The 280334-nt window shown below is 51.4% G+C and overlaps 8 protein-coding genes and 2 long non-coding RNA genes across 23 annotated transcripts; 5 read left to right on the forward strand and 5 right to left on the reverse strand.

Moving 5' to 3' along the window:
• Positions 1-47303: 47303 nt before the first annotated feature.
• CTTNBP2NL (CTTNBP2 N-terminal like) lies at positions 47304-69742 on the forward strand. 4 transcript variants are annotated; one of them, XM_064636028.1, is made up of 5 exons: positions 47304-47363; positions 52146-52253; positions 63015-63245; positions 64857-64964; positions 65734-69742. In XM_064636028.1, the coding sequence occupies exons 2-5, from the start codon at positions 52155-52157 to the stop codon at positions 67213-67215; spliced, it is 1920 nt and encodes a 639-aa protein (XP_064492098.1). In that variant the 5' UTR covers positions 47304-47363; positions 52146-52154; the 3' UTR covers positions 67216-69742. The 4 variants fall into 4 exon arrangements, with proteins under 4 accessions (XP_064492098.1, XP_064492101.1, XP_064492102.1 ...); XM_064636031.1 differs by lacking the exon at positions 47304-47363 and adding an exon at positions 47393-47516; XM_064636032.1 differs by lacking the exon at positions 47304-47363 and adding an exon at positions 47765-47967.
• Positions 69743-78325: 8583 nt separating this feature from the next.
• Positions 78326-101607, reverse strand: LOC135402586 (uncharacterized). Its single transcript, XR_010425170.1, has 2 exons — positions 99792-101607; positions 78326-78525 (listed from the first exon to the last, which is right to left on the reverse strand). It is a non-coding gene; the product is annotated as an uncharacterized LOC135402586 (long non-coding RNA).
• A 2332-nt stretch (positions 101608-103939) lies between these two features.
• WNT2B (Wnt family member 2B) lies at positions 103940-121467 on the forward strand. Its single transcript, XM_064635897.1, has 5 exons — positions 103940-104545; positions 117200-117420; positions 118870-119147; positions 119536-119800; positions 120843-121467. Exons 1-5 carry the CDS (start codon positions 104382-104384, stop codon positions 121070-121072), a joined length of 1158 nt encoding a protein of 385 aa, XP_064491967.1. The 5' UTR covers positions 103940-104381; the 3' UTR covers positions 121073-121467.
• ST7L (suppression of tumorigenicity 7 like) lies at positions 121182-152937 on the reverse strand. Of its 6 annotated transcripts, none has more exons than XM_064635892.1 (16): positions 152299-152677; positions 151003-151085; positions 149810-149969; positions 149138-149192; positions 148598-148713; positions 146651-146729; positions 145691-145875; positions 145502-145599; positions 144990-145104; positions 143199-143271; positions 142363-142465; positions 138900-139050; positions 138696-138788; positions 135622-135761; positions 130368-130437; positions 129606-130133 (listed from the first exon to the last, which is right to left on the reverse strand). In XM_064635892.1, exons 1-15 carry the CDS (start codon positions 152489-152491, stop codon positions 130384-130386), a joined length of 1698 nt encoding a protein of 565 aa, XP_064491962.1. In that variant the 5' UTR covers positions 152492-152677; the 3' UTR covers positions 129606-130133; positions 130368-130383. The 6 variants fall into 6 exon arrangements, with proteins under 6 accessions (XP_064491966.1, XP_064491960.1, XP_064491961.1 ...); XM_064635893.1 differs by having other exon boundaries at positions 145721-145875; positions 152299-152673; XM_064635896.1 differs by lacking the exons at positions 129606-130133; positions 130368-130437; positions 152299-152677 and adding exons at positions 121182-121449; positions 152818-152937.
• A 123-nt stretch (positions 152938-153060) lies between these two features.
• Positions 153061-164685, forward strand: CAPZA1 (capping actin protein of muscle Z-line subunit alpha 1). The gene is made up of 10 exons (XM_064635898.1): positions 153061-153165; positions 157735-157798; positions 158060-158111; positions 158934-158997; positions 160262-160468; positions 160861-160940; positions 161361-161439; positions 161930-162001; positions 162550-162612; positions 163128-164685. The coding sequence occupies exons 1-10, from the start codon at positions 153127-153129 to the stop codon at positions 163266-163268; spliced, it is 861 nt and encodes a 286-aa protein (XP_064491968.1). The 5' UTR covers positions 153061-153126; the 3' UTR covers positions 163269-164685.
• On the reverse strand, positions 154104-158128 carry LOC135402587 (uncharacterized). 2 transcript variants are annotated; one of them, XR_010425172.1, is made up of 3 exons: positions 158040-158128; positions 156894-157155; positions 154104-154389 (listed from the first exon to the last, which is right to left on the reverse strand). It is a non-coding gene; the product is annotated as an uncharacterized LOC135402587 (long non-coding RNA). The 2 variants fall into 2 exon arrangements; XR_010425171.1 differs by lacking the exon at positions 158040-158128 and having other exon boundaries at positions 156894-157422.
• Positions 164686-166787: 2102 nt separating the features above from the next.
• MOV10 (Mov10 RNA helicase) lies at positions 166788-174385 on the forward strand. The gene is made up of 22 exons (XM_064636079.1): positions 166788-167075; positions 167892-167988; positions 168084-168223; positions 168295-168533; positions 168611-168851; positions 169084-169206; positions 169295-169448; positions 169528-169682; positions 169801-169977; positions 170060-170207; positions 170310-170471; positions 170566-170669; positions 170899-170996; positions 171088-171207; positions 171294-171396; positions 171596-171719; positions 171799-171990; positions 172115-172189; positions 172297-172422; positions 172588-172676; positions 172812-172933; positions 173119-174385. Exons 1-21 carry the CDS (start codon positions 166942-166944, stop codon positions 172924-172926), a joined length of 2916 nt encoding a protein of 971 aa, XP_064492149.1. The 5' UTR covers positions 166788-166941; the 3' UTR covers positions 172927-172933; positions 173119-174385.
• A 208-nt stretch (positions 174386-174593) lies between these two features.
• On the reverse strand, positions 174594-185615 carry RHOC (ras homolog family member C). Of its 3 annotated transcripts, none has more exons than XM_064636082.1 (6): positions 185445-185567; positions 184117-184189; positions 176980-177137; positions 175970-176090; positions 175515-175645; positions 174594-175385 (listed from the first exon to the last, which is right to left on the reverse strand). In XM_064636082.1, exons 2-6 carry the CDS (start codon positions 184121-184123, stop codon positions 175212-175214), a joined length of 591 nt encoding a protein of 196 aa, XP_064492152.1. In that variant the 5' UTR covers positions 184124-184189; positions 185445-185567; the 3' UTR covers positions 174594-175211. The 3 variants fall into 3 exon arrangements, with proteins under 3 accessions (XP_064492152.1, XP_064492150.1, XP_064492153.1); XM_064636080.1 differs by having other exon boundaries at positions 183930-184189; XM_064636083.1 differs by lacking the exon at positions 184117-184189 and having other exon boundaries at positions 185445-185615.
• A 1783-nt stretch (positions 185616-187398) lies between these two features.
• PPM1J (protein phosphatase, Mg2+/Mn2+ dependent 1J) lies at positions 187399-196436 on the reverse strand. Of its 2 annotated transcripts, XM_064636085.1 has the most exons (10): positions 196159-196436; positions 194772-194898; positions 193962-194273; positions 193375-193487; positions 191719-191803; positions 190079-190197; positions 189839-189902; positions 189551-189658; positions 189278-189429; positions 187526-189023 (listed from the first exon to the last, which is right to left on the reverse strand). In XM_064636085.1, exons 1-10 carry the CDS (start codon positions 196419-196421, stop codon positions 188876-188878), a joined length of 1491 nt encoding a protein of 496 aa, XP_064492155.1. In that variant the 5' UTR covers positions 196422-196436; the 3' UTR covers positions 187526-188875. The 2 variants fall into 2 exon arrangements, with proteins under 2 accessions (XP_064492157.1, XP_064492155.1); XM_064636087.1 differs by lacking the exons at positions 190079-190197; positions 191719-191803 and having other exon boundaries at positions 187399-189023.
• A 6014-nt stretch (positions 196437-202450) lies between these two features.
• On the forward strand, positions 202451-221258 carry TAFA3 (TAFA chemokine like family member 3). Of its 2 annotated transcripts, XM_064636076.1 has the most exons (6): positions 203166-203300; positions 209273-209357; positions 209624-209742; positions 217433-217582; positions 218526-218650; positions 219967-221258. In XM_064636076.1, exons 3-6 carry the CDS (start codon positions 209625-209627, stop codon positions 219976-219978), a joined length of 405 nt encoding a protein of 134 aa, XP_064492146.1. In that variant the 5' UTR covers positions 203166-203300; positions 209273-209357; position 209624; the 3' UTR covers positions 219979-221258. The 2 variants fall into 2 exon arrangements, with proteins under 2 accessions (XP_064492145.1, XP_064492146.1); XM_064636075.1 differs by lacking the exons at positions 209624-209742; positions 217433-217582; positions 218526-218650; positions 219967-221258 and having other exon boundaries at positions 202451-203300.
• Positions 221259-280334: the final 59076 nt, after the last annotated feature.

Here is a 280334-nt window from a genome sequence, read left to right on the forward strand (position 1 = left end):
AGTGGCTGCTGAGTCCAAAATGCCATTGCACACGTCCAGTGTCGCTGAGGAATAATTTTATCCTCGGAAAATCAGTTTTGCCCTTCTGGCTCTCATATTCCCCCCCCCCCCCCAGCAGCATTATTTTAATGATAATTTTTTGGTTATATTGGTGGGGCAGTAACTGAAAGCAAAAACCCACCTGAGGCCCCGTTTTAGGGGGTGACAAGGTTTGGTAAAGTCCCTTTTGGCCGTTGTCATTAATGCTGTGGTTTCTGCTCCTGCTGGAAGCTGCCTGTTACTGGTTCAGCACCAGCTGAGACTGTGTTTGCACAGGGGTAAGTGCTGAGAAAAACATGTTCTTGGGAAAGCCAGGTGTGGTGGTTTGAGACCCTCAGAAATCCAATTTCCAAGTTCAAGCCCCCCTCCCACAATTTGACCCAGTGTGTGAGAGGGTTTTCAGACAAAACACAACTACTCAGCACTGGGGGGAGGGGAAAATACCTACAGTGTTTATTTACATACATATATATATATATAGGTAACAACTTAACTATCCTTCTACGATGAAATAATATATTTACATCAGATTAAATTTCTCTTTTTCTTCAACAAGAGTCCAAGAAGAAAAAGAAAAGTCCTTTTGCCACTTTTCAGGTCACGGTTCCTTCATTTCAGTTTCTGTGGTATTAGTTGGTGTCTCTCATTTTTAAGGCAGCAGATTTAAGTATTGCAGTCAGAATTTTTCTGTTCTTACTTTGTGACAATCCAATCCCTCGAGCCCGAACCTTCAGGGGATTTCCTTGGAGACTTTCACTCTTTTTCTCTGGTGCTGCTGCATTTTGAAGCTCCCTTGAAATGGAAGTCCAAACCCTCTCTCTCCAAAAAAGGGCCTCTAAAAGGGGTTTTGGGGAGATTTAATTCAGTCTTACCCTCAAAACCATCTTTCATTGAGTTTTCCCTGTTCTGTTGCCAGCTCTCCCTCGTTGCAGGAACACCAGGGCCCTCAGGTGAGTTCCTGGAGCCTCTGAGCCACAAGTGAGCCCAGGGAGGACAGAGCTCGTGGTTGTCTCACTGCAGTGCCACGTCCAGCTCCGACAGGACAGTGAGTTTACAGGAGACGAGTCTCTGAGAGGTTCTGAGTTATACATTTAAAGAAAATCAATAGCATGGAAAAGAGAGAAAGGCTGGTGGCTGCTCCATCCTTCTGCAGAGCCCCTCAGAGGAGCTGCACTTCCCCAGCTGATGGAGGGGGGAGTGCAGAGTGTCGGCAGCCGCTCCATCCCCGCGCTCCGGCTGCACTCGGAGGCAGGAGATTTCTCATTCCCTAAGAAAGCCAATTTGTATTTTGAGCATTACACAGAGCAAGGAGGGAAGTGTGGAGAGGGCCTGGGGCAGAGACTGTTGGAACAACATCCTGGTGACAGTGATAATCAATCCTGATTTTTAACTTTCCGCTTCCTAAATGAACTGCTGCCAAAGATTAATATTATTATAACAAGTTATTAATACACAGGCTTTTTAAAAGGGGAAATCGAGGCATAAGAGTGGGAATGACCCTGTAATGATGCTTGTTCAGATGCAAAGTCCACTTGGGGACATGACTTAGAGGAGGACTTGGAAGTGTTGGGTTAATGGTTGGACTCAAGGATCTGTACGGTCTTTTCCAACCTGAAACATTCTAGGAATCATTTGCTCATTATGACAGAACAAGGAATGGCTTTAAACTGACAGAGAGTGTGTTTAGATGGGATATTGGGAAGGAATTCTTCCCTGGGAGGGTGGGCAGGCCCTGGCACAGGTTGCCCAGAGAAGCTGTGGCTGCCCCATCCCTGGAAGTGTCCAAGGCCAGGTTGGACAGGGTTTGGATTCACCTGGGCTGGTGGAAGGTGTCCCTGCCCATGGCAGGGGGTAGAATGAGGTGAGCTTTAAGGTCCCTTCCCACCCAAACCAGTCTGTGATTCTATGGAGAGCAGGTTCCTCCCCCACCTCCTCTCCAGCCCATCTGTCTCAGGGCTGGAGGCTGCTCCTGGCTCCACAGAGGCTTTTCCTGAAGCAGGAAAAGGCAGGAGAACAGACCTGAGCTTCCTGCTTCTCATCCAGCTTCTCTTGCTCCTCTCTGGAATAAGGTGAAAATTAAAAGAAAGGAGATTAACCCCATTATTTCTGATCTTATAACGTTTTTATGGTTGGGCTTGAATTGGATCTATTTATATTTTTTAATCAGGTCTCATTTTTATCTCAGCATTTTCTACCCAAAGCCAAAATGAGTATGTTCTAACTCATACTGTCCCACACAGTTTGGCTGCAGCAGAGAGACACCAGCAGGATAAAAGGGACTGTTCACAGAAGAAATCCAATATATGGAAAGGAAAGGAAAAAATTCAAAGCACCAAACCCCCCTTGTACTGCTGAAACTTGTTTTCCTATTTGTTTCCCTTTGTTTTACCAAGGGAAATTTATGAGATGTCAGAGCTTGTTAATGTTGTTGATGCTGGAGGAGCAACAAGCACCCTGGGCTGAAAGGCTCCAAAAAAATAAAAATAAAAAGAAAGAAGCGAGGGAGGTGGTTGCCCCAGGCCAAACTCATTAGCTCCGAGATCACTCCTCTGCTGGGGCTGGGAATGCTGGCACGGAGCCGGGGATGCTGGGGAGGGGAGGGGAGAGGAGAGGAGGACTGGGACACACAGGATCGGACCCCAGTGTGCTCTGGGAACAGGGAAACGATACAACAGTGCCCATATCCACGTGGGAAGGTGCATCTGCTTCCGAAGGGGGAGTTGGAAAGGAGAGCAAGAGGGAGAAAAAGCACGTGCCGGGCTGAGCACCTTGTTGGGAGCTTCATAAATAATTCAGCTCCCTCTCAACGTGAGAAATAACGGTGTCGTTTAGTGCTTCTCGTGTTTCAGGGGGGACAAGAGCAGGAGCTGCTCTTTAGGGCTGGGTTTTTTACCATCTCATCCAGGCTAGAGGATGCAGCCATTCCTGCAGACCTGGCTTGGGATGTGCTTGTCCATGTGTGGGGCTGTGGGGTCTGGGGTACCCCCAGCCTGGCTGGTGGCACTTCTAAACCACGGGGTAGTGACCCCCTGTACCTCAAATCAAGGGATGTGACACCCTCATTGCTCAAATCAAGGGGTGGGACATCCCTGTACCTCAAATCAAGGGATGTGACACCCCTGTTTCTCTAAATCAAGGGATGTGACACCCCTGTACCTGAAATCAAGGGATATGACACCCCTGTACCTCAAATCAAGGGATGTGACACTCCTGTACCTCAAATCAAGGGATGTGACACCCCTGTTTCTCTAAATCAAGGGATGTGACACCCCCATTGCTCAAATCAAGGGATGTGACACCCCTGTTCCTCTAAGTCAAGGGATGTGACACCCCTGTTCCTCAAATCAAGGGATGTGACACCCCTGTACCTCAAATTAAGGGATGTGACACCCTCATTGCTCAAATCAAGGGGTGTGACATCCCTGTACCTCAAATCAAGGGATGTGACACCCCTGTACCTCAAATCAAGGGATGTGACACCCTTGTTTCTCTAAATCAAGGGATGTGACACCCCCATTGCTCAAATCAAGGGATGTGACACTCCTGTACCTCAAATCAAGGGATGTGACACCCCTGTTCCTCTAAATCAAGGGATATGACACCCCTGTACCTCAAATTAAGGGATGTGACACCTCCATTGCTCAAATCAAGGGATGTGACACCCCTGTTCCTCTAAGTCAAGGGATGTGACACCCCTGTTCCTCAAATCAAGGGATGTGACACTCCTGTTCCTCAAATTAAGGGATGTGACACCCCTGTTCCTCTAAATCAAGGGATTTGACACCCCCATTGCTCAAATCAAGGGATGTGATACCCCCATTCCTCAGATCAAGGGATGTGACCCCCCCTGTTCCTCAAATCAAGGGATATGACACCCCCATTCCTCAAAGCACAGGGCAGTGCCACCCTGGCACCTCAAAGCACGGGGCAGTGACTCCCCTGCCCCTTTCCCCCAGGTGAGGGTGGATGTTTAACACACCCCTGTAACTCCTCAGCTCGCTCCAGGAGGGCAGGGTTATTCTCAGAGCTGATGAGAAGTATTGATCTAAGGATAATTAAAAGCCTCACATTAAGGAAGTCCAGCCTGCATAATTAAAAGCCTGGCATTAAGAAAGTCCAGCCTGCAGCGATGAGACCAAGCTGGGCTGCTGGGAGGAGAGCTGTGGAAGGAGCACCCGTGAGACACAAGATGTCAAATTACTCCTTGCCATTAAATCACCTGATTAATTTAACCACTGTTTTGTGTGTGGCTGAGCCCCGTTTCTGGGGCTGAATTAATTATTCACTGAGACTGTCCTGAATATTTTAAGCAAACAGTTTTTGTCCTGAGTGTTCCTTGGTGCTGGTGGGTCCTCCAAGGTGCTGGGTGTGACCCAGGTCCCAGCAGAAACCCCCAGAGCAGCTCAGGAGGAGAAATGTCTGCAGAACTTTATCACCTCGACTCTCTTCTGCAGGGCTACAAGGATTGTACCTGGATTGTGCATAATTAATTGTACAGTGGGCTATTAATAGGCAAATGAAGAAACCAGACAAAGAGGGCTTGTAAGAGAATCAATTTTCTTTTTAATGCTTTTCAGTTCTTCTGTTGGTGTGTTATGATAGATGTTGGCCAGAAGCAGAATATGTTAGACACAGCAACTATAGGATGATGGCCTAAAGAAGACAAATATATTCATTATTGCAGGATGGCCATGGCCCTCAGAAATGCAAAGTTATGGGTTTGGGGTACAGGCTTCATTCCAACCACTCAATTATTTTTAAATGAAATATTGCAGCTAGCAAATTCTTTTGCATAACATATGCAAAGTTTCCCATCCTATTTATTTAGCTGTGATTACCCAAAACATCATCATTCTTTAAGTGCATGTGTTTGTCTCATGTCATGGAGGGGGGGAAATGTGAATAAAGCTAATTCTTGTTGTGCTTCATTAAAGCCTATTTCCAGCTCTGGTTATGTATCAACAAAGCCTCCCCTGTGCATAAATGGATGTGTCTCCATGCAGCAGGTTCCTGGTGAGCCACATGGAAGGTGGATCAGTGCAGCCCTGGATGTGAGACAGTTCAGGCAGGTGTGTTCCAGCCCTGGGAAGGATCCAGAGGGAGCTGCTGTTCCTGCAGCAGGGAACAGGAGCCTCCCGCAGCCTTTAGGTGCAGGGAAGTGTGTTTATGCAGTGATGGCTGCAGGAAACCCGTGGAAAAGGTGTTGGGGTGAGGGTTTTTCTACATTCTGATAGTTTTTCTCCCAGTGGTACCATCACCCTGCTGTGCAGACAGGCACATCTGAGCAGGACAAGGACCTGCCACCCTCAGGGGATCTGGCACTGACTCCTATTGGAAACAGTCCCCCAAACCCAGCCTCTCTCCCCAGGGAAGGTGTTGGCATTTAAATTCTTTGCACCCTCTGCCTTTGAACAAAAGTATTTTATACATTTCTCTGGATAAAAGAGGCTCTCGGGGTTATTTTTGGGAACGGTTTTTCAAGCTGGTTTCGAATTCAGCAGCGCACTAAAGGGCTGTGAGCCATGACTTTGCCTCGAGCCTGAATTAAATACATTTCCAGTTCACAAGTACAAGACAAGAGCATGTCCTGGTGTCACTCAGAGGTGACAGTAAACAATTCCACGGCCCCTTGGAGCAAGACCCCTCCATGGGTGCTTTTGTAATGGGTACAGCACATCCCTCCCTCCTGCAGGATACCAGAGCTGCAGGGTACCAGGAGGAGATAAATGCACCAGTCATGTAATTAACTCTGAAATGCTTAAGCAAATTATGTGCTGTGAGGTTTTAATGATCCATCCATGGGAGTTTGGTGCAAAGCCTGCTCCTGTCCTCTGGTTTTGCTCAAGTTAGGTCTGTGCTGCAGAGCTGGGGCTGCTTAATGTGGAATTGGGGCTGCAGGACTTGATTTTTGGGTGTTGGCAGAAATAGGGTACAGGAATTTATTGCACACCAAGGTGTTGGTCAATAGTAACCAAAAAATCACTGCGTTAAGTGCTGGGAGCTCTCAGGCATGGCTGGATGGGTGAGGGTTCTGAGGCTGCCCAGCAGGTTATTTTCCATTCAGGACAGAGGAATTAGAGTTTACAAGCCTAATTCCTCCACTCTGAAATCTGCCTCGGGGTGGGAAGATTCAGCTACAGGTTTAGATCCTTGTAGGGGGAAAAAGAAAATCAAAATGACTCTTCTTTCCATGGCACCTCAGAATGAAACACCTGACTGCAGACCTGGCACTGGGTTACTTTATCCTGGTAATAAATCTGACTGTCTCAGTGGTTCTTCTGGCCATGACAAGTGATCCATGTTAGAAAAGCAGCCCCATGCCAGTGGCAATGAGCAAGGCTGACATTTCCAAACATGACAGAGGCAGTGGGGGCAGCCCCCATGAGAGCCCTCTGCTTGGACGTGCCCTGATCCTGCCTGGAGAGGTCCTGCAGCTGGAAAAGGCAATTTTATCATGGTTTGGGTTGGAAGGGACCTTAAAGCTCATCTTCTTCCATCCCCTGCCATGGGCAGGGACCCCTTCCCCTAGACCAGGTTGTTCACAACCCTCACAGGGAAGAATTTCTTCCTAATAGGGAATCTAAATCTGCCTTCCTTCAGCTTAAAGCCATTCCCCCTTGCCCTGTCACTTCAGACCCTTGTCCAAAGTCCCTCTCCAGCTCTCTTGAAGCCCCTGTAGGCACTGGAATGGGCTCTAAGGTCTCCCCAGAGCTTTCTTTTCTCCAGGCTGAACAGCAGGTTTTCTAAGCAGCTCCACTAGTGCATGTCCTTGCCCAGAGGTGGCACTGGAGAGGAAAGCTCAGTGTCCTGTCTCATGGTGGCTTTCCAAGCCTGTGCAAGCCTCTCCTGAGCACAGCTGCTTACCAAGGCACCCAGGCAGAGGAGGCACTCTCATCCATCAGAGTGACAATTAAATGTCCCTCATTTCATGTTTAGGGCTATTTTGGGGAGCCCAAGGGGAGTTCTGTGTCTCCAAGCCAGGTGCTGTTTGCAGGAGGGGGGTGATTGCCGTGGGCCCAGCTGTGGATTTGCTGAGGGAATACACTGTGATTCAGGAATGTGCAGAGCAGGGACTTCTACACAGCTGGGAAAAAAAGGCAGCAGAGTCAGATGTGAGTTGTAAGCTTATTTCTAGGAACTGTCCTTGGGGATTCAATGCCTGGCAGAGCTCAGCTGTGCCTTGTGGCCATCCCCTGCTCTGAAACACTGCCCACAGCCTCCAGCCCTGCTGGCTCCTGGGCCAGATGTTGTGCAGTGGAACCTGCCCTGCTGCTGAAGGCTTGGGCATTCCCACAGCTCTGTGACAGATCCTCCTGCACCCTGGAAGTTCTCCCTGGAGAGCTCTGCACTCAGCTTTCCCATTCCCTGGAGTCTCGTCGTCGGTGCAAGTGGAGCTTTCACAAGTGGAAGCACAGCACAGGAGAGACAGTGAGGGAGATGACATCCTCATCCCTTCAGTGTCCTGGTTGGGGAGTTTCAAGTTTTCCCAAAAAATGGAGACTGTCTCTTGTGCTGTCACAGAAGGGACTTCTGCCAGGAATAGGGAACAACGTTCAGCTCTCTGTGAGCTCAGCAAGGTGGTTTCAGAGGTGGTTGGTTGGTTATTTTAATGGCAGACTGCAGCACCCCAATGAGCACAGGCTTCCTGGTGCTCTGCCTTGCCCTTTGTCCTTCCAAGAGTTCAACAAAGTTGTTTTCTTGTGGTTTTTTTTTTAAATCAGAAGTGAAGGATGAAAAATTGATGCAGCTGAAGGGAGGGACTGGGGGGACATGATAGTGATGCTGTCTTGGTGGGATGCAGGGGCTTGGCAAAATGGGAGCAGCAGTGGGGAGGATGGAGAGGAAGGGTGAGGGGGAGCTGTGAATACCCCAGCACAGGGATGCTCTCCTGGTAGGACAGGGAATGCAGGGGCTCACAAAACAGGAGCAGCAGCAGTGGGGATAGGGGATACAGGGCCAGGGGATGCTGTGTGTACCCCAGTGGAGTGATGGTCTCCCAGTGGGACACAGGGACTCCCTGGAATGGGAGCAGCAGTGGGGAGGATGGGGAATGTGGGGCCAAGGAGAACTGAAGGAGCTCAGCAAGGGGATGCTCTCCTGGTAGGACAGGGAATGCAGGGGCTCAGCAAACCATGAGCAGCAGAATGAGGATGGGGGCTGTGGGGCCAGGGGGAGCTGTGAGTACCCCGGGGTGGTGATGCTCTCCCGGTGGGATGGGGGGATGCAGGGAAAGAGGAGTGGCCGTGGTGAGGATGGAGCTGCAGGGCCAGGGAGAGCCGTGTGTGCCCCAGCAGAGTGATGCTTCCCAGTGGGACCACAGAATCCAGGGGCTCCCCAAATCGGGAGTGGCCGTGGGGAGGATGGAGGGGCAGGGCCGGGGAGAGCCGTGTGTGCCCTGGAACGGTGATGCTTCCCTGAAATGGGAGCAGCAGTGGCTGGATGCGGGGCCAGGGCGAGCTGTGGGTGCCCTGGGGTGGCGAGGGGACAGCAGGGGAGGTGAGGGGACAGCAGGGGAGGTGAGGGGACAGCAGGGGAGGCGAGGGGACAGCAGGGGAGGCGAGGGGACAGCAGAGGAGGTGCTGCTCCGTGCGGGGGGTGCTCGGCCAGCTCACCCTCCCGGCACCGCTCCTCCCTTTCCCAACACGGCATTTATCATGGTAATTACGGGATGTGTTTCCCCATCAGCACTTGTCCTTGAAGGGCGTTCTTGCCGCTGCTGCTCGGGCTGTTTGCGCGGGCAGGGACGTGACGGATGGCTCCGGGAGGGAACAGATCCCTGCCATCCCGGGAAGCCAGAGGCAGATGTTCCCACGGAGCGCTCGGCAGCGCCTCCTGCCCGCCTGTTGTTCCTGTGTATCTTCATTTTGCACCTGATTGTCGTCTGCGGGAGCGTTTTGTTCTCTCGGGTCACCGGTGGCAGCAACGCAAACCTGATTTTTTTCAGGCTTTCCTCTTTGTTTATGTACTCCTTGAGTAAATGCTTCCCATCGGGAGGCTCCCTCAAATCCATCACGGGAAGATTCATTAGTAGCAGATGCTGGCTGGGGTGCAGCAGACCTGGCAGGGACCTGGCAGGGTCCTGTCACACCAGCCACCACTGTCACATGTGCCAAAACCTGGTGAGGACGGAGCCTGAGCAGCTCAGGGAGGGAATTGGTGGGTGCTGGGCAGCCCCTGGGAATGACTGACTGGGAATTACAGTGTCAGTGTGGTGATGGCAGTGGCACATCACCTCATCTCAGGCTGTGTCCAGTGGGTTTTTTCACATGAGAAAGGCACAAAGACCTTTCTTGGCCTGTGACTGGGCCACACTGACTTCCACTGGTTTTCCCATCGGGCTCCATCTATCAGGATCTGTCTTTGGGCAGATGGTGCGTGTCACTCACAGGCAGAGGGTGCAAATAATCCATCTTGTTTTGAAGTGGTCATTCTCTACTTGGGTGTACAAGAAACACTTGGGATCCATTGGAAATGAAGGAGAGGAGACAAGTCCTCCAAAAGCTGGAGAGTGACAGGACAAGGGGCAGTGGTTTTAAACTGACAGAGGGTAGGTTTGGGTGGGATATTAGGAAGAAATGCTTCCCTGGGAGGGTGGGGAGGCCCTGGCACAGATTGCCCAGAGAAGCTGTGGCTGCCCCAGCCCTGGAAGTGTCCAAGGAAAGGCTGGATGGGACTGGAGCAACCTGGGCTAGTGGAAGGTGTCCCTGCCCATGGCAGGGGGTGGAATGAGATGATCTTTAAGGTGTGGGCAGTTGGTATTGAAGGGGGAAGCTGCACATGCAGCTGGAATGTGATGGAATGGAACTGGCTGCAGGGGGGGGGTTGCACATGTAAATTTGCTGGCTGAGTAATTGTTCATTCTCTAACACTGGGTCTTTACTGGGGCTTTAGCTTAGGATGTTTTGCAGTGAAGCTTTGAAAACTGCTTTTTCCTCTAAACTCTGCTTTAATGGCTGACAGTGGGAGTTATTGTGGACAGCAGAAAAGTGGGAGAGCCTCTGAAAATATCATGGAATCACAGAACGGTCTGGGTGGGAAGGGATATTAAAGCTCATCTTGTTCCACCCCCTGCCATGGGCAAGGACACCTTCCACTAGCCCAGGTTGCTCCAAGCTCCATCCAACCTGGCCTTGGACACTTCCAGGGAAGGGGCAGCCACAGCTTCTCTGGGCAACCTGTGCCAGGGCCTCCCCACCCTCCCAGGGAAGATATCTACCTTGGCCGATGTATCCCCAGTCACTGAATGTCCAAATTAGACATAAAATTAGTGAATTAAGCAGTGTTTTTATCTGTGTCCATCCAAGCACAGACTGCTGATTAATCCAGGGAAACCCTCATGGAATCTGCATCCCTCAGCAGGGCTCTTGCAAACCATCAAAACCAGGAGATGAACGCTCCCCCTCTGCTGTCCCCAAAACTTCTCCCAGCAGAAATGCCAAGGGAACATGCAAAATTATCCAGAAAACACTTGCTCCTCCAGCAGCTGCACATTCCCCACACCTTTGCATGGCCGACAGACCATTGGAGCTCGAAATCAAAATTAATTAAACCTTGTTTACCATTTGGAATTAGCGAGCTAATGAATACCATACCTCGGAGGCATCCATCTTGGTCAAATACATTGTGCCTCACAGCTGTTGTTTTCATCTAGATTAGGTTTGCTCCAGGTTTTATGAAGACATCCACAAAGTAATAAACCCTGGGCTTATTTGACTGAAAAAAAAAATAAAATAATAAAATTATAAAATTTTTATTGGCTTCCAAGGGATTGGGTTTTCTACTTTTTTGCCTGGCAATAAAAGTTGATTTGTTCTCTCTTTGCCTGATGGAGTACTTGGGTGCTGGCTATTACTTAAATCTAATGACTCTTCTTAAAAGACATTAAGGTTGTCTCCTGTGAGCAAACACACCGGGGTTGTGGAATTACACCCTGATTACTCCGCTATAAATGCGGTCACACCTCTGCTGTGAAATTTTCCCTGCATAAACAATTCCAACAGGCAGAAATGCTGCCATACAGTTATTTATACCCACTTTATTAAGGTTATTTTTTTCAGCAATTGTGGTGCTTTTGAATCTGCCGGGGATTATTTAGCACCAAGCGACGGAAAATCCAGCGTGTCACCCACGGAAGCATCACTTTCAGCCCTCTCTCTCTCTGGCCACCTGGTTTAGTTAATGCTGCAGGTGATGGCAGAGAGCAAAAGGGCAGGAGGTGGCAGCCTGTCTTCCCAGGTGTCTTTCAGGAATGTTTTTTTCCAAAGCACATTTTCCTGCCCAGCTCTCATTCCTGGCCGGGAGGCAAGGCAGGTCCTTCCTGCCAGCTGGAAGTTTTATTTCTCTCTTTCCCTGCAGTGCTATCCTGTGCAGGTCAGGGATCCACTGGGATGTGTCTGTGCTGCCTGGGACAGCCCTGGCAGGAGCATCCCTGTTCTAGCACCTTCCAGGACCTAAAGAGGCTCCAAGAGAGCTGGAGAGAGACTTTTTACAAGGGCCTGGAGGGACAGGACAAGGGGGAATGGCTTCAAACTGACAGAGAGGAGGTTTAAATTGGATATTAGGAAGAAATTCTTCCCTGTGAGGGTGGGGAGGCCCTGGCACAGGTTGCCCAGAGAAGCTGTGGCTGCCCCAGGCCTGGAAGTGTCCAAGGCCAGGTTGGATGGCACTGGAGCAACCTGGGCTAGTGGAAGGTGTCCCTGCCCATGGCAGGGGGTGGAACTGGATGATCTTTAAGGTCCTTTCCAACCCAAACCATTCCAGGATTCTATGATCCTTTGGCAATGGGCATCCATCACCACCTGAGGAGCCCTGATCCACCCCCTTGGGAGAGTCAGGGACCTGCAGGGAGACAAATCTCACTGCACATGAAACCCACGTTCTGCCAAAGCAGCCTCTTCCCTTGGAAGGGAAGGTGGAAAATCACAAGCTCTAATCCTGACAAAGCACCCAGGCCACAGTACTGTGGATTACAGCAGGCTCCCCTTATTGACATATTGCCTGTCAGAGAGAGGAGATATATGTATTTTTTAAATGAGCATCCACTTCAAGCAGGTCCAGATGAGAAATCTGCCTGTCAGCCCCACAGAGGGGCAGTGTCTGGTATAGAGATTAGCTCTTAAATAAGTGGTCCCTCACCAGATAAAAAGCCAGACCGAGGTCCTGATGGCAACCTCTGTGTTGCTTAGCACTTGTTGCCACGCTACAGAGAGCCCAGGAGCCACCCAGCCCCCGGCCATCAGCCCTCTGTGGTGTGCCACAGCGGCACTGGGGCGGGAAAAACTGCCTGGGTTCGGAGCAAACGAGCTGCTCTCAGTGTACAGAGGATGCTGAAGGGAGAGGTGCAGATAAACATTCGGGTTTGCTGCTTCCCAGCCCAGGCAGGAGCAGAAGGGGAGGAGAGAGCTGCACGAGCTGCGTCGGGGATGCTGCTTAACCGTGGCTGTGACCTTGCTGCTGCTTGTCTCTTCCTCTGAGCTCCCCAATAAATCAGACACTTATCTCTGCTTATTGCTTATTTATGACTCCATTTAACCTGCAGTGCTGGTGGGGCCGGGGGGGCCGAGCGTGGGGCTCGGGGCTGAGCACACACGTGTGCGTGTCCCCGCCCGGCCGTGACAAATAGCGAGTGCAGTAAATGATAACAGAAAGGCCCTGCTGGGGACCCGAGGCTCAGGCAACAAATGTTACTCAGCCATCTGTTCGAACCAGCTGAACTTCTGTCCTCCTGTGCATTTTGAGCAGATTTCACACCCTGGCAGCAGCCGGTGCCCCGCGAGGAGGGGACGGGGCTCGCTCCCAAGGGCACTTTGTCCTCTCTGCTCCCAAGTCCTGGATGCAGCCTCAGCGTGGCTGGGCTGGATCTGCAGCCTCCAGTGCTGCATCCCACGGGGTTGATGCCAGGGGATGAGATGGTGCTGCTTGAGGATGGTCATGGTGGCTGTGGATGTTTTGGCAGCACACGGTCCCATCCTGCAGCACAGCCACCACCCTGCACAGCCCCTGGGACACTCTTTAAACACTGAGCTTAATACCACAGCTTTTCCTGGGATCAGGGAGCCTGGACCCTGCTGTGACTTGAAGTTGTGTCAGGAGAGGTTTAGGCTGGATGTTAGAACAAGGTTCTTCCCTCAGAGGGTGGTTGGGCACCCAACAGGCTCCCCAGGGCAGTGAGCACAGCCCCAAGGCTGCCAGAGCTCAAGAAGCATTTGGATGGTACTCTCAGGCTCATGATGTGACTGTTGGGGATGATCCTGTGCAGGACCACGAGTTGGACTCGATGATCTCTGTGGGTCCCTTCCAGCTTGGCACAATCTCTGATTCTGTGACTTACCCTTGTGAGGCCATCAGTTAAATCAGGGCCCTGTATCCCAGGCAATCCTGTGCCTGGCTCACATGGCACACCAAACCAGATCACTGAAATGGTACTTTCTGCCTTTAAATCTATGACTGAGCTCACCCAATGTAAACCTGATGCACTGCAGGATCCAGGGACTCATGGATAAACACAAGGTTGGAGCAGAGGGAGGCACACTCTACACTGCTGTCTGTGCTGCTGTGGCTCAGGGTGGGAATACACATGTCCTCTTATTGATTTTCTGTCCAAAGTGTTTCATCTGCAGTTCACAGCACTGGCTAAAATATAAATCTAAAAGAGCCTCGTGTGCTTGCTAAGGAGGAGAAGTACAAATGGCCTGTACTCAGTGCTCTGACTCACAGCCAGGGTAAGAACCAGTCCTGTCTCTGAGATGAAAGATTATTTGTAATCATGTTAATAAACAAACTGGAGACAAGCCTCTCTCAGCCTTAATGAAATGTCCTTTGACTCCAAGTCTGACCCTGGATCCAGTGGCCACCAGCCTGGCTCATCCTGCTCCCTATCTCTGGCTTTTTCCAGCTGCAGGATTGGGATGAACTGGAGTGTTGAGTATGAAATGAGGAATAAGGCATTTCCGACCCCAAAACCCCTGCAGGTCTCGAGCAACCAGTGGTGCAGAGTAACTAAATGTGACTGAGGACCTGCTGAGACTTTGCTTCCTTCAGAGCAGCGTGGGAACAGGGATGGGGAGGGTTGGTGGTGTCCAGCACAGCAGGGATGTGGGGCTGGGGGCTCTGGGGGGGCTGGGGGCTCTGGGAATGCCATGGGCTCCAGCACGGGGTGATGCAGCTTGTCAGGTCCCTGCTCCTCCCTCGGGAGAGGCAGCTCTGCAGAGGTGTCACCCCTTCCCCCAGAGCTTTGTGCTCTGGCTTCCATCTTCCAAGATACTTGTGGAAAAGGCAGCGAAAATTCATAGAGTGGTGAGTGTTGCTGCAGCTCCAGGATGGATTGGCAGGACTGGTCTCTTGCTAGGAAATGCTCAGGATGGTGTTGGATGATCTCCTGCCTCGGCAAGCACAGCACAGGGACTGTCATTCCATCAGTGCATCAGGCTGGCAGTGCCAACCCTGCCCTCAGTGTTTGCTCCGAGCTTGACTCCTCAAAAGCCAATTTCCAATGGGAATCCACCCCCACCCCCTGCTCTGGGGCTGTTTGGGGTTTTATCAAAGAATCCCAGACTGGTTTGGGTTGGAAGGGACCTTAGAGCTCATCTTGTTCCACCCCCTGCATGGGCAGGGACACCTTCCCCTGGAGCCCCAATCTTCCAAGTGAGAGATTTATCCAAACTCCAGAGGGAAAACCAAACTTTCACTTCAACTTTAAAGCTTCACTTCTATCATCACTGCCATTATAAACTCCTTTACCTGTTCCTGCATTCATTTCCATCCAAGATAACGAGGGTCACGTTAGCAGAAGGTGATTTAATTACAGGAAATTCTGCAAAGCGAGGAGTCTTGTTTCCTTTAATCCAGAGCCACAGCAATTCCCCGTGTGCTTATGTTCATTTTAAGAATCAATAAAGCACAAACATGTCTAATTACCCTAAAATATTTTGAGAAACCAGAAGTCAGATTAGATTTTGCTTGAGCATCAAACAGAAATTTTAATGTCCACCAGAATCAATATGTTACCCCCGGGTCCCAAGATTTTCGCTTACATGCTTGACCATACATTATAATGAAGGTCTGTAATAACATTAAAATCTTCCTGAGTGCATTTTCTCTGTAATTTACTTTTTACCCCCAGTTTCTGGAGCACAGAGATTCAAATATCATTACTCAAAAATAATGCACAGCTGCTTTTCTTGTCCTGTTCTCTGAATTTACTTGCTCATGAACATAAGCCTGGAATGTTTTGATGATTTAATTAAGGTCCTACTAAAAATACTTGGGCTGCATTGTAATTCTTCCAAAAAGGGGCAGAGCTGCATGGCTGCCCTTTCTGCTCTGCCTGGGGAGTGAAGCTGGGCAGGAATTATCTCCCTGTGCCCTTGAAAATGCCGTCAGCTGGCACCAGTTTCCAGCAAACACTGCAATTCTCCTGAGACCCCCCTCCTTCCCTCTTCCCTGGTGTCCCAGGGGGTGACAGGCTGTGTGCTGGGAGGGGCTGAGGGACATGATGGTGTAAGGTGGCCCTGCCAAGCTGCTTCCTCACCCTGACCATGCTCTGGATCAATGCAAATCCTCTTTTCCCACCCTTTTCCTTGCCCCCAGGATGAACCACACCGTGGGTGGGCAGGGGAAGCAGCCAAGGATGGGCCCTGGACAGAGTGAGCCTCGTGTTCCCAGTGCTTCACCTTTCCCAAGGAGAGTCTCCCCAGCCCTTCTCCCTCCCAGGCACCACTGGTGAGAAGGACACAGAGACTTTCTGAGCCAGGCTGCTGTGCCAGGGGGTTGGCAGCAAACAGACTCACTGATGCTCTGCCAGCACCAGCCATTACCCTGATTACCCCACGTGCCTTGGTGGCATTTCTCACTTTGCCTCTGTTTTCCCCACACAGATGAAGACACAAATTAAAGCTGAGCTGGGCTCCTGAAGGTCAGACACACTCAACAAGGGGCTGGGGGCTGCTGGGGGCTCCCTGGGAAGCACCAGGACTCAATATTTGCCCTCCCAGCTCTGGCTGAAGCAAAGCCATGCCCTGCACTTGTGCCAAAGCTGGAAATGAGGAGGGAAAACCCAGTGAAAGACGTGAACAGAGTGGCTGGAGGGCAAAGATCAAACCCACTGGGACTCACAGGCTTGGGCAGAGCAGTCCCTTCCCGAGAGGTTCCCAAGGTGGGGATCCCACCCCACACAGGCAGCTAGGGGGTCCCCCAGACTCTGCTCTGGGTGCTCAGGTTGATTCACCTCGCTAATTAGGGTGCAAATTTCAAGCTTTTTGGTTAAATTTCTTTAAGCATCCATTTAGATGGTGCTGTTCAGAATGAAAGTGAAGCGTGAGTTCGGCCCCCTCAACTCCAAACAAAAGTGTTTACAAAGGTATCTAATGCAATTTGACTAATCCATTTAAAAGTTAATTCAGATTGTTTTCCTGATCTCCTTTGGCACACAGGCCCTCATTAACTTCAGCAGAGCCTGGCGATGGACCAAGCCCCACCATGGAACTCAGCCCAGCCCAGGCTGGGTGTTGGAGCAACCTGGGCTAGTGGGAGGTGTCGCTGCCCTTGGCAGGGGGTGGAAGGAGATGAGCTTCAAGGTCCCTCCCAACCCAAATCATTTAGTGATCCTGAGTCCTGTCCCCCTCCCCAGGGGGTGTGTAGGTGCTGGATGCTCCCTCGTGCTGTGGGAGTAACCAGGGGGATACCGTCGATGTCAGCTGAGCACCTCAGTTACTTAAAATACATCCTGACTGCAATGCAGAATTGCAATTTTTCCCTTCTGTTTTAGAAAAGGGGGAGGACTGAGGAGCTGCAGAGACTGGCCTGCCAAGCGTGCAGCAGTAAGCTATTATTCCTCCCAATTAAAAACCATATTAACATTTGTAGAGCACTGTCATTGAGCCCGTAACAATCTCTGCTGGCTCCACTTTACGTGTGAGTGAGAACAAAACAGGCCTTTGCAGACAGATGGAAAATGGCTTTTCTTTCTTATCTACTCTGTTCAGAGATGTGGGAGCATTAAAAACTCTAAGGCCCTCTTAGAAACCCCACCTTGGTAAAGGCAGGGTGGGACCAGTGGCATCAGCTGCAGCAGCAGAGGAGGGAGGGGGATTTCTCCCAAAGCAAATTCCCTGCCAGGAGTGTTGCAGTCTGTGATCATAACTCACAGAATCACAGAATGGTTTGGGTTGGAAGGGATCTTGAAGCTCATCTCGTTCCACCCCTTGCCATGGGCAGGGACACCTTCCACTAGCCCAGGTTGCTCCAAGCCCTGTCCAACCTGGCCTTGGACACTTCCAGGGCTGGGGCAGCCACAGCTTCTCTGGGCACCCTGTGCCAGGGCCTCACCTCACTCACAGCCAAGGATTTTTTCCTAACATCTAAATCTACCCTCTTTCAGCTTGAAACCACCCCCCCTTGTGCAGACCTTTGTGCCTCTCTGTCCCTTAGCAGGAGAGAAACATTTGGGCTCTCCCACACGTGTCATTTGCTTCATCATCATGTCAGGAGATAAATTGCTGGTGACCTTACTCAGGACCAGTCTGTGTGACTCCCCATCCCACCACCCACCTTCACACCTGACCAAGCTCCAGAGCAGCCCTTCCCAGCCATGGGAGGGGGGTCTGACTGCCACCCCCCCGGGTCCCCCTGCCCAGGACAATGCCCAGCTCTGCCCAACCCACCTTAGACCTCGGCTGAGTGATCCAGTTGTGCTGAATTCTGGGGGCATGAGTCAGATGGAACTCACAGCAGCTCCTGTTTTTTCAGGGACCAGGCAGCCTGTGAGGTCACAGGATGCCTGTGGGGACATTCTGGCTCCTGGGGGGCCTCTGGCCACTGCAGCTCCCGAGCCCATCCCACCCCACCATATGGGGACAGCTCCTTTCCATAGGGATAACACTGCTCAAGGCATGTCAGAGCTCTCTGCCTCTGCAACCTGCATGTTTTTTCCCTTGGATGCTCTTCCTGCTTCTGCTTGACATTATTAATCAGAGGACCATATGGCTCTGCCATCCCTTCGGTGTCCCTGTATACAGCATCTGACGTTAAAATGCTAATTATTTAAATTTGATACACTTGTTAATAAAAGGCCAGTGAATTTAGTTGTGATTGATTTAACCCTTTCTTGGGGATGTTCCTTCCGGGAGGCTGAGTATGACTGAGAGGGAGAGGAGCCTCCCTGCTCCACTGGCTGCTTTCAGAGGCCACAGGAAAAGCTGAGGATGGAGAAGAGGTTGGATTTGAAAATGTTTAAAATATTTGTATTTTGGCTGAGTGGGTAAGGGCTGTGCCAGCTTGACCAGAATCCCTCTTGCCCAGCTGTACAGAAGGTGCCTGCAGTGGCACAGGGCTGTGCTCCACCTGGAAGGAGGGTGTTGTGCTGTGCAGGGAGGAGCATCCTGGTGCTCCCCACCCCTGTTCCCACCTGCACAACCCCGGGAGGAGGAAGTGGATGTGCAGGGAAGCTTTTCCTGCTGTCAGCTCCTCATCTTCCCCCTCTGGCAGTGCCTGCTCTGATCCTTTGGGCCCATCCATCACTGCCACTCGCTCTGAAGTTTTCCAAGCATTACCCAGAACAAACTCCCAATGTGTTTCCTCCACACAGTGCAAATGAGCCTGACAAATTCCACCCAGCACAGACTTACATTTCAAAGGGCTCTGTTAATATTATTTGAGCCTTTGGGTGTGAGTCAAACTGGTCCAGTCACCCCTGATCCTGGGGAGTGGGAAGGCTGTGACTCACCTCTCCTGAACTTCTTGTCTCCATAAGTTTAGTGCAGCCCAATCATTGCCAGATGAGCTGGAACTGGCTATTCCAGTCTAATGCCCAAAAACATGAACTTCCAGGGCTAAAGCTGCACTGACAAGTGATTTTGTCATCATCCTCAGCATCCTCACCAGTAAAAATGAGAATACTCATGTTAAGAGAGCCTTGGCCTTCCTGTCCTTGGATTTTCCAAGCCCTTACAGCTTAAGAGATAACTAAATATTGGGCTGGTTTTCTGTAAAGTATGAATGACCCTCATTTCCACATCCCTCCCTCCCCTTAATTGCTTCGTTCTCTTCCAGCCTCTCAGCCTGTTAAACCCAGTGGTTTTGCTCTGCACATCACAAGCTCTTCCTGTTCTTGAAAAGATTCAGTTGAATTCCTTTTTTTTTTTTTGCTGCTTTTGTGTCAGAAATTTATGCAAAATTTATAAACAAAAAAGGCGCTGGGCAGAAACCTCACTTTTTTTTTCATCTAAAAATATTCAGGACGGGACTTGTGGAACATCAGGAATAATGACTCAGTCCAGCTAGATCTCAACAGAGGAGGAGAAAAAAAGAACCTCTCGAGGATGGCAGATTGAGAAATGACTACATTAAATATAAAAAAGAAAAAGAGTGTGTAAGACTTCCTAACTTATTAAATTCCCTGCCAGGGATCTATTAGAGGAGCCACTGAGTCCAAATCAAACCCCTCCTCTGGAATGAAGCCACAGGGAATGTGCCCAGAAACTCTCCACTCCCCCCATGGCTTTGGGGGGGCAACATGTGGGAATATCATTCCCTGGAGAATCCCTGGGAGAGGAAACAGCTGCAGCCTGTGGAGAGATTGTGCAGGTCCAGGCTGGGATCTGACACCAAACGCCCTCACCTCAGTCATTCAGCTCCTCTACAATTAATGTGTTCATTAAAATGCATTATTTACCAAAAATACAGGAGTAATGGCTTATGAATTAGATATAATATCTCACAATGGCCAATTATTTTGTGCCCTCTCCAAAGGGCAGGAGGTGTTTTTCAAACATCAAAATGACTCCTGATTTTTATCCCGTGGTCCATTTAGGTTTTTAAAAGGTTGGTGCCCAAATAGGCCAAACATGGAAAAGTGAGAGCAGAGCTCCAGAAAAGCAAATTAAATCCCTCAAAACTAAAAGGCTCTGCTGTGTCAGCCACCAGCTCAGCCCAGATCCCAGACCAATGGGATCTGTTCAGTGCCATGAACTGATCCCACTCGGAAAAGAAAAGAGGATTTAGGGGTTGCAGGATCTTTTTTTTTCCCTTTATGGCAAAGTTTTACTTGGGGGCAGTTTTTGAAGTATCAGGAGGTTCAGACAGGTCCCTAATAGAGTTTTCAGGGGTGCCTGGTTCCATTGATTTCATGCCTATCTGCACCTATCAGGGCTTTAACACATCCCAGAATCTGGCCAGAGGATCTCTGTCACAGCACATTTTGGCAGAGCTTTCACTCGAGACGTGGGGCCAAACCCTCAGCTCCCATAAATCACTGACACAAGTGGCACTGTGCTGATTTGCACCAGTCACAGAGTTTAAATTAAAATTTAATTGAAAACTTAAGCTGTCATTAATTTTCAATGAATGGCTTCTGCAAGAATGCAGCCAGATCTCCCCCAGTTCAGTCTCCTGCCTGGCCATCTCCCACAAAGCAACAAAGAAATGCTGATTATCCCAGCCATGTCTGATGTATTCTGATCCTCTGCCTTTACCTTTCCTTCAGCACTGTCTGCCAGCACAGCCTGTGTGATCCTTTGTATCAGGAGATCAGTTATTTCCATGCAAATCTCATTAGTTGTCACCCTCTCCTACAGAGTAATTGACTTTCTGGGGCCTGGGCTCTATCATGCCTTCCCCAGCTGGGCCTTCTATTATGTTGCATCTTCTATTAAGTGTCGCCCTAGAAATGAGAGCAAAAAGCAGGAATTTACAAGATAAGGGGTGTGTGCGTGTGTGTGCATGTTTATGCAGGGACACATGCACAGGGAGTGATGTATTCACCAGGATATTGCTTTGAACAGGAGAATAAATTGATTTTGACCTTGGACAAGGGATTCCCACATCCTGCTTATGGCATGTAAATGTTGGACTTGGATTTCTTTGGGAAGCAGCTCATGGGCCAAAAGAATTCCTGTTGACAAGGAACATAAAATCTGGGGGAATTGGGGTTGTTCAGCCAGGAAAAGAGAAGCTTCGGGGTGATGTAATTGCAGCTTTTCAGTGCCTGAAGGGAACCTGCAGAAAGGATGGGGAGAAACGTTTTACAAGGGGCTGGAGCGATTGGACAAGAGGGAATGGCTTCAAACTGACAGAGAGGTGGTTTAGATTGGATTTGAGGAAGGAATTCCTCCCTGTGAGGGTGAGGAGGGGCTGGGATGAAATTCCCAGAGAAGCTGTGGCTGCCCCAGCCCTGGAAGTGTCCAAGGCCAGGTTGGATGGGGCTTGGAGCAACCTGGGCTGGTGGAAGGTGTCCCTGCCCATGGCAGGGGGTGGAATGAGATGAGCTTTAATGTTTCTTCCATCCCAAACCATTCCATGATTCCTTAATCCACCCCTGCTTGCCAGGCTGACCCACTGGAAAACCAGGTTGTGTCTCTGGGACTCTCAGGGTAAGTACAGGAAGCTTTCCTTCCATAGACATTGAATTTCCTGCCTTTTAAACTGAAGAGCAATCCCATAATACAAGATACACTCACACCAAACAATGGTTGAATAGTAAGCATCATTATTAATTAGTTTTCATTTAAAACAGCTGCCAAATATTAAGGGAGAGTCAATAAATCCAAAGCCACAGGAGCACTTGGGGGTGGTTGATGGGAGCCTTGGGGGCAGTGAGGCTGCAGAGCTGCTGGAATCTGACCTGGACTACAAAAGAGTGAGTTCTGAGGTCAGAAGCTTTTAAAGAAAAATTTATTGTTGAATCTTCATCTCTACTGAAAGTATGAAAAAACTCTTCTGCGATTCCTGAGCTTCACAAAGTTGTTTCCTCTGTGTCTGTGCCTCTCTTGCATTTCTGTGCTGAGAATATACAAGTGACATGGTTTGCTAACAGGAGTTTTCCTGGAAATGGGGATTATTTTAGGAGTGGGGGTAACTTGCAAGCAATTGTAGATAGAATCATAAAATTATTTAGGGTGGAAAAGATTTTTAAGGTGGCTGAGTCCAACTGCAAACCTAATACTGCCAGATCTTTCCTGTATCTACTTGTCACAGGATAGACAAGCACATTTTTCCCCTCAGTAGTAACATTTTAGACCCCAAATCAAGAAGCTGATGTAGTATCTGCATTGCTGCTGTTGTGGCAGGAGGGCTGAATTAAAAACACTACCAAAATCCCCTTGGATGAGGGGGTGTGTATGAGCATTCCACAGCTGGAGCTGATCCTGCCACACCTTTCCTACTTACTGATAGTTCATTACTTTTTCGAACACAATTTCATTTCAATAAAAATTAAGGAAATAACAAAAAAAACACCCCACCTTCTATCCTTTATTATTCCTCGTGTGGATAAGCAACAGGTTTGTGTAGGTGCTGGGCACTGTTTTGCCCCTTTGCCATGGAAACCTTTGGAATATCCAGTCTGAAGGAATTACTCTTAAGAGTAAAATTTATTTTTATAAGTAAGAAAATACAATCCTGAGGGATAAATTCATCCCAAAGAAACAAAGGAATAGGAGTGGCTCTTATTTAAGGTGTAAAGATCAGAGGATGTGCTGATCTGGAAGGGACCACTAAAGACCATGAAGTCCAGCTCCATGTACAAGACACCCCAAAATCCCCCCCTGTCCCTGAGAGCATTATCCCTGAGCTCTCCCTGAGCTCTGGCAGCCTTGGGGAGCCTGTTCCCACCTCCCTGCTGCAGCCAAGCTTTCCTGAGCACGAGCTGAGAAGGGAGAGGGGTATGACTGATGTCAGGAGTGATCTAATTTCCCGATCGGTTAATCCCAAATTAAAGTCCTCGCGGGGAGATTTGGGTTCTCTGTGCTGTGGAGCCGTGGCTTGAAGCTCCTAATGAAGTGACTCCCGTTAGCAGGGGGTGGCCATGCACTGTGCCCCTCGTTAAGCAGCACCAGTGCTCCTGAAAATGAAGAAAAATGCTTTAGATGGGATGTAATCAGGCATGGAGAGGCACAGCCGAGGCACCAAAGTTGAGAGGACTTCAGGAGGTGCAGTTTCTGTGCAGCAGCAGCACAGGGATTGTGCTGGTGAGGCTTTAAAAGAACACAGAGGTTTGTGCTGAAGTTTTCATAGGTGGGAAGTATTTCTCACTCTGTGCAGGACTAAGGACAAGCTTCAGAGAAAGTTGTTGAGAGGCAGAGGTCGTGGGGAAGAGCTTGGAAATAGGAACTGGGGGGATAATTGGAGGAGGAGGGGAAGCTGCCAGCTGGCTGTGGTGGGATGCTGTGGGCAGAGGAGGGCTTTGCTTTGGCACTGCTGAGGGAAGGAGGGAGGGATGGATAGAGGAGAGGAAGCAACCAGGATTTGCCCAGCCCACTAACAGGAGGGCCCTGGGATTTGAGGGATATATGGAGATGAAGCTCCCCTATTTCGTGTGTTATTTAATCATTCATATTACATTGGCTTCCCTGGAACGGCTTCAGGACAGCTGCATTCACAAACAGCAGGCTTGCTCTCTGTCCTAGAGTTTTGTCAGGTGGTTTTTTTTGGCCCAGGGAGGCAGATTTTAAAGATGGTGGTGGAGGGGCTGTGGTTTGCAGGCAGCAACCCCCTGCTAGAGGCTCAGTGTCCACCGAGATCCCCATCCAAACCTACCCCATGTGCTGCTCCAGGGAAGTTTTCCAATGTGCCATGCATGGAATTGGACCCTCTGTATCAGCAGCTCACCGTGGGTTGTTCCAGCAGCAGGTGGTGTGGGGAGGCTTTGGGGTGGGGTTGTTTCCAGGGGGTTTGTTTTCAGTTCCATCCCTGACTCTTTCACTCCACCGAGCGAACGAACCAGCGAGAGCAGCGGAGGATTAATTCTGCAGCTTGGCTGTGAACTTCAGCTCCTTGTCTTGTGACTTCCACTAGGAAAATGCCAAAGGGAGGGTAACCTTTTGCAAGCATTGGTTGTCTCAAAACACGACTCTGCTCCCCTTTTAGGAGAGCAAATGGCAACATGATGAGGGCAGTGAAAGAGCAAACCCCTCGTGCGTGCCCTGCAGAGCGATGCCCTCCCACCTGACCCTCCAGCACTCACAGGGCTGGACTCCTCCAGGCCAGGAGCTGCTCAGCACATCCTGGCAGTGGCCTTGGATGCAGAATTAAATAAAAAGAACCCAATTAAATACAAAAAGGGGGGTTCTGGTAGCAATGGGAGTGGTGCAGTTTGGTGTGGGAGGGTGCGGTTTTGGCAGTCCTGGACATCACCAAGGGGAGGTGATGTGTGCTTGGGGAAATAACACAGAAACCAGCTCTGGGGAACAAGAAAACGTTTGAGATTTGAAAATTACACCAGGGCACCCTCTCCTCTCATTCTCTTCTTCAGTATTAGTTTTTTTCCAAAGGTAGTAATTTATGATGAGGTTTCTCCTGTCGCCACATTTACGTATCTTTGGCCAAATTTGCTGTAGATTGTGCCTGTGCTGCTGTACTGGTGTGTTGATTTCCAGCAGGAATGGTTTGTCTAACTGTACTGCCATCTAAATCTTGCCCTTCCTCCCACAGACATCTCCATCTCTCTTTGTTTTCGTTCCTGTTCCCACATCCCTTTGTCCCCAGCCCCTGACGAGCTCATCCTTGGGCAATCACTCCTTTCTCCCCGGCACATCAGAAGTGCCTGTTTGAGTTGTTCTGCTCTCCAGCACATCACAGAGATTTTCTAGAGGCTTTTGTGTGTGATTTATTTTTTTTTTTACTGTTCCCAGTGCAGAGAAAGCATCATCACCCAGCCAATGGGTGTCAGGATTCAGGTCCAGGTGCTGAAGCTCCATTCTTGGCCTTTCAGAATGGGTTTATTGCAAACAAGGTCCGTGCTGAGCTCAAACTCACTCTGACTGTCTCTACAGGCAGAAAATGTGGGAATGCAGGGCATTATCCCAGCCTGTAGAGTTCTTTGCTTCCTGCTGGTGGGAGGTGTGTGCAGGCACCCCACATGAGCTGGGCTGAGCCACCAGGGACTGTCACCCTGACTCCCAGCAAACACACACTGATCCAACCCGACAGCAGCCTCAGACAGTGTCGTGTCACAACTGCTTTGGAACACGTTTCCCTTGGATTCATTTTCACACACTGACAAGATCAGGCCAGTGGACTGACAGCAGCAGTTGGGAGCCAGAAGGTGACGTGGCTGAGCAGCCCCTTCCAGGCGGTTCTGCCTCTCCCTTGGCTGCAGCACCAACCCCAGAACCTCAACCAGGCACACAAAGCCTCAGTCATTCCCTCCAGAGGCTGCTCCTGTCTCCCCATTCATGTTTTTTCCACACAATCTGCTTTCCACTGGTGCCCACTCTGGGATCTCCATCATCAGAGACAAACTCTGTGCTGATGTATTTACCTGAGAGAGAGAAAACTGTCCTCTCTCCCTTTGATCAGCCTGAAGGGACTGAACTCTGTAAACTGTTACTCCCTTCCCTGTGCTGCTTGGGAAATTCCAGTGGAATGCCTGGAGATGGGATGATGGATGTGGAAAGCCAATAGCTTGGCTGCTTTGAAAGCAGGGATGGATGGGGACTCAGTAAATGAATGGCTGCTTCTAAAACAGCAGAGAAAGAGGGAAAACAGGGAATGAGGAAACATCTGTGTTCCCTGCAGCTGCCATGAGCGTTGGCACTGGCGCTTGGCACGGTGGGAAGCTTGGTCTGGAGCAGCATTTGTTGAGTGCAAGGGGTCACTTCACCCTGTCAGAGCTCCAGGGCAAGGGCAGGCTCTCAGAAATCCCACTGCACAGAGGGAGAGTCTGAGCTAACAACCTCCCAAAAGCACAGAGGGAAATGGGGAATGTGAGGCAGAGGCAGGAACAGTTCACAGTGTTCTGGGGCCTGTGCAGCTTCCCAAGACCTCACTGTCCTCCTTTCTCCCTCTGCAAGACTCAGTCTCAGAGGTTACAAACCCCCTGTGCTGCAACACTCCCGCTTCCTTCTCCTTCCTTAAACCCCCGGAGGCGTTTCAGCTGGATTTGTGGTGATTTGACTGTCAGTTTTAATAAACAGCTTAAACAAACAGCACGTGCCAGGCGCTCTCACAGCCTCTCTCTTGCTCAAACAGTTGGCAGATTTGAATGTTGGGCGATGGATTTAAGGGAAGTGTTTGTGCTCGTGCACCAGGCACAGTTGCCGGCGGAACAGCTTGGCTGGAGCAGCAGGAGGAGGGGAGGGGATCCTGAATCCAGAGGGTTCCTGCAGCCCTGGCTGGTGCTCTTGGATGCTTTGCCCTTTCCTCTCAGTGCAGCTCAGTTATTCCATCTCCTCAAAGAGCTGTTGAGGCTGGAAAAGATCTTCAAGGTCATCGAGTCAAGTGTTAATCCAGCACTGACGGGGCCACCACTAAACTCTGTCCCTTCCTTTCAGTCCTTCAACATAATTTTTGGTGATCAGTGGCAGCCAACAATGCAAATCTGCAGGGACCCTCAGTGATGGTTCCTTCATCCTCCACAGAGATTGGGACTGGTTTGACTGGTTTGTGGGAAGCACTGTGCCCCCTGTTACAGCTCCAAGGCACACCTCCCCAAGGTTGGGGTTGGCATCTGGGGAAAGGGGGTGGCAGGGGGAGGGATCTGAGGTCACAGGGGGATGATATTTTGGCATTATGTGCAAGGCTTTCATAGAATAGAATTATTAAGGTTGGAAAAGACTTCCATATCATCAAGTCCAAGCTTTGGTCAAATCCCACCATACCCACTAAACCATAGTGCAAAGTGCCACATTCTTTGACTCCAGCACTTCCCTGAGCAGCCTGTTCAGTGCTTGACCACCCTTTCAGGGAACAAATTTTTCCTAATATCCAACCTGCACCTTGCCTGGTGCAACTTGAGGTTGTTTCCCCTTGTCCTATTTCACCTGGAGGTGGTGGAGCCTGACCAGCTCAATCTGTGTCACCTGAGATATTAAAAAGGCAGCAAACACGAATCCTGTGAGACTGAGTTGATGCTCAAGTCTTTCCATGAGGGAGGTGACTGGGGAAGCAGATCAGGATGGGATAAGGTCAGATAACAGATGGGGTGTTGATGGGATAACCCAGAACTCAGGTCACCTCCTCATGAGGTTGTCAGGTTTTTTGCTTTTCAGTCAAAACAGGCCTTAAATTTCATGTTTGCCATTTGCAGAAGATTCATAAGTTGTAATCTGAGATTTCTTTTGAATAATTTACAGAAAACATCAAGCACATTACTCAGTGATCACCTGTGTGCTGGGAAATGGGGGATGCTGAGTTAACCAAGGCTGTGGTTACATCAGCTGCCTTTTGGAGCCTGGGGGAGCCTTCCTGGGTGCTGTAAATGTGGAATTCTGGCCAAAGGCTCATTATCGCTCCAGACACACCAGCCAAAAACTGCTGGAATTCCTTCAAATGGCCTGGAGAGCTCATTTCATAAATCAAGTATCTAAAAACAGAAGTTGCAGTGCTCTTGGAGCACGGTGTGCTTGGGAGTCTCTCCTTAGGCAAGAGCTGAGAAGTCTGCAATAACCTGCCAGCAATGGGAGCAGTACCAGCTCTCCTGGGAATGAGTTTTTTAATGGTTTCTAAACTCTTGGTCCTTACATCCTTCTCCTACTGCTTGAGTAAGTGGGCTGGCACTGAAGGATGTCCCAGAACCCCTCTGTGTGACAGCCAGGGAGGTGTTGTACACAGGTTATCCCTGCCTGGAGTGTAATAGTCATGGAATCATGGAATCATACAATCATAGAATCAGCCAGGTTGGAAAGGACCTCTGAGATCATCAAGTCCAACCCTTGATCCTCTACTGCCATGATTACCAGCCCATGGCACTGATGCCACATCCAGTCTCAGCTTAAAAACCTCCAGGGATGGAGAATCTACCACTTCCCTGGGCAGCCCATTCCAATGGCTGATTATCCTCTCTGTAAAGAATTTCTTCCTAATATCCAACCTAAACCTCCCCTGGCACAGCTTAAGACCAATTCCATAATGGCTTGGGTTGGAAGGGACCTTAAAGTTAATCCCATTCCACCTCCCATGGGCAGGGACACCTTCCACTAGCCCAGGTTGTTCCAACCTGGCCTTGGACACTTCCAGGGCTGGGGCAGCCACAGGTTTTCTGGGCAACCTGTGCCAGGGCCTCACCACCCTCACAGGGAGGAATTTCTTCCTAATGTGCAATCTAAACCTATTTTCTCTCAATTCAAAGCCATTCCTCCCTGTCCTGTCCCCCCATGCTCAGAGCCCTTCAGAGGGTTGGGTGTTCCTGCCCCCCAGGATATAAACACTGCTTGTGTTGTTGAGCTCAGGATGGTGATTTATCACCAGGCACAGCACAGCAGGGACCCAGCAAACCATCCCAGCTTCCACACCCCACCTTCCCCTTCCCAAGGCAGCTGGAGCCCAGCCTGTTCAACGTGCTCCTCTCTTGGGAACCCACTGGGAGACAAAATCCCCCCATCCCAGAGCTGTGATAACTTCCCCAGCATTTCCTTGGGTGCCACATCTATTTATAGCAAGCTTAGAAAATACCCTGGCAGGCTGAGCCAGGAGTGCAGCTTTGCCTTCAGCCTGGAGATTTCAGCAAGCAGCACCAACCTGCAGGCCCCCAAATCCGATGGCATTCCAGGCAGAGTTTATCCCATATTTCTCGTGGCCTCAGCACAGTCTGGTTGTTCCCTGCAGCTCGTTAGGAGCAGCAGTGGTGGGGATGGATTGTTCTGGAAAGCCAAGGGCATCGATTTGCAGCTTGAAACCAGTGTTAACTTTTGAAAACAGTTTCCTAATTTGGTAATTTTAGGCAGAAATGGATTAAACAGCCGGGAGAGACAAAGAAAAAACAGGAAATAAAGTAGACAGGGATTAGGGTGGACCACTTATCCTTCCCTCCTGCTGCAAGAGGTGGTTGGCTGTTTTTAAGCAAGATCTTGCAGGCACATCCAGCTAATTCCTGGAAGCCTGCACTAGCAGGGATCCCACTGCTCCCCAACACCACTCCTATTTGTGTTTAGGGAAGGAATGAGAGCTGTGGGGTTGGCAGAGGTGACCCTGAGGGTCCCACAGATGAGACCACCCATCACAGGGTGCTGCTGTCATCTCATTAGCAGGGAGATAATTATTCCCCTCTCCTCAGTCACCAAATTCTTGCACAAACAATCTGATTATATTTAAACTGCTTAAAAACCATCAGAGATAATCAATTAACAATAAAGATCTGCCATTCTGCAATCGATTTTCTCAGCTGCCTGCAGAGTTTTCCTGGTTGGAGGAAGTTCCCTGGAGCTGGAGGGTGGTTTTCAGGGTGAAATAAGTTGGTGTTGTTGGCCCCAGTTTCCCAGTAAGGGTGAGCCCCAGGGAGCTGCCAGAGGACAGGTGAGGTGTGATGGAAATGATCAGTTTGGCCAAAAAGCTTTCAAGAAGAAAGAAAAAAAATTGTGAAATCAGCAGAGGATGGAAGTCAAAGGAGAAGCTGTTGTTCTCTGAATGTTTGTGAGAGGAAAAGAGGAAAGAACTGATTTATCCAGCAGGTAGGGACAGGAGGGGGGGGAAAAATCAAATTGATCAAAAAATTAAATATTCATAGGACATTATTCATCAAGATTCATCTTGCCAAGTGGGTGAAATGAGGCAAGGGAAGAAATTAGCTTGCTTGAGAGTGTCAAAGTGATTATGTGATTAAATTGCAATTTATAATTTCTCCTTCAAAAGTGTTACTCCTTGATTTGTGTGTCTGCCCCCTCTCTGTTTTGCCTGAGGTGTCCCATCCTGTGTGTGACCAGTGACTGCACAGGGCTGGTCTCAGAGCAAAGCCTGCAGACACCTCCTGCAGGTCCCTGTGCCCAGCACACCCTCTGCCAGCTTTTCCCATTGTTTATTTTTCCTAGAGGCTACTTGTGACCCTCCTCCCTCCAGTTCCAGCAGATCCACAGCTTCCTTTACCCATTCCACAGGTTCCTCTCTGCTCCCCTCAGCTCCTCACTCTGCTGCACCACGTCATCCCTCCTCCAGCTGGATCTGTGAGCAGGTTTGGTGCAGAAAAGCCATGTTTTGGTGCTTGTTTCTGTAATGCCTGGAGGCTGCAGCTTCCACTCACACAACCCTCACTCCAGCACATCCCAGATGCTGCCCAGTGCAGGCAGAAAAAGCAGGGAATAAACCTGTTCTCATCTTTTATTTGAGAACTCAGCCTCTCGTTGTTGTTGTTGTTGTTGTTGTTGTTGTTGTTGTTGTTGTACTTACCCTAGAAAGCAAAGCTATTTCTGTTTTGCTGCCCAATAAAGATTTAGTGGCATATGTTGGCTGTTTGAAAAAACACACTATTAATTCCTGGCTTGTTTATGAACAGCACAAGGCTTGCACAGGTTAATTAGTTGAGGAAGGCTTTTCTTCAAGTGAATGAGCAGGCTCGGGGTTTATAGCTCTGTCACCCAGTTTATTTGTTCACTTTCTGTTTTATTTGGAAATACACAACAATAAATAAAATCAGCCATGACAAGGCTTGTGTCTGCAGCAAACATTTAAGCCCTGCCAAGGCAGTAATCCACAGAACACCTGGAGCTGTCAGCCTGCAGGGGCTGGGTTTGGCTCTCAAGCAGTGGGAGGGATGTCTGGGGGGACAGGGACTGTGCCCAACTGCAGCCAAGAGGGATTGGGAAGGAAGGGACAGGTGGGAGAAATGACAGTGTGGTGTGGGCTGCAGAGACACCAGGAAGACACAGCAGCTGCTGTTTGTAGGGAGAGAAACCTTCACCCTGAGCCACCTCCATGGGCTCTGGCTGGTGCAGAATCACTGAATTGTTTGGGTTGGGAGTGACCTCTGGAGATCATCCAGTCCAACCCCCCTGCCCAGGCACAGTCACCTGGAGCAGGTTACAAAGGAAATCATCCAGGTGGGTTTGGAATATCTCCAGACCCTCCCTAGGCAGCTGTCCCAGTGCTCTGCCACCCTCCAGGGAAAGAAATTCTTCCTCATGTTGAGGTGGAACTTGCTGTGTTTTAGTTTATGGCCATTGCTCCTCCTTCTGTCACTGGGCACCACTGACATGAGTCTGGCACCATCCTGGCACCCCTTGGAGAGATTTGTATGGATTGATGAGATCCCCTCTCAGTTAATCTTTATTGACAGCCACCCTGCCCTGGTCAAATGTAGTTAGTGGATCAAGGGGTTGCTTTGCTCTGGGGAGGTGGAAAAGGATGAACCTTGGCTCTGAAGCAGAGCAGCAGCTTGTGATGAAATGAAACACTGAGTGAGAGCTGGAGCACCATAGCTGGAGGAACTGCAGGGATGAGGTGGCTGAAGGGACCTGGATGGGCCTGGAGAGCTTCATCCCACGGACACTGCAGGGCTTGAGTAGCTGTTTTCCTATCCCTGGTTAACAGTGTTGCTCCTGTAAGTGCAAATACTTTAATCATCATACTGAGTCCCCAGGACATCTCCCATTTGTTGCCAAGCCACTGGCAGTGGAATGGCTTTTCCTGAAGGAGACCATGTCCTCATCCAAAACCATGTCCCACTGACCTCTTTCAGGCACAGTTGTAAGAAAAGCATTACCTGCTCATCCAGCTGCTGTCACTCTGGTTTGGAAGAGTGACAACACTGCTTTGAAATATTCAGGCTGGTCTTCTGCTCCCAGGGTGAGGGTATGGCCAGTGAGCAGAGGGCTGGAAAGGAAGAGTAGCTCCTTTGGCATTGAGAGCCAACAAGAACATCTCCTAAAGTGCAGGTTTGGGCTGATAGAACACTGGAATGACACTGAGCTCAAGGAGAACTCAGACTGATTAAACAGCTTTAAATCCGTTTACTTGGTCGTTTCTGCCTCACTTGCAAGAGGTCGTTATAATTACTTGGCATTGGCAGCCACTACTCAGGGGTTCTGGGCCAGGGTGGCAGAAGACATGATTGTCTCATAAACCTAATGAGCCATATTGATCACTGGAGGAAAAGGACCGAGGTACAAACAGCCCATATTCTTTATTTGTCTGGTTGGTAGATCTGTGTTTGCAGCCTGGGCTTGACAGTGAGTTATGGAGGGTGCCATGGGTTGTGTTACTTCTCACACAGTTCAGCATTTGCATCCCTTCCCCTTGTCACCACAATCAGTGATGGATGGAAAGTGAATTTGGACCCTGCTTTGAATCAGCCCAGGGTGTCCAGGAGCTGATGGCAGTGGAAGTTTGGGAGTTGCAGGACAGTGTGGCCCCTTTGTTTTCTCATTGGCACTTTTGAGTGCAATAAGATCTTGGTTTTATTTTTCCTGACTCTGATGATACATCAAACCTTATGAACACTTCAGCATTTAAAAGGGGCTTATAAAAACAGAGTGACTTTTTACAGAGGTACATAGTGATAGAGCAAGGGGGAATGGTTTAAAACTAAAAGAGGAGAGATTTGGATTATGTGTTAGGAAGAAATTCCTCCCTGGGAGGGTGGGGAGGCCCTGGCACAGGTTGCCCAGAGAAGCTGTGGCTGCCCCTCGATCCCTGGAAGTGTCCAAGGCCAGGTTGGAGGGGGCTTGGAGCAACCTGGGCTAGTGGAAGGTGTCCCTGGGCTAGTGGAAGGTGTCCCTGCCCATGGCAGGGGGTGGAACTGGGTGATTTTTAAGTTCCCTTCCAACCCAAAACATTTGATGATTCTATGATATCACTCCCTCAGCATTTAGGGGTTTATCAGGACTTTTTTTTCCCCTCCTCACTTCTCAGAAATGTTTTCTGTAGATCTTTTGCCAACCACTTGCTCCAGAGGCTTTTTTTTTTGTTGTTGAATTTTTTTTTTCCCCTCCCTGAAATCAGCGAAAACAAAAGATTTCTCTAAGTTCTCTGATTTTCCTGTCTGTGCTACACTGGCTGCCCATCTTGAATTTTGAAGGGCCCATGATCTGACTTTATTTGTCTTGTGTGGTCCAGGACTGATGCAGGAGCAAAGTCCCAGTGAGGCAGCACTGGCTCCACTCTCCTCCCAGTGTTTCCAACTGGGAAATGGCTCCACCATTCCTGCTCTTACTGCAGCTCTTTTTTAATTGACAGTGACTCTTAGTGCCTTACTCTGCATTTTATACCTTCAGATGAGCGACCTTTGATGTTGTGTTGATTAATCATTTGTGTAATGGGAGCGCTTTGCTGCCCCAGATAATAACTGGGGTACTGAGGGGTGTGGGGTCCTTCCCAGAGGACCCCACAGGCCCTGATGGAGGTGGGAGCCTCGAGGTTACATCTGGAGCAGCCCCAGCACATTGTTCTTTATTGAATCCCAGGGTTTGGTGGTGCTGAGGGGAACAGCATCAGTTCAGATGCTCGAGGGACGAGGACAAGGCAGGAGCTGCTCCTCACCTGCTCCCCAGGGACGTGCTCAGAAATGCTAGTTGCACAGAACAGTAGAAATGAGGCAGTAGGAAATTAAATATGCTTATTAGAGCTAAAAATAGCAGCTCTGTTCTTTGGTGATGCATGAAAGAAAAAAGCCCCCTGTACCAGAAAAATACTCTGGGCCTCTGCCAGGCAACAGATGCGAGGAACCTCTCGCGGCCTCGCTGGGGAAGCTGGTGCCGCTGCCTCCGAACCTCAGGGCTCCTATTTTTAGCAGCAGATCAATGTAGGCTTCTCTGCCCGTGAAGGAAAAGGCAGGCTGGGCTGTCCAGCCAGCAGGGCAGGTGTGAGGAAGGCTGTGTTAAATATTCATTCCTGTCACACAAAGAGTCGCTCCGTCTCCGTGGCTCGGGGCGATGCGGAGGGAGAATCCACTCGGGATCTTGAGGGTGATGGGGATGAGCTCAGTGCAATGAGGCACCTCACTGACCTGGCAGCACTAAGGCAGTGCCATCCTTGAGGGGTTCCCACTCCTTGAGCAAGCAAATCAGCCAGATACTTCGAGTTATGGTGCTGGTGGGTCCATGCATCCGTCTGTGGGTGGAGGTGGCACATCCTTGAGCAGGGCATTGGGTATGAATCCGGTGTCTGAGACCTCAACCCAAAGCATTTTGCAAGCTGGTATTAATTAACCTTGGCAATGCCCTTGTTCCTGCACTGTAATACAGCACACATCAGTCCTGCCACCCTGGTACTTGCTGTGGGGAAACTGAGGCAGGCAGGGATGACCCATCTCTTCTGTGCCCTCCAAAGAGCCACAGAGCCCATGTCACCCTAGTCCCCAGTCCAAAAATTCAGTGTGCATTGGTCCTGCAAACTGGTGTCATTCAGGCAGGCTACAAAGCTGCTCTTTTCCCAAAAGCTGCTTTCTTTCAGACGCAGCTTTGAACCTGTCTCTGCCCGTGTGAGAGGGAGCTGAAACATCGGCAGCGACAGCTCGGCTCCACTCCCCGGGCAGAAGGTGCAATGCTGCACCCCTGTGGGAACCGGGAGCCTTGGACATCAAACCTGGGATCTCTGGGTGGACACACACGAGCTTTCTGTGATCTGTGTAAGCCTAAGTAGCCCAGGCACTAAAAGAGAGGGAGGAAGGGGGGCCCTGGGCATGCGACTTCTTTCTTAAAGAGCTGGTGGTGCTGCAGTTCCCTGAGGGATGGAGGCAGCTGAGATTTCTCCAGCTTGCAGGGATCCTGCGGTTGTATTTTGGAGCTAACAAGCAGTCAGCACTGTCCCTTCTTGCAGGCAGGTTAACCCTCTAAACTCGACACACGTTTCACCTGGAAATAGGTATATTTGATGATAGAAGGGGGAAAAATTAAACAGGAGCCCCATGCAAATAGGAAGTTATGCAAATCACCTGTACATTAGACTGATGAAGTTTGGTGTTGCTGTTTCAACTCACACTGCCTGAATGCAAATTCTAAAGCAATCTGCCAAATGCCAGCAAGCCTGACATGCATGACAACATCAGGCCAGTTCCCCTGGTCCTCTGTGCTGCTGCTACTTCAGTTCCCTCCGATATTGTACATATTATAACAATGTCATGCATATTAGAACAGTCTTATACATATTATAACAATAACAGACATATTATGACAATATTATACATCCCTTCTGACCTTTTCCTTCTCTGTCCCCTGCTCCTCCTGGGAGGGGAGAGTTGTTCAGCATGGATGGGAGAGAGTTTGCTCTGGTTCACAGGGACCATCATCTGCCTTAACTCCAGTCCATCATGGAATTATAGAATATCCTGAGCTGGAAGGGACCCACAAGGATCATCCAGTCCAGCTCCTGGCCCTGCCCAGGACACCCCAAAATCCCACCCTGTGCCTGAGAGAGTTGTCCAAACACTCCTTGAGCTCTGGCAGCCTTGGGGCCGTGCCCACTGTTCCAGTGCCCGACCATCCCCTGGGGGAAGAACTTGAGATTTACCTTAGAACCCTTGGATTTACATGGGTTGGCTCGATGGAAATTTGTCCTCTGAGCTCCCTTTTGCACTGGGGGTTTTTCAAGAGGATCTTTCCCAGAGCTGCCAGCAGAATTCTGCATGAGGCCACCCAGCCAGGGATTTTCAGCATGGAATTATCAGAGGCTCCAAGATGCTGGCAGGCTGGCCGGGGATTAATCGGGGCGGCCACACAAGTGTCCTCTCGTTATTAAACCAAATGAGTCATTTTCTCAATAAACTGTTATATGTGTTAGAGAAAAGGCTTTCCTGGGTAATAAAAACCCAACTGTATTTTCTCAGCAGATGTAATAAAACGAGGGTTGACCGAGTTCTGGAGCAGCATCCAAGACATGATCCATGACCCGTGAGGAGCCTGGAGCTCCCTGTGGCACAGCAACCTTGGATGCTGTGGCTTCTTGCCCATGAACCAGTGATTTCCTGAACTGTGAGAGAGGGCTGGAGCCTCACTCCTCTCAGGCTGATTTAATGCTACTGTGACTTTGCTGAAGTGCAGGGTAATTTATGATTTCTGGGAAAAGAATATGGATTTAATGAGATTTAAACCTCGCAGCTGCCGGATTGAAACAGTCGCCCCATGTCTTGCTCAGGTGTTTCTCCCTGTACCTGTAATGCTTTGCCTGTTCCCTCTGTGTTCATATTTAAACAAGGACTTGCCCTTGCATTCCATCTCCTGCACTGACATCGTGCCTGAGCCATCCTACTTCACCTCTGCTCCTCCAGCTGGAGAAGGAAAATCATCTTCAACAGTCACTGCATTAATATTTTAAGATCTGTCGTGGTTTAACCCCACTGGAGCTAAATCCAAAAAATAGGAAATATTCTTGAATGTCTGGCCCCATCATCTCCTTCTGCCTTTTTACTATTAAATATATTGGAGAGGAAATATCAGCCTTAGGTTTTGCTGCTTCCCAGGCCTTGTTTGTTTTCAGGAATAGGTGAGGGGGGTTGGGTGTCAGCTCTCCTGAGCAGCTCAGGCTCACTGTAATTGTGTTATTTCATTATTTTCACTATTTGGATCTGAGGCTGGGCTGGCCAGGGCAGTGGGCTTCTGGCACAGCTGGGTGATGTTCCCTCTGCAAAGCAGGGAGGCTGCAGGGGACAGAGCCAGTGGCTGGGTGTTCCTCAGCACATCATTCCCAGCAGCAGGTGCTGGGAATGTGGGGTTGCTGCCCATAAAAATGTCCATTTTTGACTGCAAACCAAGCCCTGAGATGGCAAGTGAAACACCACCAGTGATGGTGGTTTGCCTGCTCTGCCCTTGGCTCCTGCTGCAGTGTGTGGTGCTGGGGAGGGTGCCCAGCTCCATCCTGTACCAGCTGGGGTGCTGGCACGGTGGAGCCGGGTGATGGAGGATCTGGGGCACCCCTGTGCCCCCTCCTCGCTGCCCACTGATCACACCTGAGCCCAGCTCTGCTGAGAAAGCACTTGAGCAGAGTAAACACCCAATTAGTAAACGTGTGAGCAGCACAGAGCAGAAACCACTGTCTCAGCTGCCTCCAGGACTCTGCACCGCGGTTTAATCGGGTGTGAAATCACAGTGATCTCAGAGCCGCCTTCCAGAAGTTATTTGTAAGTGAAGTCCTAATGCAGACGGGGCTCTTATTATTCCTCCTGACTTGCCTCATTGCCCATGGCCTTTAAAATGTTGCTTTCACATCCTCTTCCTTCTCATGTTCCCTCTGCCAGCTCGGAACTAATCCAAGCAGGACCTGGGTGACTCCTGCTCCTCTTTCAGAGCTGCCTTAGCCCTGGCTGATGTCTGTCATGTTCCTTGGATGAACAGGAACCTCTCTGAGGTTCCTGGAATAAGAGATCTGCCAGGGGGAAGGGAGGGGAGGGAGCCTGGTGCATGAAACAGCTCAGAAATGCCATATTTGTGTTTGCTTTAACCTCTCCAGACAGAGCCTTCAGGAGACCTTTCCTCAGTCCCACAGCTCTTCCCCATCCACCTCTTCCCTGGAAGGATGCTGCTGAGAAACAGCCAAAAGTCCTTCCAGGCAGAAGCAAAGTTTATTTGTATTCTTTCATATTCCCTCCATTTCAGAAGACTTCATGTGTTGTGGCTGAAGTTGCTGTGGAATTGTGTCCTGCTCCTTGCCCTGCACTCCAAGGAACACAGGCAGCTCTGGAACTCAAAGGTCTGTTTTGCAGGGTGTATTTCTTGTGGATGTATGTTAATGTTGCTCATCAATGTAAGTAGGATCAATAGTGATCTATCACTTGGGGCTGTACCATCCATCCCACCCTGGTCCTGTGAGTGTTCGTGCTCAGAGTGAGATGTTGGCAAAGGCCAACATGGGACAGAGAATGTGTTTGAGCAGCCACAAGCCAGAAAACACACTGAGAGTGCTGGGTTTTTTTTTATTCTGAGGTTTGTGGGTTTTTTTGCAAGTCCTGGCTTTGAGGGGGAAGCTGGAAATTTTGAGGTTGTTCACTGCCTCCCCATCTGTGGGTCTGCTGCATCTCCTCTGCCTCTTGTGCCTGATTCCCAGCAACTCTCATCTCAACAGCACTTCAGAGCTGAGAGAAAACCACCTCATGGCACACTCATCCTTGCTTTAGATAGCCCCTGGTGAATTAACCCAGAGTTCCTGGCCATAGTGGGATTTTTCCCAGTTTGGGGAAGGGAGGGTGGGTTCAGCAGGTCCCAAGGGGCTGCTGGAGGGAGGATACTGCAGAGCCCTCACACTGTTTTCTTTCTGGCCCATTGATCCCCATTAGGAAAGCCCTCAGTGCTGCTCTGCCTGCTGAGAGAAACCCTCCTCAGCACATTAACAGAACAGCAGAGTTGGCACACAAAGAACCAGCTGAAGCCAAGGAATGTGGAGTCAGAGGGACATGCTGGAGGATTTTGCCTTTGCTGGCAGACTCGGTGTGGAGAGTTCAGGAAGGCAGAGCCTGGGGATGCAGCAAGGGCCAAATTTCTGTGGGCAGAGGAAACATCATAAACCTGCAAGTTGGATAATCTGGATAATGTGATGCTGGGATCTTCTCAGCATTGAGGAGAGAAGGCTCTGGGGAGGCTTCATTGAAGCCCTCCAGCACCTAAAGGGGGCTTATAAAACAGAGGGAGAGTGACTTTTGGCGTGGGCAGATAGTGACAGGAAAGGGGACAGAGTTTTAAATTAAAAGAGGAATGATTTAGATTAGATATCAGAAAGAAATTATTTACTCAGAGGGTGGGGAGGCCCTGGCACAGGTTGCCCAGAGAAGCTGTGGATGCCCCATCCCTGGAAGTATCCAAAGCCAGGTTGGACAGGGCTTGGAGCAACCTGGGCTAGTGGAAGGTGTCCCTGCCCATGGCAGGGGTTGGAACAAGATGATCTTCCAACCCAAATCAGTCTGGGATTCTGTGATCTGAGAGTCACACATGGGAGCAGTTTTGGAAGCCTGGATCCCATCCTCACCTGGGCTGCAGTAGGAATTCAGAGCTGAGCAAGCACAGCAGCAGCCAGGGAAGAAGGACCAGGAAAATCCCAGGCTCTTGTTCTCCTCCAAAGCTGGATCCAACCTCTTCCCACCACTATTGCCCTTCCTGTGACAGTGGTTTCCCAAAGACTTGTGCAGCAGAGGGGCAGAGAAACTGATATCTGGAAGGGGCTGGAAGAAGGTCTGGATGTTTTCAGAAGATGGGTGAGGATGTGACTCCAAGGACAAATCTGGAATTACAGTGCTGCTGCTGCTGCTGAGAGGAGAGGTCTGAATCCTGAATTTTTTCTTGTGGGGGTGCAGTGAGGTGGTTTTTAAAGACAAATTTAAAGTCAGGCCACATATATCATTAAGGATGTGGGACTTCAGGAGGCTTTATTATTAATTAACATTTATATTGCAGTGATGCCTAGGGAACCCTCCATGAAAGCAGGGTCCTGTTGTGTGAGGGCTGTGCAAACAGACTGTGCAGCCCTGTCCCTGCTCCAAAGAGCTCACAAACCGGATGGAATGAATGGAAAAGGGAGACAAACCAAGTCAGAGAGGAGCAAATTTGAGGCATCCTCAGGTGTGGGTGGCCAGGCATGGCCCCACAGTGCCAGAGCTGGCTGTCCTGGGCTGGCTTCTCCCCTGAGGGACATTCTTGTGACCTCCTTAACCATCAGTGTGAATGGCACTTGGCAGTGCAGGAGCCCTGCAATCCGTGGGTAGGAATGTCTCTGGAACATTAGTTTACTGTTGTAGGAACCAGCTGCTCATGCTCTTGTTTTGATTAAAAAAACCAAACCCCTGTGAAGCAGGGAAACTCCTGGCTGCTGTCCTGGGAGAAAACTCACCTCTGCCCCTGCATTGCACTGGAATGGGAGCAGTTCCTACCCCAGGTGTTGTTTTATCTGGTTGCATCTCTGCATAAACCAAGACTCAGCATGAGCATATTTATATTTTTCCTTCAGTGATAGACTCAATGCATTTTGCAGTCTGTCTGCAGGAGCATTTGCTGTTCCCCAGATGAAGTGAGGTGGAGTGCAGAGCTCCCCTGTGCTCCTACAGAGAGTTAGACACAGGGGAAGGAGCCCATTGCTGCAAGGTCTGCTCCTTCTCTGGAGAGGCTCCCTCCTCTCCAAGGGCACAGAGTTCTCCCTAAAGATATCAAGTTCCTGAAGCAGTCAGTGTTTCTTATTTTCACATAATACCCACAGAAGGTACAGCTGTTTTCTGCTGACTGCCTCTATCCCCTGTGATGCAGCATAACTCCTAATTTCTGCATCCTTGGTCAGTGGCTGCTCCGTCTGTGGTGTTCCCACAGGACGTCTGGTGGGTGAAGAACTTCCCCCCTGCTCCCCAGCTTCAGCTCCTTGTGGTGTCCATTCCCCCACTGGCAGGATTGCAGCAAGTTCCTCTTCTTGGAGCTTTTCTGCTCTGTGATTCCCCGTTTGGTGCCTGTGAAATGTCCAGCAAAGCTGCTCATTCCTGGTGTTGGCTCCTGAGAGCTCCTTGCACGTGGGTCTCAACAGAGCCAGGGCAGGGACATGCAAAGGATGAAGGCAGGCAGCTGGGCTCCTCCATCCCATCCTTCTCTTGGCATTCAGAACCCAGGTCCAAACCTCATTTTCTGTGGATTTTGCTCCTCCCTGGTGAGGTTCAAAGCAGGACAAACCTGCCCACGTGCTGAGAGCTGTTTGTTCCCTGTGAGCAGGGTCAGCAGTGCCACGAGCTGGCTGGGTTTGAGTTAATTATGTCCTTTTGAATGTGTCTCTGTTTGTTTTAGTGCTGTTGTCCCATACTAGTGCAATTAATCAAGTGTCAGGATGCTCCCAGCCCTCCTACAGCATCTTTCATGAGATGCTATTTAAGATGAGATGTTTTGCTCATTACAGTGGGTTGGTTTAACCAAAGCTTCCCATCCCAAAGCTCAGAGCTGTTCAGTGGGGCTGGGAGAGCCAACCCTGCATGGGGATGTCACAGAGGGAGGTTTCTCCTCCTCTTTTAAATGCAGGAAGAGATGCTTCAAGGCTTCAGACAGTAATGTAAAATAATAAATGAGCTTCCAGGAGGGAGAAATAAAACAGAACGAAGCAGCTTGTGGAGAAAGACAGCCCGGGATTGATGGCAAGAACAGGTGCCATGCAGAAATATGTCCCTCAGAAATGAGGACTAATTTACACTGGGCTGCCATGAAGCCATGTGAGCCTAACACGGTTCCTTGGACTCCCTCTCTTTTCCACTTAGAGGGATAATTAGGAAACATTAGCCAGCCAGTTCAGGGAGAACTCATCCTTCCCGTTTCTTGTCCTGGTTTTCACACTTCTCTCCTCTCTGCTCTCCCAACTGCAGAGGCACAGAAATCAATCGGGGTCCCAAGGCTTTCGGAAGATTGTCCATCAGGGAAAGCAATTTCCCAACACACGGAGTGTAGGGTAATTCAAAGAAAGCAAGACTGTGCTCTCAGGTGAGGGTAATTTCAAAGTATATTTCTGTTTTCTACTTCTTTTACGTCCTGGTCTGGCCAGAACAGTATTATGAGCTTTGGAGAAAGAGCCCAGCATGGTAAATGAGGTGGCAACAAACTCCTGCTCCTTATCAAAGCATTCAATCACTGTCAGGAAAGTGGTCACTAACCCAGCACTCCTGGAGTGCTTTTTCCTGAGGAATTGCTAAAGAGCTTCAGGAGAGCAAAGCAACATTTCCTCTCGCTGCCTATAATTGATATTTTAGGTGTGGCAAGAAGCTCCCTGCCCAGGGAGGTCAATGCCACCTGCCAGGAAGCAAAGGCTGTGTGTCCCATGTCCCCCCTCTGCTCCCAGCAAAGGGACATTATGTCCATGTGAGAGACTGGTGGATGAATCAGTGGATGAATAAATGCTCATGGAGCAAAGAGAAATCATCTGAAGGGAGTGGAAAGCCTGGGGTAGTTCCTGGGCTGGGGCTGGGACAGGACTGAGGGAGGAATTATCTCTCAGCTTCCTGTTGGGCAGCACATGCAGAGCAAAGCTGAGATGAACAAGACCTTACTGGAGACTTAATGCCCAGTTTGTTCAGCTCCAGAATTGCATGAATGAGGCCAGACCTTCCCCCTGTAGTCTTTTCCAACCTGACCCATTCTGTGCTTCTGTGAATGCAGGCAGTGTCCTGAGGGGTCTTTTTATCTAAGTATGACACATAAATGCACATGATATGCATGTATAAAGATAAAAACAGCAAATTTAATTTCCTCTCAGTGGGTATTTCCATTTATCAGATATATCAACAAAATTTCTTTTGGTTTTTTCATAAAGTTGCACGAAGGAGGCACCGAAGCAGTCACTTGATAACAACAAAGAACCAGCTTCCCAAATGAGAAATCTACCTCTTGTGTCATAAAAAAGACTTTTCTGTGTTACCTTTGGAGAAGTTACGGCTGTTAAATCTCACATAACGTAACACAAGCCTTCCTGGAGTGCTGAGAAAGCCAATTCAGGCGGAGCCAGAGAGCCAAGGAACGAAAGGGAAACACTTAGCAATTGAGATTACAAAGTGCCTGATTGGAAAAAGGGGTTTCCCAACATCCTTTGAACTGGAGCTGCCTCTTGGCTGCTGGAGTAGGCTCACTCCAGCACTTCCCAAAGCAATCGAGGGAGATGGAAGCAGTGATAGTCTGGCTGCGAGGCAGGGAACCCTCAGCCAGGAGCCGCTTCCCTGCTGAGCCGAGTGTCTTTTCCCGCAGGGCGGGAGCAGCAGTTGGGAGCAGCTCCAGGAGCTCCTGCGTGGCTCTGCAGTGACATTTGGACTGAAGGCAGCTCCCTCTGGCCCAGGCAAGGGATGGGGATCAGCAGCCAAACTCTGGCAGAGCCAGACCCAGCCAGGGAGCCCAGGCTGGATCCAGGGCTCCCACAGCTCCTTCCTGAGACACCAACACCACTCAAAGGACTTCTTGGTGCACAGGAAGCACACTCAAAATTTGGGCACCACTGTGTTCCCAAGAGAGAGTATGTATGTATATATATATATATATGTATAAGTAATAATGCTGAAAGGATTTTCCCCTTTTTTGCATGCTTACTTTGGAAGACTGAGGCTTTTTTTTTTTTTGGGCTTACCCACCATATATTTTTATAAAATACTTTATTCCTATTTCCCTGAGGTATAATTGGCTTTTTTTCGATAAGCTAAAAAAAGGAATTTAGAACACCTCTTCAGCATTCACTTGTTTAAAAGCAAACAATACCCCAACACTTAAAACCAAGGGTGCACTTTTAAAAGCGAGGCAAGGCAGTAACTTGTGCTTTAAAAAGCCCCACAAGTTTTATGAAGCTATTTTACACAGCTCTGGACTTTCAGGAGGGAAGGAAAAACCACTCAGTCAAACCCAGAATATATTTTTATAGCCACAAAATTTCTAGAATGAGACTATAGATCTTGTGTTAATACGGGGAGCCTTCAGAAATCCACACCCCCCTTGCCAGCACAAACAACACGCAGCTCTAGAGATGGATGTCATCTGATATTTAAAAAGAAAAAATACATAACTCCCAGGGAAGCAGGGCTGGCTCTTCTCCCAGATGGATTCTCGTTTCGACAACATCAAGAACATGACAGATGTGCTTCTTTCTAATTGTTTGTGTTTGTGGTTTATCTCTGTGATACATCAGGAGGAATCTCTCTGATGTGTTCCCTCCTGGAAGCTTTTTTTGGTGGTTAATGCTCTCCAGAGGGTTGTGAGCCTGCTCAGTGCTGCTGAGGGGGCTGGACCCCATCCTGGTTCCTCCTTTGGGATCCCAAAGAGCCAAGACCTCCCCCTCTCACCCTGCAGGACCTGCAGCCCCCCAAGAGCCCCTCGCTCTTCTCTTGACTCCTGTCCCACACTGGGACCAGACACAGGGAACCAGAAGCACCTGCACACCCTTGTGCTTGTCCTCATGGACGTGCAGGTGTTGGGGCCATCTGGACGTGCCCTCACCTTCTGTTGTGTCCTTACACCAGGAATCCACCCTGCAGGCAATCACAGGCAGGCACCTCCTTTTTCTGCCTGTATCTGACACTCCTGCTGCTCACAGAAATCATGGAATGGCTGGGTTGGAGGGCACCTTAAAGATCCTCCAGTTCTGCCCCTTGCCATGGGCAGGGACACTTTCCACTAGCCCAGGTTGCCCCAAGCCCCACCCAACCCTGGACACTTCCAGGGGTGGGGCAGCCACAGCTTCTCTGGGCAACTTGTGCCAGGGCCTGCACTGCATGTTAAAAAAAATATACAAATATAAAGTGACCAAACAGCCTAGAAAGAAATGTCTTCCAGACCTGGAAAGCCTCCTCCTTCTCCTGTACAGCTAATTTATTGCCCCCCAAATGCAGACCCGTGGGCACCTGAATATATTCTTTATTTTTTAATATATTTTTTCTGTATGGGCTCAGCTATGAAATGATTTTTTTCTCTCATCTGCACTAATTTTCTGGATTTCAAGGCTGCAGTTGTTTATTTGCCATCCCTGAGACCACCTAGGACGTTTAGGACTCTCAGTCCCTTCAGATGTTTGCTCTTCAGCTGCTGTGGGTTCACCAAGTGTCCTCCCCAAGCCCCAGAACAGAGAAGCTTTTGCTGCCAGATGTTCCCTGATGTAACCCATGTATCCGTGACCTTTCCAGGCTCAATTCATCACCAATCAATCAGCCTCACGCAAAGCTCTTTCCACACAAAGGTCTCCTTTCTCCTGTGTTTCCAGGAGTGGCACCGGGCAGCGTCAGGAATGTTCGCAGCAGGAATGACCAGCGAGCAGATGATCCCGCCGATGATCTGTGCCAACGTGGAAATACAGGGAAATACAACCCCTCCCTGGCTGCTCGAGATGGAAATGTCAATAACCTTCCAGCTGTAATTTGTGGGACTTGGAAAAACAGTTCCAGCGCGGCAATTCTTGGAAAATCCGAGCTCCCGTTGAGCAGCGAGTGCTGCGGACACGCGGGGGAGCTGCAGCCACGCGAACGAGGGAGCAGATCCCACCCACCCGTGTTCCACACGCCGGATTCCCGGGGCTCGGAGCGGTTTGGGGCTGCAAACCTGGATTGGTTTGGATTTCAAACGGCGATTGAGCCCAAAGTCAACACAGAAGTGCAGGTGGTGGGGACGGTCTGCGTGTTCTGGGAATGTTCTGTGCTGGGAATGGATGTTCACTGCAGCGATGTGCGAGCATCGATCCCTCACTGACCATCACACCCGATGTGGATCTTTGTCCCTACCCGCTTTTCCCTCAAAGCCCTTTTTTCCAGGAAGATGAGATGCTGTGCCAGTTTACAGCCAGCTTACAGGTCTCCCTGGCAGGCTGCACGTCCTGCTCTCGCAGGATGTGGTGAGTTAAGTCAGCTTTTGCTTCGTCCAACTTCCTTAATCTGCAGCACCCCATGAGCCCCCTTCCCCTTTTCTGAGCAGCCCTCCTGCAGACAGCCCATCTCCCTCTGCCAGCAGCCACCTCCTCCCTTGGTTCTACCTGGACTTCCCAGAGCATCCCCCTCCTCTTACACCCTCTCCAGCCCATCCTTCCTTCTCCAAGGGCTTCACTCAGCACCCTCGTGTCCTAGTGAGGGTGTTTAGGCAGTGAGGAGAAGCCTGTGACGGGAGCTATCACCATTTTTCAGGTATATGATTAAAGGATGTCTGCCCTAAAACCATATTTCAAGGACAAAAGAAGAGACAACAGGTGAAAAGCAGAGAGACAGGAGAAGCCCAGGGTAAGAGAAAGGTAATTACAATTACAGGTCTTAATATACCAACTGCTTGTGGCAGTGCCACAAGGGCACTTCCAGCCTGGCATGGCTCAGGAGAGGTAACCCATGTGCATTTTTCCCCCCTGGGCTCTGAGACAGCGACACCAGAGGCACTGCAAAACTTCCAGTATTTATTGAGGCTGGGAAATAATGCTCAGACAGCCTGTCTAGACAAAACCATCCTCTGAACATCCTAGACACGAGACTGCAATGGTTAGAGGTGGCCTTGTCTCTAGGTAAAGTCCTGTCACCATGTGACACCTTTTTGCAGTGGATTTGGACACTGCTGGTTTCGTGGCATGTGTCACAGGCCCTGTGCTGCAGCTCCATGTGTCCCCAGCGCTTCCCCACCGTCACACTCACAGGATCAACGAGGTTGGAAAGGACCTCTGAGATCATCAAGTCCAACCCATGACCAAACACGACCTTGTCAACTAGACCAGAGCACTGAGGGCCACATCCAGTCTTTCCTTAAAAGCTTCCAGGGACAATGACTCCACCACCACCCTTCCAACATCTAATCACCCTTTCTGTGAGAAAATTCTTCCTAATATCCAACCTAAACGTCCCCCAGCACAGCTTAAGACAGTCCCAGCAGTGGGAAAAGCCATTAAAAACTGTTTTCAGCTCATCAGAACCGAGCACGATAGCGGTGCCGAGTGAGCACATCCCGTGGAAGGTCAGGGGTGGAATGATTTGCCACGTTCTCCACAGAAAGGGTCGGTTCTCGTTCTGGCTTAGCAGAGTGCTGGGTAAGCAGCTCCGGCAGCGAAAATCCTGCTGCCCTCAACAGTGTCGGTGACCCCGCTCCAGCTGAGGCATCCATGGGCAACATTCCTTCCAGCAACCGTTTCCAGCGCATTCAGGGCTCTTTCCTCAGCTGACAGCAGGTAAATAAATCTAAACACTGATTTTTCCACAGCACCTCCATGCAGGGGAGTCGCTGGGCGCTTGTGAAAGCTCATCAGAGGGAAGTTGTGACAGGCTGTAAGGGATGTGCCCAGGTGAGTCATGCCGTGGTGTAATGGTCCTTCCCAAAGAAAACATAAGTATTATAAACACCCTCGGGCAAAACATCAGTCTCGAGAGTGAGGCCAACTTCGAGCTGGGCTACCATGGAGGGCAGGACCAGGAGGAGTGAGGGGAGCAGGGCCCAGAGCTGCTGTCAGAGGAACAGGATTGTCCCAGGAACCATGAGGGGAACAGGGCTCAGAAAAACTATGAGGGGAGTGGGATTGTCCTGGGAACCACGAGGGGAGCACAGCTCAGAACTGCTGTGAGGGGAGTGGGACTGGGCAGCATGAAGGGCTCTGCTCTGCCCTGGGCACAGGCAGGCACTGTTGCCATGGGTACTGCGAGGGGCTGTGAGGGGACACCGGTCTGCCATAGGCACCAGGAGGGACTCTGAAACGCACCGCCCTTGCACGGGCACCATGAGGGGCTATGAGGGGCTCTGGTATGCCACGGGCTCCCTGAGGGGCACACTCCTGCCTGGACCCCCCTCCAGCTCAGGCACCGCCGCGCTCCCAAGCAGGGGCTCTACGGGGCTCCTTTCGATGAGTTTTTATACACCCCATTCCCGCCGCCCGGGCCCTGTTCCCGGGTCCCCGCCCGGGCCGTCGCCTCAGCGCGGGGGCGGTGGCTCGGGCGGCGGCCCCGGCCCCGCCCGCGGCGGCTCCACCCCGCCCGCGGCGGAAGTGACGCGCCAATCACGGCCGCCCGCTCGCTCCGCCGCGAACAAAAGGGATTTTCACCCTCCGCCCCGCCCTCCGTGCCCCGCCCACTCCGTCTGATTGGCTGTTGTCACCACGCCCCGCCCTCTCCCCGCCTCCCTCGCGGCGGATTGGTCCTAGGGCGCGGCGGCCGCGGCGGTGATTGGCGGGCGCGCCGTCAATCAATGAGGGGCGGGGCAAAGGGGCGGGGCGGCCGATGGGGAGCGGAGCGGCGCGGCGGCGGCGGCAGTGGCGGCGCGGGGCAGGTCGGTGCGGAGCAGGGCAGGGCAGGGCAGGGCAGGGTAGGGCAGGGCAGGTCGGTGCGGAGCAAAGCGGGTCCCGCCTCGGGCTCCGCGTTCGGTCCCGCTCGGTCCGGCCCGTCCTGGCGCGGCGCTGCGGCTGCGGGCGGGCAGCGGCAGGTGCGGGGCGGCGCGGGCTGAGAGGGGCGGTGGCGGGGCCGCTGCGGGCGGGGGCGGCCGCGGCCGCGGCTTGGGCGGTACCGCGGGGCGCGGAGGCCGCGGGGAGAGCGGGGGGCGTTCCCGGGAGCTGGGCCGGGCCTGGCGCGGCGGGGTGGGTTGTTGCCCCCCCGGGACCCGCGGTGCCGCCCCCGGTGCCGGGGGAGCTCGGGGGGCTGCGGGCGGCGGCGGGCTCGGGCTCCGGGGCGGCGTTTCCCTTTGTTTCGGTTGCACCGGCCCGGCTGTGCAGCTCGGGAGGCACCGAGCCGCCCCCTCCCGGGGTGGCGGTGCCCGCGATGTGCCGCTGGAGCTGCCCCGTGTCCCGGGGTGACCCTCGTCCCGTCCCTGTGCCGGGGTCACCAGCGATCGTGTGGCAGGAGGGGACGAGACTCCCCCCGGGCTGGGGGGGCTGAAGGTCAGCGATGGTTTTGATTCTCTTTCAAGGAGCTGCACGGGGGCTGTTCAAGGACTCGCACAAAGCACACGCTCAAAATTTTGCTGATGTGCTTCTTTTCCCAGTAGTACTTAAAAAAATAACAATGTGAGGATGTTTTTTGGGGGGTAGATGTCCTTTCTCCTGTGAGATAGACACGTAACCCTTCTCATTTTAACCTAATCCTCCACAGTTGTGATGCAACGCCAGGTCGCACCGTGGATGCACAATTATAAAGTGCATCCTGGCTTTTTTTTTTTTCCTGTTACATAAACATATCGTGTAATTATTGTAACGACTCGAACATCACGCTACACACGCAGCAGCAGTTCGGGGAACTTGTCTATCAGGAGTTCCCAAACTAGTCATTTGGGTTCTCCTGGGAATGCGATTACACGACTGCCCGTGCTGGCTCCTGGAAAATATCAGCTCCTCTTCGGGGACAGGCAAGAGAAAAGGAAGCTGAATCAGGGTTATGGACATAGAGGCATTGTTGCGTTGGCACAGCTTTGGAAATACCCTGTTTCGGAGGGAAAAGGAACAGCAAGCTTTGTTCTTCATTATATCATTTTAAGTGGAAGAGTTTTGAGCCGAGGGCTTGCAGAGGATCTTGAAGCTTCCACCTGACAAACTCCCCTCTCTGTGCCTCGGGCTGATCTTTGATTGCTGCCCTCTGCCTCCAACCTTTGCTGCAAGTGGGTGGGTGAAGTTCCCCTGTGCTGGCAACATTCTTTCGCTTGGTTCGTGCTCGTATGTGTGTGAGACAAGTGAAATGGAACCTGGACTGGTTTCATAATCACCTCGCCGTGATTCAGGGCGAGGAGGAGCTGCCACGCTCTGGAAGCTTATCTGTTTTGTTCCTCAAGTGGCACATGCCAAAGATAACTCCCCCTGGTTTGTTGGCTTGGGTGGTTGTACGTACATTTCAACTGCTCTTGATGGTTATTTTCAGTTAAATACTGGGAAATAACTTTCTTAGAAGAGTTGTATCTCCACTCACGGTCTGCTGGGGAGACTCTGATGGTCCATAGCTGAAAGGAAGCTCACCTTTAGGCAAGCAATAAGTAATTATCTTTGTTTGTGCTCTAAACTCGGGCTTATTGTCCAAAAATGGTGCTATATCTCAGGCTCAGGGAAAATATTTATACCATCAGACTAAATAATGAGGTCCTTGTGGTTTGCTCTCTGATTCCACTCAGCCTGTTTCCCTGGATGGGAAGGGGTGATGTGCCCTGGGAATTGCTAGATCTTGTTTCTGATGCTGGGAAACCCTATCTCCTGGTTAAAGGTTTGGAAACAGAGGGTCAGGTTCCCCAGCTGAGGCATCCAGATCCCTTTGGCAGAAGGGGGCTGTTTGAAAGGGGGAGAACTTGGTGACTGAATAGGGTTGGTGTGATCTTTTGTTAAAAAGTGGGAAGAGGGAAGGCACAGGGATGTGTAGCCTGAAAGCAGCCCTGGAATGGTCAGCTCAGGAGCCTGTGATGCTGAAGGGCTGGGAATGGATTTGGATTTAGGTTTGGACAGGGGGAGGAGGAGCTCAAATATGTGCTTGTTAGCTCTTTGATCCAGAGATGCTTCTTGTTCTTGTAAAATACCAGCTTAGAATGAACAGAACTTTCTTCTCCCCCCCAAGTTTTCAGCTCCCTAGGGTTGAGTGGCCCTGAAAGGGTTGTGATCCATTCAGCATAACAGGAATCTGCCAGGTGGGTTCTAGAAGCTCCCTGTGGATCCCTGCAGAATACAGATGCATTTTAATGTTTTTTTTTTTAGGGCAGTGACCTTATTTGTAGCCTCTGTTGCCAGTCTGTCCCCTCAGTGTGGGGTAACTGATGCCAGCAGAGCAGTTAGAGGTCCAAAAGCAGCAGGTTGCACACAAGGAAGCTGAGGCTGCACCACTTCTGTACCTTTAATGTTACCTCTTGTTGTTGTATAAACGATTGCCGTTGCAAACTGGCTCCTGCTCTTTATTTCTCTTAAGTATTTTTACCTGTATATTTTAGGCCAGGGCTTGTTTATGTTATTAAGCTGATTAAAGACTACAGAGGCATGGTAAGAATAGCAGGGCTTATTCCTATAACACTGGGAAGTACAAGTCACAATGGGAGTATTTAGGATATAGAGTAGAAATTATTACTGCCCAGACTAATAGCTTTTAAATGCCAAACTGCAGCTGGTAGCTGCCCCTGCTGTAAGAGTGAGCTGCTTGGTAGCTCATGGAGAGATGCAGCTGCACATTTCTGTGTCATCCCTTTTTAAGGGAAAAGCCTGGACAGAGTCACATTGGAAGTCCATGTTCGACACTTGCTGTCCTGGGGTGACAGATGATACATTTTGTTCCGAGATCTCAAAGGAAACTTCTCCTTTTTAGTTCTGGTTTATAATGCCAGAAAACCAATATAACTTGGGGAGTATCTGGCAGAAAAAGTTATTTCCCCTCAGTACTGATTCAGTCTTAGCACCTGTGAATTCAGCCTGAGCAAGGACTGAGGTGCCTCTCCTGAGCAGATGTTTGGATATTCCACATTTAAAAGCTGCCCAGGGAAGTGGTGCAGCTCAGACTTAAGCATAGTAAATATTAAAGGCTAAAAACAAGCCCTCTCTCCTCACCCTGTATGGCTGCTTAGTTACATTTTAGCATCAATTTGCTGCTTCTGTTGCATTCTCCCCCTTTTTAAGAGAAACAAGTTGTAAATCACACTCTTTCCCTGTGCTCTCAGCTAGGCAGGATCCTCGTGGTGACAGAACTATCCAGCCATTCCTGAAGCTGATGGTCATTCCCATCCTGGCCCACTCAAGGTGTGTTGGCTGCTCAGAAGGTGTAACTCCTGCTAAAGAGTGACCAGCACTATCCTGGCCCACCAAAGTGTGATTTGAGTCAATAGAGCGAGTTTCCTAAGTGACACCCTTGTGTCAGCTCCAGATCAGGCTTTTTCATGTAAAACACTGCATGAAGCGTGTGATGAGAGCCTTCCCTGCTTAGCAGAGGGGCAGGAAGCACATTTCTGATTTCTCTTGCTGTATGAAGCTGCTTGCTCCTCTCTGAGCAGAACTTTCTGTTCCCAGTGACTGGAAAACTGCTCTGGCACAAACAAGACAGAACTTGCTTTTGTGTATAACTCTCCAAGGCACAGTTATGCAAATCAGTTGTAAAGGAGCAGTGACTTCAGACAAATTAGGCTTCAGCTGAATGTTTTAGCTGGATAGGCTTCTCCAGTAAAGGCCAGTTTAACCCTTTATCACTTGCCACTGGAGTTTGAAGTCTCTGAGAAGCTTCTTCATGCTGTAGCATTTTCTTACTGACATGAAGTTTGGTGAAACCTGAACTCAGAAAAGTGCATTTGATGGTTGTGCAAAGCACAAGACTGTCTCAATGGATATATCTGCATTACAGACAAGGATTTAGTCTTGCAATTATTTCCATTTTTAACAAAATAATGTAATGAAAAGGCTTATTACTGGCCAGCGTTAAGTGTAGCAGCAAAGATGCAAGGGAATAAAAAGCTTCTTTAAGTGCAGTTCAGATGATGGATCTCTGTTCTTATGTAGGCAGTAAAATTGTATTTAATAAATGATGGTGATAGTGAAACAGTTGGAAATAGTGGTAATTAAATGTGTATTTTCCGTGGCATTGATTTTTGTAAAGTGGTTTGGGCCTGTTCCATTAGGAATGGATAATGGCATTCCTAGGAAACATATCTCAGCACTGCAATATTCCCTTCACCATGGAGCTTGTGTGGGTGGCCCAGCTTGGCCTTCATTCATCACAGCTCCTCAGTGATGTTTGCAGCTGCGTGATCCAGATGTGTCATTTACAGCTTTTAAATATCCATGTTTTCCCCCCCCCTTTCCTGTTAACTTTGGCTACTTCTTGGTGAATGTTATCCTGTCATTTTAGCCTGCACACTCTGCCCTCACCATCTGGGTGTGCATATGTTCGTGTCCCCTGGGAAAAGGTGGCAATGCATCTTCTACAACTGGTCTTGGAAGCTGGAGAGAAAATGATCCCCTTGTTTATTGTTCCCTTCCCCCCCTCAGGGCAATTTGCAATCCAAAATGTGGAAGCTGAAGTTAAATGGAGATTATATGTCACAGCTTAGAATACTGATTTTAATGTCCAAAGAAACACCTAAACTAAACTCTGTTCCATTTTTTTTTTCCAGGTTTTCAGGATGAATCTGGAAAAACTCAGCAAACCAGAACTACTGACACTCTTTAGCATTCTAGAGGGAGAATTAGAAGCAAGAGATCTTGTCATAGAGGCCTTAAAGGTATGTTTGTAAGTATACCAGGATAAGAGGCAAAAATGAGATCAGTTCTGCTGTTGTAAGTTCTGCAGAGCACTTGTATCCAGGGTGAAATTGGGAGGCAAAGACTTATTACTGGCTCAGAATCCCATGTTAATATCAGCAGGATTACATAATAAATGCTGTATTATCACCTGTGCCTTGGAATTCATTTTGGGAAGCTGCTGCAAGGAGCATTTCAGCGTTGAAACACAGAGTTACCTGCGTGTTTCCATCCTTCCTCAGAAAAGAACTACGTGTTTCTGCTGTGCAGAACCTGTCTGAGAATTCCTTTGTTGGTTTTGTTCTCCTTTAGCAAGGGAAGGGCTGCTTAAAGCAGGAACTCTGCTCACCAGGAGGGCTCCCAGATTAGTCTTTTAGTGAGAATAAAAAAAGCACCCGTGGCTTTGTATTGACTGAGCCACCATAAGCTGGCACTGCTGAGCCACACTTATTCTTTCCCTTTGCTGGCACAAGCATCAGTGTAGCCTTCCAGTGAGGCAGAAACCAGCTAAAACTGCTCAAAAAAAAGTCAACTTTAAGCCACATCAGTGCAGGTGATGTGGTGGTGGTGGTGTGAGCACATGTGATGGGACAAGGGACAATGGTGCTGGAGCCTCTTCTTGCAGGGGTTGTTTGTGGTGCAGGAAAACTGGCTGAAGTGGTGTGGTCTGTGGTACTCTCTGGCCAGTTTGTTGTGTTGATATTAAGCCTGGAAAATTTTAAAAATATATGTGTAATACTGCTAGGAAACCTGGTTGGCACTCAGCCTCAGTAAGGTGGAAAAAACCCCAGTGCTATAAATGATGGAAGGGGTCAATTTTTGAAGCAATGAGTTGTGGCAGGGTTGAATATTGAAGGCTTTTCCAAGCTGAGCTGTCACTGCTCATAATGTTTAAAATTCCCAGCTATTTCAAAAGAGGAATGGCAGCTTGCAGGCCTGGGAGCTGCAGGGCTTGGTTTTCCATCAAAAGCTTCTGTAGCTTGATTCCAAACACCTTTTGGGGGAGTAGAGGGATGTCCTCTGCCTATGTTTGTTGTTAATTGTTTTTGCATTTAAATAATATTTTCCTTTTGGAGGTATATCTTCACCCTCTCAAAACTGTGGATCAGGTGGAAAGGTCTAGCTCCTGTTTTGAAAGAGATTTGTTTCTCCTCTGTCCTGGGATCTGTTTTCTCATTCTGTGTGGTCAGAATTTGTTACCCAAACAAGCCTCACTTTAATATTTCAGTGTGAAATGCGTGTAATGGAGCACAGGGAAGGAATGCAGCAGCTCCATTCCAGAGGCTTTTTACTGCCTCCCTTCCAGTGTAAAGCAATTATCTCTTCTGTTGAAATTTAACCTGCAGTTCCCTCTCGTGTGAGGACATTAATACAGTCAGAATACCCTTTGACATAATTTGTCAAGTCCTCATAACTGAGACGAAATTAAATGAAATTGTAACCTATGCTTGATAATTATGGAGTATAAAATACCAAGCTAATCAAAGGTTAGTGCTGTTTTCCCCTTCTTCTGTCAGGGATATGCTGTAGGGTTTCATCTGGAGATTGTGAGGAAAGCTGGAGGTGGGAGGAGAGGGCAGGGAAAGCTTCGAGTCAGAACTGGCTCTTGCTGCCTCCTGAGCACGAAAATTGCAACCCCTGAAAACTGGCCAGTGCCTGCAGCAGTGGGAGATGTTGCAGATCTCCAGCTGTGCAGCTCCTCACATCCAAAAGCCCGTTCCCAGGGATGCTGCAGCCCAAGCCTGGCTTCCTGCTGGCAGGAGCCCACGCTGCCCTTTCCATACGTGGAAGGAAAAGTCATGTAACTGCTTAATCTGGTGGCTGGGCAGAGGTTCAGCAGCAGAGAAGTCCCAGCTTTGCTTTGTCCACTTATTTGGAATATAGAGCCAGAGAAATTCTGGGGTTTGCTGTGTTTTTCTCCTTGTTTGCTGATAGTAACTGTGGTAACAGCTTTACCGAGCCTTCCTGGCTGAAGACTTTGATTGTGTGTGACTAATTAAAGGAAACCTTGCTAATCTGTTTACTCACGTTTTGATACATTTAAGTGCTGCCCAGAAGACAAAAAAAAAAACCTTTTAAGACCGAATTAAAGATTGAAACTCTGAGAGCATTTAGTTTAACTTGCATATATTGGACAAATTGGGCTGTAATTTGCCCTGAGAGGGGTTGGAACACCCAGGGCTGGGGAAAGAATTGTCTGACTGTGGTCTCAGAGCTCTCTCTGTTCCTGAAGTGTGTGGACTTTATATCCTGCCTCAGCTGCCAAATTTCTTTGGAGGAGTGATAGTTTTATGGGAAGTGCAGGTATATGTTGGGGAAAAAGGTGGAGTTCAAACCTCTGAACTTTATTAGGGGATTACACGATCCTAAATCATGCCGGTGATTTTCCCCAGCAGTTACATTAAACACATCAGTGTCAGTGGTTAAAAATCAGAATTTTATCTGCCTATTTAATTCCCACATAGTAGCAAAAATGCATTTCCCTTCATGGGCTGATTTAACTTCTAGTTCAGATTTAAGTGCTTCTGAACTCTGGACGTTCAAGGCAAATCCTTTTGCTACATAACAGGAAAGGACAAGAACTTGCAGGGAAAAAGCCCCTCCATTTGTAAACTTGTAATTTGACTGTAACCCAGTCTGCAATAATTGATCCCCCTGCACGCTCAGAGACAAACATTTTGCATCTGGCATTTAGCAGAGGGAATCCATGCATGCAGATGACAAAGCTTAAAATAGTTTCCCTCTCCCTCCTGGTCTCAGGCCCTCGGTGGTTGGCACTGGCCCTGCTTCCCTCTGGCTCGGGCTGGAGCTGCTGAGCTGGGGGTTCCAGAGCCCACCTGTGCTCCTTTGCTTTCCTCCCTGCCCAAATCTTGACTCTTTTCTTCCCTGCTGCCTTCTCTGGGGACATTTCTTCACAGCCCACCTGGAGCCAGCAGCTCTCTGTGTGCTGGGGTGGAATTTTGAACCCCTGGGATGTATTTGCTGCTCCCAGAGCAGTTGTTAGATCACCTCTAACTGATGCTTCCAGCAGAGCAGGAATTCCCCTCCCTGACTTGTGTCCTGGTTTTTCCTGTAGTTTATTTTTTTCCTGTGTATTGGAGTGCTGGGCATTGTAATAAGGACAGTCATCTCTCCCTGTGAACCTGGTCCTGCCTTTTAATGTCCATTTAAAATTGTAATATTGCTTCAATTTCAACAGTTATTTATTCATTTATATTGAATAAAATAAAATATGTTGAATATGTATACTATATATATTCACTATATATTATATATATTTCAATATATATTATATATATCAATATATATTATATATATTTCAATATATATTATATATTCAATATATATTATATACATATCAATATATATCATATATATTTCAGTATATATTATATATATTTCAATATATATTATATATTGCAATATATTATATATTGAAATATTTATTATATATATTCAATATATATTATGTATATCAATATATATTATATATATCAATATATATTATATATTTTATATATTATATATATTTTTTATATATTATATATATTTATATATATTATATATATTTCAATATAAAATATATTGAAAAAATAAAAATATTATTATTCAATTATACTCATATAAAGTGAACAAGTTTACTGTGTTCAAAATACCCTTTCCCAGTGCTTCAGTTTGCTTCCTCTATTTTAAAATCTCTTTGGAGAAAAGAAAAAAAACCTTTTTTTTTTTTTTTTTGCCTGAAAGTAGCTTCCTGTCCACTCCATAAATCTCACTGTTGGAACAGACCTTAAGTCTCACTTCTTATTGTGCTCCTTTTCCTGTAGCTATAATTGTGTTTATATCATCCAAAAAACCCCAGATGCTGTCAGAGAGTTGCATAATACCAAGAGTTGGGCTCTGAGTCCTTGTTGCTGTGTGGAAAGGATTGCAGGAACCACAGGTTCACCTTCTGAAATAGCACACCACGACTGGAAACAATTCAATATTTAAATGGGTCTGTAGTGCTGTGTTAGAGCACTTTGTTCCCTTTCCCCCCCTGCTCTTTAAAGAGAATTTTCCATACATTAGAACTGAAGTTCTGTTTGCTTTTAGAAAACGGGGAAACAGCTTTCTGGCTTTTTCTTTTATGTTAATGAGGCCTCAGGCAATTTACACTGGGGTAGAAACTATTTTGTGTTAATGCCTGGGAGCTGGTGTCCATCTCTTTGCTCCTGAGTCCAGTGAGTCACTCTGAAGCAATATTAGTGCACTGCAAAATTAAGTGTGCCTTGGTCAGTGGATTTAGAAACTAAGTTTACAGAGCAGTTTCAAAACCTGAAGCCTACCTCTTGTTTAAATAGAAAGAAAAGCTCAGTAATACAAAACCTCGCTGCAGATGCTGCTAAATCTTTTACAGATGGGGCAAATTGGGCTTTTGCATCACTTGGAAAGCAGCTTCCCTGGAGCAGCGTTCCCAGGGGTGCTGTCCTGCTGGAATGCAGCCCTTCCTCACAGCTTTTCCTGCAGCTTCGGGGGAGTTTTTTGTTTATTCCTTGCTGGAAGCAGCACAGTTTGCCAGGATCTTGCAAAAAAACGTGGTTTTCTTCACCTCCTCAGTGCCCAGGAAGGTGCAGGAGAAGGGAGCAGAGAGGTGTGGGAATGGTTCCCGCTCTGGAATGGCTCCTGCTCGGAATTTCAGCTCTCGGGGTGTCCTTGGGCTCCCTGGTTCAGGGGTGACCAAGGTGCAGTTCCTGAGCACGGTGCCACCCCTGCACCAGCTGGGAGCTGGGCACAGCCAGGCTTTACACACTGCACCAGGAGCTCCCAGAGAAAGAAATTGCAATTTTATGCTCTTTTGACATTTCCTAAGAAAACCTCCAGGTCTTCTTCAAAGCTGATAACAGGCCCTACATGTGTTTCAAGTGGGCAGCTCTTGTTTATCTGGTTTGTTCACTTGATATAATGATGGCAATTAAGACAGAAGCTGCATTGGAGCAGTTTGCTTTGTGGCTCTGTGCTTGGCATTGCTGCAGAGCTGGAGCTAAAGCAACACTGGGAATCCCACTCCAGCATTTTTTGACATTTATTTTTGGGCAAAGCAAGTGGTCCCCACCCCCATTTCCCTTCTCTCTGTCAGTGGTTGCTGTGACCTCAGCCTGTCTTTATTCCCAATATCTGTCTCTGGGGAGAGAAGCTAATAAGGAAGTTCAAAGCAGCAAGAAGCTATTTAAAGATTATTCCACTCTCTGCTGCATGAAGGAGGAACTTCTGTGCAAATTATTACTGGAGAACTGCATACACAGTAGCTACAGTTAATTAACAGTGTGTTTGCCTTGTGCTGATGAACTCTGAAATTACAGGCAGGAGGAATACTCTGCATTGTGTCCAAAAAATACTTGAAACAAAGTCTTGGAAATTCCCTGTTTGATGTTCCAGTAAAACAAGTTGTAAAGATGATTGAATGCAGGGAGAAAACGCTGTCACATAAACAAGGTTTCAGCAAAAGGAAATCTTTTATTAAAAAAAAATCCTACAGAAATAGGTTATGGGAAACATTCATCCCAGACCAGTCTAGAAATCCCAAGAGGAAACTGTGGGTTTTTTCCTAAGAAAGCGAAGCCTTTGCTTTGCCTGCATGGGAAATATCTTGTCAGTTGGGTCAGATCTTGCTTCTGCTCCATAAAATCAGAATTTTCTCTTCCCAAATGGACTAGCAGTGGTCCATTACCCTAACTGGAGCTCAAAGCCAACCAGTTTCACATGGAACCCTCTCTGCTGTTGCCTAATTCTTCCAATCATCTGCAGTTTTATTTTTAAGAGCACTTGATGTGCGTGGCTGCTTCCTTTTTTAAAAGCAGCCCAAGCTTAAATGTTATCTTCTTTTCCTGTTGGGAGAGGGCAGTTTATTAGTCTTCCAAACTGCTGAGTAATCCATTTAATTGCTTCAGGAGTTGGAGTGTTTTGATAGGAAATTCCCAGCTGCATATTTGAGATGCTGCAGGTGGAGGTGCTAAAATAGGAGATCATCCAGTTGCAGAGGATTTCATCTTCTTTCAAAGCACAGTTGCTGCTGTTGGGAGTATATATGTCATCTCTGATCCAGATGAAATTTTCCACTCCTAAGTTAACAATGCATTTTGTAACCTTATTTCCTTATTATCAAAGCCTGTCTTCCTGTGGATCTCTGTGTTTCAGTAGGCTGATAGTGGGATCTGAGATCTAAGTTTTTTGGGCTCACTAACAGAATATTTCTCTTCCATCATGAAATTCCTTCTGTTTTGAAGGTTGAACAACTGTATTTAAGACTGAACTTTAGTTCAGACAGGACAAATTCCCAGCTGTTGGAGATGTTTGTACATAAGTCCTCCAGTGATGGAGAAGCTGAGCTGCAGAGTTGTCTCAGTGAGGAGCACGAGTCACTCTGTGACACTTCCACACCTGTATAAAACAACCTCTGCATATTGTGGCACTGTGACTTCATTTTCAAAGAACTGCCTCGATGATTTTTGGTGACTGCTCTGCAAAAAACTCCCTGTTTGCATTCCCAAGTGCACGGTGGCCCAAATGCCAGAGCGCTGGGTTTGTTTTTGCAAACGAGATGTGGTCGGTGTAGGATGACCTGGTTAAGACTTTTCCTAGTCTAGACAACTTTAATTAAGTGTTTATGCTCTGCTGGCTATTAAAGAAGAATAGCTGGACTTGAGAAAGCTCTTAATGTTGTGATAGTCTCATCTGTTTGTCATGCCAGTGCAGGAAAACACTTAATTGCTCAGAGTAGCAAGGAAGAACTACTTGTTCTTTCCCAGACAGGAAATAAACCATCCCACTAAATTCAACAGGGATCAGTGCTGTGAGGAGCTGAGGAAAACAGGGCTTTGGTTACACCTCCAGTGTTGCAAAAAATGGAGGGGGACACACCTTAATCCCAGTTCTTTGAGATTTTATTAGGAAGAACTTGCCCAGTAAAGGCAAGGTTTGTTTACACTGTTGGAACACTGGTGCCCTTTGGAAGGGTCTCTCCCATGTTCCTGGGTGGTTGTGGAATGACCAGCACTGGGATGAGTTGGGATTAAGCTCATCTGTCAAGGCAATTAGGCCAGCTGGATGGATATCCCAATTTATATTTACAGGCTTTTTAAAGCTTGAGTCACGTAGAAATTCCCTCCACACTTATACTGAGGTTTCACTGAGTCATTTTTATAAATTCTTCAGAAAAACTGAAGATTCCCTGTTCCTGGAAAAAAAAAACCAAACAAACCTAAAAAAAACCAGCCTGTAGTTTTTCCTGTGATTCATTAAACCAGGGCTGCCCCATTATCCAGGATTGCCCTCCCATTTCCAGGGCTGATCTTTTCCTTCCTCTCCTTTTTTTTTTTCATTGTGTAAAGTTAGAACAATATCTGGAGCTCTGATCAAAGGTATCCACAGTTCCTGATGGGTATTGCTGATAGAGAGGGAGGGGTTTCTGTGAGTGTGAGCTGTTCCTCTGTGGTTGTTTACTGCAGGGGTTAAAACCCAGCTCCAAACAGGATGAATGTCCCTAATTGGGTTTGGTTATGGAGAAGATAGGCAAATAAAAGTATTTTGGTTTCATTTTTTCTGCCTTTTGTCAAGGCAATGCAAACACTTCTCCCTTGGAGAGCAGAAGTTGACTTGATTCATTTTTTTCATGCCACTCACGTGGTTGCACCTTAGAATGCAGGTCCAAGAGTTGGGCTCAATGATCCTAGTGGGTGTTTTCCAACTGTGGATATTCCATGGCTCTGTGACTACAACCCTTGTGTGCTCAAGTGAAATATTTGCATTTTTGATACTGGGACATCAGGAAACAGCCATTCCAAGAAGTCCTGGCTTCTGAGCTGCCTTTTCATTTGAGCCAGGCTCAGTCCTTGCTATCTGAAAGATGCCCTTGTGCAGTCCCATGAGAATGGGGGACAGTTTGCCAGTCCTGTTCTCTGAAGGGGTTTCTGGGGAGGTGCCCAACGAGGCTGGCACGGGCTGGCTCTGCATTCAGAGCTGGGAGCTTTGTTTTCCACCCCGTGCCAGCTCTGTGCCATTCACACCATCAGCAGAGTCAGGGCTGTGTGGGGCTGCTGCTTGGAGCCCTCCACCAGCTCTGGAAAGCTGCTGTGCTCCATTTGGGATGGTTTAGTTGCTGTTTGTGCTCTGCTGGGAGCAGAAAGGTGAAGCACATCTGATAAAAGTACAGGCAGCGTTTGTTTGGAGGCAAAAACATGTCATTTGTGTGCCCTGGCAGGAAAAGTGCAGCTTGGATCAGAAGCCTCCTGTGGGTCACACAGTGCTTGGCTGGTTGAACGTGCTAAAGTTTGTTCTAAATTAAACACACTGTGGTTAAAGGCACCAGAACTCACTCCTGCCTTGCAGTGCTGCAGGGAACTCATGCAGAGGAAAACCCACATGTGTGGCCTCACTAAAAAACGTGCCAGTGCAGAACAGAACAGAGCCATTTATATGGCAAAAGGAAAGGTGTGAATTGTCATGGTAACCAGTCCTTAGGAGACAATATGAATCCAGAGGAATCCAAGTTAAACCTGGGATTTGGAAGGTGTTATTCCCTGGCAGGTGCAGCAGCTCTGCTGGGCACGGGGTTGTGCTGTCAGTGGCACCCGTGGGAATGAAACAGTCCCAGGTTTTCACAAATGCTCAGAATCCCACAGTGAAAGAGTCCCAGGTTTTCACAAAGCCCAGAACCACTTCAGTAGAAAGCAGTGATTATGTTTCTCCCAGCCAGGACAGCTCTGAGGGCTCTTTTGTGTCTAGAACTGTTTTCCCTCCTGTGTCTTTTGTTGCATAAATATCTGTTTTCACATGGTTTCTTATCATGGTGGCAAACATGCAGATAATACTTTAATATCTGGGTGTTTATGAAGTTTTGTTTAGTTTTCAGAACTTCACCGTAATCATTCAGTAGGATAAGCCTATTGGTATCCTAACAAACAGATTTCCAGATGGAATGGCTGATTCATAATCATTTGGGTTGGAAAAGACATCTGAGCTCATCGAGTCCAACCATTAAACACTGTAAATGTGGAGCCTGGTACATGTGAGTTGTCTCAATTCTTACATGTCACCAAAGAAACCTCATCAGTCCTGTCTTGCTTCTTGAGAAACTAAACTCTGTTTAGTCTGGATGAGAACATTAAGGATTTTATTAACAATTCACGGATTTATAGGCTCTGGCAAGAATGAAACTCTTTAATTGCTCAACACGAAATTCTTTGATGGTGACACAGTCAGGGAAACCACACAAACTGCTTCTTTCACTGATGGGACAGTAAATGATTTAATCTTTTATTGAGCAGGAGTTGGTTCTTACCTTCTTTGCTTTCACACAGTTGTGGAATGTAAGTCATGGCCATGGCAGGTAGCTGTGGTATGGGGATGTTTGGAGACTGAATGTATTGTGGAGATGCTGTTTTTAAGCAAGATTTTCCTTTATTTCTTGTTTTTCTGGGGCCACTTGGTTAAAAATCACTGTTCAACAGGGACAGTGAGAAGTTAATCAAGCACATGCTTTTTCTAACCTCCTCAGGGTTTGTTTCAGGCTGAATAGTGTGAGTTTGCTTCTGTTCCAGCTGTGGGAATGAAAACATTTACAAAAACCACTCCAGGTGTCTCACCTTGAGAGGAGTTGAAAAGTGGGGAGGTGCCCAGCTGTGCATCTGATCCAGGCCAGAGCTAGCTTTACTTCCATATTGTAGATTTTATTGTCTTTGTTAGGGGGAGACCACCAGCTTTTCATAAAATCATTAAGATTGGAAAAGACTTCCAAGATCATCGAGTCCAGCTGATGACCCAACACCACCCTGTCCCCCAGCCCAGAGCACTGAGGGCCATGGCCAGTCGTTTTTGGAACACTTCCAGGGCTGGGGACTCCACCACCTCCCTGGGCAGCCCCTGCCAAGGCCTGACCACCCTTTCCAGGAGGAAATTCCTCCTGATGTCCAACCTGACCCTCCCCTGGCACAGCTGGAGGCCGTTCCCTCTCCTCCCATCCCTTGTTCCCTGGGAGCAGAGCCCAACTCCCCATGGCTCCCTCCTCCTGTCAGGGAGTCACAGAGAGAGAGAAGGTCCCCCCTGAGCCTTCTTTTCTCCAGGCTGAGCCCCCCCAGCTCCCTCAGCTGCTCCAGCCCCTTTTCCAGCCCCTTCCCAGCTCCAGCCCTTTCCCTGGACACGCTCCAGCCCCTCAATGTCTTTCTTGCAGTGATGGGCCAGAGCTGGACACAGCACTCGAGGTATATTGCCCATTTTAAATGTATTAATGAGCATTTTTATCAGCTTGGGGCCCAGCTGAAACCTTAAACTTAACAGCTTGAAAACCCCTTCTGCTGGTAGAAGGACTATTGTCCTCACCCTACACTTACCTTCTCGTGGTATTAATTTGATCAGAGTGTTTGTCCCTTTGTTATTGGTGTGATCAGAAGGTCCAGGTGGACTTTTTTTTTTTTTCAGTGGCATGGGCTGTGCTGCCTTTCAGGTAGACCCCTTTGTTTTATGAATTACTCTCCTGTCTGTTAACCTTTAACATGACACACACTTGTGTTTTTTCCTGTCTGAATGCTCCTATTCTTATAGCAGATAACAGGATATGAATCAGACTGTGTGGAGTTCTCTTTATCTCTAAGTGGAAAACAGAGAGAGAGGAATATTAACTACAAAATGCTTCCTTCTTTAGCTCCTTTTTTTTTTGTTTGTTTGCTTCAAGGGTATTAAAATGCACATTTGTTTTTGTGTTGCAGGCCCAGCACAGGGACACGTTCATCGAGGAACGCTATGGCAAGTACAACATCAGTGACCCACTGATGGCTTTGCAGAGGGATTTTGAGACCCTGAAAGAGGGGAATCATGGTGAAAAACAACCAGTGTGCTCCAATCCTTTATCTATTTTGAAAGTGGTGATGAAACATTGCAAGAACATGCAGGAAAGAATGTTGTCCCAACTGGCTGCTGCAGAAAGCAGACACAGAAAGGTAGGTTTTGCTTCAAGTAAGATCTGAAGCACACACAAGATGTTTTTGTTGGGACAGTCCAAAAAGGAACTAGCTTTCAGCTGGGAGGGTGTAGTGCTTCCCAAAATGTGGGAAAGGATCTCTGGAAGATGGAATTCTCAGCAGAAAGTCACTGTTCTGCTTGTGGCTTGTAGTGAGTGGTTGTTGAGGAGCTGGTGCCAGGTAGTAATGAGACAGCACCTCCTTGTGCTTCCCTAAGGAAGTATGGAGTGACCAGAAGTATTTTCCATGCTATTTGGCCTCTTTAATGAAGCACCTGTTATTCTTCAGATGTAGTTTAAATGCATATTGACATCAATATAGTCCTTGGTTCACATAATTCCACAGAAATAGAAGCCTCTGGAAGTGACAGCAAGGCTGTGGTTCACTTTTCAGCCAAATATCTAATTAAATCATACTATTAAAATCAGATATTTTTCCCCTTCTCCTTCTGTTCTTCCTCTCTCCTTCTGTGAAAATCTCCCTTAAATACTTAATGATATATAAGCATTATTTGGAAGCTTAAATTTCAGGAAAATGGAGCTTCTGAGGAACTGCTAAGGAGGAGCTGCTAAATTCAGGTTGAGCATGTGTTGGGAGAGCTCAGAGTTTTGGTGATGAGAAACAGCAGATCCTCTTGGAAAGTTTGTATTCTGAGTGGGTTTTTTTTTTGTTGAGTTAATAGAATTTCAATTATTCATGTAATTCAGCGTTAAAGCTGAAGGAGCTCCTTAACTGGGTCCTTATGGGAAGCAGTTTCATTTCAAGAGCTCATCTTGCTCTTAAGTGGAGGAACAAATTAATGTTCTTTAAAATAAACTTGGCACTGGAGTCCTCAAATCCCTGTAAGGCACTGGGGAGAAGCCTGTGTGGGAATTACTGCTGGAACCATAGCAAGGACTGTCCTGTCACTGCTGTGTCCCCTGGGTGCAGCACCTCTGCTCCTGCTGGGGTTTGTATTGATGGTCCTGCCAGGAAATTCTGAGTTTCAAGGCACAACAGGCACAGACTGAAATACAGGGAGTTCCATCTGAATATGAGGAAAAACTGATGTATTTTGAGGGTGGCAGGGCACTGGAACAGGCTGCCCAGAGAGGCTGTGCAGTCTCCTTCTCTGGAGATATCCAAACCCCTCCTGGGTGTGATCTGTGCAACCTGCTGCAGGTGAACCTGCTTTGGCAAGAGGATTGGACTAGGTGATCTCCAGAGAACCCTTCCAACCCCAGCCATTCTGGGATGGGAATGTTCATAACAGGAACCTCTCAAGGCTGTTCCACAGCGTGGAGGAGAATCATGCAATTCAGGTATTTAATGATAAAATGAAGATGTGAAGATAGATGCAGTGTGACATTTTTGTAACTTCTTTCACAGATTGACTCAGTTAGACCAGGTAACAACACAGTACCAAGCCTGTCCAAAACTGTGACTTTGAGCTGAGTTTGGATGTCTGAGCCTGTAGTTGCTCCCATGTGTCATTCGAGCCTGTGCGAGGGCACAGATCCCTCCCTGTGGCTTCGGACGTGTGTGACTGTCTGTGCTGATCTCTCCCTGCTTGTGAGCACAGCTGGGCATCCCCTGGTGTTTGTTTGGCAGGTGATCCTGGACCTGGAGGAGGAGAGGCAGCGGCACGCCCAGGACACGGCCGAGGGGGACGATGTCACCTACATGCTGGAGAAGGAGCGGGAGCGGCTCACCCAGCAGGTACAGTTTGGGAGCTGCTGATTACCCAGCCCACAGAAACCCCGAGCTCCTGGGTGCTGAACCCCTCAGGGATGTGTTGAAAGAGTAGCAGGAACCTCCCTCTCTAAGGCACTCCTGGGTTTTATCATTTTGCTGTGAAAAACAACCTTAATTTCTCGGGGCGTTTCGGTGGCTGAGCAGTGCTAAAAGCTATTAATAGGCAATCAGACCTTCCTTCAGCCTGAAATCTGAGGAGTGCTCAAGAACAGGGCTGAACTTAAAATTGGTGGTGCTCTGTGTGCTCAAAATTCAGAATAAGTCATGAGAGATCTCCTGGGGGTGTTATTCAGAGATGCTAATAAATATTTAAGCCACTGTTTTCAGTTACTCCAGCACTGCTGCCTTTATTAAGCACACATAACACATCAGCATTTTAAAGCCTAAATGCCTTTAAAAGGCAAACTGACAAAGTAGTAAATGAGGTGGAAGGAGGCTTTGCTCCGGCTCGCTTGTTCCATCAGTGCATGGCAGGCTGGGTGTATATCTCACTAAAGGTCAATTGAATTTCATACATGATAAAACTACTAGTAAGTAATAATTCTTACTACGTGCAAGCTGAGTCATTCCAGACTGTCTTGCAGGTTCCTGGGGCAAGAACCTCTTTCTTAGCCTTTGCCATCTTTTACTGTGTGATTTCTCCGAGATACACAGTGAACCCCGTTCCTTTTTGGGGCATTATCCTTCAAGGCTTTAAGTTTCCTTTAGAATCTCTTTTGTTCTTAATTTGCAGGTGGAGTTTGAAAAATCCCAAGTGAAAAAGTTTGAGAAAGAACAGAAGAAGCTGTCAAGCCAGCTGGAGGAGGAGAGGGCACGCCACAAGCAACTGTCTTCCATGCTTGTAGTGGAGTGCAAGAAAGCCACTGCCAAAGCAGCTGAGGAGGGGCAGAAGACAGCAGAACTGAGCTTGAAATTGGAAAAGGAGAAGAGTAAGGTGAGCAAGCTGGAAGAGGAGCTGGCAGCCAAGAGGAAGCGGGGTTTGCAGATGGAAGCACAGGTGGAAAAGCAGCTCTCGGAGTTCGACATTGAAAGGGAGCAGCTGAAAGCCAAGCTGAACAGAGAAGAAAACCGTACAAAAGCACTCAAAGAAGAGGTGGAATGTCTGAAGAAAGCCCTGAAAGAGCTGGAGGCTTCTCAGCAGGAGCACAGTCCCTCTGAGCCTTTGCAGCCGAGCCCCTCGGTGATGTCCAGAGGTGTCACAACCGACAGTCCCCCGGTGAAGTCTGTGTCTTGCCAGACCGAGTGTCTGCAGGCAGAGAGGGCAAACCCTGCCAGCACAAGCAAAGCTGTTCACAGCATGTTTCCCAGCCCCTCTGCACCAGTTCACTCCTATGCAAAATCCAATGGGCATTGTGACCTGGATGGGCAGGCAGGTGGGGAGCCCCTGCAGACACACCCTGCAGAGAGCCAGGTTCAGAGGGAGAGATCTGCTGGTGCAGCCTCGGAAAGCGCGGTGGAGAACGGGAGTTCTCCCGTGAGAACGGAGTCACCGGTGCACCTGATGTCCCAGCACCCTGCTGGGGGGGTCTCCCTGTCTCCCAGCAGCACAGCTGGGTCCTCCCTGACACCTTCTCCCTGCTCCTCACCGGTGCTGACCAAACGCTTGGTGGGAGCCTCGGCCAGCAGCCCTGGCTACCAGTCCTCCTACCAGGTGGGCATCAACCAGCGCTTCCACGCAGCCAGGCACAAGTTCCAGTCCCAGGCAGAGCAGGACCATCAGTCCAGTGGGCTGCAGAGCCCCCCCTCCCGGGACCTGTCCCCCACCCTGGCAGACAACTCAGCAGCCAAGCAGCTGGCCCGCAACACGGTCACTCAGGTGCTCTCCAGGTTCACCAGCCAGCAGGGCCCCATCAAACCCGTCTCCCCCAACAGCTCCCCCTTTGGCACGGACTACCGAACCCTGGCCAGTGCTGGGAGCCCCAAAACCGAGGCTGGGCACTCCCCCAGCCCTGTCAAGGTGTCCAGCCCTCTCAGCCCGTTGTCTCCTGGGATTAAGTCACCGACCATTCCTAGAGCAGAGAGGGGGAACCCTCCGCCCATCCCTCCGAAGAAGCCTGGCCTGGCTCAGTCCCCTGCTGCTCCTGCTCCTCTCACCAAAAGCCCTGCCCAGGCATCCCCCCTGGGGGCCCCCATGGACGTGGCAAGCAGCTGCTCCAACAACGCTGTCGTGTCGAATGGCAAAGACCTGGAGATCCTCCTGCCAACCAGCAGCTAGTCTCCAGAAACTGGGAATGTGACATTCCACGGCTCAGCACCCTGGAGCTAAGACACTGTTTTTTCCACTCCATGTTATTTATTTCCATAGTAGCAGATTCTGTCTGTATAAAGCATTTAGTATATTTTTTTTCTCTTTTTTTTTTTTTCAATAGGTAGGAAAATATTTTTGTTTATGAAGAAACCTTAACTACAGCTATACAGTAGCCTCCAAACGTCTCATGGCAACAGTCAAATCATTAGAGAGAACCATAATCGTGTGGTGGGACCTGTCAACCTCTAATGGGACTGAAATGCTACTTTTAAATTATGCAGAAAAAGATTTTTTTGCAGACTTTTTACTCCAGATGAACATTTTATAAAAGTGCCTGAACTAAGCCTGCAATATGAATGTGATTCTTGGGAAAAGGTGAGGAGGGGACCATCTAGCTGCAGAAACAAATCCTTCTGAGTCCTGAATGTTGAAACCAACACTGGTTTTCTTTTGAATTCTTTCCATTTGCTACAAGAAGTTAGCAAATACACTACAAATTCTGTAAGGTGACCACCAGACCAACACAACCAGCCATGCTGTGCCCTTCAGGACACAGCTCCCAGCTAATTTGAGGAAGCACATGAGTTTTTTTGGGGTAAAATGTAGCTGTAATACAACCTGGATGCTTTTTTTCTCACAGTATTTCTTGTCCATATAGTTCTTTTTGCTTTCCTCTCACACATTCTGCAGAGATGCCTGTGTGCTTTAAATGGCTAAACTCTGGTTTGTGGTGTGTCACCCAGAATTTTCGAGCTCCTCAAGCATTCTACTGTTGTGTGTAGAACTTCTGAGAAAAGGATCTTTCTGTTACTTGACAAAGATCTCACTATTACTTGAAAAAAAAATCACTAATCCACATGACACAGTTTTTTTGCAACAGTAACATGAGATCTTCAACTATAAACAAAAGCAATAATTTTGTTCCTCATCTCTGTCAGTTGTGTCTGACTGACCTGGATTTTACCCACGAGCTTTGGGATCTTGCTGGCTTTCCTTGGCTGCAATTATGGAACCAAATCATTACTGCTGTGGAAATGAATATGTATATATGTGTAGGTATATCACACACATATGTACTGAACACACAGTGTATTAGGGAAATCTTTATATGCTCCTGATCTCCTGCTTAATAGAGAGAAGATGTGGCAATTAAAAAAAAACATTTAGTGAGGAATTGTCTAAGTTGGAGGCAAATCATGAGTGTGAAAAAGCATTTGGGCCCGAGAGGGGAGAAAGCAGCTGGTTCCTGTGCAGAAACATTTGCTGCAGGCAAAGCAGCCAGCACAGCACAGTGGTTTTCTGAGTCACTGTGGTGAGAAATACAGGAGAAACCCCCCAGATCAGTGGCAGGGGTTGAGAGCACGACCCCGAGTTAATGATCTCCAGTGTTGGATGGGAACTGAGCCTAAATTTAGAACCTGGACTTGCTGCTTTGGGAGCCCTTCCCTGGGTGCAGTGTGGTGTTTACACAGAGCACAGCTTCCCACTGCCACAGACACCTTCTCCTTTGCCAGTTTTCAGTATTTCCATAGATAAAACACCTCTGTTGGGGGGAGGATCCCTGTGCCCTGGGAGGAGGCACTTGTGGCCATGGCAGGGAGGTTCCTTGGGGCTTTGAGCCTCATCCCATGGGACAGCAGAGCTCTGGGCTGCTCTGAGTGACCCCACACACCGTGGCAGGTGTTTGGACTAGAACAGAGGTTTGGACAGACCTTTTAGCAGCCTTTTAAATTGTGATCCTATAGGCTGTTGTTCCTAATCCAGTGGAGCAGGCTGTGCACAAACAGCAGAGGGACAGAGGCAGCCAGAGCTAAATGGGCAGTGACTCTTTTGGAAGCACATTTATTACTTTTTTAACTAAGTGTCCACAGGAGATTTTTTTTTTCCTCTTGCTGAGAGAAACTGTAAAAATGGATGGGCAGGTGGATTTTGGCCCATGTATCCCTTCCAATTCAAAAGTGAGGCTTTTGTATACACTGCTTTAACGAGTTTCTTTGCTTTTACATTAATCTAACTGGTATTATCCCCTTTATTGATAGCTCTAGAGAGAGAGATACTATGATGAAGTCTAATAGGAAATGCACTGAGTACTGTTTCTTCTGAAATATAATATGGGAAGGGGGTATGCAAAAGAATGTATTTTTGCTAGTAGCCTAACTTCTGAGAGAGACTAAGCACAAGGGATTAAAATGGATCCAACTAATTCAGTAAGACATTTAGAGTTAGTATTTAACTGTTGATGTAGATTCTGTGTGGAAGCAACTAAATATTTCTTCTCTAACTCACATCAGTCCTAAGCAGACATTGTTGCAGAGTTTGTCACTGGCTAATGGAGTATAATGAAGTGCAAAATGTATAACACTAGTATTAATTCATTAACACTTGTAAATTTGTAAAGCCAAATGTACCAAGCTGAAGTCTTTAATCATTTTTATAGCTGATGGCATTAAACATGTTAAACATTCGTATTATCAATAAAGGATTTTATTTTTAAGATGTGCAAATTGCTTAAGGAGATGTTTGGAGTTGGGACTGCCCAGCAGGAAACAGTGCTGGTGGTGAGAACGGGGTGTCTGTGCTCAGACAGGGACCTGGAGCTTTAATGGAGACTCTGAAATATCAGAAAGAAGCAAATTTCTGGGGAGCAGAGCAAGTCCTGAGCAGTTGTTGCTGCTGCCTGGGCTGTGTGGCTCCTCCATCACCCCCCACCTGCAGCTGCTGGTGCTGTAATTTGGGAGGTTCCCTGGGGCACCGTGTGCTTCAGGTGGCACAACACGCTCTGGGTGCTCCACACAACTCTGCCTTTTAGGTATTTTTAAGTAAAACCAGTTTTCCTAGAGTAGCTCTTTGCCACAGTGTTGTGATGTTGGATGGATAACACTTTTGGGGTATTATATGAATAAACACCTGGGGAGGAAGTGGATGTGCAGGAAGTGGATGTGCCAGTCCCCTGCTGATTTGTTCAGGCAGGATGCAGAGTTTCTCATGGAGATTGCCATGGAGCAGTGTGGCTCAGTCCTGGCACAGGGAGTGACCCAGCTCAGAACAGGCCTTGGCTGTGGAAAAACCCCCTTTGCCCAGGATGCAGCGTGTCCATGCAGAGAACCATCACCCCTCTGCCCTGGAGAGCTGCTGCCGGTGCCTCCCCTCCCACCCACAGGGAAGAGCTCACGGCTCCTGTGCCTCCCTAATGTGCACCTCGGTAGTGACCTGCTTTTCTTATCTTTACATCAGTTCAGCTGAACAGGTTTTGCAGCAGCCTGGGAAGAAGCTCTTTGTTCATCTCTCCAGGCGTGATGACACCCCAGAGTGCTGTGCCAGTGGTGGCACCAGCCCAGAGCCACCGAACAAGCGCTGCTTCCTACCCGTAAGCAGCCGGAGGTGAGGAGCCCTGCCCGGGCAGGAACTGGGAGCTGGTGTGGCTCAGCCACAGCCCTGATGGCTTTTTATAGCAGCAGCAGTGGCAGGTCCTTGCCCAAGCCTGGAATGCCTTGGGTAAACACCACCGGGCTGGTTCCTCGTGCCTCTGACCCACGGTGAGCACGGGGTTAGTGCCAGCCCAGCTGGGGTGAGCATGAAGCCTGTTTCCAGTGGGATGAGCTGAACCTGGTCCTGGTCCTGGTCCTGGTCCTGGTCCTGGTCCCTGCTCACAGCTGGGTTCTGCACAGAAGACAGGGCATCAGTTCCTTGGACAGAAGACATCCCTTCATCCCCCAAAACGCATCCGTGCCAGCTCAGTTCCTGTGTGCGTGTGTGGGTGAGGAGAGGAGTCCCGGGCTTCTGTGGGGTGAGGAGGGGTCTTGGGGTTTTTATGGGGTAAGGAGGGGACCCGGAGGTCTGTGTAGCACAAGGAGGGGGCCCGGGGGTTTGCCACCCTCTGCAGGCCGGCTGCAGGCACTGCTGGGTGTGGGGCTGTGGCTTGGGTGCCACGTCCTGAGCCATCCCTGCAGCCCCTGACTCCCACCCTGCTTCCAGCGCTCCTGGGGCTGGGCAGGGCAGCTCAGGACTGGTCAGACATGCTCAGGGATGGACAGGGGAACCCAGGGCCGGGCAGGGATGCTCATGGCTGGGCAGGGATGCTCATGACTGGGCAGGGATGCTCATGGCCGGGCAGAGATGCTCTCTACAGCATGGACAGGGCAGGGAAACTCAGGGCCAGGCAGGGGAGCCCAGGGCCAAGCAAGGATGCTCAGGGCCGAGCAGGGATGCTCTGTGCAGCCCGGACATGGCAGGGGAGCTCAGGGCTGGGCAGAGGAGCCCAGGGCCAAGCAAGGATGCTCAGGGCTGAGCAGGGATGCTCTGTGCAGCCCGGACACGGCAGGGGAGCTCAGGGCTGGGCAGAGCCCAGAGCCGGGCAGAGATGCCCAGGGCCGGGCAGATATGCTCAGGGCCGGGCAGATATGCTCAGGGCCGGGCAGAGATGCTCGGGGCAGGGCAGGGATGCTCAGGGCAGCCCGGGCCAGGGCTTGTGCAGTGCTCATCCTCTCCCGGTCCGTGGCCGCTGGAGGGCGATCTGTGCCCAGGAACGGGCCGGGCCGGGGCCGCTCCCCGCCCGCTCCCCCCGCCCAGACCCGCCCGGCGGCCGCTTCGTGCCGAGACCGCGCTGGGGACAGGCAGGGCCCGACCCGCGAGGGGAAATGGGCAGCGCCTGTCCCGATGGAGGGCACCCACATCGTAGGGAAACCCTCCCATCGCAGGGCATCCCTGTTGCAGGACACCTCCATCTCAGGGCATCCCTGTTGTAGAGAACCCCCTTCATAAGGCACCCCCATGGCAGGGCACCCTCAGCACAGGACAGCCCATCTGACTGGGACAGTCATGGTTTTACTGCTCTGTCACGACACACCAGCTGTTCCCAGTATTCCCAGCTCTGTCCCAGCAGGAGCTCAACCCTGGAGGAAGCCTCCAGCACCCAGCCAGCCACACACACACCATGAGTCCTGCGAGGCTCTGGCTCCACGTGCCAGCTCCCACCCTCCCATTCAGAGCCACAACTTCCTCCAAACATGGAAAAAACATAGCACAAAACCCAAGAGCAGTGCCTTCCTGCTGGGGACACGGCTGCAGGGCCACCATGGTGTTCACAGCAGGGAGGGCAGGAGCTTTGGGTTGCTAAATTAATTGGCAACACAGGAATGGGTTTGCTTGATCCCAGCTCCCGGATGCTGGGGGCAGCTGTGTGTCCTTCCCCTCCCAGGACTGGAGCTCATGCAGGGTCAGCCAGCAGTCCTGGTGCACCCTGTTGCTCCAGAACACCTTATGGAGCCACTGCAGGACAACAAACTGTGCTGCTGGGGAGAGAAACCAGCCAGGGAGACGCAGTGGAGCGTTGGGGATGCCGGGTGCTGGTGAGGTTTTGTCAGGCAGCACTGAGAGCAGGGCCGGGGCGATCCCACCAGGAGCATCCCCTGGGAAACGTGGCTGCCCCTTCCAGATGCTGTGACCCGCAGTTCTGCCAGGAAAAGCACTTCTGCTTTGCTGTGCATCCACCCCGAGCACCAGCTCTGGGCCATCCCGCGGCCACGGTTTGTTTGCACAACCCAGCCCCGTCTCTTGCACACAGCCAAGCGAGTCTTCAAGCGCTGAGTGTTGTTGTGAAAAGTTCTCCTGCTGCAGGTTTAGCACAAGCAAACATGCCAAGAAGCTGAGCCCTGCTTACCCCACTTCCCTGCCCTGCTAATTCAGGCTCGGCCACCGCCGCTGATAACCCCTGGGCGCCGGCCCGGCGCCGCACTCACACCACGGCCCCGGCACAGCAACCACCCCAGCAGCCAGAGCAGCAGCTTAAAGGGTCTGGGAAAACCAGGCTGGGGGGCAGTTGTCTCTTTTGGGATGAGGACAGTGAAAGTAGCACACACGGGGCTGGGTTTGGAGGTTGAAACGCCCCGTGCTGGTCTCAGTCTTCTGCCTCCAGTTTGTGCGTCCTGCTGGGGTGTGTTGAGTTGCTCCATGTGAGACCTGCAGCTCATCCCTGCTCAGGGGATGTGTCTGTACCTGCTCAGGGCCAGGAAGGGTTCTGTAAAATCAGTGTGTGTGGCTGCAGCAGTGTTTGTAGGTGTAACTGCAACACAAATCAAACATGGCTCGTCTAATTAGGAATCAGCAGGTATCCAGCTGAAAACATTCCCCCATGGCTGCGTGATTTCAGCTCCACTGGGCCACTGATCCCACGTGCCTCGAGTCTGCTCTCAGCTCTGGCTGACAGGAGTGGCTGTGAGGGGTGACAAGGGGCCAGCTCTGTACCCCACATGGTGGGTCAGGCAGCTGCTGAGCCCCAAGGAGAGCCACGCTGGGGGGGTGATGCTTTGGAAACTGAAGCTGATGCTGGATGCAGGGTGGTAGCTCCCAGGTCGGGCAGGGGCCTGCAGAGCTCCCCATCACAGGCTCTGTCCCCTGTGCTGCCCTCCCATGGGGTGAGCAGCTCCTGAGTGCTGCACAGACGAGGGAATCCAGCTGAAGGGCTGATTCTGATGGTTTTCACCCTGCTCTGAAAGACAGAAGGGAATTTGTTTCGTGTAGAGTCCAAGAGCTGTTTACACATTGATGAAGCAGCTCGTGAGGAGCTGGAGGTGCAACATCTTTGCTGGGCCTGGGCACAAACTCTTGTGCCCAACATGCCGTGGGCAGAGACTCCTCCAGAGCCCCCGTGCTGCCCAGCAGTGCCCAGAGCTCCCTACCTGCCTCCCTTCCCAGGCCAGGGGCGGATCTGCTGCCTCCAGCATCTCCAGCCAGGTGCCAGAAATGGGGACACTGGACTGAGGCTGGCAGGGCTGCGACCCCCAAGGAAACCCTGGTGACTGGAGGATGAAGAGCAGTGTCTGCAGGGTGTTCTGGAGCCACATTTTGAGCCAGGCACAGCACTCAGGGCATTTAATGCAAGGGCACACAGTGGCAAAATAGACCAGGACAGACACACAGCCAGGGTCAGGACCAGCCCCACCGTCTCCCCTACATCCCACAGCTGCTTCCCAGGTGGGTTCCTGGGTATCCCTAGGTGTGCAACCTGCCCAGACCCTGCTGAGCTCCCGAAGTCGCCCCGGCCAGGGCAGCCCATCCTCCCGGGGCACAGCGCGGGGCTGTCGGCTCAGCCGGTGCAGGAGCCCCGCTCTACCACAGCTGCCTCTCGTCTGCAGGAGCCTCCCGGGCAGCGCGGCCTCGGCCGGGTGATTAATCTTTTGTCACGGAGGAATAGGGAGAACGGGCAATTAATAAAGCCCCGGCTTAGGCAGGAACAGGGCTCTGCCGTCCCCGCCGTAAACAGCGCCCTGCGCTGCCGGAGGCTCGGGATGTGCCGGCGGCCGGGCACGGGCGCAGCGCAGATGTTCCCGAGGGGACCAGGGTCAGCACTGTTTGACGAGGAGGAATCACCAGCGGGAGGATGTTTGTTTTTGTAGCAGCTGGATGTGTCTCGGGGAGGGATGGGAACGTCTCCTGTCACCCGTGGGCCGGGAGGAGGCTGGCAGGGCAGGGATAAAGCTCCTGACAAGTTTGGACTAGCCGGCGAGTTGATTAGCTGAGAGATGAAAATTCACAGCTCGGCTCTTGCAGGGGCCGTGAGCTGTTGGAGAGGTGTTTATGCGAGGGGAGGGCACCCCCGAGCACGCTGCCCCACGGCCCAGCCCCTGCCGGGGCTGATGGTCCTGCTGAGCCACGACAGTGCCGGGCTGGGCAGAGCCTGCACCAGGCAGGGACAGTCCTGGATCCACACACCCACCAATCCAGGGCTGTTCGGGGACAACGGGGACAAGGGGACTCAGGGGCATCGCTGTGGGAGGTGGGCACCCCGACTTCCCATGGCTTTGGCACATGCCACAGGAGCACCTGAGCACCACCAGAGCAGCCCGGCCATGCCCCGTGTCCCACCGTGCCCATGGCACTGGGATCTGGACACCAGGCACTGCCTCAGGTGTTAATTTGAGGTGAGGGTGACAAAGAAACCCTGCCCAGCCAGTGCAGGCACTTGTCAGCCGAGAGCTGGGCTGTGTCTGATGGTCCCGATTACCCGATGATAGACAGAGATAAATGTGTACAGCTGGAGGCAGAATAAATCGATGCTGTATGTTGTATAATTGTCTTGAAAATAAGGTAATGCCTGGCTCTTGGAATGCTTTGATCTTATCAGAAAGACAAGGAATACACTAATGGCTTTAATTAGACTTTGGGGATGAAATGAATTCGGCCTCCTGGGTGAGCTGGTTTCTGGAATTGACCACTGGTGGGGATAGAAAGGCTTTAATCAGATTTAGGCTCTTTAATACCCACAAGAGTGTGTGTCTGCATGTGTGATACAGACCTACTGTTCTGTGTATTTTGGTGGGGGCTCTTGGGTGTGCTTGGGCTGCCTGTGCCATCGAGAGCCTTTTTTCAATGAACTTTCACATTTGTGTTTAAGCTCGGCAGAATCTGCTGTTTTTATTTATTGACTTCTAAAGGAGAGTTGAAAACAACTTGTCAGAAGCAGTGAAAAGCTGGGAATTGTTTGATTTCCCAGCAGCAGGGTCGTGGCAGCTGGTCCTTCAGCCAGGCAGCAAGCGGGCCACTCTTCGAGAAAGAAATTGTTAATTATTTCATCTACTGGCTACAGCCGAAGCAAGGGAAAAGCTCGTCTCTCTAGGAACAGATCTCCATGTTGTCCCCCCGAACACTGTCGAATAAGAGGCATTTAGAGCACGGAGGATGAGCAAGGGCTGACTCAGCCGTGACTCACGGGGTGAAGCCGTTGCTCATCCCCCGGCAGACGCGAACAGGGGTGGGGATGTCCCGGCTCTCAGAGGGCTCTGCCTCTGCTCCCCCCCCCGTGCCTCTGGCAAGGCAATGTCCCGAGGTGTCCCCCGAGTGGCCTCACATCACCATCCCCGAGTGCCCGAGGGTTTGGCAGGGGCTGGAATTTTTCCGAGGCTGCACCTGCCCTTCCCCTGGTTATTTCCCAGCAGAACTGGAGCGCTTGCTGAGCAGCAGCAGCCCAGATGCTGACGCTGAACACGCAGCAGTTACTCCTCCTGGGCTGTGTTTATGTCTTCCCTGTCGTAAGTACAGATTTGGATTGTTTTGGTAGGTTGACATTAGCTGTCGTGCTTCCCTTATGTTAATTTGTTGGGCTTAGATGAGCTCCCGAAAAGGATTTAATAACAAGAGCCACTGCCAATGAAAGCACAACCTTGTTCAACACTTACTGTGCAGCCAAGCCCTTGGAAGGCCGAGCCTCCAGGCGTGGGATCAGCTCCCTGTGAGGAGCTGAGGTTTCCTGTAAGCACAGGCAAGAGCACGGCGGGGTCAGCGCTTGCCCCGCAGGCACAGGAGGTGGGTCCCAGCTCTGCCAGGGCATGAGCCACCCCCCCAGGAGCATTGTGACAGCACTGGGGACAGGGAAAGCCACAAAGCCACAGCAACTCAGCCTCAGGCAGAGAGCTCCTGATATTTGGTGATTCTGGCTCAAAGAGCAGGGCCAGGGCAGTGACCCCCAAAACAGTGAGCAAGGATGAGCCCCCTCCTTTCCCACATGCCCAGCGATGCCAACCCTGTATTCCCCATCCCAGAGGGGTGACCCCACACCAGCGTGGTGGTGGGACCTCCCCTGATCCCCAGGGGGGCCATCGTGGGGCCATGGACACCCACACCAGGACCACTCTGAGGGGTGAAGAGGATGCAGGGATGCAAGGGGAGGAAGGGCCATGAGCTGCCAGGGCCAGGCAGCACCTGGGGGACCTGTCCCCCCACACCCCCCCACTCCCTGCATCGCCCCAGGATGTGACAGATCACCCGTGTGTGTGTGGGAAAGCTCCTCTCCTCGGCACAAAACACACACACGCTTAGTAACATAATCTCTTAAAAGCAAAACCCCAGAAATTCCTTTTTCTTCGTGGAAAATGTTGCCTTGGGGGAGAAGCTCATAATGAAGGATGAAAGCTTAATCCTTGAGGTAGAGCAGGACGTGGTGGGGGAAGAGTATAAACATGACAGTTGTTGCTCAGTGAGCCGGAAAAAAAAGGTGAAGGGATGAGAGCCGCGGTGGGGTGGGAGGGCCCGGGCGGCGGGGAGGGGCTGCGGGAGCCCCGGCAGCGCTTCCTCCCCGGCCGGCTCACATCCATCACCCCCGAGCGAAAGGCACAGGTTATCCCGGCAATTCCGGGCACAGAGAAATGCTCTCGTGCTCCAGTGGGTGAAGGTGGGACAGCAAATGGTGCTCCACACCTGTGTGATTCACCACTGGGGGCTGCCCTGGGAAGGGGCTTTAATCGAGATCAGGCTTTGACCAATATAAAATGAAGCACCAGCACGTCTCAGGCTGATTTTTCCATGTTTTCTGGGCTGTCAGTGCTGGTGCTGGCGGGTGATGTGACAGTGCTCAGCAGAAAGGCATCAAGGGAAGCAGATTTTGCCACTTCCCTGCCATCCCCAGTAACCACAACCCTGACTCAGCATCTTCAAAGCCAGAGAAAACCTGTTTAAATTGAAGTTAAACCCACGGTACCACTGCTCAGGTTAAACTGAACCTCCCTGCCAGCAGAGAGCTGCAGAGGCAGGGCAGTGACGACCCTGGGCAGTGGCAGGACAGGGACAAGGACATGGGGACATGCACTGGTGGTGGCCACACTCAGGGCAGTGGAAAGAGCTGGGCTGATGGTTTGGGGCAGAAATGGGTATTGTTTGTGGCTCCTCACTGGAGGCAGCTCCCTGACCCCCAGGCAGCCCTGTGTCCCACCCTGGGTGCTGCAGGAGCTCAGCCAGGCACAGGGCAGGGATATCAGTGCTGGCAGGGCCCATCCAGGACAGATGTTGACCCCATGGACAGCTGGGGGGGGTTCCCATCTCCTGCCTGTGGTTTTACTCTCCCCAGCTGCCTCTGTGCCATGAAGTGCTGTCCCTGTGCCCACCATGGTGGTTTTTTGGGGCTGTTGGGTGCCAGGGAGGGCACTGACAGGTACCTCTGGACTAGTGGCTCCTGGCAGGTCCCAGCCAGCCAGGCCAGGCCTGAGCTATTGCATGCCCTGGGGGGTTCCCAAGACAAAAAAATCTGTGAAAGGGGTTTCCCTGCACGGCATCCCCAGTCCAAAAGGGAAAAACAAACAAGCTCCACTCCTCTGTTTTATTTTTAATTGGCATTGGAGCAGCAGAGGTGGGGTTACACTCTCCAGAGCCCAACCTGCTCTGCCTTTGCTCAGTGCACAGTAATGCTGTTTATGGACTCGGATTCCAACCTTCTCCTCTCTCGAGGCTGTGAAGATGTATTTCCTCTTGTGCCATTTCTCCTTCTGGCAAGCAGGCTCCCAGGTGGGTCTGGAAAATGTCAAAGTGGGAAATAAAGTTGTTCGCTGAAGAGAAAAAAAAAAAAAAAAAGAAAAAAAAAGGAAAAAAAAAAAGGAAAGAAAGGAAAAAGGGAAAGACAAAAAGGAACAAGTCCCAGAGGTGCAGGGTGAGGGTCTGCTGGGTAGGAGTGTGATGACTCTGACAGGGAGCATCCCGAGATTCCCAGCTCTGTACTGTCACTGCCATGTTCCCAGTGCTGGGCACCACGGCTCCATCAGCACAGCCCAAGTCTCTGGATTTTTTTATCTCTGCAGAAGGCTAAAAACACGGGGTAACACGAAGTACCAGTGACACCCTTGGATGCCTCACACCCAGCCCAGGTTCCCACAGTTTTCCCGCCGGGAGCTCATGTGCTGCCTTGCCAGGCTGGGCTCCAAAGGCCTCCAAGTGCTGAAACTGGTGATTTTATTTATCTGAGGTGAGTGATAGGGGAGAGAATTCCTGGTTCTGCCATCCTCTGGTTCTCATATGGTCAGTCGTGGTCAGCACTAGTGAACACACACCGGTGTTGTTGGTGGCGTTGGGCACCAGCAAGGTGGGGCTGACGTGGAGTTTCTCCTCACTCAAGAGAATTTTTAATACCTTGCTCTTTTACATAGCTCAGACATCCCCCAGCTGGTACCACCATGGGCTGGCAGAGCTCCTACCCCACTGGCACAGGTGTCACAGCCCCATCCAGCAGCGGGGCAGGAAGAGCAGCGAAGGTGACACGATGCAGGGAAACTTCTGCCTGTGCAGCCCAGGAGGGACGGGGAGCACTGACCAGACCCCTCTGCCCGGGAAACTTGTTTCCAACAGAAAAATCAGATGTTGACAAAACAATGTTTATTTCACCCAACAAATCTTCACGGAAAATATTTGGCACTTCCCACAAACAACAGGAAGGAAAAGGCTGGTGTGGGGCTGCCCCACTGCCAACACTGGCAGGAGGGACCCCTGGGAATGCAGGCACTGAGCCCTCAAAGAGTCTCCCCAGCCTCCATGGGTGGAAACCACCCCATCCCTCCAGTTTCTTGGTGAAAGTGTCTCCATCTGGCGAGTTGAAGAGGAGAAGTGGCCACCCATCACCAGGGCTGTTGGGTCTCAAAGAGCTGGTGACCTCAAGTGCCACAGGGACCTACATCCACCATATGCCTTGGGCTTGCAGCCACCTGTGCCCTTCCCACGGGAAAAGTGGGATTAGGAATCAGTCCCTGGTGTTCCTGCTGCCATCATTCTCCCTGCTGCCTGCCATGGTCCGGATTCCCATCCCACCACGAGCTAAGGGGATGCTGGTGAATGCCCTGTGGCAGCACGTGGGGCTCATCCTGGCACTGCAAAATAAAATAAAAGACAAATAACCCAAAGCTGATCTTCATGGCAGGTAGAGGACAGCAAACAGTGGGTGGGTGCGAGCAGGGGCAGCCCGGGCCGTGGCCAGGGCCGGGCACAGATGCTGCAGATTAGAGAATGAAAGGCTGGGAGGTTTCTGCTGAAGACATTTTTCCGTTCGTGAGGCCATGGGGTGGAGCGGGTGAGCGGGGGGGGGGGGGGGGGGGGCAGCGCCTGCAGCAACAACAAAAGGCAGAACAAGGGGGGAGGGGGAGCACGAGGGAGAGATTTTTGATTCATACTCAAAAATTACCCAAACTTTATTGCCAGAATGTCTACATTTTTATGTGCTTAAGCACAGTGAGTTATGGAAATCTTAGAACAATGGAATGATCTCCTTCATTGCCCTCGACGCGTTCAAAGTCACCACCCCTCCTCACCAAGTGGAATCTCTTTTTCCGTTTTATCGGCCTGCAAAAATGCCTCTGCTATCAACACCCTCCTCGTGCATCTCATAAATACCAGGGTGGGACACGGGGCTATTGGTGGGTGTTTTTTACAAACCCATCTCTGCCCCAACCCTTCCTCAAGAAATGTTTTTACGGCGTTTGGTTGATTTGGCAAATTTTCTACAAGAACCTGCCTGAGCAAGAGGGGCTGCAAATTCCTTGACTCATGTCCAAACACAGAGCTTTTCTGGTTCCCCTGCTCTCGTCTTTGCTCTGTGGGAGTCCCTTATCTGTCAGTCACGTACTGATCTTATAAATCCTCTGCTGCTCCATGTGAGAGCGTTGCAGGGTGTGCCTTACACACTCCATCTGCCAGGTAAGGGACTTGCAGCGCCAGCAATCCAGCTCCAGCATGTGTTTTGCAGCCCTGGACACGCAGAATAAAGCAGGTTTTTAGGGGCTTTTAGCATTGTAGAGCAAAGCCTGGAGCAGACCCATTCATTTCTGAGCACAACGGGAGCGGAGAGGGGATGGATGCCCCTCACAGGCACCTCCGGCGGGACACGCGCGTCCATCCTCAGGCATCGCAGCCAGGCTCCGAGCCGGCAACGCCCGGAGCAGGGATGCTCTGCTGCAGGGAAAAATCCTCCACGCAGCAGCTGCGTGAAGGAAACCGTCACAGAGAGTGCAGCGAGGGCCAGCAGAGAGCACACGCCGGGGTGGTTTCCTTCGCTGCCGAGATAATTCCTCCCCACCCCTCCGAAACAACGTCCTGCTCGGCTGCGCTGCCGGAGCAAAGCGCGGCCACACAGGCCCGGGCTCTGATTTACAGCCTGCCAGCTGATGGGGCTGCAGGCAGAGAAAGTGCTGAGCTGGGAGAAAATGACCAGGGAGAGGAGGGAGGGGGGTTTTGCCGGGGAGGTTTCAGGAGCCGGAGTCATCCCACCCTGCCTTCGTGCACCGGGGCGAGCGATGCCCGTGGCTGAGGAGGGACACAGGGAGCAACTCAACCCTGAGCTGCAAGAAGAACTCTGGGGGGAATTGGAGGCATGGATGGGAAGCCCCAAGGTCTGCACAAACCCCCCTGCTGATCCCTCATTTCCCAGGCCATCCTGCCCAGCTCCCAGCCCGCCAAGGAGAGGGAAGCTGAGCGAGCCACGGGAAAACGTCTTCAGCCCTATAAACTGACACAGTTGTTTATAATATTCCTAAGTGCCATTGCGTGATGGTAGCAGTGCTCTGACAGGGAAAATTTACTTTTTTCCTTCTTTTTTTAAATAAAATTAGAAAGCTGCAAGTCCCCCCCGAAGATGTTTTGGCCATTGTCCTGGGTTTGTTTGTTTTCCTGCTTCCCCTAAGTGACACAGGGAGGGCCATGTGTTGCCACTGATGTTCCAGGGCTGTTGCAGCACCAACAGCTCCGTGCTGTGCTCAGCCTGAGCTGGACAATCCCAATCCCTGCTGGCACTGGGCTGGCAGCCCAAATCCTGGGGCAGAGGCTTTTGCCAGCCTTGCTCCAGCCATCCACTGGCCACCCCATCCATCCATCCATCCATTTATCCATCCATCCATCCTCCCTGCCCTGAGCCAGGGCTGCTCATGTGGGAAAACAGGGAGCAGGGAGCAAAGGAACAGGGAATAGGGGGCATGGAACAATGGAGGATGGAGCAGGGAGCAATGGAACAGTGGAACATGGAGTAGTGGGACATGGAACAAAGGAGGATGGAGCAGGAAGCAGGAAGGGAGCAGGGAGCAGGAAGCAATGGAGGATGGAGCAGGGAGCAATGGAACAGCAGAGCATGGAGTAGTGGGACATGGAGCAAAGGATGGAGCATGAAGCAGGGAACAGGGAGCAGGGAGCAATGGAGGATGGAGGATGGAGCTTGGAGTAGGGAGCAGGGAGCAACGCAGCAAGGAGCAATGGAACAGTGAAATGTGGAATATGGAGCAGCAGGAATAGGGAGAATGGAGCAATGGAACAGAATAACACAGAGCATGGAGCAATGGAACAGAAGAACGTGGGGCATTGAGCTTTGGAGCATGGAAGAGTGGGACATGGAGCAATGGAGGATGGAGCAGGGAGCAGGGAGCTTAGAGGAGCCTCTTGCAGCTCCTTGTCCAAAGCATCCGCAGCTTTCTGAGCCACCCGTAGCTGAACTTCCTGGGAAAGAGGCTTGGATTTGAAGGATGAAAGTTAAAAGTTGTTGACCTTCTGGATAAAACTTATCTGTGCACTTTTCACATCCCGAGGGTTGAAACCACTACTTTGTCATTACTTTTTGTGTGGAAAGACTCCTCCATAGGAGTCAAGAGCTTTGCTGAGGACGCTGCAATTTCCTGCAATCTCCAGTTTGCTTATATTGTGCTAAAACCAAACAAACAACCCCTGAAAGGCAGTGAGAGCTGCAGGAATCTGCTTGGCTAAAAAAAGAGCAGGGATTTATCAGGGTTTCAGTGTGGGACACAGCTCGGATTCTGCAAGGCCACGGAGCCGACTTAGGGGCACCCTCCAGTGTGCCCTTGCCTTTGGGTGTCAGATGGGGCTGTTTCCCATGGGCAGGGAGGGGGCTGACATTTCACTGACCTGCCCTTCCACCGGCCAAGGCACAAGGAATTACAGAATCACAGAAGCATAGAATATCCTGAGCTGGAAGGGACCCACAAGGACCACCCAGTCCAACTCCTGGCCCTGTACAGGACACCCCAAAATCCCACCCTGTGCCTGAGAGCATTGTCCAGACACTCCTTGAGGTCTGGCAGCCTTGGGGCTGTGCCCACTGCCCTGGGGAGCCTGTTCAGTGCCCAAACACCCTCTGGGGGAAGAACATTTTCCTACTATAAGGAAGACAGCTCAGAGAAGAGAACACAAGCTCTTCCTCGTGCTGCAGTTGCTACCCCAGACACCACAGTGTCTGAGGGCGTTCGCTGTGGGAGCCAGGAAACAAGAGATGGGAAGTTTCTAAACATGCAGCAGATGGTTTATGGAAAGAGGTTATGAAATGCAATTAAAGGTTTTATAAAGTGTCCTGGTCGCACTCCTTGGTCACTGAATGATTTTGACCATAAATCAGAAAATAAGATGGAGAATTGAAGGGAAGGGGATGGTCAGGAGGGCAGAGGAATGCTGTGGGTACTGGTGTGGGCATCACTGTGGGTATCAGCTGGTTCTCCTCAGCACTTGCTTGTGCCTGGGGTTGTGCAGCTGTGACATTCATGCTTTGGGAAATACCCCATAGATAATTAGTCCCAAGTGGGAGCTGCCAGCAGAATTCCCATCCTCTGGCCAGCACCCACCTCAGTGGCTGTTGTTTAATGGCATTTTGATGACATGCAGATTATACAGGAAGGATGAAGGGGCTGGTGAGGAACCTGGGGCTACAAAGCTGAGGGTACTCCACTCTTCCCAAGCCTGTGTGCCCTGTATTTTGGGGGAACCCTGCCAGGAATGCACCAACACCAGTGGCTCCATCACCCACGACAGATCCACAGCACTGAATGCACAAGTCCAGTGGCTCCATCACCCGTGGTGGATCCATACCACCGTTGTGGTGGTCTCTGGGCACACAGCTGTGACAAACTCTCCCACCAGCCCCTGGTACCCAGGAAATGTTGGCCAGAGAAGAGAAGTGAAAAGGGAACTTATCACAGCAACCCAGCTGTGACTGATACACAGTCAAGCACCTCAAAACTTGGAAAAACTAATTAACAACCCCCTAAATCCCAAGGCACAGCAGAGGCATCATGAGTCTGACATTTGGCTTCTCATCCCTGAGCTGCTGGTCCAACAGCTCACAAGCCAGAGGTCAAGCTTCCCAGTTCCTCTTTTTGATCTGCATCATTCGCATTTTTCCATGTTGTTGGACACAAGAAGAAACAAAAAAATCCCTTTGAATTAGCAGGCAGGGCGAGTCTCTAATTGCTTTCCCAGCTCCTCCCTGTGTCAGGTCCGGATGGCTGCCCAGACACCCGCACACACCCGCTCGGCCCAGGAGGAGAACAGGAGAGAGGAGAACAAGTGCTGCAGTTTAGGGTGGATAAACAGACTCTGGAAAGGCCCTGAATTAAAGTCCAGCAGCCAAGAGCTGCCCGAGCTCTGCTGCCATCCTGGTGCCCGTGGCCAGAGCTCCCAGCCCTGCACTCATGGGCTGACTTGGCAGCCAGCTCTCTGTCCATTACCAGCTAATGCAATGGAACTGGCTGACAATGGGCTCAGAGGCTGCCAAAATCCAACATGAGGGCTGCAGATGTCCCTGGGACCGGCAAACCCTGCTGGAAGATCCCTGCGGTACGAGAGGTTACCCTCGATTTGCTTCAGATGCTGCTCGCGCCGGCCGACAGCCATCGAGGGAGGAGGGGCCTCCCTGGGAGAGAAAAGATAAATCCAGCCCTGCCTCCAGACTGTTATTGTCTTCTCTGGTTCGAATTAAGTGACTGGGGTCATTTTTTATATGTTGCAATTTGTCTTTTACCTGAGGGCATTGTGGAAAGGAAAGAAGAAAAGGTGAATCTAGCACGAAAGCAGGGAAGGAGCAGAGTCTTTAGTAGATAATTAGCTGAACTGACATCAGGTTCTCCCTAAAACATCAAACTGGAGATTAAATGTAGGCAGACACGACTAATTCCCTGCCAGTGGGCCCGCTGATAAATCAGCACCAGTGACTGTGGCTGCACAGCAGCATCCAGCCCTGATCCCAGGGATGTTGCAGGAGAGGAGCAGGATGGACACCCCGGCTCCCACCAGTCATCAGCCTCATGTCAGCACCTCCCAGTTTGATTCCCAAGAGCCAGGACGTGATGCTGATGCAAAGATATGGCCCAGCAACCAGACAGGCACAGGGTGACACCAGTGCCACCACCAAAAGCCACCGAGTGCTTGTTATTCCAGGCAACTGAACTACAATGGGGAAAACAATTTCTCCTCACAGCATCTGCTCCGTGTTTCCACAGCCAGTGCCAAAGGGCTCTGCGTGTGCCTCGCCTGGAAACATGGCTTGACTTTGTTCAACAAGTATTTAAAGAAATTGGGTGTTTCACCAGCTGCTGTATTGGAGGCAAAAGAACAGCAGGAAGCCTCAGGTTGGTGAACATCAGCACCACGGGGCGTGGGGAGACCTGGCAGGTGGACCTTGTCCCCTTCTGACACTCACATCAGCCTGGCTCACCTGCACGGAGCATCCCCAGGGTGGCTCACCTGCACACACATCCCTGTGTGTGCCCTGGGAACACCAGCACTCCCTGCAGGGTTTGTGCCCACCAGAGTCCCTTTGGCAGCTTTGCACCTCAGCCCTCCCCTGTTCTGGAGCCTGGACTAGTCCCAGGAAACGTTCCCACTGTGTGTCCCCATTTTAAACAGAACCCCACTTCTCACAGCCCTGTAGAGGCACACGAGGAGCCTGTTTGGCTGGAAGTGCTTACTGGGAAGACACCCAGTGAGTGCACTGGTGGGGTGGGCCTGGGTGCATTTGGGTTCTGGCTGTGGAGGAGGGCACATCCCTTATGGAGAAACTGCTTGGCAGAGGGGAAAAAATAGGATGTCTAGTGCTTATAGCAATCTGATCTGCCCCCAAAAGCAAATTATTTGCCATTCCCAAGAGTTTTATAGAATCATTAAGGTCATCGAGTCCAACCATTATGAGCCTGTAGAAATCAGCAAACATGGATTAGTTCCAGAAGGCTGGCAAGGGGCTGGGCAAGAGGCTGGGAGCCCCTCCACCCTGCCCACAGCAGGGAGGCATCCCTGGCCATGGCTGGGACTGAGGATGCTCCTGGTGCTCCCCAGGGTCACATCCCTCTCTCCACGAACTGGGATATTCCCGTGGTATGGCAGGAGTTTGTCAGCACCTTCCTCCCGGAGCCAAGCCCAGCCCAGGATGCAGCAGAGGAGATTTATTTCTCCTGACAGGCTCCACACACGCCGCTATTTTTCTTCATTGCTCTTGACATCCCTCCTGCCACACTGGGCAAACTTCAGGGGTCGGCCCAGAGCCAGTGTTGGGGGGGGGGGGGTTAAGATGTGAGCTGTTTTCAGATGGTTTCAAAATTAACACCCCTGAGGTATCCCCATGTTTGCAGAGGTGAATCTGTGTCTGTTCTGGGTGATTTCATCACCAAGTGACTCCTCACTTAGATTTTCCCTGCCTTGTAAAGAAGGGAGCTTCCCCCTGCCAAGCTGGCCTGGCATCAAGGTGCCCTCTCACAGCCCCCCTGCAGCACTGACCCCTCACCAGCACCAGGTGGGAAGGGAAACCTTGCTTCCAACACCTGGAAATCCGTCCAAGATCCCAAATCACCTGCACTGCCTTCCTGCAAGTGTCTCAGGGCAGCCAAGCTCCCCACAGAGCCCCACGGTGCCACAGCCCAGGGATACCCTGGGACACAGGGACAAAAAGCATTGCCTTGCCTTGAATTTTCCATATTAAAACCCAATCACAACAACTTCTAAAGCAGAAATTTAGACTGAAGTTTAGACCTGGTGCTTTGATCAGAACACATGCAGCTCCATCCCTAAGCAGCCTCTTTTCAATATATTCGGTGATTTAATGAAAAACATGATTTACTTTTTGTTGAAAGCAGACACATCTCACGTTTCCACTGAAGGAAAATATAAGCTTTTAGAAAACAACAATTTGATGAAAACCTGTTACTCCTGCCCTGTCTGTAGCACCCAGGGAGAGCTTCATCCCAACACCCAGCTCACCACAAACCACACGCCTGCCTTGGGTCAGGCTCTTTTTTCTGAGGCACTCTGATTATTTTTTCTCCTGGGGATGGGGCTGGGAAGGACTCAGCCTTCAGCTCAATACAAATCCTGCCCTTTCGGTAAAGTGTAATAAACTTCTTCCCCTGACACATAGGAAAATGTTTTAAGGCAAGACTTTATAGAGAGCATCAATCACTTCGGAGGTGATGGAATTGCTGCAGAATTATAAGCAAGTCTGAAGTGTCTACAGAGGACTCTAAACACTGTCTTCTATTTATTCTCTGTGTCCTTTGTAAATGTAAACTTCGGTGGAGTCCAGAGGCCCTTCAGTCTCCACGGCTTGTCAATCCAGCACCTTTCACCACCCCTAAAATCACAATTAAAAAAAAAAGGGGGATTACAAAAACAAACACAGAGCTCGGCGCGCTCGAGTGATGGCTGGGGACTGTTCTGGGAGCTGTGCTGGGATCCTGCCCTGGATCTACATCTTCCCACCACCAGTGAGCAGGAGCAGGACCCCCAGAGCCACCTCCTTCTGACCCCCCTTCCTGCAGGAGGCGAGGGAGGAGCAGGAGCGAGGATGGGGGAGGACGTGTGGCCTGGCCACAGCACCCAGTCCTGGGTGCTCACCTGGGAACCCACCCCCTCCTCTTAGAGGGTCAGGAGCAGGGAGAGAAAGGCCTGAACTAAAACCCAGATCCTGTCAGGATCCACAGTGAAACCTATCCATTGGGATTCCCAGTGTGAGACCCACCTGTTGGGATTCCCAGTACAGCACCCAGCTGACAGGATTCCTGGTGTGGCATCTATCCAGTGGGATCCCCAGTATGGGACCCCTCCATCAGGATTCCCAGTGTGAGACCCATCCATCGGGATTCCAAGTATGGACCCACCTGTTGGGATTCCCAGTGTGAGACCCACTTGTTGGGATTCCCAGTACAGCACCCAGCTGTTGGGATTCCCAGTACAGCGCCCATCTGACAGGATTCCCAGTGTGGGACCCATCTGTTGGCATTCCTGGTGTGAAACCTATCCAGTGGGATTCCCAGTACAGGGCCCATCCATCAGGATTCCCGGTGTGAGACCCATCCATCGGGATTCCCAGTGTGAGACACACCTGTTGGGATTCCCAGTACAAGACCCAGCTGACAGGATTCCTGGTGTGGCACCTATCCAGTGGGATCCCCAGTATGGGGCTCATCCATCAGGATTCCCAGTGTGAGACCCATCCATTGGGATTCCCAGTCTGAGAGCCATTGAGGGGGCACATGTCCTGGCCACAGCACCCAGTCCTAATGGATCACCTGTGAACTCATTCCCACCTCTCAGAGGGGCAGGAATGAGGAGAAAAAGACCCAAACTAAATGGCAGAGAAGACAAGGGATGGAGACCTGGCACCACCTGTGCCCTGGCTGTTGGCACATTTCTGTCTCTCCCAGGCATGACCAGCAAGGAAGGGTTAAGGTGCCCCCCTGCATAAACATCAGCTGGAGCTCTGAGAGGCTCCAAGAAGATCACACAGAGGACAGTGCACTGACAGCAGGATGGAGCTGGGTGTGGGAGAGCCATCCCAGCTGGAATGCTGCTCAGGGGAGTGAGCACCGGAGCGGGAAGTGACTTTTCCTTCCACTGAAAGAAAAAAAAAAAAAAAAACAGATAAAAGCTCTATAAAGTTTAAAAGATAATCTATATGAAAAACTTCTCTTTGCCAAAATAGCTGGGGAAAAAATATTTTATACATTGAAATATCCCACAGCTGCTCTAGGGGGGAAAGAAAAAAAAAAAAAGTCTGTTTTGATAAATATCTTGCACAAGAGACTTGATCTGCCCCTGGAGCATCCTGATCCCAGCACACTTTACCAGCCAGTGTGGAACTGCCTCTTGCCAGCATCTCTAGTCCCCTCAAAAGCCATTTGCCCCAAAAGATAACTCAGAGCAGAATTATTCCAGCAGTAAAGCAGCAGTTTGGGGACTCCCCCATAGCACCCTCACCGAGTCATGATGACAGACCAGAGCTCAGAAAGCCAACGTGGGGCACAAGTGTGGGGAGGTCCCTCTGCACCTCCTGATGCTCATTGTGATTCTACATCTCCCGGGTAGGGCTGGGCTCCCTCTGTACCTCCTGATGCTCACAGTGATCCCACATTTCCCGTGCAGAGTTGGAATCCTCCCTCCACCTCCCACACGGGACCGGGGTCTCCCCACATCTCCTGATGCTTGCTGTGACCCCACATCTCCCATGCAGGGCTTGGGGTCCCCCCCACACATCCCACAGAGGGCTGAGGTCCCTCTGCACCTCCTGATGCTCTCTGTGACCCCACATCTCCAGTGCAGGGCTGGGGTCCCCCCTACACCTCCCACACGGGGTTGGGCTCCCCCCACCCCTGCAGGTTTAGGGTCCCGCCACAATTCCCACGCAGGACTGTAACCCACTCCCCCTTCATTTCCAGCGCAGGGCCGGGGTCCCCCCGCATCTCCCCCTCAGAGCTGAGCCCCCCGATCCCCCCGCGGGTCCGTGTCCCTCCGGCGCGGTGGCCCGGCGGGCCCGTAGCCAGCAGGTAGCGCTGCGGGTCCGTCCCTGGCTCCGCCGTGTCCCCGCCACCGCCCGAGCTCCGGCCCCGCCGGGGTCCGTCTGTCCGTCCTACCCCCCCCACGAGTGACAGCGAGCGCGGGGATCGTCCAGCGCAGCCGCTTCTCCCCGTCCGAGCGCGGGGACCGGGATCCCGAGCCGGCGGTGCTGCCTGACGGGATCCCCGGTGTGCCACCTCATCCATCGGGATTCCCAGGGTGAGACTCGTCCCTCGGGATACCTAGTGTGGGACCTATCCATCGGGATCCCTGGTGTCAGGAATTCCCATCTGTCAGTATTCCCAGTGCGAAATCCATCCTTTGGCATACGCAGTGTGGGACCCATCCATGAGGATTCCCAGTGTGGAACCCCCCCCACTGTGATTTCTGCCGTGAGGGGCACTGGTGCTGCCGGATTGCGCGGACAGGGAAGGGGAACACAGTCACATTTGCGACAGGTCCTTTTCCTGGCACGCTCCACAACGCCCAAACATCCCGGTGGCCCCGGCATTCCGCTGCTTCCCGGCTGTGCTACAAACAGCTGATCCCTGTAGGATCACACCCCCAGCCTTTCCCAGGGCTGACCCGGAGCATCCCTGCCTCCCCAGCCCACTCCGTGGCCTCCCTCCCTGTCTGCAGGCGGTTTGTTTGCACTGATGAGTCGCTGTAGCAGAAGTGCAATTCCAGCAAAAGCTGACAGGGAATCCGGGGGCCAAGTCCGGAGTAAAATTCTGATAATGCTGTGTTTATATCAGGAATTTCTTTGGCAGATTAATCACATGAATGAAGTAACAGATGGGAACTCGCCGGAGACGCTGTAACGGGAATTCCAGTGCAGGGCCAGGCTGGCAGTTCACCCTCTGGAAGTGTCGGGACCACCTCTGCAGGGGAGCAGTGAGAAGGTTAAACAGGGAGCAAAGCAGCACCCAGAGGTGAACTGTCCTCTGAGAGCCAGACAAGAGGAGCCAGGGCAGCAGTTCATGTCTCCTGGCACACGCCAGCCCGTGATTCCAGCCCTGTGGCATCCGAGAAATGATGGGTATGGGGGGCATTGCATCCAAGAAATGATGGGCATGGGGGGCATCGCTGCAGGAAAGGTCTCGTGCTCCTGCTTCCAGCCTCACCCTCGCCACCCGCTGGTTTTGCCAGCTCTGGGCTCAGGTTGCACTTGGAGATTAAAAACACACAAGGTCAGAATTCCCCAGGGAGCAGCAGGTGACCAGCCCGGGCACAGCCACCAGGCTCTGGTACGTCACCAAGGGACAGATACAGCCCCCACCACCTCAGCTGCATTTCATTTCCCGGCAGTTGTGATGTCAAACCTCTCCCAGACTGGGGAATTATTTCCAGAGTCAGGAACACACCAGGTGCCTGTTTGAACAGCCTGTAGCTGTGCCCGACTTCCCAGGAGCTGCCCCGAGGAGCGACCGGCCACCAACCCTGGCAAAGGGCAGGGGAGGGAGCAGATGTGCCAGGAGTGAGACCACGGAGCAGAGTTCCCTGACCACAGACGGCTGTTTGCAAGAGGCAATGGGCTTCCTACTACTTCCTTCTTCATTTGGAGAGGAAGAAGATGGATCCTGATCTTTGCACAACTACAACAAACCAAAGCACACCCTTAGCAGTGACAGGTGAAGGGGAAGGTGGCAGCAGTCAGCGCCACAGGACTGAAGCCTTCCCCTCTCTCAGCCCTGGCCCAGCACGGGAGCAGCAAGCATAGGCTGTAGGAAATCACTCCAGGATGACCTTTCCATGCTGTAGCTCCTGCAAAGCGACCTGTCCAAGCTGTGTGATCACCTCACAGCTCCTCTGCTCCTTCCAGGAGCCAGGCACACGGGTGGGCAGCACCCACGGGCACGTGTGGGAATGTGCCACCAGGAGAGCGTGGTCTACACATGCCTGACACGGGTTTTAACTGCTCCCTGGTTCTCATAATCTCTCTCTCTCAATAAAGCTGCCCACAGTTTTACTGAGCATGATTTGTGAGAGCCAACGGGTTATTTTAATGACACAGCAGCTCGCTGAGGAAACACCACTTCCCCTGCTGCTGGGTCCTCCCAACACGCCCTGAGAGACAGCTCCAAGTGAGGGGCATCAATCAGATCACGATGGTCTCTTGCAGAGTAACAGATCCAGGTGAGCTGGGGCAGAGTGGAGACTCTTTGATCTCCCCATAAATCTCTCCAGTGTGCCTGAGCGCTGCCCACAAAAGCTCACCAGTGGCACCAGCCCCATCCACACGCTCCCAATATTCCCCCCAGGGTTTGGGCTGCACCAACACGGCCTCAGCACAGCTCCAGCTGCCACAGTGGGGAGGGCACCAACACAGCCTCAGCACAGCTCCAGCTGCCACAGCGGGGAGGGCACCAACACAGCCTCAGCACAGCTCCAGCTGCCACAGTGGGGAGGACACGTGCCCAGCTGTGAGGGGCACTTGGGCACCGAGCGGTCCCATTCCCTCTTCCCTGTTCCAATTCCTGGGTTCTGGAGCCAGCAAAGTTTCCTGCCCTGGGGCCAAAGAAGCCACTCTCCCCTCAGGCTGCAGCGGGGGAACATATGGGACCCGTTAGCTGGGAGCACATAAAACTCCAGGCTGAGTTAGTCATCGCTGCCTCCGCCGCCGGTGGACGCGACTCTCGCAGAAGCGACCGACGACTGCTTGTGTTTCTGTCAGCTCCAATAAACAACCGTGGGCAGGGCCGTGGGGGGAGAGGGGGCTCGCCAGCCCCATCCAAAAATAACAAGTTTGAAGCACGACATCCTTTCCAGCTCAGTGGCTCTCCCCTGGTTTGCTGAGTGGCACCAGAGGGAAGCAGGGTCTGAGGGACGGGGTGACCCGCTGGGAATGAGTCCCAGACCCCCTGCCTGCTGTCCCAGCATGAGTTCCAGCTCGTGGGACCCCCGTGAATCACGAGCCATTAACATTCTCACAGTGACATCTCCAAAATGCTTCGGGGATAAATTGGTTGCTGGCTGATTTGCAAAGTGTTTAGGCAAAATTATTAGGAGGAGGGCTGGTGGGGAGCCAAGGGCTGGGTCCTGAGGGGGGCTGCACGCTTGTGGGTCACTTGGATGTTCATCCCATGGCCTCGGGAAGCTCAGCCCAGGTTCTGTGGGCTCCCAGCTGTGCCACCCAGGCCGACAGCCAGCCATCACTTGCCAGCCAGTAAACATGGCATAACTCTCACCCTCATAAAGGGCTTAAGTGCCCTGGCACTGTTGGATAAACAGGCCCGTGCTGAATGCACACAGCAACTTGGCAGAGGCCCTGGAGGCACCTCAGCATCTTCACAACCCTTCTGTGCCCTGAGAGTGGCATCAGAAGGGACACGGAACCCAGTGCCCACTGCAGCCCTGCAAGGCATTGGCAGGATTCACACAGCCAAGGGGGAATTCGACACCCAAAAAGGGAGGCAGGAAAGCCAAAAGCCCTCAGCGTGTTTTGCACAGCCACAGCTTCACATACCCCTGCTTTGCCCATAAAACAAAGCAGAGGCCAATGGCACCATCAGCCTCCTCCTGCCCAGCCTGTCCTGGCCCATGTGCAGCTGAAACCTCCACGGCACAGGGGATGGTCCCTCCTGCCACAAAGGAAAAATGGCTCCTGGTGTAGCAGGGCTGATCTGGTGTCACCACCTCGGCATCAAGATCTCCCTGTAAGGGATTTCCAGCAAAACCCTTAAATGTACTCTCTGAACCAGTAATGGATTTTGTTCCAGATTAATAACAGAGGAAAGCAAGAATGACTCGCTCTGATGTGGGTTGTGCCTCAAAATTGGGAAGGGTTTTGCAAGGGTGTCTAAGGATACCATGTTCCCACCATTATCTTCCCAAGGATGGGCAGCTCTAGGAAAAACACACATGCACTTTATCCCCTTCTCTCATATGATACTCTCCCGTTTTTCACTGATTCTTGCAGGTTAAGCTACAGCCCAGCTCCACAGATTGGGTGACCTCATGGCTTGTGTTCAAACAAAACAAATAAATAAAATGAACAAACTCCTCCCTTGCAGCTCCTTCTTGAGCCAAGAGCCAAGTCAGAGCCATTCCAGCCATTCCCACCTCTCCATGTGGAAATCCAACCTGCCTGCACAAGGAACTAGGACTGGGACACAGGGGATGGGGGGAGAGAGGTTCCTGTGGAGCCAAACTGGAAGAGACAAGGAAAAATAAACAGGCAGCAGTGAGTTGGCAGTGGGGTGCTGGGGGCACACCCCCAGCCCATGGTGGGGGCAGGAGCTCCCAGAGAGGAACCTGCATCTGTCCCTCATCAACAGCACTGTCAGACCCCACAGGAGACCCCAGGTGAAAAAAAAAAGAGCCAAGGTTCCTCATGCTCACTTAGTTCAAGGGAAAAAAAATCTTTCACAAGAGTGTCTCATCATTTCCTTCTGGAGGTGATGTGGCTGTTAGAGGGCTGGGAAGCTGTTGCTGGAAAACCTGAGCAAGGAGGAGAAGTGTCGCCCCAAATTTATTGTATTTACTTTCTCCGGTGTTTTCAGAATTTTTCAGTCTTCAATAGTTTATATTATACACATTTATCAGCTTTCCTCCAGGCTTTTAACCCCGGATTCACTGTCTCAGGTTATAGCGGAAAGTGATGAAATGGGCATTCCTGGCACGTCTGCTCAGGGGGTGGGTTGTGGCCAAATTTAATCAAATGGCAAAAAGGAACCCAAAACAAGGGCTGCTGCACACTGAAATATTCAGTGTGTGTCCCTGGCACTGCAGGTTTTCCGTGGATCTCCTCACCTCCTCTCAGATGTGGGACTTCACATCTGCTTAGAAGCACTCGTGGGTTTTATTATCAGCATATTCCTTATTCATCAACCCTGGATTTTGTTCTTTTTGCTTTTTTTTCAGGACAGAGATGGGCAAAACCACATTTTTTTTTTCCTAAAGAGGCTTGCAAGTAAAATGGTGCACTGAGTAGAAATCTTATTTTTTTAAAAGCATTTACAAGCCTCCAAGAAGCCAAGGCAGCCAGCAGCGATACCAACCCCACCAGACCACGTCCTGCCCGCAAAACCCAGCCACAGCAGGAGGGTGGTATTCCCCAAAAGAAGGGGAAATCACAGGAGTGAAGGGAGGATGTGGGCAAAAATAGCATTTCAAGCCAGGCAAATGTGTAGGTAACGAGTAAATTAACTCCCTGGGTGCGAAACCATTGACCAGCACAGCCCCGAAAGCGGACAATGGGATCAAAGCCGGGATTTCCCCGGTCTCAATGGAGCGCCCACCGGGAGCTGGGCTCCGTGCCCACCAGAGCGCCCGGGGCACTAAGCTGCTCAGCGAAGTTCAAAGGAGCCCACACAGCCTCGCACAGCTCCCGGGGTGGCACACAATTCCCAGGTTTTCTGGGGGCTTGCTTCCCAAAGGGAGGGGAGCGGGGCTGGCAGCGGGGGCCAGAGACACCCCCGGTGACCCCGGTGCCCGGAGGGGCCGCGGGGCCGCCCCCGCGGCGGGATAATGCTCGCTCCCGCTGGCAGGATTAGCCATATAGCAGGACAGCTGAATCAGACTCTCAGCCCTTAACAGGATTACGCTCCCGGGAGCTCCAATGAAAATACAGACACCCTGCCCATGGAGTGGCCGGGCAGCCCCCCCTGCAGCCCCCCCTCACAGCGGCCCCGGGGTGTGAGAGACACTCGGGGGGGGGTTTAATGTCATAATAAAGCGTGGGGCTGAGCTCCTCATGGAATCACAGGGAATGGGCTCGACTTTCCGCCAGCCACCGGGGATTTTACACGGGCAGACAGTGACAGGACAAGGGGGAATAGTTCTAAACTAAAAGAGATTTGGGTTTGATGTTAGGAATAAATTATTTATTATTATTATTTATAGAGTGCTGAGGCCCTGGCACAGGTTGCCCGGAGAAGTTGTGGCTGTCCCATCCCTGGAAGTGTTCAAGGCCAGGTTGGACGGGGCTTGGAGCAACCTGGGATCGTGGAAGGTGTCCCTGCCCATGGCAAGGGGTGGAATGAGATGATATTAGAGGTTGCTTCCAACCCAAAGCATTTGAGGATTTCTAAGATGCTATAATTTGGGCTCCCCAGGGTCCCTGACAATCCCAGCTTCCCAGCTGCCCCCAGAGCATCTCACCAGGCAGGAGCAGGAGGCTGTGGCACTCTGGCTGTTGGAATGTCTGGACCTGATCCAGAACCCTGTGCCTCCCAGCAGCACACACTGCTCTCACCTTCCCCACAACACCCAGACTCCTGCTGGAACCTCACTGAGACACAGCCAGTGGGTTGCAGCAGGGACAGCACACGGCAGTGCCAGAGGAGCTGGATCCCATCCCAGCAGTGCCAGTGGAGCTGAGGTCCCATCCCAGCAGTGCCAGTGGAGCTGGGATCCCATCCCAGTAGTGCCAGTGGAGCTGGGATCCCATCCCAGCAGTGCCAGTGGAGCTGGATCCCATCCCAGCACTGCCAGTGGAGCTGGGATCTCATCCTGGCAGTGCCAGTGGAGCTGGATCTCATCCTGGCGGTGCCAGTGGAGCTGGATCTCATCCTGGCAGTGCCAGTGGAGCTGGGATCCCATCCCAGCATCACCAGGAGTGGGTCGGAGCCCACTGGGAGCACAGGGGCTGATCCTCGGGGCACACACACTGCAGGGTGCTGGGCAGGGGAGGGGTGTCCCATCACCAGGTACCACAGCCAGACAGGGCAGGAGAGGAGCTGGCAAGTCTTCTCCACTGCCAGGGCTGATACCCCTGCTACCAAGGTGGGGGTCTTCCAACATTCTCTAGTAACTCTGGATCAAACCCTCCATTTCCATGGAAACACAGACCTTCAGGTGTCCATCCTCAGGGTCGTCACATTCCTCCAGAGAGGCTGGATGCTTCCTGAGCCACACTCCTCACCCACCAGGATTAACTGGATAACCAGGTCAAAAGCAAAGCCCCAATTCAGCTCAGCGAGAGGCCGCTCTCATTACATCTCTATTTCCTTGAACAGCAGATTTCCACCAGGCCAGACATTTTTGGGGAAGCACCAGGCCAAACAGAGCTGTACATTTTCCAGGTTAACAATGATTTTCACCTGCTCCAGCCCGGAATCTCCACAATAGCTCTCGACAGCAGCACACAAGTTATCAGAGCAAAGGCTGAAAGCACAGCTTGCTGCCCTGACTCCTTGTTGGATTTCAGAGAGGCTGGCAACTGAAAAGCTGATCCAATTTATCCCCAGTTCATTATCCGACATAGCATGACATTGGGACACTTGCAGACATAATCCAGCTTCCTCCTGCCTTGCAAGATGTATTGACCAAAGGCAAGAAAACAGAGCATTAATAGCTCTCTGCTGTGCAGCTGAATCTGGGCAGCAGCAATGAGATTCTTTGGGCTATTTCTATCCAATCTCACACAAGAGTAAATCAGAAGCTTCTACAGACTTCCATTAAATTTCTCCCCATTAATACCAATGTAGCAGAGATCACAATTTGTCCTCTTTTTTTTTTCTGCTTTTCTGATATTTTAAAAAATGCTAAAACTCTTCTGCTCCTAGCTGAGCTTAAGATAAAAGTTAACCTCTGAACCACAGCAGCATCTTTCATGTAAGGCACAATACAGAGAGAGCTTTTTACAGCAGGTTTAGCTCAGTAACATGTGTTTCAGACGGTATTTGCCCCCATCCTCACCTGGCTCCAGGAGCATGGTTGAAACTGCCTAGAGAAGCAGCAGCTGCCCCATCCCTAGAAGTGTCCAAGGCCAGCCTGGATGGGGTTTGGAGCAACCTGGGATAGTGGAAAGTGTCCCTGCCCATGGTAGAGGGTGGAACAAGATGATGTTTAAAATTCCTTCCAACCCAAATCGCTCCACAATTCTATGACAAACAAGAGGAGAAAGAGGCTCTGTCCTCTACCCCCAGCCCACCTGAATCACACTTGAGAGACCATCTATTGTCCCTCCTCATGGCCACGGAGTGGCTGCCTTGGGAGATGCCCCGCGGCAGAGTGAGGGCTTTGTAATAACCTGTTATCTGATCTGAGCTCTCTGGCCTTTCCTCCCCGGCAGACAGTCCTTCAAACCCATTCAGGGACGATGAGTCACTGAAGAAGCACTTAAAATTCATCCTGGATGATAAGGTTAGAGCTGTGTGCCGTGCATTTCCTGCCCTAGTTTGGAGTTATGCTTGGGCTCTCCGCACTTCCTCGCTTATTCCACCTACTTTCTCCTTCCAAATTCCCAGCCACACCAAGCTGCAAAACCTCAAGGAGTTCAGTGGAGATTCATCGGGACTCAGTGACCACACTGGGGCTGCAACAGGGAGCAGGCAGTCGGGGTGGATCCAGTCTGAGGAGTCACAGCATCACCTGCTGCAAAGGACAGAAGGAAAAAACGTGGGAACTTTGACAGGAAAGCTGCTGCGAGGATGCCACCAGCCCAGGAGCAGCTCCTCACTCACCCTGGGACCTGGCAGATGGCTCTGGGGTGGCTCAGTCCCTCAGGGCTGCAGAATGGACTCTCAGCAGAAAAGGAAGGGCAACTCAGAGCTGCTGAGCCAGCTCTGGTCACAGCAAGGGAAGTGGATAGAATAGACTCAGAGAGTCAAAGAGTATCCACAAGGATCGTCCAGTCCAACCCCTGGCCCTCCACAGGACACCCCAAAATCCCACCCTACCCCTGAGAGTGTTGTCCAAACCCTCCTGGAGCTCTGGCAGCCTTGGTGCTGTGCCCACTGCCCTGGGGAGCCTGTTCAGTGCCAACCACCCTCTGGGGGAAGAACCTTTTCCTGAGATCCAACCTAACTCTGCTCTGGCACAGTTCCAGCCGTTCCCTCAGGGTCTGTCACTGATCACCAGAGCAGAGATTGGTGCTGCCCCTCCTGAGGAAGCTGCAGACCCCGATGATGTCTGACCTCAGTCTCCTCTCCTCCAGCTGAACACACCAGCTGAGCTCAGCCACCTCTTGTGAGGCTTCTCCTTCACACCCGTCACCGTCTTCACATCCCTCCTTTGGATGCTCCCTAACAGCTTTACAATTTTCTTATATTGTGGTGTCCAAAACTGCACACAGGACTCGGGGTGAGGCTGCACAAGCACAGTGGGTCACCCTTGCCCAGGTGGATCACCTCCACCCAGGAGAAGGTGACCCCAGTGTCCGGGAGCTGAGTGTGGGTTCATGACAACAGCAGTAAATCCTCATCACTGTCAGGCACTTGTCTGACTCACATCTCTGGCTCAGCAGCATCCCCCTCACTATCAGTGGTGTAGGATAAGAAATTTGCCTTACATTAGTGAGGTGATTACTCTGAATACTCAGACACCCGATCCTATTCCTGAGGAAAAGGAAACATAAATCCTTCCTTGCACTGACAGCGACAACCCGCATCCCTAGATAGGAGAGGGCTAATTAAACCTGGTCATTCCAGCCAAAGCCCAACCAGCGTGTTTGTACAAGCCTTGTGGTCAAAGCATGTGCAGGATTTGGCCCTATTTCCCCATTTTCATTAATCACAGGAAAAATTCTCCACGTAGAAACAATGCAAGAGATATACCTGATAGGGGTTTTTTTTCCCCCTTGGCCACTTCCCACTTGGCAGCAGAGATGAAGTTCTGCCTTTGCAAAACATTTTGAAACCTGTTTCTGTTCCAATTCAGAATCACCCACCCCAGAGCTTTCCAGGTTATCTGTAAAAGAAAACCCAGAGAAATGGATGGCTTGAAATGCTTCAACTGATAAACTCGAAATATATTATTTTAACTGTAATTTTGGGTTGCGCCATAAAGGAGAAAGAAAATGTTAAAAAGCACAGAACAAAAAGTCATTGGAAATGGGAAAGGTTGTTTTGAAACTGAAGAAACAGAACATTTTTGTGGCCCTGGGGACCACCTTCCCTCTCTCCCAAAGCTTGACAGAGTTTCACAAAACATTTCAAGTTTGATGTGCTGTGTTTTGGAGGGGGGGGAGCCGAGCTGTTCTTGCTGGGGAGAGTGAGGAGAAACTCCAGGAGCAAAGAAAACAGCTGGAATCTAGACAAAGGTGCAGTGAGACTGGTCCCTCCAGCCGGGCTTTAGTACCCTGGCACTGGTTTAGGCTTGATTTTGGTGCTCCTGAGCCCCGTTCCAGCTGCTCCAGCGGCGTCCAGCGGAGGCAGAGGTGTCCCCAAAGGCGGCTGCTCCGGGGACGCGGGACATGCCGCTCCACCCCTGTCAAAACCCACCGCAAACCCCTTCCCCAGGTTATAAATAAAGCAGCCGCTGACCTCGCGGAGATTAATCAGTGGGATGGTGTCTCTGCGTGATGTCACCCCGTGTTTTTCCACAGGCCTGTCGAATTTCAGCGCCGTCTGATCCGCCGATGACAGCCGGGAATCGCGCCTGCCAGACAGCCCCGGGACGGCCGCCGTCGGTGGGAGGGAGAGGGAGCAGCCGAGAGAGGAGCCCGGCAGGATTTATGGCCGGTTTCTCCCCGTCCTGCTCTCCCCGCACACACAATACACAGATGCCTCTGGAGGATGACGGAAACCGGGGCTGCTCGGGTATTTTTAGGTGTTATTGCACCACCTCTGGCCTCCGGGGACTTTTCTGACTAGCGCGGCCGAACCTGGGTGATCAGGAACATCGGGGCTGCTCTGGGAGGAGCCCGTCGGGCTGGTGGGCAGGGAAGGGAGGGATGGAGCCAGGTCCAAGCTGATGCCACGGTGCAGGGTAGGAAACCAGTTCTTTCCAGAGTACTTTCCTCCGGGAAGGCACAAAAACTGCTGGGTGGAAAGCCGGGACTGACATCACAGTTTTAATTTCACTATTTGACCTTTATTTCTGCTCACAGTCAAACCTGCAACATGAACACCTTTCCAAGTTCCTCAGGCAGGAGCTGCTCAACTCCAGCTGGGCACACAAGGAAGGGGAGGATGTCCCCATGCTGTGTGTGCCCACATATCCACAGAGGCCAAAGGGTTACACACACCACGTGGCTGCAAGGCCAGGCATTGCATGTCCACACAGCAATTCATCAATTAATCTGAGAAGGAACAAAGCAATTAACAAGGGAAGCAGGGGATAGACTAACAAAGCACATGCCTTTGCTCTGCTAACAGGGCTGGCTCGTGCCTGTTTGTTTGGCTCCTGTTTCTATGGTGGTGGGGCCGTAAGGAAGGGTCAATTCATCCTCCTGGTTATTTGTAGCTCTCCAAAATGTATTCTTAGCATCTCAGACCTTGGGGGTATAGCCAGGGGCTAACTGGGGACTGCTTGGCCGTTGGGAGCTGTGTTTTTTGGGGGGATAAAAGGCCTTCCTTTCACAGGCAAGTGGTGGAGTTGCCAGGGCTCACCACTCACCACACCTTTGCTGGACAAGGTGCAGCTTGCAGAGGGCACTGGGTTCCTGTGGCTGTGATGTCCCAGTGCTGTCCCTCAGCAAAGAACCCCTTACCTGCCCCAGAAAGGGTTCCTTTGCCTGTCTCCAGCCAGCTGGAGCTGCTTCTCCTGAGCATCCTTCTTGGCACAATGGGGAATGTGGGGGTCCAGGGCCAGCTGAGCCCCCAGCACGGAGCAGGACACCCTGCCTCGAGCACGGCTCTCTCCTGGGGCTCTGCCGTGTCACTGTGCTGGGTAGTGACAATGTCCAGCACCGTGTCCCCTGCTGTGCTGTGGCTGGAGAGGAAACAAGCCTGACAGATGTTGTGCCCCCAAAGGCACACAGCCCCTCTCAGGTCCCTTCTCCACAAGTTCAGGAGCTTGACCAAGCTGCACTACCCATCCCAAAATAAGTTCCCAATCCATATGTTTTAATAGGTCTTTGTTGCCCCAGAAAATGGGTTTCCCATGAGGTCAGCCAGCCTGGCACTGAGGGTTATCCCAGGACACTGATTTTTCCCCTTGGGGTTCCAGGCAGCTGTGATCATCCAAAGGCTCCGAGTTATTCCTGGGGCTGCCACGTGAAAGGTGAGCTTCCTAGCAGTGCCCAGCACGGGCATTTTGGAAGCATGGCAGCAATCCCTCTGCCACCTCCGCTCGCTCCACGCGCCTGGCACAGCCCCAGCACCTGTGCCTGCACAATCAAAGCAGGAATCCAACGGGAGGGACAGCTGGAGAGGGAGAGTGACCTCCTGCTCACACTGCCAGAGCGAGCTGGGCTCATGGGGCAGAGCACCCTCACCTACAGGGACATGGCAGGGGCAGGTGAGACCACGCTGCCTCTGTGGAAAGATGGGGAGGCTTGTGCAGAGCAGGGGTGGATCTGGTGCCCATCCTTGGCTTGCAAACCCTGCCTGACAGTGCCCTGGGCACGCTGCAGGCTGGATGCCACTTGTGGAGCAGCTTTTTGGGGCAGGGAATGCCATACATCATCCTCACCTGTGAATCTCCTTACCCTGCTCATCTCCCAGGGGGTAACACCGGCCATGGACCAATCCTCTGGCCCTTGCCACAGCTCTGTGTGTGACACTGACCCTGCAGAGGCTGCCCCAACTTCCCACCATGACCAGCCACCACCTTCAGCACCCAGAGCGAGTCTGTGGAGCCACCGACCTGCTAAGAAAATAGAGAGCCCGTTCCTTTGAAGTCAATGAGTCGTGAAAGCCTTTGAAAGCAGAGCCTTGTTTATTTACTCACCACAGCTCATGTGGACCAGGCACCCAGACACCCTGAGTGCTGCTAATTTGAATGGAAGATCAAACACCACGAGGCTCTGCCCGGCTGAGCCACAGTCAGAGAGGAGCAAGGGCTGCCCTGGCCTCCTCACTGCCCAGCACAGGGAGAGCCTGACACAAACCCAGGGGACAGTCCCTGAGCTGTCAGTTGGGTTTTATGGAGAAGAGCATCAAGATAAGCCACCAGGTTGACATGGAAATTCAGCACGGTGGGTGCAGAGCTCTGAAACCCGGCCTGAGCATTTCACTTCGACACCAAAATTGAGCTGTGATCCCCCCTGCAGACACCCATCGACCCTGCCTCCTCTCCCAGGGCTGGCACTGCTACCTCTTGCCCTCATCCTGAGTTTCACCCTGAGCCAGAGGTCTCCTGCCCAGCACCACGTCACAGCCAAGACCTGCACACCCACATGAATGTGGTGCTTGTCAACTCCCCCCTTCCCTCCCCATCAGAGCAATAAACAGAGAACTCAGGCCCCTCTCTTTGTGTGAAACAACCCATTAACAGAGCAGAGGCCATGAAATGGCCTCAGCAGAGCCCCCAGCACGCTGCCTGCTAGGTTGGGTCTTCTAAACAAATTCACAGCTTTTCACAGTCTATAAATATCAGCCTTTTCAGTGCCACCACTTCAGGGATAAGCTGTAATGCAATATTCCATGTGGGCTCTCGGACAAAAGGACAGCACCCCACCAGCACCAGCTTTCTGTCACTGCAGTTTTCTGAAGTATAATTGGATTATAACCGAGTGTGAGCTTCTAGTCCCCATTTCTCTCAGGCTGGGGAAGTCTCTCTCTGATCTGAACAACAGGAACGGGAAGGAAAGAGCAGAATGAGGGGAGGGGGCAGCTGAGGGCTCTGGCAATGTGGAAAGGACTCCAGTGGATAATGAGTTTTACAATCCCAGTAAATAATTAGGCATATTCGGAAAGTGCTGGCAATGAGAGGTTACCCAAATGCCTGCTCACCTCCATGGTGTGGAAGGACCAGCTCCACAGGAGCTGGGGAAGAGGCAGCTCCCAGGTTGGCCAGCCAACATTTTTAGGGTGATAAAGGAAGGAAAGCTGAGTGCCCAGGGCAGCTTATCCACCTTTTGAAGTCAGAGGTGACAGGGGCACATGGAGGTGGGGAGCACTCGCCAAACTGTCACAAAGGGCTGTGCCTGGGCTTGGACACTGATGCCGGGTGGTGACCCTCACTGGGGCCATCACCGTCCCAGGGAGAGCATGTCCATCGTGTCCCACCCCCCAACCGCTGCCTGCGGGTCCCCGGGCACCTCTGGGGTCTGCACCACCTCCACCCCCTTGCTGAGACCCTCACGGCCACCCCGCACCGGAGCCACCAGCTCTCTGCAAACCGACCCCCGTGCGCTGCCCACTCCCGTCCGCGCCAGAGCCGCGGGCACCGCGACGGGCGGGCACAGCCCCCGACGGGGCGCGGAGCCCCGCGGAGCCCCGCGGAGCGCGGCCCACCCTGCGGTTTCCCACCCTGCAGTGACACCTGGCGGGGGGCGAGCGCGGGCGGAGCCGGCCCCGTGCCCCCGCATCCCCGCATCCCCGCATCCCGCATCCCTCATCCCGCATCCCGCCGCGCCGCTGCGCCCCTTCCCCCCGGGCGGGGCCCGACGGGGCGGCCGCGACCCGCGGCTCCGCTGCGCGTCCCCCGCGGGTGCGGGCGCGGCGGTGGGAGCGGTCCCCGGTGCGGGGCGGCGGCGGGGGCAGGAGCCCGGAGGGGGCTGTCCGACGTGCCCTCGGGGAGGCGGGGGTCAGTCCGGCCGGAGCGGCGGCTCCGCGCCTCTGACTCTGCCCAATGAGAGCCCGCAGCACGGCGGGCGCCGGCAATATTTGGCCGCGGCCCCCGCGCTCCCATCCCCAGAGCGCCCTCGCCCTCCGCGCAAGGACCTCCATGGCCCGGCCCGGCCCCGCCGCCGCCCGCCCCGCGCCGCTCGGGGGGCTCCGACCCCGCTGAGCGCCCCGCAGCCCCGCGGGGAGCCCCCCCCGCCGCCCCCCCCGGCCCGGCCCGGCCCGGCCCCGCCGCCCCCCGCAGCAGCATGAGCCTGGGCGCGGGGGCCCAGCCGGGGCTCGCTCAGCAGCGCGGAGCCGGCGGACGCGCCGCGGGGCCGTGACGGGCAGTGCCCCGAGGGAAGTGCGGGCAGGACCCCCCTCCCCGGTCATTTCTCCGTCTGGACCCCGCCCCGGAGAGATATGCTCAGCCCAAACCGCCTGGAAGCGTCTCCTGGGATTGCCGTGGCCCCCGGGCGTGCGGAGTGCGGAGCCTTCCCTCGGACGGCGGGCGCGGCCCCCCGGCTTTGCCTCCCCCTCGTCCTCCTCCTGCTCGCCCTGACGCCCCGCGCCGACTCCTCGTGGTGGTGAGTGAATCCCCGCGACGGCGCCGCCGCCCCGACGGTCCCGGGGCCGCCACCCGCGGGAGCTGCGCTGGGCGCGGTCGAGGGACGGGAATGGGGACGGGGATGGAGATGGGGATGGAGATGGAGATAGGGATAGGGATGAGGAACGGGAACGGGGACAGGATAGGGACGTGGATGGCGATGGAGACGTGGATGGCGATGGGGACGGAGAAGACCGAGCGGCGGTCGGGGCAGCGCCGGCGGGAGCGCAGCGAGCCCCGCCGTGCCGGGGCCGGCGCCCGACGTGCGGCCGTGGGAGCCGGCGGGGACCGGCCGGGGCTGTGCGGGTTCCCCGTCTGTCCCCGCGGCTCCACCTGCGCGGCTCCGGCGGCGTCCCGGGGTGCCGGTGTCCCGGTGTCCGAGGTGCCGGGGTGCCGGTGTCCCGGGGTGCCGGTGTCCCGGGGTGCCGGTGTCCCGGGGTCCGAGGTGCCGGTGTCCCGGGGTCCGGGGTCCCGGGGCAGCGCAGCGGGGGGAGCGGAGCGTCGGGAGCGGCACCGCGCCGGGGTCGGTGCCGGGTCTTTCCCCGCGGCGCAGCCACCGCAGCGCTTCAGGCACCCCGCACCCCGAAAGCGCCGCCGCCCCTCTCCCGGGGCCGAGACTTGCGGCGGGCACCCTCCGTTCTGTCGGGCGCCGTGACCGCCCTAAAAGCCATCCCTCCCCGGGCACGGCGGGGAGCAGGGTGAGCCCCTCGGTGCGGCTTAGATCGGGGAAGCGGCAGCAGCTCCCAGCTGATCCACCCGGATCCCGCCGGAGTTCCCCCATCCCTACGGGCTGCGGTGTTGCCCCGCACGCTTGTATTACAGCTCTCGGGAAGTGAAGAAGCTGCTGTTCCCCCTCTTTTGGATAAAGTGGGGCTCTGTAACAGACAGAAATGATGCCACAGAAAATACGAGCCTTCTAGAAATTAAATCTCCTCCTGCCCCGGTTCCTGTAACAATGAAAATTCATGTTTGCGGAATGAGAGTAATTAGGAAAACAAGGATGGCAAAGTTTTCCAAGAGAGACCTCGCGCTGCTTCAGTAGTTCAGCAACACTGGAGAAAAAAAATAGTTGGCTGCAGAAAAGTTCTCAGTGTCCCCCACCCTATAAAAGTCCTCTCTAATCTTGTGGAAAACACTGTTTTCCACGCCAATCTCATCATCATTAGCAGATCGCGGTGGATGAGGCAGAACTTAATCAAATTCAACCCATCTGCCACTGCAAGGGAACGGTGGTTTCTGGAATTCCTCAGCTACCGTGGAGCACTCTGTGAGGGCCCGGGAGCACTTCACAGTCACGCCGATAGCACAAGTATTCCCGGTGTTTGAGAGCACGTCTGGGCGTGTGGCAATCGTGGCCGGGCTGGCATCCCCTGGGAGAGCCATTCCAGGGTGAGGAAGGCAGATGGAAAAGCTGTGGGGCTGGGAGGGAGCGGGTTGCTCAGGGGACGTGCCGCTCAGGCAGCCGGTGGCAACCAGGCACAAAAGGTGGATGGCGTGAGGAGCGGCTTCTTCCAGAGAGCAGGACAGGCTTTGGGGGGCACATACTGAGCAAAGGAGCAAGAGCCGTGCCATTCCCAACCATGCCCAGAGGAGATCTCCTGCAGCCAGATCAGCCGCGGGGCACTGGAACCACCGGGAGAGAAAATGAGTCACTGTTGGGGAGTCTCAGGTTGATACAAGCACTGGCCTGGCTTCCAGAGCCAGCTCTGCCCCCCCCCCAGCAGGGCAGGTGAAGGCAGGACGGTTTCTGCGGGCAAGGTGAGGTTGCTAAAATCCTAAAAGCTGAGGAAGGAAGGAAGGGACAGTGGAGAAGTTGGATTATTACCATTCTCGAGGAGGCAGGAGAAGGGGAGGCTCGTTAGAGCTGAGGAGTGGGTACCTGGGGTAAATGTGGCCGGAAAAAGAGGAGGGATGGAGTAGTCACAGCATCATCCGAGCTGGGCAGTTCTGGTAACACACGTGGACGCTGCCTGAGGGGTGAGGATTCTTTCTTTAGGAGGAGTGTAAATACCACCCATTTCCCTTGCTGTCGAACCCCACTTCGCCGCGGTCTGCCCTCATTCCGAGCACATGTCGCTTCCCAGCAAGCGGGAGGAAAACCAGCCACGTTTTAAGCCTCGGTAGCTGTGGCTTGTTTGGAGGAAGCTACATTTAGCTCCCACAGCAGTTTGTGTTCTCAGCTTGCAGACAATCCCTGCCTGGCAGCTCGAGGGGAGAGGAGAGCAGGGCAGCCCTGGGGTGCTGGGGCAGGGGGGTGCCTGGGGCTGGGCAGCCCCCCACGCAGCCCCCCAGCCGTGGTGCAGCCAGGCACGGTGCCTTTGGATATTTTCAGCAGGGAGAACTGGTCCCAAGGGCCTTAAATACGTTACTTTTAAGCCCCAAAAAAATCAAACCCAAAATATATTAAACTCTAAAATTCACACTTTCAATCGAACTTTCTCTTCTGTAAAGCAGAACATTCCTAAGAAAAGCCTAAATTGAACTGAGTGCTGTTGTGCTGGGACGTGTCAGTTCTGACAAAATAGTGTGTTTAGATGAAATTGGGTTTTACTGAAAGTGGTTTCAACCAGCTGTGGTTTGGGAAAAAGTTATTCAGTGATTTGCATAGGTTTCCAAACACATCTTTAGCACCGCTGATATTACAGTAAATACATTCGGTGGTGCATCATCGCTCCTTATTTTAATTATTATTGCCAAATTCTTCTAGGGATTCACACACAATAAACTTGTGGAACTGGCGGAAATGCTTCTCATTTCCAGAGTCAACTTTTTAAGTAGTTTAATAGGAAAAACCGGGTCCCTTCTGATCGCAGTACACGGAAAGGAAACATCAACCCAACGTCTCTTCTAAACAACTGCAAATTATTAATTTTCGGTGACGTCAGGCACGGCTCAACCGCCCCGCAGAAACGCCAGGAATTGGTGAACTCTGGCGTCCAAAAAAGCGGCCGTGGGTGCCTGTGTGTGGCTGTGCACGTGCTGGGGGCATGGCATGGTGAGCCCAGTGTCACAGGGGCAGGAGGGATGGGATGGGGACGTTGCAGTGGTGGCCAGTGCAGTCGTGGCCGCGCTCCCAGGCCGCCGTGACTAAGGGTGAGAGCGGGATGGCCGTGGCCGCGGGGAGCAGCACCCTCGTGGAAACGCTTCCAAACCCTGAAGTGTTACTTAGCAACAAAATACCAGCTGAAACACAGACAGAAATTAAGAAGGAATGCAACGGGGAAAATCCCTAAATCCCGTTTACACTTGCGGTGCGCCGGGGTGGGGAGAACAGCGTGGTCCAGGCTGGCAGGGCTGTGCCCCCGGCGCCCTGAGAGAGGCCAACGGGCCCCAAAAGCGGCCTCCGAAATTCCTTCGGAAAGATTTGGGAGAGATTAGACAAATGTTGCTTATAAACATAAACTGTGCAATAAACAAACTTGGTGTAAATAACTAAGTAGAGCTTTACTCGCTGCGGAGAGCCCCGGCGAGCTTCCCTGGTGTGGAAAAGCATCCTAAAACTGAAGGTTTGGTTAAAGAAAAATGTACACAGAGAAAGTCCTGCATGCCCCCCTGCACCCCACCCTCACACACACACGGACACCCCCAGCCCCCGGCGCACCAAGTCCTCGTTAGCTAACTTGTTTATTGCTAACCACAGCCCTTGGAAACTACAAATATTTAATTTCATCTGGCATTGGAACAGATGGGAGGCATCAGGCTCCCAAAGAGATAAAACAAATCTGTGGAAGGAAGACGGGCGCGAGTTTGGGTGCGGGTTGGGGAGCACGTGGGACCACGCAGGGCTGCCCGTGGAGTCAGCAGGGTATGGGGGCTCCAAGGGAGCTGCTGAGCTCCAGGGCATGATGCCCAGATGGGAATTTTGAGGGATGCTCCAGTTCAGAGTCGGGCAGCCACCGTGGTCCAGCTGCCTTCCTTGGCCAGGGAAGGAGGAGCGTGTTCGTGGGCATGGAAAACACACAAAGGGCAAATCATGGAGCAGGAGTGACTGTTGTTCCCACTGTGCCAGAGCAACCCCTGGACATGGTGTCGGTCTCTGGCCAAGGATTTGGCAAGGACACCCCACTGCCAGTGGAGAAGGGGACATTCCCACCACAACGGGCTGGCAGGAGTGGTGATCCCACTGCCCTTCTTCTCTGGGGTTTGCCATGTTTCCATCATGACACCAGTGCTGGTTCCTGGCCCAGGCACGGTGGATGGGCACAAGGAGGGATGGAGAAATGGAGCCACACATACATGTGGACAGAGGATATCGGAGAGAGGGGCTCATTTAAACAGGCATCACGCTGAGGTGTGTGGGAGGGGAAATAGCATCAATAGGAATGTTTGAAAGTAAGCCAAGGGAAAGACAGCTGCATGGAGGAGCTCCACAGCCCGCCCTGTAACCCTCTGGGGGTGCTGCTGCCTCCCCCTCGTGCCAGTCTCAGCAGGGCAGACACGCAGCAGCCCCAGAGGGCTTCACTAGCAGAGGGTCTCTGAGTCAACGTGGGGGCTCTGAGGGCTGTGTGTCCGTAGCTCTGATGCCATCCCATGCCATGGATAAACCATTCCCTCTGTGCCAGTGCCCCCACTCATTATCCACTCAGTCTGGGCACTGCTGCAGGCAAGATAAGAATCACAGAATCCCAGAGTGGTTTGGGTTGGAAGGGACCTCAAAGATTATCCAGTTCCAACCCCCTGCCATGGGCAGGGACAGGGGACAAGGTCCCACCTCAAAGGGGAGAGGACGTGCAGCACTCAGGGCCCGGGGGATCTCCAGGGGTTCGCCCCAGCTGTCAGTCTGTTGTTGCAGAGCACTTTGCATGGCAATAAAAGCAGGAGGTCAGTGACCAGGAAGTCTTTATCCCGAGGCGCTCCGCAGCTCCGGCTGTCCGGGCAGCCCTGCTGTGAAAAATAAGTTTTAAAGTAACGTCAGACTGATGGGGAATGAACCCTGTGGCCTTTGCAGCAGCCCTGGTGTTCTCGGTCGGGGTGGATGGAACAGATGGGTTCTCTCAGTCGCTCCGCGCCGTTACAACAATCCCAACCGTGCTGCTCAGTCCATTTGTCACTGGGGTCATTTTCACCTCTAGCAGATCTTTCTTAGGAAGAAATGCAGAAGGAGGGAAAATCCTTCTGTTCTTCCAAACTCATTAGCTCTGACTGGTACCAACATGGAATTCAGCAGTGCCGTGAGGAGATCTGTGCTGGGCCAGATCCCGTGGAAACACAGCCCCTGCTTGGAGCAGCATCCCAACACACAGGATGTGCCCTGGCCAAGAGAACTGGACATCCAGCTTAACCACCAGAGACCCCCCACCTATTAGCAAAGGGCTTTGGGATAAAAAAATTGATACTTAAGGATAAAGCATATTTTTGATGAGCAGCTATTGTGTATTCATGCATTACCAATGATGCCCCGAGGACCAGCTTTCACCCAGCACTGAGTGAAGTTTTGAGACCTCAGTTTCCAGGTCACTGTCACGCAAGATGCCAACAGCAAACCCTCCCACATCCACCCAGGGGACAGCAGAGCATGGCACCCATCTGCTCCATCTCCCCTGGACCACAGTGTTTCAGTCCTTCCCACAGAAACCACATCCCCCTGACTGCATGGGGGTGCAGGGAAACCACAGAGAGGGGCTCCGGCCAGGATCCAAAGGCAGACAACTGGGAAAAGGGAATGCACAAGAAACAGAAAGATAATGGTGCCCAAAATGAAAAATATGTCCCTTGAATGGCACTGGTAGTGGCTCAGCAGGACAATGTTAAAAATTATTCAAGTGAGACTAACGCTCTCAACATGCAGAGTAGTGGCTCTAAGTGAGGAAATTAGGACTATTAATCATTCCAAGGCGTTAACAATTCCAGCAGGCCAGGATGGCCCTGTTCCCAGTGGGGCTTAATAAAATACTCAGGGTTTGTAATACTAAAATAATATCTCAGATGTCTATAGCACCTTGCAACCCGAAGTACTTGGCAGGTGGCTGTAAATTGTCTGCCACAGCCAGGGAGAGCAGAGGAAGGAAGGTGCAGCATCCTTGGGAAGTATGCAAAGAACTCGAGGAGGTGAAATGCTGCCAGGTATGTTGGAATTTGCTCTTTATCAGGCAAAGAGGCAGGGATGTTGGATTTGATCCTATCTGCACCTCCAAGAGCTGCCCAGAGCTTTCCAGCCTCCCACCAAAACACGGATTTTGTGTGGACTCAATGGGATAGGAAGAGAACAGAAGCCAAGATAGTTTGGCTTCCAAGTGGATCCTTCAGGACTGTCAAAGCTGTTACAGAGCAATTGGGAGGTGAATCACTTTTCCCAGGGGATGGACTCCAACAGCCTCTGATGCCACCAAGAAGCCAGAGCATGCTCTCATCTCAGCCTCAGGGTCTTGGAGCAGAAGTTGGCAGCAATGAGGCTCTGAGCAAAACCAGCTGAGCCTGAGGAGAGGTGGACTGGGACCCCCAACAGCAGAGCCATCCTCCAGCACTTCTCCAGAGAGGAGGCTGGAGATGTCCTCAGTGGACACAGGCCAGGTTGAAGAGGCACAGCCAGACCAACACAGCCAGACCCTCTCACAGACAAGGGGAACTTTGGGGGTTTTGCAGCACTCGGTTTTCAGAAAGACCTAGAGAAATCCCCAAAGCTGAAAACAACGCTGGAGCCTAAAGCAGCCCCAGGCTGCCCCTCCCAGGGATGCTTTTGGGAGCAGGCATCATTCACAATTGACTGTGTCACGGCACACGTGGGGACAAAAGCAGAAGCAGCACCGAGGGGAACATCCTGGGCCGGTTCTGAGGCCCTGTTACAGCTCAGCTGATGGCATCAATGGGAGATGTGGAAGAGCTCCAATCTCAGCATTTCTTCCACGTGGTGCTCATATTATTTACCTGACTCATATTAGGTGGGAGAGTGACACGTGACAGGCAGTTGGTGGCCCTCAGAGGACACCAGGGCGGGACTCACACTGAGCGTGGCAGGGACACCACCCAAGTGCTTCACTTACTCTTTTGTTTGGGGTTTTTTTTGCAGTTTTAAACCTGGCTTGGTCAGCTTCAGAGCCCCCAAGTGCTGCTCTGCCTCTCTATACTGCTGTAAGACAAGAGAGTGTTCAGAACCCCCCAGGAGGAGCCAACACGTGTGGGGATCCAGGGATTTCAGGTGTCCAGGCTGCCTTACCTGAGCTGAGCACATCCTGCACTTGGTGGGGAGCGGCAGTGCCAGGAAAGGCAAATTCTCCAGCTGAAAAGCCATTTCCTGGGGTGTCAGAGCCAAGCCTGCTGCCTGTGCTGAGACCCTCTGGGTTGGAGGAGCATCCCTTGATGCTGCCGTGCTGACCGGGCTCACGGTGCTGTGTCCGGCCAGAGCCCCTCCTGCCCCTGGGTGCTGCATCTCCCCACTCTCCCATTCCCTCCCAGCTCCAACACCAAACAGGGAGCTCTGGCAAAGCTGGCAAAGTTTTGGGATCCTCAGGTTTTCACCCACAAACTCTGAATTAACAAGTGACAGCAAAGAAGCCTTCCGTGTGCTGGGGAGCAGCTCCCTGAGCTTCCCTGCACCCGGATCCTGGCTCACTGCACCACCACAGCTGCTTGCATGGACATCCTTCTCCCATGTAAAGCTGTGACACCGATTTCAGTTAAGCTCAGCTTCTATTAATCTAATTTAAAACTGTACCTTTAATGGTGTTGGTGCAACCCCGATTTCCCCACAGTGGGAACTTCCCATGTTTCAGCAGCTGTTTTAATTCAGAGCTCAGAGATGTTGAGATTTGCCTGAGAATGGCGATTCCAAAAATTTCCCTTTTGAAATCAAGTCGTGCTCAAATAGGCATTGGAATGCCATATGAAATGGTGAAAAATGAAATGTTAGGCACAGCAGCATCTACAATAAATTTCATTAGGAACTACATTAGGGCACTCACTTATTTCTCAGGAACACCTTGGCATTATGGAGAGCAACAAGAGCAAGCTCTGATTCCATGTAATTTTACCAATTCCCATGACATGCATTCCTTTCTTCAAAACCTCATTTTCTAAGAGACATTTCCTACCTGATATCTCCCAGTGAGTGCAGAACAGTGGCATTGCCCCAGCTCAGCCTGTCCTGGAGGTATCCCAGGTCTATATTGCAGGGCTTTGTTTATATCTAAGGAAAGGGAAACTAAATTCCCTTTGGCAGCGTCCTCCTGCTCTGATCCGTGGAGTTATAGTTCCCTCAGCACCTACCCAGTGGATTTGCTCACTTGGCCGAGACATTTGGGGCTGGCTGGCCTGGGCTGCCACAGGGGTGGCCTTTCTCCAGCAGCAGAAACTCCCATCTGCCTGTTGCTGAGGTGCCTTGGGCTCTGGCCGTGCTCTCCATCTCCCACTGCTGCACTTACAGAGCTTTTCCTGAGCCTGTTTGGTTTTTCCCATTAACAAGCAAAGCAACGAGGAAGCTGCATTCTCCGTGCACAGTTTAGGGATCCAGAAAGGCTCCAGCCCAGTGAAGGTGGAGAAGGAACGAGGTGTACTGGGACAAGATGCAGCAGATCCCAGGAACTCACAGCCCACATGGAACTGCAGGAATCTCCTCCTAACCCTCAGGGAGCTGTACAAGGAGAACAGACATGGAAAGCTCTGGAACTGTTCCGAGCTCTGTCTGAGCTCAGCCTGGCAGCAGAGCAGAGGGCAGAGACACGACATGGGGCAGAGCACCCCGCGGAGCCTGCGAGTCCTTCGGGAAGCCGGGCAGGCTCTTGTGGGAAGCACGGGAGCAGCGCACATCCAGCACGGAGGCGAGCCGCGGAAGGGGGTTTAGCACAGCCCGCACGCTGCCAAGTAAATAGATGCGTCTGCCTCTGATTTGCATGTTTATCTTAGAAGCAATTTAGGTTTCTCCTTGTTTACAAGAGCCGAAGTCAGCAGACTCTCCGCAAGAACAACAACGGGGAGCCAGCACGTGACGCTCGTCTCCTGTTCCCTCGAGCATCGGGCGCTCCGCGGGATGTTGGGAAGAGCTCGCTGCAGCTGGATGTGCATCCGTGCGACTTGCAGGGAGGAGGAAGGCTGGCAGGGAGAGAGAGAGGAGGGCTTGACCCCGCAGGCTCCGAAGGCACCTGCCTTGGGAACACAAAATCTCCATCCTCCCTTGTTGCTGCCTCGCGGGAAGGGAGGAAGGCAGGGCGGGAGATCCCAGTGCTGTGTGTGCAGCACAGCGTGTCCCGCGGCACGGGCTGCTCACACCCGGCTCCTGGCAGCGGAATCCTGGGAGAAAGTGGGAAATACACCCAGCCTGGGATTGCTCACCGATCGGCGAGAGGGAATGCTGCAGCATCAGCCAGGCAAAGGCGGTCAGAGGGGTTGTGCCAGCCCCTCACCCGAGCTGGGCAAGCAACTCTGCACTTGGCAAGGACAATGCCAAGGCTTTATGGACCTGCATGAGGAGCTACCAAGAGGCAGCAGCCCGAGGAACCCCGCTGGACAGGGTGGAGGATCATTATCCCCACATGTATTTAATTATCCACTCCCTCCCTCCCTCCCAGCTCCTCCTCACTGCAGCCTGCCCGGGTCTGCCTCTCTCCTCCCAGCCATGAGCTCCAGGCCTGAGCAGCCACCAGCATCAGGAGCAGCTCCTTCTCACAGTCTTTTCTGAACTCATGCCTTGGGTTTTGGTGGTTTTTTTTTTTTTTCAGCTGGAAAAATAGAGATTCCCCCAGAGTACAGCATTGCATAGAAATGTGCCACTTCCAGCACAGCTTCATTCTTTTAAAAACGAGGTTCTGATAAGGCAGCTGGGGACTTCTCAGAACATCCATTGTCTTTCCTGTTGCAGTGTTTTTAAAATGTCACAGGCTTTGAGAAATAAAATCGGAAGGGATGCTTTCATCCATCCAAAACAAATGTTTGGGTTTTTTCCCCTCCCAAAACTCTGCTTGGCAGAATTTTCTGATGTTCCCTGTCTCTCTGCATTTTAGAGTAACTGAGCCCAACTGGAGCTTTTCTCAGCAAGCCTTGCCGAGATAACCACAGCCTTCCCGGGACATGGGAGGAATTTTCCCCTTTCTGATGGAATCCTATAGGTACTGCTGTAAATACACTGCTTGTTCTCAGCCACAGGCAAAGGGAGATTCAGCCACCAACCCTGGTGGGTCTGGGACCCACACGGCGGTCTGTGCCCTTCACCCTGCTCTCCTTCCACTTTCTCCTGCTGATAATGTTTGCTCTGATCTGGGTGTTTGGCAGGAGAATTAAGGAGAAGTAATTAGCTCCCAGTGTGAAAAAGGGAGTGCCTGGTGTTTATCTTGTCTGGAGGGTTTCCCTTGATCTCGGTCTCCCAGGGGATGGTGTTAGTCGGTGCTTTATCCGTCACTCTCCCATCCGGGAGGCAGCTCCTCTACCAGCCCAGAGACCAGTGCCCCAGCTCAGGAGCACAGCGTCCCTGCAAGGTCCCTGGTGAGGTGGCCCATCACAGAACATTTTACCTTCTACAGCTTCCCCAGCAAAGGGGAGCTTTGGCTCTGCTGAACTTCCATCCTGCAACCTGCTGACTCCCAGCACCTCATCCCTGCCCTTGGCAGCACAGGCAGGGACATGCCAGCCATCCCCATCCTTGCTGGGCAGAAGGAATTTCGGGCCAGGTGCCTGGCCACACTTCCCCACAGGACCTCTGCTGCCCTGCTCAAGACCACCGTGCTGTTGTCCAGCTGGTGGGATGCTCGTCCTCCCTGTCCCACTCACCAGCTGCTCTCACAGCCTGGCATGAGCAAGGCAACAAAATGCCCTCAGTTCGCATTGCTTGACGAGCTCCTGTTGGATTTTCTTTCCTAAAAGTCTTCTGCCATGTCCCTGTCCCTCTGCTGCAGGATGAAAGGCTGATGAGCATGCCTGGGACAATAGTGCTCGCTGCCCCTCTGAGTCTGGGCTCACAAAGCCGTGGGGAGCCGGGTTTATTATCCTCAGCTCCAGCCCGAGATGACCTTGTGCTTCTGCCAGCATTTAAACAAAATATTTTAAAAAGGGGAACAGATCCCATTGCTTTCTGTGCTCGCAGGGCTTTCCTGAGCTTGGGGCGGACAGAAGCGATAGAACGTGGCCAGAGAGAGACAATGAAATATTGTCCGAGCTTATTGCTTTTTAGTATTATTATTAAAGGAAGGTTTTTACTTCCAGTCCGGGGGCTAGAAAAAATCTGAATCCCACCCAAACCTCATCCCTTCCAGCCAGAATCCCAGCTCCGTGCTCTGCAGCAAACATGGTCCTCCAGCACAAGCAGCCAGAGGGGCGAGAGGGTGGTGCAGGCGGGAGCTGACCGGGATGGAAAATTCCACATTGCTGCCATTGTCCGGGATGGTGCGAGAGTGCGGGGCAGAGCTCAGGGTCCCTCCCCCGTGGCCACGGAAAACTGCCCACGGGGCTCAGCCAGGCTCTGCCAGACTGTTGTTTGTGCGTTGTCCTCCTGCTCCGAGCTCCCGTTCTCTCCTGCTGCTGCGGGGCGGGGACAGGGATGCAGGTGGGACACAGCCAGGATGGGGGACACGGTTCAGCCAGGATGGGGGACACGGTTCTCCCAGTTGTGCAGCTTCAGGGCGTGATCACAAGTGTTCACCAGTGCAGGAGGTGCACAGAGAGGAATCGACAGCTGGGGGATAACAGTGTGAGTGAGGACTGTAGCAACAACAGGTGAAGCTTGGTCCTCTTCCTCCTCCTTCTCTACCTAAGCATGGCACAGGTGCCTGTGCCATGGACACTGTTCCCACGGAGTGCAAGCAGGAGACAGGGCAGAGCCTGCACCAGCCATCCTGCTGTGCTCAGCAGGGCCAGGCAGGGCTGGGATGTAGGGAAGAGGGTGGGAGGGAGGTTTTGCACATCAGCAAGTTCCTCTGCTGCCACCCCAGGAGCTGACAGAGCCCAGGCTCATGGGGCTCATCCCAGGACTCGCAGCACCCAGAGCTGGCTGTCTCCTGGGGCAGATGTTCTCTACAGACCCCCTGCTCCTTGCCTGCACAGAGCAGAGCTTTGTCCACCCCATTATACTGAACACAAGGACCGAAGGCCAGTGGCTGTGATGGCTCAGCAGTGCCCTGTCCCTGTGTCCTGCCTGTCTGAACCACAGCCCTGGGCAGGTCTCACATGTGCTTCACAGCTTGCCCACACCAAGAGGATGCTGCAAGAGGGGCACACTGCTGTGGGGGGACACCCTGGGCAGAGCCCAGAGCAGCTGTGACACAGGTAGAAAGGAAAGAGGGGAAGGTGGGCTTCAATATAAGACCCCCGAGCAGGGTGAGGACCTGGCATCACTCTGTTTGTTCAGACCTCATCAGGGTCTGCAGCTTCCTCATGAGGGTCAGCTCTGATCTCTGCTCTGTGTGAGCAGTGACAGCACCTGAGGGAATGGCTGGAGCTGTGTCAGGGCAGTTTGGGCTGGATATCAGGAGAAGGTTCTTCCCCCAGAGGGTGGTTGGGCACTGAACAAGCTCCCCATGGCAGTGGGCACAGCACCAAGGCTGCCAGAGCTCCAGGAGTGTTTGGACAACACTCTGAGGGACAGGGTGGGATTTTGGGGTTGTCCTGTGCAGGGCTAGGAGTTGGACTGGATGATCCTTGTGGGTCCCTTCCAGCTCAGGACAGTAAGATTCCCTGCATGCAGGGCAGTAACATGGCACTGTCTCTCCCGCAGGTACATCGGGGCGCTGGGCGCGAGGGTGATCTGCGACAACATCCCCGGGCTGGTGAACAAGCAGCGGCAGCTGTGCCAGAGGTACCCCGACATCATGCAGTCGGTCGGGGAGGGAGCCAAGGAGTGGATCCGGGAGTGCCAGCACCAATTCCGGCACCACCGCTGGAACTGCAGCACCCTGGACCGGGACCACACCGTCTTCGGCCGGGTCATGCTGCGAAGTAGGTTCTGCCTCATCCCCTTCCCACCCTCGCCTTCCTGGGAGTCTCTCCTCTTGCTGGGCTGCCGTGCCCGGTGGCTTGGATTACTCCCTTAGGAGAGCTTTGCTTTTCCCTGTAAATTAATCAAGCAGTAATGGGAGAAGAGCGCTGCGTCTGGACTAGCTGCACCAGATGAGATGGAGCAGGGGGAGCACTGGGGGAGAAGGGGGAAGGAGGAGACACCTCCGGAGAACAGGCTCATATGTAAACAGTAATGGGATATATAAATATTTGGAGAGCAGGGTTGGCCAGGACTCAGCAATTCACGTGGGAACTGGCTGTTCCCTCGCATGGCAAGGGAGGCAAGGCAGAGCCACGGCTCCAGTCCTCACTTCAGGCGCCAAGGTGGAGGAGGACCATGGATACGGGGCAGGTGCCAGCCTTGAGCAAAGGGCTGGGCACAGCCCCTGCCCAGGAGGGACCGTCCTGCTCCACGTGAGGGACAGATACAACACAAGCAGGGATGTACCCAAGGAAAGGTGTGATGGGGACAGGGATGGGGCAGTTCCAGAGCAGGAGCAGCATCAGGGGCTCCAGCTGCCCCTGGGAGGGCTCCAGCAGGGAACGGGCCGCGGGAGCACCGGCACAGGCGGCGGCACTGCGGGACAGATGCTGCTGCATCCCGTGCCGTGCCGGAGCATCCAGCCATGCAGCCTCCAAATCAAAGGCGGCTGGAAGAGCCTTCCCACTCCCAGCTCATATGGAGGACATGTGAGTGTTGAGGAGGGAGTGGAGGGCTTGCTCCCAGCTGGCGGGGGGATGGGGCAGCTGCCCATGGGGCGGGCAAGCAGCAGAGCCACAAGCCAGACTCCTGTCAAGGACCTGGCTGGGAAGAAGGGGACTGAAATGCCAGGGTGTAGCACTCACCCTGCCATGCTGCAGCCTGCCTGCTCTCAGCCTCTCCATCCCCACCAGGGCACCTTTCCTCCTGCTCGCATCCTCTCCTGGCAAAGGATGGGGAATGATGAAAGCTCCTCGCCACAGCCCCATCCTGCGAGGCCCAAAGAGAGCTCTGCTGCCTTTGAAGTTGCTTTCAAAGGCTCCTCGAAATGAAGACGAGCATGGTTTTGATTTGCAGCTTCTTTTACAGCGTTATAAAAACAGCTGCGAACTTGAAGCAGAGACATAAAATAGCAGGCGCAAGCTGTGCCACGCGGGGAGAGCCGGGGCTGGCGCCGGCTCCATGCTCTCCATCGCCCCGGGAGGGAGGGAGGTGGCCTTGCCTGAAGGGTGCTGGCTGGTCCTGCAGGCTCAGCACATGTGGGCATGGCTCCTGATAATTCCCCTTGGTCAGAAGGGCACCGGGGAAGCCAGCAGTGGGGTTGGCTTACCCGTGCACAGGATGGGCTGCAGACGCCTGGCACGGCCTGGCACGCTCACTCCCCGTCCCTGCTCCTCTCCCCGCTCCAGGCAGCAGGGAGGCCGCCTTTGTCTACGCCATCTCCTCGGCCGGGGTGGTCTATGCCATCACCCGGGCCTGCAGCCAGGGGGACCTCAAGGTGTGCAGCTGTGACCCGCTCAAGAGGGGCCGCTCCAAGGACGAGCGCGGGGAGTTCGACTGGGGCGGCTGCAGCGACAACATCAACTACGGGATCCGCTTCGCCAAGGCCTTCGTGGATGCCAAGGAGAAGAAGGTGAAGGATGCCCGGGCGCTGATGAACCTGCACAACAACCGCTGTGGGAGGATGGTGAGTGAACCCCCAGTGCCAGGCCAGCCATCCCACCTGGACCTTCCGTAGGGAACAGCTTGGGCATAGAAGCAGGACTGTGGTATCCGTGGAGGGCAGGTCCTACTGTGGATGAGGGCTGGATGCTGCCCTGCCTTCCCAGTGCTCCCCTGCATGCTCTGCCCTGGGAATGGCCCCATGGAGGTGGCAGGGCCCTGCTTACCTTTTCCCCCAGCATTGTGTCCCTGCTGCTGCTGCATCAGTGACCTCCATACACAGCCCCCCTCTCCCGTTAGGGCCCATCCCACACAGCCAAGAGCTGACAAACTGCACCAGGGATGAGCAGGCACCGGTGCAATGTCTGGCACCCAGGGTTACCACCAGTCCTCACACTTCCCTCTTCCCACAGGCTGTGAAGCGTTTCCTGAAGCTGGAGTGCAAATGCCACGGGGTCAGTGGCTCCTGCACACTAAGGACTTGTTGGCTGGCAATGTCAGATTTTCGAAAAACAGGGGATTACCTAAGGAAGAAATACAACGGGGCCATCCAGGTGACGATGAACCAGGACGGCACCGGCTTCACAGTGGCCAACAAAAACTTCAGGAAGCCCACGAAAACAGATCTGGTGTATTTTGAGAACTCACCTGATTACTGCGTGATGGACAAGTCAGCAGGTAAAACCCAGAGCTCCAGTCATTGCCCAAAAGCAGCTCTTCCTCCCTTGCAGACAGGCCAGCAGCTCCCAGCCAGCCCAGCTTTGGGATCTCAGCTCCCCCAGTGAACCCCAGCCCTCAGAGAACGGGGCATCTGCAGCACCTCACACTTGCACAGGCAGAACTGTGTTTTATCCAAAATCCCCAGGCTTTACACCAAAGCCCCAAGTCCCTCAGGCCTCTTGTAATGACGGTAGCTCAGCGTTTCCTCGGAGCCTGCCCCCCGCGGAGCAGAGCTCCCTTGAAGAGGCAATAAAGAGCCTGTTCCGTGCACAGGCTGCCGGCTGCTCCTCAGAACACAGTCCGGGGCTGGGATGAGAGCGGGGAAGGGGCGTCGGGGCTGCTGGGCTCCTGCAGAGATGATCAATGGTTTCCCAGCCTGGAGCATCCCCGGGTCAGGGGTTGGCAGCAGCCGAGGGGGCTCGGTGGGGAAGGCAGCACGTGCTCCCACCACCCTCAGCCTGAGCAAAGAGGGCATTCCCAGCTTTGCCAGCTGCAAAGCCTGGCTCAGCAGGCACGCATTGCTCTAGGGGTCCCCCGGGCACAGAGGGGCTGTGCAGACCCCCTCCCTGTCCCCCACTGCCCTTACACTCCGGCAGCAGCAGGCACAGGCTCCAGCAGTGGGCACGGGGAGAGGGCTATGCAGAGGATCATAGAATCACAGAATGGTTGAGGTTGGAAGGGACCTTAAAGATCATCTCTTTCCAACCTCCTGCTACGGGCAGGGGCATCGACGCTGCATCCCATGTCCTTAGAGCACAGCGAGTGCAGGCTCCAAAGTGCTGCCTTTGGAGACCCCGCTGTGACAGAGACCACGGGGTTTCACCACTCAGGCACTCAGACCCAAGGTCCCTCTTGCAGATGGAGGTGCCCAGTCTCACCAACACCTGTGGCCGGGGCGGCAGGGCGGGGGGGGGGGGGGGGGGAAGAAGTGCTGGAACACGATGGAGAAGGAACCCCCTGACCCCGTGTCCCTCCCTCCCTCCCTTCCTTCCTTCCCCAGGCTCCCTGGGCACGGCGGGCCGGGTGTGCAACAAGCTGTCCCGCGGCACGGACGGCTGCGAGGTGATGTGCTGCGGGCGCGGCTACGACACCACGCGCGTCACCCGCGTCACCAAGTGCGAGTGCAAGTTCCACTGGTGCTGCGCTGTGCGCTGCAAGGAGTGCGAGGACACTGTGGACGTGCACACCTGTAAGGCCCCCAAAAGGGCCGAGTGGCTGGACCAGACCTGAGGAGACGGGCGGGAGCACCCCCGGGGGAAGAGTCCGCTGCCACCCACCCTCGCGATTTTTTTGTTTAAACCCCTGTGCCCCGAGGGCCGGGACGTCCTGGGAGCTGTAGTTCGACTGCATGGCTTTTATTTAATGAATTCCGCGAAGCACTAAGGGAAGGACTGCGTTTCCCAGGAGGTACTGTGGGCCCTTCTGTTTGCTCGGCAAAACTAATCCCCGATCAGGGAGGAGGCTGCAATCCTTGCTTAGACTGTGAACCCGCAGAGGTTCTCTTTGCAGAGGGATGGTGCGACCGATAGGGGCTCGGAGGGCCGACCGTCGGGATGCGATGGCTGAGGAATCCTGCGCCTCCCCAGAGAATCTACGTTGCAGTAAAGCTTCACCAGCAAAAAAAACCCACACTAGTTCAGAATAATCCACTCTTGCAAAAGCATTCTTGCTTTTCCTTTTTTTTTTTTGCAAGGCCAGAGGAAGGGTGTTGAGAATCCACGAGACAGTTCTGTGATCCCCGCGTTTCCCTCGAGCAGAGCCACTGACCCCACTGAGCAAGAGCCACCTCTGCACGAGGCTTGTCCCCTTGTCCCCAGCACAGGGGACAAGTGGAGCTGTAAAATTGGAACTGAACCTTGGAGGACTGCACAGGGACAAGGGCCACCCCTAAATGCTGGCGGGCACAGAGGGCTTGAGAGAGCAAATGAAACCTGTGAACTTACTGGTAGGTTCTGAAGTCAACGATACAACAGCATCTCTGTAAAACTCACGTGTATGTTGTGTATACTGCTTATTATTTTAAGTCAAAAATTCATTATAAACCTATATCAGAAAAAGATGTTCTTTGCTTTTTGAATTCCTACACACCCAGTTGGGCACTTCCCCAGAGCAGTGTTTCTTCCCCCTGCTGCTTGCAGCTCCCACCATCCCAAAGCACAGCCCCCCCCCCCCCCCCAGGAGTTATCTGTAGCTTCCCACAAAGCAGAGGATGGCATCCAGCATCCAAAGCCCCAGGGGAATCCTTCCTCAGCAGCAGCACACCCTAGGACATGTGGCTGCCCATCCCTGGTCAGGTTGGACAGGGCTTGGAGCAACCTGGGCTAGTGGAAGGGTGTCCCTGCCCATGGCAGGGGGTGGAATGGGATGAGCTTTAAAGACCCTTCCAACCCAAACCATTCCAATGCTCTCTAGTACTGGGTCGAACAGGAGATGCCAGATAAACTTCCAAACCTTTCCCATTAAAAAAACCCCAAACCAACCACTCCAAACATAATCAACTAAAACTGAAGCTGATGAGAAGGGGGGCAGGCAGCTGCAGAGCTGCCAGTAAATACATTACAGGGACCCACCCCTCTGATCTCTAGAAATTCCCTCAATTCTTTTCCCCCAATTTGAGCATTACAAAGATGTCTTGTTCAGTGTACAGGTATTTTATAGTCCGATCAAAAGGTCCCAGTCCACACAAACAGATGTAATGTACAACAGTTGCACCTGCAAATTTAATATCCCCAGGTAAAACAGAAAAATTACCTTCAGCATTGCAGTTCCTGAGGCTGAGGATGCTTCTGGCACTTCCCCCCTGCCTAGAGCTGGGCTGCCCATTGCCCCAGGCAGGCTGTGCCACCTCCTTGAGCCAGAAAAAAAAAGGGGTGAGTTTTCCTAACATTGCTCAGCGTTATGTTGATGGGCAGGTAAGGATGTTTTGCACACTCAAAGGAAATTTTCATGGACATTCCAAGCCAATTGGAAAGGCCAAGTCAAAGGGGACATTCACCTGTAAATACTTTTTTTTGCTGGGATCTGCTTTATTGCTGCCAGAGAGGCTGTGGGAGCTCCCCAGGGAGGGTTTTCTCCTGGCAGCAGCGAGATGTGTGGGCAGAGGGAGCTGAGCAGGCCTCAACAGCCAAGTCTGGAGGAAGGTCAAAGGAGCAGGATGGGATTAAGGCAAAGAAGATTATGCTGGTCCTAAGCCACCCATTGGCTGCTGCACCGAGAGCATCTCTGAACGGGGATTTTACTCAATGGCCCTAGGAAATATTAGTTTAAGTGGGGAGAGAAAACCACTTTGAAAACTGCTTTGATGGGAACTGCTCAAAGAATTTAAAGAGCCTGCCATGGGCCAGATTAGAGCACCTTCCTCCGTGCCAGACCACCAAGAGTGCTCGTGCAGAAAAGGGACCTTCAGCAGAGCTGCTGCAGAGCCACAGGCAAGCAAAAAGGTGACATTTTAACAGAACTCTTTTAAAAAAGAGTTACAGGAATCCCACCTCCCCACTACTTAACTGTTTCTTACAGAATTAAACCATCTCCCTTCTGAATCCTGTGCTGACAGCACGAGAGGGCTGGGCAGCACCTTCTCTGCTCTGGTGTTTACCTGGGAGCCTCCTGGTCTCCCCCCAGGCCCTTCCAAGCCCTCTGGAAATTCAGAGACCATTTTCTCATCTCGGCTGTGCCGAGGAATGCTGGCAGGTGAGAGGGAGGTTTGAGCCAGGCCAAAGGCATCCCAAGCCTGCCACAGCCATCAGGCTGATCGACCTGGAAGAGCCCCTCATTTATCTTCATTACTGCTCCACCTACCAGCAATTTACAACAGACTTGAAAAAAATGCTGCCCCCTCAGCCATCAATCCAAGCCTCCCTCCCAGAGCAGGACACTGGGAGGGATCCAGTGCCCGGGGACCTGGGGTCAGCTGTCAACAAACACTTCTTCCTCTCCAGAGGACCCCCGGGAAGTGTCTGCAGCAGATCTGTGGGCCCACCTGATGAATGACACCTTAATCAATGGCTGCTGCCAAAATACATCCTCCCTCTGAGTGCAGATGTTCATATTTTAAAGCAAAGAGGGAAACTCCTGAGGACAGGTTGCCTTGGGTTTATTGGCTTCCCCCTTTCCCATGTCATCCCAGAGATGCTGAACTGGATGCCTCCAGTGCTCTGTGGAATAACCACAGCTGAGACAGAAACCCTTCACAGTCCTGTGTCCACCAGCGTGGTGGGACCCCCTGCCTGGCTGCCTTCCCCTGTCACAGCAGTGAATCAGGAGTAAAAACACTTGGAAGCAGGTACCAGTGCTCCAGAAGCACCCGGAGAAGCAGCCATGGGCACAGCCTGATGAGCTCGAGTCCACCTGACAGAAGAAGGGCTATGCAAGGCTACACTCCCTTATTTATTAACAAGCAATTAGCAAAAAAAAAAACCCCAGCAGAATGGCTGGGAATTGAAATCCACTGGTCAGACTCCCAGTGCTTGTGCAAAGATGACATCCCGCTGTGGGCTGAAGGAAATCCAGACTGGTCTGTCTTCCCACAGATGAGCCCCACCGAAGCTCCCCCCAGCACACTCATCCTGGGCAGGCAGCTGTTTTCCATCTCTAAACGTTTCTGAAGGCTGCAGTCTCGTCAGGGAACACTCAGTCCCTCTCACAAGCCCCTCTTAAGTAATCTGCCTGAAATGTGCAGGGAGCCTTTTATGCAAGATCATCTTCTAATTATCCTCCAGTCAAAAGCATGTCTGAACTTAAGGACAAGGAGCAGAATTAATTGCTTAATGAGCTTCTGAATAAATTACCTTCTCTGAAGAAGCTGGACAGGACACACAGGTAGAAGGCATTGGAAACACAGGATCATGTGCAGGGCCAGGAGCTGGACTTTGATGTTGCTTCTGTGTCCAAGTCAGGAGATTCTACGATTCTGATTTTCAGTAGATCACAGGAGTGACAACAGGCCTTAACCAAGATGACACCACCATTTTTCTGCATGGATGGTAGTGGCAAGACCCTTAAGTTTTTGAGCCCAGCAAAGCAGAGTGACACCAGTGCCCAGCTACACCTCAATCCCAACACCTTCTGTCTTCCTGTGGGCCTTTTCTGTTCTCCAGGGGGTTCACAGAGGTGCAAAAGGTGCCTCATGGGGGTCACCTGCTGTTACAGACCCAGCTGGCAGGGACAGATTTACTGGGGCATTTTGACTAGAATTTGCCCAGCCTGTCAAAGATCTGTGTGGGAGCTTTCACATCCCATATTCCCGATGCAGAGTCACGGAGGGCTGCTCCAGCATCAGCAGGGGGTCACTGCTCTGGAATCGCAGCCAGTGAGTCAAGGCAGGAGAATGCAACAGTCACATACTGTGTCACTCTGTTTTATAACTGATGAAAGCCCACAGCCAAATTAGAAAAGGAATCAAGAGGTTGTTAAGAGAAGGGTCCGAGCCGATGGGGCCACGCTGTGATTGCACAATCCAGCGCATCCAGAGTGAAAGGAAAATGTCACTGGCCAGGAATGACCAAAGGAGGAAGATCCCGAAGGAGGAGCACACTCATCGTGGCGGGTGCACCCTCGGTGATGCCGTAAGTGTGGGTGTGTTACCTCGCTCTCCCCAGTGAGCACACTCACCGAGGATCCCACCAAAGAGCACAGCACAGCAACCCAGGCTGGAAACCAGGAAAATTCCAAGCACATGAGCAGCATCCCTGATCACCGGCTGTCCCTCCAGTGGAAGGGCTGGGGCAGGCAGAGCACACCCCTCCGAGGAGGCTCCAGAAGGGAGGAGGGAGCCGGGAGGCAGAGCTGCAAACTGAAGCTGCCTTTACTCTGTCTCCACCTTTGTTGTAACTTGGGTGAATTCAGAGCACAGAACACCGTACACAGAAGCCCCCTGTGAGTGCTACTGTCACCTGGCTGATGTACAGAGATGGCAATAGCCCACATGTCACCTCTGCAGCCACCCTAATTAACTGCAGGAGAGGGACGGGAGGAGTCTGTCTGTCCCTGTTGGCAGCAACACAGGGCAAGTGGACACTGCTCAGAGGCTGGTAGAGCCTGGAGGGGAGGTTCTTCCCCCAGAGGGTGGTCGGGCACTGAACAGGCTCCCCAGGGCAGTGGTCACGGCCCCAAACCTGCCAGAGCTCCAGGAGTGTTTGGACAATGCTCTCAGGCACAGGGTGGGATTCTGGGGTGTCCTGTGCAGGGCCAGGGGTTGGACTGGATGATCCTTGTGGATCCCTTCCAGCTGAGGATATTCTGTGATTCCACGAAGCCCCTCTGCCCTTGCTGCCCACAGTGCCCTCTGTGAAGGGCTCAGCACTCAGCACCAGCTCACATGTGCTCCCAACCTCCCTTCCAACACCTCAGCACAGCCTCACGTGGCTCCCAACCACACACCCCATCCATTAGTGTTTGGGAGGTGCAGCTCCCCTCAGAGTCTCATCCCCGAGCAGGGGGAAGGGCAAAGTTAATTTATGTCTGGCTGAGCCCCGTTCCTTCGTCTCCCTTCCCTAAGGGAGTCTGCTCTCATATTTAACCTCTTCATTCTGCTGGCACTGGAGGTGGATGATGCAGCTTGTGGAGAGGTGCAGGCACTTCACTCTCCCCCTCCCCCTGGAATCTTCCTCTCACTTGTGGTCCTTGGGATTCACCCAATGTTTCTCAGGATAAAAAAAAAAAGAGGACCTCAAGACAAGTATGCATTTAATAAGCAGTGAGACAAATAAGCTCCAGTTATCCCAGCAGAATTACAACACCAGAGAACAATTTTCTGCATTCCTCTGAAGGCCTGAAGGAACCCAATTGCCTGCTCTCAGCCTAAATAGGTACCAGACACCAAGTGCTCCATAAGCAAACAGAGCCCCCAAAGTGCAAAAATGAAATAAGTAAAAAGCTTCACATTACATATAAACCAGCCGTTTGCACCTTGTTATTAATGGTCTTGACTATGACCTTTAAACCCTGCCTTGCTCAGAGTCATGGATCTACGAGCCTTGGCACCCTCACAACAATTCCAGGACGAGGAGCAGGGAATAAACATGCCTGGCCAGTGCTGGAGACATGCAGGGAAGGAACTGGCCTGCGACAAACCAGGATGGAGAACCACTCCAGGGCCATCTCCATGTGAATCTGTCCCCATAAACTCAGTGACCAGGGTGTGTGACAGCATGAAAAGTCCTTTGGCCCCATACACACGTGCATATGAGCTACTAACACATGGATCTATCCCAAATTTCAAGAATGAGGGGCTCACAGCATGTAAATAACTGCCAGAGAGCTCATTCCCCAGAATTCTGATGTGGTTCATAAGCCCACATGACTAGAGAGTTGCCTTGAGCAGACCCTGTTACCCAGAAATATTTGAGTCTAAACTACCTCACCTCTGCTTTAAGAATTTTATCATAATAGCACCAGTGAAAGCTGGGAGCACCCACTGTACTACCATGAGCCACCAACTGAAATCCTCCTACATCAAATACCCAACAGCATGCTGATACCAACTTCCAAACACCTCAAGTCAGACACCAAAAAGTTGTTCCAGTGATGTGTTAAATCATGTTTGTGTTGTCTCTCCAGATGCATGTGCCATAAAGTCCTGATCCACAAAGATCTTTACACACTTTTCGTTAAAATCAGTGGTAAGAGGGCAAATTCACACAGGAATTCACTCCCCAACTGCCTCACAAACAATAGTTTTACTGTGTGTGGTAACACTTCCCCCCTTCCCTCCCTGTCCTTTTGGAAATTACTTCTGGAGACACAAGAGGTTGGCAGGAGGAAAGGCAGAATTCCTCTTCCTGATCAAGAACTAACCTGTCATCACATGGTGAGACACTGTGAGCACCCAAACCCACCCAACCAACTAAACCCACCCCAAACTCAAACCCTGCCTAAATTATCAAAGATTATAATTACCCTGGTTTACAAATATACATATTGGCCTCAGGTATAGAAATAAATGCTGATCTTCAAGATTTGACTGAATGAACTGAAAATCTGAGAAGTCTATTAATGCCACACAGAGCCTCATGGAAAGGCTTTTTCCATCCCAATGGCTGTAAGGTCACCACAGTGCATGTTTCCAGGAAATTACATCAATGCTTATCTGCCCTGAGTCATAATTGTAATTTTTTTTAATATATATATATACACACACACACACACAACTTAATTGAGATGGTATTACTAAGGTATGGGTCAGGTCTAAGTCCCTGCTCCCATGTGGCAAGGAACACTCCTAAAAAGCATGGACAATCCTGCTAGGAAATCATACAGAGCACTCCTCCTTCCTCAAGAATTGCTGGCACTTCTAGAGACAGGAAGATTTTCATTACATAGCCTGCTGCCAGCTCTCCTTTCAGCACAAGCCCATCCCCTTTCTGTTACTGTTATGTCAGGGGAGGACAGTGAGAGAAAGCAGCTCTTGGGATGATACATGGGAGGCAGAGCTTCATTTATAACCCCACACAACTGCTGGAAAAGGTTCAACTTTAAAAAGCATTAGGTTGGTTACCTTATGGGCCCCTGCGGACCAAGAAGTGAAATCACATGAACACAACAGGTCTATTAATCACCACAATGATTCCAAAGTGAGAAACAGCCCCACTGACACACATTCAACTGGAAAAAAAAGTTGAGAAAATCACCTACTAGTAGTTAGGTAACTCCAAAAGTATGGGTAGTTACCTTTCTGTAGGGCTCCCCTTTTGATTTCTCAATGAATTAAAGTATTTAACTTGGATTAAAGTCAGTCAATAGACACATAAATGGAGAGCAACAATGGCATTTCTACCTAAACATGTGTGTTTGCCCTCAGCCAGAGTTACAAACAAACTACACTTACATGAGATGCAGAGGTCACTCTCAGCTTCATAGCACTTGGATTGCAAGGTAAAGAAGAAAAAAATAATTCATTTATGGTCTTCTTTGTCAAGATGGATTCTAGGTCAACTCAAACTGACCTCGTAAAGTAACTGATTGCTTTAGGAATTGTTTCAGAGAACAGAGTAGGCTACAACAAGACTCCTCCATTCACATTCAGAAACTGGAATAATTTACATGACCTTTGAAAGAAGCCATCAAAGTCACAAACCTTCCCAGAGATAGTGGAGATCAAGTGTGTAAGTTATCAGGGGTAAGTGTATGTGTTTATCTGCAAAATGTAAGATGATGGGTTTCCACGTGCCCAGAATTAGCATTTCTCCACAAGCCTGTGCTATTTTTATCACTTCCCCTCTTCAGAAGCCTGGGCTAACGTGACTCTGCTCCCTCCCTGCAGAGCAGCAGATCTGCTTGGGAAAAAGGAGACATTTTCTCTAATGGGAGAGTGGAAATGAGGTCACACCAATTACCCCAAACCACTTGGCTGCCACAGCCATCTTTTCACCTCTGCAGTAAACAAACCCTTGGGGCTGGTCTGTACATGAAGCAACTCCTTTGAGGAGTTCTCCACATCTCCCTTCTCCTCAAGTCCTGATATCAACAACCACAGCACTTTGGACTAACACTTGAAAGTTCAGGTCTCCCAAAAAAAAGCCTCCCATGCAGATATCACAACCACTTTGGGCAGATTCAGAAGCCACCCTGCCTTTCAAAATGCTTTGCCTTGAAGAATAGAAGGTGCACAGTTAAATCTAAAGGAGTAACAACATGAAAGAGAGGAGTTTATACAACCATCTCCTTGAGTTATTCAGTAAAACTACCCTTAAGGATAGAAAGAAATGTGTTTGCACACTATAATCTATATTAAACAGACGCTTAAGAAGTCAACAAATTCAATGTGTTAAGAAGCAACTTTTTAATAAAGAAAGCAAAATCATACTTTGCTGTTAACAAATATTTTGAAAAAGGCTTATAAAATTAAATCTAAGCCAAGTATCTGGTGCATCTGCAGCTGAGAAGGAAGTATCAATACTCCAAACACCTGCTCAGTTTGTGTACTCTCCTTTCTTACAGAGGAAGTATGAGCTTCCAGTTGTCCAAGTGATTTAGAGAGCAATAAACTATTGCTCAACAAAAACTATTTTCTTAGATGACTATAGACTAAGGCCAAAGAAGAAATTCATATGTTAAGCACCATCAACATGGAAGCCTGTCAAAGATGTCAGTTTGAAGAGCCCAGGTTTCTTCCTTGCCCCCCAGGACTGGGGTCAGCCAACCACCAGGGTGAGGCTCACGAGAATCAAACCAAACTATCATGGAAAACACACTCCAGTCACACTGGAGTTGGCTGATGCCACGGGCTGGGCAGCAGCAGGACCTCAATGTGTTCCACAGTGAAGCTGAAGGGTGGAAGAAGAGTCCCAAAGCACTGGAAGAAAGAGAACACAACAATAAATCAGCTCAGCTTCCAAACCAACTTCCTCCTGCAGGCTCAAAGTATGAACAAAACCCACCCCGTGTCTTCCCCTCAAGGCAACAGAACTACAATCCCTTCACTGCTGATGACATGAAACAGGCTTGTTGTAAATGTTAAGTCTTAATGAAGACACACAAAAGAAGAAAAAACCCCCTGGAAGCCACAGCTCCAGCCTTGTCCACTCACCCCTGGCAGGGTCCACTCAGCTGGAGGCCAAGACACTGGGAGCACTCACCGGCCACAGCACCCGCAGCACCTGGGCAGAGGCAGGAGGGTTAGGATGGCATTTCTCCATGCCACAACTCTTCCAGCTGCTCAGCACTGTGCCTTCAGGGCTGAACAGACAGGGGAGAAGGGGAGTTATAGAATCACAGAGTGGTTTGGGTTTGGAAGGGACCTTAAAGATCATCTCCTGTCTTGATTTATGGGTCATCGACTCAAACATGTGCAAACTGAACAGCCCATCCACCAAGAGCAGCCCGTGCTTCCAGACAGGATCCATATTCTAGATGCCATCTAAACAGTTCCAGAAATAAAGATTAGGCTAAAACAAATGGTGCAAGCTCCCCTGCACCTTCTCAACCCATCCCCCAAGTATTCCCCTAGGACTCGGGTTATCCTCACACAAACCCTCGTTTCATGAGGCAGCAACGACAGGACTCATTTACTTTGAAGGTTTCACTTTGGCCCTCCTGGCTTCTATCATAACCTCAAATATTACATTAAAAAGGCTTTTAAAACATAACATTCACAGCAGTGCAGGAGCTTTTCCTTGCAGGCAGCTCTTCCCTGCCTGTTTGCGTGTGGCACCTTCCCATTAAGTGCATGAGTTAAGATGTAGATTAGCAAGGCAAGAAACCTTTGCCCTTGGCACCCACACTCAGCTCTGACAGGAAACTTCAGGCTTTTTTTTTTTCCTATCAAGTGTAGAACCACTCATTACACATTGGCAGGGAAGTGCACATCTCCAAACTATACACATTTTCTCTTAGATAAGCAAAAGACTCAAGTGTTTATAAATATGAAAAGTTCAGCAGCTGGCTAAAAACTTAATTCTCCAGTCTCACTTAATGAGCTTTGGGGAAAGTGGTAGGGGGATTTGTTCAGAAAGTAAAGCAGTGTCACAGAAAGCAGGACTTGCCAGGCTCTGCTTTGCCCTATTTTCTGTCCCTAGATGGCTGCTCTGGGCAAAATGGCACAGAAGGTTCTTATGGGGAGCCAGGGAACATTCAGAATGGGAAATGCTTTCTCCTAATCTTGCAATCATAAAAATTAGCCAATTTTTAATTTAAGTCCCATGACTTCTTTCTTTCTTGTGAAAATACCAAGCGATCCATATCAAACCACTTTGGAACATGGACTGTCTTAGGATTTTGTCCAATTCCCTGAACAAGGAAGTTGTTTTCAGTAGGATTCAGCAAGAACACTGCTGCATTATTTTTTCAATAATTTAATATTAACTAATACTGGTCTATTCCCGTAGCATAAGGTTTGGATTTAAGAAATTGGATTGATCTGCTTGGAATTGCCCAGAGAAGCTGTGGTTGCCCCATCCCTGGAAATGTTCAAGGCCACTTGGTCTCGTGGAAAGTGTCCCTGCCCATGGCAGGGGGTAGAACGGGATGAGCTTTAAGGTCCCTTTCAAGCTAAACCATTCCATGATTCTATGAAGGTGTGTTGGGTGCTTTCAGGAATTTCTGGGAAGATTGTTTACAGTGCCTGCTGTCACTCTGCATCACTGTGTCCTTGAAAGCAGACTTCTGAGTGTCTTTGTGTTCCACAAGGAATTGTGCAACCCCACTTTTGCAAGATGATATTCAGCCACCCAATTCTCCACCCATGTAATTAACTAAGAAATAAAAATTCATACTGAATGAAAAAGTAATCAGACCCTTTTGTCTGCAGTTACAACAGAAGTTGTTTTATGTAGCAGTGCTTTTCAGCTTGTTCAGTGAGCTGTACATATAACTGTCATCCCTTTTGTGTACCTCCTCCCTTCTGTCACTTATTGGGATGAATTTAAGCAGCAACTGCTTGAGAAACAGAGCTGTCTGATGATCAAGAACAGTGTGATTCTCCAAGAGGTCAGAAATCTAGATGAAAAAACCAGCAAGGCTGAGCTGTCACCCTCTGGGAGCACTTGCACTGGTACTGCAGCTCACTGTGGATCCTCCACCACCGCCTGTCCCACTGTCCTCACCAGCACTGGCTCACACAGTGCATCTGCACCTATCAAACCACACAATGGGCTGGAAGGGACCTTAAACATCATCTAATTCCAACCCCCTGCCGTGGGCAGGACCCTCTCCCACTAGACCAGCTTGCTCAGAACTCCATCCAACCTGGCCCTGGACACTTCCAGGGACGAAGAGTCCACAACCTCTGTGGGCATCTCCTCTAACTGGATCAGTAAATGCCAAACACTCCAGCACCAGTCCCCTACAGCTGCAAACCATCCCACCTGTGCCAGACACACTGAGAAGCCCCGTGGTGCCAGCCCACAGTGCTGGGGGTGTGGGGGCAGGATCCCTTCCCACTCCAGAGCCGGTGCCAGCGCTCGGGGCCCTGCTGGTGCTGGATCCCTCTGTGTACATTGGAACCGGCCAACGCTTCCTTGTGATTTTTGGCCACTCGCAATATTTTTAGCAATTTGCCAAGGTTTACCCCGTGATTTATTGTGGAGGAAACAAACTCAAGCACTAACAAATGAAAGTATGTAAACTGCAGACTTTTCAAGTCAATAGGAAGGTATTCAGCTCCTGAGAGCCCTTCCGAGGCTTGGGGGATTCAACTGCTGGGAAAACAGTTGGATTAAGAAGCAACTGAAATGGAATCTAAGGAGCCACAGCTTGGAGATTTACAGTGAAAAATTCCACAGACACAATAATTTCCAACTGCCTTTCCTAAAATTCTGGAATTTCCAAGAAATCTAGCACAGAATTTGTCGGAAATAAATGCATTTTGTATTGCTTTTTCCTAAGGCCAAAGCACTGCAGATAAACCATTCATTATCTCAAATTACTATATTTAATAAGTTAAAACACAGTAAGGTGAAAAATAATGAAATACACGGGAAAATTACCATTTAAAATGCTTAAAGCACTGGAATTACTTGAAGATGTAACACTAGATACAGCAAATAAGAACTGTTTTATTACAATGAAGGCTGGTGTCATTAAATAGGAGATAATATTCCATTTTTTGGTATGAAAATTCAACCAGGTGCTACTGTTACAGAGCTCTAGAACACAAGAGATAATTTATAAAGTGTTAGAAGCCATCACAGCATTATCTATAGTTAAAATATTGAAGCAATCTATTAATTGAATCATGGAATCCCAGAATGGTTTGGGTTGGAAGGGACCTTAAAGATCACCTTGTCCCAGCTCCATTTTGTATTTTATTGCCCCGTTGGCACTAAAAATATAAAATAAAAAGAATTGCCCTGCGTGCAATAAAATCAGAAGTGTTAGTTTGATGGTGAAAATCAGTGTTTCTTGAAAGCTTTCTGAATGCTCTTGAAAACATCAGGAATGGGATCAAAAGTACAATCATGCAATAATTAGAATAAGGAAGAATTTTAGTCATTAGAGTATGATTGGGAGTTAACATTAAAATCAGCTAAAATAGCCAAATACTTGAAGGTGGTATTTTCTTCTCAGCTGTCGATCTTAAGAAATTAATACAGAATTCACCTCTTGCCTGATGATCTCAGTACAAAATTTCCACTTTTGCCAGTATTAAACTAGCACAGAGTGGCAAGAACCCCTCTGCCTGTGCCTCCCACCACTGTGACTTGGCTGGGGAAGGATGTGACAATGTGCCTCTTGATCATCTCAGCTGAACAGACACTATCCATCCCTTCCTATAGAAAATAAACCAAAGGAACATGCTGCCAAATGACCAGACTCTGGGAGTTTTCCCCCCACACACACTTGGACATGTCACTTGACATCCAAACTGCCATTCTGCAAAGCCAACTCACTCATACAAAGTCTTTTTCTTTTTCCTTTTTTTTTTTTTTTGTGGTTCAAGAAACCCAGCAGAGAGAACTTCACCAAGCAATTCTTTGTTAGCATAACATTTGACCTTGTATCTCTTTGGAAATCATACAACTTTGCTAATGCAGCCCTTCCAGAATTAATCAAGCAGATAGTTAGCCCCTAGTTACCATGAACCCAGCCAATTATGAGCAGCACTGAAATTTGTCACTGGCATGTCCAACTACATTTTCCAACATAAAGATCAACAGAAGTGGGTGGAAATGAGGCCCCACTCTCAGACCTGCATGACTTGGACACTGGACTGGGCTCACTAGCAAAGCCAAGGCTTTTAGGAGCAAAGTATTCTTAAAATAAAGGGCTTTCCTCCTGGGTCTCCATTACCTGCTGCATTAAACCAGCCAGGAAGCAAATGCCTCTCACCCTCTATTTTGTAGCAAAGCTACAATAAATGATTCACTGAGAGTTCACAGCTCTTTATTTGCCACTCTGCTCTACTGCATGAGATCTGCAGTTCAATCAAGGCCAAACCTACTGCATGGATTACTTTGGGAAGCTGCCTGTGCAGTTTGTCCCTCAGCTTCCAGAGTCCAGGGAGAGATGACAAGGTTACAAGCAGCAGATGTTAACAGAAGTAAGGAAGAGAAACCCTAAAAAGAGCAGGGCAGAGAGAGGGAGAAAGAGATGGGCACAGAAGACACCCATAGGAACAGACATATTTAAGATATGGCTCATTTAAGATACATATTTAAGATATGACATATTTAAGATACAAGCTCAACAACTGACACATTTAAAGCATCACAGATTATTGCCATCATCAAGTCCAATTTCTATCCCTGAACAGGTACTTAAATGACAGAACTGTGGTCACTGAGCACATTCTCCATCTAGTAACTGGAAACAGATGAGATATAAAAATCCTGAAAGGTAAGTGACAGCCAAACTCACTTGTGACCCTGCTCTGAAGTTAGCAGTTACTTTACCTGTTCTCATCTGTTCCACTCACATCATGCTATGGCTTTCCAATGCTCACAAGAGACCTGTTTTTCCTGCAGCCCAGCCTGCCTTTCACTCCCTTCTCAAAATCTCCAGTCAACACATTTATTTTTGAGCCTCTCCCACTGCAGTCTTCCCCTTCTTTGAGGATAAAATCCATCCCCAACACAGTGCTCTGGGGCAAAACTTCTCTGGTGCTGAAATGCTGCTCTCTCACCCTAACAGTGCAAATTAAAGCCAGGGGATGTTGTAGTAAACAGTTCATCTTGTTGTCAAAACAGACATTTTGCCCAAATCTCAACACGTGTCACTACCAAGGTTCTTAAAAAAGCAGATAAAATAATTCATGCCCCACAGACACGAGGCTGCTCCACCCTAGACATCAAAATTCCCAGAAATCCCCCAGGATAGCTAAGCAAGCCCCACGTGGCAGTACTTACAGCTTTAGCCAAAATGACCATCAGCTCAGGGAACTGGTGGGTGAGCAGGGCCAGCATGGCTGAAAAGGAGCACAGGCCTGCTGTGAAATGGATGAAAAAGGGAAGTTCCTTCTGGGGGTAAACAGAGACCTCGTGAAATGCTGAAAGGAAAAAATGGAGGATGTTGACATTGGACAGTCAAGGACTGTGTTCTGAATTATTTACAGTCTTGTAACCCAGTTCTGGACCTTCAGAAGGAAGAAGTGTGGACTCAAGACTTGTGCAGCACATCTTAGGTCCCAGTACTTAAACTCTTACCCTTCTCAAAAATTTTCTATTTGTCTTCACTGCTAATAGTTATTACACCTTTGTCTTCATTATTAACACTTATTACACCTTTATCTTCATTTTTAAGTTATTACATCTGTCTTCATTTTTAACAGTTATTGCACCTTTGTCTTCATTATTAAGTTATTGCACCTTTGCCTTCATTATTAACAGTTATTACACCTTTATCTTCATTATTAAGTTATTGCACCTTTATCTTCATTATTAACAGTTATTACACCTTTATCTTCATTATTAACAGTTATTGCACCTTTACCTTCATTTTTAACAGTTATTGCACCTTTGCCTTCATTACTAATAGCTATTACACCTTTGTCTTCATTATTAATAATTATCACACCTTTGCCTTTTAGAGAATATTATTAATATTCTCTTTCCAGTTTTCTTTTTCACTTGGGCCTTTATTTTCAAAGCATTTCTTCAGGCTCAGTTTTTGGTGCATAGTCTTTTAACAGGACAGAGGGAAGTAAAAACTCACAAGCTGTTCAAAATTACCCAGAGCAATTAAAACAATTGTGGAGCAGTAATCCTGTCCCCTGAAGGGAACAGCACATCTCCCCACCCTGGGAGAAGCTGAGCAAGTACAAAACCATTGGTATGTTGGACATACAAGGGAGCTGCTTAATACTTCTGCAAGATTTCTGGTTGCAGACTACAGTAAATTTGCTCAGAGCAGCTGACAGAGCAGACCCCAAAGAAAACAGCCCCAGGACTGGGTTATAAATTCTGCACATAGCAGCTCCTTGCAGTTTCCAATCTGTGGTAACCAAATCCAAAGCAGGTGATTAGCCCAGGCTAAGGGTGGCATGTGGAGCTTTCAGCACTCACAACACTACTACTGGTCACCAGCTGAGGACCTGCTGGGTGAATTTGCAATTACTGGCTTTAAATACCTGCAGCTCTGACTTCCATCCAGTGATTTGAGAGGGTTTTTAAATGAAAAAAAAAACCAAACCAAAACAAAACAAAGTTTCTCTAACAATATGTGATCATGAAAGGGCTGCACTTCTTGACAGGCTGTTTTTATAATCTAACAAACCCCTCAGATTTTAAAGCCAGAAGAAAGTCCAGTTGTATTCTTTTTAAACTGAAGGTTGAAGGGGAAGAAGACACTTTACCCTCCCAGTTTCTGGTTTTGAATGCTGGTACATGAAAGCATCATTAGAAAACAAGCCCAGCAAAAGTGCCTTGTGCTACTGCAAATGGCAAAGTGCTTGGGGTTTCTTTTGCTTTTAATGATATGATTTTGGAGCACAATGAAGTAGAACATTTGGAGATCCATGTCTAACACCCATCAGAGATGTTAATGTTACTCAGAGATTCATAATACCTAAAAACTCACCTCATTTTTAAAGCATGGAGCAATATAATTTAGGAAAGGTCCCAACATAAGTTAGGAAAGTGTTAAAAAGAAAAAAAAGCAATAATTTTTTTTTTGCACTGGCTTTTCCTACACTGGGAAATTTAAACCAAATCCAAAATAGGTAAGGACAACCAAAGATAACTCTACACATTCACAGCCATTTGAGAGTTGTTACTCACAGACCAATCCAGGATTTCTGAATCCTTGATTTGGACAACATTATTTTAAATAGATAAATTTAAAAAAATTAAGTGCCAAGACTTCTCGAGGAAGTACCGCAATAAAAGTGTTAAGATGATTTTATTTATGGGTAGTTTTATATTTAAAACGTAACAGGAATGCGTGAGTGATCGTGTTGAAATATCTGCATGTGTTGGTGTTTAATTATGCTGGGAAGTCTACAATTTAGGGTTAGTTGCTAACCAAGGAATTCCTTGTGCAATATCCTGCATAAGTGAGAAATGAGTAATTTAAAGCAGTCTGGGGGCAAATTTAAATTACACATTTTAAATATAACTTCAGGCTTTTAAATAGAAACACGTATGAGCACTTTTCCTTCCCACAGCTGTGGGCTCTGTGGGTCTGCTGGGCCTTTTGCAGGAGCTCTTTCCAGTCCCAGGGGAATTGTGTAGAAGTTCAGCCCCAAAGGAATTCTATTAAGATGTACAATTAAGAGTCCAATTCTACTCCAAATTAATGGTATTTTCCTAAATATGAGGAGCACAGGGTGTAGTGATTTAGATTATTTGCCTCACTCAAAGGAAAAAAACCAACCATGTAGGGTCATAATTGCACAAAATAACCTTGAAGCAATGAGCAGCTGGAAAAGACCTACTTTTCAGCATCAAATATTAGTGCAAATCCACAGATATACATGGATAAAAAGTTCCAGGAGGCATCCAGCAGACAAATATGGACCAATGACTTAATGACAGAAATACAGACTATAGAAATAATGACTACAGATTAACCAAGGATTCTCTTTAAGGTCACAGACAGGTTCTGATGGATACCCAAAAGCAGGACTGGAACCATGCACTGATTCTTTGCTACAACAGGAGTCAAATCCATGACTTCTTTCCAAAGTATGTAGAAAAAAATGGCCCATTTTGTTGTTCTCAAAACTGGCCAGCCTCAGTCTGGATGTCCCACACACAGATTTGATCTCTGAAGGATTTAGGCTATTACAGCATCAAGCTGACATTTACCACACACACACGTCAAGTGCTTCAGGATCTTTTGGGAGGGACATCAACAAATAGCTGAATCCCCTTCACAGGAAGCTCCAACTAAAAAAATCACAGTAAGGTAAATACAGAATACCACAAACTGAACATGTCCTTAGCTTGTGTTTTATTATCATTACTGCTTAGAAACCACTTACTTGGCAGCAGTTCTCTGTCTGCAGTTTCGGTGCAGCTCGGGTAGGGATAGAAAAGATGTCCTTTCTCTAGTGGGTATGGGATCATCCTAAATGCTGCAAAAGGAGTGGGACATCAGATCTGTATTTAACCAGTTGTGTTTGAGGGGAATAAAAGCACACAGATTAGTCTACTGTACAGCAAAAAATAAAAGGAGAGATACTTACTGCCCTCCCACGTGCAGTGCAGCAGATTTAGAGCCCCTTCTATCCTCTTCCAGTGCTGGAGGTGAAAAAAAGCATAGGCTACTGCCTCACTGTCCCCTCGCTTCAGAATGTGCTCTGGAGGCAGCACTAAGCTCTTCATTTCTAGTAAATACTGAAAGGACAAATGCCAAGCACGTTTGGTTACGTGGAACACACCAAACCCTTTAATTGTGAAATGTAAGTGACTGATGGAGGCACGAACTGAGCAAATCCCAGGGGCCACCTGGGGAGGAAACAGCCCAACCCTGACCCAGAGCAGCCAGGCTGTGGGAAGGGAAAAGCAACAAAACACACTCCTGTCTTCAACAATCTTAAATTGGGACTTTCACATATTTAAAAAAAAAAAAAAAATCAAGAAAAAAAATACGGCTTCAGTAAGGCAAAATAAAAATACCTTCTTGTGGAACAGACAGAAGTATAATGCTGCAGGTGCAATACCAATGAGGGACAAATTTAGGCTGATAAAAAACCCCAAACCAACAGTATTTTTGCTCATTATTTCATCACTGAACGTTTCAGTGCAGGAGGCTGAGGATTTGTTAGCCCTCAAGTATGAGCAGCAAACCCAAAGTGTCAGTGTGCTAAACCAAAGGAAGAATAATAAACCAAAACCAGGGGAAAAATCTTCTTTTAATGTGGTTTTACTGGGCTACCACAAAGCATCTCTGATTTCAGATTTTTTTCAATTTCAGCCTTCTCCCTCCATCAGCAGAATATCTGATGCTCAGAAGGGTCAAAGAACACAAGGATTAATCATTTCCCATTTCCTTTGCAACACAGGACATGCAACTTTTCTTCAATGCACCACGTTTTTATTGTGGCACATTAAAAAAAAAAAAGCCTGGTATTCATTTGAACTCAGGTTTTAAAAACAGATGAGCAATTTTTACAAGAATGAAAAGACAGTTTCAGCTCTAGTATTTACCTGTGGGTTGTCCTCTCCTACCACACAGTGTCTCATTCAATAACAGCCAAAGTTAATCCACACCTTTGATCAACGTGGCAATTCCTTGGGGTGTCCCCCAAAGTGTAAGAATGCAGCAAACTCACCGATTTATTTCAGCAGATGCCACAAACTATGAGATTATTTACTAATCCAGTTTGAGGACTTAACTTTTCCCATTCAGATTCTTCAAGGAATGTAGGAGGGGTTGTGCCCCAGCCAAATAAAGCACATTTACTGCCTGGCTAGGTTCTTCTCTCAGTGCCTTGGGCCTGCACTCTGGAGGGTAATATTCTTGCTAATCCCCTCTAATCCTCTTCAATTTTTTTTCCTTTTTTAATTTTTTTTTTTTAACACAGTAAAGGATCACTGGCACACAGGGCTGCTGTGGGAAAATGGTCTCAAATATCTGACCCCTGACCTGGCTCCTCCTGCTCTCCACAGTGCCCACTTTTCCATTGTGCTGACTGGGAATATAAACCCAGCAGTGGTGGGGAAGCCCCACTGCAAGTATTGCCACAACACACCAGTGCTCAGCTCCAGGCTTTGGCTCTCTCTGAGCCCATGTTACCACACAAACAGAGAAATTCCACAGTCTGGCAGGTTCTCATGGCCATGTTTAAGCATAAAACAGGCAAGGTGTCTCAGGGCTGAAAGTATCTTGGGGTTTTGAAGTCTTTATACACCATAAAAATCTCTGAGATATTCAAAATACGATTGGAAAAGGTTGTTTCCTCCAGCACCAAAATGCAGTTTCAGATCTCTAACTGGAAATGGCTTAAGAGGACCAGTTTTCCAGCTGGTTCTAACTTTCCAAACAAACCCCAGCCTTGTAAAAGCAGAGCTGGGAACAAAGAGAAACAAACCTTATTTTATTTTCCTTATGCAAAATGATGTTATGTGCAAAGACAACCATCAGCTCCAAGAACAAAGGGATTTCTACTTTACACACTCATTTATTTTTAGTCCACGGGACAGGACAGGGTGCAAATTCAAAAATCAGATTTTCTTCCCCACTGTGACCCACTGGGTGAGTTACTTCATTTGTCTGTGCCCTTGTTCACTTGTTTGCTTTGACTATGAGCATTTCAGAGCTCTAGGCAGCCTGGATCAATAAAATTCTGCTCTGTCAGCCAGTAAATTGGTTTTTCAAGGTAATATTGCAATTTAAAAAAAAAAAAAAAAGGCTGGATAGATCCACAATTAGAAGAGAAGATGAAATTACTGAAACCTGGAATCAGCTTCCACGCTGGTCTGCAGAACTACAGACCATATTTTGCTAAGAGCCTGTTTGAAATCATCCCTAACTTCTTTAAAAAGGTACATGAGGCTCCTGAAACAACGGGAGGACACCCCAACTAAAAGAACTTCTCGATAATGATAATGCTTCATAATCTTCTGCCCCTCAAGGCAGGGGCTAAAGAAAAAAAAAAAAACCTGTCTGAGACTGTCTGAAATGAACTTGCCCTGCTCTTGATCAGTCATGCAAAGAAGCAGCAATTTCTCCCAGCAATTAGCTCTCCCTGTGCACATTCTATTGGATTGGACAGGCAGACAGAAGGGAGCAGTCACATCATTCCAGCCTTCACAGCTCCAGCCACTGGGGCTCCAGCATCATTTGCAGAGGATTAGGCCCAGCACTGAGCCAACCTCCTGCATTCAAGGGTTCACACTGAACCCAGCATCAGCCCTGGGACAGTAAAAAAAAAAAAGCACTGCAAGGTTTTATTTTCACCCCTGGAATCCGTGCTTTGGCTGCTTCAGGTGATGCCAGATATTAAAGCCAGCTGGGGTGGTGCAGACTCTGCATCTTGGTTACACACTGAACTGACTGTAGAGCTCTCAGGAACTGTGGAGCCCATGCTTGGAAGCAGAGAAGAATAAAGGTTTTTTGGAATACTACAGTGGTTATTGTCTGGAGAACTTAATTTGGCTTCAGGGACTTGGAATGAGATGATCTCTAAGGTCCCTTCCAAGCCAAACCATTCTGTGATTCTGTGACTTTAAATATCTACATTTATTAATGCCTACAAAATTAATTACTGCCTAAAGCTCTGAAATGCTCAGAGTCAAAGCAAACAAGTGAACAAGGGCACAGACAAATGAAGTAACTCACCCAGTGGGTCACAGTGGGGAAGAAAATAATACCCTTACAGAATAAAGGGTCTTCAGTAATACCTCACTGGTATATAACTCATTTTCCAGTGAGTTAGCCAATTCCAAGTTAAATTTTTTGTGCAAAAACCTCTGTTTTAACATCATCTATTGCAAAAAAAAAACCCCAAAACCTTAATTCTGGCCACCAAACATTTATGATATAAATAACAATGCATTTAACAACTCCATGGCTGGAGTTATAACCAGTTTCAAGAAAACCTGGGGCTGGAGTTATAACCAGTTCCAATAACAAAATGATATTATAACATGGTATTCTTTCAGAATACAATCAAAGTGGTCCAATAGAAAATAAAATACTCTTACCTTTGGAACATGAGGGTTAAATTCCACAGCTCTGTGAATTGCTTCCACAGCATTAATTTCTGCTGTACTGAGCCCTCTTTTGGAGGCAGTTTCTGGGGAGAACCTGAAGGGAAAAAACCCACATTGAACAAAAGTAATAAATAATAAACCCTAAGCAGGTGTTTATTTGCATTTGTGAGCCTGGAGATCGTTAAGAAATTGGCTGATTTATCAAGAAGGATGAACAAATCCTTCTAGGAGAAAAATGTGCATGTTAATTCAGGTACCTTGACTGTCCCTCCATGCCCATATGACACAGGTATGTTTGAAATTTGATGTCACTCATGTCAGGTGAGTGTCTGAATCTTCCCCTCACTGTTACAGCATCACCTGCTGGACCCAGCTTTCCACAGACCACAACCACAGTGAAATAACAGCACCAACTCCCACAAATATCCTGCAGCCAACCCCAAAAAAATGGTGAAAATCCCAAGCAAGGCACTGAAAACAGAACCTTCATAAAAGCACTTGGGCAACACGTGGGCTCTTGAAAAACACCCTCACCTGTATTAACTTTGTGGATGCTTGAAAGGAGCTTTAAATCAAATTTAATTCCACACACATATATGTGTATATATAAACACACTGAACTTGCTCTTAAAAATGCAACTGCTACATATTTAGGTATGAGCAGGGGTGTAGAACAGATTAAAAAAACTAAAATAATCTTGAATGGAAGCAAAGATTTCTTTGCAGATTAGAAGTAACTTTAAAACATAAAAGATTTAGACCTTTTAACTTCATATTTTACAGAAGATCAGCAACAAAGAGCTGTTTTCACACACATGGTTGCTTACCTTTCTGAAACAGCTCTGGCTTTTAGCAGGGCTGCTGTGTAACATATTGCTGCAGATTTGGGAAGACTGATATCTAGGATAAAATAAAATAATTAAGCTGTAAGATTCTAAGGCAAGACAAACATTTTAAACCCAAATCCTCTGAACTTACAGATTTTTACTCAGGCACATGAGACAATGAATGTAACACCTGGAACATTTCAGGTGTGATTAGAAACTCTGAATTTCTTTGCTCAGCCAGTCTCAGATTGAAAACTCAGTATTTTGGTGGTAAAGCATCATTTTTTTTTCTTCTAAATGTACCAAGACACTAAAACTGAATTAAGAGAGAAATACATAAATACACACCTCAAACCAGAGTATATTTCCTGTACTAACCCACAAAGGTTTAAAACAAGCTTCTAATCTTTTACCTAATTTTGCAACTGTACATTAGCACAGAGTTTTACACAACACTGAGAGGCTGACTAGAAGCTGACCCAAAAAAAAAATGACACTACAGACAGGTAGACAAATTTTAACAAAAACCGCAATTTCCGCTCTTTTCCAGTTCCACGGGGAAAAATTCTATTAGTTGGAGCTTTGTAGGATATCTGAAGCCAAGTTTGAGCTGACAATTACAGATTAGAAGGTTAGCACTCCACAGCACAAGTTTACTTTAAAAGCAGACAAAGTCTGGGGTCTAATTCCCAAGTACCATGTTGTGTATAGTCAGATGGCTCTTGCTTTTTTTGTAAATCCCATCCTGGGCTTGTCCATCACTTACTACAAGTCTGGCTGTCGTGTCAAGCAAAACACAGGGGTGCTGCAGAGAGTTTGAAGCTCATATCCACTTTTCCAGATGCTTAGGGAAAAAAAAAAACCATCAGCAACTCTTTCTTAAGAAAGTGTCCCAGTTCCTGATGTTCGCAGAGAGAAGCACAAATGGTTGTGATAAATGAAGGATCCACCCAGAGGAATGTGGATGATCAGGAACAGGAGCAGGGTGTCATGCTGGCTACACACAACAGGCACAGGGATTGGGGAAAAAATATCAGACTTTTGATTCCCTGAGGCAATAAAGAACAGACACAGGAGAGAACAAAACACAACAGCTTCTGGGAATGGCTGGCATAAAATATTGCTTTTATGTCCCTCCACTCTGAAGGTGATTTAAGGGCCACCTCTGACAGCAGCCTTTATACCCTCACAATGTGTAGGTGGCAAAACCTCAAGGACAATAAAAAAATAAGTATATGTTTTACTAACCTTTATCTAGACTTGCACAACCCCTGAAATATATTAGCTGAGGTGGAAAGTGAAAGCCAACTACACTGTTTAATGCCCACCACTAATCTCTGGCAAGCAGCATGTCTGCACACTGCTGATCTCTGAGGAGCAACTTCAGGGTTACAGGAGCCAAGCCTGGAAGATGACAAAGGAAAACTCCCTTTTCCAGCTTATTTACATCAGTTACTTACAGGGCTATGTGCTGGCTGAAAAAGGCTGATGAATTTAGGCATAACCAGGGATGTAAAAGAGATTAATTAAATTAATCCTTGAATCAAAGCAAAGATTGCTTTACAGATTAGAAGTAACATAAAAGCATAAAAAGTAATTTGGATGCAATTTAGCTTGCCTAAATTTGACCTCAGCAGTCAAAAGAAACACTTGACCTGCACTCAGGAAGCATCTATTTGTTACTGGTGAAGGGAATCTGGTCACCCAGCTGAGATCATGAGCAAACAACTTGCCCACCTCATTTTTACTCTTATCCAAAACCACCCACATTTCCCAACAGCCACCACTTACCATCATACTTGGCTAAAACTGCCTGGACATCTGCATAAGCCTGTAACTCCAGCAGTGCCTCCAGGAGGTTTTCATGGATATTCAGCATGCTGAGAAGTGGAAACTCTTTCATCAGCTGCAAATCAGGAAAGAGAAATGAATTACACACAGACCTGCAGCTGAATCCCTGAAATAGTTAACAGAGATCAGTACAATAATTCAGGATTTTTCTATGTTCTGTTCTTTCAGAGTGCTAGAAGCTGAAAGGGAAGCAGCATGAAAAGAACTGCATAATTCCATAGAATCATGGAATGGTCAGGTTTGGAAGGGACCTTAAGACTCATCTGGTTCCAACCCCTGCCATGGGACACCTTCCACTAGACCAGGCTGCATCCAGCCATAATGTGCAAGTCTCATTGGAAAATAATTCAGTTAAATTAATTATGATGCCTAGAAAGGAACTTGAAACAATCAACTTGGACAGTGTGACTGAAAACAATAGTTGCTCACTTTTTTTTTTTACTTTTACTTACATCTCTCATCATTTTTACTGCTTCCCTTATTCTCCCAAGCTTCCTGGCACACATTGCTAATCTCCTCTTCACATAGACCAACACATTGGTGTCTCTTCCTGATGACAAAGACAAAAAATATTAGTCTATCAGTCCCAATCCTTACCTCTCCTAATTCTACCTCAGTTTTACATTTCTGCTCACACAAACCCAAGAGTTTATGGGACTCCAAGTCCTTACTCAGCTGTGCTTCGTGCTGGGGGCTCTGGGAATGGCAGTTCTGAGACTTTCTGTAAATCATTTCTCCTGCTTTCAGAGCCTGCTTGAAATACTTCTCAGCATCCACAATTGTTGTTGCTTCTTCCTCAGCCAGGAGGACATATGCAGTGGCACAACTGAAATAAGAGAAAAACCTACTAGTTATTCTGAAGGATGAAGTTTAGTATCTTTACTAAGTGCTAGAAGCATTAAAAATGGGCAGGTTTCACTTATGTTTAAGATCTAAGCACTAACAATAATGAAGTACCAAAATATTGACTTCAGTTCAAAGGGTAAGTGTGGGAAAAACAGAAACCTTTTTCATCTTACAGAAAAAACCCCACACATTTGGAGAAAAGCAGTGAGTTAAATTATTTTCCTTGAAATTGTAAAAATGGTCTGTAACTGTCTGGAAAAGGATTTTTTGTGTTTGGTTTGCTTTTTCAAACCCAGGTTTTAAAGTTTTTTTACAAGACAACATAACAAAATGGATCACAATAGTGGGTGAAACTGGTTTGTGCTACAGGAGTATTTTTAAATCCCTTGCAGCAGTGGCATCTGTGAACTCCAAATACAGTCCTACCACCGTGCCACCTCTGAGACACAGGATCTCATGTTCAATTTAGACTGTTCCACATCTGAACAGAATTTCTCATTTGCTATTGCTGTTGATACAAAGATTTAAAAATATATTTCCCAAGAAAAGGGAAGCACAGAAGCCATTTTTAATAGAACAGCTCAATACTTCAGTGCAACTGCCCCATGTGCAACTCTCAGTCACAGGAATTGCTCTTAAGCTACTCAGAACTTCACTAAAAGTGAATTATGAGATGAAGAAACTGATAATGTGCTCAGTATTCCTCCACTTGGTCTTTCCCACAAGAAATACTGCAGCTGAATTTATAAACTTACTCATTGTTCAACTCCAGAGCTTGATATGCTGCTTTAATCCGGGCCTGGGGGTTCCTCTCTCTCCAGGCCTTCTGCATAACTGTTGGAAAAACATGGAAAGGCTGGTGAGGGACAGAGACACCTGGGAAACACCTGGGAGCCAGTGGAGGCCACACTGCTCGATAATTAACATCCATTTCCATGCTGGAAATTCCCATTTACTGTATGACTGTTACGAGGAAGAGCAAACAAGTGTTTTCATTCCAGCCTGTTTCTCCCATAAGCATCAAACTCTTGCAACAGCTCATTACACCCCAAATTTAGCCTGAGAAAGCAACACCACCAGGAAGATTCTTCACTGACCATTTCAGAACTCCTACACAGAGCACAAAGACAGCTTACATAACCAGGCAGATGTACAATTTCTAAACTGCTACAGATTTTTGGAAACATTTCCCAAGACTTGTTGAAAGCTTGGCAGGAGCAATTGTTAAACACAGGTTCTTGCACGGACCTGCACAGAATTTTAATTTAAGCTTTCAAACAGAACTTCAAAGAAAACAAGTGATGGAGTAAGGGCTGTCTTGCACAGGTAGAGATTCATACTTGAATGTTAAGTTGTGCAGAGAAGCTGTGGCTGCCCCATCCCTGGAAGTGTCCAAGGCCAGGTTGGATGGGGCTTGGAGCAACCTGGGCTAGTGGAAGGTGTCCCTGCCCATGGCAGGGGGTGAAACGAGGTGATCTGTAAGGTCCCTTCCAACCCAAACCATTCTGGAGTTCTATTCAGAAAACTGTCAGATCATAAAGGGTTAAACAATTCCTTTTTAAATTTACAAACCATATTTGAGTGGCATCACACAGCAAAGCCAATTCAAGTTATACTGTAATAATTTATCACCTAATTAGAAAGTATTCTAGGAAACAATTGAAAAGGCTGAAATTTATTCAAAAGTGTCATTTGATTTACAGCTTGAATTCAAAATTATTTCAATGCAACGACTCTAAACCCCTCCCCACTATGTTTCCAACTGAGAAAAATGAAAAACACAAACTGAAAACCAACTTCTAGCAGAAGAAAAACAACACTCTCAGAGCTACCATTTTTCATGCAAAACTAAGTAACTTTCACACTGAAAAACCTCCAAAACCTTACATTCATGGAGTTCCATATCTGGCCTATCTCAAGGACGATAAGAAAACCAAAGAATCTATACATGTTTCTTTTGGAACAAACCCTTCTGCTGTCCAGCAAGAACAACGTGGAAAAATGTTTGAGCTTTTCATTTGGAAACAAAATATTAGTCTTGGCTTAGCAAGCGAGACAATACACTCCCTTTTGTGAAATAAAAACACATCGTTCATATCAAGCTTGTCACAGGCAGCTGACAAGGAACACTCCAGAACGTGACAAATTGACAATAATTCACACCCACACTGACAATAACCAGGTAAAGAACATTTGCTGCACTAAACATGTGGAACACAAGGAAAAAAAAAATAATTCTGGAGACTGCAGTGTTCATTGCTGAGGTTTAAATGAGAGTGTATTTTGGCTGTTGGGAATACAATCCAGGTTTGTGGTATTGTGTTGATTATTTGAAATGGGTGAGATGTTAAAATACAGGATCCTGACAGGCTTCAAGTTGTAGAGAATGCACAGGGTGAAAAAACATTTTGTCACTAAATTTCACTGAATTCACTAAAGACAAAGCTTCAAGGCCAGGTTGGCAGGGCTTGGGATCCCCCTGGTCTAGAGGAAGGTTTCCCTGCCCCTGGCAGGGGGTGAACCTTGATCACCTTTTAATTTCCCTTCCCCAAACCATTCCATGATTCTGTACGTCTATTAAACCTCAGCAGCAGCTGAGAAAGGCTGCAATCCCACAAAATATTTGACATGAAAGCTTGATCTATGTCCAAGTTCATTAAAAACACCCCCTTTGCACTCTCCCCCCCCCACGACATCGGTACCTGTGTCCGAAGGCCGGAGGGCATCTGTGTCACAGGTGAAAAAGTTCTGATGGTCTTGAGCTGACAAATTCATGTCATAGTAAGTAAGAGGCTCCTTCCCAGTCACCCACATGTACCTTTAATAGGAGAAATTTCAGTAAGAGGCAGGTTATAAAGGTTTAAAGGTTGTAAAGTTCTGAGCAACTTGGGAACTGGCTTCCTAGGAAGCAGCTTTTCCAATGAAAGAGCACAAGGAGACTTCCAATACAGTCATAATAATAAAAGAGAATTTAGATTCAGAATCTCAACCTCTGAATAAAGTTTTTCTCCTACTTTACTCTCACATAAAATAACGTTACAGTAATATTTGCATTCTTACCATTGAAACTGCCAAAGCTTGGCTTGGTGCCTTTTAAACACAGGATTGGCATCAATCACCCCTATAATCTTGCAGGTCTCCAGCTGTCTCCTGACATTACCAGTGCAAGTTCTGTGAACAAGTCATGTGCATGGCCCCAATTAATTTTAAAGAGATGCAATGGAAAGTAAGATAATTAATACCTGCTATACTCTGCCCCTCGGAAAAGATTGAGTGGATTTCGCCACACTTTGCACTCTGGGGAGTGAAAAATAAAAGTACTTTTTAAATGAAGAGCACAGGAAATATTACCTTGACTTTCAAATACAGCAGTGAAATACAGTTTTGCTTTCAAAAGCTGCTTTTATGTTATTGTTATTCAACTTGAGTATGATCGTATAATATTCTTTGTAAACTTCTGCTATTAAAATGATAAATATATATTTCTATTAAAGGTTATACATGTACATATATTTTTATATATATAATATTTATATATAGAGAGAAATTTTTTTTGCTCCCCAGCATTGCTGGGGTACAAAAGCACAAGGTGGGAAGATTAAACACTGCCATGTACACTCATGCAATGTTTATCTTGCACATATTTAGAATAGCAAATAACTAATGTCACTGAAACAATTTTAGCTGAATGTGTAAGATATTCCCTAAATATTTTAATAAAGAATGGTTTAGAGCAAAGATACATTATTCTTTAGGGGGTTTTACCATTATTAATAAAACACTTTATAAGATGTAGGCTTTCTCTGTTCTTCACAAGGACTAATGCAGAGCCAAAGCCACTAAAAGCCAGTTCAGGTGAACCAGCCACCTTGAAGCTTAAGGAAAGCTGCTGGGATACATCAGGAATCAATCACCTGGCATGTTCTGCCTGCTGGTGTCATTGTCCCCTGCTGAGAAGGCTGCTGGGGGTGGGGGGCTGTTCTCTGCACCCCCAATGAGGGGCCTGAGATGGCTCACAGAAACCTGCTCGATGAAAGACGTGCCGTATTTTCGGAAGTGCCACCACTCAAACACCTGGCACAGGAGAAAAAAAGCACCAGAAATTCCCTTAGGTGACACCCTTGCAGCAAACAGGAGAGAGAAGAGTGTCCACAGTGAGTAAATCCCTCTGCAAATTGACTAGAGATGGAACTTTTATCTCCACACAAAGTAGCACTAATGATCTGGCTTGGCCTGTCTTGTCACGCAGGATCAGCCACAGAACATGAAAGAGACTGAAAGAAACTTGTAAAATTTTAGTCAAACATCTGTTCCTCCCCCTTCAGGTCATTGGGGTAACTCATAAACCCCTTCAGTAGTGCCTGTGTAGGGAAACTGGGAACAGAGGCAAAAAACCCTTATATTCTCTTTATCTGGTGAGGATTTATGAGCCCTACCTGCAGTACCAAATTTGTACTGGGTGTAGTTTTTTTCTTCAATTCACAAAAATAATCTAAAAGAATAAATCATAGAATGGTTGTGTTGGAAGGGACCTTAAAGCCCAAATCATAGAATCACAGAATGGTTGTGTTGGAAGGGACCTTAAAGCCCACCTCATTCCAGCTCCTTCTACTAGACCAGGTTGCTCAGAAATCTATTAAAACAGACTTTGCACATCCTGGTAATTAGGTTTAATTGATGAGAAGAGACATTTTCTTTAGCTTTTAATACTGAAAATAAAGATTAACCCAAAAGATTTATATGCAGTGCCATGGTCTGCATGAGGGTCAGATGATTGTGGTGTGCCTGCCCATGGCAGGGGGTGGATCAAGATGAGCTTTAAGGTTCCTTCCAACCCAAACCACCCTGGGATTCTATATTTATTCTAATATAGAATATATATATATATTCTAAGTTATTCCAGTATATACATTCTAAGTTGTTTCCTCAGACTCACCCCAACACACAAAGCAAAAGAGTAGTTACAATACATCAGAGAAGATACTAAACAAGTTCCTTCCCAGCCCAAAGGCACCCTCTAGAGTCAGATACTCATTCCCTTTACCCCTCATGAAATAATCTGAGAGGTGCTAAAGTTGTTTAGGAAAAAAAAAAACCAACTACTTACAAATATCAGCCCAGATATAAAGGACGAAGTCACTGTAAGGGCAAAGTAGAATTTTGGAGTCAAAGTGCTTAAGAACATGGTCACTGTTAAGAGAAACAAAAACAAAGACTTAGCAAGCAGAACTGAAAAATAGCTTTTTATTAAATATATATATAATATACTACAGCCCTAATAGCTTCATAACACTACTTTGTTAGAGAATCCCTGCCATATATTATTTTCTGTTTATAACCATCTCTGACAGTCCATTAGGTTTTATACCCAATCCAAAAAAAAAAGCACTGTACATTTTTAGGCAAAGCAGCTTATGGTCTTACCCGTAATGTGGCTGGTGGACCAGAACAAGCTAATTTAATGTACTATTTCACTTTAATCTAAGAGAAAAACAGGCTGTTTTGATGCCAGTTTATATTCAGTGCTAAGAATATACGTTTTCCACAGACCTCTCTCTCCTGCTATCGACAGCACAGGGCAGGGATGCAATTATTTAGTGGTTCAGACCCAAACTGCACATCAGCTTTGTCACCAGCCACCACCCCAGGCTGGTGGGAGGAGGGAGGGACCGAGGTGACCAGGGCAGGGCTCCAGCCTGACACCCCCTGTGTGGTTCCAGTGGCCCGAGGCTGCCCATCCCAGAGCCTGCTGTGTGCCAGCCCCAGGGCTGGGTGATGTGCTCTGTGTGTCACTGCAGGAGGCCGGGATGTGCTGGGACAGAATCCCAAAACCACCGAGTTCAACCTGTGCTTGATCCCCACCTTGTCCCCCAGCCCAGAGCACTGAGGGCCACGTCCAGTCCTTCCTTGGACACCTCCAGGGGTTGGGATTCCACCACCTCCCTGAGCAGCTCCTGCCAAGGCCTGACCACCCTTTCCAGGAGGAAATTCCTCCTGATGTCCAACCTGACCCTCCCCTGGCACAGCTGGAGGCTGTTCCCTCTCCTCCTGTCCCTTGTTCCCTGGGAGCAGAGCCCGACCCCCCCGGCTCCCCCCTCCTGTCAGGGAGTCGCAGAGAGTGAGAAGGTCCCCCCTGAGCCTCCTTTTCTCCAGGCTGAGCCCCCCCAGCTCCCTCAGCCGCTCCTGGTGCTCCAGCCCCTTTCCCAGCTCCAGCCCTTTCCCTGGACACGCTCCAGCCCCTCAGTGTCCTGAGGGGCCCAGAACAGGACGCAGCGCTCGCAGTGCGGCCCCACCAGCGCCCAGCACAGGGTGACAATCACCGCCCTACTGCTGACACATCCCGGGACGCCCTGCCCGCACCCCCGGCCCCATAGCGAGGTCCCGCCTCCCCCCAGCCCCTCACCGGCGGCCAGGCCGTCCCGCAGCCGCAGCGGCACCCGCAGCACCGCGTACAGGAGCCCGAGCCCCGCGGCCACGGCCAGGAGCCCGCGGGCCCAGGGAGCCGCCGCCCGCCGCCTCAGCTGCTCCCAGCGCCTCAGCGCCGCGGCCGCCCCAGGGCACGGTGGGCCCCGGCCGCTCCCGCCGCTCTCCGCCATCGCCAACGACCGGGCACGCCGGGACAGGGGCGGAGCGGCCGCCGGGGCGGAGCTCCGGCGCGGGGAGGCTACTGACGGAGCCCGTCAGTGCTCAGAGCAGGCTCGGGGCGCGCACCGAGCGGTGCCCACACAGCAGCGGGAGCCCCCCGGGGACTCCAGGGCGCGGCGGCTCCGCCACGGCCGCGCTACCAGTCACGGGCGGCCGCGCCCGTTCTTGTGATGGCGGCCGCGCGGCGTCTGCCCGCAGATAAGATGGCGCTGCCCGCGCTTCCGGCCCGCCGCCCTCAGCCATCGCCGCCAACGGGATGACCGGGGCGGGAGCCCACCAGTGCTACTGCGCCTTCGCATCCCCCACGTGACCAGAGGGAGCCTCAGAGACTCCGGGATGCGGCGGCTCCGCCACTGCCACGCTCCCGGTACGGCGTGAACCTGCCCGTTTCCATGATGGCGGCCGCGCGGCGTCTGCCCGCAGCTAAGATGACGCTGCGCGGGTCAGCGCTCCCTGAACCCGCCAGCTCTAATGATGGCGGCCGCGCCGCGTCTGCCCGCAGTTAAGATGGCGGCAGGCGCGCTCCCCGCTCGCCGGGCGGCGCTCCCGGCATGCACCGCGCGGGGCCGGGCCCGGAGCTGCCAAGATGGCGGACCTGGAGGAGCGGGTGTCGGATGAGGAGAAGGTAAAGGCGGGGGGCGGCGGCCGCTCCGCTCTGGGCCGGCAGTGCCGCCCGCGGGAGAGCAACGCGTGGGGAACGGCGGGGAGGCTACCCCGGAGCCGCCGGGCCGGGCTGTGGCTGCCTCAAGGCGGGCCCCATAGACCGCCGGGCCGCCGCTGCCGGGGAACCGGCCGCGGGTCGGCTGTTTGTTACCAGAGCAGCGCTTTGCGTTTTATTTTCCTCTTCGCGTTTCCATTTCCTCGTTGCCCGGGTGCAGCTGAGGCGCCTCGGCGCGGCTTTGCGAGTGAAAACGAGCCCAGCCTCGAGCTGTGCCGGGGGAGGGTCAGGTTGGACATGAGGAGGAATTTCTCCCTGGAAGGGGTGCTCGGGCACTGGAAGGGGCTGCCCAGGGAGGTGGGGGAGTCCCCAGCCCTGGAGGTGTCCAAGGAAGGACTGGCCGTGGCCCTCAGTGCTGGGATCGGGCACAGGTTGGACTCGATGGTCCCGGAGGTCTTTTCCAACCTAATCGATCCTTTGAAATTGTGTTTTCTGAGCTTCGTTTCCCAAATCAGCGAAGTTCCCGGCGTGTCCGAGGTGCTGTGCGACCCCTTGGCTTCCTAAACACCCTCGGAGCGTGTCGGGGCGTTTTCTGCTCCCTCAGCTGCCAGCGGGAGCTTTGATGTAGATCCTGCAAATTGCACGGGATGGAAAGGACTGAGCAGAACCAAAGAGAGCCGTAATTATTTTAGGAAAGGGGGAAATGAGCAGATTGTTCCTCTTGTGGAGGAATGCGGGGAAATTACTGTCTGTGAGCAGCGCTGGGCTTTGTGTAACAAACCAGGAGGTCACGTTTTCTGCCAGGTAACATCAGTTACCTGCAAACAGTAGTTAAAAAATCCACCGTTACACTTTTTTTACATCACAAAAGTGTTATATTTAGTTTCTTAACGTTCAGGAGGAGCTGTTCAGGCTGCTGGAGCTTCCAGGATCCTCGGAGTCTGGAGCCTTGCTTTCATTTTTCCCTTGAACTGCCAATTTTGGCTTTACTACAGTGACATTCATTGTGAAACAAGCAGAGCTTTAAAGGTCCAATTCATCCTTCAGTCAGGATTTTTGATGATATTGTTTGAAATAAGTATTCCAGAGCAGAATTGACGTGGTCTTTAGAGCATGTAACTGAGACATTGATTCAATTCCAAGTGTCTCCACGCCTTGCAAAGGTAGAAAAGGACAGTCTGAAGGGAGGATCTGAAAGAGAAACAAGCAGCAAAGATTGACTGTAGTATCCATTTTGTGATTATTCAGATGAGTCTAGAAGTTTCATTTTCTAAGTGTGAGTTTGCCAGTGCTTTAAAGCAAAGCAAAAAGACCCAAACAAACAAAAAAAAAATCAATAGAGCAACAAAATTAACTAGTTCAATCCTCCAAACCTCACTTCTTTATTGTCTGTGGCCATATTTTAGGTAAGAGATTCATTTCTCAGGCAGGCTGGAAGAGCTGGGGGTGCTCACCTGGAGAAGAGAAGCTTCAGGGAGACCTGAGACCCCCTTCCAGAGCCTAAAGGGGCTCCAGGAGAGCTGGAGAGGGACTGGGGACAAGGGATGGAGGGACAGGACAGGGGGAATGGCTTCCCACTGCCAGAGGGCAGGGTTAGATGGGATATTGGGAAGAAATTCTTCCTTGTGAGGGTGGTGAGGGGCTGGGATGGAATTCCCAGAGAAGCTGTGGCTGCCCCTGGATCCCTGGAAGTGTCCAAGGCCAGGTTGGATGGGGCTTGGAGCAACCTGGGCTAGTGGGAAGTGTCCCTGCCAATGGTAGGGGGCAGGATGAGATGATCCTTAAAATCCCTTCCAACCCCAACCATTCCAGGATCCCACGATTTTAGTTGCAATCAACCCCGTTGCTGTTTTGACAGTTTGAACTGATGGCTGAGCAACTTCCCTCCCCCTCAGCCTTTTCCCCAGTTTAGAAGCAGGAAGTTCCTGTTTCAGGCTGAAATGGCACCTGAAACAGCCCTGGGGGCAGGAAATGGGGCAGGTTGCAGAAAGTCTTATTTTGGTGCTTCTGCAGAGGAACATCCTGACACCTCCCTGCTGCAAACCAGCTCTGAAACCCAACAGCCCTGCAAGGGCTTCACATTTCAACCTGATCACTCCCCACCCAGCCTGTTTCCTGCACCCCACTCCTGATTTCAAGAGTTGCACTGAAATGGTTTGTGTTTTATTGCTCCATGAGAGAGGCAGGGCGAGGGATAATTATCCAAGTGAACACTTGCAACCTTTGCTTTGTTCAGAACTGGGTTTGTAACAGCATCTGATTGAAGTGCAGAGGCCTTTCTGTGCTGATTTGATTTTTTTCTCTCACTTCCAAGTGAGAGAACTTGTGGAAGACTAAAAATCTCTCCTGTAACACTTGCCTTTTCTTTTTCCTGTTTGTTGCTTCTTTTTCCCCCAAGGATTTTCTTACGAGAATCCACTGATCTAAAACTCAACCTGTTAAAACACTGACCCCTTTTACAAGGGTTTTATGTTCTGCAGCCACAGTGTTATTGCATAAATTTGTAAAATACTAAATTTTATGGCTTTTAGGAGCCTTATAAAGGAATACATGGAGAAATAAAAGGGAATCTGTTCATCCAGGGAGTTAATTTGTTCATCCAGTGCATGGCATGAGTGGTAGATATTTGTGAGAGCTCCAGCACAGTGATACCCTGTGCTGTGCTTACACTTGCACTGCCTCAGAAAAGCACAGGGTGTCATTTCAGAAATCTTTTTTAGGGCTGGCTCTGAGCAAAGCCCACAGAGGATACAGAGCAGCAGGGTCCCTCTTAATTACTGCCAGGCTGTCTTCATCACCACCCAAATTCCTGACTAAAAATTGACAATATTATGGCAGCAGTGTGTCCTCATTACAGCTCTTTAAATAGTGGAAGCTTTCAAACAGTGAGAGCTCCATTTTTAGAATTGCTGTACATTTACCAACCGGAAACCAGAAAATTGAGAGGAAAAAAATTGGTTTGACATTCTGTACCATATCAATTACACAAGTTACTGTCTGTCTAATCTTTTCTTTGTATTGCTTAATTACCTCAGGCACAAAAGAATGTATCTATTTTTTGAAATAGATGCTAATTTGGAAGATGATCTATTTTTATCTGAAGCTCAATCCAGTTAGGGCAGAGTTGTCACTTGATCCTACTGGAATAAAGCAATTACCCTTTGTTTGGAAAGGTGTTTATTTCCCTCCACGTCTTGCTTTAAATCATTATGTGACAAACAATACAAACAGCAATTTCTAATTGAAACAGGGGGGGACTGTTGAGAGAAGTGAGTTATTTCCAGCTCTGGCAATAACTCAGCTGAAGCAATTGGATGCACAGGGAGAATCCTTTGTTTTGCTGCTCAAAATGAAAAGTAGAAAGTAATCAGAGTGGTAATGAGCAGCTCTGCAGCCCCTTTCAATAAATGTCTCGTTGGGTGGGAGAGGCTCATTGCTCAGCTTTGTTACTGGGCTTATCAGAGGAAATGTGACGTTTTTATTATTCTAAGGGAGAGGTTTAATTTTGTGACATTTCCTGTTTCATTTCTTCCAAGATGTTTCTATTCCCTTCGGTCCTGTAAAAGCCATAAAAGATTTGATAATGAAAACCATAAACTCTTACTAATTCCAATGGAATCAATACATGGACCATCTAAATTCTAACAGTGCAAGACATGTATATTGGATTTCCAAGCACAGTGGGGGATTGTTACCTTTTTTAGAAGAGAATGGGTTTTTCCTTCCCAGCCTCAAAGTTTCTGGACATTCAGAGTTGGCCTTTTCAGTTATTTGTTGTGTCACTCCCAGTTCCACATGCCTGAATTCTTCACTGCCCTGGCAGTTCATGGCTGGACTGCAGCAAAGCTGAGAGGATGCTCCATTTCCAGAGGGATCAGCTTCTCCTTCACACACTGTTTCCTGTGGAGCAGTGACTTCTTCAGCCAGGGCTCAGCAAAACCAAGTTGCCTCAATGACCTGCAACATGTGTCAGACACTCCTCTGTTGTGCTGGAGTTACAGTTTCACTTTTACTACCCTGGTTCCTGATTCTTTTTAAGCCCTGGTATTCAGGTGTCCGGTTACTGGCAAGGATCAGGAAAAAACATCCCCACACAAAGAGTGGCTGGCCAGCATTCATAGTCCTTAAACAGGTCAGGACTGTGCAGGTTGAACAGTTCACACTTCTACAGGTGCCCCTGTGAAGTTTGCAACTTGCTGAGTACATTTGGAATTATTATTACACTAAAAAAAATTCTGATCTTCACAGAAACACAGAATAGTTTGGGTTGGAAGGGACCTCAAAGCTCATCCAGTTCCACCCCCTGCCATGGGCAGGGACACCTTCCCCTCTCCAGGTTGCTCCAAGCCCCGTCCTTGAACAGTCTTATGAGACTGTTTTTGTTTTGGCAACACATGCCCAGATTTCTCCCTACATTTGGCACCTTCTATCACTGTCAGAGCTGGTTTTGTTGGTGAATTGCTTCAGCCTGTATGAACTCAGGGAGTGAACTCAGTACATTATCTTGTCTTTAATTGCTTTTCTGCTCCACTCTAGGTGCGTATAGCTGCAAAATTCATCACTCATGCACCCCCTGGGGAGTTCAATGAAGTATTCAATGGTAAGTAAACAAGGAAAAAATGATCTGTGGTGTTTTTTCATGTCTTATCTATTACAAAAATCTAAGGCTGTGTCACACTACGCTGCTTTTAAGGTTAAGAGGTGGCTAGGAAAAGCATGCTGTCATCCTGGACTACATCTCCTTAATGAAGTGATTTAATCATTTCAGTGTTTGCCTTTGTACAGTTGAAAATGAAATGCATAAAGAGAAACATTTGATCAAAACAAATCCAATAACCCACCTGAACCCTCTCTTCCTCAGATGTCCGGTTACTGCTCAACAATGACAATCTTCTCAGGGAAGGAGCAGCACAGTAAGTCCTAAAATTTCAAACACAAGTCAAATTACCATGAAATATTCTTGTGTTTTCTTGCACCCATCATTCTGTGACAAAGAAGGCCATTTGCTGTACTGAGAGCAATCCTCTGTAATTCCTTACCACACCTCCAACAAAATACATAATGAAAGGTGTGGATGATTCTTTTTAAAAGCCCTGAATTGGGATTTGTGCTGTATAAAACTGACAGGAAGGCACCCTGCCAAAAAGTTTAACTCTGCTGCAGCAGCAGTGTCTGCTCATGATTTGTAAAGCAAGTGGAGCCTGAAATACTGAGTAATCCGTAGCCTAAATTTAGAGAAAGAACTGCCCTCAATAAAAAGCTTTCAGAAGACCTTGTTTACTTCCACAGCCTCATCAGGAGATGCTTAAAGATTACACATACAAGCTTTTTGATGCTAAGATTTGACTTCAAGCTAGGTGACATGTCATTCAACAGGTCTTTACATAAGAAAATTGTTGTAAATATTAGTCTGCTGGTTTGTTTACCTTGCTGCTGTCTGAATTGTAGCTGGGGTGTTCCTGCTTTGCCTTGGCTTGCTCACATTCCCCCAGGCTTCCTGCTGTTCTACTTTTGAACTCTGTACTTTCCTGGTCATCCCTAAACAAACTTGCCTTTAGACCTGAGCTTTATAGCTATCAACAATAAAAGGTGTTGAAAATCCTCTGAGAGTGCTTGTGTGTGCATTATTTGCCCAATTAGGCTGAAATTTCACGTCCTGTAATCACAGAATGTGTTTAATTCTCGAATCAGAATAAATGTACAGCTAAAGTTCCTGTTCTTTTAACCCTCCACAGTGCATTTGCACAGTACAACATGGATCAGTTCACTCCAGTGAAGATAGAAGGGTACGAGGATCAGGTAAGGGAAGCTTTGTACACCTGAGGTTTCTATTCCTGCACTCTGCAAAAGCAATAAAAATGTTGTTTCATCAAGAGGTTGACTCACAGCTCCACATCAGCAGCAGCTGACTCACTCATTCTGCTCACAAGGTACCACCTCTCCCCCTTCCCACACACATCATTTTATTGCCAACCTTTCTTCTCTAAGGACAAAGCACAAGTGAAATGTTCTCTTAAAGTCCTGCCTTAGTAACTCCAATTCATTGTTCCTTAGAGCTCCATGCTGAAGTCCCTGGAATTCTACTTAAGAGTATGAATGATTAAAGATTACTGTCTATTTAAAGCTAACTTCCAAATCCTTATGTTGCTACTTGCTTACAGTTCCTACTGACAGTGGATAGTAGATTCTTAATAGTTTGATTTTCTGCATTTTTAATCCATTCCCAGCTACCCTAAAAAACAAGCTGTGTCTTTGATGATACCAAAGCATTGGTTTGGTAAAATGATTATACCTAATACCCTCCAATCTGTACCAGCAAAACAATTTTCCTTTATTATCCCTTTTTTTTTGGGAACAAGCAGCAAGGCACAGAGAAGCCAGAAAGCTGCCTGACCATCTGTTCTGTTCTCTGAGCCAAGCTCTGACCCAGCTTTCCTGGTGTCCCAGATATTCATGGGAGGCAGATATTTTTAAGAGGGCTGTTCATAGAAATAGCTCTGACAAGAGAAAGTTACTGTAGAACCTGCAAAGAAACCCATCAAACCCCAATAAAATCAATATTTGGGAAGTCAGAGAATTATGGTGAATAAGAGAGAGGAGAGGGAAGATACAGTGCCTTGTGCTTTTTCAGAAGTAGCCACATCTATGTACCCTTCTTGATCAAAAGGAGAATTATTGCAACATGGAGCATGGCAATAAATGGTAAATTCCAGATTAAAATTCTTAGTTTCCTTTAGAAATTGAGAAGGAGAACAGCCAAAATAACTTTAAAAGCAAAACCACCCACTTATAATTGTAAGGATGTCCAACTTTAAGCTAAATATATTCATTATTATAATACTGCACTTAGTCTTCTGACCCAGAACTGTCTGTATTAGTGTGGAAAGCAGAGAGTTACCTTCAGCCTCACTACAATTACTGCTAGTTGAAATTATCACTGAAAAATCTCTTTCTTTATGCAGTATTACAGAGTCTGTGGAAACATTGATACCCAAATAGGGAAAAATGCAAAATAACACATTTATAGGGGCCTAAATGTATCTTCATTTCACTTCTTTTACAGGTCTTAATCACAGAACATGGTGATCTGGGCAATGGCAGATTTTTAGACCCAAGAAACAAACTTTCTTTTAAGTTTGATCATTTAAGGAAAGAAGCAAGTGACCCCCAGCCTGAGGACACGGAGTCGGGTTTAAAGCAGTGGAGAGATGCCTGTGACAGTGCCCTGAGAGCCTACGTGAAAGATCATTATCCCAACGGCTTCTGTACTGTTGAGTATCCATCTTGTTCCCCTGAAAGTTCATTTCTCTGGGTCAGTCAGTCCTGGAGTGGGCTCTGGGCCGGGCAGAGCTGTTGGAATTCTCCATCCTCACTGGCGTTTTGGCTGACTTTGGAATGACAAGTTCCAAAGAGGGTGCAAATACCTTGGCATGCACAGGGTGGTAAAGATGCATTAGACCTTCTTTTTCATGCTCACCAGTGCCAAGCACCTTCACACCTGCAGGGAATGAAATACCTGCCAGTGGAGGTGTGGGACAGTGTAATTAGTGTTACGTGTTCCCGTGAGGTACCACAACAGCCACCTCCACCACGCTGCAGAACAGAGAATAAGACTGGCTTGCCTCAGCTCTTGGGCCTTTTTAACTCTTTTTCTAAATGCAGGTTTATGGTAAATCTATAGATGGGCAGCAGACAATTATTGCCTGTATTGAGAGCCACCAGTTCCAGCCCAAAAACTTCTGGTAAGACAATTTCAACACTGCGTGTTTTCTTCCTTTGCTAGTCCCCAAACCAACCCATCCCCTAGGTCTGACAGAGTCTGAAGGGCAGGTGTTCTTGAGCTTCCCAAGAAGTTCTTCTCCTTCTGTAGTCTTGTTTTCCTTGCAACCCCCTTGGCACTTGCCAAAACCCTTCCTGTGACCTATCCAGAGGGAGAGCAGAGCTGGATAAATGCCCCTTTCCATGTTCCAGAGCACAGGCACACTGGAGCTGCTCTGTACTGAAGCTGCTTTGTGCTCAGCTGCCCTTCACAAATTTAACTCAGTGCCATGTAGAGCACTGTACTATTGGTCCTAAGACAACACCAGAAACAACTTGTTGGTTTGGTTCTTTTTGCTGTTAGAGGTTTTGGGGAATAGTTTTCCTGCTTTGATTGTTTTTAGGAACGGGCGCTGGAGATCAGAATGGAAGTTCACCATCACACCACCAACAGCTCAAGTGGCTGCAGTGCTCAAAATCCAGGTGAGCTGCTTTTCCTGGCAATAACAGGAGAAGCTGCATTGTGCTTCTCTTACACAAATGCATTCAGCTCAGAATGAGATGCTGAAATGCAGCAGAGATGTCCTTCTCAAGTCAGGAGCTATTAAAATATTCAAGAAATTAATTCTTAAATCTAATGTTTCAGACATAGTCTGCAATCTGGCCTGTGGTTTATTCTGTAGCATGACCCCACAGGCCTCCAAGTCTCCTTCAGTTTATAGGGCTAAAACCTCTACCTTGAATCTTTCATGATTGCTCTTATCTCAACTCTAGGCGTTTACTGCATTAACATAATCTTGAACAAAGTCTTGACAAAGAATGAAACCTTTTAGAAAATCCATCCTGCTTTTAGTCTCCACGTAAGCAGAGAAGTCTGGCACAACACTGTTGTGCCATTCTGGTAGCATTTTGGGGGCTCCAGGGATTGTGGAGTGAGGGGTCATGATAACCTGCCTTCTGTCTCTTGGTCCAGGTCCATTACTATGAAGATGGCAATGTCCAGCTGGTTAGTCATAAAGACATCCAGGACTCTGTACAGGTGTCAGTAAGTGTGCTAAAAGTTGGTTTTTTTTCTTATGCTAAGCAGCTATTTAATTCCTTAAACAGCTCACAAAGCATACACTGCTGTGACTGCATTCTCTTGGCTTTGAAGGAATTTTAGGGTGCATAGTCAGTGCAATGTTTAGAATCACATGGGAATCCCAGTTTGACCTTATTAGAAAGGTTACAAGTTTGGGTTAAAGAGGACAGAATATGCTTTTCTATCACCATGCAAGGGAAAGGAACAGTGAGAGACATACACTAAGGGACATTAAGAAAGTTCTGTAGTACAGTAGAGGGAGCAACAGCTGCAAAATCCCTTTTGTACCACAAAGATCCACTTCCCTTTTGCTCACTAGGGTGCAGCCCTGTTCCAGTTTGGAGCACAGGCCCTACCCAGTATGTAGCAAGTGAAAGGAGCCCAGCTACAAACACAAGCTGCTGGTGTTACCCACTTCATCTGCACTCAGCCTGTCACTTGAGAAGAAATCTACTGTGTAGCTTTTGTGGATTGCTCTTGAACACAGGAAAATGTATTCTTCTCCTTTGCAGAGTGATGTCCAGACTGCTAAGGAGTTTATTAAGATAATAGAAAACGCAGAAAATGAGTACCAGGTAAGATCACTGGTGGTTAAATAAACCATGGAATCATATCAGTCTCCCTTTACTGTTAGTGGAAAACCAACCTCTAATTCTGCTTCTGGCTGAATCTGGTGTGGACTAAGAATTACTCAGAAAAGGGCCAGTGGTATTTGTTGAAAGAATCAGGTTTGTTTTGTGGTTATTTTGAAGGGTTGCAAGCAATGCCTGGAACAAGCATGGGAGGGGAGTGGGTGAGTCAGAGTATTTTCCTTTGTGACAGTTAAAAATACCAAAGAGGAAATTTATGCAACAGCTTTTTACATTGTCCCAGCCTGTGTGCAAGGTGACTCGAGAGAGATAAGGCAGTGAAACACCTAAGGAGGTGCTGTTCAGTCACCCTTTTGCTTTTACACACACCGGTGACTGCATTATTAATTTAGTTAATAGTGTGCCTTCACCTTCTAGGAAGGGGTTTGTGGCTTTACCACTGAGCTGTGCTTTCTCAGAGTATCTTATGACTGCCCTGACCCAAGTGCTTGCCCTTGCAGACAGCAATCAGTGAGAACTACCAGACCATGTCAGACACCACTTTCAAAGCCTTACGCCGGCAGCTGCCCGTCACCCGCACCAAGATCGACTGGAACAAAATCCTCAGCTACAAGATTGGCAAGGAAATGCAGAATGCCTAAGGCAGGGGCAGAGAGGTTCTGTGAAATGGTGGTGTGTGCAAAAAAAAACCAACCAAACAAAACAAAAAACAAAACGAACGTGGTCCTATGCCAAGTAGGTGGTTCCTAAACCAGAGCAGCATTTTTTTAGGGCTTTCAAAGTTAACAGGTTTTCTAGCCTCAGAGGGAACTGTGGAACAAATAGCGTTGTCTTTGTGTTTTGTGTTTCCTGCCACGTAAACTTCCTGTTGTAATGCATTTAATAGGTCATTTTAATTCAGCCAGTCGTGGCTCCGAGGTATCGCTGTTTTCAATCACTGGTTGGAAAACTTCCTAGCTGGAAAAGCCCTATTGTAACCCCCAGAGGAGGGTGCAGAGCATTCCCTTCACCTGTATTACACCACTCCAGGTACTCCAGTGAGTCTGTCAAACCTGCCAACAGCTCACAAACGCTGCAAGACACAGTAAATGCAAGACAGTGAGTCCTTGTGTATCCTTATTCCCAACCTCCACGAAGCAGAAGGCCTGCAGGCTTAGATTTTACTGTATAAAATAAGTTTACAGGATCCTTTACAGAACTCCCTACTCACCCAGCTCTTCCAGGGATGTATTTTTTTTTTGTTTGTTTTTTACTCTGAAAATCCATGTTCCCTAAAAGTGAACATCTCTGCTCTCCCCTCTCTCGTGTCCTTACGGTTACCAAACATCTGCATTTTTACAGAACAAGTTCCTGTGTTCACTCTGCTGGTCCAAAAGGGCTGGGTAGTGATTAAAAATGCAAATGTCTACAGAATAATAGGTATGTTGTGCTTTAATGCTTTGTGGCAGGTTCATAGATTTGTATCACAGGTGTATGGATGGATAGTGTACAAAATAAATAAACTTGCACCAAAGTGAGAGAAAAAAAATCCTTTCCCTTTTGTCTCAGTTGTGGCCAGTTTCTTATCATACTTAGGTGGGATTTTGGAATGAATCTCTTCTAGATGCTTGCTATGTGTTACTGTTTGGGTTTTTTCCCTGTAACATCAAGACTAGCAGTCCTACAAGTTTGTCCAAAGGGGAGGTTGAAGAGACACATGCCTTTCTCAGAGCTCAGAACATGGATTCACTGCAAAAATTAACCCCCTTGGGTGAATTCCCTTTGCTTTTGTTTGCACTTTGTTATCGCTGGGCCGCCTTGCAGGTCCTGGTTTTTAAACTGGCTCATGTCTTCCTGTTTTTAAATACACAGAGGAAGGGGTTGGGAAGAGAGGGATGGGGCTGCCTGTGCATCACACCTCAGGTTTTGCACAGTAATACCACAAAATAAGTGTGTCTATCCTTTGTGAGTTTTGTCTAAATGAAATATATTTGTATTTGCTGTTGAGACTGACCATTCATCCCTCAGGCATCCTCTGTATCAACTAGTCTAGTGCAAATACACTGGTCTTTGTTTAAAGCCATTTGTGTCTGTTCTTTCGTGGTCTCACTTCTGCTGGTGCCTGGTGAAGACAGATGGAGAGGTGACTGCCTGAAGGCAGGAAAGTGGTGGAGTCACCATCCCTGGAATGGTTCAGAAATGTGTGGATGTGGCACCTGAGGACATCGTTTAGTGGTCAACACGGTGTGATCTTAAAGGTGTTTTCCAGCCTTAACGGTTCCATGATTAAGGAGGGGTGGTGTCACTCCAAACCCGGGGGTGATGCTCCCACCCTGCTACACAGACATGGCCACTGGAGGGCTGAGCACTTCCAAAATGAAATAAAAACAGGCACAGAGCTCTAACGAAGCACCTCAGCCTGGAAAACGACAGCAGACGTCATTCCACTCATCCTCTGTGCGTAACTGTAACACCTCCCTCAGCTTAGGAAACGCTCCTGGTTGGATCCTACCCGGGACAAAGCAGGGCTGTGCTGGAGGGCTGGAAAATGCCCTGCACGGAGCCACTCAAGGACAGTCTGTGGGAGAGGGTCCCTCCCTGCGGCAGCACCCGGGGAGATGAAAGGCTGTGTGTGCCAGTGCCTCACGTGCTGGGGCTGTGGCCGTGCATCCATCCAGGAAATCGCTGCAGCAATTCCAAGAATGTGGGGCTGAAGCCGGGGCCCAAGATAAGGCTGTTCACACAACACAGCTTTTATCAGCCTCAAGGCTAGTCTTCTCCTGCTCCTTAGTTACACTCAAAGCTGCTCTCTGCCCTTATTGTTCCAGCCTTAAGAGCTGCAATAATGAGAGTTTCTATCTCTCTGTCCTCCAAATCTTCAGCTAATCGTCCTCTAGGCTGGCTCGGTCCCTGCCTGTCTCCTGGCCCCTGTCTCCCACCAGCGTCTCAACAGCAGACTCAGCTATCTCAGTCCCAGTCCCGACCCTTATTTCTCCCTTGGAAAAGCAGTGCTTGACATGTCTGACCGCCCCTGGGGCACCAAGCAAGTGCCAGTCCAGGGCTGCCACATGCCCAGAGGGATTGTAACCCTGAAAGCAGTTGTCTCCTGGAGACCAGAGACTTCAGCAGAGACCAAGGCCAGCTCCAGAGCAGTGAATATCCTGGACTGGCTCTGCTGGAGTGTACAAAAATCAAAGCCTGACCCCAGATGAATCACAGCGGGTACTGCAGCTTAACTGATCCAGGGAAGGCAAAGCTGGCCCTGCCCAGGGCCACAGGATGGGTCCTGCCAGCCTGAGAGCAGCCAGGCTCCCCTTCTGCCCACGTGGAAAGAGTTTTCCTCTCTGTTTACAAGACCAAAACTTAAAGCTCCAGCATTCTGCCTGACAGACAGACTTGCAAGCAACTCCTCCAAAGGCAATGCCCCGTTCCTCAAGCCTCAGCCCTCCTGCAGTCAGTGAGGGGCTCTACACCATCACAGCCTCCAGCAACCTCTGGACAGTGGCAGGGCATTGGCAGAGCTTGGGATGGAGGAAAAGACCCTGAGCTAAGGAAGAAAGAACAGGAGACTTACCCAGCACCCTTGGGCCACAGAGAGGCAAAAGCAGCACCCGGGCAACACCATGAGCAGCCCCAGGGGCTTGGAGTGTCTTATAGCAGCAGCTCAGCAACCACCACCGTCGCCAGGCAGGCTGGAGGTGAGAGCACGAGAAATCTGGTGCTGCTGATTCCCTCTTTATAGAGCAGCTGGAGCCCTGGGAGCCCCCCATCCCTCCCATTGGATCCATGGATGCAACACACCTGGGCACCTCCCCGCCCCGAGGGCAGCACAGGTGGGGGCCGGCAGCGTCTGCTGCCCACCCTGGGGACAAACACTGCTGGGGGGCTGCAGGGGTGGGGTGACAGCCAGCCCCACCTTTGACACTGCACAGCCCGGGCTGGGCACCTGCCCGGCATTTCTGGGGTCACCTTGCGATGGGGGGGATGCGCCCCTCGGGCTCCGTGGTGGGTCAGCCCCCGGCACAGCCCCTCCTCACCCAGCCAGGGCAATCCCCGCGGCCGGACCCCTCCGTGGGGCGCGGGGCGATGCTGCGGGACAGGAGGCGCCGGGCGGGAGCCGCCCCCACGATCCCTCCCCATCTCCCCCCCCCCCGGTCTGGGCGGGCGGTCCCGAGGGCTCACGGCCCCTTTCGGTTTCGTTTCTCCCTGAACGAGCAGCCCCGGTGAGCCCAGCCCAGCCCAGCTCTGCTTAACCTGGCACACGTCGGCACGGCACGGCACAGCTCGGCACACCTTGGCACAGCTCGGCACAGCTCGGCACAGCTCTGCTCGACCATGCCGCGGTTCAGAGTGGCTGAGGCCAGGCAGTGGGGGGATCAGTTCGTGCAGTTCCTGCAGGAGACGGGCCGGGAGCAGGAGTGTCAGCGGGAAACTCTGCGGAGTATCTACAACCTCGAGTTCCGGGGCAGGTGAGAGCCAGACCCGGGCAGCTGGGACGGTCCCCCTGGCCAGCACCTCCCATTCCCCCCCGCCAGCGTTGCCCAGTGCATGGCCAGTGTTACTGGTCCTCAGCAGCACCACTGGGCTCCCAAGCCCCTCCGTGTTGCCACAGCCCTGCTGGGATGATCCCAGCTCTGTGGGACCCCCAGCAGCTGCCTGGGCAAGGCCTTGGATACCCACTGCCCTCCACAGTGGCCACCTGACCCTGCTGACCCCACTCACACTGGCCCTTGTGCAACATCACCGCTGTTAATCATTGGCAAAGCCGGGGCTCAGGGCACTGGTGGGCTGCAGGGTGGACCCCGGGCTGCAGGAGGAGGTACCTGGGGAGTCATCACTGCTGGGAGTGCAGTGGCTGTGCCTGAGAGGAGCTCCCATCTGTGCCAGGGGCTGTGCAGGGGGCTGACCCCTCTGGGTGGCATCTTCTGTCAAGGGTCTGGGGACAGGGAGAAGTCCCTGCCCTGCTGCTGCTTGAGCACTGGCAGGGGCAGGGACAGGGCCTGCATGGCTGGCAGGGCCAGGCAGTGATGCCGTGGCACAGCTGGCATGGCCATGGCACAGCATGGAGTTGCTGGGGCAGCCTGCAGGGGTCTAAGATTTGCACGGGCCAGTGGGAAGCCCAAGCCCTTCTCCCTCTCCTGGTACAGAGGAGACCACTGAGAGCTCCCTCACTGCAGCCTCACTGCTCTGCTTCACCTTCCCTCTTGCCTCCCCTCAGCTGCCCGTGCCCCTGCCTGTGCCCCGCCACGCTCTGTCCCTCACAAACCTCTCCCTTGTCTCTGCAGGACTGACACAAGGACTCCCAACTTCTCCTGCACTTTGAATGCCCTGAGGGTGACCCATCGGGCGCTGGTGCGGGGACAGGTGGTGCAACTCAAGACGGTGAGAGAGGCCCCTGGCTGGGGCAATGCCCACGGGGACTGGCTCCACGGGACCCCCGGCAGGACCCCGGGGCTGACGGTGGCTGCTCCTCGCAGGTGAAGAGGCGCGTGGTGGTGGCAGACCAGTACCGGAGACCCAGAGCGGATGCACAGACATCACAGCCCCCCTCTGCCTCAGGGCAGCAGCAGCAGCCCAGCTCCACTCCACAAACCCCCCGGAGCTATGCCCAGCAGCGGTATGACCCTGCCCTGGAGAGCCCCCAAACCCCCTCCCCAGCTGGCAAAGCCTGACCCTCCCTCCCCGCAGCGCCGAGCTCATCAGCGGGAAGCACGGCGTGGAGATCATCTCGGAGTACGACCAGGGCAACGGGGAGATCCGCTTCCCGGTGGAGCGGGGCAGGCCCCGCACGGTCCCTGTGGAGGTGCAGAACCGCGGGACGCAGGAGGTGACGCTGCGGCGGGTCCAGCCATGCTACCAGTCACCGGCGCTCTCCTTCAGCGACGAGCAAGGGGTGACACAGGGGCAGTCCCTGGTGCTCCACCCGGGTAGGGCCCCTTCCTGCCCCATCCCCTGCCCCGCTGGAGGGGCTGCAGGACCCAACGCTCCCCTGTCGGCCCCGCAGGTGGCAGGTACCCCATCCAGGTGCGGTGCCTCACCTCCTGCAACGGGCACTTCCCCGCCGTGCTGGTGTTCGAGTTCACCAAGGAGCCCAACGAGCCCTTCAGCATCTCACGCTACGTCGCTGCCGTCGCCCAGAGCCAGCTGGCCAAGGACCTGGGGCCCTCGGCACCTTACCAGCCTTACCAGGCCAGCCTCCAGCGCCCTGTCACCGTCATCACCGAGGAAGGCATCCCCCCCGACAGGTATGTGGCAGAGTCACCTGCTGCCATCCCGAGCAGAGAGGCCCAGCCTGTTCTCCAGCCAGAACAAGGCTCAGTTCCTTGGGACCCAGCTGTCTGGCACCCAGGAAAGTGCTTCATCCCTGTGCAATGGCTGGTGACAGCAGGCTGGGGACACTCTGCCTGTTGGGAGGGTCATGGCCCAGGGGGAGCCTGGCCCTGCAGTCCCTGCAGCACTGCTGTCCCCTCCACCCAGCTCCCTGAGAAACGAACTGGAGAGGGAAGTCCCTCTGGGCCCCTACCACTACCCAAAGAACCTCAAGGACACGATCCTGCTCGGACCCAGCACCAGTGCCAGCTCCAACTGGGCTACCATGAGGTGAGTACCGAGGGCTGGGGGCAATGCCAAGCTGCCCCCCCAAAGCCAAGGTGCCTCTGGGACACAGTGACATCCCTGCTGCCCACAGCTCGCTGCTGGAAGCACCTCTGGAGGCTGACAACTACCAGCAGAAGTTCCAGCTGCTGCTGCACCTGGAGGAGATCCAGATGGAGGTGGACATCCGGCGCTACGACATGCAGGACGTGACCATGGTGCAGGACAGGGGGCTGCTGGTCCTCGACGTGCGTAGGGGAATCCGGGGGGATGGGAGGGGTGCTGGGGCTCCTGTGGGTCTGGCATCACAGCAGCCCTTTGGCACAGGTGCCCGGCGTGGCCGAGAACCGCCCGTCCGTGCTGAGGGGGGACCACCTCTTTGCCAACCTGAGCAGCGAGCGGGACCACTCCCCGCTCCTCCAGTACAAGGGCTACGTGCACAACGTGGAGCTGGATACGGTCAAGCTGGGCTTCTCCCCCAAGTGAGTGATGTCCGGCCTCAGCAGCCCCACTGGTGCTGGAGGCCAGGAGCCGGCTGGGAAGGACCGGGAGGGCGTGGGGGAAGTGTCTGCCTGCCCTGCTCACACCACTCCTTCCCAGGATGCTGAGTAAGTTTGTGAAGAACCTGAAGTTCGACGTGACCTTCACCTTCAGCCGGCTGCCTCTGCAGGTCCAGCACCGGGCTGTCGTCCTGGCCATGCGCCGCGGCTTGTCCAGCCTCCTCTTCCCCTCCGCTTCCTGCCACATGTCCCTCTTCCCAGGCCCCTTCCAGCCGCGGTGAGTCCCCAGTTCCGCGGGCCGGGAGGGTCCGAGGGGATGGAGGGGGCGGGGACCGGCAGCGCAGCCTCTGCTCCCGCAGGTGGTTCGACCGCAAACTGCAGGCGAACGAGGAGCAGCGCAGGGCCGTGACCCACATCGTGACGGGGATGTCCCGGCCGGCCCCCTACCTCATCTTCGGCCCCCCCGGCACCGGCAAGACGGTCACTGTGGTGGAGGCCATCAAGCAGGTGAGCGGCCGGTGCCCAGGTCCAGCCCCAGGCATTGCTGCCCACCTGGCACGTGGGGCTCAGTGCTGTCACCTCCTGCTGCCACCTCCTCCTGCCACCCAGGTGTGGACGTGCTTCAAGGACGCCCGGATTTTGGCCTGTGCCCCTTCCAACAGCGCCGCAGACCTGCTGTGCCAGCGCCTCATCCCAGACATCGCCCCTCGGAATGTCTACAGGCTCATCGCCAGCTCCAGGAACTACAGGGAGGTGCCTGCTGATATCAGGGTAGGTCTCTGCCCCTCCAGCCCTGCATCCTGCCAGCACATCTGGGTTGGCAGCCCCCGGGAGAGCTGGATCTCACCCAGTGCCTGCATTCCAGCCCTGCTGCAACTGGGACGATGAGCAGAGCAGCTACGTGTACCCGAGCAAGGAGTACCTGGGGCGCTACCGGATCCTCGTCACCACGCTGGTGACAGCAGGAAGGTCAGAGGAGCTGGGATTGTCCCCAGTACCCCGGGGGGCTGGACCCAGGGGCTGTCTTGCAGCCAGGCTGTGAGGGCAGCCCCTCAGGGATTCAGCGGGGAGGGGTGGAGGAGGGCAGGCAGCAGATGGGACCTCTCCTCTGCAGGAGGATGAGGATGAAGGGGAAGGGAGGAAGGATGGCCAGGTAGGGCAGGGGTGCTAAGGCAGCCCCATTCCACCTCTTCTCCAGGCTGGTGTCAGCCAACTTCCCCCCTGGGTATTTCTCCCACGTCTTCATCGACGAGTGTGGCCACGCGGTAGAGCCGGAGAGTGTGGTCGCCATCGCCGGTGAGTGGTGCCCGGCTGCTGCCTGGGGGACCAGCATCTCTGCACAGCCCGGGGTTCCCCCTGCATCCCACTGAGCTCTCCCTGTTCCCAGGGCTCCTGACTCCCATGGACCAGAAGACCAACCCCAACGGGGGGCAGCTGGTGCTGGCAGGAGACCCCAAGCAGCTGGGCCCTGTCCTGACCTCCCCGCTGGCCATGGAGCACGGCTTGGGTGAGTGGGGAGAGGGGTGGGAGCACTGCTGGTGCTGGGGGGGCTGAGCAGCCTTGCAGGGAGCCATGAGATCTCACTGGGCACAGGCACCTCGCTGCTGGAGAGGCTGATGCTGCACAACCCCCTGTACCAGAAGTCCAGTGAAGGATACGACCCACAGTTTGTCACCAAACTGCTCTGGAACTACAGGTAGGGACAGGGATGGTGCGGGCAGGGGTGAGGCTGTTCTGTGACCACAGCCCCATCCAGGATCTGTGTGTCCCCCTCAGAGCCTCGTAGTGCCCCAGCTGATGTGGGAGGTGGGAGTGTACCTGCTGTCCTGCACAGTGCCTGGGAAGGTGCTGGGCCCACATGGGACCCACCCTGGTCACCATCCTGCCTCTTCCAGGTCCCACGAGGCCATCCTCAAGATCCCCAACGAGCTCTTCTACGACAGCGAGCTGAAGGCGTGTGAGAGTGACGGGCTGGATGTCCGGAATTTCTATTGCAACTGGGAGGAACTTCCCAAACAAGTGAGGGGGGCAGCAGGGAGGGGGCTGGGGGAAGCCCCAAGGAGCAGGCAGAGCAGAGACCAATGTTTTCCACCCCCAGGGCTTCCCCATAATCTTCCATGGGGTTTGTGGGGAAGACCAGAGAGAGGAGAAGAGCCCCTCGTTCTTCAACACGGCCGAAATCGAGGTGCTGGTCGACTACCTCAAGAAGCTGCTGCAGAGCCAGGGCAAGAAGGGCTGTCCCACTGTGTCCCCCAAGGAGATCGGCATCATCTCTCCCTACAGGAAGCAGGTGAGGGGCACAGCTCTGCAGGCAGAGCATGGGCAGAGACCTCCCCAGGGGACAGGGGACACTGGAATGGGATGGGCAAGAATGGCTCTGTGGTGGCCGGACTTTGCCACGTGCCTCCCCCCAGGTGGAAAAGATTCGGAGAGCCATCACCTCCCTGGACCCCGTCCTGAAGAGGCTGGCAGACATCAGCCAGCTGAAGGTAAGTCCTGGGCAGGGAGAGGAGCCCACCCTGCTGCAGGAGGAGGCAGCCCTGCCAGCCCCAGCCTGGGGGTGCTCCCAGCCCCTCACCTGCTGTCCCCACCCCAGGTGGGCTCCGTGGAGGAGTTCCAGGGCCAGGAGCGGCGCGTGATCCTCATCTCCACCGTGCGCAGCTACAGCGCGTACCTGCAGTTCGACAGGACCTTCAGGCTGGGCTTCCTCAAGAACCCAAAGGTACTTCACTGCCCTGAGCAGCCCCTTCTCCCCCCTGGTTCCCACAGGCAGGCAGGGCTGCTCTGGGTGCTCAGTGCCACAGCAGAGCTGCCTGCACCGAGGTGGGGCTGCGAGGGGGCGAGAGGTGCTGCAGCCAGGTAACACCCCTGGGCCTGTCCTCTGCAGAGGCTCAACGTGGCCCTCACCAGGGCCAAGGCTCTGCTGATCGTGGTGGGCAACCCGGCCGTGCTCAGCAAGGACGAGCACTGGAACAGGTGAGCTGTTCCTGGCCCCTGCCACAGACTCTTGTCACCGGTGCCTGCTCTTCCCTGCTGGCAACACACCAGTGCCAGGGAGCAGCAGGGCCAGTGCCACCTCCTGCCCACTCTCCCCTGGCTCTGTGCCCGCAGGTTCCTCACGTACTGCAAGGAAGAGGGTGGCTATACAGGAATCCCCTATGAGGGTGAGGGCACAGAGCAGGACAGACTCGTTGCCGACCTCCAGGGGCTGAGGCTCAACATTTAACACCCAGGTGAGCAGGGCTGGGAGCTGCCAGCACCCTGGAGCACCAGCACAGCCAGGGTTAGGGTTAGAGGCACTGACTAGGAGGCTTCTCCTGCCCCAAATGTGACAGGGTTTAGGAGGGTTCCTCACTTAGGAGTTGCCTGTCCCTACCCTCAACTCGGGGGCCAGTTCTGCCATGAGGTTTCTCTGCAGGAAACCTACGTGGGAAAGGAGGAGAAGCCCTATGAAGCTCCAGCCCCCTCAGCCTGTCCCCTGGCCTGCAGCAGCCCTTGCACTCCCCCTGTCTCTGTGCATCCCTGCAGAGTTGGGGCTGAACTCACCGGACCAGAGGATACTGCCAAGCCTTTCCTGCCAGCCAGGAGCCCTGGCACAGACCACAGGGCAGCCCCCTCCCCTTATGGAGTGGGAACACCCCAGGACTGGACTGGGACCATTCTCCATTTTAACCAGTTTTTGACACAGCTATGGCAAAACAGTTCTCTGTGACTGGTGTCACTGTTCAGTGAAAGGCTTAAGCCTTCAAAGAGCATCACTGGGTGCACAGGGGAGCCCAGTGCTGCTGTGGTGGGTGACTGGGGCAGGCAGGGACCTGGCCAGCCACAGCATGGCTCAGCTCCTAACTGGGCAGCTGCCAGGCTTGAGAGCTGGCATGGCTGGGCAGGCACTTTGTTTCCCTGGAATAAATATTTACAGAAAAACGGTCTCTTGAGTCTGGGGCTCTGCCACAATGACAGGGCTGCTGGAGCAGGGACAGGCTCGCTGCAGCTCTGTCCTGACCTGCTCCAGAGCCAGGGGTGACAGCAGTGACAGCAGTGCCCATCATCCAGGGACTGGGTACAGCTGGGAAGCTCCTGCCCAGCCCTTCCCACATAAACTGCTTCCTGGCTCTTATCTGAAACGAGAGCCAGGCCTAAAAGAGTTAACTGAGGTATCTTGCTCTGCTGAGAAAGCCCCCCCAACACCTGTTCTGTCTGTGCTGCTAAGACTTGTTCCGTTCTGCTTACTGGACCTAAACCTAATCATAAGAAGAAACAGTATACAATCAACCCAGAGGTTATAAATTAGGACAAGGTAGACATTTGAATAGGAGAAAAGGGCTTAGAGCCAAGGGTTTCTGCAAGCTTCAGTAGCTGGGACATTAACAATAGAAAGGTAAGAAGGTCAAAGTGAGGGAGAAGAGAAAAAGACCCCCAATTTGAGGTGGAAGGCTGGAATGACCACCAAAACTCAGCACCAAGAGAAGAATCTGGAAAGCACCGCCCTAAGCTCTGCCCAGGCCCCGCCCATTATTAATATGCATAATCAGATGTTGTTATCATATGAACATGTATGTAATCATGTATGTAGATTGTACAAATACCTTGATTTTGCACTGGTGCCTTTGAGCAAGTTTGACCAGCGCTAGCTGGCTTGCTCCCAACGCTGAATAAATAAACACCTTGCTGCTTGTAGATAGAAAGCCTAGGAGCAGTTCATCATTCCCAAGTTTTTTGGCATCCTACCCAAGCACGCTGTGCTGAGCCCTGATGCTGCAGCAGCAGCTGGAGCAAGAGGAGCTGTGGGATGAGCAGGTCCCCACCCTGCAGCACGTGGCCTCTGTCCCCAGGCAGGAGCCTGGGGCAGCGAGGGGCTCAAAGGAGAGCCGGAAGGATGCCACGCAAGCAGAGTTACAATTACTAAAATACCAGTTTGCATTTATTCTCCCAATTACACAGTTCAGTTTACTGGTGCCAAGTCCGTGACCGAGGCAGACTCGAAGGCGGCGATACCGGCAGGGCTGGGCACACATCCCGGGAGCAGAGCACTCCTGGCAGCAGCTGAGCCCGGCTCTAATCACAGACAGGGCTAAAGCTGCCCAGGCAAGTCTGTCTAACACTGGTGTGTGCTGCCTGCACGGCAGGGGGAGCAGGCAGAGCACCTCGGGGGCCCAGCACACCCAACACACGAGCTGTGGGCACCTCCAGCTTCTGCAGCACCTGCCCGGAGCTGGGGAGGGAGGCTGAATACCATGGCAATCCCCAGGGGAAAGGCAAAACCAGGGAAATCAGTACAAAACAGGGCGACACGGGGAGCGACACAAACACCCTGCCCTCGGAGAGCAGCGGGTGCTGAAGGCACTGGCCCCTCGTGGCCCCGGAATCCCGCAGGGACACCCCGCGGGCTCGGGTGGCAGCTCCGGTGCAGAGGGTTCAGGGCAGGTACTGGCACCTCGAGGTCCCATTTGGCTGCCAGTGCTCCCTCCCCGGGCAGGGCAGGCAGTGCTGGCGCAGGGGCCGGGGGGCTGCTCAGAGCAGCGGGCAGGCTCTGCGCTTCTTGTTCTTGCGGACCTGCAGGCCGGCCCGGGTGGCCATCTCGAACACCTCCCGCACCCCTTCCTTCGTCTTGGCCGAGCACTCCAGGTACCCGAAGGCGTTGATCCTGTTGGCCATGTCCCTCCCCTCCTCTGGCTTCACCGGTTCCTAAGGAAGCAGGAAAAAGAGGGTTTGGAAACATTGCCAGGGCACAGCAGTGACTGCCCTCGGGGCACCCGGCCCTTTGCACCAGGACCCAGCACGGGCAGAGGCAGTGGGACCCGGGGCTGCCCCCACCTGCTTCATCTTGGCCAGCTCCCGCCGCGTGTGCTCGTCGTTCCGCAGGTCCTTCTTGTTCCCCACCAGGATGATGGGCACGTTGGGGCAGAAGTGCTTCACCTCCGGCGTCCACTTCTCAGGGATGTTCTCTGCAACCAGCACAGAGAAGCTCATGTGGGACCCCGTGAGCTGAGGGGCTGCTCTTCCCCAGCCTCCCCGCAGGGACCAGCCCCAGGGCTTTTTGCCACAGGAAGCAGGGAGAGCTCGCCCTCACAGCATCCTCCTCTCCCACCACCTCCACCCAGCCAGCAAGTTCCCAGCATTTCCCCAGAGTGCACACCACGCCAGGGGATGAAGGGGAAGCTGTGGCATCCCTGAGAGGCAGAACAGAGGTTTCCCAGACCATGGGGGGTTCAGCAGCAGCACCCAGTCCTGTGGGAGCCCCAGGTCCCCCCTCACTCCCTGGTCCCTACCGAGGCTGTCCGGGCTGTCGATGGAAAAGCACATGAGGATGACGTCTGTGTCCGGGTACGAGAGGGGCCTCAGCCTGTCATAGTCCTCCTGTCCCGCCGTGTCCCACAGGGCCAGCTCCACCTGGGAGGGGAGAGGGACAATGGCTCAGCAGCTCTGCAGGCCAGGAGTGACAGATTTATCTTCCTCAGGTATAGCTGTGATCTTCCTCAAACTGGGGTAGTGTCCTAGTTAGAACATCTGGGACCAGTTCATCACTGTATGGGTATAACCCAAAACTGGGTATTCTAGAGCCTCCCATGCCATTGCCCAGAAACTGTTATCAATGAACCATTTACACCCTCTGCCCAGAGCAGCCCTGACCCCTCAGGCTGTAAATTGGGTGTTAAGAGGCCTGTGAGATAGGAGGGTGCTCCTGTCCTCATACCCATTGTGGAACTCCCCACCCTGAGGGAAGTGCTGGGCATTCCTGCCTGAACTGGAGAATATATAATCTTGGAGTCTTGGGACTTTTTTAACCACTTGTGGGATCCAGAGGAAGACTGCAGACCACCACTCTCAACCAGACTGCAACCATCACTCTCGACCGGACTGCAATCACCACCCTTGACCAGACTGCACCAGCACTCTCACCAACAGGTTTTCCCCTCTCCTTTTACTTTGGACTCAGGGGGCCCAAAGAACACCACTCTGTTCATGCCCCAGGGTGCTGGGTTATACATTTGGGTTTTGTGGGTTAAAACCAACTGTTTGTCTGTATAATCGTACTTATTGTATTATTTTATTAAATTGTTATTCTGACTTATAATCTCTCTTTTGAGCTGAGTTCATTTCCCCTGCTGGTTTACCTTTAAACCAGCACAGGCAGGTTCGGGGTGACCCAGAAAGGCAGGAGCCAAGTGGCTCCGATCCACAGGGACCAGCCCTGGTGGCAGCACTGGGCGGTGGCACTGCCAGAGTGGGACTGTGGGAGCAAGGGGAATGATGAGCAAGGAATGATGATGGCTCTTACCTGCTTCCCATCTACCTCTATGTCAGCAATGTAGTTCTCGAACACGGTGGGCACGTAGACCTCGGGGAACTGGTCCTTGCTGAACACGATCAGCAGACACGTCTTCCCGCAGGCACCGTCTCCCACGATCACCAGCTTCTTCCTGATGGCTGCCATCGCTGTGGGGACAGGAGCAGGGGACTGGGGCACAGCACCACGGGCAGCCCATGCTCCCAGCCCCCCAGAGTCCTGTGCATGATGGCCAGGGAGGTACCAGACACAGACACCTGGGCACATCCCACTGGGAACAGCCAGTGATGGCCCCCACCAGCTCCTGCACACACCAGCTCATGGGCACTGCAAGAACTGGCCTGACTGGAACCACTTACACCCAGCACTGCTGCTGTGGCTGGGAGAACCATCCCAGTGATGTCCCAGCCATGGCAGTGCTGGTGGCAGCACACAGGGACCTTGAGTGAGGTGACAGACTGCTCTGCCTTACCCACCCCATGGGGAACCCACCCCCCCAGCCATCCAACCCTCCCTGGGCTTTGCCGTGCTGCCACCCAGGTAAATGGGGTTTCAGACAACCTCGGAGTGCCACGAACACGCTGGGTTTATTTTAGATTATGAATTCCTCAGGTCTCACCCAGGCGTGCTCACTGGCTCCCAAATAATCCGATCAGCAGCTGGAACGCGCCAGGCTGAGCTCCTGGAGGTCCAGGCAAGCAGGACCTGTGTGCCTGGCACCCAACACCGGGCTGGCCCCGTCCCAGCCTGTCTGACAAAGGAGCCTTTGCCACGGAACCAAGAGAGCCGACGCTGGCACCGGCGGCGGGAGAAGCTGCCAGGCATCCCTCGGCAAACACAGGCAAAACCCAGGCAAAGAGGGTGGCTTTCTGCCCCAAGGGAAAAGGATGCAGCCCTGCAAGGAAAGCTATGCCTTTGCATCCCTCAGTTTCAAAAGGGGATTACAGAGGAGCCTGGGAATCGTCCAGGACAATGCCACAAAACGCCTGGCACAGCATCTGAATGAGGCATGAGAAAATCATCCGTGGTGGGATCACATCCCTCCCAGCCTTGGGACCAAAATCTCTTTCCCATCCCCAGCGTCCCAGACGCCTCAGTTCCAAGAGCCTGACCCACTCCTTAAGTGCCTTTGGCACACCACCAGCTCCCTGTCCCAGAAGAGATCCCAGGAATGATGCAAGCTGACAGCTCAGGGTTTAATCCCTGAAAATTCACACTGCTCTGGGGGAAATTACAGATAGCAAGAAAACTGCTCCTGAAGGCAGGGACATGCCATATCCCCCCACCAGCCCTATCCCTCTCCACACCCCCTGCCTGGGCAGCAGGATGGGGAGGGTCTGGGATGCTGGGAGCCTTGGGAAGGTTCAGGGGAAATAACCCTGTGGGAAGGCCACACACACCGATGCTGTTGCATGGAACTGCAGGGGGATCACACTGGGATCATCCCAGGATCACGTTGGGATCGCCCTGGGAAGGTCAGGGCATCACAAGCCTGGCATTTAACCAGGGCACTGAGCTGAGCCTTAACGAAGGCCAGGCATCTGTCCCCACCCAGGTGACACACCCATGCCCTGAACCAACAGAAAAGGGAGGAAAAGGGGAAAAACCCGAGTCTGGCCACATTGTAATTAGCAGCAAGTGAAGGATCAAGAATCGAGCCTGAGCAGCTGGGCCACATTCCAAAGGCAGGCTGCAGAGCTCTTCTCTCCCATGGCATGCCTGGCAGGTCACCCCTGGCACACGAAGCCTGGGGACCACCCCAGTCTCACAAATCAAACTGCCCAATGGTTTGGGCAAAAGAGAGACAGTTTTCACCCAAATCCAGGCCAGGCCCTGCTGGTAGCCGTGGATCTTTGCAGGTTCCAAGCACTTTGGCTCACAAGCCGAGGCAGGAATGGTTTGTGGCTGCTGAGTGCTGTGAGCTGTTAATAGAAATAGAAGGCTGGCACTTGTAAGGTGAGAAGAGAGAGGATCAAGGGCTGCATCCGGCAGGATCCAGCACTCCTCAGCCAGGAGCCTGGGGGTCAGGCACACATCCCAGTGGAGCAGCATGTCCACAGAAAGGGTGAGCACATCTGTGCAACGCTGAAGCTGGAGAAAAAAATAAAAGGTGCCCCAAAGGGTCCTTTTTTGGGACCACGGGCACTTTTTAGGGAGGCAGGGGCTGAGCATGGAGGGGGAACAGCTCCTATCCCTATTCCTCATGCCCTCCTGCTCCTGCCTGTGACAGCTGGGCCAGGGACACCCACTGTCCCAGCAGGGACAGCCAGCCAGGAGCTCATCCTGAGGAGGCACAGAGTTTGTGTTACAGAGGCAGATACAAGGGCTGGAGGAGTCTGCTGGCTCCCACCCACTTGAGGAGGACAATATATCCCTGGGGACACAGAAATGCATCATCCTTAGAATCACACAATCATTAAGGTTGGAAAAGACCTCCAAGGTCATCAAATCTGACCCTTGTCGCAAATCATGCTTCTCATCCTCCTTCCAAGCAGCATGTCCAGAGCGGGAGAAAAGGAGAGCTCAGGGGCAAAAAAGTCTGTTTGCTCAGACACGAAGCTCCTTCGCCCGCAGCAAAACATGATTTGCTGCTTTGTGACTGCCTATCTCCAAGAGGGATGGAGGAGGAACAGCAGTTTGGGCTGTGCCATTATCTCACCCAGCACAGACGACACATCTGCAGCAGGAGGAGCAGCAGATGCCCAAGGAGACAAACACCCGCTCCCAGACAGGACCTGCCTGTGCCCAGTCTGCAGACGCTGGACAGAAACCAAAACCAACCAGAGTGGCACCACTCCTGCCCAAATGCTGCCCTGCCCACGCACTGCCCGGCCAGGGGGACGGCAGGGGCTCCAAACTGAGCAGAGCCACTGCACTCAGAGCTCCTTCCCACGGCCTCCCTCGGCCTCCCTGACCCGGGACGGCTCCGGCCCCGGCGGCTCCCGCGCCCGGCGTGATGCCGAGCGGTGACTCAGAGGGCAGAGGCACCGTCCCCACCCAAAATCTCAGCACAACTCATTCCATTACTCACGAGAGCCGTCCAGAAATAGCCCATTACTAACCCCGAGCTGGCGCGCAAAGCCGAGCAGGGCAAGGAGGCTCGGAGGGCTGCGAGCCCCCGGGGGCCGGCTGGGTGCCCCCATCCATGCCCTGGAGCTGGCAGCTGGCACGGCACCAGCACCAGAGGCCAGCAGCACTCTGCTCCAGGAGAGAGGAGCTCCTCTGCCAGGGGATGCTCTGCTGCTCGGCAGGATGAGGCCAGTCCCCGGGACGAGGAGTCTGATGCAAAGGCTTTTGTGCTGTTCCCAGATGATGGACAGGTAGGAGTAGTAAACATGAAGACAGCTTCATGAAGACAAACAGGGCAATCCCAAGCACAGATGCAGGAGAATGGATGGAGAGCAGCCCTGAGGAGAAGGACTGGGGCGTGCTGGTGGATGAGAAGCTCAACATGACCCAGAAATGTGCATTGACAGCCCTGAACCCCTCCTGTGCCCTGGGCTGACCCCACAGCGTGGGCAGCAGGGGAGGGGGGATTCTGCCCCTCTGCCCAGCTCGGGTGAGACCCCACCTGCAGAGCTGCCTCCAGCCCTTGGGAACAACATCTGGAGGATGTGGAGCTGCTGGAGACAGTCCAGAGGAGGACACAGAGATACCCCAAGGGCTGGAGCCCCTCTGCTCTGGAGCCAGGCTGGGGCAGCTGGGGGTGCTCACCTGGAGAAGAGAAGGCTCCAGGGAGACCTGAGAGCCCCTTCCAGGGCCTAAAGGGGCTCCAAGAGAGCAGAAGAGGGACTTGGGACAAAGGATGCAGGGACAGGACAAGGGGGAATGGCTTCCCACTGCCAGAGGGCAGGGTTAGATGGGATACTGGGAAAAAATTCCTCCCTGTGAGGGTGGGGAGGCCCTGGTACAGGTTGCCCAGAGAGGCTGTGGCTGCCCCATCCCTGGAAGTGTCCAAGGCCAGGTTGGACAGGGCTTGGAGCAACCTGGGATAGAGGAAGGTGTCCCTGCCCACAGCAGGGGGCAGGATGGGATGAGCTTTAAGGTCTGTTCCAACACAAACTGTTGTGTGATTCCATGAGAATTTGAGGACAGTTTTACTACAACTGCCATCAGCCCAAATGATCAAAAGCACACAGTCACCCTCAACGAGCCATGGAAATTCAGATTTTAAACTCTGCCAAGTGCCAACCACCCCAAGTTACAGCCAAGGCTGCCCAGCCACGCTGGCAACCCAACCCAGCCCAGCAGCACCCGCAGCCCTCGGGTGTGAGCAGCACCCTCAGGGCCCCACTGGAGATGCCTCCTGCTCATCCATGGAGACAACAAAAGGGAGCAGCAACCGTGGGCCGGCATCTCCCAGTGCCAAACCCCGCAGGGCCCCTGTGCCCATCCCTGCACCCGCTGCTCTGGGCAGGCTGGGGCCACGCTGGGGTGGCTGTGGGTTTAGTCTGTGCCATTGCTGCCAGCACCAGCCTAATCCTGAGCAGGCAAAGAGCTGCAACATGACCCCAAATTGCTCTGTTCTACTTTCCAAGCAGCTATTCTAAAGCCATCACCATAAAATCAGCCAGGCTCCAGGGCAGCCCTTGTGTTATTGGCCTCTCCCAGCTTCGTGCCTCAAAATGTGAAGTTCCTGCTGAGCAGGAAATGGGGAATTCCTCTGGCAGCAGGATGTGTCCATCACCCAGTGTCTGCTAAAGGATCTCAGGAATCGCAGGGAAAGATGTTAATGCTTTGAAGGACCCCAACCAGGGACAGAAATCTTTCAACAAACCTCCTGAGCCTGGCTTGAGTTCCCAGAGGTAACAGAAGGGTTTTGTTCTAATGCAGGAATTCCCAAGCACTGCTGATGGCCCCACCCCGGCCAGACCTGTCCCACCGGGAATCACAGCCCTGGCTGGAGGCAAATCCCGAGGCCTGGGCAGGGCTGGGGGCAACAGAGCTGTGCTGGGAGCAGCCCCTTCACAGTCCCCCTGCAAGGGACACTCCCTTTGCAGGGACACCCCCAGTGCTGCCAACATGGCAGGGCTGGCTCCCCACAGCCCCCAGACCTGGCAAATCCCCCTCTCCAAACAAACCCTCCTCACCCAGGAGAGTGGAGCCAGGAGGAGGGCAAAGCCTTTGGGCAGTGCCCATGCACCCACCAGCATTGCCCCCAGATCACTTTTTGGCCAGAGATGGGAGAACAGACCTGGGGCTCATGTTCCTGCCTTGCAGAGCTGCCACCAAGCATCTCCTCACTCTTTTGCCCCAGCAACTCTGGCTGCTCCCCTTGGATGGGAGGTTCAGGGAACACCCAGCCCGTGGCACAAAGCCCCATCACCCCAGTGCCACACCACAATACAACTGCAGAAGGAAAACCACCTCCTTGGCCAGCCCAAGATATTTCTGGTGTTGCTGTGCCCTCAGCTCTGCTAAACTTTTCATCAGTTTAACAAATAAAAGCATCCAAGTGCTGGGCTGGAGTGATTTGACTCTTGTTTAGGGCCGAGCTGGGTGAATGCAGCACAGACCAGGCTCAAGGCTGGGTTATGAGACGAGGCTCACAACTGGATTTCAAAACCACACACCTTCGGTTCAGGCTGTGCAGCAGTGAACAGACAGGACCCTCAGCAGCTCCCAGCACCCAGGAAAGGTTTCCTCCCCAGCACAGCCAAGGACAGGCTGTCTCCACCTCTCAACATGTCCCTGTGTGTGTGCACAGAGCTGCTGCGAGTGCCAGGGGAGGGCACCTGGGGACAGGACCCTGAGAGGTGCCAGCAGGCAAACAAGAGTCACTCTGGCCAGCTCCAGGCCTCCATGGACACTGCCACAGCCCTGGGGATGGGGCACTGGTGGGGAACCCCCTCCAGAATCCCCCTGGGAGCAGCTCCTGCTCCACCAACAGCTCACAGCTCTGACCAGCACAGTGACAGCCACAGCTGTCTCCAAGATAAAGTCATGGGAAGGGGACTGGAGGTGTTTGGGGACAGGATGACAGCAGCACACTGGCACACATGCTCTGCAGGGTTGTTTCACAACAGAAACGGCTTTAGCAGGCTGGACTCACTGGTGCAACGAGAAAGTAAGTAAACTTCCAAATTAAAACCCAACAGGAATAGCCACTGAGGGGAATTTCATTTGCTGAGACACCTAAACCATGGCCAAGGTAGCACAGGGCAAGTGTCCTGGCAGTGTCACAGGTACCAGAGGGACTCTTAACACAGAATCATAGAATCATTAAGGTTAAAAAGTAGAAAAAAGTCCCCAAAAGGGCTGGAAGCAAAGAGCAATGCCAAAGGGAAACACAACGGGCAGGGCAGAGCTCAGGCTCCCGGGCAGATCACAGCTCGAGGTGACCCAAGTGGTGCTGATTTTGGCACAGCAGCATCTGCAATTTCACACCCACCCAGCCCCCAGTTTGTGCAGCACAGACCAGCCCCCAGGCAGCCAAGAGCCATCACTGACACCCAGAGCACACCCACACCCACCAGCACCCGCTGCTCCGAGCCTCCCATCCCGCCTGCCATCCCGCCTGCCTCCGCTGCCAGAACTGCCCGGCGCCGAGGAAAATGTCTGTATTTACCACTGGGAGAGCTGCCTGAAACCTTCCTCAGACCTCTGGACTTCCCATATCCAAACGACGAGCGATCATCAAAACAGGAGCTCAACTCAGTGCTCGAGTTTAGACCTTACCCATTTTTTTGGGGGGAGCTATTCTGTGGGCATGACCAGGCAGGCTGGGCTTTACCACACGCTCCAGTGGCCAAGGGCGACTGTCCGGACCCAGATTTGGAACAGAGCGCCCAGGCTGGCTCGTTCTCATGGCTAAACCCCACAAAAAACCATCCACAAGCAAAACAGAGGAAGGGACTTGGAACAGAAGAATTCGAAAGCCTAAACAAAGCTCGAACCGCAAAGCGCTTGAGCTTTGTGGGGAGAAGCTGCCTGCCCCTTACCTCCTTTTCCAAAGGACATCATGCCATGTTCTTATTTTACCTCCCGCGGAAGCGACAGCCTTCCCAGCCTCCCAGCAGCACAAGTGTCTCGTGGAAAGCTCCAAATAACACGCCACAATCTCAGAGGGTGCCTGTGCAACGCCTGACTGCCCCAGCGCCGATCAATATTTGCTAATACATTCCTTACTTTTCATGTCAATACGCCTCTCCAGTGCAAACGGCAAGTTGGGAGGTGAGCCCGGTTAAACGCTCCCGACAACCTGTTGGAAGACAGTGACTTGGCTTATTTTCCGCTTAAATGTTTCCCTGGAGAAGCCGTAGCTGTCAGGAACACGGATTCAGGTTAAAGCCCGTTAAAACCTCGCTCGGGCTCTACCTGGGAGCTGAGGAGGAGGAGCTGGACATAAACTGGAACTGTTTGGACACCAAAAGCACTTGGCGAAATAGAAACAAAATGCAACTGGTCTCCGTGACACGCAGCCAGCCAAACCGCTACCTCCCGGCTCCGGTTTCCTGACCGGAACACTTTCCCAGGGATGTGAGCCCGGGCGGGGGCTCAGCCGGGCCCCTGCTCCCAGCCCACCCCACGCAGATGCAGCCCGGGGGATCACTCTGCCGTTCTCACGGGGGTGTTGAGAGGCTGAGGCTGGATTTAGGGGGGGTTGGCGGCCGCTGGGAGACTTGGCTGCCAGACTTTCAGCGCTGGAAAGGGCCGCGCAGTCATGCTTTTGGAATGCTCCCCTGCTCCTAAGACATTACACAATTATTTCCCCTCCCCGCAAGCCCCCCTAATATAAATGTTTAAGAATGAGCTCAGCAGCGAGCAAAGGGAACTTTTTTCCTTTTTCTGAAGAAAACACGGAGCGGCAGCTCCATGAGCAAGGCCGTGCATGGGGACACTGCTGGAGTGGGGGCTGTGGGGAGGGATGTGGGATGTGGCAGCAGCCCCGGAGCTCTCACCCTGGGTCAGTCACTGCCTGGGGGACCAACCGCAAGTTGGGACCCACAGCCCAAGGCCACCCTCGAGGGACAACACGCAGAGCCCAAGTACAGCTGACCCACCCCTGCCCACAACCAGGGCCCCCCGCCCCATCCCGGGCACACCCACCCCGCCCTGTCCCGCTGCACCCCACCCAGCCCGGCTGGGGCACCCACCCTGTGCCCCACTCCCCCAGCAGTGCCCGGACGGCACCCAGCATTGACCCCACCAGTAACTCCTCACCTCAGTTCCCCCAGACCGCAGTAACCCCAGACCCCACACCTTACCAGTACCAGCAACCTCACATCTCAATTCCCCCAAAACCCCACCAGCAACCCCAAACCTCAGCTGCCCCAGACTCCGCCAGTAACTCAGACCACATCACTACCAGTAATTCCAGACCTCACTTCCCCTAGACCGCAGCTCTGCCCCCACTTCTTACCAGTACCCCCCACCCCACCAGCATCCCCACTCCTCAGTTGCCCCCCCGCGCCCCCCTCAGTGCCCTCGCCGCTCCGCTCCCCCGGACCCCGCACCTCTCTCCGCCGCTGCCCCGTCCCGCTCCCGGTGTCGGTCCCAGCTCCCGCTCCCGTCCCGGCTCCTCCGAGCAGCGCCGGGCACCGCCCCGTCCGGGGCCACCCGCGAGGGCGGAGCGGGAGCGCTGGGCTGTGCCGAGCCGGGCTGGGCTGTGCCGAGCCGGGCTGGGCTGTGCCGAGCCGGGCTGGGCTGTGCCGAGCCCCTTCCCAGCGCTGCCCCCCGCCCGCCTCCGGGACACCCGGGACCCGCCGCTGTTTCCCCGCGGAGCCCCCGGGGGGGTTTCTCCCTGTTCAGGTGGGGAGGGCACGACCCCAACTGCCTGGAGGAGCAGAGCTGCTGCCCTCAATCCCCCCCTGTGCCAGGCAGCACCAACAGCAAAGACCACTCGTGCTTTGCCCCTCAGCCAGGGGTCCCCCACCATCGGAGCCCAAGCCCCAAACTATCTGCCATTGGAGCATCGCTCAAGGGGATGCCTTTCTCCCCATGAGCATTGTCTTCTTTCTCCCCTAACCAGGGGTCTCCTGCTATTGGAGCACCCCTCGAGGGGATGCCTTACCCCCATATTATTTTCTTTGCCCCCCTAAGCTGGAGTCCCCCATCGCTGGAGACCAATCCTCAAACCACCTGCCAGCAGAGCACTGCTCAAGGGGACCCCTTCCCCCCGGGAGTGTTACTTGCTTTGCCCCCTAACCAGGGGTCCCCCACCATGGGAGCAGCATCACTTGAAGAGACACCTTCCTCCCTCTAAGCCTTATTTATGGCAGCCCCCCAGAGGCAGTGCCAGCCAGTTTGCTCTGCCAGGGAAGGCTGATTCCAGCAGGCACCAGCAGCCAAACCCCATCACACCCCTCCCACACCCCTCCCCAGGTGCTGCCCAGGAACCCCCTCCCTCCTCGAGGGACATCCCCCTTCCCACCGTGACAGACACAGAGGTGGCTGAGGGTCGAGCCCTGTCCTCAGGGTCTCTGTCCCCTGCACTGGGGCACTGGCAGAGGGGGCTGTGACATGTCAGGCCCTGCACTGAGGTGACCCAAGTGCTGCTGGCTGGGGCTCTGGCTCCCCATGCCCACCACAGGTTGTCAGGAAGGAGCTGCTCCCCCCCCCAACATCCAAGCTGCAGGGCAGAGTCTCTGTCCCTGAGCCAGGGAGAGGCAGCCCCAGGGGCCTGGCCCAGACCCAGGCTCATAAACTGCTGCTATTTTAAGGACTTGAAGACAATTTTTCTTAATTTATCAAGCCCCAGGCCAGGAGCTGGTTCCAAAGGAAATGTTTCCTTAGTAAAAAAGGGAACCACAGAGGAAGCTTTAAATGCAGCCTCTGCCTCCTTGCCTTATCCAGCAGCTCTCAGGCAGTGACCTGGAAAAGCAGAGCCAGTTCTCAGCCACCAGCACGAAAAGCATCGTGCCAGGGGAACAGGGCTGTGCAAACAAGAGTGGAGGGAGCATCAGGAGCACCAGGGGTACTGGATGGCTGTCAGAGGGATGTGAAACAGCAGGGATACTTCTAGCAGGCAGCCCACCCCTGAGGCAGAGGTAGCTGCTGCTGGAGTGCCTGAACTCCCAGAGAGGGACAGTCACATTCCTGGGAGCCTCGACCTGCCAGGTTGTGCCTCCATCCACAGCCCACCCTGCTCCCTCCCCCACAGACAGGAAAACCATCAGCCTTTCCATCCCTCCATTCCCTGTGTAACGTTCCCATTCCCACCAGACTGGTCACTGCCACTGCCTCCCAGCCAGAGCCAGGGAGCTGAGAAGCCCCAGGCAGCACCACACAGAGACTGGCGACAGACGGACACTCCATGGGCTCTGACCAGTGCCAAGGGCAGAGGGACAGCAGCTCACATGGCTCTGCCTGGGCCTATTTGCCTGCCTACATAAATTAATCAGAGCTAATTGGCTTTTAGGTAAGTCTTCTTTGCAGGAGCTCTGCATAGAAAGACTTTGGAGCGGGGACTGCAAGTGGCAAAACCTTTATTTAAACACACAGTGCTACGCAAGGACAGGCTCCCAGCCCCGGCACCACTCCCTGCTCCCTTCAGCATGGATGCCAACAGGTTCAAATCTCACTGGATCACTTCCACTTCCCATTAAGTGGACCCAGTTTATTTACATCTCACTGGTTACGGGAGACAAACATTCACCAGAGGTGACACCTTACAAGAGCTGTCTGTGCCCAGTGACAGGACACAAACTCCCGGTGCCATAGAGCCTTTGCCAAACAAGGAACCATGGCCCAGCTCTTCCCACCTCCACGCTGCCAGGATGGGACAATCCCTCACAGTCTGGGAGGATGCAACGCTCCGCAGAGGTGCGGGAAATGGATGTCCCAGGGGGAGATCTTCGTGATGCAAAGATCCTGCCCAGAGATCAACTGCTCCCCCTCCGCCCTACAACAGTTTCGAGATTATTAAGAAAGGGAGGGAGCTGTCTGCCCCCACCCTGGTCACACCAAGCTGCTTTTATTGTGGGTTCCCAGCCCCAGGCTAAGCAGATCCACAGCGCGCAGTTAAGCTGTTAAGCTCGCCTGAATAGGGCTGCTCTGTGTGCAGCTGCTAATTCAGAACCACTCAAAAATATAGACATACATTCATAGACTCCCCACACCAAGAAAGGATTTAGATGCTTTCCAGCTCAGCTCTCCAGTCAATACATAACTGGCTCTAGAAGCACAGCAGTGATCCAAGGCATGGGAGGGTGGGGGCAGAACCTGTGGCACAGCCGGTGCCAGTGCAATGGCTCATCCCTCCCTGGGGCTCTGGGTGCATGGTAGGGCTTGGTCACTGCTCCATCCTCCCAAACCAGAGACTGAGACAAGGTATGTGACTGGAACAAAGGTGTGAGGGGCTGGAAATTGGGAGCAGAAAGCTGGGATGGCCATTGTGGGGCTCACTCACCACCACACCACCCCCAGCTGGATTTGTGCTGGGCTGAGCATCACCCAGCTGCCAGTGGGGCTCCATCCTCATCCGCATCCCATCCAAGCCCCAGTGTCCAGCCCCAACAGCAGCTTCAGTGTCCCAAGGTCACAGGGCAGGGGACAGGAGGTGACTGCAGCAGGTACAAGTGCTCCACCAGCCCCACAGCCATCACACAGGGCTGGAACCAGCACAGCCAGGGCGAGGGGCAAAGAACACGCTGAGGACTCGGGGAGCCTTCAGACTTTTCACAGCATTGAGAAAGTAGCAGCACAAAAACATCCCTCAACCCCAGTCTTCACTGTCCATCCAAGGCCTCTCCGTCTCCACCTGGGGCTGGGATGCAAGCAGGTGGAGGGGATGCTCTGGGCAGGGGCACAGACTGAGGCTCCAGGTTTCTTACTCTTCTCGTGGTCGGCTCAGGAAACAAGTGCTTGAGGGAGAGGTGGCCCTGAGGCAGCGCCAGTGTCCCGTTCACCTCCACCCAGGCGAGGCGAGCCCCGGGCTCTCTGGGCATCACGTGTAGTTGCCCGGGCCACCCAGAGGGATCACGAAGACGGAGATGTCATCGCCGGAGCCCAGCTTGTCGTTGGCCAGCCGCCAGCCCCGCTCCTTCAGCACCCCCCGGGACCGCACCACCAGCTCCTGGGCCACCATGGTGTACCTGGGGGCACAGCAGAGCACGGCTCAGCAGCCACCCCAGAGCCCCTGATGCAGCGTCCTGGCAAGGAAGGAGAAGCTGGAGCAGCTCAAGGTGCAGGGAAGGGTCCCTTGGAGAGATCCGAGCTCAGACAGGCACATCCAGGGGAGCACTGCGTGTGTGGAGCCCAGAAGGATGCATGGCCATGACACTGCTCCAAAGAGCCAGGCCAAGGGGAGGTGTTGGAATGCTCATCCCCCTGCCCACTCACAGCTCACCTGCAGGGGTCGTTGGGCTCGTAGCTCGTCAGCACCTCCATCACCACACCAGCCACCTCCTTGTCGTTGGTGACATCCCAGAGCCCGTCGGTGCCCAGGACCAGAACGTCGTCGGGGCAGTGCTCGTACTGTGTGAGGTCGTAAACCCTGACCTGGCAAGCAGTGGGGCAAGATGGGAGGGTGAGGGGCAGAGGAGGTTCCCACTGCACTGGGCACACCATGGATCTGGTCACGCCGCTGCAGGAACCCCTGGGTGCTGGAAGCCAGGCTTACCTCCGGGAAGCAGGACAGGAAAGGCTTGATGTGGATGTTGGAGCTGAACACCTTGAGGTCGTGGTCTCCCAGGCCCCGTGTGACCCCGATTGTGGCCATCATCCGGGCCTGGAGGACGTTGGAATCAAAAGAGAACTTTAAGTCGTTTCATCTCCACCTCCATTCCCAGCTGAGAACTGGTGGCATTGGAGCGATGGCAGCACTACCAAAACCAACCCTGAAACCCCCAAATCACTGAGGGCAGGTGGGAAGCAACACCCACCCCCAACTCCTGCCACAGCACTTCACCTTTTTGCCTTCCCCGTAGATAAGTGGAAACTTCAGGTCATCCTCTTCTATCTTTTTGTAAGCCCTGGTTAAAACAAGCCAAAGACAAGGTGTCAGCAGGTGAAGGCTTCCAGCACCTCCCCTGCTTGCTCAGGGCCTGGGTACCCAGCATGCCAGAGCCTCCTGCCCTGTGGAATGGGAGGCTGGAGCTGGGCAGCCACCTCAGCAGGACCCCAGTGCCACCAGTGGGTTGGGGGTTACCAGCCATTCATGTTCTGGTCCCTGTACAGCATCTTCTTCCCCAGCTCCTTGGGCTGGATCCTGCGGGGGAACTCCAGGTGGGTGAACTCCTTCCCCAGCAGCTCAGGCCTCAGCAGTGCCTGTGGGAAGAAGGGGCAGCTCAGCCTCGGGGCTGGGAGAGTGGGATCTGTGGATCCAGCTCTGCCCAGACGTGGGACCCACCAGCCCACCGGGACCTCAGCTTTGACATTCCACCGTGGAATCCTCTGCTCTGAAGCAACTTTAACAGGTGCTGATAAAGCAGCTTCAAACCACCCACCTGTGCTCACCCAGAGGGGAGACCGGGGCTGGGGGCAGCCATGCCAGCACCCAGCAAGAAGGTGAAGCTTTTGCATGGAGAGTTTTGGCAAATAAGGATCTCCAGAAGGAACCAAAACCTAGCAAATTCCAGGAGAAGCTGGAATTTGCCCAGGAGGACTCACAGCTGCAAACCCCCCAGGATGCCAGGCTCAGCACAGGGCATGGCACTCGCCAAGGAAAAGAGGGATGGGTCTTTTCCAAACCAGTGTCCTGGCTGCAGCCATGAAAAGGGACAAAGAGCAGCACAGAGCCCTTTCCATGGCAGCCCCAAGCCCTCCTGGAGCACGGCGTGCAGGGGACCAGGAACAGGGAGAGCTGGAAAATGCAGATGGGGAAAGAAAGAGCCAAAAGAGAGAAGGAGATCCTTTGGGAAGACGGCGTGGAGGTGTTTTGGTGCAGAGGCGTGGAGACCCCCATCCCGCTCTAGAGGAGCCCTGACCACAGCCTGGGCATCATGTGGCAGAGCACCATGTGCCTGTCCCCAGCCCGTGCCCTGCCCCTCACAGCCAGCTGGAGAGGATCCCACTCACAGCAGTTTCCTCCTCTTGGTCATTCAAAAATAGATTCAAGAAAAAACGCCTCAGTGTTTTTCCAAGTACGTTGCAAGCCAGGAAATCACATCCAGCAAGACCTTCTCCAACACAAACGCCTCCTCCCCTGTGCTGCCCTCAGAGAGGTCTTTATAATCTTAAAAAGTCTCCCTGGGTGGCACTGGAGGGTTTGTCCAGGACAGGGACAGGGAGCAAGCCAGAAACCTGCTGGCAAACGTCAGCTCCGACTCCTCAGGGAGCAGCCAGGGAAGAAAGTAGGACTCAGCAGGAGCACTGTGACTCCTGTGACCGTGGGAGGGAGCACAGCGGGTGGAGGGAGCAGAGCCACACTCCTCCTGGTCACAGCAGCTCGGGCAGGGGATGCTCCCTGTCCCCTGGGCAGGAGCAGGACAAGATGGACCAAACTGGCTCCGTGCGACCGTCCCGATCCGGCCCCACGCCAAAAGCCCGGGATCTCCAGCTCCTGGCTAGGCCAGGCTTGCAGTCACAGCCCCTCACACTGACCCTGCAGTAAACCAGGGCTCTGCCAGCCATGAGATGCCCCCATGCCAGCTCCCTGCATCCCAGAGCCTCTCCTCATCCCAGTAGGCAGGCTGGGATGGATAAATGCCATCAGCAGGTCCCAGCCATGGGGCTCCTTCAGCTCCAGGGCCCCACCATGGCAGCAGCCCAGCAGGCAGAGTGGGGGGGCTGGGAAGGGGCCAGGAGGTGGTTCAGCAGGAATGAGGTTAGAAGAAAGGTCTTTCTTACTAAAAACTGCAGCCTCTGCCTCTCTGTCTCTGGAGTAAACTCCCTGGACATTGGAATGATTTCCCCGTTACGGATGATAATGGCCCTGCAATGAAACATGGAAGGATGAGATTAGAGAGGAGAAGAGGAGACATGGTGGGGAGCTGAGCCCAGCCCTCAAGGGCTGATTCCTGAGAGTGGTGCAACCCCTTGCCCTGCTCTGCCTGCCCTCTTCCCAGCCTGAGCTGGGAGCTGCTTCCTGGCTCCAGTGTCCCCCTGGGCAGGGCATGGCATCCCTCCCACCTGCACAGGACAGGGAAGAAGGGAAAATGGGAGAGAAGCATGGGGAAGAGGGGAATGAAGCAGAGCAAACCAAAGGACAGGATGTGGTCAGAGAAGGAGCAGCACAAAGGTAGGGCACCCTCCTTTTGTGGTGCTGCCCCTCCAGCACACAGGAGGGGCAGAAATCACCTGTAGCAAGACATGGGTGCACATGCCTGGCCCACACTGCACTGTCACTCACTGCTGGGGCTGCTCTGATTGTTTGATGTGTTAAAATAACATAAAAGTCTGATTATGAGATGTTTCTGGATATCATGGGGGGCTCGAGGATCTGTCCCACCTGCTGTCCCAGCTCTGGCAGTGTCTGATGCTCGAGGAGAGAACACAGACCCTCGCCCAGAAGCACAGTTACAGCCTCAGGACCCCATGCTCGCTGCCATCCTGCACAGCTGGTGCCTCTGCTGCTGCCATGGAGGGGGCCTGCACCCAAAAGCAGAGGCATGAAGGATCTCCTTGTCCTCTGTCCCAGAGCTGGAAGCACATCCAGCCTCAGAAAACCGACCAGAGCTTGTATTTTGTGGTCTGACACTGCTGAGGACAAGGTAACCTGCAGTAAATACCCAGAGAAGCTGTGGATTCCCCCTCCCTGGGAGTGTTCGAGGCCAGGTTGGACAGGTCTTGGAGCAACCTGGTCTAGTGGAGTGGAGCAAAATGAACTTTTAAGGTCCCTTCCAACCCAACCATTCTGTGATCCTGTGATTAATACAGGGCAATTCAAACCAGCTTCACCCTCACCATAAGGTGGACCTGCCTTCCTACCACCACCTGGGGATATGAGCACACTCAGGTGCAGTTACCCAGTAACCCACCCCAGGAAATGCACGTGGCAGTCAAAATTCTTGAGCTCCCAGCTCCCACTTCACTTGTCTGCACACAGATTTGCGTGTCCTTCTCCCAAAACAGGTCACGGGTGTGACATGTGCCCTAAAACGACTTCTTGCAGATTTTTGAAAGCTTTGCTGAGGGCAATTTTCACTCCCCAGCTTGCAGCCTGGGACAGCACCAGCAGCAGGGGCTGTGGTGTGATCCAGAGCCATCTGGGAAAGCAGACAGGATGCTGCAGGGAAGGAAGGGAGCAAGACCCAGATTTTGGGAGGCGATTCCGCAGCCCTACCTGTGCACCAGGCAAACACAGAGATCACATCAGGGCACACTGTCCCCAAGGCATGCAGCAGGCAGGGGGTGGCTCTGCCCAGCCCTGCCACCTCTGCCCTCCCCAGGGCAGGGATGGAGGTGGGTGCTCCTAACCAGCCAGGCCTCCAGCACCACCCTGCTCTACCAGAGTGCTCCCCAATCACCAGGAGGAAGGTGAGGGCTGCCCTGGGGGGGCTGTACCTGCTGTCACCAGCGTTGGCCACGTAGAACTTGCCCATGAGGTAGATGGCAGCCAGGGCACAGCAGCCCCCAGCGAGGTGCTGGGCCCCCCGCTCCCGCTCGATCTGGTCGTCCTGTGGAGACAGAGAGTGGCTGCAGGCAGGGTGGGTGGGGGGCCCCAAATAATACCAGCTGCTCCAGCAGCATCTCAGCTCCAGGTGGGGAGCAGTGGTCAGCCAGGGTACGTTTCTCCACACAGCCCAGGGGTGGATGTAGGGCTTGGGGGGGTCAGGGGTCCCATGGGGCAGCTGGGAATGTGGCTTCACTGGGGCAGTGGAGGGGGCAAGAAAGAGCAAGACAAGAGAGGAACAGGTGGGACTGCTGGAACAAAGTACAACAAAACCCTCGGCACCCACACAGGCCTGGGCCCCAAAGCCTCTGCGTCCTGAACCCCCAAAATACAGGGTGTCACAGTGCCCTCTCCAAGACCATCCCTGTGGCCCCCTCCTTGCTCCAGAGCTGCCTTTTGCCAGAGGGGACAAGCTGATGCAGACACAGACAGCAAAGGGACACTGTGAGGGGATGCCCCCCAGGCAGAGGCTCCTCACCATGTGCTTGAAGGCGTTCTCGATGGCGCCGATCACCAGGCTCTCGTGGGACACGGCTTTCTCCAGGTGAAACCGTGGCACAGCGTCGTTGGGGACCTCCCCGTCATCCTCTGCGACTGACACCCGGTTTGGATCCCCAGGGCCATGTGGGAGGCAGATGGGAGGAGGGGAGGGGTCCTGCAGGATGTCCACGAGGTCCCGGAGCTGCTCACAGATGTGCACGTGGAGCTTCTCGGATGCCATGACAGCAGCACCACTGCCTGCATGGCCGTCAAACAGGGCCCAGTAGTGGAAATAAAAACCCTTCCTGCCCTGCGGGGAGAAAAGGGAAGGTTAAACAAGCCTGGGAGGAAGCAGATGGGACGGGGAATTCAGAGCAGCTGGGGCCACCAGCTGACAGTGACACGGGGCCCTGCCTCGGTCTCGCAGGTCTCAGCGCAGGCAGGAGTGACGTGGGCAGCTGACCAAGGGTGTCTGGACACGGCTGGTCCCTGGCTGGAGCCCAGCCCTGCATCAGACACCTCGTTCTGCCAGCAGCACTCCTTCACCAGCCGGCTCCTCCAGAGGGGAGGCACCACTGCAGCTGGCTCTGAAGCCCCCCGGGGCACGTGGGCCAGTGGTTTCACTGGGCCAGCCAGCCCTGGGGCAGTCCCGTGGGGATGGAGGATGGTAGGAGAGAGCAGGAGCAGCCAGTCTGGGAACCAAGGGAACCCCCAGGGCACACATATCCCCACATACTCCATCCCCTGCTCTGCTGCCGGGCACCCTCCCTGTCGTGTCCCTGCCTGGCCACACCTCCGCGGCTCTCACCCCGTCCAGCTCCCCGCAGCCTTCCCGGGACATCAGCCGGCCCCTCGGGCTGGGCCTCCTCTCCACAAACACCACCTCGCAGCACGCCTGGTCCTCATTGTGCTGGCTCTTCCCTGCATTTATCACCCTGCCGGGAGGAAACGAGATGTAAATGCTCTTTCTTTTCACATCACGTTCCAGCAAAGGTCACCCCGTAGCATCTCATCCCCCCCAACCCTCCACTCGTGTCCCTGTTTCCCCGGGGATGCTTCCACAGATGTTCCTGTCCTGTCCCAGCTGTCCCAGACCAGTTGTGTGGGTTGATCTGGGGCCAGCAGCAGTACTGGGTCCCACCCACAGCGGGGTCCAGGGCGGGGCAGTTGTCTGGGCACCCACCGAGGGAGGTGACCAAAAACAAGCTGTGTTTGCTGCTACAAGCAGAGCAATTGCCCAAAAACCTGAACCAGCCTCACACACACCCCCCTAGCCAGGACTCATGGACAGGATCACAGCCTCACCCACGTCCCATCTCTTCTAGGGAGGGAGCAGGGACCTCTGGGAAGGAGGGGAGAAGGTGACGATGACGAAACCAGCAGGACTTTTTTGCAAAGAGATTCACACTGACTTTTCCCAGCCTGTGCTGACACAGCAGATTTCAGGTCTAGATTGCAGAACCTGCTCACGGGAGGAAGCTGTAAATATGCAGAACAGGGTGACTGTGCTTAGGGCACAGAGTTTTCAAGTAGTTTGCAGAAAGAAGTCTTGGGAGACCGAAAAGGGTAGTTTTTTGCTCTGGGTACTCCTACCCCAGTATCTCCTGGGGCAAATTAACATCTCAAAAAGCTCTCCAGGGTATCGGGAAGATCAGCTTAAGGAAGGGGTGCAGGACTGGGCTGACAGCTGACTGGGCAAAAGCCCTCAAACCCTGACCTTCCCCACCTGCTTTCTGTTAGAGGTGAAACTTGCAGCGAGTGAAAGGAGAAGAGAATCAGACCCTTGAAGGGGAAGTCGCAATCAGTCCCGCTCCCAAGGGAAAGGCCCCAGCTCCCTGCTCCCCCTCGAGTCCTGCCAGAGCCGCCGCAGCTCCTTCGCCCTCGGTGTCAGTTCCCCATCGGTGACACCGCGCGTTGTGCGAAAAGTGCAGAAAACAGAAAAGGACAGGAGAGTCCTGACTCCCCCGGGGGATGGGTGAGAGCACAGCGCCCCGCCGATGCTCTCCCACCGCGGGCATCCACAGCGCTGCTGGAAAAGGGACGCACGCAGCTCACCGCGGGTCGCGACCCACTTTTGTCCCCAGGGTCCCCGCTCCGGTGCCGAGCGGTGCCACCTCGCCCTCTTCGGGCTGCAAACCGCCTCCGGTGCCGCTCCCAATCCCACTCCCGCTCCCGCTCCCAGTCCCGGTCCTTACTCGGCGTATCCCGTCCTCCAGGGCAGGCGGCGGCGGCCGTCGCGGGGGCTCTGCACGGCCCGCCCGGTGTGATCGTCGGCGCGGCGCAGCTCCTCGGGCGTCAGCTGCAGGAAGGCCGGCCGGCAGAACGCGGCCGCGGGCGGCGATGCCCCGCTCCCGGCCCCGGCCCCGCCGCCCCGGGGCTCGGCGGGGGGCTGCGCGCCCGCCCCCGCGCCCAGCCCCGCCGCCAGCTGCGCCACGGCGGCGCGCACCCGCAGCAGCATCCCGAGCCGAGCGGGGCCAAACCGAGCCGAGCGGGGCCGAGCCGAGACGAGCCCGCCGCCCCGCCCCGCCTCCCGCCCCGCCGCGGTGCGGTGCGGAGGGGGGGGAACCAGGCGCGGCAGCTCAGCGCCGCAGCGCGTCCGCGCATCGCCCGCCGTTATCCCGCAGCCGGGAGGGGGGAGAGCCCTCCCGGGGAATGGAATGACCCCCTCCGCCGTTATCCCACAGCCGGGAGGAGGGAGAGCCCTCCCGGGGAATGGAATGACCCCCTCCGCCGTTATCCCACAGCCGGGAGGAGGGAGAGCCCTCTTGGGAAATGGAATGACCCCCTCCGCCGTTATCCCACAGCCGGGAGGAGGGAGAGCCCTCCCGGGGAATGGAATGACGCCCTCCCCCCGCGCCGTTATCCCGCAGCCGGGAAGAGGGCGAGCGGGACACACCTCCCCCCCACCCGCTACCCCTCAGCAGGCGGAGAACGAGCCCTCCCTGGGAATGACCGCCCCGCTGTTTTCCCGCAGCCGGGAGGAGGTCCAGCCCTTCCTGAGAATGACTCCCACGCCGTTATTCCGCAGCCGGGCGGAGGGCGAGCTCCCCCCCCGGGGAGGGACGGGGCATCCCGCTGGAAGCACCGGGGACACGAGCCATCGCTGCGCAGCAAAGGCTCCGGGAAAGTCTTTTTTTCCCGGCTGGAGGTGCGGCTGCGGGGGGACAGGCTCGCCCTGCCCACGCGTGGCTGGCTCCCCTCCCTGCGCTTTGTCGGCAGGTGGGTTTCCCGCCTGGATCGTCCCAGGGCTCCCGCAGAGCCACCTACTCCGGTACAACATCCCCGTCCGGCGCCGGGCGCTTTGTCACCCCCCCTGCGCTCATCAGCCCACGCGCGGCCATGCCGGGCTATTAATAACCAGCAGCCTGCGGAGGAGCGGGGAGGTACCGTGAGAGGGCTCAGAGCTGAACCTCTCCCTCCCTCCCTTTCACCCAGGATGCTGCGCTCCAGCGTGAGCAGGATGCGGATTTAGCTGACCCAGAACAACACATCCTCCCTAGCTGGGAGGGGAAGAGCCGGCAGCGTAAACACCATCGCTCTCACAGCCTGACCTCAGCACCTCCCTGCCTTCTGGGCTCCTGTGAGAACAAAAAAAAAAAACTGGTGAAAAAACTCAGTACTTGCCTGCTCTAAAGTAAAATTGAGGCTGTTTCTTACACTTTGTGTGCCTCAGTGCTCTGAGCACCACAGAGGAACCACTTATTCCTGTCCACACAGGGCTTTTGCACTGTAAGTTCTGAGCAGAAGCAGCTCTGTTGAGCCCTCTAGGCTTTAGCCATCTTCAGCCAGAGCTCTTCAGACTGTACCAGACTATTAGGATCACACTGTAGAAGTTGTTCAGTACTCCCTGTATTCCCATCTTCTAATCCCAAACTTTAAGGTCTTCAGTACCCTTTTAAGCTCTTTCTGAACCCTTCGGGACCTGATCTAGTGGGTGGTGTTGGAACTAGGTGACCTTTAAAGTCCCTTCCAACACAACCTCTCCAGTCTGAGGCCAGCAGCCCTCTGCTGCCTCTCCAGCAGCCCTGGGTCCTTTCCTCAGCTCCTTCCCCCTCATCCCCATCTTGCTGCTGGTTACACAGGGAAGCTCCCAGATACTCTGAGTGCACTAATTCTTGTGTTATTAAGGCTGAAAATCATGGGATTCTCCGGGGAATGTGTCTCCCCTCTGTGGGACCACCAATCTGCTCTGTCCTGCTGAGTCACCAGGATGCTTTCCTTGGAAAGAAGGAAATGGCAGTTTCCAGAATGAATTCTCTGACCCTGTTTGATATTTGTTGTTTCCGTTACACTGAGCACGAACTGAGAGAATGGTCTGACATGTAAACACTCTGCAGGAAGCCTCCCTGAAACAATGCAGTGCTAACAACCGTTTTCCAAGAAAGAGGGCTCCGTTTCCTCCTATTCATCTTACCTGCCAGCTCCATGTGAAGGTTCCTCCTTGTCTGTGAGGCTGGTGTTCCCCTTCACAAGGCTGCCTGGCACAAGGCCTGGGGATGCAGATGATGTAGACTGAGTCAGACTAAGAGTGTGGGGAGACCAGTGCCAGTAAATGACCACTTTGGATGCCAGCAGCTCTGCCCTTCGCTCTTCCCATCCCTCTGGGAGTCCTGCCTGGGATGCTCGTGCTTCCCATGCCAGCCCATCTCACCCAAAGTGTCCCTCCCTGAAGAGGGGGGTTCAGGCACTCACTGTACATGGGCACAGCTCCAGGTGATCCTTCAGCAGCACTGTTTCAGCAGCAACACTCCTCAAGTGTTACAAAGAGCTGCAAAGCCAGGCAGACTTTCTCCTGCAGCCCCCGGAGCTGGTGGGATTCCTCAGGCTCATCTAAATCCGAGGATTCTCTGTAGCTCAGCATCATTTGAGCGTTTCTGATGGACCTGGACATGGGTATTTCCTCCTCCTCTTCAGCCAATGTCTCCCTGCCCCACAGATCCAGGGGGAGCAGGAATTCCCATATTCTCCCTTCCCTCCTGAGGGTTTGCCTATGCAGAAGGGAGGAGATGTAAGGTTATGACATCACCTCTGTTTCTGGACCAAGCCTCGTGAAAACGGATAATGAAAATAACTCCTTTTAATTTCTGCGGGGGAACTGGAGGAACAATTTTCCAAAGCCCCTTTTAAATGAAAAGCTTTATTTCAAAGAAGCAGGGATTTTAATTACTTTCAGAAAGCCATTTTCTTTGAGAAGAGCAGCCCTTTTGCTGGTTCTACCTGTGTCTGGGCAGGGCAGGAGGAGCTGAGCTGAGCAGGGCAGCAGCCACGTGTCCGTGGGGAGCACTGGCACCAGTGCCAATAATCCCCTGCCAGCCTGCTGCCATGGTAAACAGTGATTTAAAAACTACTAACACAGGAATTAGGCTTAAGTTATACTGTTTTGCTTAATTTCTCATGCAACTGCTTAGCATTGGAAAAGCCTTTCTAACTTCCGTCCTTCATTTATGTTGCTGAGCCCAAAAGGAGGTAGGATGGAGCCAGGGATATTTCTTTGTGGAAGAATGACGTGTTGGTGGCATTTAAGGCAGAACAGAAGTAAATTAAACATCTAGATCATAAAAGTACCAGAGGATGTTTTAAAACGGGCTCTTTGCAGCAGTGCATTAGTTGACTGTACAGCCTGACTGCGTAATGAGCAATATATTAATTTATAATTAGTGTAATACAGTGAAGCTCAGCAAATAGCTCTGTGCACTCTGGATAATTCATCAGCAGAAGAAGCAGCTCTTAATGGTTTCCAAGGTTTGCCTGTCCCCTGTAATTGGGAAGTTCGGAATTTATTGTTATTTCTTTGAAGGGATAATTTGATTGCAGCCACACATCTTTATTCCCTGTCTGCTCCTGCTGGAGTGCAGAGAAGCCTTTGGAGCGTTGCTGCTCCGGGTACTGTGTGACCTCTCTGCAGGTAAATGCCTCAGTGTTTTGCAGAGCAGATGACCTGGATTTGGTGCAGATTCCCAGAGGGTTTTACCCTCTGCTCTCCCTGCTGCAGAGCAGAGGGAGGGCGGCACGTTAACCTCCTTGGATCACTTGGCTTTTCCCCCTCTGCTGCTTCAAAATCTTCCATACCCCTTGCACATCTCCCAAGGGATCTTCATTCTTAATTCTGCTCTCAAAGTCTTCAGGAGCTCCTGGTCTCATATAACATCGCCTGACAGTAGAAATACAGAAGGACAATAATAAGTGTGTGATAATAAGGCTATTCAGAATTTATGGAGCCTTTGGGGAACTTATTTTTCAGCTGGGGGGCTCAGCCCCACATCTTGGAGGGTGAAAGGAGCAGGACTGCTCCCTGCCTGTGCAGCAGTGCCCATGCTCCCGGGAGATCCTCCCTCCTGGGCTGCCGTGTTGGCAGGCTGGGAATCTGTGCTGAAATTCCCCGTTGTCAGCAGAGTCTTCAGAAAAGGGAACAAAACCCTCAGAGCTGGGTGCTCGGTGCTGAGACAGCCTGGAGGCGCCGGGGCCTCCTCAGAGGAAGGGGGTAAATAAACCTGAACCTGAATTCAGAGCCCCGCTGAAAAGAGGGCGTGATAAAATGTCAGTTCTGATTTTTCCCGCTTTAATAAAATAATTTGGATGCCTCTGCCTATTAGCAGCTGCAGATAAGTTGATTGCACTGAGGATTTGAAGTCTTCTGGTGTGTCCATCTGCTTTTGCATAACCATCTGCCCCAAACACTTGCCTTGTACCCCAAGCCCCAGTCCATGAGTTTTCTTCTTCGTCTGGAAGGCACAGAAGGGTTCCAGGCATGTGACAGACACCTGGTTTAAGGGGAAACGATTTCTTGCATGGGAGCAGGATCCATCACTAAGGATTCATCAGGAATCATTGCTGAGATTTCCTAGTGATGTTCCTTTCCTTGCCAAATTTATCTTTTTATGGTTACTAAAAACTTGGGTCCCTCAATCCTTGAACCACAGCCAGAAAAGAGAGTGAGGCTGAAGGCTGCTCCTGGACACTCAGTAGGAAGTCAGGATGATGATGAGGAGGAATTACTGTGTTTACTTCCAGCAGAATTTAAATTAAACCAGTTTTACTGAAGTCTTAATTCTTCCCCTGCATTTAAATGCTGTGGTCTGGAAAGCAGCAAGTTTGTATTTCTATATCATTACATCAATAAAGAGCTGGAGTTTTGTAGCCTTCCTTAATAAATAATCTGGCCTAATTTAATTGGAATTTGGCTGGTGTGAAAAATAGTTTTGATTGCATTTGCTCTTGATCATTCCACTAAAACTTTGTGATGTGAAAGTAGCGTGTTTGTATTTACTTATCACAGCACTAGAGACCTGAATTGGCAGCCTCTCGATCAAATTACCTGATGAATATAAACAGCAGATTTAATTTAGTTTCGTATTGATTTTTGTCATTATTATTAAAACCCTCTGATCTGAAAAATGAGATGCTTGTATTTCCTTAATATCTTATTACTGGGGCTTGGGTTAATCTTGTAGAGCTTTTCCTTTTTTCTTTTGAGCAACCAAGTCTAACTAATTGGAATTCAACATATGGCATTTTTGACTCTATAAAAGGGGAAAAAGGAACTCGGTTTCTTTAGATAAAACAGCAAAGGAACCTAATCTTGTCGTGGGCTGGGGTCCTCTCCCCTGGATCCCTGTGTGCATTTTGGGGTGATTATTCCCCTGGGGAAGAAGTCAAGGTTGTGGGTCCCCCAGGGGGGACCTCAGGGCATCTCTCTGGGCATGGGGTGGCAGTGCCAGGAGGGACAGTGCCCAGGGGAGGCTGCCAGGGGCTTGAACACGGCCAGGGCTCTCAGCAGAGCCCTTTCCAAGGGCTGCTTTCCTGGGAAGGGAGGGGGGCTGCACAAAGGCTTCAGGGATCCCATGGAAAGCAAATGGCTGGGAGATTTGCAAACTGCCCACGTGTGATTTGTCTGAACAGCTGCCGTTGATCTGTAACTCAGATTGGCCTTGGAAATCATTCCGTGCTTCCAGCTGAGTGGTGGGTTGGAAGGTCCAGGAGTAAGCAGTGAGCTGTCTTCAGAAACCAAAGGCTTTCATCGATGTGCAGATGGGTTTGAACAAAGCAAAGAAAATGAGAGTATGTAACTCCAGCCTCTGCCTCAGCTGTGTTGAGGCTGCTGGTCTAACTCCTGGCAGCAATTGTGAAAATTCAACCTTTGCTCTTGCTGTTTGTTGGCGTTTTAAAGCCTGTTGCTGCCTGTTGTGACTGGAGCTGTGTCCTGGGGGACACCGGGAGGGGTTTGCTGGCCCGGCCTGGAGCTGCTCTGGGGAAGGAACTGGCCCAGTTGGGACGTTGGGATCCCCAGTGTCAGAGAGAGTCTCCTGCAGAGCCAGAGCCAGGTATTTCAGCAGTCCTTGGTTCCAGGAAAGCCGTGAGTTTTGGTGGGTTGACACCGAAGTCAGGCTCCCCCTTCGAGGAGGAGAGGGCTGCAGGAGCGCGTCCATCTGTCCATCTGTCCGTCCATCCCCACACCGTTCAGTACCCCTCTAGTTTTTGGGTAGATGAGCTCTGACCAGGCTCATGCTTCGAGAGTGCCACAGGAGCAGGGCCAGCAGTCAGTCAGTTTGTCTGTGTGTCCGTCTGTCCATCCGTCCGTCCATCCCCGCACCGCTCCGTGCCCCTCGTTGCTCACAGGGCCACCATCACCCCGTGATTTTTTTTCCGGTAAATTCTCTCTCTCTCTGCCCGTTCCTCCCCTCCCCGGCCGCCTTGACGGGCACCGGGGCTGACCGGGGCGGGGCAGCCGCCCTTGCAGGCGGGGGCGGCGGCGGCGGGCGGCTGGGAGCGCAGCCGGTGCCGGTGCCAGCCCGGGCATCGCGGGGCCGGTCCCGGGGACGGCGGCAGCAGCCGGTGCCGGTGCCGGGAGAGGATCGCGGGGCCGGTCCCGGGGGCGGCGGCAGCAGCCGGTGCCGGTGGCGGGCGGGGATCGCGGGGCCGGTCCCGGGGCGGCAGCAGCAGCCGGTGCCGGTGGCGGGAGAGGATCGCGGGGCCGGTCCCGGGGCGGCGGCAGCAGCCGGTGCCGGTGGCGGGCGGGGATCGCGGGGCCGGTCCCGGGGCGGCGGCAGCAGCCGGTGCCGGTGGCGGGCGGGGATCGCGGGGCCGGTCCCGGGGCGGCGGCAGCAGCAGGCGGCGCTGCGCCCCTTCTCGCCGGCACCGGGGCCGCCGGGCTCCGCTCGGCTCCGCGCCCGCCGCCCCCGCCCAGCCCCGCACAGCCCCGCGCCGCCGCCGCCGCCGCCCGGCGATGCCCGCGGCCCCCGGGCGCACCGGCCCGCGGAGGCGGCGCTGACCCGGCGGAGCGGCCCCCCCGGCCATGGGCAGCGGCGACCCCGGCCCGCACCGAGGGCAGCACCGGCAGGTACGTGCGGAAAGTTTGGGGAAGGGGAGCGCGAAGGGACCCCCGGGGCGGCTCCCGCCGCGCTGCCGAACGCCGTCGGGGCCCCGCGCCCCGGCCCGGTGCCGCTCCGAGGGGACGCTGAGCCCCGGAGAGGGAGCCGGGGTCGGGGGAGCCGCCGGGATCGGTGTTGCCAGCGGGCAGCGGCGGCACCGGGATGCCGGTTCGGGGGTCCCGGCTCGGGCCGGCTGCCGCACGTCGCTGCCCGGTCCCCGAGTGCCCCGGTCCCGTGTCGCCTCCCGGGGCTCCCCGGAGCCCGTGCGGGGCTCGGGAGGGTCCCCGCGGTGAGTTTCTCGCGGCCGGCGCTGCCCTGAGCCCCGAGCCCCGTTAGCGGTGGCTCCGGCAGCAGCGGCGCCCCCGGTCCCTGCCCGCCCTGTGGCGGGGGATCTGCCGCGGAGGGGGCTCGGACCCGGCGGGGCCCGGTCCGACCACTGGCTGCGGGGGTGGGCTCTGACCAGGGGGACTGTTTGCCCCGGTGAAACGGTTCTGCCCACCCTGCGAAACCGCTCGCCGTTCTGAGAGGCAAAACACGGCTGGAGAGACCCCAAGCTCTGCAGCCAAAGATGCTCCTTCTCCCTGGAAGGGGCCGTGAATCCCAACCGCTGCTACCTTCGGTGCAAGCTGCCTGTGTGACCAAAACCTCGGGCAGGACAGGATGGGATGGTGTCTTCCATCTTCCTCTGCTTCTTTCCTCTCTGCCATAGCTCCTCTAGTCAGCCTCTGTCCATTGCCCGGCTGGAGTGGGGAAGGGGCGCTGGGGTTCTGCTGCCTCGTGGGGTGGCTCGAGGGGCACAGGATGGACACAGGATAGGTGTCCCCCTCACCCACGAGTGGAGGCTCAATGGCCCAGAGGAGAGTGTGAGCTGTGCCAGTCCCATTCTGGAGCGGGGCACGAGTTGGTCCATGCCGTGGTGCCGGGCAGGGAAGCAGGAGTCTCCTCCTCCTGCCCATTAGCCATCCCTTTTGCTGCAGTGCAAGGCTTGGGGGGCTGTTCAGTGTGTGGGTGCTCTTGCCCTGAGAGAGCTGATCTGCACTGGGGCACCCACACCCCAGCAAGGAGCCTGCACAGGTGAGATGTTGTAACTCCTGGGGAACAATCCTGGCACTGGACGAAGCAGAGGTTCTGGCTGTCAGCAGAGCTGACCTTCAAGATGCCAGTGGCAGTGGCGTGGTGGGATCCACTGAGTGAGGGAGCAGGAACAGGCCCGTGCTTGGGTGGAATTAAAAACTCTTCCGCTCACCTTGGCTGGGAAGGAAATGCTGCAGACGCTGGAGGAATGAGCAAGAAGCTGGAAATAAATCAGCATGGAGAAGAGGATGAGAGAGCACATTTGGGGGAAGGAGTCCTCTGCATCTCTTTGTGCTCCCCTGACACCTCTTTGCCTGGCCAGAGGGTACATGCTTCCTGCTGCCCTCACAAACACAGCTGTGGGGCGGGACTGCTGCCAGTGTGACCTGAGTAAGAGCTAAAATGAAGTGTGCAAAACGACTTGGCTCAACCTGGAGCTCTGGGGCTGGGCCAGGCTCCCCTGCAGTGGGGTTTTCCTTTCAAGGAGAAGCAGTACAGCCTTTGGGCAGCTCAGAGCGTGGCAGGGTGTGGGAGATGCTGCGTGAAGCTCCCATCAGTGGTGCTCCAAGGGGCCATCCAGCTCCCTCAGCGCTGCCCCAGCTCTGTGACCACAGGAGCTCCAACTTCCCAGTTCTGCCTCTAACGGAGCATCCTCAGCGCTGCAGAGGGAGCAGGGATTGAGCCAGGCTGCTGACCATGCCAGAACCTGTGCTGTGCCTTCCCAGGTGTTTCCTTGCTTGTCAGGATCTTCCAAGGAGGCACCAGCTTTCCTGAAAACCCAGCAGCCTCTCCACACCTCTGCCTTGGCTGTTGTGCAGCCCATGGAGCTGTGCCTGTGGGTGAGGGAAGGACACGTTCCCTTGGGCAGCACCTGCAGACACGGAGCAGGCAGAGAGCTCTGTGGGTCCAGCCCTTCTTTTGTGTGGAGGGATCAGCCACTGCTGTCCTGAGGTTTTCCAGCTATGGACAGGGATGCTCAGGGTGGTCCCGGGCTGGGTGCACAACCCATCCCTGTATCCTGCCCAGTGGGACATTTGCTTCAGGGAAATACTAAAATAAAATCACCCTTTCCAATGGGCAGCATAACATCCCCAGTGGTGTGGGAGGATTTCTGTGCCCGAGGGCTCTGGCCAGGTTTTCCTTCCCGCTCTGTGGCCGGGGTGTGGAGCTGCCTGGCACTGCCGACCTTCAGGTTGTGCTCTGTTGGGTCAAAGCATCAAACAAAGGTGCCCAAGTTCCAAGAAATGCTGAAACAGCAGGAGTATGGAAATAGCTCTCGGGAAAACTGGCAGGACTGCAGGGCCAGAGGTGCACAGAGGTTGACAGGGTTGGGGCTGCAGCAAGGAGGGTTCGTGTCACTCGGCACAGAACCCGGCCAATGCAGCAGCCTCCCCCACCTCTCTCGTTCTTCTTTTTGGGTGGAATTCTGCTAACTCTAATTGTCCAGCTCACATGGACCTTTGCAAACAATGCTCCAGACCGGCAGGGCTTGGAGCATAATTTGGCATGACAGAGTCCCTCATTAGCACCGTGGGGCGCGGGCTGTGCTCCAGCAGCTGTGCACAGAGCAGTCCTGGCTGGAGGGTGGCAGTTCCACGTGTGGATTTAATGAAGGAAGAGGAAAAAATCCAGAGGTGCTGTGACAGGTGGAGTGGTCAGGGTCTGGGAGGACAGCATGGAGCTGCTCTCAGGATGTCTCTGTGTTGGGAGACCTCAATATGTCTCCGGTGTGGGTGGTGGCCCGTGCCCACGTGTGCCTATGGGGAGGGACATTGGCCCACACAAAGGAAATATCATCTCTTGCCACCCTGGTTACAGCTGAGTTTGATCTTCTGAGAGATTTGGGCACTTGGCAGTTACCTCAGGTCCCAGCCCAGACCTGAAAGGCAAAAGCATCTAAAAAATCTTAATGAAAAATCCCACAAAATTCCAAACGGAACGTAACAGAATGGGGAATATTGATACTTTCAATCAAAATTAAGTGCTTTGACGTGCCAGAACGCCACTCTTCATTTCAAACTGACACTCCAGGCTGAAAAATCTCAAGTCAGACCAAACATTTGTAGTTGGAATCTCACGACGCCGGGGGTTGACAACTGTCAAAACAGCAGTTTCTGCAGAGATGTGTTTTCTGACGGGAGTTTGGGCATGAGTGGGAACCCTGAGTGCCTGTGCCAGGGTGGAACACCAGGGTGGCACCTCTCAGCCTCATGCTCCCCTGAGCCCCCTGTGCTCTCCCGGCCGCCGGAGCGGCTCCTTCCTCTCCTCGTGGCAGCTTCCCTTTGGAATGTGCTGTGGACAGTGCAGGCTGCATTATTGATAACGTGATTTATTTATGCTTCCTTGGCTACAACAAACAGCTCAGCCTTTCCGAGCTAAATATAGTTTGCTCTGGGAGTGTGTCCCTGTCCTGTGTGGGATGGGAGCAGCCAGCGGGGCGCTTGGTTTTTGTCCGGCTGAGAGGTTTAGGGATATCCCCTGGAGACCTCACGTGGCCTGGAGGGTCCCATGGGGCCAGGCTCTCCAGAGGGGCTCTGGTGTGGGCTGTGGGGCTCGGGGCTGTGCTCTCTGCATGAAGGGGCAGCCTTCATGGGGTGGGATGTTCGTCGTGGGATGTTCGTCGGGGACTCGCCGTCACAAGAAATGCAGAGGCTGGCTGGCAGCCCTCACATCTGGGCTGCCAGATGTGCCCCGGGGTGGGGCAGGACAGCTGTGTGCACATCCCAGCTGGGGCACAGCTCCTCCCTGGCACAGCATGGCCGGGGGGGTGCCCACGGGGGGGGGGGACACATGCCCTGCTCCCGGCTGGATGCAGCGGAGCTGCCTCTGGATTCACATGGAGGGCTGAGCAGCTCCAGGAGAGCTGTTTACTTTGTCATTGAGCAAATAGTGCACGCTTTAAGCTGGCATCAATATTTACACAGTAGGCTGTCGTGTCTCCAAAGGAACTCCAACAGTGCTGGCTGTTGTATGATCCCCCTCTGAGAAGCCTCATGCAGCGAAGACTCTGCTGGAGTGCAGGAGATCACCTAAATATGGGTTTACCTGAGGGAGTCTCACAGTCCATCACATCACCTCAAGGGTTTCTTGCATATTGACCCATCCTGGATTCATTCTGGCAACAGAGGGGCTGAAGCAGGATCAGTCCCTTGTCACCCAGTGGGCAGGGATGGAGCCAGGACAGTGAGCAAGATGCTCCCAGCCACTCTCCCGTCTGCTCCTGGCCAAGCCGACCATCCCACAGCATTAATTAGGAGCATTTCCTTACCTCTAAATTCTTTTTTAGCATAAAATATGTGTTTTTGTCAAAATACCTTTCCTTTTTTTTTCTGGGCAAATGTCAGCATTTTTGATGACATTTTCGGATTATTTTTTTTTCCAGATGGGAGAATCAAAGTGGAAAATATCACTTTAAATCAACAATTTAGAATGAAGCATTTTTCATTTTGAAATGTCAGTTTAAAACAGGACAATTCATTTTGAAATGCTTCAAAACAAGAAATGCCCTTTTTACCACCTCGAATCACTTTGTTTTGATTAAAAATGTCAGTGCTTTGTGTTCTGGCTCTTCATTAGAGCTACTGTTCCACTGTCTCGTGGTCCAGAGTGGATAGAAATTTAGAGGATGGTTCAAAAATGAAGATTTCTTCCCTCAGAGGTGTGGGTTTGTCTGCTGCACTGCTGGAACCCTGTGCTGCCCATGGAAGGGACCGTGCGTGCGAGGTTGGCGCAGGGCAGGGGCTGCTGGTCCTGGCAGCTCTCCCCAAGCTGAGCATCATCCCCTTCATGTTACGAGTTATGATCCAGCACTAAAGTTTTATGGGGGACTCAGTTTGCTCTGGACCTGGTTAGACCCCAGCAGGTGATAACCAAGGCCTCGAGGTCTCCACGTCACTTGGCAGACGCCGAGCGGTGACGTCGCTGTCAAGTGCTTCTGCCTGTGGAGCCCCAGAGCTGTTCCCACCTGCAGGGCTGTGGCTGTAAATAGTGCAGAAAACATATTTAGAGCAGTCGACAGTAAAATACCAACTCTTTGGGGATTTACATTTTCCCCTAAGGGCTCCAGACGATGTAAAACTCGGCTCCTTCCCGGCACACCCTGTGTGGGGTGGGAGGGGGTGCCTGTGCAGTGCCCTGGTGTGCACGGAGGTGCCAAGGGAGGTTATTGGTGTGTCCAGAGGTAATGGATGCAGTGTGAGTGTGTGGTTGCACGAGCTTGGCAGCTGTGCTGAGAGGAGAAGCAGCCCCAGAAGAAAATGATGTGCTGGGAGAGGAGAGCACTGGGCTGCAGGTTCTGGAGCTGCTGCGGGCAGTGTGTATCCAACCAGGCATCAGCTGCCCTATTTCTCAGATCCCTGAGTGGTGCTGACCCCAGGAGATCCAGCATGATCAGTCCATCCATCTGTCTGTCAGCAAGTGGTTTGCAAGTGCCAAACCTTGGGCATCACTGCAAGGGACCTGGGTGACACGAGGGCAGTGTGGGTGTGTAACCAGGCACGGAAAAGGCGGAGCCTGGAACTGCTCGCTGCTGATTTTACTCTGGCTCTTCCCACACACTCGGGGTCTGTGTGTGGTATTTGTCATCTGCGTTAATAACCTACTACAAAGGGCCTGATTTTGTGCTTTCAGCAGTAAAAACCTGGAGCAGCTCTGCTGCAGTGGATGGGTCCTGCTGCTGCTGTTCAGGGGGGCGAGCAGGGTTAGGGGCTGGGCTCCTGAGAGATTTCGGGGTGTGTGATGGCCACCCGAGGGTGTGTTTGTTGAAGTGGGGCTGGTCAAGCCCAAGGTGTCCCCAGCCACTCCCAGGGACACAGTGGCTCACACTGACAGCAAGTATCACTGCCCATGTCCTTCTTTCTCCTTTCAGACGCGCTGATGTCTGCCCCTGGCCAAGACCTGACCCACCTGAGGTTGGCAGATGTGCAGATGTGAGCGTGAATCCCCAGTAAAAGGTAACTATCACTCACCTGTGCTACTGCTGGTGGGGTTTCTTTCTGTCCTGCTGCAGTGGCCTGGGCTGCTGATGAAACTGGAGCCCATTTGAGGGTGGTGGGTGAATCCCTTCCTCTCCCAGGGCCGTGTCCCCACAGCCAGGACACCCCAGTCCCCGCATGTTCAGTGGCTGCACCGCTGTGTGCATCAGCATTGATGAGTGGGGCTGCATCTCCCAGCCCTCCTCATCCCTCTTCCTCCACATATCTTTTCTTCTTTTCGGTAGAATGAGTGAGAGAGACATACAGAGCCTGAGCAAATGGGTTTTCGTGCTCACTCTCTGCCTTACCACGCTGTGGGGACGACTGACACTGGCCTCCACCCATCATCACAGAAGCCATTCAGGTAGGGGAGCGACGTGGGATTTGCACTTGGAGTGCCTGTGTGTGCAGGAAACTCCCTGGGCTGCTCCTTGGAGACGGGCAGGAACATGGAGCCATAGGCCAGTGAAGCTGCTCCTTGGAGTTAGAACTTGTGCATACCCAATATGAGGCATTTAAAACCTGTAGTTTGGTGAGTCTGGCTGGTCTGAGGAGCTGAAAAGCGAATTGCTTCATGTCTGTAGCAAAATCTGAGACACACAGGATGACCCATGGGTACATCTGATACATCTGTACATTTGGGTGATTACTGAGGTGATTCTTGGTCTGTGAGCTGTGGATGTAAATCTTTCCATCCAAGTTGCAGTGAGAGTCACAAACCCCACTTGTTATGCAATGAACACTCTCCACCTCAGGCTTTTGTTAGAAATACAAATTTTCATCCCCCTGGTTGCAAAGATGATCTTGAAAGGCGGAACAAGTATAAAGTGATGTAGGACTGAAAGTCTTGCTGGAAAGCATCGTCTTGGCTCTGGAATGTTCATTTGTTATTCCCAGCTGTGGATCTGAGATTCTCCCTCTGTGTGTGTGTGTTGGAATGCTCCTCTGTGCCATGGATGTGACTTTCTGGAGGGGTTGTGTGAACCCATGGCTGATGTTTGTGTCTGGAGAAGGGAAGCAGCTGGAGTCATGCTCAGCCCTCTGTGCCCATCCTGCCTGGTGCAGGAGCCTGATGGACCATGCCAGGGTGGTGACCCAGTGGTCCAGGGCTGGAGATTCCTTGGGTGCATGGTGGGAGGACGTGTGGGTGGGTGGGCACTGGTGTCACTGGTGCTACTGGTGTTACTGGCAGGGCTGTGCAGTTGGGCAGCAGAGACAAACACTTGGAGTGATCCTGGGGCACCCACTGTCTGCCTCTTGTGCCTCTGTCTGGAAAGGGCATTTAAGGGTTAATTTGAAACCACTCGTGCTCTTGATTGACCCCACACCTAACCCTGTCCTATTTCTGTCATTTTTGCCTGACAGTTAAAGCAGTTCTAATCCTGTAATCCCCAACCACGTTGTTTAAAACCAAAACGCCTCTTCCAGAGTGACTCCCTCACCCAGCCAGGCAGCAGATACCTGCCTTTCCCTCCTCCTAACCCCGGATGCCCCATCCCTGGAAGTGTCCAAGGCCAGGTTGGACAGGGCTCTGAACAACCTGGGCCAGTGGAAGGTGTCCCTGCCCATGGCAGGGGGTGGAACAAGATGAGGTTTGATGCCTCTTCCAACTCAAACCATTCTGTGATTCTGATATGGGAAAAAACTAATTTTATTTTTGGGATGACTTTACAACACTGGCTCAGGACTCCCTGGGATACAGGCACTGCTGACAGCCAGGTGTTCACCCAACCTGCCCAATCCCAGTGCCAGAGAATCCCACTCCACCACGGGATCAATTTGCAGGGAGCTGCTTCTTCAGGGAAGAGTCAGACCTGGCATTAATAAAGCAGCAACTCACCCAGGTTTGAAGTGCAGATGCCCAAGTGTACTGCTGGGGTGTGAATTATGTATAGATCTCACTCGTCCATGAACAGCCAGGCTCAGGGACTCACGTGCCAGCAGGCAGAGAGCTGGGGAATTTTCACTCACGCAGACTTAACCACAGTGGACCAAACCCTGTACTTTTTATTCAGGAAAATTCTAATCCACAGCAAAGAGAGCAGACAAGGAGTAAGCACTTAAAATTTTGACCCCACCCTATGTCTGTATGAACACGGTTTCTCTCTGCCCATCCTGCTTTCCTGGCACTGTAAGAACCTTCCGTGGCTGCCTCCTCTCCTGGGCTGTGTTTCCATGAACTCAAACCAGGAATTCTTGCTCTACTTGCCAAGTTCATGGCCTTTCCTTTCCTATTTTTTTTTTCTTTTCCTGTGCTTTTGCTTCATTTGGGACAGTTTTTGGAGGATGTTATGTTTGAAACACACTTCCATAATGCTAGATCCTCGGTGGCAGTGACATTTGTGTCCAAGGAAGCTGCAGTTCTGTTTCTGTGTGGAATTCTGTATCACCAGTGCCTGAGACCCCCAGAGTCAGAGGTGCTGATGGACACACACATCAAGAGCTTTCAGCCCATTAGAGCATTGACTTTATTCACAGCTAAAACCACTTAAAATGAGCAATAATAGAGAAAGGGCTCTAATTGTTACTGAAAGGTTTCAGAGCCCAGAAAACTTATGAATTTCTTGAACAGAGAGCCCACCTGCAGACCCTCTGTTTGCCACCATATTTGGGCTGTGGCAGTAAGGTCTGATGGTAGAATCATGGAATACCCTGAGTTGGAAGAGACCCACAGGCATCAAGTCTAACTCTTGGCCCTGCACAGGACAGCCTCAAAACCACACCGTGTGCCTGAGACCCCCCTGTGCCCACCCCACGTGGAGATGCTGCTGTGCCCAAGCAGAGTGGTGCTTCCTGGGGAGTGTGGTTGGGTTTAAAGAGCCACATGAACCAAGCACAGTCATTTGGAAATGGAATAGGAGACTCCTCAGTGAGGAATGATTCCCCAGCAGTTTAATCCCCCGTGTAACGTGGCGAGGTCTCTGTGATGAACAAGGCTGGGATGTCTGGCTCCAGCTCCCACAAAGGTGGCCCCAGCACTTCCTACTGAACCCCTCTGAAACTGATAATCAAAGTGATGTCTTCGCTTTTATCCACGTTCGTTGCTCAACCTGGAGCAGAAGTAAAGGCATTTAGTCAGCTGTTGGGAAACGAGGTTTTCTGGATGAAAGAACAGCACCAGTTTCTGATGAGGTTGTAAGAGGGATTTACTGGTTAGCACTGCTCAGAGGGAAGGCAGCAGCTCTGTGGCTTTTACTGATGAGATGTTTCACTTGGAGAAGCCTTGGTTCCTCTGTCCCATGCAGCCTTTACATGAAGGTGGAATATTGTCCTAATTCACCCTTTCTAGACAAGGTGGGTGTGGGATCATCCTTCAGCACCGGGGGGACGGGTGGTTGTGTGTTGGGAGCTGCATCCCCAGCTGCAGGGTGTCCTTGTCACACAATGTCAGAACACTCCCAGCTGTTCTCAGCACAAGCCCAGGAGTTTGGACTTCTGCTTGCAAGTGTGAAGTGATGGGATGTGCACGAGCAGTTCATGGATGTGCACACACTCACACATGTGGGGACGGAGTGTGACGTGCAGTCTCGAGGTGACAAGAGCAAAAAAATCCCAACAGAAATGTGGTGATAATGAGCGATAAAAACAAGGCTGCTTCTCTCCAAAGCCCTCTTAAATAATACATGCATCTAAGGCAGTAGTGATTTTAAGGCTTTAATTATTTAGTGAATATTAGTAGTGGAGTTGTTGCAGGGTGCGGAGCACAGATCACTCACACCGCTGGCTGCCCGGGTCTGCCCATGATCTGCTCCATTCCTGGTGCCCCCAGGGCTGTGCCACCCTTGAGCAGAGCCCACCAGGGACAGGATCCTCTGCCTCCCTCCAGGTCCTGCCTCTCCCTGCTGCTCAGCCCCCCCCCCCCCCCAGGACACCCAAACCCCTTTAACAGCATTTCAGTGCCCAGGAGAACCATATCACAGAATCACAGAATGGTTTGGGTTGGAAGGGACATGAAAGTTCATATTGTTCCATCCCCTGCCATGGGCAGGGACACCTTCCAATAGACCAGGTTGCTCCAAGCCCCGTCCAACCCGGCCTTGGACACTTCCAGGAGGAGGGGGTTTGACACAGGGGTTTGGGCATTGCCTGGCACTCACATGCATCCAACTTCTCTTCATTTTGCAGCTCTCTACCAGAAAGCAGAGCAGTGTTTTATACTGAACATGTGGAGCTGTGCCCACGCTCCCTGAGACACTCAAAATGTGTCATTTGAGGTTATGCCATAAAAACCCATGTTCTGCTGCTCACTTAAAGGTCAGCCAGAGTAGGACACCATTTTTATTTTATTTTTGCATGCAGGATTCAAAAGCCCTGCGCTCTTACAATTCTTTTATGGTTCCATGAGATAAGGTGTTTTTTTTTTCTAAAAATGGTTCCAGTGGGGAAATACCAGTTAAATGGGAGGGAGAAGTGTGCCAGAAGCTCTGGAACTTATCCCAGGCTCTCTGGGGGTTTCCTGCTGTTGGTGTTAAACACACCATCCATCTGATCTGCGTTTTGTTCCAAGTTTCCTGCTGCTCAGCAAAAGGAGAGGCAGCTGCAGGGAGCTCTGGAGCCCATGGATCGCGCTGCACGTGGGCTCAGCCCCTCTGCTTGTGCTTCCCGGGCGTGGGACATGAAAGCCCAGCGTGGCAGGGAAGCCCTCGGCGCCGCTCTCCTGCTGGAATCCCTCGGCACGGGGCTGCTCAGCCCCTCTGCAGCGAGGAGGAGACAGCAGCGTCTCTTGCCGGCATCCCGGGGATCAGCACATCTGAGGTAGCGGGAGCTGCCACCGCCCAAAGCCCTGAGCCCGCTCGGCTCTCGGCGCTGCGGGCGAGGGGAAGGAAAGGGGGTGAATCTGGTGTGTAGGAGCTGGGGTGCTTTGTGCCAGGTGGGATGGCTCTTCCCAAAGGAATGTCACCCCTGCTCAAATGCCTGGGAAGGGGATGCACCTGGAGGGGTCTGGGCAGCAGGTAAACTTCCATTGTCGCTGTGCCCCAGGGCAGGATGTTGGATGCTCACAAGGCAATGGTTTTAAACTAAAAGATGAGAGATTTACAGCAGATATTAGGAAGAAATTCTTCCCTGTGAGAGTGGGGAGGCCCCGCCACAGGTTGCCCAGAGAAGCTGTGGCTGCCCCATCCCTGGAAGTGTCCAAGGCCAGGTTGGACGGGGCTTGGAGCAACCTGGGCTAGTGGAAGGTGTCCCTGCCCATGGCAGAGGGTGGAACGAGATGAGCTTTAGTGTCCCTTCCAATCCAAACCATTCTGTGATTCTACAATTCCAAGACCTTTAGGCACATGGAAGTGTTTCATGGCCTGAGAGAGGGATGGCTCCTGGGGCTGTGTGCTGCTCCCCCAGCTCTGCCATGGGTAGTGCCCTTGCTGTGGGGCTGTGCATGCCCCAGGGAGGCTGCAGGGCTGTGCCAGGGGGCTGTGGGGCTGTGCCAGGGCAGTGGGGTGCCTGCCCCAGGCAGGGTGCTCTGTGTAGGCAGCTCTTCCCTGGCAGAGGCTCCAAGCCTGCGAGTCTGGCACCACCATGCCCTGTGCTCAGCCAGCTGCAGTGAGGCAGAGGAGAGGAAAATTTCTCTTTATCTCTGAGCTGCACCTTTTTGAGCAAATTAAAAGGGCTTTGGCACGTTAGCAAACTCCTATTGCATGGCTGTAATGAGCGATTTCTCAGTTCTGCCTGGCTCTCCCTCAGCTGAACCTTTTTAAATTAGCTGAAAATGAGCAGCCGGAGAGCAGGAGTGCGAGGGAGCAGAGGGGTCGCCTGGGCAGCCCTCCTGGGAAGAGCTCTGCTAATGAAGCTTTTCTAAAAACCAGTCAAAACCACAACTCCGTGTGAGCACTGAGGCTGGAGGGTGTAAAACCCCCTGGTGGGGTGTGCAGGGTGGGACAGTGACTCCTTGTGGTCCCGGACCACAGCGTGGTGGGAATGTGGCTGAAGCCAAGGATCTCTGTTTCTACCTCAGATTATTTGAAAAAGCCCATGAAGCATAAAACCAGAGCATAACAGTCACGTTTGTTCATTAATGAGTTGCTTTCCTTCTCGCTTCCACCGAGGTCTACCATTTCTGCATGCAAAAAGAATGGAATTTATTATTAAAGCTGAGTTGTTATGGCATTTCAAAGGGAAGATAAAATTTATGGCCAGAGATGCTATTACAAAATATTCCAGGATAGATAATTGTGTAATTATTATGGGCATAAATGAAAGCGATGGTGCATTAAAAGCAAATGACCGTGAAATAACAATAAATAAAGAAAATTAAAGCTGTGGTGATTGCGTGGCCTGTCCTGCCCGTGTACTGGGGGGTGCAGGGCACAGAGGTGTGTCTGGGGGCAGCTCCTCACATCCTGCCCTTCGTCTCCCATCTGGCACTTGGACACGGTGGGAACAGGAGAAGGGCAAGGAATGCTTTGGCTGGAAGCTGGCACAGCTATTTGTAAGCCAGGAGGTTGCACTTGGACAATCATTTCCCAGCAGGGGTTTGAAAACGTGGCTGCAAGGCAAAGGGATTTCCTTCAGCACCACGGGGAGAGATCCCGTTTCCCTCAGCTTTCCCTGGGGAGGTGAAGTGTCTGCATTCCAAAAGCTCCTGGAAGCCGGGCAGTGTTTGCTGGTGAGCACAGGGATGTGATGGGCACCCACGGGGGCACTTGCTGTGACACAGGTCAGCTGCCCCTGGTCCCCCTCACTTCATGTGGCTGGGGGTGGCTGGAACCCCCAGCAGGACCCTCCAACAGTGGCCAGAGGTGAAGCTGAGGCTGGATGGACAGGCTGAGGATGGGTCAGAGTGACTGCTGGAGCTGAGTGTGCTGGGAGAGGGCAGAGAGTGGGCTTGTGCTCACTGGTACCTGTGCCAGCAGCACCAGCATCAGGACACTTCACTCCTCCAGTGCTCATTAAGCAGGACCTGCAGGGGTCTCTGGGGTCATGGGAATGGAGATTCTCCATCCCCATTTGGCTGATTTGCATTGTGTCTGTGTGGGCCTTGCCTGTCCTGCTTGCACCCCTTCCCAAGCCTTTCCTCCAGTGGCTCTCCTGGGGGCTCGTGCCTGCACTCTGGGATGTGGAAGGTGTCCTGAGGGTGTGGAGCAGCCAGGTCTGACACCCTGACACCTGTTCACCTTCGTTCATTTTGGGATGCCACACTGAAGGGATGCAGCTTCCCCGTCCTCCACCCAGCCTGGCTCCTGCTGGCTGTGGAATAAAACCCTGTTCCTGGTGACTCAGGGGATGTCCCTGCCTGGCTCTGCACTGCTCCTCCAGCGCTCATTAAGCAGGACCTGCAGGGATCTCTGGGGTCGTGGGAATGAAATCTCTCCAGCCCTGTTTGGCTGATTTGCATTGTGCCTGTGTGGGCCATTACCCAGCCAAGGCATTGATTGCTGACCAGCTCGAAACCCCCATCCCAGAGGTGATCAGCCAGCTCAGTAGTTTTCTTTCTTCCTTAATATTTTAATGGCAGTGGGAGGGGGGAGCAGCAGAGCAGCCTGGGTTGCTGATGAACACCGTGACATTTGTCTGTCACTGCAGGGTAGAAACACCATCCTGATCCTTCCTCCTCCACCCAGGGGATGGTGGGTGATGACGAGACGAAGGTGTTGGTTGTAGTTGGAGGGTCAGAGGTGGTGGTGCTCTGCTTGAAGCCAAAAGCAGCACAATGCACCCTCCCCCCTTGTAGAGCAAAGTGCATCTCATTATCAGCTGCAATTAGCTAACGTGCTCATTAGTTTCAATAAAGCTCTTGGCTTGGCCCTGGCAAGAGGGGATGAATTTTGGTGGGTAAGGGTGGGTGTGAGGGCTGTTAGGAGTGAGAGCTCAGATGCAGGAGGTGTGGGGCAGGACCAGTGTTTCTCCTTAGGGGCGGGTTGGGGAGATGCTGTGCTCAGTGCCTGTATGTCACCAGCAGCCCCAGGCAGATTCCAGAGGCTGGGACAGCACTGCCCACACCGGTCTCTCCCGGTGCCTCGGTCATGGCACGCACTGGCAGCACTGCCTGGGGGGGGGTGGGCAGGAGGTGTCCTGGGGTCTCCAGGGCCTGACAGTGGCTGTTTCTCCTCCCTCAGTGCACGTGGAGCCCGGCACGTGTGAGGTGATCGCAGCTCACCGGTGCTGCAACAAGAACAAGATCGAGGAGCGCTCCCAGACGGTGAAATGCTCCTGCTTCCCGGGGCAGGTGGCAGGGACGACACGGGCAGCTCCCTCCTGCGTGGATGGTGAGTACCCCACGGCCACAGCCCCATCCCGTGCAACTCCTGACTGCATCCTCCTAGACTGTCAGGCTGCTGTGGAGCTTCCATGGCGCTGGGATTAGCAGATGGGACCTGCCCAGGGATCCTTCAGCAGAGCACTGGGGAAGAGGGAGCATCTTGGAGACATTCTCTGTTGGCATGGCTGTGTTGCCCCAGGCTGTGTGCTGGTTATGGTGCTCCAGGATCACTGCACTGGGACCAGGCACTGCAACATCAATCCCTGCATGTCTCCTCACTGTGCTGCCACAGCCAGAGGCAGGGATGTGACTCCAGCTGTGCAGCACCATCACCTGCGAGGAGCACTAAGCAAAACTCAAGCTGTGTATGTTTTATTGAATGCCATCACATGCCATCACCGTCAGGAGCAGCAGCAGCCCCTGCCAGGGTGGTATTGACTCCCTTGGCAGCTGGTGCCCTGTGAGTGCACTTGTGTGCAACACCAGGAAATGACAGGATGAGTTGACAGGGAAGGCTCTTGTTGTCCCCAACAGCTCAAGTGTCCTTATTCCCAAATATAGGGGAGCCTGCTCTGGGTGGAGGCATGAATTGCAAGAGCCTGACAGACCAGAGTGGCAGGAGACAGTCCCTTTGCTCTGTAGGTGGAGCCTAAATTGGGTTTTTGAACAGCACTGCTCTCACTGGGAGTGAGGATAAGGCTTTTTGCCTGGGGTGGTGAGAGAAAACAGGGTGTTCCTGAGGCAGGTGGAGCAGTTGGGTCAGGCAAGGCCAGGAGGTGACGAGAAGCTCCTTGACCAAAGCTCCTTGACCAAAGCTCCTTGACCAAGGCTTCTCGACCGGAGCTGTGCTGGAGAGAGGGGCTGCACCTCCTGCTGTCACCCAAAGCTGGGCAGGGCTGGCCCCCACACCCTGTGTCACAGCCCAGCCACTGACCCCTCCTCTCCCCCAGCCTCCATCGTGCTGCAGAAGTGGTGGTGCCAGATGGAGCCGTGCCTGGACGGGGAGGAGTGCAAGGTGCTGCCCGACCTCTCGGGCTGGAGCTGCAGCAGCGGCAACAAGGTGAAGACGACCAAGGTACGTCCCAGGCAGGTGGGGGGAAAGCCTGGCTGTGCCTTCCCCAGCCTGGAGCAAACAAAACCCAGGAAAGCATCCCCAGAGGAGTTCCCTGTGGGAGAGCTGTGGCTCCTCCAGGGCAGGCACTGTTTGGTGTGGGTGCAAAGCAGAGCAGAGGATCTGGGCTGTGTGGTTGTCACCAGTGCTGGAGGGGCTGGCGGGGCTCCCACAGCCCTGAGTGGGTCCCATGGCTTTGCCAATTCATAATTCCCACTGGGAAGCTCGGTGAGGAGGATGTTGGGTGCCTCAGCCCCTGATCAGACATATGGGGGTGTCTCCACCATCCCAGGATGTCCTGGTTCCTCCCCAGCACCTCCCACTGCTCCGGGGCAACACATTACTCATCCCACCCCAGTGGCACAGCCCTGACTCTGTCCCCACTCCCTGTCTGAGGCAATCATCTGTGACAGAGCACTACATGATTATTATTTTCATGGCTTGCTGAATGCCCCAAAGAACAAGGTGTAATTAAAATTTTATCAAACTCATTAGTAATTACATATATGCCATGGTTAATCAGTTGCATAATTTTGTAATCATTGTTCCTTGTGTTGAGTGTAATTATTCCTTATGCTTTCGTTTTCCTCGCCCCACATCCCCTGCCATAAAATTATCGCATTAAGCAATGTTGAGGTTTTTTTCATTACTGCTATTATTTTATTGCACAGAAAGCACTTTCATGCTCAAGTGTTTTTATGGGCATCCAAGAAGGTTCCTCCAGCCCCGTGCATCCATCACTGACCAGTAACTGCAGCACCACATTGAGCTCGTTGTCTTTTTCCCATTTTACTGTTGTTTGGTTGGTTTCCCCCAGCTGTTAACATTGCCCAAAGCCTCTGCTCAGGATTTGCTGTCCTGGGCTCTCACTGGGACCATTTCTGATCCACTCTGGAGCTTCTGCTCTCCTCCCTCATCCAGCAGAGCCCTCCATGGCCATCCTCCCATCACCCCTTTTGGGTCTCGTGTCCTCCCTTAGGGAGGCAGCAGTTTGGAAACGCAGACCTGTGTTTTCAAAGGGACTTTGGGTGACTTCAGTCACTTCGGAATGGTGCCAAGGGGCTGGATTTGCACCTTGCAGTCCCCTCTCCAGACCCCAGTGGGAGCTGCAGCCGGAGCACGGGGTGCACAAACAATCCGTAAGGTGACACTTGGAACGACCACCCCGCTAAATGAACGTAAAGATCAAATCTTATTTTCACCTCTTAAGGCTGTTTGGTGGTAATTCCTGGGTGGGGAGCCAGCTGGATGTGTTGGGTGACTTCTCCTGCTCTCCACAGGTCACTCGATAGCCCCCGTGCAGCGCGGCAGTGACTGACCAGCCTCGGCGTGGGTCCTGGTGCTCCTGTGAGCAGCAGGACGTGTCCTGGTGCCTGTGGAGGTGGGATGATCCAGGGCTGCCATCCTGTGCCCGCTGGCAGGACCGTGACAGGTACCACCAGATCAGAGCATCCGCTGAGCCCCGGCTGCCCCGGGGGCTGCAGGCAGGGACCCCAGCACAGCTGCCAGACTCCTGTCTCTCCACGGTCCCCTCCTCCTCTGTGGACACGTTCACCAACCAAGAAATGGGCTTGTTCTCCAATCCTCTTAAATCAGAAACTCCAGCCATGTAAGAGCTGTTGACCATACAGGGACAGACAGGCAGTGGGCCCCCAAAATGGGCTTTATTCTGAATAGCTGAAATCATTGCTGTGAGTCGCCTTTCCCCATCTCCCAAGATGCTGAATCCGAGTTGCTGGCAGGAACTGGGAAGTCAGTGGTTGTGTGAGATCCTCCTCCACGTGGCTCCCAGCTCCTGGCCCGGGGGGTACCTAGGAGCAGGCCCTGAGCTCCAGCCTGGTCCCAGGTCACTGGGGACTGCTCTGCCCTCGGAGCACTGGGCTTTCCCTGCCCCTCCACCTGCCTGTGGCAGCTGTGGCAGCGTGGCCAGGGGGTGTGTGACACCCCGTCAGTACCCCGGGGATGATGAGATGTCTCCATGGCGCATGCTGCTGGTTTCTCCTTCCTCGGTAATTGCATTAATCAGGCTGCAAATTTAATGTTTTCCACCGTGCAAGTCCCAGGCACCGAGTTTCTGCTTGTGTTTGCAATCGAATTCCAGAGTCGTGTGGGGGGGAGCCCTCTCTGCCTGCAGATGCCCAGCCAGGGCCCCAGACCCAGCCAGGTTTTATTGCATTAATCCCAAATAAAGGAAAATGTACCATCTCCCGGCCCTGAGCTCGTGACCTTCTCCAGGACACACCATTTCCCGTGGTGCAGCAGCTCGAGGGGGAGAGGACACGAGCTCTGTGCCCCCAGTGTCAGCAGGGCTGGGGACCCCAGGACTGTGGGGTGTGGGGTCAACACCTCCAGCCCCGATCTGTGGCCCATGCAGGGACAAGCTGGCTCAGGAGAGGCTGGAGATGTTGTGGGAGGCCATGGCACTGCCAGGGTCACTGGTGTGTGGTGCAGCCTCCTGGCACGGGTGGGACTCATTATTGGGACGTTTTTGTAACGGGGTATGTAGTACCCACTCCAGATGTGATGTATATACCAGAATGTGAAATAATAAATTCATTTTAATCTCTGCAAAGGATCTTTTCACTCAGCAGCTGAGGGAGGCTCTGAGAGTGCTTCTCATGCCGACTGGATCTGAGGCAGAGGTGCTGGGGACTCTGCCCTGCCTGTTCCAATCCCAACCAGTTCACGCAAGGGTGGCTCTGGAAAAGAGCTGGAAGCCTGTTGTGGCCAGCAAAAGTTTGATTAGGTTATAGTGATCCTAGAGAAAAGAGCATTAATTTCTCCAGGATGATCTGCTGAGAGCTTTTCTTGTCCTGTCCCTAATCCTGTCCTGCCCCTTCTCCTTGGTGTGGCAGCTCCCACTGCTGCAGTGCCATGGCCCCGCAGATGCCACCCCTACCCAGGCCCAGACTGTGTTTGTGAGGTCCCACCTGGAGTCCTGTCCCTTCCAAGAACCCAGGCTGCCGAATGCAGAGTGGAAATCTGTTATTTCCAGTAGCAAACACCAGGCTGCAGCTGGGAGCATCCCTGCTTGGCTGAGCATTTCCATAGTTGGCTCATAATGTGAAGGATCCACTCTGCGGAAGCGTCGAGCGTGACTCCTACATTGATATAGAAACATTTTATTGCCTGCATAATAGCCACCCTCAACGCTTATTTTTCACTTACTGCAATCCAGAGTTTAGTGAGGAAATAGCCCCTTGGTGTCTCTGCTGAGTGCTGACCTCGCTGCTATCACGCCATCAGAGTACACAAATAAGGAAAATCGCTGCTCCCCTCCTGGCAGGTAAATGCTTTTCAGAGGAAAGCGCTGCAGCCTGCAGGACTGCTGGGGTTGTCTCTGACTCCTGAGCAGCCAGGGAAGGAAGCTGCTGCCACAGCTCCTGGTCTTCCACATTTCCACTCTGTATTTTCAGTGCTTGCCTTTGGACAAACAGGCAGAACATTCCTAGATGGATTATTAAGCTGAGGAAGAGGGTGATGAGGGTGGGAGCATCCCTTTGCACGACGCCCTGCCTTTGCTCTCTCAGTGGGACAGTGCCACCCACGTGGTCCCCAGCTACCTCACACATCCCTTCTCTCCACACTGCTGATCCCTGAAGGACAGAACAGCCCCTGTGGCTGCATCAGCACCTTGGAGACCCCAAGATCACAGCCTAGAATCCCAGATCCACCCTGCCCACATCCCTATCTTGCTGGGGAAGCCTTGTGCCAAGCTCTGTCTTGGCACACAAGTGCAGTAGCTGATGGGGAGCTTGCACAGACACGATTTGAAGTCGCCCGAGGGGTGATTAGTCAGAGGAAACTGTCACAGTTAACATACTTTCAATATCATCTCCCTGGGTATTATAATTACACCCCATTCAATTAGTCTTCGGGGAAAAAAAAGGCTTTTGTATTAAGGTTTGGTGGAGAATTATTAGAGAGTGAATTAAAAGACAAGGATTCCATTTTACTTCACAATAATAAGGGCATAATGTATAAAATACCCCCAAATTACAAGCTGACTAAATTTAGAGCTGCGCTAGGAGGTGAAATGAAAGGTAAAATGAAACCCTTTGAGCAGCCACGGTGTGCAGTACAAGGGGGGGGGGATTATCAGAGAAATAAGATGGAAACATAATTAACCACCCAGCATTATGCTGAAAGATGGCAAATTGCAATGGGAGACAAAATTAGGTGAAATTGCAGAGCAGGCTCATTTATTTCTGCTTTATAAATCAGTGCTACCTGTTGGCAGTGATGCCAAGCCATTCCAGAGCTGGAGCTTTCCAAGGGATGCTGCTGGTGGGGCAGGGCTGGGCTGTGCTTGCCTGGACAGTGAACTCTGTGTCACTGTGGGAGAAGGTGATGCCTCCAAGAGTCAAGTCCTTGGTGCCTTTTCCCTCAGCCAGTCACGGTGCATTCGGGCCAGATGTGGTCTGTCTCCTTCCCCAAAAGCTGGTTCCCTTTCCCTGATGTTTTTCTGCTCCAACTGGTGCCACCTTTGTGACTTCTGCCAGTGCTGCTCCTCCACCACCTTGCTGGGAACCTGCTGTCAGTGGCCTCTTGCATGGATGAGCTGAACAGCCCAGTTTAGGGCTGGAGGAACATTTTCTTTCAGTGGAGTTAAATTTCCTCCTCTCAGGCTTAATTGGCTCCTGTTGCCTGTAACCTCTGCCTTCTCCATCCTCCTGCCATCGCTCCGCTTGCTCCTCTCTGCCCATTTGCTTTATTGCTGCTTTTCGGCGAATTCAAACGAGGAAAAGCATTTTGTCTTTCCCAGGAGCAGCAAGATTTTTTCGCTAGAACCACCTTGGCTATGAAAAAACATCCCTGAGCATCTCCCATGGTGTGTTTAGGAATACAGAAGCCCAGAATTGGCTTAACATACGAGAAGCAGAGTCCATCTCATCCAACTTATGGGATTCACACAGGAGGCAGATGCAGGGGGATGTTCTGGCACTTGTGTTTGGATATGAGCACGTGGGACAGGATTTTTCTGCTTTGCCAACACCTTTCACAAAGAAACTTCATTTTTTTTCCCCTCTGGCATGTTTGTAAGTAGATATATCCCTGTTTTGGGGCTGTGAAGCAAATGGCTCCAGCATCCAGACACGCTGCCCCATCCTGCCAGCACTTGGGGCAGAAACCAACAGCAGCCACAGCCCCACTGCCAGGATATGGGAACACAGGGCCATGAGCACCTTCCCCATTGCCCTGGATGCTGTGGGACTCCATTAGAGTCACCAAGATAAAAATACAACGGCACAGTGTCTGCTCTGGTTCATACTCTGTGATGGGGCTGTTTGAAGCATTAGATGGCTCTTCCAAAAACACGTCCTCATGTTTTATTCAAATGTGCATTTGTGGAGATGTTCTTAAGGGAAATGAATAAAATATTCATTCAGATGCTACCATGCAATAAAAGCAGAGTCAGGGCAGGAACCACTGCTGGGGGTCAGGGCAGAGCTGGCCCTGCTGCAGGCAGCCCGAATCCTGCTGGGCCCCAGGAGGATCCCTGGGGATCACAGAATCACTGAATACCCTGAGTTGGAAGGGAGGATCATCGAGTCCAGTTCCTGGCCCTGCACAGGACACCCTCAAGAATCCCACCATGTGCCTGGTGTGGATGAGGGTCAGTGACCCTCACTGCCACCTGCTCCAGAGACCCCAGCCCTGTCCAGCAGCTCTGGCACAGCCCTCCCTGCCCTCCCCTGCTCCATCTGGCCCTTGAGCAGTCAGTGCTGAACAGGGTGGGGAGGCCCTGGCACAGGTTGCCCAGAGAAGCTGTGGCTGCCCCATCCCTGGAAGTGTTCAGGGCCAGGTTGGACAGGGCTTGGAGCAACCTAGGAGGTGTCCCTGCTCAGCCTGGGGACCACTGCAGAGGTGGCACTGCACCAGGGAGCAGTGCCCATGTCCCATCCTGCTGCAGGTAAAGCCCTATCCCTGACTCCCATCCTGAGCTGGCAGGAAAAGTCAGGAGTCCCAAGACCCAGCTGTCCTTCCTCTTTATCTCCAGATCTGGATCCCCACACACTTGGCAAAGCCAGATCGTTGAATCATAGAATCATTGAATCACTGAATCATTGAATCATTGAATCATGCTCTCACCTTCCCAGGACAAAGGCATATGGAGATGAGGGGCTGCACGGACATGGGATCATCCTGGGCAGGCTCTGCTTGCTGCCTGCATAAGGGATTAAATAGAGGCTCATTTTTATAAAGTGATTTCTAGCCTTGTTTCCCTGCTGGAGGGGGGGGTCTGCAGTGGCCACAGCAGAAACAGAGCCCTTGGCTGGGGCAGAACAGCGAGGGAGGATGCAATTTAATTTGTGCATTTCCCAGCTTGTTGTTAATCTCCCGACCTACTGCTGGTATTTGATTTCCATAGCGTTGCTCCATAATAAAGGGATTAGCCTGGACCACAGGTCTGCTCTGATGCTCATCTGCTGGGGATTACTGAGATATTCTGCAGTTAGTTAATGGGTCAAATAGGCAAAAATGAAAATATGCGTATGGTTTTGTCGGCATTTGCAGGAGCACTTCAGTCTGTGATCTGGCACTGGCTCTCGTGGCACGTTCAGCATCCCCTGCTCCCTATCTCATGGAAATCTTAGTCCCCTGCTCCCTGTCTCACAAGGCTTCCCATCCCCTATTCCCTGTTTCATGAGAGCCCTGATCCTCTGCTCCCTGTCTCATGGAAATCCCAATCCCCTGCTGCCTGTCTCATGGGGATCCCAATCCCTTGTTCCCTCTCTCATGGATCCTGATCCCTTGTTCCCTCCCTCATGGGGATCCTGATCCCTTGTTCCCTGTCTCATGGGAGTCCTGATCCTCTGCCCCATCTCACAGGGTTTCCAGTCCCCTGTCCTATGTCTCACAGGGTTTCCAGTCCCCTGTCCTATGTCTCAAAGGGTTCCCAATCCCCTGTCCTCTGTCTTACAGGGGTCCTGATCCACTCTTCCCTGTTTCATGGGGGTCCCAATCCCCTGCTCCCTGTCTTCCAGGGATCCCAACCCCCCATTCCTGTCTCACAGTGTTCCCAGTCCCTTGTTCCCTGTCTCACAGAGGTCCCAATCCCCTTTTCCCTGTCTCCTGAGGGTACCAATCCCCTCCTTTCAGGCTCAGACCCCCAGAGACAGGAGCCCCTCTCCAGGGTAGGGCTGACCAGTGCTGAGCGTGGTCAGGAGGTGTCTCGGGATGGGCACAAAAATGCCTGCAAAGTGTGGTTTGAGTTTTTCCTGCACGCATCAGTGGCACCAGAGGTTAATATAATATTAGCAGGCTGACCTGGATATGAGTAAGTCAGACACCCCTAATAAATGCCTGCTAACTGAGAACACGGACAAATTAGCACATGCTCCATTTCCTTCTAATGATGTGCTTTACTCTGGTCTCAGCCTCCCCACGTGTGCCAGGCTGTGCCTGGAGTCCTGTGGAGAAGGACTGGCCACCTCCTTCCACAGTGCTCCGAGCCCAGCCTGGTCCTCTGAGCCACCAGGAGTGAGATCCTACAGGCAGAGGGATGCATAATTGATTTATTGGTAACATGATACAGTGCACGGAGCCAGGATCAAGTAACGATCCCATTAAATACTCGTGGATGTATTCATATTAGTGAGCTCTAAGCCAATCAATTATTTAAATACACTGGGAATCATGTCCTGTGATTATTAAAGGGGCTGAGATCATGTTCATTAATAACAATAATAAATATTGTGGATATTCAGTTCTGTAAGAAAACGATTCAGTGAGTTGTGAAATCCTTGCAGGAGCTGTGAGGCTGGGAGGATATGAATATGGATCAACGGGATTATTACACACACACCAGCACCAAGGGACAAAATTAGAGTGTTTAAAATTCCCTGCAAAGACAAAATGTAGAATATGAAAACTTTTGCAATCATTTATAATAATAAAATTTTGATTAGAAAGGCAGGACCACGCATAAATTACTTCATCCACCCTCTGGGCCAAACAGTGTGTGGAATCCGTGGATTCAGTTGGGAATATTTTGGCTTTGCAGAGAATTTTGGCTTTGCAGCCAACACAGGGGTGCCCAATCCATCCAGAATGCAGGTGGGTGACAGGGCTGAGTGGTGGGCACTGCCAGAGTGTCTGGATGCACAAAATTAACTGGAGGAAGAGGAAGAGGAAGAGGAGGAGACAATGGTGAGAGGTGTCTTTCTTATCCATCGGGAACGTGCGTGACCATGCCAAGGATGGGAATCTTCCTTCAGGGCTTTCTGCTCTTACATAGCAGGCAAATCAGAATATAAATTATTTAAGCAGACAGAAGATAATTAACTCTAATCAATCTGGACTCTGCCCAGGTTATAGCTCTGCAACAGCATTAATCTCACTAATTACTTAATATTACTAACACAGTTTTCAATGAGTTCAACAATGCGTTCAGTGAATCCAGCACTGAGTAATAGATGTAAAGTGATTGATTCTGAGTTGAAAAGCCCTGTGGTACTGCAAATCTGACCATTTTATTAATCAAATTATCACTTTTTGGGCATTGAAGAAGCAGCAGCTCAGTCTCGCAGGGAAATTTTTCATTTTGCTGATGGGTTATTCTGGGATTGCATTAGAGGGTGTTATTTCAAGAACTTTAAGAAAGAAGAATTTAGACTAACTAACGGGATCTCTGGTAAATAGTTATTTAGGTTATGGGGTGAGCATTGGGGTTAAAAGCCTGGTTTTGATTGAGGAATTGGAGCATGTGTCTGGCTCTGGGGTGATCCACCTTGTCAGCAGGATCCATCCAGGAGTTTGGCTGGGAACAGAAGTCCTTGGCAATGCTTTCTGTCCCTTTAATGGTTCCTCTGCTCATGCCTTGGGCTCTGTTCAGTGCCACCTGGCCTGACATGGCCTTCTGGGCACCAGCACCCATCTCTGTGAGGTGCAGCTCCCGGTGGGGCTGGGCTGCACAAACCCTGCTGACGTGCAGGAGAGGAGGGGAGGTGCCCAGCCCGGCTGAATCAACCCCCCAGTTAACACCAGCCAACGTTTCTGAACCCACCAGACAACCCAGCGCTTTATTTTCCAGTCATTCCTCTGTGCAAGTCACAGAAACCCTGGGAAATGAAAAGGTGAGAACACATTATTGATTAATTACTTAGTCATCTCCGAACGGTTATTGAGCCCGGCCGTGACTTTGACAAATTACTCCTCAATTTTCGTGACTGATACACAACTTGATTAATGCAGTTTTACGATGCTCCTGTCAGAGGGTGACACGGAGTCTGACTCCAGTTCCTGGCAAAAGGCAAGGGTGTCATGTTCTCAGCACCTGGTGGCATTTTCAAATGGTCAGCCAAGAAATAATTAAGTGATGTGATATTTTGTTTGAAAGGGGCCGTGGGTTAATAAGTTGAGCTGAAGGTGGGATATCAACGTTATCTGATCACACTGACAAGTGAGCTGGTGCCCTCAACACGTGGGGTGTCTGAACACTGAGCTCACCAACATCACTGTCGGGTGGCTGAGGACAAGGAGCCCTTGGGGCATTTCCCAACCAGCAGACCCCTCACACCCCATCTCTGCCTCTCTCTAGGCTGATACCACTCCTGGGATAATGCAGGAGTGCCCTGTGGCTCTCTGGGGTCTGGTCAATATTTGGTTAATATTTGGCTTTGTCTTTTCCAACCCCCCCTTTGAATTGGAAGCCTCAAACAGCAAAGCCCAGGAGGTGTTATCAGGGCAAACCTCCCATTTCCACAAGGAAACGCTGTTAAAATCCTGTGCAAGAAATGGGAAGATTAACCACCTGTGGCTGTGGTGCCTGGCAGTTCCCACCTGCAGCATCCCTCACTTTATCTTTAAATCCTCAAAGGCAGCACCTGTGGAGCTGGTGGGGAGGACAGGCTGTGTCTCTGACAAATAGCACCGGGGATAACAGGGAGCGTTGGATGCTGCAAAAGGCCATTCTTACAGACCAGAAGGCAAGTGGCCTCATAAAGAAGGATTTCACACTATTTAAACAATAAAATCCCCACTGGCTGCCTGGGCAAAATAGCCTTTTGCTGTGGAAAAAGGTGATTTGACAATGGTGACTACCAGGCACCGTCCCAGTAAAGGCTCATTGCAGAGGGAAAAGCCAGAGGAGCCCGTGTCATACTGGTGCTTCACAGGCATTTTTACTTGTCTGTGGCACATCCCTGCCTCAGAGCTGGGACCTGGAGGTGCTGGAATTGAAAGAGAAGCAGCAAGTCTGCCTCCCCTGGGACTGGGAGGGGTGTCCCTTACCCTGCTCCCTGCCTCCATCCCTCAGCCCAGCCCCTCCTGCCCTGGGCTGGCTGTTCCCTGGTCCCCATCACTTGGTGGGATGGGCAGGGCTGGGTGCTCAGGGTCCTGTTGCCAGTGCTCAGGCAGGTGGGTCCGTGCCTCCCTGGACAGAGCTGATGTTTGATGCCACAGTTGCCGCTTCCAAATCGATATTCCTGGAAGTGTCCATCCCTCATTCCCCGCCCAGTGGTTCTGCTTGTTTTCTCTCCTCGATAATCAATACTTTGCTTTTTAAACAAACTGGCTTTTTGCTCCACTGAGAACTGTTTCCCCCAGTTCCCCTCAGTGCTCCATGTGTGTTACATGTTTAACAAGCCTTGTGCTCTGCACTTTTCCCCCTGAGTCCATGTGCAGAGGGTTTTTCCTGCTGCTTGTGCTCACCATGAGGTTGCTGACAAGGTGCTGATGTGGCCACTCGCACCGGTGGGAGTTGTTTCTGCACCTCCAGCTCCCTCCTGTTAGTGCCTGTTCCATTTGAGACCTCACCTGGAGAAACAGTGCCTGGAGACAGGAATCTGGGATGGTGCACAGGGAACAGGGGCTCTTAAAGGTGGCAAGGCTGGTAATGAATATTTTAACTGCTTTGCTGGAATAAATTCAGCTTTAATGAAATAAACTGGAACCAGTGGCCTGGTACAAAATGAGCACAGGGATGTAGCTCATCTTGTATCATAGTGTTGTCCCAGTGGTGAATTGTTAAAGAGAAGCTGCATTTCAGGCAGAGCTCTGGATGTCAGATGGTTTTCCCTGTGTCACTTCCAAATGCAGTACAGCTGCCTCAGAGCCAGGAGCTGGAGATGTGCCACCAGATGTTGGGAATGAAAGAGAGCAAGCAAATCTGAGTCTTAAAAAAGAAGCCACTGTTATTTGGGATGGGGCCATGGGACTTGGCATCAGGTTCCCTCTTCTATTAATCAGTATTTGTGTTGGGTTTAATTAGTTTTGATTGCAGTTTACAGATGTAAATGTGTCTCCCATGGCATCTCCCTCACCTCCTGGGAATATGAAATGAGTGTTTAGTGTAACAGCATCGGAGCAATGCACGGGAAGGAAAACAAACAGAAAGAGCTCCGTGTACATCCCCGGAGTTTCTGGGGATCTCCACCTCGTTTTGGGGTAATAAACTGAAAGTAGAGCAGACCTTCAGAAGGAGAAGGGAATGGAGAAGGCAACCCCATCTTGGTGGTCCTTCAAAGAAGTGTCTGATGCTCTGAAGGCTGCAGGAGTTCTCCATCAAGAGGAGTCACAGCTCTGCCACGCTGCGGGTGCTGGAGGAAGGTGTCCCACGAGCAGCCCAGCACTGCCACTGTCAGTGACACTGAGGACACCTTGCAGCGAGCTGGGAGATCTCTGTCAGATGAAGAAAGAATTCCTCACCAGGAGGTTAATGTGTTTGATTCACCCCCCACAGGGAGATCATCCTTCTTATTAGTGTTTGCCATTTTATAGTTTAATTAAGGTCACCCAGCGGGCCTGTAAATGACATCTTAATTAATAGCCTACAATATGCCAGTGCCAGCCAGGCTTGCTGTGGAGTCAGTGCCCCATGAGGGGAGTGGGAAAGGAGACATGAGGCACACCTGGAGTGCTTCATCTGCAAGGAGATGTCGGTGCTTATCCCGGTGTGCTCGTGTGTGTGACAGGAGCGTCACGGCTCTGCCCGTGGGCGCTTTGTGTCCCCAAACAAGGTGACATTTGATGACGGCAGCCCAGATTTACACTTGGGCATTTACTCCCAAACCCTGAGACGGAGCAGGGGCCGCCTCACCAGCCCATAAATCGGGCTGTGTGTGATCCAACAACGTGCCTGTGACTCAGCACTGCGCCCGGATCCGTCTCGCGTGATTTACGACTCAGCTCGGTGACTTATTTCAGAGTCAGTCAAGTTCAGAGCCAGCCTGTAACTCAGTCCCATCACGAATTCATCAGTGACACAGGACTTGGATAACTTGGGGATAACTTCAGAATTAATTGTGTTACTTATGAAGTTGCTGACATGACTAATCAATTGCCACGTGGTCAATAAATCAGTGAGACACCTGAGAAATCCATCATCTTTCTTTTTTTCAGTCAGAAACTTCATGTGCCTTATAAATCAGACGTTGGAACAGCTTGTTGTACATCAAACCCACGCTTGGAAAATGGCCTTTTGGAGACAATATATATTTATGGAATATTTGTCCTGAACTGGTTAAAGGAGTTAAAGAAAATGTAAGGGCAGTGGGTTGAACACTTTATTTTGCAATCATGGTCTGTGTGTGAGTGATGAACAACTCGCTACAGCCATGGCTCAGTGGTTTGGGTCAGTGCAGGGCACAGGGTTGTGTCCAGAGCAGAGGTGTGAGCTGTGCCCACCATTCCCACTATCCCCACCATCCCCACCTCGGGGATGAGCTCTTGCCTCACCCCAGGGCTTTCAGCCAGTTCTCAGAAGATGCACATGGAGTTGACCTTCAGACCAGTTTGGACAGGGCTTGGAGCAACCTGCTCTGGTGGGAGGTGTCCCTGCCCGTGGCAGGGGGTGGAAAGAGAAGAGCTTTGAGGTCCCTTCCAACCCAAACCATGCTGGGATTCTGGGATATTTCCCAGGCTGCACATAAGCCATCCTTTCTCTGTTTGGAGCCGTGCAGCCTGTGCTGTCACTCCTGTCAGCCCCCTGCTCAGCAAGGGTAACAGATCTGCTCTTAATGATAACAATCAATACATTCGATGAAGAATCAGATTGTATTTAATGTGCAATGCACTTAGAGCCTGACACCTCTATTTAGATTTATTAAAGCAATTCTTGTACATTGACTTGGTACTGATTGATGCCTCGAAATGCATTTTAGTGGGGATTTAAAGTCCCAGCAAGATAGACACTTTCTATATCCTGCATTTAAACTGTTAAAAATACAATGTGTTCTTATCAGTAGGTGTCCCTTTAGAATACAGAATCACCCCATTTTTGTTCTATATATAAAATGCATGGAAGAGATTATTCAGGACATATTTAAAGGATGGGTTTTTTAATGAATCTGTGGGCAATTTCCCATAAATTACACATGGAAATGTAAAATCTAATCAACTAGTTGCATAAGCATAGCCATATGTGCAGGAGTTTCACTCCTGGAAAGAAAAAAGGCAAATTAAATAAATGCATTGGAGATTATTTGAACACATCAAGTAGATTTTTAAAGTATTTCCTTAAGAAACTCAGCCTGCACAAAGCTCTGTCACTAACAGAATGGGAAAAGTTGCCAGTAAATATTTATATTAGCAGCTTTTGATGGAAAAACAAAACTCCAGGCTGAAGATCTAAGGCTTCCCATGCAGCTCTGAGATTCACTGGCTCCTTGCTGCTCTCCCCAGTGGAGTGGGATCTTTGGATGGCTCTGCCTGGCTTTATGTGGAGAGATCCCCTGGAACCCCGGGTGTCTGTGCCCCAGTTAAGGACACCCAGGGAGAGAACTTTTGCAGAATCTTCTTTATAAACATCCAATGAACATCAGCCAAACTGGAGGCTTTGAACACCATTTCCCTGCATAAAGGGTTTGGCAAGGGATCATCACCTCCTTTCTCCAAAGCCCTTTGGAACCCACAGCTGAGGAACAGTAGGGAGCTGAGGATGATGATGATAATGATGAAACCCTCCTGGGATGCTCTGGCAGTGGTGGCTGCAGAGAGGAAGCACAGGTGGGCAGTGGAGAAGCTGAATTCCCCTGACCTCTCCACTGCCCCAGGATCCAGAGTGCAGCCCACACTCCCAGAGAGGTGGAACGTGGCCATGGAACAGGCAGAGGTGGAAGGGGACATGTTTTTTTATCGCTCTTATCACAGATGATGAAACCAGCTTTTGACACATTGGTAAAAGAACCAACAGTGGCTCCTCCTTGTGCCAACAGGCCAAGGAACATCCGTGGCTCTCCCCTCTCCTCTCTCCTCTCTTCCCTGTCTAAGCTGCAGCTGGAAAAGAGTCATGAGATGCAAATATTGGCAGCAAACTGCCGGGTGCCAGCACGGGGTCACTCACTGCTGAGTCCTGCTCTCTGCCCAGGCAGAGTGGCCAGCCCCAGCCCCAGCTACCAGCCTGGCTTTCTGAGGAGCAGAATAAAGCTCTGATGATAACTTAAAAAGGCCCAGCAGCCTGACTCTGTAGTGATGTGCTGCTCAGTTTCTATGGGAACGGGCTGAGATGGTTGATTAGAACCCACGTGCAGGAGAGGCAGGAGAAGCAGCGAGTGGAGCTGCGGATGCAGAGATTAATTGGTGTGACTCAGGCTGGGCTTCTGTATAATTTGCAGCCATCCCAGAAGGTGCCTGGGCGCTGGAGTTGGGATGTAATGAGGAGGTGTTCACGGGAGAACAATCTCAGTGCTTGTTGCAATGATTGTAGCTCCTACTTCAAGGAGAAAAAAAAAAAAAAGGAAATGGGTGGTTTATTTTTGCCTGCTGGTTTCTAAATCAGCTGTAACTTGGAATCATGGAATCATTCAGGTTGGAAAAGCCCTCTAAGATCATTGAGTCCAACCATTAACCCAGCACTGCCAGGTCCACCACTAAACCACGTCTCTCAGCACCACATCCACAAGTTTTTCCAGCACTTCCAAGGACAGCGATTCCACCACTTCCCAGGGAAGCCTGTTCCAATGCTTGACCACTCTGTCAGTAGAGAAAGTTCTCCTAATATCCAATATAAACCTCACTCATGGAGGTCACAGCCAAGGCATGGGGGAGCATCTGCTGCTGGTGGGAAGACAGGAGGCTGTTGCTCCCCTTGCCCTTGCTTGGATTTGTCTCACCAGGATTGGTCACAGCTTAAAACCAGATTTTTTTTCTCACATGTGAGAGTTTTCCCAGCTACGGGAAGGACCAAGAGAAGCCTTGGGACTGCTGTGCCTCACTCCTGACAGTGCATCACACACCACAAACCCATCTATCTCTCCTAAAAATGATCCCTGAGCCAAAAACCTCCCTGCTCTCAGCTGGAGCTTGGGTATGCCCTGGCATCACACTGGGTAGATGACTGCATGTACCCTTTGGTGAAGGTAAATCTACTGCCAGGCTCCACGTCCATCCCTCTCCCAGCCCCTTTGGCACATTTGGATGCATTTTTCAGGATGGTGCATGGGCTGGGAGGGCAGTGGAATATTTATAAAGCATGTGGAACATGCTCCACTTCAGCCATTTAGAAGCAAGAAGCACAGCTATGGTCTCATTTGAAAAGAAAATACATTTGGAAACCAAAATTAGACCCAAAGCCGAAAGATAAACTCTGTTGTAAGCACTTGTAAGAAAGAGTTTAAGAAAAGGATTAAAAGGGATTTGTTGGGCCTCTGAGACGGAGAAGCTCCATCAGTAAATCTGATTATCAGCTCTGCGTAGCACTCGGTGATTTAAAATGCCAAAAGGCTGATGCTGGAAATAAGAAGGACTGGGAGAGGCACAACCCTCATCCCTGGGATGGTCCCAAAATCCTCTCCAGAGGACCAGGGCATGGTCCTCCCCTCCTGCCCACAAAAGGACATGTTGTGCCTCCAGGTCCCAGGGAAGAAGCCGGACAGGGGGAGCGTTCACTCCCCTGGCATTGTCACGGAACCATGGAACGGTTTGGATTGGAAGGGATGTTAAAGCTCACCCAGTCCCACCCAGGGACACCTTCCACTATCCCAGGCAGCTCCCAGCCCCACCCAACCTGGCCTTGAACAGTTCCAGGGATGGGGGGTAAGCTGGGGGAGGGATGAGGTTTTCATCCTCTTCCTAATGAATGACGCCCGATGCAAATCAGGAGATGTTACTCATGTGTCAGTGGCTGTTGAATTATTCATTGGTGAGAAAATCACGAGGGACCAGGCAAAGGAAAGCGCAATAAGCAATTAACTGCCTTCATTGGTGCTGCCTGCCTCTTGTTTAGTCGACGTCTCTGTAATCAATACTTTTTCCAAGGGATTAATTTGGCTCAGGGAAGGGAGCAAAGTGCACGAGCCGTGCTGAGCGAGGGGCACGTCCTGCTGGTGTTTCCTAGAGAGTGGAAGAAGATTTCTGTTTGTCCCTGTGTGTCTGTCCTTCTTTCTTTGGGCTGTTCTTTTAAGTTTTTTGTTGTTGTTTTATCGGGGGTCTCTTTTAAGAATTTCTGACTTCTGCCCACGCTGAGCAGCACAGTCCAATTCAGCAGATGATGTGCCTTGCCTTCCTCACCACTCCATGGGACCTCTCCCCTCTGACCCTGCTCCAAAGCCCTGAGGGTGCCCAGGCCATCACTCCCCCACAGCCTTGGGGTACAGACACTCCTGTCCCACTGCAGCAAGGCTGTAGGTGACACCTCTGCTTTAGGTGACACCTCTGCTTCAGGTGACACCTCTGCTTCAGGTGGAACTGGCACTGCTTTGTGCCAACTTCTGAGGGCTCAGGGCCAGAGGGAGCCCTGCAAGCCCAGTGCCCTCCTGCCATCAGCACCATTCCCTGCAGGTCCTTGTGGAAATTCAAACCATTCTTAGAAGTTGGATGTTTTTTTTTTCCCACTGCTGTTGGAAGGGTTTTACAGCCCAGCCCCGCCCTGCTCCGAGCTCAGAAACCTTTTTGTAATTTCCAGCCTAAATATATTCCTCAGTTCATCCCTCATTATCCCTCTGCTAACAGCATCCTTTGCAAGCCCCTCTCCCCTGGGGACATCCTGACAGATGTGTTCAGATGCATAATGAGGACACTTCCAACCCCCCAGCCCAGACTGACCCCTGGTCCCTCACTGCCCACTCCCTGTGGCTCCCTCCTTCCAGCAGCAATTCCATGGCCCCACCAACGTTCCCAGCCCAAGGGGTCCCTCCTGCTCACCCACCCCTGGGAACCCTTCACTCCTGGAAGATGGAATGGACCCCTGGGCTCAGGCTGACCCACAGCAGCTCATCCCATCAGCGTCTCCAATGTCCAGGTGTTTTGGTTTTTTTTTTTCCTTTTCACAAAGATAAAACCTGCTAATGAGCTGGTTAAACACTGAAAACAGTCTTTCATTAAATTTGCATACAAAAAAATTGGTGGCAATTACAACAATTAGCTTGCAGTGGAAATTGGGTGTGTGGAGAGGATAAAAATGTTCCTGCAAAGAAAAGGACAGAAAATTCACAATCGCAGTTAACGAAATAATCTCCTTAAATTTGTCACTTTGACTTCAATCCTGTATTTTAATGTATGTTTTACACCCCAAGGGTTTTTAGCTCACTTGCTGAATGATGCCACGCTTGTAGGATAAAAAAACCTGGGAGTTTCAGGAACTGTCTTAAGTCCCTGTGTTTGCCAGTTGTGTTTAACCCTCTGCTTCACCTGTCAGTGAGAGGTACCAACGTTTTGCTGGAAAACTGAGACCTCTTGCAGAGCTGAAATACTCCTGGGCACTTAATGATGAGAAAAGAGGATGGTTGTCTTTATTTAAGATTAGGAAAGAAAGGGAAAAAGAAACAAAGCTCTTGTGATTTTAAACCTAAAACACTTTTGCATTCTTGAGCAGCACAAGTGATGTCCCAAACCAGGTCGGTTTTGACAGCTGTGTTCTGCAGAGGAAAAGCAAACATTGCTGGGAATCTCTGGCATCAGCACTGTCAGATCAAAGGCAAGAGGAACAAGTGTTCAAAATTCTGTTTACGCTCTTTACAATTTTACATATTTTACACGTCCTAATGAGGTATGAAAGGAAATAATCCAGGGTGGTGTAGTAAATGGGAAGAGAGGAGGGAGGAGAAGGAGAGGGTAAATCCACAGATGTTTCTTGGCCTGTTGACACAAGGGAGAGCCACTGCCACAGAATCCCTGAACGGTTTGGGTTGGAAAGGATCTTAAAGCTCACCCAGTCCCACCCCCTGCCATGGGCAGGGACACCTTCCACCAGCCCAGGTTGCTCCAAGCCCCATCCAACCTGGCCTTGGACACTTCAGGGATCCAGGGGCAGCCACAGCTTCTCTGGGCACCCTGTGCCAGGGCCTCCCCACCCTCACAGGGGAGAATTTCTGCCTAATTTCCAATCTAACCCTGCCCTCTGACAGGTTGAAGCCATTCCCCCTTGTCCTATGAGTTCCTTTACCAATTAATTAAAAGCTGGATTTACCATCCGCTATTAAGATGAATAAAATTATATATCCTCCTCCATCTCTGCCTGTTTGCTTCCCCTGCCTCACTTTTTTGTATGATCCCCACAATTTGAGTTCATTTTCTCCAGCAAACAGCATTTATTTGTGTTTGCAGAGGGGTCTTTGCTGGGATATCCCCCCACAATCCAGGGTGCATCCCTCATCAAGCCTTATGGAGCAGGAATATCACAGCCAAGAGTAAATTAAGTGGATAACAATTACATTTATGCCTCTAATTTAATGACTTGAAGTTCTAAGAGCATCCTTCTGGTTTGCTCCTTTGTTTGCTCCTGACACCAGCAAACCCTCACACAGGCTCTCACCAAAAAGGAGTGGGCACAGTCTGCAGTAAAAAGAGATGGATCTTAAACCCCAGTGTGTATTAACCCACAAGGCAGCAAGGATATTGTCTGGAAGGCTGTGCCATCTCCTGGTTTGGTTAATAAAGGGAGCACATTTAAATAAATCTATTTAAATAAAAATCATTAAAATGAGAATGTAGAGAGGTGGTGCTGTCGGGGTGGGAAGGAGCTGCTCAGAGCCTCCCTGCAGAGGGGGAGGGAGCTTTTGGTGTCCACGGACCAGGCTGGACTGACTGTCCCCAACACCTGCTGCTCTGCACATCCCTGTTCCAGGACAGCCCATCTGTGTCTCCAAAGCCTCCTGCACTCACAGCCTGGCCCTCAGTGCAGTGAAACAGTACTTAGAACTTACATTTCATTCAGAACAACTGCAGCCTGAACAAAATTACTCTTCAAAAATGCAAATGAGCCGCAGTTCCTTTTCATTTTCCCCCTTTAACAGCAGTTACTCTGTCGCTGGTGGATTTATGGCGTTTGGCTGCAGGTTTTAATTGCTGTTTGCATACACAGCAGTGCCACAGCCAAGCACTAAATGTGTGTTTCCATTTTACATCCAAATCCGAACCGCTGCAGAAAAATTATCGGTGTGTGTGTGTTTTGATACCAGCCCCATCCTAATCCGCCCTTAAGAGCCGCCGAGGAGAAAGGAGGGAGCATATTTGTTTTGTTTTAAGCACTTTGTAGAACACCCAGCGAAGCAGAAAGGGAAGCAATCCCACGGCAGAGGCCACACAGGACACACAGGGGCTCTGTGTGACTTTGGGGCTGGGAGGAAAGGCAGTAAAACCTGTGTCACTGCAGTGGGATGAGGTGAATGTCTGGGTGTGCCAGACACCCCTGGGTTGGGTGGAGCCACCCTGGGCCTCAGGGACAGGACACCACCCTCACCACCTCAGGGTGGTGGCTCTGAGCCCCCTGTCACCCCCTCTGTGTGCCACCCACCCCAGTGAGGATGGCACTATGTGTGGAGCTGTGCCTTCCCTCTCCACCTCACACACCATCCAGGTGCCTTCCCTTCCCTCCTTTTTTCTTTCTCTTTCCTCCCCTCTTTCTTACTCCCCGGCTGATCAATTATTTAATACATTTCATCCCAGTGCAGAGCTCCCTGAAGTGAGTTGTTTTAAATTAAATACATTTCTCTTTGAATCAACTGGAGTCCCCGGGAAATTTTTAGCTCTGCAAATGAGCTCATTTGAATTTTGGAGGTGTACCTGGAGCCAGCCTCTGTGGTTGTTTTTTTTTTTTTTTCCCTTTATTTTTATTATTTCAAATCTCATTCCACTTTGTTCCAGGTTCAATCTTTTCCCTGCAGCAGTGCCCCATGCACCGACTGATCGGAATAATTTCAAAAAGAGCAAATTAAAGGGCCCAACATGAAATTTCCTTGGAGAATTGATGTGGGTTAACCGTCTGTATCTTATTGTGCTGCCTTGTTTGGAAGGCTTCTAGCAACCATCCATTATAGTTATAGGGCTGAACGATGACTACAGTTACACTGGGAGAAAAAAAAAATAAAGGAAAAAAAAAGGGAAAGAAAAAAAACTAAAAGAAAAGCAGTTTCTATGAATAACAGCGCCAGGGTATTTAAAACACTTGGCTGCACACTTCTCAGGCAGCATGTGCTGAAAAATGCATCTCTCCCTTAATAACCTTTAAATCCCTTGTACGATGTGGGTTTTCTCTAATCCTCGAAATATGTTCAGAGGAGACAACAGAAATGCGTACATCACACGACAGATTGTGGCTGGAAAGCACTCCTTCATCTCCCCGTGGACACAGGAAAAGGTGTTATTCCAGCTGTGATACGACAGCCTTGGTTGACCTCTTCTGTCTCCACAGGGATGGCTGCAATTCCAGGTGGGCAGAGACCATGGGAGTGCCCAGACTCAGCTCCCAGGAATGGCCCCAGACAAGTGCTGGGGGTCCAGGGGGCTGCTCAGAGACTCTGGGGTGAGAGCAGGGCTGAAGGCAGTGGCACTGGGAAGAAAGGGAGCTGAGTGAGGGGCACTGGGGGACACAGGCAAAGCTGACCTGGGGTTATGGCTCTGTGCACCCCCAGGTCAGGAATGCTGCTTGGGATTTATTGGCAGCCCCAGCTCCACAGCATCCACACTCATTTTTTTTGTCTCTTTTCCACCTGGAGAGAGGTTGGCTCCATCACACACTGCCCAGGTGAGGAGCTGAGGGCTGGCAGGGCTGGGGTCCCCAGTGCCCTCTGCCTCCTCCTGCCCACCCCTCTGGGTGACCCTGATGGGTCAGACAAAGACAAGCTCAGTGTAATGATGGAGCTGGGAAACTGCTGTGCAGCTCCATGGGATGGTGATGGAGAGTTTTCTTCACCCCTCAAGCAGGGGAGGGCAGCACTGGGCTCAGCTTTTGATGCCAAGACTGCCAAAAACTGGAGGCTTTCACACAGTCTGTGCCCAGCAGTGCCCAGTGAGCTCCCTGCATCCTGCTCTGGGGTGAGGTGCTGGTTCCCACCATGCCATGGCTCTCTGGCAAGAGGTGCAGCGGCCAAGCAGGGCTGCAGGTGGGTTTTGGGGTGTCACAAGAATGCTTCCAGCTCTTCCCTCACCCCAGAACCTCCATACTTGTCCGAGGTTGTTCCTAGGAGTGTGTGGGATTGGAATCCCCACCCCCAGAGACCCCACAGACTGTCCCAGCCAGCAGGTCTCTTCCACCCCAGTGTTGTTCCCAGGGCACACATCACCACACTTCACTTCCCTTTGGCACTGTTTCAGAGAGACAGTAATTTGGGAACTCCAGGCTGAATTCCTTTACCTCTGTACATCCTTTCAGCTGTGGAATAACTGCATTACCTGCCATGGAGACAGTGCAGCCAGGGAGCAATTTGGCAGCGTGTGTCCCTATGTATGTTATTATATCCAGAATGGAAATAATCATCTCCCAGGCATGGAAGTGGAGCTGCTTTCTCCTACTCCCTGCAACCAGTTGGGTCTGTGAAGGGGGCAGTTCTTACCCCACCCTTCTGCCAGCCCTGCTCTGCCAAGGGGGTGAGCTCCTCACAGGTGTGGTTCAGCTCTGCTATCACAGTAACCAGCTCATCAAAGGCCAATTTCCCCTCACTTTAAAGCTGGTATTGAAACAAGATATATAATTTATACCTGGATCTGATCCTTTATAATGCAAATGTACAGAACTTCAAACACCAGCTGGCTCACACTGCACAGGGCTGAACACCTTCACCTGGTGCTCGAAATGACACTTTTACCCATCAGGGCAGTTTAACACATCACAGTAAAGTTTTTTGTCCATGAGGACACTTTTACCCACCAGGAGACTTTTACCCATCAGTGCATCCTGACCATTCCCATTTCCCTCCCATCCTCCAGCTCCAGTTCCTGGTCAGGGCAGGGATGCAGTGTCTTTTCCCTGGAGGAAATGCTCATTGTAGATCTTTTCTGATGAATGTCACCTTCTAACCCTTCAACTCTCTCACTCTTCAGGCTCTTCCCCTTCGCTGTTCTGCTTTTGTCAGGGGAAGCACGTTTAAAATACCCAAGCCATAAAGGATGTGAAACAAGTGAGGTGACAGAAAACATTCCTAGACCTAAATCAGCAATAAAAACAAGTTGGTACAACAGTCCTTGGCTGGGATTCTCTGAGGAGCCTCCAGAAAAGCCTCAGGCAATCTGGTCAGACAGTGTGACAGCCAGGGAAGAGCAGAGTCACAGACCCATGGAACGGTTTGGGTTGGAAGAGACCTTAAAGCTCATCTCATTCTAACCCCCTGCCATGGACAGACACCTTCCACTAGACCAGGCTGTCCCAAGCCCTGTCCAACCTGGCTTTGGAAACTTCCAGGGATGGGTCATAAATGCTGCAAACACACTGGAGAATTCAGGAGAAAATGAGGAAAAGGAAAAAAAAACCCAGCAAGAAAACAATCCTGAGTGTTGTAGCAAGAGCAAGAGCTTTTAGGGGCAGCAGACCTAGAGGGAACCTGTGGCTGAGTGGAGCACAGACCAATCTGCAGGATCAGATCCCAAAAACCCTGCCAGGATGGGAAATCACCCAGAGGGTGGAGATTTGAGCCCTGTGCCACCTCTGGTGCTGGATTAGAGCAGTGAGCCTTGAGCTGAGCAGGAGCCGGTTTGTTCCACCACCTGCATTTGTGTCACACTTCAAGGGAAATTTTTTCCAGGAATTTACTCCCACACCTGTTTTTTGCAGGACACCAGAACCCACGTGGTCTGCCTGACGCTCCGCTGCTTTTCCCTTTCCCTCACTCAGAGCAAGCCAAGGGTTAACAAAAGCCAAGCCGGGCACATTTACACTGAATTCCCCCCTGCAGATCCCCAAACAAAAGCTGCAAAAATGCCATGAATAAATTTCTTCCTGTTTGGCTGCGGTTCCAGTGTTAAATGGACCATTTCTGTGCTCTGGTGCCCCAGCAGGGAGAGGGCTCTGGGTCTGCCGAGCAAAGGGAGCTCAGTCTGTGTCTGCTGTGCTGTTATTTCATTTTCATCGTGGCTGGTCTAAAGACTCAATAATCACAGATAAGCCTGACTGAACCCTGGTTAAAGCCACCGGGCAAATAACCAGCCCAGCCCAGGGACCCCACAGAGCCCAGGAATTGCTTCTGCCACTCTGCTGCCTCCAGCCAGGCGGGACGAGCAGCCTTTGATCTGCCAACACTCAAACCCGAGCTGCCCAATTGGAAATTTCCAACAGGCTCCTTTCTTTCAAACAGAATAATTTGCAGTTTTCTCAGAGTTTTCGAGCCAAGCTCTTTCCCTGCTTATTTTCTGAATTTGCTGGTTAGATGAACGAACCGCCTCCTCTGCTCAGTGGCAGCTCTGGGCTTGCTGCTGCAGCTTCCTTGGCAGGAAGAATGTCCAAAAATCAGAAGAATATCTCAAACAGGGTTCTGCCTGCAAAGGGAATTGCAGTCATGCCTGCACCCCTGGCTCTGGTGGACGTGTGACAGAGGAGAGGAGTGTGCATGAAGCTCCCATGTGTACAGAGGAGAGGAGGAATGTGAAGCTGTTGGGATTAAAAGGAAACCGTGGGGTATGTTGTCTCTGCCCCACGGTGCTGCCAAAATGAGGAGAGGGCAGACAAGACCCTTTTCTCATTGCTGCTGAACATTTGGTTCATTTTGAGGCCCCATCAGATTCTGTGTGTTGGGAAGGACCACTCATTGCCCAGCTGTGTGTGAGCCCTGGTGCTCCCACCCTGCATGGTGCTCCTGCTCCCTCAGGGTTTCTCCCTCTGGAGCAGGGGATTGTTATTTCCAAGGCAACTGCTCGTGGTATGGGATCAAAAGGGCTTTTCCACTGTCATGTGGGTTTCCTCCCAAAATCCTCTATTTCACAAAGAATGAGACTTGTGGCCCTTTCTCAAAATACCTGGAAAATGGAGTCTAACTCATGAATGGGAAAAAATTGCCTGATGTGTCATTTTCTGAACATCCCTTGGGAGAAGGAAGGAGGTTACTTGCAAATAATGGGTTTCATATGTTGATAACAGGGGCTGTTAATTAGCTCCGGGCGCCGCTGCTGGCAGACACCGGGAGGTAATGGGGAGTGTGAAAACTTACACTTCTGGAAGTCTTTTAATAGTCCTTTTAATATGACACTCGGGAGGAGGGTTTGTGCAAGGGGCCACTGCATTCTCAGAGAGAATCAGCTTAAAGCTACAGACAAGAGGGAGGGAGGAGGGCAGGACATGCCAGGGATGGGCAGCAGGGGATGCTCTGCCAGGGCGTCCTGCACCTACTGCTGCTTTGTGGGACAGACACACCCAGAGCAGGCACTGGAAACAACTGTACAGGGAAGGCAAAACCTCAGGTGGCATTTCCCATTGAGTATTTACCCATTTCTAGATTATTTAGGAAGAAATTCTTTACCCAGAGGGTGGGGAGGCCCTGGCACAGGTTGCCCAGAGAAGCCGTGGCTGCCCCATCCCTGGAAGTGTCCCAGGCCAGGTTGGATGGGGCTTGGAGCAACCTGGGATAGTGGAAGGTGTCCCTGCCTGTGGCCAGAGGGTTGGAATTAGATGAGCTTTAAGATCCCTTCCAACCCAAACCATTCAGGGATTCTGTGATTATTGCTCTTGAGTGAAGCAGAGACAGGATGTCAGGGAGAGACGGGCTCATCAAGCAGAGTTAGGAGCCAGCACTCCTTCCCCACTCCTCATCCTCTTCCTGCAGAGCTCAGAAGGAGCCAACTGCCTTATTTATTTATTTATCAGTCAGTCATGAGTGCAGAAGATGCCTTTGAAGCTCTCTTAGTTATCTCTGTGGCTGGCAAAGAAACTCTGCACATCTTGGTGTTTTATTCCTTTTGATCTGGCTGCCGTGGTGTTCGCTGCCCCCACCGAGCCGCTTGCTCGGGTCCCCATCTTTGATGTGGGTTAACAATACCTCCGCCAGCTCTTTGATGCTCCCCCTAACGTTGCTTTTACATTTTCCAGAGGCAGTGTGCAGGGTGGGAGTGGGGTGGAGCCGCTCTCACTCCCCCTTGGCACCCGGAGCCCAGTTTGGACCAGTTGAGGCTCTGCACACACAGCAGGGGCACTGGTGAGGGCAGTGAGTGTTAAAGAACCCCGTTATCACCTGCAGGTATGGAGCTGTAGGAAATGCAGCCCTGAAGTCCCCACCTCCCACCCTGCTCTACCGGAGGGCTCCTCCCTTCCCAAACACCTTCTCCAGCAAAGCCTTTGGCTCTCCTCCCCCTATCCCAGGGTTTGGCTGCTGTTCCCTAGAAGCACATGAGAAAATCCCCCCTCGGTTGTGCCACGTCCTAGGGGAAGCTGCCACCCCCCAGCATGAGCCACCCAGAGCTGCACCCCGGGGCCCCGAAAACGGGACCTTCATCATCCTTGAAAAACAAGACTCAGCTTTTTTGCCGGGATGCTGCTCAAGGGTAGCAGGACCAGCTTTTATTTGACACTAAAATCGTTCACACCATGGTGTGCTCTGTGCTAATTGTTGCCGCCGCTGAGCCGGGGGTCACTCCTCCTCCTGTGCAAACAGCCATTAAATGTCACCTGAGGAGCCGTCGCAGCCCAGCGCCCGCTATTTAATGCAGAGCTCGTCCTGGTGTGCCAGCTGCTGATTGATTCCACTTCCTCCCATCAATATTTTAATTAGGACCGTGTTTCCAGGGTTAGGTAAATTCGAGAGGCGGGCAGCCGTGGCAGGGAGCTCTTGGCTTTGCTCAGACCTGCTGATGAGCCGGGCAAATGGCTCTGTTGAAGAGGTTTCAACCTGTTTCAGACCTGCTGTCAGACCTGGTGTGTCCCCTCTCGGGGTTCCTGATCCCTCATTTAAGATTTCGTGTGGCCCACAGAGCCCCAGCAGCAGCAGGGTCACTGCTTGACACCAGTGGGGAGAGGGGACCCAGGGGACAGAAGCCTTGGGATGAGCCTGTGGAATTCTGATCCCAGGCCATCCATGCTGGCACAGCATCTTGGGGAGTTTCATGGAGCAGCCACATGCTGGTGGCTTCCCTGCCGAGGAATCTGATGGCCACAGATGTTCCCACGGGGTGTTTGGGCAGGATGGGTCCTGCAGGGCTGGCGTGGGGTGTGTGATGACCCTGATGGCACCTGGATCCTGCTGCTGGGTCACACAGGGCATCTCCCAGGCAAATGCCCTCCTGACCACGCTGCAGAGCTGGCTGATCTAATTACAGGGATAAACAACACCCAGAGCAGGGAGAGGGAGGGACATGCAGAGGTGAACAAAAGATGAGAAAGGCTGGGGAGCACTGTAAGGGCACACAGGTTTCACAGAATGGTTTGGGCTGAAAGAGACCTTAAAGCTCATCTCATTCCACCCCCTGTCATGGGCAGGGACACCTTCCACCAACCCGGGTTGCTCCAAGCCCCATCCAACCTGGCCTGGGACACTTCCAGGGATGGGGCAGCCACAGCTTCTCTGGGCAACCTGTGCCAGGGCCTCCCCACCCTCTGGGTAAAGAATTTCTCCCTAATATCAAAAACTGCCTTCTTTTAGTTTCCAGGCTGCCTTGTGCTCTGTACTGATGTTCAATCCTTCCCAGGGTCAGGTCTTACCAAGCTTTTCGCAATCTCAAGTGACGAGTTTCTTAATCTAACATAGAGGGGAAAAAACCCATGGGAGCTGCATTATCCCCACGGGATGGGCACCAGCATTTTGGGCCCCACGTGTTCTCAGGGCTCTGCTGCAGCTGATGCTCTGAGAGCAAAGCAGAGGAGTCTGGTGGATGATGCTGTACATGATAACTTCACAAAACTCGCTGCCTCCCGGGGGGGAAATAACACCGAAGGAGGAGCAAGGCAGAGGGGGGAAGGTTATAAGTTATCAGAAAAAACTGCTTTGAAGAAAAGTGTAAGTTTCCCCTCCAGAGGACTAAGAGCACATTATGTTCTAACCCGATTAAGACAGGGCTCCTTACAAATGCAGCTGGAAATGGCTTTGAACTCTTGCAGGGAGCATGATCAGCATACACTGCACCGTGCAGGGGGACAGGAGATCACGGGGCTGCCTGGCTGGGGAGTACTTAGGCAGGAATTTAATTCCTCTAAAGGGAAGTTTAAGGCATTTCTCTGAGATGAAGGTTTGTTATCTGGCCCCTTTCCTGCCCTCTCCAGAGCCAGCTAATATTGCCAGGGCGTGGGAATCCTCCAGTTGTGGGATGCTTTGGGTTGGAAGGGATATTAAAGATCACCCGGTTCCACCCCCTGCCATGGGCAGGGACACCTTCCACTAGCCCAGGTTGCTCCAAGCCCCATCCAACCTGGTCTTGGACACTTCCAGGGATTCAGGGGCAGCCACAGCTTCTCTGGGCAACCTGTGCCAGGGCCTCCCCACCCTCACAAAGAACAATTTCTTCCTAATATCCCATATAACTCTGCCCTCTGGCAGTTTGATGCCATTCCCTCTTGTCCTATAAAAGGGTGTGTGAGACACTGGTTCAAGTACTCACCAGGTACCCCTTCTTTATCTTTATGACCTGTATGTTGACTCAAATGTGCCTTATAGAAAGGCACCAGCTCTGCACTATTTCCCTTCCTCCAGCTCACTTCATTTATTTTGAAAATTTACCCTGTGAAAGCTGGAGTGAGAAATTCCCATCATCGTCCAACTGCAGGGGCTGGGACCTTGGCAAGTAAACACCAGAACACCTTGGAATCCAAAGAACAGCAAAACAAAACCAGCATTTTAAAAAATTTTTAGCACTGTGGTGAAAGCTGAAGAGTAGAACTGGGAGATTTTTGGCAGTCCTGCCCTTGCTTTTCCCTGCAGATTCTGCACAGGGGAAGCCAAGAAGCTGTTTGGGGAGGACACACACTGGGTGCCACAAAGGGATCTGTATGGCCCAGGGAATGGTGATGGCAGTGTTGCTTCAAGTGGGCAACGCCAGCATCTCCTCAGAGTCCTGCACAGCACAGGTTTGGGAGCCCCAGGGACCTGCTCCCTCCCAGCAGACCTGCCAGGCAGCAGGAACATTCCTTGTGTTTAATGGAACAGCTCACACAGAGCAGTGTCAGCACATCAAGGGCACTGCTGACCCTACACACAGGCAGCGAGCACACTTGGGTTGTTATTACCTTTATTATGACTTTGCTTTCCTTGCTCTGCTCCTATTTAAAACCCTGAATCAACACCAGACCTTTCATGCTCTGCCAAGGCTCCCCATGTGAATCCCTGGGCTCCTCCAGGCTCTCTCCTGCTGATATCCCCACATGCAACCCTACCTGTGGCTGTTGCTTTCCAAGCCCTCCCTTATGAGCGACCCAGGCAGCTGGAAACAAGCTGCTGCTTAGAAAATTGTTGTGTTTTATCAGTGGAGTTGAGCTGGAACTTCACATCAGTATTGTTCTTGATCCAAAATGCCCTGGCTACCTTCTGGCCGGGGGTCAGCCATGCAGGATGGAAAATAGAGCAAAGCCTGAGCTGGCATCCCTCTTGAGATGTGCATTAGACAGATAATAAATAGTTAATAAATGCCTGTGCTGTGCTGCTCAGAACCACCACACAGCAACACCGTGGCTGCACGTCTTGCACGCCCCCAAAAGTGAGAAGACATCAGGGCTGCAGTTACGTAAAATTAGGAGTGTGAGCCTCTGCCAGCCTGAACAGGTACAGCTGGTCTTGCAGAAGTGTCAGTTTGTTGCTGTACTGGGTCAGATGGGGACTGTAAATCTCTGCAGGAGAGGGGCTTTTCCAGCACAGCCCCACCAGGCTCTGGGGGCTTGCTCAGAGTGTGCTGAGGGGCCTGGGATCCTTGCAGGGACAGAGGGGACAATGGGGACAGTGGGGACCTGTCACTGGTGCAGGGATTGGAGTGGGAAGGGGAGAGATGGAAGCAGGAGCCCTGTGCTCTTCTGACAGTAATGAAAGGATCTTTGGAATGCCAACAGGGGAGGAGAGGTCTTGCCTTCTGCTGTTTCAGAGCTGTTAGTAGCTGCAGGGCTGCTCTCTGTAGCTGGGCTCCTCCTGTGTCTGATGGTTTAAAAAGGAAGAAGGAAGCACGCTGGAAGTGCTGGAAGTGTCTTGAAAGGCCCATCTGGCTGAAGAGCCATCCCTGTGCTGCCTTTGAGCTGCCTGCACCCACAGCCCTGCCTGACTGAGGACAGGGGAGCACCCACAGCAGGAGCACCCTGGAACAGGGAATATCCCTCACATCAGAGCTGGGGTGTATCCATGCCCCCCACTGCTTGTTTCCAGGTGGGAGACAGAGACTGGCACCAACAGGTTGAGATCAGAGCCTCCTGGTCCCCACAGAACACCCTTGGGAAGGCACAGATCCTCCACTTATCACTTTAACCATTAAGAGCAGTGTTTTTTTCTTCAAGCGCAGCCTTACAAGTTATTCATTTAAATTTGCTCCATCCTTGAAGGTGAGTTTTAACACCATTCATAAGTTTTCATTTGTGAATTTGTCAGTAATAAGGGAGTTGGCACATGGGAGAAAGTAACTGCATAATTGCAGCTTACACGCTTGTCTTGCTGAAAAACTGCTGGCTCAGGCATCGGCCGCGCCGGGCGTCATGCATGAAATTGCAAATAGAATTTAATTTGCCCTTGTATCCTGTAGGATCAGCTTAAAATGATTAATGCAGGAGAGAACGTTGTCGAGATTTTATTCATTGCAGTCCCGGGGGGCCGCGGCGCGAAGCCGTCGTGTACGACACAACAACGCGCGGCACGAGGCTTCCTGAGCCGCCTTCCCGTGGCAAACAATCACATTTCTGCTCCTCAACTCCAGTGCTGAGGCAGGCAGGGTTCATCCCCTGCATGTTGTGCTGATCTCCTGGACAGCTGGAAATGTGATTTGTTTAAAGGGAGGACATTTAGGGCCGGTGTCTGGGGCAGCACTGGAGGAGGAGGTGCTGCAGGCACTGGAGGCTGCTGGGCCTGTGGGAGGATGGTGTTACCTGTTCCATCACCAGCCTGGAACAGGCAAGGCTCTGAGACAGAAGGAGTCCAAAACTTTTGAGTTTAGGAGCCTCAATCCTCTGTGGGTTTGGCTGTTGGATTCTCTCACCGTCCCCTTCCCTGCACTGGCTGCAGGAACAGGGTTTGGCCAAGCCTGGGGTCATCCTCAGCACAAAAGCACTGCAGAAGTACTGTGAGGTGGAGCAGGAAAAGCGGTGGGAAAACCCGTGGTTAAATTGGAAAGGGCAGCCAAGGCAGAACTGGGGGACTGGAGAAATGGGTCAGGGAAGCAGTGGAGAAGGGGGAGCCATGAGATGTACAATGTGCACCATCCCAACCAGGACCAGGGAGACGTGGGGGCTCACGGGAGGAACTGATGGGATGTGTTGGAGAAGATGGGACTGGACAAACCCCAGCCTGTAACTCTCTACCAGGGCAACTCCACCAGTGCAGCATCATCTGCTCAGGGCTGATTTGTCCCAGGGTGCTCGTTATTTGAAGACTGCAAATCTTAAAGAAAAGCCTCTGAAGAGATACATGTCCTGTCCCTGAAACTTTTTTTTCCCACTGCCAATGAGTAGCCAGTAAGAAAAAATCCCTTCTGTTCCCTTGCCACTGGGCTAATTGGCTTAACATGGTGCGAGTAATTATTGGATTGTTCTCTTTAAAAAATCATTTTAGTGGTGGGTTTGTGAGGAGGTTATGGCTTAGAAACAGTTCTCATCAGAACAGTAATTGAGGAATGAAATATGGGTTGTGATTATGTTATTGAAATGGATTGTCTGGTAATTATATTAATACAACAGAATTACTGTAGATCCCGTGTAAACTGCAGTCGGGAGCATTCCTGTCTCAGAGGAGTATTCCCTCCTGCCTCCAAGTTAATCACTGCATTGTTAGAATGAGAAATGGCTCTCCCAGTCCTCCGAGTGAGAGACAAACATCCTTTTTTTTTGGATTTAAATCCATTTTTACCTTTTCATTTCCTGTTGGCTGATCCACACCGGCTGTTGAAGCAAAAGCGACAAGAATTCTGTCCTTTCCCCTGCCCATCCCATCCCCTGAGTGATCCCAGGTCCCTCCCAGTCTGCAGGGATGCACAATGGACTCCCTGGAGCTGCAGCTGGGGGATGCTCCTGCAGCAGGTTGTGCTGCTGTAATTACAGAAGCTGTTTGGCTAATTAAGCTCTCAGAGCACGGCACGGACACCTCAGGCTCAGATCTCCAGCCCAGGCTTCTCTGCTTGTGTGGTGGCAGGGACAGGGCAGGGCTGGGCCTGTCAGAGCAGCATCACTGCTCACACAAACCCTCCCCAGGATGGAGAGCTCCCTCCAAACACATGGTTTTTTTGTGGAAGAACAGAGTGTGCATTGGCAGAGCTCAGATGATGACAATTAGATGACTGTGGTGTAAATCAGTGCCTTCTCTTCAAGCTCTTGGGCAGCCACTGACCCCTGAGGTGAGAGCTCCACACACCTCCACTGACCCAGCTGGGTGTGAGGCCCTGGCACAGGTTGCCCAAAGAAGCTGTGGCTGCCCCATCCCTGGAAGTGTCCAAGGACAGATTGGATGAGGCTTGGAGCAACCTGGGCTAGTAGAAGGTGTCCCTGCCCATGGCAGGGGGTGGGATGAGGTGATCTTTAATGTCTCTCCAACACAAACAGTTCTGCAGTTCTATGAGATGGTCAACACAAGATTTCAAGGCTTCTGCCCCTCACCCAGCCCATCAGGTGAAGGTGGAGGTCCCTGCCCAGCCCTCACCTGTCGCTGTGAACACATTTAAAAAGCATTTCGGCTTGACAGGTTCCACTTTTGCATTAATTTCAGAAAACTGCTGCAAGTAGTAATTCTCCCTAATCCCCTTTGCAAGCCTTATGCCAGATTTTTGTAATTAATTATTAGCAAAGAGAAACACGTCAGGCTTGAAGAAGCCGACTGGGCCTCCTGGCAGGAGCACCCGACTAAAGCCTTATTGGTTTAGCTGCCAGTTAGAATGAGATAAATCAATGTTAATTTCATTGTATTACAACAATATTGATTCCCTATTAAACAGCAGACAAAGCAGGTTATGGCTTTAGGAAAGCTATTAGGAGTTAAAGAATGTTTTTTCTTGAGAATAAATGGGAAATTAGTGTTTAATACTGCTGGGTCTGGAGAGCCAAAGGAGAAGGAAGGTCTGTGTGAGGTAAAGGGGAGTGAAGGGGCACGGTCAAGCCCAGCAATGCCATGCACTGGTTTCCTAGGAGAAGTGATGGACATCCCCTGGATGCAGGAGGAGGGAATAGGGGGTTCAGCACAGGGCTGTTCCAGTCTCTCCCGGTCCCACTGAGCAGGATCAATACTCACAACCCATCCCAGAGAGGGGCTGCTTGCCCTGCCACTTATCTCAGCTTCCAGTCGATCATCAGGGCCAGCACAGCAAAAATCCTTAAGGAATTTCATCACAGACAAACCTCCTGCAGCCCTGGATGCCGGGTGGGCGCATCCTTAACACGCCTCCTCCAAAGGGTTAAACCAGCAGCTGCCAGGGGCCTGGGATTAAGATAAATAGTTATTAACTGAATCAATACTGATAACACAACCGGAGCTGGGAGCTTATTGACTCCTGGAGTCACTTTTAATGGTTCTTTACACAGTGAACTCCACATTATCTCCCACCCGTGTGAGCGCGTGGCACAGCCCGAAAATGCCCTGATCCCACAGAAAGTGGTCTGCACCCCAGGACCACAAAATGAGGAATTAGAAGCAGCAATGGGCACTATTAATTGCCAACAATGAACTAGAAATCAGCTTAAACTCCTGTGAAGGGGCATGGAAAGGAACAACGTTTTGATTCCCGCAATCAAATGTTTATGTTCTATTTATTACGTACATACACCACCAAAATAACATTTTGGATACTGTTTATTGACTATTTACAGTGGCAGGATGAGGGCTGGGATGTTGATAACAGTCCCACCAGGATCAGCCCCAGGGTGGGGTTATTGTTATTGTGGAGAATAAGGGGGGAGCTGCCACAGCAGGACCAAGAACAGCCCCGCTCAGAAAGGGAAAATTCCGTTTAACCTCGTGGCATTTTCTTTGTAAGTCAGTCCAGGGTTTGGTTAAGAACATGATCTGGACATGCCCCAGCTCTGCAGCCCAATGGCTGCCTCAAAACCACATGAATGATAAGGGGAAGGAGGGGGATTCCTGTGGGATGAGCAGGGCAGAACATCCCGTAGAGCATTAGCTCAATCCACTCTGCAAGGAAGTGGATGAAGATTAACCGTAACAGGGATCAGAGCTGGAATTTCTGTGTGTTACACTGAGCTACAGCCTGGCCCCGTGCCAGAACAGTCTGCACCAGCCCAAAGGGCCTCGGATTGAAATAATCCAATTTAGGGGAACCAGAAGCATGAATCATAGAACACCAGCTACAGCAAAAGCATCCAGGTAGGAATGAATGGGAGCAGAGTCGGCTGGGTGATAAAACCAGCCTGGCAGGAGCTGGAAGGAGATGCTGATAAAGCTGTCATCTTTATCAATTTGCAAAAATGCTGTTATAAAAGCTGGGCTTCCAGGCAAATACAGTCAGTTCTTGGGAGGTAGTTTGAGCTGAGCCTTCCCACGGAGCTCTGAGCACGTGGAGAACAGCACTGCTCTCCTCTTTCCTTTGGTCCCTGCTCAAATCCCTGCTGGACAGCTCAGCTCCCTGTGCTGGTGATGCTTCTCAAAGACCAGGGGTTTGGGCTGGTGAAGCCCCTTCCTTGGGATGACAGTGGAGATTTACAGCTGGAGGGATGAGTTTTGGCATTTTTGGGAGCGTTACACCCCAGGCCAGCTCTGCCTTCCCAGCCCAGGGAGGGCAGGGCTTGGTCAGGGGGAGCACAAGATGCAGGGCTGGGAGTTCCATCCTCCCCCAGCTGCTCTCCAGCCTTCCCTGCAGCCTTGGCAGAACAATCCAGGCTGGTTTCCAACACCACCATACCCTCGGCTTTACAGGGCAAATCCCCTGCCTGCAGTGCCCTGGGAGCTGCGGGTTTGGTGCCTTTGGGATCTGTGTGATGCCACTGTCAGAAACCAGAGGTCAGGGCAGCAGAGATGCCAGGGAAAGATGCCACGGCCCCTCCTGGTTAATTATTTGCCTGAGGATTACATAATGCAGATGTGTTTTTCAGGGCTTAGCAAGGGATTTAAAAAAAAAAACCTCAAAAGAAGGATGAGGAGGAGACACGGAAGCTGGAAAGCCTATAAAAGAGCAGGGGATGAAATGGGAAGACAAAAGATCTAATTACAAATGACATTATTTGCATTCTCATCAACTTAATTCAATTTTGTTTTCTTACTGCTTTAATCTTGGAGCTTAATTCAGTGGAACAGAGTGGAAGAAGGAGGCAATGAGATCCACACATGGTTTGTTTGGGGCAGGATGTGGTGGGTGCAGCCCCAGCTTTGTTTCTCCATGAGCTGGATGGATATATCAGTTCTCAGGTTATTCCTCAGGTTATGGAGTCTCCAGATGTATCTGGATGTTTCAATTCAACAACAACAAAAAAAAAAAGGTGATAAAAATTCAACATTCTTCTCCATGCTTATGTGAAATGGGATCTGAAACAGCTCCAGCTTTGATTGGATACTCAGTGTGACCTGACATTTAATCGAGGATGGGAAAGCACAGGTATCTTAAAGAACAGGAGGAAAATAATTCTGACATTGTGCTCCTGATGAGAAAATAGCATTTTCACATCACATCGTGCGTTACATTCCATTTCAGCTGCTGAGGGCAGCACAAATGATGCTCAGAGAGAAACACACTTGGACTCCCAGAGGGAGCTTGTGATGCTCTGGGAGTTCACATGAATTTTAAATTAAATTATTAAGCAAAAATCTGGCCCAAAGCTCAAGGACTCCACTCTACATCAAAATTTTTAAATTGCTTGAAATTTTGCTCGCAGCAGGGACGTCACCATAATGAAGCAGAAATTAGTGTGAACAAATCAAGTGATCTAAACAGCTAAAGCAACAAAACATGGGTTAATGTTGCTCATGGGAAATAATACACTCGAAAACCAAAATAAGTTCTGGTGTCTCCGTGTCTCTCCTGCAGAAGGAACAACCAAGCTGGAGATGAGCTGGGAGCCCCGCTGGGTCCTGCCTGGAAAAGTGGCTGGGATCATCAGTCTGAAGGAATCAAGTACATCCTTGGGGCTCACAAAAAAGAGGGAGAGCGACTTTTCACAGGGGAAGATAGTGACAGGACAATGGGGAATGGTTTTAGGCTAAAAGAGGAGACACTTGGATTAGATGCCAGGAAGAAATTCTTTACTCAGAGGGGGGGGGGGGCCCTGGCACAGGTTGCCCAGAGAAGCTGTGGCTGCCCCATCCCTGGAAGTGTCCAAGGCCAGGTTGGACGGGGCTTGGAGCAACCTGGGCTAGTGGAAGGTGTCCCTGTCCATGGCAGGGGGTGGGACTGGATGAGCTTTAAGGTCCCTTCCAACTCAAACCATTCCAGGATTTTATGATTAAAACTCAGCCCAGCAGCAAGCACTGTGCAGCTCTCCAGTTTTCACACCACACCACCCTTTCCCTGTGGTGGTGGGGACATTTCCCCACTCAGGCATGGATTTGCCCCCCGTGTGAGTCCTCACACAGTACACTCACATCCACACTCCTGTCTCTCCCCAGGTTCCCCTGCCCCATCCTCGTGCTGCCAGCAGCAGCACATAACCTTCCATTTCTGCTCCAGTGGAAGCAGGAACATTCACATTTTAAATTACAGATATTTCAGCCAAATAGCCCATTTGTGTTCAGTCTTTATTATCATCTTGCACTGTTTTCCAATTGACTAAAAGCAGGCACAGGGTTTTTTTGGGGGTATATATAACACTCATACATGCAGCCAACATATCTCCATGCATTGATTTTTGGGCCAGCTCTGGGAAAGGCAATTCAGCTGACAATTAAATTAGCAGCTACATTTGTCATTTTTGGCCCAAATGAGATCCAGAGAAGAAATTGCCCTGATGCTGCTCAGAGTTCATCACTCCATGAGGAACATTGGACATTAAAGCCTGAGCTGAGCTGCGTCTTCATCAGGCTGGGAATCTGCCTGGGAGGCTCATTCCCTCTGCAGATGATCCTGTAATACACCCTGGAATGGGTTTAGGTTGGATGTTGGGAACAAATCCTTGGCTGTGAGGGTGGTGAGGCCCTGGTACAGGTTGCCCAGAGAAGCTGTGGCTGCCCCATCCCTGGAAGTGTCCAAGGCCAGGTTGGACAGGGCTTGGAGCAACCTGGGCTGGTGGAAGGTGTCCCTGCCCATGGCAGGGGGTGGAACCAGATGAGCTTTAAGGTCCCTTCCATCTCAAACCATTCCAGGATTCATCCACAGTGTTGTATGATTTTAGGAACAGAGTTATTGACTATAACAGGAACTTGGTCCAGTGTCTTTCAAGACAAAATTAGGCAAGACTGTTAATATGAAGCTCAATATTTTCCTGACTATTTCTGCACCCACTCTAAGCAGAAATAGGGTCACATTCACAGCTCTGTGTGTGATGCTGAGGGATTTCTGCTCAGCCTGCTGAGATGCTGGGCTGCATCAGAGGGGCCACACAGCACGATTTCAGTGTTGGTTTGCACAGCTGTGTCTGCATTTGCTGTGTCCAGCCTTGTATTCTTCCTCTTTTGATCCCCATCACAGCCTCTGGCACCAAAGGCACCTTCACCCACCCCTTTGGACAGACCTCTGGGAGCAAAGGAGGCAGAACAATCCCCTCAGGCAGCCCTGTGCCCTGTGCCAGCCCCTGGGGCCAGGCTGGGAGCGGGGTGTCTGCAGGAGCAGGAACAGGGGGGATGCTTCCACCTCGGTGATTTATGGTGAGTGCTGAGCCAGTCCAAAAGGTTTCCCATCAGCAAAACACTGTGTTTTTGGCACTTGGGCACATGTAGGCTGTAAATCTGACGGTGCCAGGAGGATCTGCTGCCCACAGTCACCTCCGTGCCCAGCAAACCATCCTCCACCGGCTGCGTCGGCGAGGGAAAGCTGCAGAAACATCCCACATTCCTGGGGTTCAGAGCTGGGGGGGAAAACATGCCCTGTGGCTAAGGACTGCTGCACAGGCTCTTGTCTCTTAAACGTTTTATATATCATTTTATTCCCCAGCATTTATTGACTGTGTCGAGTACAGCCGTGCTCAACAGCAACGCTCGGAAAAACACAGCTGAAAATAAATGTTTCTGGTTGCCACCAGAGGACCAGAAAGCAACAGAAAAAGGTTTTTAGCCCTCATTAAGGCAACAAATAACCGACCAAAAAAAAAAAACAAAAAACCACCGAGGTAGAAATCCCTCGAACGCACGAGCAATTGGAAAAGCTGGTTTTGTGCTCCATCCCTTGTACTTCAGCTTTCAAAGCCAAGAGTGAACATAAGGCTCAAAAGCAGAGGCAGAGGGATGCAATATTCATAGTTGTGCCTCAGCTGAACGTTTTTCTCCGAACTCCTTAATTAGCCAGGTAAGTGGGTAACCCAGGCTTGCTGGCTAATTGTACAGGAATACCTGCCATCTGCTACTGTATCCCAGATTTGTGGGGGCACAGCTGCCTGCAGAGTGCTCAGTGAAACAATGGCGAGCTTTTATAGACACTTACAACTTCTGCGACAATGAATCTGTTCTAATTAGTACTGGAAATAAATGTTTATGATGTAGGAAATGACAAAATGTATTTATCACCAAGCCAATAATTCACTGCAGAGGAAACTTCAGGCCAAGCTGTACGCCAGGAATTGAAATGATTGTTCCTCGTTTTCAGTGCTCACAGGCAGTGTGCAGAGTGCTAATTGAACCAAAACACCCAGTGCAAAGCCTCTCTTGTTGGCAACAGATTTCTCAGAGCTCTTGGGTTTATCTTCTGTTGATTCTGAAGCTGGGCAGGAGCAGGGGAGGCTGCCCCATGCCCACAGCTCATGGCCTGGGCCATGAAAGTCCAGCCTGGAGAGGCAGATTGTGAACCTGCAGCTCGGTGTGGATTCACCCAGCCGTGGGCACTCACTCACCTTGAGCAGCTCACAGGCATCAGAAGTGCAGATGGGAGGGCAAGTTGGTCCATCCTGCTGAGGACCAGGTGGATTCCAAGTGCCAGGAAGCACCACACACCTGAGCAAACCCCTCAGGACCTCACACCTGTGGAGCTCCATCACTTGACTCACCTTCCTCGCACACCCAGAGCTTTCCTTTCCTTTTCTCTTCTTTCTTTCACGGCTGCTGCCTGAATTCCCTTTTGTTTTGACCACTGCAAGGGACAACAAGCCTTGACAGGCCGGGATTGATGGTGCCACTGGGAGCCTGGCAGCCACCACCACGCAGAGCCACGGCTTTCAGGAGCTGTCAGTGTGATGGAGAGCCCAGGCAAGGGCCCTGCTCCCAAGGCTCTGGCTGGATGGCAAACACTGGCAGATGGGCTCTGCTTCTCCTGGTGGATGCCAACCCTTGGGCTTCAAATCCCCATGGGCTGGGGAGGCAACTGCCTTCAGGCTCCTGTGGGAGCTGCACAGAGCCCAGCTCAGGGGATTCACTTTCACAGCCCATCAGCAGCTGAAGTGAGGGATGATTATGGTCCAGAGGGGTCAAATCCATCACAGTTTTTCTTCTGTTCAGAATAAAACCACAGAGGAGAGCTTGCAGTCACTTTGGCACAGGACATCTGAGCTGGGTGCTGCCCTGGTGGTGCCCAAGCTGGTGATGCCCATGCTGGAGGAAGCCCATTTGCAGGTAGAGGCGTTCATCTGGCAGTAAAGAGGCAGCATCCAAAGCCAGACTCCTCTCATCACATCCCACTCAGCATTCCCTACCTCCTGGCATCTGGGAAGAATTTACTGAGGGGCCACCGTGGGCACTGGGGGGCTGGGAACCAGGTGCCACCCCTCTCCACCTCCTCCACCTCAAGTAATAAACCTTTAATTTTACAAGAAAGTGAATCAAGTAACCAGGTTGGTTTTCTACACCTCCAGAACTCATATTCCCAGTCAAAAATCTGGATGAATCATCTTTATTTCGATAAATCTAACGCAATTACTTTCCACTACCAGGGAAATTTTCCATTTCCCCTTGAAAAAGAGCCTTTAACATGCCTGAATTCAATATCACCACAGAATGGAAAGCTAACATGATTGAGGGGAGCTGAACTGCTCCTGGTAAGTAACATTTTCCAGATCTTGATTTCTCTTCCAATATTTCCTCTGTCAATTAGCCAAAGCAGTTTCCACTGACTAATAAAGCAGTTGGTTAAGCTGATTTTCCAATCAAAACTCACTTAATTCCAGCAAGTGACGGTTGAAAAAATAATTGATCAGAAGAATTTAAAACAGCCAGCCCTGCTGCCCCTGGAAAATCAAAGTGCCTGGCAGAAAATGAAGGAACTCTTTCAGCCCAGGTCCTCCCTGCTGAGGTTTCACGCCCGATCAGGGATCCCAGCCCACCAAAAATAAATGGCCACAGTCTGGAGTGAATTCTTCACGTATTTAATGTCAAGCATTTGTACTAAACTGGGCTTTCCTTGACTGGTTTGTTAAATCAGGGTTTACCTGACACTTCTGGGCCTGCAGCACCCCCAGACCCCACACCAAAGCACAGGTTGCACAGACACTCTTCCCATCACACAGGAGAATGGGTGGATTTTTAGGAATAGCTACAAAAAAGGTGTCTCCAACTTGAAAACCTAACATTATTTGAGGAAAAAACATCGAAGTTTGAATTCCTTCCATGTCTTGGATTACCACCTGTGATTACAAGCACCTCTGCCAGGGAGATGGAGACAGATTTGAGATGCTGCAGCTCTTGCTGGGCTGGGGCACTTGTGAGGCTTCACAGCATCTCCTGGAGCACTCAGACAGATGCCCTGAGGTCAGTTTAACCAGCTGACACGTGTGCTTTCCATCAGTTACTGAAGTGCTTTGCTATTCATAGAATCACAGAATGGTCTGGGTTGCAAGGGACCTTAAAGCTCATCTCACCTCACCTCCTGCCATGGGCAGGGACACCTCCCACACTACACCAGGTTGCTCCCAGCTTGATTGCTGATCATACCTTAGTAGAATTTCTTGCTTGATAGAAAACAGCATAAAGATTTTTTTTTTTTAATGGTAATTACTGAATTTCCTTTCCCAGGGATGAATTGCAATTATCCTTTCAGCCTCACAACGTGTGTCATGCACTGCTGGAAGAGCAGAAGGACGCCCAAATAGGCTTCAATTTATTGTACGTTACATATTAAGTTACCTCTCATGAATTTTGAGCAGATGAACAGCTATAGTTTTGAAAACAAAAGGCTGACTGATTAATTTTCCTGCGGTTTTCCCTCTCCTTTGGAGCAGCAGCTTCTCCCCCAGCAGAAATCTCTGGGCACGAGGCCGTGGGTCAGGGCTCTCTACACGGCGCTTCCCCGCCTGCTCCTTCCCCAGCGGCTCCAAAAAGAGACTTCAAAGGGAAACTTCAGACCAGGAATCCGACTTGCCATCGGAATTTTTTAACCTTGAAGACATAACCCCACTGATGTGTGCCGGAATGCTAACGAGGAGAGGGAGGAGAAGGCACTGAAAGGCGGGAGTTGGGGAAATTCTCCACCAGGCTTCAGAAACAGCCGTGGGGGACGTGGAAATAATTGGAGGTGGCAAATGTAAGAGTTAAACCACAAGGGAATTTAATAGGATAGGAGTCCAAGCCTGGAATTCCAGTGTTGGTGATGGCCTTGGGTGAGGTGATGCAGTGAGAGCAAACCCTGGGACCTCAGAGGAACTGCTGGAGACTTGAGCTCTGCTCTTCCAGAACATTCCCATGGCATCACTCACACCTCCAGAGCTTCTCCCATTTGCTGCCATTGTGGATTATATTTAGTGCTGCAATCATGCCACTAATTACTTCCTCAAATTTTAATCATAACACCAGTGTTTCAATCACATTCCTGAGCTTTGCTGCTACATCCACCTCCCGGAGGCTGTTTTCCACTGCATCGAGTGGAATTTTCATGGCACCACCTCGGATTTTCATTTGAACTCACTCCACAAGCTTCTGAGGTGGTAAGAACTTCACAGAACCACTAAAACAGCCCAAATTCTCCAATAAACAGGGAAATAGGAGCATTATTTCCCTGTGAGGGTGGGGAGGCCCTGGCACAGGGTGCCCAGAGAAGCTGTGGCTGCCCCATCCCTGGAAGTGTCCAAGGCCAGGTTGGACAGGGCTTGGAGCAACCTGGGCTAGTGGGAGGTGTCCCTGCCCATGGCAGGGGGTGGAATGAGATGATTTTAACATCCTTTCCAACCCAAATCATTCCATCATTCTATGATCCTGGCACTATTTCCTAAAGCCATGTCTGTCCAACTTCAACCCCAAACACCCCCTGACAGGGAAACCCTTGGAGACTGAGGGGTACCAAGAGCTGGGATTAGCTGTTATTTACTCTTGGAAAAGCATCCTCTTCTCCCAAACCCCATGACCATCATGCTGGAAGCCGCTGGCACTTGCATGTCCTGCAGTTCTCTGCAGGAAGAGATTATTCCTCATCTTCCACATAAGCTCCTGAACAAGATCCAGCAGCGCTTGGGGAGAGGAGGAGGAGTTCAGTTTAACAGCATTTTTGGAGGGATCTGAGGTGACTGGTTGCAGAGCTGATCCCACTCACAGCTCAGAGCGTGGGGCACTGGGACAGATTTCCAGGCAAAGCCATTTGCTGCTGTTCCTGCTGACGACAAGGCATTTTCATACTGCCAAATGCAAATTAAATCGCTCTAATGAAAAGCAAATACAGAGGTTTTGCACTGCCAACACTAAGTCTCCAGACAGGTTGTCCTAAAAATAATATCTATTCACAGCCATTACAAAAGCTATTGCCTCTTGGAGGAGAAAAATCCTCCTAAACTCTGAGGAATATTTAGCATCTTCCTCCTGAAGCCGCCCAGCATTTTGATCTCCTCCCCTCTCCTCTGGTTTAAAACACTTTATCTGACATGCACACCCAGGGTTGTGTGGGCTGAGGGAGGTGGGAGAGGTGTTGCTCCTCTGGGGCTCATTTATTCAAGACCCACAATTAAATCCTGGCTTAATTGGGCTTGTCTGGGTGTTGAGCCAAGGACAGGGGTGGTCTGTGGTGTCTCCTCCAGCCCTGCTCCTCACCATGGCAGAGCACAAGCTGTGCCAGCCCTGACCGCAGGGAGGGATGTCCCAGGTATTTTAGGTGTCATTTCAGGAGATCTCACATTTCCTAAGATATTTGTGGACTGTGCCATATTTTCTCTACAAACTCGTGGAATTACTCCATGTGGAATTACTTCTGGCTTTTACTGGGCTCCAAAAAGCCAGCAGAGCCTTCCAAAGGGTAATTCCCACTGGTGGCCCTGTTGTGTGGGGATAGCATTGCTTTGGGAAGAGGGTAAATGAAGGCAGTGGCTGTGAGGAGCCTTAAGCAGCACCAGGGAAGGGAGATGAACACCCCAAATCCCAACACAGCTGCCCATCGTAAGGGTGCCCCTTTGTTCCTTCCCTGTGATTCAAAATCACAGTTTTGTTCACAAACCCCTTCTCTGATTAAGTTATTTGCTCCTCTGTTACAGTGTGGGGAAAAAACAGGGATTCCCATTGCACCTTCTGCCCAAATTAGATGCTTAATTGCCCAGTTAAAAACAATTTGCTCATCTAAATTTCCACGAGCAACTTCTAATGATGAGGCAGAGTTAGTGAGGCAAAATATCTGTCCCTTTTTAAGGAAAGTCTTAAAAAATATTCATAGCTGTGCTAAAAGCTTGTTCTTTGGGTGTTCTCATGAATTCTGAACAAGAGAAGATTTCAGACCAGCCCTTTTATTGCTCTGTTAGTGCTCAGTCACTGAGAGAGCCACGTATGAGAGATAGATGAGATCTCATCATCTTCTCATGTTTCTCAATTTATTTTGTGGGGCATATTTCCTCCCTCCACTCTCCAGGCAGCACTTTATCTCTGCTTTTCTTCCATTACATCTCTCCCATTCTTCTTTTTTATTTTTTCCTCCATTTCTCTTTAGTTTTACCCAGAAGCTTTACAAGACCATCTGATTAGGAGGATAACAGACAAACTTCTTCATCTGGAATACTTTCCAGTGGAATTTTAGGTTTCAGGCAACCTCTGCCATGCCTAGGGACCCTGCTCCAAGCCAGTAAATTAGAAATTTGACTGAAAGAATATCAGAACTTCCCCAAAGAGAGTTTCTGACCCCCGGAGTGGCAACACCCTGTGGTGGTTTAGATGGTGAAGTCACTGCTCTTCAAAGCCCTCCCGAGCCCTGGCAAAGGACACCAACGTATTTTGTTGCTTAAAGAAGAAGATAACAGAACCTCTGTGAAATTATCTCCCATTTCTCATCTTGTTACAACGCAGTTGCACAAATAACTTCAGATTAAATGAACGCACCCGCATACAAATGGCTCCAAATATCTTTTGATGGTTCTCGTGACCTGAAACAGAGGTTTGGTTTGAAGCCAATCTGTGGTTTCCACTGTGCTCAGATGGGATCTTCCCTGGGAGCAGCAGGGCTGACTTGGAGGCATCTGCTCCGAATTTTAAGCAGCCTCTTGTACATGTGAACTGGAGCAGCAGGAGCATGTAAGTGCTGTTAAATATTCCACACCATCTGAAGATAATTTCAATGCAAGGACTTGAACTAGCGTGTTAGGAACTGGAATATTTATCATCAAATCCCAGAATGGGCTTGGACTGGAAGGGACCTTAAAGCTCATCTGATTCCAACTCTCTGGCCGTGGGCAGGGACACCTTCCACTAGCCCAGGTTGCTCCAAACCCCATCCAGCTTGGCCTTGAACAATTCCAGGGATGCTCTGGGCAACCTGTGCCAGGGCCTCACCACCTCCACAGTCAAGAATTTCTCCCTAATATCCAGTCTAAACCTTCTTTCTGTCAGTTCAAACCCTTCCCCCTTGTCCTTGTATAAAAAATTTCCAGCCCTTTACTTCACCTCTGGGTGTTCTAACGAGCACCAGAAAAGAAAGTGGCTGGTTATTTTGGGAGCTCCAGCACTGGCTTAGCTAATTGCAACTCCTGCAAATGCCAAATTGTGTGAAACTTTTGAATGCATTTTCCCTCATATCACAGGGCAAACCACGGTGCAAGCTGTGAATATCTTCCCCACTGAGACTCAGAACACTTGTTTAAAAACTTTGCATTATCAGGATATTGCCTCCTCTTCTCCCAGGTACTTGCTCCGTGACTAGAGCTCTTTATCCATCCTTTCTGTCACTAAATACTGGACAAATAGATCATGAGGGTGGGCTCTACCAGATTCTCATGGGGATATCTTGTACATGATCCATTTAAAACTGAGGAAAAGTTTTAAAAGCACTGCAAAAGTGAGTGATTGTGACTGTGGGGACACGTGCCCAGGTAAATTTGACCTGTGCCCAACCAGGAACACAAAATTCTGAAGCACTTGAAGCAGCAATGGACTTTCAGGAGTCAAATTCTAACATATAAACAATAATTCAAGGATAGATTTTTAGATGCTTTAGATAAATTAATGAAGCTCTATCAGAGCCTGTTGCTAATGAATGTATTTCTCTTCATGGAGAGCTGTTCCTGCCTTTGCTTAATTTAAACCATCAAGAGGATCAGCCCAGGGGGAAGCAGGGAGGGAGGAAAATATCACAGCAGGCAGCTATTACCTGCTGGAAGCTGTCCTGCATCCATGAGAATGAACCCCATTTGTGTTCAGCCATGGTTATGGTCTTCCTAAATACATCTGCTTCCCACAGATATTAGTATTTTAATTATACATGGTGTTGCAGAGTCATGGTTTATGGCTCAGGGGGTTGAGCTCAGCTCCTGTAAATCACAGCAGCTCCTCTGCCTCCCGTGCCCACCACCTGCCAGGGCCTCTTTATTTGTTATTTATCTCATTATCTGGCAGAAACAACCTCTTGCCCTGAAATATTCACATATCATCTGGGGAGGAAAAGCCCTGTAGGACCAAAATTATCTGTTGTGGGGACTGTTCCCCTTGCAGAAAGGGGAGAGGAGGGGCTGGCCAAGGGGGGCTGCTGGTGGGCTGCAGTGCTCTTGGATTTGTTGGGTGTTTGGGTTCTTGCTAAACAGAAAACTGTTTTGTAAATTAAACTTACTTTTTGAAAATAAATATTGTTGTTCTCCTAAAGAAAGGTAAACCCTTAGCTGGGGAAATAGGGAGAAGGGAGAGTCCAGCTCTGGGGACCCCCAGAATTAACCTGGCACGGAACAGGGGGTCCTACCCAGGGAAAAGCCACTTTGTTTTTGAACCTCTGCTGCTTTAACACACGATGTTTATGTCCTGTTTGTTTAGTATCTGCCTTTTATTTGCCCAGAAAGGGTGAGCTGGGACAATTTGATAGCACTGAGCCCCCTGGATGCAGGAGGTGGGGGGAAGGATGGAGCTGCAGCACAACTCTGCCATTAATGCAGGAGGGCAGCTCCAGCCACACCTGATATATCACCATTAAAATAAGAATAAATTCATATCAGAGGAGATAATGATCTCCCACTAGTCACAGGGAATGTTAGTCTGTGGATTCTTGAGTTAATTGTCTCTGTAATTAATGGAAGATCAGATACTGGCATTACTCTCCTTGTCCATCGATTAGAGGAGGGGTGTCACTCCCATGTAGGTAATGACAGGGACTCTTCTTCCACAAAGAAAAGAAAGAGGAAAACAGGTAAAAACCTCTCCTAGGGAGAGAGGAGAGATGTCCCCAGGGATCATGCACTGTGGAACCTGCTCCACGTTGTGGCCCCAGGAGGATGCAGGACGTGGGTGTTGCTGGTAGGGCTGGGGGGAAGGACAGACCCCAAGATGGGCTCAGACCAGTGGGATCCCAGCAGGATCCCTCCTTTGGCCAGAGCACAAGTTGTGGCACCACCAGAATTTTGTTACTTTTCCCCTCCAAGATACATAATACTGCTGACAGCAATCTTAATATTTTCTTTTAATTTCTCTCTGTAGAAATTTAATTGCACTAATTGGGTTTCAGGATCATTTGTATCACTGGCAAAGGGGGTCCTGATTGTGTCATTATTTATCTGGGTATCGATTATAAAATATTTAAAGTGGAGCTGACAGAACCAAAAACTCTTTTGTGACAGTAATTATAATGAAAATAGTGCTCAGCATCCTCTGCAAAAATGTTCAGGCTAACACATTAAAATCTGAATGGTTGCAAATAGACCTGAAATTACAAATGTCCTGGGTTTAAATTAGGAAGCACTGAGTCAGTGTAAACAGAGCTGGGGTTCCACTAAATCAGGGGAAATTAATGCTGTTCTCTTTCATCTGGAAAGAGAAAAGGCTTAAATGAGAAAGAAGGAATTGCTTTTAAAAAAAAAAATTCACCATGCCTAACAGCAATTAGTGTGTGTGCACATCCTCTGCTCGTGCTGGGTGGGGAGCAGGTGGCAGAGGCAGATTCCCACATGCTCAGGGCACTGGCAGCCTTTGAAGGAGGATTCTGTGTGTGTGTCCCTTTGAAACGCAGGAAAACACTTCACCAAACACCTTCATTTGCACTTCTTAATTATTAGCTGTCCATGTGGCCAAGGCAGTTCCTGCTTTCATGGGATTAAGTGTTTTCATTGAGAACTCCAAGTGTTCTACGGGAAAGAACTTTGGATCAGACTCCAGAATAACTTCCCATAAAACTGTGCCCGTCTTTTGTGCCACTTCTCCCATCCCACCTGTGCCTGCCCAGCTGTGCAACAGCAACACCTTTGGGTGGTTCCTCACTGTTTGACAGGAGCTTTAATGACCCAAAGCTGGGAGAAATGACTTCCTGGGATGGGATGACACCCCTGCCCAGTGAGGTCCCCTCTGATTTGGGCAGAGCTGAGAGTTGGCACCCGGAGCAAGAGGAGTCTCAGCAGTGATGTGGCAGCCACAAAGCCCTGATGGTTCTCAGCTCTGCCCATTCTGAGGAAGGTTCTAATCAACTGTTTGCACCTTTTTACAAGGCATGGAGTGACAGGACAAGGGGAAAGGGCTTTAGATGGAAAGAGAGAATATTTACATAGAATGTTATGGAGAAATTCTTCCCTGTGAGGGTGGGGAGGCCCTGGCACAGGTTGCCCAGAGAAGCTGTGGCTGTCCCATGCTTGGAAGTGTCCAAGGCCAGGTTGGATGGGGCTTGGAGCAACTTGAGACAGTGGAAGGTGTCCCTGGCCATGGTAGAGGGTAGAATGAGATGATTTTAATGTCCCTTCCAGCATAAAACGTTCCATCATTCTCTGATCTCTGCCGTGAGAGCTGTGCAGGTACCTGCTCACACAGACCAAGGCACTGCAATGTTCTTGACCTTTGTTCTGTTTGCCTGCTCAAAGCAGTGCAGATGGAAGTGCAGGTTACAGGATGTAAAGTGCTCCAGCAGAGGTGGGGCTGGGGGGTGACAGCAGCAGTTCTCAGCCCCAGCTCGTCCTCGACCCACGTGTCCTTTGGTGGCACCTCGCCAGTCTCTGCTGCTGCACATCACGCTCAGACACACACCCTGTCCTTGTCACACTGGGGAACTCAGCTTGCCTTCACAAACTGTATTCTCCCAGGATTTCAACAAAGCCCTGCAGAGCTGCCCAGCTCCACCCAGCCCCTCAGAAGGGCGTGGGGAGCTCGGCTTCCTCCTTCCCAGAGCCGGCCCGTGGCAAAGCCCCTCTGGGGCACATTTCTCATTCCATTCCCACCTCCTGCTGCAATTTGTTATGGAATTCTCAGCCCTCCCTCAGCCTCAGCCAGTCGTTCTCCACACGGTGCGTGGCCCCTCACCCGGGCTGTGTAAATGAACACGGTGACACTCGGGGTGCAGATTAAAGTGACAAATTGACGTCGCGTTCCCGGCTCCATTTCTCCCCGGCGCAATCCATCGGTGCCATCTGTCTTAGTCCCTTTTAAATGGCAGCTCTCCTTGGATTGATTGGCAAGTGAATAGATTTTCTGCCACAAAGTTTTGAGGTCAATCAATCACTTATGTGTATTAATTACGAAGATCTTGAAGCTGCAGCGGGCAATTTTTTTTACTTCAATGAGCCACACATACAGAGTTGCTCAGACTTATTTTTAAACAGCTTGTTGTTTGGGTGGTTTGTTTTTTTTTTTTTGCTGTTGGTCAGAACTCTGGGTTGACAGATTCGAAAAGGGATTGGCAGCTCCTGTGAGTAAAATGTGAGATTTCAGCAGACCCCACTGCTGGGCTGGGCTGGAGCAGGAGCAGTGGCACAGCAGGAGTCTGAGGGCACAGAGAGCTGTATGTTTTCCTCCAGATTTCTAAAGAACTCAGGTATTAAGGCAATTAAATGTTTTCTAACCCTACCTGCAAGAGGGAGGATATGTAGAATCAAGAATGGTTTGGGTTGGAAGGGACCTTAAAGATCATCTCATTCCACCCCCTGCCATGGGCAGGGACACCTTCCACTAGCCCAGGTTGCTCCAAGCCCCATCCAAGCTGGCCTTGGACACTTCCAGAGATACTGTGGAAGCAATGAAGCCAATCCCTGGAAGAAATAAAGGTCAATCCCTGTACAAATTCCACCATTCCATGGAGAAAATGAGCAGCATCCTGACCAGCGGGATGCTGCCCAACCTCCATGGGAAATAGTACTGGAATTATGCTGCCTCATGCTCTCTATGGATTTGTGGTGCTGCTCTGCACAGTTAAACAGATAATGTTTCTCACCCAGAGAAACCTGCAGTTTTACAGTCAGAGCAAAGATTCTTTATACACACAATATTTTTCTATATAGAGTTGCTGACACATGAAATAGAAAAAGCAGGAGATAAGATAGGCTGTGTGTGTATATACACACATACATAAATTCTAGTTTGTGTATCAGTTTAACTTCGTAAAGGGTTTGAGCTTCAGAGAACAAAAAGGAGACAACTTAAGCAGGAATATGTTTGCTTGTACTTCCATGGATGTCAAAGTTACCTGGATTTTATATAGCAACAGTCTATCAGTATTTCTGGCTAGTTTAAGACCAGCTGGCTGGAGGAAAGGAAGTTTTTGTAAGAAGAGGGTTAAAAAGAAACTGGTTTTATATTTTCTGTTATATGAATTAAATTTAACTACAACCTGATGGTGTGAAAATGTCTAACAACCTCTGGGTGTTCTAACAAGCACCAAAAAAGAAAGTGGCTGGTTATTTTGGGAGCTTCAGCACTGGCTTAGCTAATTGCAACTCCTGCAAATGCTGAATCGTGTGAAATTTTTAAATGCATTTTGGGGGACATTGAAAACGCTTGGTTTTCTCCAGAATGGGGCATTAATGCTTTTGTAAAATCCCCCCAGCTCCAGCTGCAGCGGGGAAGGCACCGTGATCCCCACCTTGGAAGTGAGCACGGGGTAATTAATGCCTCTGCTCAGGGTCAGACACAGGGGAGGCTTCGAAGATGAACTGCACAGAGAAGAAAAGTGAAAAGGCAAAGAGGGGTTTATTTGAGGGCAATGTTCAGCCCCCACCCAGCTCTTGGGTGAAGGGGTGGCTCTGCTGCACCCCTGGCCTGGGACACCCCCATCCACACTATGGTTTAGTGAGCACAGTGATTTTCAGCCAAAGGTTGGACTTGATCATCTTGCTGGTCTTCTCCAACCTTGATGACAATGATTCTGTGATCCTCCCATGGGAAATGGAGAGTGGAGCTGGCCATGCAGACCCCAGCCAGCCCTGGGTGATGCCAAGCTGGCATTGGAGAGTGTTCCCTCCAAGCTCAGCTAACAGCTCATCTCCACCACCCGTGAGCAAATATCGGCAGAACTTCTGCAGCTCCTGCTTCAATTCTCACAGAGACAGAGGGGGAAGCTCCTGTTTCATAGGAGCTGTGGATGCTGGATGCTGCTTCCCACCTCTAAGCACCATCCTAGCCCATATGGAAAAGGAAACCTTGCAGCTCAAGCCCTGCACCAGTGGACAAGGCGGGTTTGTAAACGATGCCGCTGCAATAATTTGTATGTGGAGCAGCTCGTCCTTCACCTGCCTAATTCAGTCCGGCCAATTGATATTCCCAATCTCTTTGTAGGGGAATAGCTGGAAGGAAAACCCGAGGCTGCAGCCCACCTGTGCTTGTAGGTTTCTATTTATTGCAAAATAATTTCCCATTGTTGTTTTCTAAACTGCTCTGACAGAAACAAAGCGGCGGGTCGGAGTGCTGGCTTCCCTCAGCAGTAGCCGTCTGGAATTGCAGGTTTGACCTCATTTTATCCTCTGAGTATTTAGAGATTGCTTTCATGCCCGGGAACCATATGAGGAGAATATAGATTCCTTCCAGAGCTCACCGAACTTGGAAACAATAAGTGACCTCCAAAGTTGAATTCTATAGGCACAAGAATAAAGAATTTCTTCCTTTAGGATTGAAAAGAAACAGGCTTTACATCAACACCAGAAGAACAGCTGCTCAACTAAAAATAACCAATAAAGTGGAAATAGGAAAACTGTTTCCAAATTGTATCCTTTTGAAGCAATCATTAGTGCTGTGATTCCCTTATGCTTCCCATATCTGTGTCACTATCGAACGGCAGAGGCTGCAGAAGTTAAGGGATGTGAGTCTATTCTGGCCTCCCTTTGCAAAAACACACAGTGGGAGGGAAGCTGTGCCAGACCTGTTACCAGATTCAATTCCGGGGAAAATGGGCAAATTTCCACTTAAGACAATGTGATGCCCAAAGGGCATTTTCACAGAATAGGAGGGAAAGACAGAACCCAGTAGCTTCAGGCTGTTTCCCTGCTGGAACAGCTTTTGTAGAGAGCCCTTGTAGAGGTTACTTCCCCTTAAGGGTGGGGGGGGTCACAGCTTTCCATAAGGAATGGGAAACATATCACAGGGATGAGAGGGCAACCAACTCTTTGCCACTGCTGTGGCTTCTGGGTGAGCTGATCCCTCTCCTGGGCAGTGAGAGTGGCTAAACCAGCCAGGGAAACAGCTCTGAGTAAAAGTCACCAATCCTCCTCCTTTTGCCATTGTTATTGTTGTCGTTATTAACAACAACAACAATAATAATATATTATACAGTGGCAGTGTTGTTACTGTTATTTAGTATTCTTTCCCCCAGCATGGCTGTGAGGTTTCTGGGCAGGAGGAGGGAGGGACGTGGAGCCCCATCCCCGTAAAACTGATGCACGGTGCAAGGGGCCTGGGGACCACTGAGATGGATGGTGACAGGAATAAACGGGGCCTTTTAAAAAGCTTGTCCTCTCTGAGCACTGCCCGTGCTGACAGGCTGATTTATGCCCTGCTCTCGGAGGGAGGTGGCAGAAGGTCTCAGTGTCCTCCCCGTGCGTGGGTTCCATCGCCGTGTTTGCTCATCCCTGCAGCCCCTGTGCAGCACCCAATCACCCTGGGCACGAAATGCTTCATAAGCAAAGCTTTCCTTTAGCTTCTCTAAGTGCCTGTGCTCTTGCAGACAGCAAATTTCCAAATGCTGGGTTGGACAAAAGGGAAAGCTCCCACTGACACCGACGGCTCTCGGTTTTCCCACTACTAAATATGCCATAAAAGCTGGGGGGGTTGTATTTTGATGATGGTCAGCTCCCATGAGGAGGAAGACTTTTAGGATTAAAAATAGGGCTAATAAAGAAGCTTTAGTTGGCCCTGCAATCATGGGACCCTGAGGGCTGTGCTGGTGCAGGACTTGGGCTCAGCCTCAGCACCCACTGCCTGTGCCCTCCTCTCTGGTGGGGAGGAAAGAGATGGTTCTACCCCCCTCCCATGCCTGCAGCCTCTGGAAGATTTCCTCCAAAGCAGCTTTATTGCATTCTCTCAGAGTGACTTAAATAAAGAAATTTGATTTCACAGAGTTTATCAGATTTTAAGCAGAAATTATTGATGGAGAAAAAAATCCCCCGCATGCATGCACTGATATGTTCTCCCTCCCTCCCCTCATTTCTCCCTCTTTGTGGTCGTGAGCTGAGCTACATCCACGCTCACTGGCATGTCATGGACAATGGGAATGAGAAGCTGGAGAGGAAAAGAGGTGGGGGGTAATGGGGATGTTGGTAAAGGTCCCCTCAGAGTGTAGAATGATGGAGGTACTTCAGGCTCAGCAGTGGTGGCAAATTGAGGGACCACTGAACAGGAACGAGTAGGAGCTGACAGCATTCTCTGGTGAAAACAGCTTGGTAATTACAGATTTTATATATATTTAATTTAGGAAGGACTTTGCTGTGTCATCTCAGGTAATTGAGCCCTGGCTTGGGCAGGGACACCAAGGGTTCACCACCCTGCTCTGTGCCATCTTCAGCCCACACAGTGGGTTTCAAAGGGCTTTTCAAACACTTTACATCAGGCCATAAATGTGTATCCACTGGTTACCCACCCACAACATCCAGGGGAATGGAAGCAATTCCTGAGGCTAACAGGAAAAAAATAAATCTTGCCATTTGGAAGGTGATAGCATGGAAGTAACAAGTGCACATGTCTAGATAAAAATAGATGAATACTGCAGAGGCCAAATTGTCTTTTTGACAGATGATATGAAGATGGGGTCATAAAAACGCTCTCTCCCATAACTACATCCCCCTTGATTTATATTAGGAATGGTGCCAGGAGTCATTATGGATTTAAACACAGCATTTTGCTGCCGTGTGCTGTGATGTTTCCAGCCAGATCAGGAGACAGCAAATGGAAGTGGCTCGTCACGCTGTCATTTCCCGGGATAAGCGTGAGAGGTTCGCACACCTCGGCATCACCGTCGTGTCCCTGTGGGGGCGATGCCGGGCCTCGGGAAATAGTCCCGGCTCAGGGACCACCCTCCTGCTCCGGCTGCAGCAGCACCAGGAAGGGACGCCGGGAATCCTGAAAAGCAGCACTTTTGTTTTGGGTCTGTGTTCTTATGTCCCAGCCTGCAGGGAAGACAAGAAACCCTCGTTCTGCCTCACTCTGTGATGCGATGCAAACACAAATCTTGAGGTGCTTCGGCTGTTCTTTGCTGAAGGGTAATTGGGAGATGAGCAGTGGGTTAATTAATTTAGGATGGTGATGTGGTATCCAGCACCCACAAGGGACTCCTCCCTGCTAAGGGGTCGTGCCAAGCCCCCCACTGCCCCACTCAGCCTCTGCCATTCCTGCAGCACATCCCAGCATGGAAACCAGTAACTACCACCTGCATCCTCAATGGAGACAACTGGGTACCAGATCCCTCCTGGCTCAGTCTGAGCAGAGAGCACATAAAGCAGAAATTGCCCGGAAATACCCAAAAGAACATGAAATAAAACTGAACGACACTCAGAGCCAGCTGCAAGTCCCAGGGCACTGTCCCACCCCCCAAAACTCGGACCAGTTGCTGCTGTATGGGGCAGGACCTGGAGTTTCACACCCAATTAGCACCTAATTGAGAGTGGGAGTCCCATTAAAGGTGATTGTTAATCGCTACTTGTATTTACACTCCTCTGCCCCCAGTCAGACCAGTCTCTGCTGCACCTTCAGAGGCGTTTGGTGCAGCAGCAGATCCCAGGAGGTGGAGTGATGGGCTCCCTAATAAACGACTAAATTTCCTGGTAAGAGGAAGGGGGGGGTCCCCTGAGGTGGAACATCTCTAAGATTAAAGGCTGCTCCCAGCCTTTCTCCCACTGCTTCTCCTTTTGACTCTAGGTTTAGCTCTCTAACACTTTTTCACTTCTTTATTTCTCTTCCCCTTTGGCAGTCATGCAAAATAAATGGGAAGAAGGAGGAAAAGCCCAATATCAAAGAGAAAGTAAAAAAAACACGCTATCAACTTTAAAAACTGGAAAACTTTTTTTTTTCTTGGCTTTCTAAATAATACAGGCAAGATACCCCAGAATAACCCAGCAGAAAGGCTTGCACCTGGATAAAAATCTTTAGGGGCTTTGGGAGCAGAGTGTATGAAAGAAATGCTTGGCTGTGAGAGTGGTGAGGCCCTGGCACAGGTTGCCCAGAGAAGCTGTGGCTGCCCCATCCCTGGAAGTGTTCAAGCCCAGGTTGGAAGGGGCTTGGAGCAACCTGGACCAGTGGAAGGTGTCCCTGCCCATGGCAGGGGTGGAATGAGATGATCTTTAAGGTCCCTCCCAACTCAACCATTCTCTGATTCTATGATGGCTTCCCAGGGCACATCCAGTGGGCAGAGAGCCCAGCCTTGCCCGTGCTGGGCTCCCTTCACCCCAGCAGCTCTGCTTTGGTGATGGAATGTGCTAAAGCATTCCCTGCACAGACAGGGAACGGTGCTTTAGCTCCCTTACTCTGTCAGGAACTTTAATCAGGTGTCCCCAGACATCCTAATTAATTTGTTCTGAGTGGAAATAAATGTCTCTAGACTTCCTTTGTCATTTTCAATCTCTCTTCAACTCCCATCTGTTTCCTTCATGCTTTGTGAACTAAGAAAGAAAGAGGGGGGAAAAATGGAAAGGAGTTGATTTGAATTTTCCTTATCGAATGCTGTTACCGTAGTGAGGCCCTGGGGATCCCACAGAAAGGTTGCACACGCCTCCACTGAAATCTAAACAGCTGTGGGAAATGCCCTTTCACTGTAAATGTTGCATGGAAGTCATTAATAATCTGCAGATTCATTAGGTGTTGCCAGATGTTAACTCCAGCACTCTGTGAGAAGAGCAGGAGGTCACCAGCTGGCAGTGAGAGGAGTGGTGGTAGGGCTGGTGTTGGGGAGGGGAGTGTGTCCCACACTCTCCATGCCCTGGGAGCCTCCCTCTAGAGCCAAGGGGTCCTGGGGGGATGAGGACCCTTGTCCCTGGCAAGCACAATGTGGGAGATGTGCCCTGACTGGTGCCCTGCCTTCTGCAAGGGCTCGGCACGAGGAGGATACCAGGAAAGGTTGGGAATGCTCTCTTCCTTCTCTTCTTCCTGTGCACTGCATGATTCCAGGAGCAGCCACTGCCCCAAACTTCATCCAAATTCCTGGGGAATCATTAAGGTTGGAAAAGCCCTCCAAGATCAGAGTCCACCCTGTGCCCCGTCCCCACCTTGTCCCCCAGCCCAGAGCACTGAGGGCCACGTCCAGTCCTTCCCTGGACACCTCCAGGGCTGGGGACTCCATCACCTCCCTGGGCAGCCCCTTCTAATACCTGACAACCCTTTCCATGAAGAAATTCCTCCTGATGTCCATCCTGACCCTCCCCTGGCACAGCCTGAGGCTGTTCCCTCTCCTCCTGTCCCTTGTTCCCTGGGAGCAGAGCCCGACCCCCCCGGCTCCCCCCTCCTGTCAGGGGGTTGCAGAGCCAGAAGGTCCCCCCTGAGCCTCCTTTTCTCCAGGCTAACCACTCCCATCTTTCTCAGCTGCTCCTCATATGACTTCCCCTCCAGACCCTTCCCCAGCTCCGTTGCCCTTCTCCGGACACGCTCCAGCCCCTCCCTGGGAAGGGTTGGAGCAGGAGGTGTGGGAGCAGTTGCAGAGCAATCCTGCCCTTTCTCACTGCTGGTGAAACCTGGAGCAGGATCCCCTCAGTTTGCAGGGTGGCAGAACAGCTCTTTCAGCACAGCAGCAGGACAGTGATGGTTATTTTGAAGACCTTGTTGCAGAAAGATTAATTCCTGTTCCTGTTCTCTGTTTCAAGCTGAGCACTTAACTGCACGGGCAGGAGGTGGGCAGTGATTAATTGTCTCAGGTTTTTGATTCCAAGAAAGCAAAAACTCACCAAAGCTAATTTTAAGGAGTGGAAATCCTTTCCCAGTGCAGGACAGGTGATTATTCAGCCACAGCCAGACACTTCAGAGCCAGCCAGGAGGAGGTATCAGGAGAAACCTTACCCAGCACAAGGAGAGTCCTGGGTTTTGTGCCCAGCTCACCCCCATCCCAATGGCACCAGGAAAACCTGCTCAGTGCTCCCATCCTGTGCTCCCAGCTGGTTCCTTTCCCTGCCAGGGTGAGCTGTTCCCTGGCCAGGGAATATGTGGGAGAACTCACACCAGTGATGGGTGATGAATGGTGGATGCCACGAGCTGTCTCAGCTCAGAAACCTCCCCCAAAGCACTGGGGCTGTGGGAAAAGCCACCTCCTACAGCTGGGATAATCCAAGGAAAGGCAACCCAGCGTTGGAAAAGCAAATGACACACTTTTCCCCAAGAGACTCAGTTAATACCCAGGAAAAATTGAATCTGTTCAGGTCTTGGAAGCTCAGACTCACCTCGGATGCCATCCCCACCAGCACTGCCCACAGCAGAGGGCACGCATTTGAGGAGCACAGTGATGTCACTGGCCACTTCTGCTCCCCAGCCCATCCCTGGGGATGATCCAGGGTCACCCCAGCCACAAATGGGGCTTGGAGGTAGGAGCAGGGCACAGGACAACATCCCAGCTCTGTGGAATGAAGCTCTTTATCTGCTGAGGTTAAAGTCACTTATAGACCAGCCAAGACACTCCAGCAGGGAGCGAGCAGGTTGTTATACCTGGCAGTTGATTTTCATAGCTTTTTTTATATGGTGCATTAGCAGAGTAACAAACCCTATTACAGTTTAATAAACCCGATTCCAGAGTGAGCAGCCTCGTTTCAGGGCTGGCTCCCATTCAAACAGCAGGACAGCCAGCTCAGCGCTCACTCGAGAGGGTGGAAGTGGCCTGAAAGCAAAAAGAAGGCCATAAATGGAGCAAAAAGCTCTTGCCTGGGTTTGGGGTTTTTCTCACAGCTCGGTGTTTGAGTCGTATGCACCAGCTTTGGGGCACAGTGTGGGGGGTGGCTGTGGAGGCAGCTCCCCACGGGGCTGTGGCGTGGGGCAGCCTGACCACCCAGCTCCCCTCTGCTCACCCTGACCTTCTGTGTCACTCTATTCCTGGCAAAACGAATTATCCTCCACGTAATTATAGAAAGAAAATAGTTTTGACCTCGGCTCCATACTTTTCAGCTTAATGTGTATAATTGCTTTGCCAGCCATTTATTACTGTCAACATTTCCAGTGGGGGCAGTGGGGGAGCAGCAGCGGGAGGGCAGGGGGGACGGGGAGGGTGGAGGTGTGCAATAATAAAAAGCTGTTTACAACTGCATATTAATCTCAGCCACGGGCCTGGAGGGAAGAAAATCCTGCTGTCCTCAGGCACCAAAGGCTCACGGGGGGGTGCAGGTGGAGATAAACGTGGCTGCAGCCCCTGCCCTGCCCTTGGTGTGCCTGCTGCAAGCTCCTCTCCTTCCAGAGGTGCTCCAAGGCAGGTATGTCCAAGACTAATGAGTTATTGATCAGCAGATAATAGGAGTAGCTTTATTTCTAATGGCTGAATTGCTTATTGATCCCGTTCACACGGGGTGGGAGGACTGAACGTTCACCACGTGTTATTGCCGATGTACCCTTGTCTAATTAACACCCTCCTTGTCTAATTAACACCCCTCTGGGCATCTCCAGGGGTTGTGTGGTGGAGGGGAGCCTGTGCCCAGGACAAAGACTGGGAGCCCGTAAATCCATCTGCTTTTAAGAAACATTAACAACGAAAGAATAAACAGCACTTTAAGGTAATCTTGGAGAGAGAGGAAAAGGGGAACTCCCTGTGATGAACAGGCAGAGCCTGGGAATTGCCTGGTGCCACAGTGCCTGGCATCTGCTGTGAATCCCAGCGGGACAAAGTGAGAACCAGCCACCACTTGGATCTCCACACTGTTTGCAAAGTACAAAGGGGTTCTCACTCTTGGATTTATGGAAATCAGCCAGGTAGAAGAAACAAGGGCTAAATGCTGCCTGATTATTGGGAAATGGATTTTTTTTCAAGTTCTTAAGTGCCCTTTGTCCTTTAACCCTGAGAGACTGAACAGGTATCTGAGCTGGCATTAGAATTTGCATTTCAAAGTAATATATGCAAAAATAATCATAGATTTCAGCCTTCACAATTTTAGCTGATTAAAACAGATTGACTCTGGGTCCTCGGCGTTTAAATTAAATTCATCCCACCTTTCAGGCCCTGCAAACCCCCCAGAGGGTTCCCCCCTCCTGTGGAGCCCCAGCACCCCTGGAACACGGGTTTGCCCAGTGCCTGGCAGCTGGACATCCCTTCCCAAGTCCTGGTGCTGGCTGCCCAGGCCAAGCTGTCCTTGCATCTCCCATCCAGCGTTGGCACATCCCTATGTCAGCACTTGGCATGAGCTGCTTTCCTGGCACCAGCACCGTCTGTAGGACGTGTTGGTTCCTTATCTGCAGCACCCAAGAGAGGCTGATGAGCCCTTTCTAATGGCAGCTGGATTCAGAAGAGGATATTCCCTATTTGTCTGTGGATAAGCCTTGAGGTGTGGAGGGAATGGCAAGTGGTGATTCACTGTCAGCTCAGCTCTTTGTGTGTGTTGCCTTATTGGCAGCTGCCTGCTCTGGGCACAGCAGCCCTGGACCTGCCTCCTCTGGCAGCTTGGACCTGGCAAGGACTCCTTCAGTGTCTTCTGCAGGCTCCTCCTCTCCTAAATATAGAATCATGGAATCTTAGAATGGTTTGGGTGGGAAGTGAACTTCTAGCTCATCTCATTCCACCCCCTGTCATGGGCAGGGACACCTTCCACCACACCACACTGCTCCAAGTCCCATCCAACCTGGCCTTGAACACTTCCAGGGATGGGGCATTTTCTAAGCCTGGTCCTTAAAACTGCTGCCAGCCTGAGCAGCCCAAAATGGCCCTGCCTGCCTGAGCCAGGACACTGCTTGTGTGCTGGACTGCAGCCTGCTCATACGAGGCAAATTAAAAATACAGAGGGTGATTTGCAGCCAAGTTACTCTTCATTCTGCCTCACTGTTTGCCTCCACCTGGCCTTCACCACAGCTGCAAATCAGTTGCTAAGCAGGGTTGTGAGTTTTACTCTGCACACAAAGCCTTAGGCTGGACTACATCATTTCCCAGTCCCTTCTTTGCCTTGGGCGTCGTCTCCATGATCTCATTCCCTTCACTTAACACCTGCCCTTCACCTAACCCATCCCTGCAGAGCAGCCTGAGTGCAAGGTTGAGCTGAGCAGTGCTCCTTGGTCAGGCTTAAACCCGGGGAGGAAGAGGAGGGAGCTCCACTGAGCCCTTTCTCACCCGGGGACCGCCGGAGGGAGCGTTGTGCCAAGTGAGCGGAGCCCTGGTGCTGTCGGCTGGGCTCGTCTGAGTGCACTGCTCGGGCTGTGCTAATCACAGCTGGAACTGAGCCCCGGGAGCTGAAGAACAAGCTGTGGCATCCGCAGGGCCATGGGCTGCCGCGGGGCTAATGGCTCTGCCGGGCAGGATTCATCCCTGGCAATCCTTGCAGCTCCGAGTTCATTCAGAAAAAAAAAAAAAACGCAGCTCAGCCGCTCCTGTAGAGTAAACCACCCGCCCAGCGTTTCATAATTCAGCAGCTGAGAAAAATAATTATAAATATTTAAAGCCCGTGGAGCTGCGATGCCTTTGGAGTGGCAGCAGCTCTGCATCCCCCGGGCTCTGCCGTCGCTTCCTGCCCCTGCTCCATCCCGGTCTCCGAAGGGCTTTTAACTGGAATGGCAGCAGGAAGCTGTCACTGGCCCCGCGGACCTGGAATGCGTTTCCCTTTTGCGTTAAGAATCCAAATTACGTCTGAGATGCTTTGAGACCTGAAGGTTCCTGCAAGGATAATGGGTTTTCATTCTGCAGGGATGCCAGCAGGATGTGAATGGTGTCTTCCCTGTGCTGTGCCTCTCAGGATGGGGATTTCTGGGCTCTGCTCTTTCCTTTCCTGTAGATCTGCTGAGTCTGCAGTGTGTAGGAATTCCAAGGCAGAGCCACCAGCCACATCCCTGTGCCCTCCTTCCCTCTGCTGCAGGGTTGGCATCACCCAGTGTGACCAGGGAACTGCACTGGGGAGAGGGCAGGGACAGGCCAGCTCCTGCCAGTGGGCACTGGGGCCTCCCCAGCCCTAATAAACCTCACACAGTCCCTTTTTGTCACTGTCTTAACAGTGACATGCAGTGGCAGCATCATGCAATGGTGGTTTAGAACAATATCATGGCAAACAGGAAGGGCACGAGTTATTATTGAGACAATACCAACAAGATAAAAATATTCAGTTGTTTTACATTGTAAAACAGACAAAAAACCATTACCCTATAAAGGACACTGAGCTGGTCCTACACTGCCCATTCCAGCAGGGCCCAGGGGGAAAAGTTATGGCGAAAATCCATAATAATGATGGGGAAAATCCATAATAATGATGGGGGAAACACAATAACAATGGGGAAAACACAATAACGATGGGGAAAACACAATAATGATGGGGAAAACATAATAATGATAGGGGGAAAGGGTGATGCTCAATGTGTGTGTGCAGGTCTGTGATACCTGGGTCTCAAAAATGTACATAAGCTTTGGGAAAACCACAGCTTCACTGCAGAGGGCCACCAGCCCCCAGCTGTGCCAGGAGCTGGGAATCTCCTGACCTCGTCCTCCAGTTTTGACCTGGGCAAGCATCCCTGTGTCTGTGAACACTCCAGCTGGTCCTGGTGCTGCTGTCCCCAGGGACCTGATGTGCACACAGCAGGGATGCAGCAGGGAATGGGAACAGAAGTGGGCCTGGGAAGGCTGAAGAGTCAGGCAGAGGCAGTGGAGCAAGAGCACTGCTCAGCATCCCAGCGACGGCTTGACCTTCATCACTTCAGCTCCTTCAGTCATCTTGACAAGAAGCTGGATTGATGGGTTTGCACGGGGAGGCAGGAACTCCCAGGCTGATGTCCCTGAGGAGCCCACAGCTGAGGCAGTGCTGGTGACAGCTGGCTCTGAGGAGCCATCCCAGCCTCGCCACGGGAGCTCACCCACTTCCCACACTGGCGTGGGGGGCACCAGCAGCGGTGCCCGGGGGCCTGAGGAGACACATGGGCAGGGAAGATTAATTCCCTCTGATGGTTGTGGGCTGGGTGAGGAGAAACAGGGACAAAAATCGCTGCTCTGTCAAGAATTCCCCCTGTATCTGCATTAGAAGTGCCTCGTGTCCTCTTTTGGTGGATGAATACGGTCACATCCGTGCAAACCTTGAAATGTCAGTGATTTCTGAATCTTTGCTGTCCCTGGTGAAGGAAAAGCCTGTTACTGACACACACAGAAGATGACCCAGGATGCTTTTGGACATAGAGGAAATAATTTGGCTTTAATATAGGAAAATAAGTCTGCTAATGGGGTATGACACAAAGTGAGAGAGGGGGGCACAGCACTTTCACTCAGGCAACAACAAATCACTGTTCAGGAGGAAGAACTTTCTTCCTCTCATCAGATCTGATTGCATAACCCAATTAGAAGACGTGTATTTCCCCTTTCTGATTAGCACCAGCCAGTCAGAGTGCAAATGCCACCATCCTCACACTCTTCTTCACTTCCCAGTCTGGTCACTGGTGAAGAAGGTTGGGGATGAGCAGCAAAGTTGAGTGTGTTATTGACTGCTGTGCTCTCCTCCTGCTCCACATGCAGGACAAGGATTAGACATTAATCCTCTGGGCACTGGAGGTCTCCTCCAGCTTGTCACTGCATCAAAGACTGTTCATACAACTTATTTAATTTGGCATTTGATGAGCAGCACCAGTGGAAACGTATCCAGCTGACGAAGGGGGTTTGTTTTGCTGGCAAACAGAGACAGTTTTGGTACAAGGAG

This window comes from Pseudopipra pipra, chromosome 25 (genome assembly GCF_036250125.1).
Source record: "Pseudopipra pipra isolate bDixPip1 chromosome 25, bDixPip1.hap1, whole genome shotgun sequence".
Taxonomy (NCBI): Eukaryota; Metazoa; Chordata; class Aves; order Passeriformes; family Pipridae; genus Pseudopipra; species Pseudopipra pipra.

Coding starts and splice junctions, on each gene's coding strand:
- MOV10 (XM_064636079.1), top strand. CDS start 166,942: ATGCCGCGGTTCAGAGTGGCTGAGGCCAGGCAGTGGGGGGATCAGTTC. Junction 172,190..172,296: donor CAGACATCAGCCAGCTGAAG/GTAAGTCCTGGG, acceptor TCCCCACCCCAG/GTGGGCTCCGTGGAGGAGTT. Junction 172,423..172,587: donor GCTTCCTCAAGAACCCAAAG/GTACTTCACTGC, acceptor TGTCCTCTGCAG/AGGCTCAACGTGGCCCTCAC.
- TAFA3 (XM_064636075.1), top strand. CDS start 202,466: ATGCTTCGAGAGTGCCACAGGAGCAGGGCCAGCAGTCAGTCAGTTTGT. Junction 203,301..209,272: donor ACCGAGGGCAGCACCGGCAG/GTACGTGCGGAA, acceptor TTCTCCTTTCAG/ACGCGCTGATGTCTGCCCCT.
- CTTNBP2NL (XM_064636028.1), top strand. CDS start 52,155: ATGAATCTGGAAAAACTCAGCAAACCAGAACTACTGACACTCTTTAGC. Junction 63,246..64,856: donor CAGAAAGCAGACACAGAAAG/GTAGGTTTTGCT, acceptor TTTGTTTGGCAG/GTGATCCTGGACCTGGAGGA. Junction 64,965..65,733: donor GGGAGCGGCTCACCCAGCAG/GTACAGTTTGGG, acceptor CTTAATTTGCAG/GTGGAGTTTGAAAAATCCCA.
- RHOC (XM_064636080.1), bottom strand. CDS start 183,951: ATGATGTCCTTTGGAAAAGGAG. Junction 177,138..183,929: donor GATGTCCTTTGGAAAAGGAG/GTAAGGGGCAGG, acceptor CTGTCCCCACAG/CGATGGCAGCCATCAGGAAG. Junction 175,646..175,969: donor CGACAGCCCGGACAGCCTCG/GTAGGGACCAGG, acceptor TGCTGGTTGCAG/AGAACATCCCTGAGAAGTGG.
- ST7L (XM_064635890.1), bottom strand. CDS start 152,491: ATGGCGGAGAGCGGCGGGAGCGGCCGGGGCCCACCGTGCCCTGGGGCG. Junction 146,730..148,597: donor CCTCCGGCCTTCGGACACAG/GTACCGATGTCG, acceptor TTTTTCCAACAG/TTATGCAGAAGGCCTGGAGA. Junction 139,051..142,362: donor TTAACCCTCATGTTCCAAAG/GTAAGAGTATTT, acceptor TTGTCCTTTCAG/TATTTACTAGAAATGAAGAG.
- PPM1J (XM_064636085.1), bottom strand. CDS start 196,421: ATGCTGCTGCGGGTGCGCGCCGCCGTGGCGCAGCTGGCGGCGGGGCTG. Junction 194,899..196,158: donor TGGAGGACGGGATACGCCGA/GTAAGGACCGGG, acceptor TCCTCCCGGCAG/GGTGATAAATGCAGGGAAGA. Junction 189,430..189,550: donor TCCTGTCCTGCTTCCCGGAG/GTAAGCCTGGCT, acceptor ACTGCTTGCCAG/GTCAGGGTTTACGACCTCAC.
- CAPZA1 (XM_064635898.1), top strand. CDS start 153,127: ATGGCGGACCTGGAGGAGCGGGTGTCGGATGAGGAGAAG. Junction 157,799..158,059: donor GTTCAATGAAGTATTCAATG/GTAAGTAAACAA, acceptor TCTCTTCCTCAG/ATGTCCGGTTACTGCTCAAC. Junction 162,613..163,127: donor ACGCAGAAAATGAGTACCAG/GTAAGATCACTG, acceptor TTGCCCTTGCAG/ACAGCAATCAGTGAGAACTA.
- WNT2B (XM_064635897.1), top strand. CDS start 104,382: ATGCTCAGCCCAAACCGCCTGGAAGCGTCTCCTGGGATTGCCGTGGCC. Junction 117,421..118,869: donor CGGCCGGGTCATGCTGCGAA/GTAGGTTCTGCC, acceptor TCCCCGCTCCAG/GCAGCAGGGAGGCCGCCTTT. Junction 119,801..120,842: donor CGTGATGGACAAGTCAGCAG/GTAAAACCCAGA, acceptor TTCCTTCCCCAG/GCTCCCTGGGCACGGCGGGC.